General features: G+C 44.7%; 20 protein-coding genes, 1 long non-coding RNA gene, 8 other non-coding genes and 1 pseudogene across 46 annotated transcripts in view; 6 read left to right on the plus strand and 24 right to left on the minus strand.

The window, feature by feature from the left end:
- Positions 1 to 4,376: 4,376 nt before the first annotated feature.
- Positions 4,377 to 10,536, minus strand: batf2 (basic leucine zipper ATF-like transcription factor 2). 2 transcript variants are annotated; one of them, XR_003931157.1, is made up of 4 exons: positions 10,203 to 10,536; positions 9,032 to 9,151; positions 5,537 to 6,998; positions 4,377 to 4,869 (listed from the first exon to the last, which is right to left on the minus strand). XR_003931157.1 is itself a non-coding variant. In XM_030087688.1 (3 exons), the coding sequence occupies exons 1-3, from the start codon at positions 10,281 to 10,283 to the stop codon at positions 5,988 to 5,990; spliced, it is 1,212 nt and encodes a 403-aa protein (XP_029943548.1). In that variant the 5' UTR covers positions 10,284 to 10,536; the 3' UTR covers positions 4,377 to 5,987. The 2 variants fall into 2 exon arrangements, 1 of the variants encoding a protein (XP_029943548.1); XM_030087688.1 differs by having other exon boundaries at positions 4,377 to 6,998.
- A 2,487-nt stretch (positions 10,537 to 13,023) lies between these two features.
- Positions 13,024 to 14,542, plus strand: arl2 (ADP-ribosylation factor-like 2). Its single transcript, XM_030086493.1, has 5 exons — positions 13,024 to 13,231; positions 13,501 to 13,611; positions 13,915 to 14,077; positions 14,157 to 14,237; positions 14,316 to 14,542. The coding sequence occupies exons 1-5, from the start codon at positions 13,167 to 13,169 to the stop codon at positions 14,448 to 14,450; spliced, it is 555 nt and encodes a 184-aa protein (XP_029942353.1). The 5' UTR covers positions 13,024 to 13,166; the 3' UTR covers positions 14,451 to 14,542.
- A 792-nt stretch (positions 14,543 to 15,334) lies between these two features.
- LOC115385573 (uncharacterized) lies at positions 15,335 to 19,345 on the minus strand. Its single transcript, XR_003931152.1, has 15 exons — positions 19,318 to 19,345; positions 18,744 to 18,777; positions 18,541 to 18,564; positions 18,320 to 18,358; positions 18,091 to 18,140; positions 17,860 to 17,908; positions 17,582 to 17,630; positions 17,356 to 17,400; positions 17,116 to 17,164; positions 16,770 to 16,824; positions 16,544 to 16,592; positions 16,171 to 16,212; positions 15,908 to 15,934; positions 15,603 to 15,649; positions 15,335 to 15,422 (listed from the first exon to the last, which is right to left on the minus strand). It is a non-coding gene; the product is annotated as an uncharacterized LOC115385573 (long non-coding RNA).
- Positions 15,495 to 15,564, minus strand: LOC115386303 (small nucleolar RNA SNORD31). Its single transcript, XR_003931290.1, has one exon. It is a non-coding gene; the product is annotated as a small nucleolar RNA SNORD31 (small nucleolar RNA).
- On the minus strand, positions 16,068 to 16,141 carry LOC115386302 (small nucleolar RNA SNORD31). Its single transcript, XR_003931289.1, has one exon. It is a non-coding gene; the product is annotated as a small nucleolar RNA SNORD31 (small nucleolar RNA).
- Positions 16,663 to 16,733, minus strand: LOC115386301 (small nucleolar RNA SNORD31). The gene has a single exon (XR_003931288.1). It is a non-coding gene; the product is annotated as a small nucleolar RNA SNORD31 (small nucleolar RNA).
- On the minus strand, positions 16,901 to 17,026 carry LOC115386304 (small nucleolar RNA SNORD22). Its single transcript, XR_003931291.1, has one exon. It is a non-coding gene; the product is annotated as a small nucleolar RNA SNORD22 (small nucleolar RNA).
- Positions 17,241 to 17,311, minus strand: LOC115386300 (small nucleolar RNA SNORD30). Its single transcript, XR_003931287.1, has one exon. It is a non-coding gene; the product is annotated as a small nucleolar RNA SNORD30 (small nucleolar RNA).
- On the minus strand, positions 17,480 to 17,544 carry LOC115386298 (small nucleolar RNA SNORD29). Its single transcript, XR_003931286.1, has one exon. It is a non-coding gene; the product is annotated as a small nucleolar RNA SNORD29 (small nucleolar RNA).
- Positions 19,346 to 32,211: 12,866 nt separating the features above from the next.
- On the minus strand, positions 32,212 to 35,192 carry b3gat3 (beta-1,3-glucuronyltransferase 3 (glucuronosyltransferase I)). 2 transcript variants are annotated; one of them, XM_030085703.1, is made up of 8 exons: positions 35,049 to 35,192; positions 34,639 to 34,746; positions 33,835 to 34,015; positions 33,569 to 33,752; positions 33,325 to 33,486; positions 33,141 to 33,227; positions 32,733 to 32,936; positions 32,212 to 32,600 (listed from the first exon to the last, which is right to left on the minus strand). In XM_030085703.1, the coding sequence occupies exons 2-8, from the start codon at positions 34,730 to 34,732 to the stop codon at positions 32,502 to 32,504; spliced, it is 1,011 nt and encodes a 336-aa protein (XP_029941563.1). In that variant the 5' UTR covers positions 34,733 to 34,746; positions 35,049 to 35,192; the 3' UTR covers positions 32,212 to 32,501. The 2 variants fall into 2 exon arrangements, with proteins under 2 accessions (XP_029941563.1, XP_029941570.1); XM_030085710.1 differs by having other exon boundaries at positions 34,639 to 34,747; positions 35,053 to 35,166.
- A 1,051-nt stretch (positions 35,193 to 36,243) lies between these two features.
- naa40 (N-alpha-acetyltransferase 40, NatD catalytic subunit) lies at positions 36,244 to 46,439 on the minus strand. Its single transcript, XM_030085711.1, has 8 exons — positions 46,109 to 46,439; positions 44,501 to 44,596; positions 42,547 to 42,599; positions 42,298 to 42,393; positions 42,050 to 42,208; positions 41,887 to 41,970; positions 40,782 to 40,859; positions 36,244 to 39,445 (listed from the first exon to the last, which is right to left on the minus strand). The coding sequence occupies exons 1-8, from the start codon at positions 46,112 to 46,114 to the stop codon at positions 39,298 to 39,300; spliced, it is 720 nt and encodes a 239-aa protein (XP_029941571.1). The 5' UTR covers positions 46,115 to 46,439; the 3' UTR covers positions 36,244 to 39,297.
- An 827-nt stretch (positions 46,440 to 47,266) lies between these two features.
- trnal-aag (transfer RNA leucine (anticodon AAG)) lies at positions 47,267 to 47,348 on the minus strand. Its single transcript has one exon. It is a non-coding gene; the product is annotated as a tRNA-Leu (tRNA).
- An 850-nt stretch (positions 47,349 to 48,198) lies between these two features.
- trnal-aag (transfer RNA leucine (anticodon AAG)) lies at positions 48,199 to 48,280 on the minus strand. Its single transcript has one exon. It is a non-coding gene; the product is annotated as a tRNA-Leu (tRNA).
- A 6,420-nt stretch (positions 48,281 to 54,700) lies between these two features.
- Positions 54,701 to 61,548, plus strand: rcor2 (REST corepressor 2). Its single transcript, XM_030087574.1, is given in 15 exon segments — positions 54,701 to 54,860; positions 57,151 to 57,276; positions 58,260 to 58,316; positions 58,585 to 58,665; positions 58,749 to 58,801; positions 58,903 to 59,064; positions 59,142 to 59,266; positions 59,342 to 59,408; positions 59,496 to 59,735; positions 59,827 to 59,904; positions 60,026 to 60,083; positions 60,267 to 60,334; positions 60,618 to 60,776; positions 60,873 to 60,942; positions 60,945 to 61,548. Coding segments are annotated over 14 exon segments (1,638 nt in total). The 5' UTR covers positions 54,701 to 54,860; positions 57,151 to 57,152; the 3' UTR covers positions 61,241 to 61,548.
- Positions 61,549 to 63,057: 1,509 nt separating this feature from the next.
- mark2b (MAP/microtubule affinity-regulating kinase 2b) lies at positions 63,058 to 105,672 on the minus strand. Of its 9 annotated transcripts, none has more exons than XM_030087422.1 (21): positions 104,384 to 105,672; positions 88,152 to 88,322; positions 86,860 to 86,913; positions 85,898 to 85,946; positions 85,624 to 85,689; positions 85,116 to 85,186; positions 84,882 to 84,938; positions 83,093 to 83,329; positions 82,405 to 82,524; positions 81,653 to 81,752; positions 81,395 to 81,507; positions 81,082 to 81,156; positions 80,568 to 80,625; positions 80,048 to 80,190; positions 78,968 to 79,062; positions 75,072 to 75,224; positions 71,368 to 71,622; positions 69,020 to 69,046; positions 66,342 to 66,380; positions 65,532 to 65,641; positions 63,058 to 65,453 (listed from the first exon to the last, which is right to left on the minus strand). In XM_030087422.1, exons 1-21 carry the CDS (start codon positions 104,432 to 104,434, stop codon positions 65,104 to 65,106), a joined length of 2,394 nt encoding a protein of 797 aa, XP_029943282.1. In that variant the 5' UTR covers positions 104,435 to 105,672; the 3' UTR covers positions 63,058 to 65,103. The 9 variants fall into 9 exon arrangements, with proteins under 9 accessions (XP_029943282.1, XP_029943305.1, XP_029943289.1 ...); XM_030087445.1 differs by having other exon boundaries at positions 81,118 to 81,156; positions 81,653 to 81,755; XM_030087429.1 differs by having other exon boundaries at positions 66,342 to 66,377; positions 81,653 to 81,755.
- Positions 105,673 to 108,702: 3,030 nt separating this feature from the next.
- krcp (kelch repeat-containing protein) lies at positions 108,703 to 112,790 on the minus strand. Of its 2 annotated transcripts, none has more exons than XM_030087529.1 (13): positions 112,631 to 112,790; positions 112,156 to 112,317; positions 111,996 to 112,077; positions 111,785 to 111,841; positions 111,510 to 111,714; positions 111,101 to 111,193; positions 110,629 to 110,760; positions 110,283 to 110,470; positions 109,937 to 110,133; positions 109,750 to 109,844; positions 109,614 to 109,668; positions 109,394 to 109,491; positions 108,703 to 109,312 (listed from the first exon to the last, which is right to left on the minus strand). In XM_030087529.1, exons 1-13 carry the CDS (start codon positions 112,690 to 112,692, stop codon positions 109,101 to 109,103), a joined length of 1,638 nt encoding a protein of 545 aa, XP_029943389.1. In that variant the 5' UTR covers positions 112,693 to 112,790; the 3' UTR covers positions 108,703 to 109,100. The 2 variants fall into 2 exon arrangements, with proteins under 2 accessions (XP_029943389.1, XP_029943378.1); XM_030087518.1 differs by having other exon boundaries at positions 111,101 to 111,196.
- A 682-nt stretch (positions 112,791 to 113,472) lies between these two features.
- On the plus strand, positions 113,473 to 117,785 carry cct7 (chaperonin containing TCP1, subunit 7 (eta)). Its single transcript, XM_030087542.1, has 12 exons — positions 113,473 to 113,498; positions 115,048 to 115,131; positions 115,221 to 115,290; positions 115,385 to 115,491; positions 115,577 to 115,755; positions 115,839 to 116,010; positions 116,092 to 116,256; positions 116,347 to 116,535; positions 116,779 to 116,876; positions 117,002 to 117,134; positions 117,263 to 117,469; positions 117,542 to 117,785. The coding sequence occupies exons 1-12, from the start codon at positions 113,493 to 113,495 to the stop codon at positions 117,767 to 117,769; spliced, it is 1,638 nt and encodes a 545-aa protein (XP_029943402.1). The 5' UTR covers positions 113,473 to 113,492; the 3' UTR covers positions 117,770 to 117,785.
- Positions 117,786 to 118,313: 528 nt separating this feature from the next.
- Positions 118,314 to 140,705, minus strand: hspa12b (heat shock protein 12B). Of its 3 annotated transcripts, XM_030087502.1 has the most exons (18): positions 140,575 to 140,705; positions 139,267 to 139,412; positions 134,304 to 135,871; positions 132,120 to 132,347; positions 131,716 to 131,742; positions 130,296 to 130,359; positions 129,708 to 129,790; positions 127,912 to 128,036; positions 127,644 to 127,830; positions 127,462 to 127,566; positions 127,198 to 127,314; positions 125,692 to 125,869; positions 122,802 to 122,888; positions 121,431 to 121,535; positions 121,100 to 121,358; positions 120,892 to 120,995; positions 119,696 to 119,886; positions 118,314 to 119,626 (listed from the first exon to the last, which is right to left on the minus strand). In XM_030087502.1, the coding sequence occupies exons 6-18, from the start codon at positions 130,339 to 130,341 to the stop codon at positions 119,141 to 119,143; spliced, it is 2,073 nt and encodes a 690-aa protein (XP_029943362.1). In that variant the 5' UTR covers positions 130,342 to 130,359; positions 131,716 to 131,742; positions 132,120 to 132,347; positions 134,304 to 135,871; positions 139,267 to 139,412; positions 140,575 to 140,705; the 3' UTR covers positions 118,314 to 119,140. The 3 variants fall into 3 exon arrangements, with proteins under 3 accessions (XP_029943362.1, XP_029943345.1, XP_029943354.1); XM_030087485.1 differs by lacking the exon at positions 131,716 to 131,742; XM_030087494.1 differs by lacking the exons at positions 131,716 to 131,742; positions 134,304 to 135,871; positions 139,267 to 139,412; positions 140,575 to 140,705 and having other exon boundaries at positions 132,120 to 132,718.
- paip2b (poly(A) binding protein interacting protein 2B) lies at positions 139,362 to 149,579 on the plus strand. 2 transcript variants are annotated; one of them, XM_030087563.1, is made up of 4 exons: positions 139,362 to 139,618; positions 146,754 to 146,920; positions 147,486 to 147,668; positions 147,756 to 149,579. In XM_030087563.1, exons 2-4 carry the CDS (start codon positions 146,765 to 146,767, stop codon positions 147,810 to 147,812), a joined length of 396 nt encoding a protein of 131 aa, XP_029943423.1. In that variant the 5' UTR covers positions 139,362 to 139,618; positions 146,754 to 146,764; the 3' UTR covers positions 147,813 to 149,579. The 2 variants fall into 2 exon arrangements, with proteins under 2 accessions (XP_029943423.1, XP_029943415.1); XM_030087555.1 differs by lacking the exon at positions 139,362 to 139,618 and adding an exon at positions 140,937 to 141,098.
- A 3,094-nt stretch (positions 149,580 to 152,673) lies between these two features.
- Positions 152,674 to 155,927, minus strand: LOC115385154 (N-acetyl-D-glucosamine kinase). Of its 2 annotated transcripts, none has more exons than XM_030087171.1 (10): positions 155,879 to 155,927; positions 155,400 to 155,484; positions 154,836 to 154,934; positions 154,376 to 154,517; positions 153,889 to 153,999; positions 153,687 to 153,799; positions 153,503 to 153,590; positions 153,286 to 153,383; positions 153,135 to 153,213; positions 152,674 to 153,057 (listed from the first exon to the last, which is right to left on the minus strand). In XM_030087171.1, exons 1-10 carry the CDS (start codon positions 155,905 to 155,907, stop codon positions 152,858 to 152,860), a joined length of 1,044 nt encoding a protein of 347 aa, XP_029943031.1. In that variant the 5' UTR covers positions 155,908 to 155,927; the 3' UTR covers positions 152,674 to 152,857. The 2 variants fall into 2 exon arrangements, with proteins under 2 accessions (XP_029943031.1, XP_029943032.1); XM_030087172.1 differs by having other exon boundaries at positions 154,836 to 154,930; positions 155,879 to 155,910.
- A 1,930-nt stretch (positions 155,928 to 157,857) lies between these two features.
- LOC115384599 (docking protein 1-like) lies at positions 157,858 to 171,869 on the plus strand. Its single transcript, XM_030086853.1, is given in 13 exon segments — positions 157,858 to 158,208; positions 167,925 to 167,954; positions 167,956 to 168,249; positions 168,797 to 168,884; positions 168,980 to 169,151; position 169,254; positions 170,366 to 170,429; positions 170,432 to 170,655; positions 170,657 to 170,694; positions 170,696 to 170,768; positions 170,770 to 170,844; positions 170,846 to 171,224; positions 171,227 to 171,869. Coding segments are annotated over 13 exon segments (1,887 nt in total). The 5' UTR covers positions 157,858 to 158,151; the 3' UTR covers positions 171,619 to 171,869.
- Positions 171,870 to 180,910: 9,041 nt separating this feature from the next.
- On the plus strand, positions 180,911 to 187,443 carry LOC115386074 (prostaglandin D2 receptor 2-like). The gene is made up of 6 exons (XM_030088266.1): positions 180,911 to 180,966; positions 181,449 to 181,771; positions 181,917 to 182,026; positions 183,347 to 183,401; positions 185,531 to 185,697; positions 186,246 to 187,443. The coding sequence occupies exon 6, from the start codon at positions 186,299 to 186,301 to the stop codon at positions 187,418 to 187,420; it is 1,122 nt and encodes a 373-aa protein (XP_029944126.1). The 5' UTR covers positions 180,911 to 180,966; positions 181,449 to 181,771; positions 181,917 to 182,026; positions 183,347 to 183,401; positions 185,531 to 185,697; positions 186,246 to 186,298; the 3' UTR covers positions 187,421 to 187,443.
- Positions 187,444 to 188,336: 893 nt separating this feature from the next.
- Positions 188,337 to 191,137, minus strand: LOC115386075 (G-protein coupled receptor 4-like). Its single transcript, XM_030088267.1, has 3 exons — positions 190,913 to 191,137; positions 190,000 to 190,824; positions 188,337 to 189,828 (listed from the first exon to the last, which is right to left on the minus strand). Exons 2-3 carry the CDS (start codon positions 190,578 to 190,580, stop codon positions 189,405 to 189,407), a joined length of 1,005 nt encoding a protein of 334 aa, XP_029944127.1. The 5' UTR covers positions 190,581 to 190,824; positions 190,913 to 191,137; the 3' UTR covers positions 188,337 to 189,404.
- Positions 191,138 to 192,816: 1,679 nt separating this feature from the next.
- Positions 192,817 to 194,743, minus strand: LOC115385626 (UDP-glucuronosyltransferase 2B15 pseudogene; annotated as a pseudogene).
- A 3,865-nt stretch (positions 194,744 to 198,608) lies between these two features.
- On the minus strand, positions 198,609 to 200,982 carry LOC115383293 (cornifelin homolog A-like). The gene is made up of 4 exons (XM_030085448.1): positions 200,696 to 200,982; positions 199,935 to 200,051; positions 199,441 to 199,595; positions 198,609 to 198,833 (listed from the first exon to the last, which is right to left on the minus strand). The coding sequence occupies exons 2-4, from the start codon at positions 200,047 to 200,049 to the stop codon at positions 198,720 to 198,722; spliced, it is 384 nt and encodes a 127-aa protein (XP_029941308.1). The 5' UTR covers positions 200,050 to 200,051; positions 200,696 to 200,982; the 3' UTR covers positions 198,609 to 198,719.
- Positions 200,983 to 201,384: 402 nt separating this feature from the next.
- Positions 201,385 to 207,239, minus strand: LOC115383280 (cornifelin homolog B-like). 3 transcript variants are annotated; one of them, XM_030085436.1, is made up of 4 exons: positions 207,165 to 207,239; positions 205,865 to 205,943; positions 205,594 to 205,748; positions 201,385 to 202,576 (listed from the first exon to the last, which is right to left on the minus strand). In XM_030085436.1, the coding sequence occupies exons 2-4, from the start codon at positions 205,935 to 205,937 to the stop codon at positions 202,394 to 202,396; spliced, it is 411 nt and encodes a 136-aa protein (XP_029941296.1). In that variant the 5' UTR covers positions 205,938 to 205,943; positions 207,165 to 207,239; the 3' UTR covers positions 201,385 to 202,393. The 3 variants fall into 3 exon arrangements, with proteins under 3 accessions (XP_029941296.1, XP_029941278.1, XP_029941286.1); XM_030085418.1 differs by having other exon boundaries at positions 205,838 to 205,943; XM_030085426.1 differs by lacking the exon at positions 207,165 to 207,239 and adding an exon at positions 206,881 to 206,962 and having other exon boundaries at positions 205,838 to 205,943.
- An 11,506-nt stretch (positions 207,240 to 218,745) lies between these two features.
- Positions 218,746 to 223,154, minus strand: LOC115383270 (claudin-7-A). The gene is made up of 4 exons (XM_030085404.1): positions 222,658 to 223,154; positions 220,471 to 220,635; positions 219,881 to 219,965; positions 218,746 to 218,972 (listed from the first exon to the last, which is right to left on the minus strand). The coding sequence occupies exons 1-4, from the start codon at positions 222,878 to 222,880 to the stop codon at positions 218,804 to 218,806; spliced, it is 642 nt and encodes a 213-aa protein (XP_029941264.1). The 5' UTR covers positions 222,881 to 223,154; the 3' UTR covers positions 218,746 to 218,803.
- A 4,315-nt stretch (positions 223,155 to 227,469) lies between these two features.
- LOC115383261 (acetylcholine receptor subunit beta-like) lies at positions 227,470 to 238,783 on the minus strand. The gene is made up of 11 exons (XM_030085392.1): positions 238,723 to 238,783; positions 235,940 to 236,073; positions 235,678 to 235,722; positions 235,222 to 235,331; positions 234,985 to 235,093; positions 234,752 to 234,899; positions 233,723 to 233,908; positions 233,037 to 233,260; positions 231,736 to 231,914; positions 227,757 to 227,895; positions 227,470 to 227,610 (listed from the first exon to the last, which is right to left on the minus strand). The coding sequence occupies exons 1-11, from the start codon at positions 238,775 to 238,777 to the stop codon at positions 227,470 to 227,472; spliced, it is 1,470 nt and encodes a 489-aa protein (XP_029941252.1). The 5' UTR covers positions 238,778 to 238,783.
- Positions 238,784 to 244,314: 5,531 nt separating this feature from the next.
- LOC115384710 (acetylcholine receptor subunit beta-like) lies at positions 244,315 to 258,426 on the minus strand. Its single transcript, XM_030086955.1, has 11 exons — positions 258,296 to 258,426; positions 256,057 to 256,190; positions 254,738 to 254,782; positions 254,160 to 254,269; positions 252,264 to 252,372; positions 252,031 to 252,175; positions 251,758 to 251,943; positions 251,097 to 251,320; positions 248,672 to 248,847; positions 245,259 to 245,406; positions 244,315 to 245,167 (listed from the first exon to the last, which is right to left on the minus strand). Exons 1-11 carry the CDS (start codon positions 258,354 to 258,356, stop codon positions 245,021 to 245,023), a joined length of 1,485 nt encoding a protein of 494 aa, XP_029942815.1. The 5' UTR covers positions 258,357 to 258,426; the 3' UTR covers positions 244,315 to 245,020.
- Positions 258,427 to 268,292: 9,866 nt separating this feature from the next.
- Positions 268,293 to 279,983, minus strand: part of LOC115386213 (fibroblast growth factor 11-like) — a 79,082-nt gene continuing 67,391 nt past the window's right edge. Inside the window, exons 5-6 of the mRNA XM_030088437.1 lie at positions 270,360 to 270,558; positions 268,293 to 268,561 (exon numbers count right to left, since the gene is read on the minus strand). Of these exons, the coding sequence (XP_029944297.1) occupies positions 268,419 to 268,561; positions 270,360 to 270,558 (342 nt within the window). The 3' untranslated portion in view covers positions 268,293 to 268,418. The remainder of the gene's footprint in view (positions 268,562 to 270,359; positions 270,559 to 279,983) is intronic.

Below are 279,983 nucleotides of genomic sequence, written 5' to 3' on the forward strand. Positions count from 1 at the left end.
GGAGTGGGGGAGAGAGGAAGATGCAAGGCGGAGGGAGAGGTGAGGAGAAGAGAGATTTTCCGGATGCCCAGTCCTGAGCGGCGCGCGCCTCGCTGTCTCTTATCAGAGCCGGGCTGGAAATGGCAGCAGCATCCCTGAATCTTCCGCTCGTTCACGCACAGATGGAGAGTCGCTTGTGTACCATCCCCGCGCAGGAGCCTCCGGTACGGCTCCCGGATGATGCTCAGACAGGCGCGCCTCCTCACACACACACACACACACACACACACACAAACACACGCCTCTCTGCCGCTGCTTGCTGCTGTATTGGCGTCACACACACACACACACGCACACACACGCGGACTAAGTCATCGGCCTAAATTTGGATATTTATTTCTATAGGTGCTGGCCCAGCTGCGCTCCTTATGTAAAGGCGGATCGAAGCGGCCTCCCCTCCTTTATCCGGATCGAGAAAACAAACGGCCGCAGCCGCCCCGGGTCAGTTTATAGCGTATATTCTCTCGGATCCTTATCGGTAAAATCAGTGGTCGGTCCTGGCGGTGAACGATGATATCATGAAATCATCAATCTGGGCCCACCTCGGCTGCCGCATCACTGTTGTCCTTTCGGCTCGTTTTTTTTTATCGGACGCTCTTCCCGGTCGCTTCAAATCACTTATTATGATTTTCCCTTCTTCTTCTTCTTTTTACCCCCTCTGCGGGGCTGCTGATGCTGCTCTTGTAGCGGCTTGCACCCCCTCCTCCTCCTCCTCCTCCTCCTCCTCCTCCTCCTGCCGTCCTCCGGTCGTATCAGGGCGGGGAAACAAACGGAGCCTCAGCGCGCAGACATGTGCGGGTCCTCCGCCAGCGGCCCCGCAGCTTCCCCGCAGCTCCGCTCAGCCTCCACGGAGGGCAAATTCACTTGCAAGCGGCCTCTCCTCCTCACAGGGGGAAGGGGGGCAGCAGCCAGGAGACGTGGGGAGAGTGGGGGGGGTGGAGGAGGAAAATATAGGCCCCTGTTATACAATAGCACCCCGACTCTGTCTGTCAGACTGACGCGTTCTGCTCCCGTTCCCCTGCTCGGTTCCCGTTATCCGGTCGTCCTACAGCGCCTCGGCGAGCTGCGTCAAGGCGCGCAGGGAGGGAGGAGGATGGAGGGCGCGAGGCTTTCACAATAAACCAGGCGGGAGAGAGAAAACACACTGCATCCTGAATAATCGTTACACAAGGAGGACGTGGACTCACCCTCTTCTGGCACATCCTTGGATTTAACCGTTAAAGTTCCCAGGTTGAAGAGTTTCTAAGGTTTTAACAGGATTCCTTTAAAGTGCACGCTTGTGCTGACTTACAAGGAAATACACACACACAAAAAAAAAATGTTGTAAAAAGCCTCTCACATCTCCAAGACAGATTTTTTGGTGAGAAAAGGTCAGACAGCATGTATAAAAGACAGCTTCACGTGACAAAATAAACCCAGATCTTCAGATTATTAAGAAGGAGCTTTGGTTCTCCACCTTGAGTTCTCATTTAATCATGTCTTGTTTCATCTTCTACCGTCTCTCTTTGAGTATCTGCAACTGTCCACTTTATAACAGAAGAGAATAATCAGCGTTATTCATCAATGTGCACATTATGAATGATTTTTGAAGTAGATGAATAGGCTCACACAGACAAGACAAGCTCTTCTTGTGTCCGATTTTACTCAAAACTGATGTAAAATTGAGAAAATGACACACATAGTGGGATGGAACAGACAAGCTGGAGAAAAAAAGGCGCCTATTGAATAATGTCTGAGAGCTGGTGGCCACATGATGGAGAGTGAACCCAGTAACACCCATGGTGGAGCTGATACAGAGCAGTTCAGTCCCGACTTAAGAGAAATTAAATCAGCTTCAAAGAACTGGCTGGGAGCAAAAAGAAACACTTTAAAACAAGCTTCAAAGTCAAATTACTCTGTACTTCAGTTGAAGAACATAAAGTGGTCATTTGTGGAGTTCTCTTCATGAGATTCCACTATTTATCACTTTGATTTAAGTAATATTTGTTTATTTTGTACGCTGGTTTTCATTTTTCTTGCAGTAAATTGAACTAAACATAAAAATATACAATATGCTCAGTTTATTAAGGTTTATCTGCATGGCCTTGTTGATCTTTATTTTGAAATGGGTATCACAGTAAACTTAAACATAAAGATCCAAGAAATAGAAATTATAAGGATCATTTAGCTTTGAAAGTTGATTAAAAGGAACTGTTGTTTCTGTCTAAGAATATCAGACGCAAAGTAGATGCTCACTTCCCTGTAGTGAGAGTCAGAGAATGAAAACATGTAGACAAATTTTGTATCTTGAGAGGCACGAAGTTTCATGAAATTCTAACGTAAGGGGAGAAAATTTCAGAGAATTTCAGATTCTTTAGTAGATATGAACAGGAAGGAAAAAAGTGAGCCATTTGTTGCATTCAAATCTGCAACAAAATGTAAAGAAAACAATACATGCCACAAAAACTGCATAACGTTTTGCAGAAAGATCCTGAATCAAATGCACGTTTGTACTCTACTTTAATAAATGGAAAACATCTGGAGTTGTGATTGTAATTTTACTTGCCCAGAAGTCAAACGATCAAGTAGTTTTATTTGGAAAGAGGCGGCAGGATGTCGGTTCATCCGGCTGCAGCGCCTTGACGCTAAAGGTGGCGCAAGGAGAGAGAGAGAGAGAGAGAGCGAGAGAGAGAGAGAGAGAGGGATGAGGCTCCTCACTGCGGATGACGCTATAGGATGGATTTATTTATTTATTTATTTATTTATATGCCTTTATTTATGTGGACTCGCTCTGCTTTAATTTTCTTTTTCTTTTCTTTTTTTTTTTTTGAAGACGCTTCGTTTTAAACGGATGCGTCACTGTGGCGCTGTGCGCGCGTCCTCTGCGCGCGCAGCAGCACGGCCCCTGTCCAACACCTGGCTGCTGCTTCATCCTCTTTACAGAAACAAATAAACGCTCCTGCTCCCCAGCAGCCGTCACTCTCATCTCTGTTTCTGTCTCCCCCCCCCCCCCCCCCCCTTTCCCCTCCTCCTCTCTCCCCCTTTTTTTTTCCACGCTCTCCATTGCGCGCGCGTCTGTGCACGTGATGTTGTAGTTGTTGTGCGGTGGTGGATCATCAAGTCCGGTCCATTGTTTCCCTTCTGCACATGACTCACTCGTTCTCTCGCGCACTCGCGTGCGCGCGCACTCACGTGCACTCGGTGCGCACTCTAAAAAGCGCAATTATCCGCGCACTTTTCATCTCGCTCTCCAAAGTCACACCTCGACTGGCAGTCAGTGCGCGCGCGTGCGTTTGTGCGTGTGTGTCGGAGCTGCCAGCCTTGATCTCGCCTCGCTGCTCCTCTACATAAACACGCTCAGGGCTGTTAATCCTATAGAGGCAACAATAGAAGGATGAGCCTCATGGAAACGCACGCGCCCCCTTTCCTCTCTTTACATTCCTCTTCCTCCTCCTTAAACTCAGGGCTGGTGTAAGAAGAGGGGTTAAAGGTCAGCCTGTCAGGTATAGTGCAGATATCAAGGACAGGCTTCACATTTACCTATAGGGCTTGGATAAATTAAAAAAAAGGTGTATAATATACATTGTTTTTCTAATTCCTCTAGATCCCCATCTATGCAGCAGGGACTTTGGATATTAACAGTCTCATGACAACATCACCCACTAATAGTTGATTATCTACCAAAACATTTTCCATGTGGATTATTTACAATTTTGAACAAAATGTGATCTGTTTCAGTCATTAAATGTCAATATCATCGTAGATTAAACCTGTTTGAATACCTGTTGGGTACCAACAGCCACAGTGACCACTTTGAAACTGGAACTTTTTTTTTTTTTTTGAAAACTGACCATATTTGGTAACTTCCTCATTTTTTTCTCTGTTTCTTTGAATAATGAGCTCAGCTAACAAGAAAATAGGTTGTGCAACACATTTAGACATCTTTAGTTTTAATTTCTCGGATTTGCATGAATAATTTCTCTGTCACTTGAAAAATCACCTCTTGCTGCTCAATGGGATCAAATATGAGCCACACCATTTTTAATTTGAGTGATGAGTTAATAAGCTTTTTTCAGATAAACAATAAATAATATTTTACACTGAAGAGGATTTTTATCACATAAATAATACAATATGCGCAATTTTGGCAAATTTGATACTCTTCTTCCAATAATTATCATCATTTGTAATTGTAATGACTTTAACAAAGTGTTCAGAATTCGACCCATGAAATAAATTTGTGTGTGTGTGATTTATGCCGGGCTATGATTATCTACTGCCTACTAATACATGATATAAAATAAACTAAAGTTTGTTTTTTTTTTATTGAAGTTAACTTTTTTATTCAACTTGTGTGACAGCATAAATGAATGATCTGAAACATCATAAATATAAACAATTATTATTCTATTGCACACACTTCACACCCAAAGCCTATAAAAAAAAAAGTCTATAAGGAGCAAAAATCTATTATTTCTTATGTGAAAATAAACCAAAGCAACCTATGGAAATACTTAGATGAAAAACAAAATAGTTAAATTTCTTAAAAACACATCTAGTTTTCCTAACTTTAAAAAGTACAATCATAATTCTCAGCAGTACGAAAGATATTAGCTGCATCGTGATCCTCCTGCTGCCACTTTCAAGTCCAATGGAAAGATTTTAAATGAGCACAATGAAAGCTTCATTAATTCCACGCACTTCTAATCATACGTTTGTGGTCGGAGCAGTGATGGGTGAAAGTGGGGTCACGCTCTCTTGATCTTTACAGTCAGTCCTAATGAGGCGGCCTGTGACGACCCCGTCGCTTCAGCCTGCCTGTTCCAGTCCGTTCCTCACAGATTCAATCATCTGCCATGGAAAAAAAAAAAAAAAAGTTTTCTTTGGTTTCACTCAAAAGGCGATTCGGCAGGACACAGATCAGACAGCAAACAGGTTCACGCCATCACCAAAGCAGCTCCAGACGCAGACGGATTTCTTGAAAACGGCATTTCTGATAAGTTTCAGGGAAGTGGATACTCCACCCCGTTCCAAAATCGCTGCTTTCACGTGGTGAGTCAGTTTTGCAGAATCTCACTTCCAATAAATAAGAAGAAAAAAAAAATATTGCTGGATTTTCACGTTTTACCATCCATGGTCACACTTCTGTGAAATGTTAATCGATTGCTTGTGTTATGGGAATCTGTAGTGTCAGACATGCATCCGGCGAATTTCTCACAGTAAAACGGTTAAATCTACTGAAAACAATTGTGTAAACTGTAAAATCAACTCTGACTCTCGCGGCGCTTCATCAAATTCAAGGAAATTACCCTCATGACGCTGTAACAGTGTCATGAAATTATCCATAACACAAAGTTACTACTACAAATTTACTGAACAAAAACTTCTGTATTCATTCTGGGGGGTAGAAAAATTTCATGAATTATTAAATTACTTCAAGTCATAACACATGAAATACTAAAACACATAAAAAAAACAGTCTGTCAATAGCGCTCATGTTGCAAAATCCAATACAAACCTGATAGGAAGCAGCTAACAAGTGAAGAAGCACAGCAGCAGCTCTCACTACGTCACATGGGATTTATCTCGGGGGCAGCAGCTACTAGTTAATGACTGAAACAAAGCTGTCCTCCTTAGTGCTGATGGAGAGATTATGTCTCTTGTTCGGTCTGGGAAATGAACTGTGGTCCCTGAAGAAGAGCTGGAGGACGCTGCGTGCACCACACACACAGTCCCGGACTTTAGTTTCCAGGCTTCACTCATGGTCCCTCTGGATCTGGTTGGTAAATCATGTCTCGTTTCATGATGGTGTTAATTTGCACATTCGTCTCTCCAGTCTGATTGCCTGTTTTTTTTTTCCCTCCTTCTCACCCGAATTACAATTACACTTAACACCGTGTCCTTATTTTGCCAAATAATTATCAGTTGCACAACAGAATACACAAAAAACAAAGTCCTGTTTGGAGGTGCTACTGGCTGTTATGGCTATTAGTCCCAGTTAGGATCCAATCATTGTCATCCAAGAACTCTGACAGAGAAAGGTCTTTGGAAGCGTGCCCTGGCGGAGGGAGGGACTGCAGGGGCGGAGCCAGCGACTGGCCGAAGCTGCAGGAGGTAGATGGAGGCACGCCGAGGGGACGCGGGACGGTCAGCTGCGTTAGCAGAGGCGCAGGATTTGGTGCGACTTGGTGAATGTGCCTCAATTTCAGGTCGAAAGCCGGGACCGGACGTGGCTCCGGGCCGGACCGGGGTAACGCTGGGAACGACCGCGGAGCAGGGTTTTGAAGCGGGGAGTCATATAATGAAGACAGTAGACGTGAACTGCTTGGATTTCCGATGGACTGGAAGGGGTGGAGCTGGGGCAGATTCACAGGGTAACATTCGTATGTTGTACCTGAGGTCTGAATCCCTGAAAGGGAGCAGGGAGGCGCCGCGTTGGACGAGTCTTGTTTTGGCACAAACGGCTCCGCTGTGAAATAATCTGACGAGGTTTTGGCGGCGGTGTGTTGTCCAGATTGGGGCTGGGGGACCGGAGAGGGAACAGGGGTGAGAAAACTTGACGGCGTTGAGGCGATCGGCAGTTTGACTTCAAACGAAGAGCGACGATCTGCATGTGCGGAGAGCTGGACTGAATAGAGTTTAGATGGCGGACCAGCGGATGGAGGAGTTACTGGAAGAGGAACTGCAAGAGGATGATGGGTCTTTTCAGTGTAGTTCAAGCGTTTTGAACCCAGGCTGGAGGTTTCGGAGGCGGGAAGCGAGCTGGGGGACTGGAGAGGGATTCCTGGAGAGGCGGCGCTGCTCTGACCGCGGTTTGGGTCAGAAAATGATGGGTGGGTGAGCGAGCTGGGTGGGGATGTCTTGAGGCGGCAGTGAGGCTCGTGACGCTTCAGAGCCGCCTCATAGACGTGGAGCTCCTTTGTCAGAGTGGCAATCTCTCTCTGTAAAGCCGAGTTCGAGCGCTCCAGACTCTGGAGTTCCTGAAAAAAAGGGAGGCAAAAGAAAAATGTTAAGTCAGAAATGAGAGTGCAAAAAAAAAAAAAAAAGAGAGAGAGAGAGGAGAGAGAGGGTGAGATCAGCATAAGAGGAAACAGGAGGGCCACATATGACAAACTGTTAACGTCGAGTTGAGTCAGGCTCGTCTTAACCGTCGAGAGGAGAGACGCACGTCGCCCATAAAAACTGATTAAAGTCGTATCTCAAAAGGCAAACAATGAACGCCATCATCTCCCGCCCACTGAACGCCGCGCCACGCCGGACTCGCGCCGTAATAAAACGACAAAGCGAGGCAGCAGCACTAATGACACTCGCTTTAGGACGCTTCCAGAGCGCCGCAGGAGCCGGAGACCCACGGGAGAGCCGAAAGCATCGCTCTGAAGCGACAGCACTGCAGGTTCAGCATGAGATGAGTGGGCAGGTGGTGGGGGGAGCATAAAAAGGTCCGTTTAATTAGAAAACTAAGAATTAAAACACCACTGAAAACATTTCAAAACAAAGTTGAGCCTGTTAAATGGTCTGAGTGGTTTATTAGTGATGATCAGTCAAATAATCAGATTTTTATGATGCTTGATAACCGCTGCTTATCTTCTGTCACAAACTGAAAGTACAAACTTGAATAACCTTCAGCAGTGCCGTGTTTTTACTCTGTTCTTATCAAAGGTCAAGATGCCAAAGAGTCACGGGGAGAGGAGCTGTGTGTCATGTTGTGGCTTTAAAGCCTCAAACCGCTTGACAGTTTTTCGTTGAAACAATCTGAAGGACAAAATAAAAAATTTAAAAAAAAGCAGTTGAGCGAGAGAGAGACAGAAGTGAAAGCCGTGGATTCCTGTACTTTTATTCCTCCACACACACCCATCCATTCACAAATCCAACTGCTCGCTAATCAAACCGGTTCGGAACGGGCCGGGTGCCAGAGGAACTGACAATAACCACGATCAAACAGAACACATCTTTAACGACGCAGAACGTCCGAATAAAGATTTGGTTTTAATTTCACTTTTGTCAGAGCAGTACAAGGAGGAGGTGCAGCAACTTACCTCATGATCAAAAAGCAATAAATGTTAGCAATTTAGAAAAATCAGGACTTTAAAAGAGATGAAATGATTTAGTTTACACATCTATTAGTGTGTAATATGTAGTTTTCCTCAGAGATCTCCTCTGATTGGACTTGATTAAAAAGTTGCATAAAATCAGACCTATGTACTCCAAAGAGTAGTTTTTTAAGAAGGAGAACATTTTGCAGTTTGATAATTAAATCCTGTTTTATAAAAATGCACACATAAGATCAATGTTTCTTAGGAATTCCTTTTGAGTTTTTATGAATATCACATGCTTTGATAAAACAAAGAAATAATGAAAATGTTGACATTGTGAATCAGAAAACGCATGTTTTTTTTGTGCAGTTTAGCTCATATGTGGCTCTAATGTATGTTTGAAGAGTCACGCTACAAGGACAAAAAGCATAAGAAAACAACTAAATCAAACTTTCAGGTTTGAGAAAGGATTGGGTTTTGATTTTAATTGTACAAATATAGTTGATGTTGGACATTTAGTCGTAGTGTGAGTGAGTACAGAAGGAAAGAAAGTAAAACAAGAGTGTGTGTTAGAGTGGAATTAGCACCAGGGAGCAATAAACGGCTTATGTACTTTCTGTGAAGCAACAGTGTGTGTGTGCTTGTGTGCCAGTGTGTGTGTGTGTGTGTGTGTGTGTGTGTGTGTGTGTGTTTGTGTGTGCGGGGCACAAAGGAGAGGGAGGGCCAGTGGGAAGGGCATACCAAGTGAAAGTCCTTCTGCTAAAGCAGGGTATTTACAAGAAATGGCTTCAAGCATGCAGCCAGATTACACAACACACACACGCGCTTGCGCTTGCACACACACACACACACACACACATACACACACAGGACAAAGGAGATGTTAAGAGACAAGTCAGAGGGTGATTATGGAAGGAGGCAGGAGCAAGAAACGGAGATGAATAGATCAAGCAGTGATTTTTCTTCTCTCTCTTTTTAACCTCGTGCAGCTCGTCTGCTCTCTCCGTCTGCTTCTTGCGGCTCTTCCTCGCAGCGTTTCGGTTCTTCTCTCGTCTTTTCAAGCCTCTCGGTCCCGTCTGCTGCCCCTCACCTTCCCGCTCCTGACAACAGGAGAGCACCAGTTAACCAGGACATACTGAGGGTGTGTGTGTGTGTGTGTGTGTGTGTGTGTGTGTGTGTGTGTGTGTGTGTGTGTGAGAGAGAGAGAGAGAGAGAGAGAGAGAGAGACACTTCTCCTGTGGGATGCCCACGGTTTCATGATCAATAAGTTTTCAATATTGCATTACGCTTCCAGTAACCTCGCAGGTCACAAGATGGTGGGACAGGCCTTTCACATGGAGCGGCATGTGGTGTCTCTAAATAAAGCGCGTAAACAAGTAAATTTGACGACCTGACGAGAGACAAGAGAGGAACTAGCATCATGCAGCTCGTGATGAGAATTACTCCCTGACAGCAGCGTTACATTATGATTCAACAGACGCTTTCAGCTTTTGACTCTGAAGTTGAAGTCATAAAGAAGCAATTTAGGCCATATGTTCTTAAACATAATTCAGCCAATTTTGGATATAATTAAAAGTTATTACCTTATTATCAATCAGTATATTTCTGCATCACGTATGCAGTGGACCTTTGCTGTGTGGTGCATCAACAACATATTTTATACGCATAATAACTATGCCAATAAAATGTCACAGACAATCATTGACAGGCAATCTGTGACCTTATTGTTTTTATACAACTTTAAATATCTAGAGGTGGATTTTTTTTATTAATGAATGTTGAGGACTACAACTCAGCAGGGAACAGTGAAGACAGAGATGGAATGACATGTATTATAAATATCCCCCAGCTGGAGCATGCATCCTGCAGGGAGTCAAAAAGTAACTCTGTCAATATCAGTTTACTCATATGTTCAGACACACCTATATCTTATACAGTCATCTGGGTGTGGGTCACTGAGGGATCAAGTCTGCCTATAGACACTGTATGATAAATGTCACAATTTGATAATAACATATAAAAAGGAAAAAAAGGAGAAAGCTAAGAAAAATAAATAATGAAAACATTCTGATACATCTCAGAGGATTGATCTCAACTGAGTCAATAGGGAACTAGTCATTTGTTCATATCTCACAGACGTCCAGGACTTACAGATCCAGCGTTGTTGCTGTGGCGGTCCTCTGCTGACAGGGATCCGGGACTGTCGGATTCGCACATGAACAGGGGGGACATCCCTCCTTCTTCTCCTTTCTTCTCCTTCTGCCCTGCTTCACCTGCTGCTCCTCTTTATGCTCACTGACAAGGTGACTTCTTCACCCAGTCCGGATCAGCTGCTGCCATTCATTCTCCAAAATCTGTGTCCCGACCAGGAAAAAAAAAGAAAAAAAGAAAAACAGTCAGACATGGAAATAAAGCAGCCTGGAGTCTGTCAGAGGAGCGAGCTGCGTTCTGCTGCCGGTTCTTCTGTGCCTTGCAATGATGCAACAGGAGCAGGTCTGTATGGAGCAGACATGATGCAGCACGCCGCCGCTTTCGGTTTCTCTTTATTCTAACTGAGGTCTGTTGGTAATAAGACAGGAGGGGGGGCGAGCCGTCCGCGAGCCGGAGGACCGTTTCTTTCGCTTTCCACTGTGCACGTGTTAATATAGATTTTATTTTCAAATATGATTCAGATTCTGTCCAGACTTTATAGTCCTTAAATTCAATAAAAGTAAACTTCACCTGAGGAAATATCCATCCTAAACACCCATCATTTAAATTTGGTGGGAAACCAGGGACAGGAAGTCCTGACCATATTTGGGGAAAATCTTTGCTCTTCCCACGTGTGCATTTCTGGAAAGTTTTCTTATTGGGAAAATAGGTCCATGACCTGGAAAGGCCCTCTGTATGGAATGAGGCAACGTTTAGACGGAAACTGGATGATTTCACTCCTTCTGAGAAATCTGAAACACATCCTGACTGATGGGTTTTTTTTCCCACAATTTATCAAAGTGTGAAATGGTTTACACGTGTCTTTTTATTCATTGTCTATACCCGACAGTTTTCTGACACTAAGGAGAGCATTTTGAGGACTGAACTGCAAAGTTTGGATGCATGAAGTACAAAAACAGAGAGGAGGGTTTAAATAGGGAACACACAGGTGCAGCACATGAGGGTAACGACCAGTGGCTGATAAGAACAACAGAGGAGAAGGACAGGAGCATCAGACACAAACAATACATAAATACAAGAAATATAAAATAAGCAATATGAGAAAATGGAAGAAGGAATATTATAATAAAATATTACAAAATATTAAAGACAATATCATAGGTATAGGGAATTTACTCAAAAGTATGATAGGATTACGAGAAAAACTTCCAGTAGTGATGAGAACCCGAAGTATGTTATTGAAAATGATATCGATATGAATAATTTGGAAAAACATCTACTGGTGGTGATGAAATGTACATGTTGGAAATAAAAAAGCTTATTCTTGGTAATTCCAAACCATTAAGTCACAATTTCAACTTATCATTTTAAAAAGGACAATATCCAAATAAAAGGAATAAAGTCCTAAAGTTAGACCACTGTCTGGCGACAGACACCACTTCACAAGTTACACACCTGTTTCTCTTCTCCTGCAATTCTCAACTATAAAGCAAAAAAATAACTTATTGCCAAGTAATATTCAGAAATTATTCTGTGAAAGAAAAAAAAAGTTACAATCTGAGCTGAAAGTAACATTTTAAAACTCATGAAATCCACACCACAGTTATTTGTGTCACCATAAGTGGAGTGAAAATTATGGAATAAATTAGGTGTGGCCACAAGACAGTAGTCTAGTTTATTTCAGTTCAAAACTCTGAGAAATAAGGGTTCCAAAAGGGTACTTCTTGAAGAGCAAAGGTTCTGGTCAGAACCATTTGCATCTGAAAAATCCTTTTTTTGTAAAAAGGGTTCTTCGAGTGTTTTTCTCCATGTCTCTTGCTTCAACACAACTGAATCTCATTAAGGTTCCATCATTAAGTTCAGCAGAAAGTCTGATAGGGAGCCACATTGCCCTCAGCTGTGTAGAAGCAGAGAGAACAATGAGAACATGCAGAGCTGCACCCCCATTCCACACTTGAAACTCTTGTACCCTTGAAAAAGTTCTCAATGGAACTCTGTGTGAGATCTAGATGAAACCCTTTGAAATGTGAAATGGTTCTAGATTGAACCAACATTGATGATAAATTAGGAAAATGTATTGCTTGACTTAAAAAAATGAAGATAATATAGATGAAAAGGGTTAGGATTAAATAAGTTTTCACTTCTTCCCACTCTCTTTAGAATACATGTTGAAGACAGATTGTGTGGTCTCTTCTGTATTTGTTTACGCATTTGGTCTTTTTTTTTTAAACCTGAAATAAATATAGATATACTTTTCTGATGACATAATTCAACAAAGTTGCATCACTCTATTACCAAGCACTTTCAAAAGAGCAGACAGTGGGAAAAGTGTATTTAATCCTTCCACTGTTATTTATTCCAAATTGATACAAAGCTATGTGATACAAAATTAGAAATATAATTTTCAAATCAACACAAATTGGAATATTATGACAAGATGCAATATATGTATTTCAGTCACATCTACATTATACAAATAGTTCAGAACTTGTTTTGAACTCTTAATGCATTTTTTTTTTTCATGAAGACTACATGCAGTCTGTGTGAGGCTCCTTGTTTCTGTTTCTTTCTTTAAAAAAAATTATAATAAAAGCTTCAGGTTATCACAAGTGGATAGCAATCGGATTTTTTTTTAATAATTTCAGAAAGTATACAGTGTGTGATTGAGAGTGAATCAAGTGTAATTTCCATAACCGACACTTGAGGGCGCCGTGGCACACCATGTCCACACCTTAAAATGCACTTTGCCCAATCAGAGAGCGTCTTCTCTTCGTCTTCCGGTAAACGAACCAATCGTGGCTTAGTGTGGGCGGGACTTTCTCGGGGTCTTCTTCCTGGTTTGCAATGCTGCTTATGGAGGCAATAATCTCTAGAAAACTGACAACACCTAGAAAAACAACAGCGAGTAAAGCGACCATAATAGTTTTTCCTTTTTGAATAGCAGTTGAGAAACGCGGCACCGCGATGGGATTATTAACCATCCTAAAGAAGATGAAGCAGAAGGAGCGGGAGATGAGGCTGCTGATGTTGTATCCTTTCTGTGCTAGTTCGTTAAATCAACTGGAAATGAAGTGAGTTTTTTATCCTCAGATCTTTATCACGCATCACAGTGAACTGACATTTAACTGTACGGAGTTAGATAAAGGTATAAAGTAATGGCAGTGTGTTCGGTCAGTGTGATCTGTGCTCCATGATGCTGTGAGTTAGCATTGTAGCATCTTTAGTCCAGTCATCCTGGAGAGACACCGTGCAGATCTCGTTACGTGTGGCGGTGTTTTTCTTGACGTGGAGCCTTCAGAGGTTTGGACAACGCTGGGAAGACCACCATCCTGAAGAGGTTTACCGGGGAGGACGTGGGCACAATCTCTCCTACACTGGGCTTCAACATCAAGACACTGGAGCACCGAGGGTAGCGCCCCACACAGCACTCACATTTCTATACGACACAGCCTGTTAAACCACCCCGGGCCACTGCTTCAAATCATGAATGAACAAACAGAGCACAAAAAGTCTTTTTGATACAGACATGTCAAGAAAACACCTCTGGAGTAAACTGACCTGCAATAATAATGTAATACCCATCAATGTCATGATGTTGGCTTTTTTCCCCCAATGCAGTGAAGTCCAAAACGTACAAATAGGGACTGTACTACCTAGTTTCTCCCTCAAGATGCATCATTGGAATGTGTATTCTCTCTTCCTGCTCCTCCAGGTTTAAGCTGAATATTTGGGATGTGGGCGGTCAGAAGTCGCTGCGGTCCTACTGGAGGAACTACTTTGAGAGCACGGACGGCCTGGTGTGGGTGGTGGACAGCGCAGACAGACTCAGGCTGGAGGACTGCCGACATGAGCTGAGCACACTGCTGCTTGAAGAGGTGAACAACCAGGCTCACAAGTGACACCTGATGTTTTCTCAAAAGCTGGATCATATTTGATTCGTATTCCTATGTGCAGAGGTTGGCCGGCGCCACGCTGCTGGTGTTCGCCAATAAACAGGATTTACCTGGAGCCTTGTCCAAAGAAGCAATACGAGAGGTGAGCTGCATTTCACACTTTGCAGTTTCAGGAGCAGAGAATTCCAGCCTCTAATCGTCTCACCTGGTCTCCCTGCAGGCGCTGGCTCTCGACGAGATCAAAACCCACCACTGGTGCATTCTGGACTGCAGCGCATTAACGGGGCATAACTTGTTAGCTGGAATGGACTGGTTATTAGACGACATTGATGCCAGGATCTTCACGAGTGACTGACTTTGTGCTTGTTCAACACATCTGCAAAATCTGAAGCTTAGAAGGTGTGTTTGGTCATTTTGTATGTTTTCCTATTAAATTTGAGTTGTGCACTTAGCAGTGTCAGTGTGTCTTCCTGTGATTGAGGCCTTTGTTTGAAATCTACATAATCTCATAAGATCCTAAATTGGATAAAACAGGTGCTGCATAATGGTGCGTTCACACCGGATGCGTTGCAAGCGTCATGGGCGTTGCTTTTACATTCAAAGTCTATGGTGGACGCGCTTCAACACACCTAACGCGCTTCAGGCACTTTGAGCGTTGCTTTGCGAGCTTTGGCCGACACACGTCACACGCTGCAGGCGTCAACGCCTGAAGCTGGGAAAATTGAACTTTGGAAGCGTCATCCAATCACAGACGAGCACTCTGAGCGCTGATGCGGGCCAGAAGGTCGTCAAACTGGGCCCGGGAGACGCGCAAATACCGCTGAAAGCTAACCTCATCCTCACGCAGCTCCTGGAGGCAAATGGTGAAATTCGCCAAATTACGAACGTCGCTGCAGTATGGGATGGACCCACAAACGTCGCACAGGTGCCCGACGATGCCGTTTTCTGGCTTTTATTAAATAAAGCCAAGCCAGTGTCTCGATGGGATCCGCCATCGTCAACAAGACAGGACACAGAAGCTCCTCCCACTCCCGCCAGTGAGCTGCTGCGCGTCGTGTGTAGATGAACACACGTCAAACTCCACACTTTACATGCGTCAACTTTGAGGCATCAGTGACGCCCGTGACGCGTCCGGTGTGAACGCACCATGAGCGTACAATAACCCATATATTAAAATATTCATTAGTGTATAACTGCCTGCATTACTCTGTCCCAACACATCAACACACCACAGGAAAGTGAAATCAGAGGAAAACTTTTATTTGAAGTTCTTATCTCTGAACAGAACAAATTAACATTTCTCCATTGATGTTCAGTCTTCTGTGATCTGGGGAAAACAAAAAAAAAAAAGCTTTACAAAAGTGGCACTTGTTATTTGTGTGCTTTTAAAATCCATGACCTAATCAGAGGGGTTACCAATCAGTCATGAATCTTCAGACTGGGGCGGTAATAGACACTCATCACTTTGGCCTGGACTGAATTTCAGAGGTTTCTTTTCTAAACTCACCGAGATCAACTGAACCCTGCAGGAAGATTTCATGAGCCGCCAAGAACCTACAGACAAAAACAAAGACTTCAACACTGCTGCAGCTTTTAAACACATTTTAATCTTGCTTAACATTCTTCTGGGATGAAGATCAGGATATTTTCTCAGTCAGACCCCCTCAGCTGGCTCTCCCTTTCCCTCAGAGCACCAGCAGGTCACCTTACACCTTGGGATTAGGGTTATCAGTGCCATATTGGGTCAACAGGAGGGGAGACCGAAGGGCGTGATCGACTGGACAACCTTCAAGAAAAATCAAGAAAACTTACCAGTAGATGATGCTTCAGTTTCTGCACCTGGAATATAAACATAAGCAGTTAGTTCATTTGGGTTGAATCGACCTACTTCAGTGGTTTTCTTTTGGACCATTTTTCCCTTTGACTATCGTGTTCTGAATTCGGGCAGAACCAGCATTTGGCTGAATCAACGTCCTGATCAGAGGGGTTACCAATCAGTCATGGATCTTCAGACTGGGGCGGTAATAGACACTCATCACCTCAGACATTAAACCGAGTGAAATGCCAACACTCACCAGAGAGAGGAGCCGGCGCGAGTCCTCCACGCAGAGTAGGCCCTTAAAAGAAAAAGAAAGCTTTCACTGTTATACAAATCATTTCAATAACTTTAGCAAGAGCATGAGATTAAGCTGTGAATACAGCCCGAGTGGGATCAGAGTCCCATTTCTCAGTCAGACCATCAGCCAACTCTCCCCATCTGTCAAGATTTGCAGCAGGTCACCTTACACCTGAAATTGGTACCGCCAGGCTCCTCGGTGCCGTACTGAGTCAACAGGAGAGGAGGCAAGCTGTGCAGATGCTGGGCAGCAGACATCTGGACTGACTTGTACCAGGATCATCATCATTGCCCACAAATCTCAGAAACGTCCAAGCAATTTGTCGGCTTACCTGCAAGCGTGAACTGCTACTCTCTTGCTGCCGACAGCGTCTGTTGTGCCTGCAACAGGCGAGGAGAGTCACATTAGCTGGTAGAAGGTTCGAGTAATGATTGCATGCAGACGGCGCTAGCAGGATCAGGGGATACCAATCAGTCATAATTAATCAGACTGGGGCGGTAATAGGAACTCATCACACCTGGACAGTATAACTGCTGCAGTACGGACAAGAAACTCACCTCGTGTGTGGGGGCAGCTACTCCCATGCCGTCTCCCTGGTTTCCTCATGCAGACCTGATAAAACAGAAAAATTAGGACAAAATCCTTTCTACTCAATATGTGAAGTTCGGTCAACTCGGCTGCTTCGATTTCCTCTCAGACTGTTGGTAACCCCAACAAACCGTCACCTTATTGCCAAGGCAACACCAGTGGGTTCACCTTTTCAGGTCTGGCGTTGACGCGAGGCGTAAGACGCGTGCGGGAGTCATCATCAAGGAAACAAGATGGACGTGCAGCGCGTCTGCACATCTGTCTTGTGACCAGGGATATTTTCCCCTTCAACATAATTACACAGAGCACCCTTACCTTGGTTAAGGGAGTTCCAAAGACCCAAGCATCTCCTACGAGCCACATCCTGAAACACAATTTGAAGAAAAGCTTAAGTCTGTGCAAGCTACAGCTACCAGACTGTGATAAGTGGTGATTCAGACCGATATCAGATATTTAAGTTTCTCAACAGGTGTTCAGACGAACGAGATTCCAGATGTATCTCATCATTATCAGCGAGATCAAATAATATGAACCAACTGAACACGTGTATCTTACCTCCACTAGACCCCTTCATGGCATCTCCTCGAGAGGCTGAATCTCCTGAAAGACATGAAAGCTTCACATCACTCTAATGAAATAATTGAAGACTGTTTTGTGGATGCATTATGACACTGGTTGAGTTGCTCAGATGTTCGTGTCGTTTCACAGTGGTTCAAAGTGAGCTAAGTATCATCATCATTGCAAAAACATTAGATTAGACAGATTCTGGCATAAAACTCACCGTGAGGATTTAATTCACATCTTCGTCTCCATCATTCCGTCATCAGCCACTGCAAAAGGCAAGTCACAAGTTTAACTGGGGGATATAAATGCTTATTAATACATATAATAGAATGGACATGTTTGATCAGGGCTTTGGTGACAAACTGCCATGTGACATTAGTCGTCCAGGTGTTTAATGGGTGCTAACCCATGTCATCCTTTCAAACTGTCATAAAAACTCAAGCTCTATGTGAAAACTATTATCCATTCCTCATTCATCACTCAGCTTCAACTTACTTGTCAGAGTGGCATGGCTCCATCCTGAAACTTCAGATCCAATCAACTCCTAGCAGGAAGAAACAAAGCCAAGTCAAAATTTATGTTTAAGAACATCATTATCTAACTAACCTGCGGGTTTTCAGATTAAAGTGCGACATCACTTGACTCAGGCATATGCTTGTCATTTAATCTATTCATCACTTTAAACCCCCACTGAATGATCTTCTGTGCAGAAGTGTTGTTACTCACCGACACGCACATGCTGCTTGAAGATGACCGGGCGGACGATGAATGACAACCTACAACAAACACAAGCGTTTAACACCAAATTTTAAGTGATTTAAATGCTACATAAATTTGGTGAAGGCTGATCAGATTAAAAAGTAGCATCACTAATATCAGGCATATGCTTGTCTATTTAAAAAAATCATCACGTGCAGCCTTTATATTCTTTAAATATTTACATCTGACTGCTCACCTGCAGGAACAATTTAATTCCATCGAGTTGTTTCACCATCTAAAAGTGTAGATAAAATTTAGATTAAAATCTGAGGTTTAAATTCCCCAAAATAATCTATTTGTATGCTTGCTGCTCAGAATCTGGTAAAGGAGTATCTTCAAAGGCTGATTCGGTAAGAGAGAGTTCACAAACTCATCACTGCAGCGCATCAAAGTGTACAACATGAACATGATATTCACCTCATGGAGGAAGTCTCTTCACATCTGGAAGAACAGGAGAGAAATGTTAGTTTTGGTGTCACCATTTAATTTATGTGCAGTTAAAATGAAGACAAGCTACTCAGATCGAGTTATTTAAGTGTCTTCAAGAAGATCAGTGAGAGAGTTCAATGTGAACATCACAGTAGCAAAACAGATTCGTTAATAAAATGAATGAACTGTACCTTCGCACGTGTCCATTTTGGAGCCTCTGGCCATCTGCAGACAGACATGAAAACGTGGAGAATTACTGACCACGTGACTGCAGCACGCAACGCGATTTAATGAAATTAATCGCTAATGGTGTCGCAAAAGCGCCTCATATCAGATGTAAAAAGGTGCAATCACAGTCATTCAGTACAGGTCTGTGAGATTTATCATCATTTAAGAGACGCTGATGGAGAACCCGCGCAAAACATGGGCCCGCCATTTCTAGGAATAAAACACGATGCAACGTCGTGTTTCACGTAATAAACCACAATACAGGCAGAAAATATAGTTAAGTTTACGTTTTAGTAGTTTAGCAGATAAAATCAGGGGGTTATTTGAGCGGATGGTTGAGGATTGAGATGGAAGCAGCTCAGCGCTGAAACTGAACCGATGCTGCAAAAAAATATGAAACACTCTGACAAACAGGTTGCAGCAACGCATAGGCTACGATTCAGTTGCTAGTATGAGTTACATTTTTTGTACAACAGAGAGGAAATAGTAGATTAAAACACAAAAATTGAACAACACAGCGCATGCAAGGCCTCTTACCGTCAGAGAGAAGGAGGAAGTGGAAGAGAGAAGGGGATGGTGCACCTGCTTTTTATGTCCCCCTGTTGAACTCCTCCCACCAGTCCGCCCATCCGGAACCTTCCCCTCTCCTCTGTTTCATTTAAGTTTAATGAATACATGGGTGCGTTACTTTGCAAACAGACCTGTATGTATCACTATTATTATATGTAAAATACCGCTAAACATAAACGACACTACGCTGAGAATGGAGCTGCAATAACAATTTAATTCCATGCTAACACATTACAAATTATCTCCACAAGGTGGCAGCAGAGATGCCTGAATGAATTTGTCCTTTTAGTAGACGCGCCAAAAAAAAAAAAAAACTGTGTGGGTTCAAATCGTTTCACAGATCGGGCCTAAAAATTGTGTGATCAGGTAGTTTTTAACAGTTAAGATCAGTTATTTAGTGGTTCATTCACAAACTTTTCAAGGTAGAAAATGAAGAATTGTGTCTCTGGTTTGCAGTAGTTCACACTATGCAGTTTTTCCAAACATTTTGTGTTTTTTTTTAAAACAGTGCTTACTATAATATTTATCCTTATGACTACATTTTTTATCAAATATTTTTCCATTACATTCCTGAATTTCAAAGAAACGCTCATGATACAGTCTCCACCCCAATCTTGCTCAATCTCATGTAATCCAGGACAGGATCTTTAAGAGGTGTTCCTTTAGTCACATGACTGAAGATTGCAGTAGCATTGAGTTGACCTGTTGAAGGCATTCCAGAGAGAAGCTGGAAGGAATTCACTGGACTTGAGAATGATGCAGAGAGTTTATCACAGGAGAAGTTAACATATATCTTTAAGAATTCACAGCGAGAAGTAGCCTACTACAGAGATTACTTGCTATCTCAACTCTGACGAGCCAGCATATTCACGGACAGAATCAAAGCTTAAAAACAGGCAGAATTTTGATCAGGGAGTGCATCTGCTGTGTGTAAATGCTTTGTCTCAGCCAGGACATGATGACTTGTCTTTCGATAGAGTTGATGGCCTTCAGACTGCATGATTGGTGTCAATGCTACAACTGTCATTTGATAAACTAAATGAAAGAGCTGAACATGTAGACAAGAGGTAAGATCAGGCTGCACTGAATCCATATGGAAGAGTGACAATGGTCAGTTTAGACAAATTACATGAAAGAGCATGAATACAGTAGGCTATTTGTATTTTTTTGCAGTGTATAACTACAGCACATCACTTCAAGAAATAACAGATAATGATCATTCTACTTTTTTTTTTACATTGTCCCAGTTTTATCAGATGTTCTAATATACTGTAGATCCAATCAGATAGGTCATCACTTGTTTGTGATTATCAGGCATGTGCCATCATTTCAAAAGACTGCACAGTGATATCAGTGGCCCCATTTTGCTCCAGTACAATGAAAGTTAAAGTTGTGTGACCTTATTTTTTTTTTAAGATTTGTTGCACTCTACGAGAGAATACTGATAGAAAAACCCATTTCTAACCATCAAAATCAGCTTCATGTCTGGGAAGAAACATGGCATAAATATTTAGTTACTGTATTTTATAAGCACTTTAAGATGTTGGTGCTTTTAATTTCAGTTTCTTTAAATCTATGCCATATGTAGGTTTAGTAGTTAGCACCATCGCCCTGAAAATCTCATGTGGGTTTTTTCCATGTGGAATTTGTAAAAAAAAAAACAAACAAAAAAAAAACTTGAAATAAACTGAATTGTACATATTTATTGAAAAAAAAGTTTTCATCTGTTCAGTGTTCCATAATATAAATCACAATTTACAAAAAACATAAAAGGTCAAATGTTAGGTCCAGCTACTATTGTTATTATAATAATTGATATTTAAATAACTTAATAGAAATAATTATTAGTTATAATCCAGTTGCTCCTTGTAAAACACACAACACACACACATACACACAGTCATTGAACTGTAATACAATGTTCCTTCAGGTTTACCAACCTTCACCAGAACACACACACACGCAGCTCTCATGACGGAAACACAAACACACAGCGTAACAACAATTTAGACATAGGTCTTAAAAATATTAAAAAATAAAAATCTGTTATTTCTCCACGGAGACTGTCACATGTTGAAGGCTGCAGGCTCATGTAAATGTTCTCTACCGATTACTGATTAACAGCCAGACAGCCTTACACTGCACTCATAATCATTAGGAAATGTAAATATAGCAACAAGAACAAAGGTCCACTGATCAGTGATCACTTACTCTCGGAAAATCCTCCATTCCTCTTGGTTACACGTCAACACTGCAGCGGTTTCATAATGCTAATCCATAGGATGTGGAAATTGTTTGCAATGCAAGCTCTTAAATAGTGGACCAGGTACAAGAAAACACACATTGTGAGAATTTTGCACCACTTCTGGCTTCAAATGCGAAATTAAGAAGAAAGAGGAAGCCAGATGCTGATGAACTCAGTCACATAAAGACGAGACTTTTCCATTTCGGCCTGTCTCAGAGACTTCAATGTAAAACTACCAGTGTGGCTTCCTCAGCTCATACAGGAAAAGTAATCCATGTACAAAAGGATGTGATCAGGCAGTAAACATGAAACTGAGTAATCATGACTCAGTAAGAAATCATTAATGCTTCTGAAGTCCAGTGAATTAGACAAACGAGTCGTGTGATTGCAGAAGTCCCACTGAATGGATGGCAGATGTCCCACAGTCCATCGTTTTTTTTCAGTAGTCAGGACAACACTGAATTACAACACCAATCAAAGTCCTCATTTAATTAGATTCAAAAGAGTTTGTTTTTCTTCTCCATGCTGTTTTCCAGTTCTACCGGAATTCAGCTAACACGGATCTGTGATCGAGCTTCTTCTTGGTGGATGGTGATGATGAAGATGGGTGTGAGGAAGACGTCATGGGTGTGAGCGTGACGCTGTAGAGGTTGTGGAGGAAGGCGTCCCAGCCACGTCGAAATACTCGATCTAAGGCCTGATGGGGACAGAGGAGAGGAAGGAGTTAACAGAGACGATCAGATGCAGCGTAGTGAGGCTAATGAATGCTACATTTCATTTAAATCATAAGTGTAATATTGACACTCAAGAAAAAACAATCACTTGAATGTATTTGGAAACCAATGGTCCACGCGTGTTGCTATGGCAACTAGTGATTTCTTTTTTTTCCTTTCAGGGATATTGAAGCTGTGGTTCACAGCTACAGGGAGCAGAAGCAGGATGCAGATTAAACATTCTTTTAATTACCTAAAATGACCTGCTGTGTCTTTGGTGAAGTGGTCTTTTAATCTCACAGGAGGTCAGACCCAGAGGCCTTGGGGGGCTGGGGGGGGGGGGGGACTGATTGACTGCAGAGGAATGTGTTTTATGATGTGGGCTTAGCGGGCAGGTCAGTCCTGCCTTCCCTCAGTACACTGATCAAAGGACGTGATACAGGAGGCGCAGGAATGTCACCTCGCTCTAAGTGTGTGTGTGTGTGTGTGTGTGTTTCAGCATGTGACTCAGGTGCGAGTACATGCCGTGCTTTCTCCTACGTCTCTGCTACAACTGCTAAAGCTTTATTATTTTTTTTTAACGTCATTAAAAATGACGCAAAGGAAAAATCCTGCCTGCCTAATGTGCCGGTGACTCGCACCAATGGCCACTGGACTTTGACCCGAGCGGTCATTCATTAATGTGAAGCGATGGTTTCCATGGCGATTAATAACCCAGTGTGCATTAGGTGTAGGGTACGGAGGGAGAACTTTACCCCTCGGTCTGAACACTCGCTTATGTAACCTTCAGGACCAGCTGGATGTGGGATTTATGCAAACGTGAGATGCATTCAAGTTCTTAAATCAACACAAACGAGATCTTTTTTTTCTCACCTTGCGGTAATTCTTCCTTTTCACCACCTTCATGGCCTCTTCTCGCTCCCTCCTTATCTTCCACTCCTCCTCTTCCTCCTCTTCCTCTCGTCCTCTCTTCTTGTCTCGGATGAGGACCTGGTCATCCTCATCCTCTCGCGCCGGGAAGTGAACGACAGCCGGCTCCCTTCCTCGGCCCATCTCCTCCTCGTCCTCCTCTTCCTTCCTCATCTTCTCGATCTCTCCCTCCAGGGCGGCCTCCTCGGCCGTGCGGCCCGGCCTCTCCTCTCGGCCCGGGTTGGCCTCATCCCTCCCCTCCTTCTGCTTCCTCCTGGAGCTCCTTCTCCACCGGCTGCTGCGGCGGCTGGGCTTCCTGCCCAGCAGGGTCTCCCCGTCGTCTTCCACCATCCCTTCGGGGAAGTCAAACGTCTCGGCCTCGTCCCCCTCATCGGTGTGAATGACAGATTGAGACGGGCTGCTGCTCAGGTCTCCCTCTTCCCGGTAACAGCTCACCTCCTCGCCCTCTGTGGGGATCTCAGGCTCATCCAGGCGATCGTAGAATCCACTGGATTTGTCCAGGAACTTCGGTGCTCGGATGGAGCTTCGGGCTGATCCCTTCCTGGAATTCCTGCCAATTGTCATCGTCTTAACCTCTCGTTTATTTGCGCCTCTCAGGTCTTCTGTTGCTCTCCAACGTCTCACAAGCTTTTTCTTTCCTGCTCCTTTTCTGCAAGGTCTAAAGAGAGAAGGGGCACAAAAGATTAGAGATTAATGCTGTTATGTAATCCTCAGTGTTTGAGAGTTCATAGTGGAGAAGCACGTCAAGGTTCGGGAAAAATAGTGGATGACAGAAAGGAGAAAAAAAAATACCTTGACTGATCATGAGATAGTTCAAAGTCTGAACCCAGAGTCGGTAAGCAAGAGCGAACGCAGGCGTTATCAGTGAGGATCGGCTTCAAGGATGGAATGTGCCTGACAATACATTTGTTACGCAAGACCACAGTATGTTTATGAACATGAAAAAAAAAAACAACCTTCCTTCTATCTTTTGCTTGTTTTAAACGTCAACCTTCAGTTTCTGCTTTTAACTTGAATCGGATCCGTGTTGTGTGTTTTTGGCTGGAAGTCAGAGTCAACCTTATCAGGGCCGTGATAACGGCTCAATGTCAAACAACACAGCGTTCTGACAGTCAAAGGCAAACACAGACATGTACACGCAGTCGGACTTTGATTCTGCCGGATGCAGCTGGATGTTGAACGGCGGCCAAAAGCAGTGACTTCAGATTGACTCACAGTCTGTGTCAGAGCCACTGAAAAATTAAGAAGGGCGACAGCTAATTCACTGATTAGGAACCTGAGCCCGAAGTTGGTTATAAATCACGGATTGGCGATGTGGCTGCAGCTAATGGAAAATAAAAAGAAACTCCGGCAACATCACCTTGAATTATGCAAGAAGTTACTTAACACAGATACTGCCCTGTTAAAATACAGTGGCTCTGCAATAATCCTGCTTCCCAACCCTTTAAAATGTTGAGCTTCTGCCAGTCTGTGCCCTCTTTCATATGATATATGAAGCAAGGAATGATAAGAACGATCATAAAAGCTATTAAATTATGTTTTTTTTTTTTTTAAGAAACTCTTGAGATATTGATAAAAACTCTCTTGATGTGTGTGGCATTTCTGCCCGCCACAGAATCATCACAATCGATCCTTGAACATATTAAAGTAATAATTTCATATATGAGAAAGAAAACAGTCTGCTTATGGAGCGAATTCAAAGAATTCCTTAAATTTTGCATGGTTTGAAATGATAATTTACAGATATCATACTGCCAAAGAGGAAAACTTGAAATAGTTCAAACTTGTTGATGTGCTCATTGCTTCGATTAGTGTTGAACTATTCAGGGTATTTTGCCTGGATGCTGCTGTCGGTCTCTGTAAAAAGAACTTTTCAGGTTTCGTGACTCTTCTCTTTCTGGAATCGAACTTCCCTAAATCATTGCATGACTTATTTGCCATTTCGGAGGCTGCAAAGATAAGTTTAGCACGCAGTCATGTGAATGGCTTTGTCACATTGGAAGCAAATGATCTGAGTCATTGTGGCAAGTGAACATTTCCAAACTACTGTATACTTATTGCAGAGAAATAAAGTATCCCACAAGAATACTTGAGTAAATGTACACAATTACTTTTCACCCCTGCTGAAAAGTCACAGGCAACGTCTTACATAATCTGTCACTGATTCAGATTACAGAATGAAGACCGAAACGTGTTACTGAAGAAGAAGAAAAGTGGAGGAGAAGACAGTAAAACCTAAATTCCATTTGTAATCAAGACAATACAGAAAATAAAACCTGAAAGAACATTCAAACAAATAAAAAGTCAAGAATTATACAAGAAAATTAAAAAAAACAAACTGATTGATGATGCTTGTTTGTGTTCCATCGTGTGGCACTGAGTGAAAAGAAAACATTTTAAATAAAGGAAAAGTTTAAAAGTCTCACCGAAGGCCCCTGTGCTGCGTCTTCCCCTTGTTCCAGTGTCAGTCTGAATGAATGACTGCAGCTGGGAGCTCAGCATTACTCCCCTCACACACACGTCACCACCAGCAGCCCTGCCCAGACCTGCAGATCTGTCGTCACGCACACACACACACACACACACGCAGACTGACACACACACACAAACACACACAAAATCAAGGTCTATGTCTTTGTATCTTTTCATTTTTGTGCGTTCACATTTTCTTTGCCCATCCTGGAGACACTGAAACACACACAAACTGAGAGACAACTCCTCGAACATGCCACAAACACACTCAGCGCCTATCGCCGATTAACCATGAACTTCCTCAGCTGTCACACAAAGTTCAACTTTAACCCACAAATCTGATCCTACGTTTAATGCAGTCACTCAGAACATGTGACGATTTATATTATGTCCAGACGGATGTAGTTTGATGACAGTCGACCGACTGTTCTCCCTGATTATTCCTGAGAAACATCAATTACATGATATGTGTGTTTAATAGAAGCAGTGACACACTGGCTGTGCACACTGACTCACCACATTCCTGAGACAGAGAAACAACGATGGCACATTGATTTTTCTCAAAAATCACTAATTTATAACCGTTTGAAGTGATAGAAGCTTGAAGTTTTTTTTTTATATATATTTACCGATGCAGTGCCAACACATACAGACATACAACCATTCACTTTCGCATTCACACCTATTTAGACTGACCAATTAACCGGAGATGCCCTGTGAGTGACAGGCTGCATCACCCCAGGTTTGCGAAGGAAGGAGCGTTACCGCAGGGCCCTCCTCCCTGCCGCCATCAGACTCTACAACCATCACCGCTGATGATTGTTGCACTTTTGGCTCAGTGAGGAAAAAGAATCTCCTCAAAATGAAGTGGGATTAAAAAATGACCTTCCTTCACAAACTGCATTTTCAGAGAAAACCGTTTGTAGTCGAACCTGGCCTCTTATACAAAGGAGAAGAGCTGTAGCGATGTTTTGATGGAGAACATAAGATTGAGTGAGAAACGTGGCTGTGGCAATGAGAAACTTTTTTTTTTTCTTTACAGGAAGGTTAAACACACACCGTTTTATTCAAGGTTCTAATCGAGCTTTTACATTTTTCTTACGATCATTATTATTTAATCATTTTCTTTCATTTTATTTTCTTTTTATCATGTAATTTTACTTTTTAACCACACCTCACTCATTTTTTTTCCATTTACTTTTTATTGTTGTTTTAGAAAAACAACAACAACACAATTACAAAAGAAAAATAGTTTTTTGAATTACAGTTGTAAAAGATGTTTCTGGGTCTTTTAAATTACAAATTACATCGTCTTCATTTCTCGGTGAGATTCAAATTGAACAGTATTATGTATAAGAATCGTTACACCCCGTTTGTGAGCGTGTCAAAATGTACTGCAGTAAAGATTAGTGTGTCATCTTTTCATTTCCTTCTTTTAATAAATAGGTTTCTTGTAAATAAGCAATTTGTGCCGCTTTCCTTCTTCAATACAGACATTACTTTCTTTCGTTTTATAGGATTGTGAAGTCCGTTCACATTCAACAACGGTACTTTTTACGTTTTCCATCATTTACATTAATCAGGGTAATAGCGGCTGTCTCGATCCCAGTGTCTCGAACACGAACAAACTAGTTAGCAAAAAATAAACATCAACACTGAACTAAGGAACTTCCAAAAGACAGGATTGTAAACATTCCTGCGGGTCCCTGTTGGTGAGTAAAGGGTAAAGCTCAACAGAGCCATGGAGGCCCTTTCTAGCATTAGGGAAGTCCCAAATCAGTGGTGAAAATCAGTCTCCCTTACCAAAAATGTCCAACAATTCATGAATCTCCAGTCAATTTTATTTTATTATGATTTAGTTGTTTGTAGAGGATCTATTCATTAACTATTTATATATTTTGACATCAAACAGGCTGTTTTCAAGATGTGGCTCCAACATGCGTCCACGACATCAGCGCCTCCCCTCTGTCCCCCGTTGGCCCCTGTTGGTCTGCTCTTTTTGTCCATTTCAGCTTCAATCCTCTCCTGACAAGATCCTGCGCTGCTCCGTCCCCTGTGCCCTGGCTCCGTAGTGCAGTGTCCCAGAATATCTTCATCCTCGTACAGGACGTGAAACCTGAAACCCCTTTCCTTCAGCTGGATATATGTTCTGAGCGGCTCTGACACAGTTTTGCTGAGTTTTGCTGTTTTCTCTCTTTCTTTTTTTGCATTTCAGTACCAAACCATATAGACAGACGACCATTCGCTCTCACATCCACACCCAGGGGCAATTTAGACTGAACAACTAAACTGACATTCATGACCTGACCTTCTGGCTGTGAGGCCGGAGCACTAATCGCTAACCGCTGCCGCCGTGCGGCTATCACTTTTCTCAGTTCAAACCACAACATGACATCAACAAAATATCTCATTTTCTCCGGAAACACTGAGTGAGCCTTTTCCATAAGGACTTCTTCTTCCGTTTCGGAGCGTCTATCTGTTCTTTCAAAGCAGCCAGCTGGTTCCTCAGATCGTCCATGGACTTTCTCCTGGCTTCTGCCTGCTGTTCCAGGCCCTCCTTCAGAGAGCTTATTGTTTGGAGGAGCAGCGCTTCCTCCTGAGTCCGTCTGGCTCGTTCCTCGTTCAGTTGCTCGGTGAGCTGAGCGACGGTCTCATTCAGCAGTGACGTTATTTCCTTGTTTTCAGCCAGAAGGACGGACTTCTCCTCCTCAAACCGTCTTCTCTGAAGCTGCGTGTCCTCACGTGCATCTTGCAGGTTTTTCTCCAGCCGGGCAACATCCGCCTTTGCTTCTGCGAGGCTCTTCTCAGCCACAACCCTGCTGTTCCTTTCGTCCTGCACAGTTTCTTGAAGACTGGCGATGGTGCCGGAAGCTTCCATGTCGAGCATCTCTCTTGTCTGGATTTCCTCAAGAAGGACCTTCAGTTCCTTTTCATCTTCACTGGCTTTCGCCTCGAAGTACTCCCTCGACATCTGAACGTCAATCAGGAACGAAGCATTTTCTTCTCTTAGCGAGGCTATTTCAATGTCTTTACGCTCCAAGATGTCATAAAATTCGTTTTCTGTCATTCCGACAGCTCCGGTTTGTGAAAGCGGATTGCTGTTCAACGCTGCTCCTGTGGCCGCGGTCGGCTCTTCAGGCTCCGGAGAGGCCTGCCGAGTCTCTGCCGCTGCAGCTGCAGCGAGCTCCTCGGGTTCTGGCAACACCTTCTGCAGTTCTGGACTGGCAGCACGACGCACAGCTTCTGTGTCTGGATATTCAGTCCACGCATCAGGCTCCTGGACATGCGTCAGCGGCAGCCCGAAGGAAATATGAGTGGCGTTTTGAAACGCCTTCTTCTTCTTCCTCCCTTTCTTCCTCCCAGGAACTGGGAGCATTCTACCGTCTTGGTTCTGAGGCATTCTACTGGCTTGGTTCTGAAGCACGATATCCTTAATTACCGCTCGCGTTAGAAGTGTGGCTCCACTCGACAAGGCGCAGGAATCAAACGATCAGAGTGAAAGATGAACGTGAACAGTGAGAGATGTGGTGCTGCCCATTTGGTGATGTCATCAGAAGCAAGGCTTTGTGATGTCATCACTCAGTGGAACCAAACAGGAAATAAGAAAAAAAAAAAAAGTCAGGTGATGATTTTTTTTTTAAACTTTTACTAATAAATTACAGAATATAACACAAAATATTAAATCACCTGCTTAAATACTAGTTTGACTTGACATTACAAATGAACATTTTCTGATTAGTCCCAACAGTCTCATTTTAGTATGTCATTTTAATATTATTAGTAAAATGACAATCAATAAGCAATGAGAAACTTTTTTTCTTTACAGGAAGGCGAAAAACACACCTTTTTATACACTTTTAATCAAGCTTTTACATTTTTCTTACACACATTTATTTAATTAAATGTTTATCATATGATTTTACTTTTTAACCACGTCTTACTTATTTTATATCAACTTTTTCAGTGTTTCCTGAGCTGCGGTAGCTCCAGCCTGGCGGACGGTATGTGTGTGTGCAGATCAGCTGAACTCACCTGGTCACTGCATGTCGGCTTTCTGTTTGGACGGTGAACAGCAGAGTCTGGGCGGATCTGGGAGTGGGAGCCCTTCAGCTATGTGTGTTGGGCAACTATCCTAGCTCCTGTTTTTGTCAACAAAGGATGCACAAACCTCCGTGACCTCCCCGGACATGCATGTACACGTGTCCGTGCGGCTCTGACGAGACGCCAGCATCAAGAAACCACACTCAAAAAGCACAAACACGTGTGGTAATGTATTAATCATGACTGAAAGTGGAGCAGAGAGTTGCTGAAAAGTTGCAGACGGAGATGAAATAAACTCCCGACGGTCACGAGTGGTCCCGTCCGCACCTGCGAGTCCAAATTCACTTTTATGTGCGAGTCTGAGTGAATCAAACATCACGTTTTGGATGACTTCAGCTTCTATTACTCACCTCTCTTCAACCGTGTGTGAGTGTCGTAGACCTCCATATATGGTTCCTCTCAAAGGGAAGCCAGCGACTTCCCTTTGAGAGGGCGTAACAGCTTAATTAAAAAAAAAAAAAGAGAGACTCCATTGATGTTGGAGAGTCCCCACCTACACTGCTAATCACAGATGACGCTTAAGGAAGATTAGAGCCGGGTTACTGTCACGCATTAACAAGTTGAGGATTGTTTCGCTCGAGGATGTTGAGGAGACAAGTAGAGCTCCAACAGAGTTTTATCAGGGGTTTGGTACTGACTGGTTAGACTAAAGTAAGGAAAAAACATCAAACTTTATGAGAAGTATAAACAAAAAAAAAAAAAAACCCAGCCCTGCCTGAGGCTATTGAAACTATTCACCTGACAGTCAGACCGAGAACAGATGTTCTGTTGGCTTCATTTCAAGTACAGCGAATCTTTCAAGTCAGCAGTTTTCTGAGATGAGCGAAGGTCAGAATCCAAAAAGTGAAAACGAGAAGCTGTTTGATTGGTTCTCAAACAAAAAAAATATAAAAGAGACTCTCTAATTGGAGGCTATACAAGGTAAACTATCTCTCTCACTCATCCACAGCAGACATGAAAAACATTGTTTCATATTATTTTGGTTTATTTTGAAGGCCTGGTACAGACATGATCACCTTGAACAATATTACAGTAATAAATACAATATACACCAGTAGAGGACGTACTTACAGGCACTAATTACACAGAAGCAGGCACTGTTTTTACAGTTTCGTACAACAGTAGCCGAGGAGCTTTAGCGTGGCTCGGCTCTCAGCACTTCAGACAGCGTTGCAGAGAATAATCAAACACAGCTCAAACAGTTTGCTTCGTATTTGAAGCCACTGAGGAGCTGCTACTGTAAAGTACCGAGGACTTCCTGCCCAGAGGAGGAAAATTCAAGTGTTTCTTTGATCGCTGCGGCGTGGAAATGTAACATGAACAGCACGTGTCACATTTGTTTATTGCATCAGGAATTTGCATGGGTTTCAGTAGTGTTGTTCTCTTGTTCAGAATATCTGAATGGACTTAAAGCGTCACTAAAACTATACATAGAAGTAGTGGCAGAGCTAATGCTGTGCTATATCGCCACTAAAAACTAAGCATCTCTTCTCTGAGCGTTAAAGACCTCGTGACATGAAAACCAATAGTAATTTTTCCTCCGGTAAAACACACTCAAATGTCTGAGAACTCATCCTGCACTCAAGGGCAAATAGCATTTCTGTAGCAGATAAAAATGTACATGCAGCTCTGATGGCGCCGGCCTCGGATATCGATTTAAACTGATGGCGTTTAACGCATATTGAGCAAGGACCGGCTTCTGGAAATGTCCCATCGAGTCTGGAACACGCCTCCTTCGCTTTGAAGCATTTTTACAGGAAATATGCAAACGCGTGGAAAGCTAACGTCGCTTGGACATTGTTCGGAGGGATCTTTCCCACTAAAGCTACACGGAATGAGGAACTATTGCATCCCCACTCGTTGCCATGCTTGTGTTGCAATGTGGCATTGCTAAGTTTCAGCAGTTGCTGCAACACGGGTGTATGAGACCATAATAAAGGTGAGGTAAGAGCTACTTCCTAGGAATGCGCCGTTTATAATCATGAGTGTTTTTAACTGTTAAAATAAATGCAAGCCTGCACTTCTTTGGATCCACGACACTGACACCTTGATAATTGCTATTACACAGTTTGATTAAACGTTATAAACATGCCCTTGATGATGAAGATTGTTATTTTACTCAAGAAGAATTAAAGCATCTACCTGGTTCAATGCAGATTAAAGGACACTGCTCCCACAAAAACAGAAGCCATGCATGAATAAAGTGCTTTGATAAAGAATTTAGAAGAAAACGAGAGGATGTTGTTGGCTGCAGAGATGGGTTGTGAGGCGGAACCAAACCTGCCATAAAGTTACTGGACTGCCGTCAGGAATGAATCGCAATAAAAGATTTCCATCAAGCACAAGTAAACATGTAAAAACTCAACAGAACACACAGGTCTGCAGGTCATCTTCAAGCAATAATGTACCTGCAGTGTAACAGCGTGACTCTATAAACTTTAAAACTGGCGCCCCCAACAGGTCATGATCTGCTGTACCGCTAAAGAAAAGACAGTACAGGAAAAAAAAAAGAAAACGTAAAAGACATTTCTACTTACAACACACTCACTCACATGTATCACCTGACACAGAAAACAGCCAGAACCAGGGATCGTTTAAACGTCTCCTCTTAAATATTGGTTTGTTTTACAGTATTTACAACGCAGATGCAGCATCAGACAGCAGAGTATGCTTCACGCGGTGTGTGTCGCTCAGACCTCCACAGCAGGGTCTGAGCCCAGTCCCTGAGCCTGCAGCGCCTCCTCCCTCTTCATCTTCGGCTTTTCTGTCCGTGTGTGCCACACCAGCACCTGCAAACACACACAACCACTTACCATCACATATTCCCAAAAAAATAATAATACTGCAAACAGTGCTGGTGTCCAAACACCACAAAGAAGACACACAAGTCTTTCATTTGTTTGACACACATGCATTCGTACTTTGGAGCAGTTGTCCGCTTTGGGCTCCAGCTCATTCATGGTGACGAGGCCCTGAAGGAAGCTGCTTTCCAGGAAGCCCATCGGCGCTTCGCCGTCGAAGCAGGAGTCTGGATTGGCCAGGACCAGTTTGAGAGACACGGCAAACCCCGCCATGTCCATCGGGAAGGGACGGCTGGGACGCCAACCGGTATGGAAGCGAACCACCTGAGCATGAATGGTCAAAAACCTCTTTGATACAATAGAGACCTGAACACAGGCTTTTCAACAAAGACGTTGGGAAATCGCAAAATGACCCAGGCTTAAGGGTGATGTAGACTGATGTTTGTTTCTTTTTTATGAAATGAAATGTTGTTTTCTTAGCACGATCAACCAATTCCGCGAATTCCACTATGAAAAAAACAGCAGTACCTTCCCTCCTTCAACCACCGGCCTCTCATATTTCATTCCTCCAACCAGACCCACGGGCCACACTGAAACTCGCTGAGTGCTCCTCATCTGAGAGACACAAAATGTGTGATAAGGCATCAGAAAAGTGAAGTACAAGTTCATATCTGAGCACAACAGGTAAACGCAGTCACACTGCTTCACTCACTTCTTCAAATATCTGCAGGCTGTACGTGTTGTCGTCATCGGCGAAGTAAACCACTCCCTGCTGGGTGTCTCCTCCCGGCTGAGCCCTCCGGTCCTCTCGGAGCCACCGCAGTCCCTCGTTTCTCTGCTCCACGCCGCGGGGCTTCAACCAGCTGGGGTCGCCCTGAAACGGATGACGTAAAACGCGTGTAAATTAATTCTAGTTTCAACCAACAAAATCTCGGTGAAAATCTCGATTCACCCACCTCCTGTAGTTTGCGATCCTTGGCTGTGGGCATGTGCAGGTGGGTGTAGGTGAGGCCGCTCTTCATCAGCAGGTCAGTCACCAGGGGCGTTTTGTGTGGCGAGTCCTCCACCACGATCCAGTGCAGCTGAGGCACGTGGAGGAAGGTCTGGGAGAGGCGAGTCAGCTCGGCCTTCTGCACCAGCCTGCAACAGAAATCACACAGTCCGTCACTGGACGGAATCTCGACGGTTAACAGAGGACCGACGCGAAGCCAGAAAGACTCACCTTGCATATGTCGGAGTTATGACGAAGATGGTGGGCACAGAGGGCTTGGGAAGCAGCTTCGGAGGTGGCTTTGTCGCCTCCGACTTCCTGATCTGCTCCTGGAGACGGTGCAGCTCCCCACGCAGCCGGGAGATGATCCGGTCCTTTGGCATGTCATGTTCAGTGCAGTCACAGCGCTGGCCTGAGCAGCACGGAGCACACAATTAAACACTCAAGGTAAATGTTTACACCCAGCTTATTACTCTATCTTGGTTGTCCATTTCTTTCATACATTTATCCAGAGGTGTCAAACTGACTCCCTTCCTTCATTTGAGCAGAAGCAATAAGCTTGCAATCAGAAAGGTAATCAAACTATAAAAAGGAACCTGAATCATCTGGTGCCCTGGATCTTCTTTACAATCTGTGTCAGCAGTTCCACTACGTGCCATCAGGCCATCAACTCCACGTCTCGCTGACAACTATTCCACCAGATAAGACATTTCATAACTGTGTCTTTTTGTGGCCAAGTCTCTCTTATCTGTTCCATTTAGTTACACCCCGAGTATGCCGAGCATGAAATACAGTGATGCATCAATGCGATTATCTTGTCTTAAAGTAAAATTGTAAGGCTGCAGGCTGAAATGGTAATGGGTGAGATTTACACAAAACCAACAAACACATTAAAAGTACAAAACTGATCATATGCAGGAACCATAAAATTAATTCGTAGAGTCTGAAGGCATTTGTAATTTCTTACAAAACGCACGTGTTGAAAGTGTGTCAATGAACATGTGTGCTCATGCGCGTGCGCGTGTTGAGACTCACCCAGCTGCATGAGAGCATACACCAGGCCCAGCAGGGACACCATGAAGTACAGCACGAACACAGTCTTGAGCTTCAGCTTCATCCTGCTCGCCATGGCACCCTGACCAGCTGGGAGGGCGAAAACAGGATTTCATGGGTCGTGTTTATTTATTTATTTAACTTAAAACTGTGGGACGTTTCCATTCATTCTCTGAGTGCTAAGACACAAAATACCTCCCTCTTGATGCATTGTTCTTTAATTTTACGACAGCAGATAACAGCTTTGTGTACACTGTTCTTGGAAAGGTTAAACACCATAAATATGACATTTTTTAAAGATCACTGTATTCGCCGCTGCAGCCGCTGCTGAAGCTAAGCTGCGTTAGCCTGACAGACCGGAAGCAGCAGGACGACGTTTTCGACAGACTGACCGGCGGCGGGAAATCACGGAGCGGCGGAGCTCAGAACTTCAGGACATGATGCTCCGACGAGAGCAGAGGCGCCTCAGGCCAGCACGACGTCCCAGCATCCATTCAGTCACCCAGACAGGACGTTTTCATGCAGTTTGACCAACAACTTCCGGTGTTGGCGCAGCGCACTTAAGAGTCCCCCCCCACGCCTGAGAGCACGCTCACAAAGGTTCCGCGCAGCTGCATCGTGATCAAACACTGAAGTAAAAACATTAGAATTCATGGAATTATGTATTTTGAGGCACTGAAATGAAATAATTATATCACACGGGATTTATATGTCGTTATCAATAAAGCACATGTTATTGGGTACACTTTGCTACACAAAGTAATTCAATTCAGCTTTGCCATACATTATTTTCAAAAAAATAAAGAGAAAAATACTGTGCAAGACGCTTTAATATTTGTGAATCTTATCAGATCTTAATGTGACAGCAGTACATAGAATTGTTCCCAATACTGTTGGCACTCTTTTAACATACATGGAGCTGAATATCATATCATACTGCAACATTACCATTTACTCTATTGACCGTTACTCATTACCTCTGACCTTGCAGTACCCGAGTCTCATATCTGTCTTTAACGTTTGGATTCTATATCTAAAAACACATAAACCTTAATTTCTGTGGCGAAAATCATGTCTGATCTCATAATAAACCATTTGCAGGTGGTGGACTTAAATAGAAATGCAGGTAACTCCTGAAAGAGTTCATTTCAAACAGAACAAAAAACAAAGGAATCTGTTGAAAAGTCAAACAACTTTCCTTTATTTGTGACATACAAATAAAACACTGACAAGGCAGAATGACTGAGTTTTCCCTTTCATTGTCATCTATGGACAGGACTGCAACACTCACTCTCAAACATGGGAGTTTTGTTTTCTATATTCAACATCATGTTTAAAAAAGTGTTTCACCTGTAAAAGGCCAAGAAATGAAGATGGATCCACAACAGCTTATAGATATTTATATATATACACAAAGAGAAAAGACCAAGAGAAGGATCTGTAGTTGAATCAGGGTATGCGATCATTTTCTAAAAGTATTCACCGACTGTAAAATGAACTGGCTAAGATAGGCTCATTTTCAGACTTTCGATATTTTCACAGAAATTATTTTTCACTTCGAGTGAAGCGAGCCTCTTTTTATTTTACTTTTTTTTTTTTTTTTTAGTTTTTATTTTTTTTCTTTTTCTTCCAAACACAGCTGGATTGAACGTGTCCACTGACCACAGATCTGGGATCAGCTGTAACTTATATTTACTGTCATGCAACGTCACATTTTTGAGGGGTATGAGTTCAGGTGCTTCTCACTGCAACATAAAAGACGAAATAAAAACTCCACCCACTCGGGGAAAAAGAGTGTCGGTACTTGGCGGGTTGTGCCTGAAATGAAAACTTTGATTCTTCTGTGTTCCTTAGCGTAAAACGGCACGACAAACAAAGGAAATCCAACTCCAGATCAGAAACGTGGGTCAATACAATCCAGCCGAAAGCTAACTGACAACATGGCCGTTAAGTAAAACATGAGGTTTGAATATGTTTGATTAACCTGAGAGAGAGAGAGAGAGAGAGACACCGTCAGCCGATTGATCAACTACCACTACGCACAACATCCTCTTTGTACTGTCGCTTATGGAGAACATTATAATGAAATACTGTGCTAATAAGAAGGTAGTCTAGTCTCAAAACAAGCATTATGTGGAACTGTTCTCATCGTTGGTGATCTTAGAAACGCCAAAAATGTCTACACCAGGACTGAACCAGGCCAACGGTTTGACACACAAAACCTTTGCTCTTGTGTGGAAAACGGATTATCTCAGGACGCACGTTGTTCACATTTTTAATCAGCTGAATGAGTTCTCAAGGCCAGCCTTGACTTGTATGAACGTACCAATTTCAGAGGAAGAGTACGGAGGATTTAGTGTCATCCTGCAGGCAGTTTTTAGTTCGACTGCAGCCAATTAAACGTCATTCCACCACTGACCAGTTCACAAGGAGGCCACAAAACAATATGAGACGGACTCTGGAACCACATAAAAACCGACATGCAAGTCCTCTGCTCTGAATCCTCCGATATTGGAGTGACAGAAGAATCCACGGAGGTATAGTTCCCACCCGAGATTGTAACAGACCCACGACAGTCCTGGGATTTCAGGGTTTCCAGACAGGAGCCTCTAACTCAGCCAACAAGCACTGACAAGTGTAGAAAAAGACCCTGAAGGTTTTGTAAACTGACAATGAGGAACTCCTAAACCATCTTTAGGTGGAGATTAATCTCAACCGACGGTGAAATAAAGTATCGAACAAACCATAGTTTGAAAGCGAGACGCTTTAAGAAACCTCTGCATTAGCTTAACCCGTCATGTGTGTCCCTCTTCCACTGGAGATTTGTATAAAATACTAAACATCACTGTTTTCACCAGATTAAAACTTTACTTTTTAAAAAGAAATGTTTCCTCTAAATTTTATTTTTTTTTAATTTAGATTTATACAGAATGTTTCTTTACTGTATTTGGATAAATATTTCAGTTTAGTCTGTAAAATAAATTTTAACTGGACATCTGATCCTCTGGAGAAGTCACTTCCTGTGCGTGCATGAGAATACTATAGTGTTCATCGATGTTTCAAAGTTAAGGATGGCAGCGAGTTGTGAGTCCGCTGTCTCAAGTGTTATGGAGCAGCAAGACAAGAAAATACAATATATATCAAACGGGCTGAAAACAGAACGGGAAGATGTAGCCATTTGCTGAGGATGCACATGTTGACAGGAAGTGGAAAGTAACACGAAGCGGTGACTTCTCCCAACCCTCATCCATGTTAAATCAATATGATTTGCTCATGCTTAACAAAAACACATCAGGCGAGGGGATGGAGGATGGTTTCAGTAGGTTCTACGTACAGCGAGGAGGAGTGTCTACGTGGCGGCCGTCAGCACCTTCTGAGAAACTGAGAACGAACGAGAACACTGCTGTGAAACGAAGGTCAGGGTCTTCTGTGTTGGATTGTCTCATTGATTTAAAATTTCCCGCCGAAACTGCAGTATATTAAAACTTTCCCAAAACAAGAACTTTTTCCAGCTTTTAAATTTATCCTCCTTCCTTTCCTGCAGCCACAGAGGGAAACGCCAAAAGTCACAGCCCATCTAGTCCTGGAACGCCACCAGAGGGAGTCATTTCCTCAGTTCAGACTACTTGATAAAGATAAAAACCAAGTGAAACAGAGAAAATAATAATGGCGATCAACTAAAACTGCAGTCTGAAGAAGGATCTCTGGGTAGATTTTAAAAAGTCTGAATGGCCAAACAGGGTTTTTCTGTTTTGATTTTTTTTTTCCTGGATGCAATCTTAGAGCAACTGATGGGGAGAAACTATTTAACCTTCACATAATTCAAGCGCAAGAAACAGAAAAAGGCAACTTCGGACGTCTTATCTGGCGAGAAGTCCAACTTAAAAACAGTGGTGGCGTCCACAGATTTAGAAATCGCCTGTTGAATCGTAGATGAGTCGCACTGAGTGAACATAATCATGTAACAGTAGTATCACAAGCCGTTTTAACAAAAAAACAAACAAAACAAAAAAAAACCACAAACCGTATGCGTGCACAAGTTGAGTTTTAAAAAATGTTGCCGCCCGAGGAACCTGAAGATCGGGACGAGCGATTCAGTGAAATCCCAGGTAGTATTGGAGAAAAAGACTAACTCTTGAACTTTATCCGCGTTGTGTCCACTGTGCATGGAGCTCGGAGTGTCGCTGCTATTCAGCTTGGAGGTCGGAAGTTGCGAGTTTCTACCAGCAACCAGTGGTGGAAAAGAAGAAAGACTGGGTTTAGGACGTCACGAATGCTGTGTGAGGAGAAACGCCATCGCTGATTTTTTTTTTCCTTGACTGGGTTCTACTAATAATTACAAACAAGGAGGGATTTGGAAAAAAATAAAGGTCTGAACGCCGGCCAAATAAGACAAATAGAAAAAAAAAAAAAAATGATGTAGCGAACAGGAGCTATGTGTGAAACTGCTGCAAACCCATTTAGTAGCAGGAAAACACGAAAAGAAACACGTGAGTATCGTTAATATCTGCAGCCAGGTTTTTTTCCGCCACACGTTCGTTTTCCAAGTCGCTTTCGTTCACACGCAGCATTCAAAGTTGCTGGCTTTCTTTTTTTTTGTTTTTTTTTTTTTAACCGATTGGGAGCCGGAGCCGAAGCGGATCAGTGGCAGCAGCCGCCGCAGTGCCCGCCGCCGTGGGTGTGGCCCGCCGACGCCTCGCCGTGTTTGGTCCGCCTGCTGAGGATCTCGTAGGAGCAGTCGTCGCCGCAGCAGCCGGACATGCTCGGCGAAGTCTCGTCGATCTCGAACCTGGTACGGGGGGAGGGGGGCACAGAGGAGACAGATGAATGGAAATGTGAAGTCTGTTTCCGTCACGGGAAGCCAAGACAACAAATGCAAAAGCTTCTTGGCTGAGTATTTAATTAAATGATGTTCTGCCACTGTTTTCATGCCAGATAAGACTCTGGCGCCTCGTCGGATTTTGATTTATTCCCCCCAAAAGACCCACAGAGGGTTGCTGTACGTGGTGTAGTGGTTAGCACTCTCACCTTATAGCGAAAAAACAAACAAAAAAACAACAATAACCCTAATCTTGGGAGACTTTCAGAGAGGGGGTTTGCATGTTCTTCCCATAGTCAGCTCAGACTGGCTGGATTAAAGATGGATCATAATTTGACAGTAAATTACCACAGCGAAGATAATTCTCACTCTAACCAGCTGTTTGCCACCAAAACAAAACAAATTTTTTTTTTGTGCTGTCAGTGTTTTGATTTGAGGACCAGGTAGATTCAAGCCAAAATAAAATAAATGACTTTCACCCCTTTCTTTCAACTAAACCTCTCCTCTTCAATCCTGTGGTTTAGACTGACTCGAGTCACTCTGGATTATTTTCCTAGTCGTGGGTCAACTCTGCTGGGAGACCTGCTTTAACGCGCTGCGCTTATCTCCTCTATACTAATTCACAAATAACGAAAAAAAAAAAAAAAGGATTTTTCCCTTCACACAGTTAACTGTACTATGTGTGCAAAGCTTAACCTCGCAGGACTGTGTGTCTGAAAGAGAGTTCAGTGCACCACCTTCACCCAAATAACTCACCGGTGATTCATCTTTAAACTCTTCCTGCTCTCTGTGCCGTTTGGCAGCAGCGACATGACATTCAGCAGCAGGCGATCACGCTCCCTCTTTAGATTCGACCTGTTACACTCTGCTCAGTTCCACTGGTTTCTATACCGATACTCTCCGATCACGAGCCGGGAAATTGTCAAACAAGACTTATTTGTGCGCTTTGCTCCTGCTTCTACACCCCCGTGCTCGCAGACCAACGCGGTGTCCCTCCTCTGCACGCCAGGCACTTCATTACGGGAATTACGCTCCCGCCGAGGACAGCCTGTACTGCTGTGAATTCCACAGATTTCTTTCTTAATTGCGCCCTGTCAGCGCGACGGAGGCGCACAACCTATGCAGATCTGTCAGCTGCTCGATCGGGGCCGTGACTTTTTCCCCGTCCCTCCCACGGCCCGGAGGCGTTCGGCTGGGTTTCGGCCATTAGAGGCGGTGAGGTGCGGTCGGAGCGAGGTGCGCACGGTCAGCGGGGAAACCACGCGGCACGCTGGGAGACGACGGCGATGGCTGATGCGGTACTTACTGTAAAGCTTCTCTGAAGAACTGGTAAGCTCCGTGGTTGTGTTTGAAAACTGTCAACATCACTTTCTTCATCTGTGTGCTGAATAAAGGACGAAAAAAAAAAACACACACACGTTTATCTCAGCTTGCTTTATATGACAGAAAGTGACCGATTATTTTAACTTTGCTGAATTGTTGTTTGCAGCAGCAATAACACTTAAGATTGAAGGTTTCTGCTAAACTTAAATGGCCGCAAAAGAAAAACGGTACTCAAGAGCTTTGCGCATGAGAAGTAACGCTGTTAAAGGGCAACTCCAGTTTTTTGACACCTGGACCTTATTTATAGGTGTGTACCTGCTCATATACTCACTCAGACAAACATGGTGCAGCTCGGAGTCCTCCAGAAGTTATTTAGATCCAAATATAGCCGAAATGAGCGATGCTGCAGAGATTACGTCCCGCGCTGTGGCTCCCTTGCCGTGGCCCCCGCTAAATCGGTTGGATCTAAATAACTTCTGGAGGACTCCGAGCTGCACCATGTTTGTCTGAGTGAGTATATGAGCATACACACACCTACAAATAAGGTCCAGGTGTCAAAAAACCGGAGTTGCCCTTTAACAATGTAGCAAGACAAAAAAGAAAAAAAAAAAAAAAACTTACAGCACCGCCACCTAGAGGATAAAAAAAGGAGGGTTCTGCACATTCGACTGCCCCAAAATAAGAAAGTGGTTTTCTTTTCCTCTTAAATTCATATGGAGGTACATTGGATTAAGGTACGAATCCAGGCTGCAGAAAGAAGAGCGTTCGACAACGAACTGGTCGAATCCACATGCGAGTGTCAATGAGTGATTGTGGAGGAACAAAATCTCTTTTCTTTGTCTGCAGTGTCACAACATATGGTTTGATGCAGTGAATGAATCATAGAAACTCCTTACTGCCAGATGTTTTGACATAAAAAAGTCAAATCTCAAGACTATTGTAATTTAAAAAGGACAGTGTATTACAGAGGGTTAAAATTTGGACGGTCATCACAATTGTTTGAACACAGCTTCTTTTCTAGTTACTCCTTTTTTTTTCTAATGAATTTGAGCCGCAGAAAGTTTCTGTCAGTTCTGTGTTTTCTGTACCTGTTAGCGATGAGCTGTAGTATCTGGATGAGGAACTTTCCGAGCCCTTTCCTCCGCACTTTGCTCTCTAATTGCACCTCGTAACTGCAGAATCAAGAAACACACTTTAAAAAAATAACAGCAATCCAAAGCTTTCCCTTGAATTGCAGTGGCGGCAGCTCACCAGTATAAAACCTCCTCCCCGCACTCCACGTCGAACCGGAAGTGAGAGAAGGCGACGGGGGAGGAGTCGGCGTCGCGGGCCAGCAGGTACCACGCCCTCTCGTCGTTCATCTCCTCCCGCTTCTCCCTCTCCTTCCACCCCCACTCGCTCTGCTCGTACCTGACAGGAAACAAACAAAAATCGAGGTGCGAACCAGACCCCTGAGAAAAGGAGGGCGGCCTCGTCCCCGAGCGCGTCGCTCTACTCACAGCGTCTGCATGTTGGCTCTGGTGAGCTCGAAGGCCCACTCCACCGACAGCGGGTTGAGCGACGTCACTCTCTTGCACTCTATCTGCAGGTTGAGCCTTGACGGGAGGACAAAGCGGAACGCGGTCAAGAGCGCCAAGACCACTGCGTCCGCGTGTCGGCGCCGGCTCGGCACAGAAATATCAAACAAGCATCTGTTTCACCAAAACACTGAATGAAGCCTTTGTGGGCTCACAAAAAACGATGCGTACCCATTTCTGTCGTACTTTTTGAAGGCGGGGAAGGCAGCCAGCGGGTCGTCGAGCTGCAGGAACGAGCAGAATCAGACTTTTAAAAAGAAACAAAAAAAGACCAGCGGGCTTCAAACTGAGATCTGCTTCTGAATATCTCCACGGCTCAAGGACACGCAGACACCAGCTGGCACCGAGGCAGGCTGGGAAAAGTCTAACGCTCCATTTTTTGAGAAACAATGAAAATCATTAGAAGACTGTAGTGACTTCATGAGGACATTCGAAACATGCTACAACAGCCTCTCCTGGTCGGTTTGATCACTTTGGAATATGTATGAGGAACCCCTGTGTTGCAGGCTCCGGCGCTCGTCGGTCAGAATGATCAGTTTCCATCCACATGTGGCAGGAAGACGTATTAGAAATGATATAACAGGGACCAGAGGAACCACGGGAGCGTCGTTATCTAACCAGGACTAAAAGCTGCTCGCCGCACGTCGCCTGTAGCGTCCGTTTAATTAAGTGAATCATCGGGACTCGGCGTGTCGGGAGGCGAATATCCTCACTCATGATGAGAAAATACACAAGAGCTGCACTTCTTAAAAGTTTTTGTTCAATCTCATCATGCTCTTCGCCTGGAAACCCTCCTGTATTGACAATAGGTTCATTAACTCTGCTAAAGGTTGGATTTGTTCTGAACACCAAAGAAATACTCTTGTTTCCAGTCTGATCGCGACCCGAACAGCCATGTTTAGTCCACCTCTACCAATTAAATCGGGCCCAAAATAAACACAAGTGTTTACATGATGTTTTTCAATCAGATCAGGGTTTAATCTGATTACTTATGCTGCTCATGTGGGGGGGGGATCGTGGATGTTTTGCTCAATTCTGAGCAAAGGGTTTGTTACAGTGCTCATAAAAGAAAGATACATTTCTTTACTCTAAAAAAAAAATTGGGACAATGCATCAAAATATAAAGTCTTAATAGAGTTAGAAGAGTTTACTACAGTGTTTCACTTTCTGTTATCGTAACAACAACATGCAAACGTCTGGAAGTCGGGAAACCAGTTGGGAGTTTCATGAACGTCACATAGATACACACAGATCCAGAAAGTCAAGTTAAAAAAGCATGTCTAGAATTCAGAGAGCAGAAGGTTTACAGAGAAGGCGTTTCTGAGGCCATGGAGCCGTTTACAGGACAGAATCCATTCCTCCAGGTGCTTCGCGAGCACCTTATTATCGGCCATCAATATACCCTTCACCCAGGATTCAGTGTGCAAACTGGAGCCGAGTCTTCATCACTGTCAACACGAGCAGGAAGTCGACTGCTCACATCGTCGGCGTTGACGAAACGTCATGTGACAGCAGAGCAGAGCGCCCTGGTTTTTTGGGACACGGTGTCACAGAAAAGTAAGAATCCTCGGCAGGCTTGTTGCCGGCTCGCTCGGGGGAAAAAAAAGGCTGCAGATCAGCCTCACGGGTTTTGTCCCTCTACAGGATTCGGTGCGGTGCCCTCACACACACACACACACACTCACCTCTGTGCGACATGCATTCACTGAGATCTGCGGGATTTAATCATGCTGATTAATTATGCATAAAGAAACATATGGTAGGGTTTGGGCCTCTTCCCCTCATGTGCATATCAATTATGGCCATAATTACAATCAGAAGGGCATCCCCGCCTTTTTGTGTGTGTGAGCATCAGAACATAAGAAAAATATAACTCACAAGGAAATATTTAAGTGCTAACCAACCGTACTGCACAGCCTGGAGCGGTGCGTAACAGAGCTGAATGCCTCTGCTTCACAACAGCGAACACAAAGAGCGCATTTATTTTTAACATCAGAGCTGTGACATTACGAGCCGCCCGGACTTCACAGCCACAATATTTCTCTTCCTGATGCCGCCGGGAAGCAGCCAGCAGCTCCCGGCGTAGACGACAGCTGCCCCGCCGGTTAATCCGACGCTGAATTACCTTGTTGGCCGCGTCCACCTTGGCGCACACGGCGTCCATCGCTGCCCTCTCCTCCAGACGCCGGGCTTTCTTCTCCTTAGCTCTGTTGGACTTCCTCTGGACGTGGGAAAACAAAAGTGTGGGAAAAGTAAGGAAAGTGTTGACAGAGGAGGGAAAAAAGCAGACAACAGATGGATGAAGATCATATGGCTTCACCCTGAGAGGATATTAATCACATCAGTGGAAGGGAAAAAAAAAATTAATTTCATATTTTCTCCATCATCTATTGTATATTCAGTAAGATCAGCTCCACGCAGTCTTTTCATCCTAGAGATCCACATTAAGTAAGTAAAATGCTGCCAGATAAGCACACGACACATTTTAAATGTTTGTTTGAAATTACCACACATCCGTATGTGTAAATGTCGCAATTGTAAATTTCATTCTGCAGCAGATCTGTGCGGCTGTGTGAATGTTTTCTGCAGGAGCAGTTTCCAAAACGTTTTATATAAACCCAAACCAAACACTAACACAAAACGTGTGTTATTCCCATCATTTGTCTGATCATTTCGTCTGTGCAGCATCGGGCAGACTTTATGACCACTGGTAAATGATGCAGTTTGAGCTGCTGATGCTGCATCTCCTCAGGATTACAGTATTGATACTGATCATCTCATTTAGCCTGCTCCTGGTTTGATGTCCAGTGCCAGCATCAGCAATGGTGCAGCCATAATTCACACAAATGCCTCGACTGCATCAATGCTGTGCATCACAGAGAGGAGGGGGAGTTTAGGCTTTAGTTATGCAAAAGTTATCTGAACGCAGTGGTTGTGAAATCTGTGTTTACAGCATGATGAACAGGTGTGCCGTGCATTTAATGGTGCATTCGTGAAAACCAAGTAGAAAATAACTCCTGACAATCCTGCAGAGGAATGCAGTGCAGCCTCGGCTCAGGGCATTAGCTGTGTACCAAGCACAGACTGAGCTGCGACTGAGAAAACACGTGGATTGGTTTATCTCCAGTGAAAGTGGAGGATAAACCCGAGTCTACCGGCTGAAGTTATCCTCCACTTCCTGAGCACCGGGGCCTGGCTGCTGCTCACAGATAACCCATCAGCACGGAGTTATGAAATCCAGATGGAAAGAGAGGAAAAAAAAGAGACAGGAATCACACCGTGGCCTGCTGCGTGGTTTTGAGGAGGGGGGGGAGGGGGGGGGATGTACACACGCAAAAGTGATTAGCTCTCGTAGCTAGCAACACGGGCACTCGCCATTTGCTACAATGGCATTCCTAAGTGGCTAACGCGGCTAGCAGGCGAACAACAACACAACACAGCAGAAGTTTAGTGCGCACAACAACTGGGGACAGCCACGGAGCTGGAAGTGCCGTCAGAGGAACAAGCCATGCGAGTGTGGCCGGGCTGGCGTTTTGATGCCCACCTACGCGGGCAGCTAAACGGCTAACAAACACCTTTAGCCACATCAATCCACCATGGTCTCTCTTCCTTTCCCCCCTCCCTCTCTCTTTCTTTCTCTCTCTCTCTCTCTCGCTCATCACCGGGCTTTAACCACATCCAAACAGCAACATTTCTCTGGAACAACATTCACCAGAACACGACAGAAACTCACCCCCATTTTGCAGCCGTGTCCTATCGATCCCCCCCGCGGATACACGCCTCTATTGTCCCGGTGCCGTGCGGCTGCCGCTCCGTTATTAGTATCGTGACTCCGGGCAGAAAGAAGCGGGCCAGATTAATATGACAATGATAGACGGAGCGCTAACGAGGCTAGCTGGCCACAACGCCGACCCACGGAGGCCAGCCGGTAATCTCAGGACCACGTTAGTGGGGGAAAAGGTGTGTATTTCCCTGGACGTCTGATTGGCGCCAACACCTCCGGGGAGCTTTTATTCCGTCTTCTTCCTCCTCCGTCTGCTCTGCTCTCTGCGCTCCTCCGCCGTCCAACAAGGGCCGACCACGACGCCTTCACGGCCCGCCGCTCAGCTCGGAAATCCCACACACTCCAAGCGACATGAATTATTATTATTAAAACAAAAATAAAATGGAATTTATTTATTATTATTATTATTATTATTATTATTATTATTATTATTATTATTATTATTATTATTATTATTATTCGTAGTAGTAGTAGTAGTAGTAGTAGCAGTAGTAGTAGTAGTAGTAGTAGTAGTAGTAGTATCATCTTCATATAAAGTGTGATTGAATGAGACACATTTCATTGTAATTTTATCTAATTCCATTTAATGTGATGATAAATTCTGTTTTGAACGTATTTTTGCCGTTTGACTTCATATTCATAATTTTGACGATGTTTTAAATTTTTTACCCCTGCCCCGCTCCATTTTTTCCAATTTAAATACATACAAACCAAAGCTACAAATAAACATCATAAAAATTAAGCATAATTTCATTACTTCATTTTCACAAAGAAAGTTCGACATCAAAGGTGATATTCGATAATCAAAAAAAGTAATATTAATGCCAACAAAGGCAAGCATATTTCCATCACTTTATTTTCAAAGACAAAGTTAAACAAAGACTGATTTTGTTTTTTAGAAAAACTTGAAAAAGAGAAAGCTATCAGGAAGACTTTGTTGATGTTCACTGCAACTCTCATTTCATTCAGTGAAATACTCTGTTATTTAACAAGCCGAGCTCTCTGTATGTTTACTTTCATATTGTTGCTATGATCAGAACAATCGAGTTCAATATTCACGCTGGCCGCGTATCAACATTTTCATCAGCTGGCCTAGAAAACATCGTCTGGCAGCGGTGGGATTCGAACCCACGCCCCCGAAGAGACTGGAGCCTTAATCCAGCGCCTTAGACCGCTCGGCCACGCTACCTGTTCGGGTACGCTTCTGGAGCTGTTGGGAAAAACTGTAAATTCCCGACAACACCTGAAGGCCTCGCAGCTTTAGCGCGAAGTTGTCTTCCTTGTTTGGAGAAGAGCTGCACGAGGTGAGGAAGCACGCACTAGTTCGACCTTTGACCTTTACATCCACGTTTCGGTGACAGAAAAGTGCCAATTTAAAAAAACTGTGAAAACAGAGTAGCAGGAAATTAAAAAGACACAATAACGCAAATCATACCATTAAAATATTTAATTTTTCATACCTTGAACATAAACAAAACTTTCAGGTGATACCAGTTCATTTTCAGAAATGTCCATAAATCCAGGGACTGCATTAATATTTCTCTGAGTATTGATTATGTTAGAGGAGATGAGGATGTCCAGGTGCAATCTGATGTCTGTCTGATAGTCTTGTGTTTGTTTGAAATATTCAGCTTGTCAAAAAAAGAAAAAAGAAAAAAAAAGGACATTTCTTTCCATAAGCAAAGTGTGTTTCACAATGAGCTTGTCTGTGTTTGCACTTAAACAGATTTAAAAATTTGGAGTAACCACAGATTATTCATAAGATATTGCACCATTATCCTGGCAAGCTAAAGTTTTACCCTCCTGCCATGTTTGCTCTCCTACAGAATGACTTCCACTTGTCATTTTACTCCAATTTATTTAATGACAAAAAGTTATTTGCATCAAGCAAAAATGGTTGATTCATCTTTCGCGGCTAAATTACATAGTGTACCGATCTAACTCCATGTGTTACTCATTATTGTTAATATTGCAAATACTGATCTGACTGTGTCAATTAAGTGCAATTAATGTTACAAAGAACAGTAGAAAACATTCCCTGGCAGCGGTGGGATTCGAACCCACGCCCCCGAAGAGACTGGAGCCTTAATCCAGCGCCTTAGACCGCTCGGCCACGCTACCTGTCCATGCTGGCTTCAAGGGCCATCGGAAAAATTTTTTAAACCCTGACAACATCTGAAGGCCTCGCAGCTTTAGAGAAACAGGTGCACGAGGTGAGGAACAACACACCAGTTCGACCTTTGACCTTTACAGTCATGATAGCACAGATCACATCCTCATCATCAAATCATTATACTTCATGTTTCAGCTTGTAATCCACGCCTTGCTGCAAAATGTGGCAGGCCGAAAAACATTTGAGATGCAGTTTGTCTTAATCACCACTAGGTGGAAGTGCAGGGTTATGAAATGACCTTCTTCACGCTGCACTTCCCTCCTCTTCTTTTTTTACCCCAAACCCACAATTACGCCCCAGACAGGACAAATGATGAGAAGCTATGGTATAGACTTATGTTTAGACTTTCACTGCCATGGTTTCAGATTCCTGCATATTTTCAGGCCTACGTGGCAGATCATGAGCACAAAAACTGTGGTAAAAGTCTTCAACCTGCTGCATGAAAAATGGAGCTATATGTATTTTTTCATTATGGGGGTAAAAGTAACCTCAAAAATGCAGAAAAGCATTTCATCAGTCAAACTGTAGCTCTATAAGAGCAGAATAAAAGTGCAAAGAGTCTCCTGTGAAGATGAAAACCGTATGAAGCATGAAACTGTGCACTGAGGTTATTCATTTGCATTTAACTCATTCTGAAGGTGCAGTGATTAGCCAGTGGCAGGGAAGCATTCTGGGAGTTTTGGGAACTTGTTAAAGGATGTTGGTTTGGACTTTCTCCCATAAAATCCCCAGGAGTTCAAACCAAGGATCTCTACTCACAAGCCTTTTTCACAAGCTTGGAGATCACTCCAGCGGTGTGTTACTTGAGTGTTACCTTGCAGGAATATTAAAACAACAATGTGATAATTAGATGGAGGGTGGAAATGACTGTAATAAAACTTGCTTTTTTTTGCACATTTATTGAATTTTGGTGGCAAGTGTTGGAGCTGCAACAGGAAATAAATTATTCAGGGTGTCAAGAAGCTGTGCCGATGCTGTGATGTCCAATATGATTTGTTTTGTGCTTCTTGCAGTAGCTTCAAAACAAACAAAAATGATCAGGTGAATATAATAAAATAAAGAGCATGTGATGCAAACAAGTGATCGTCCGATAAACAATATTCACTAACAGCTGGCAGATTTAACTGCCTCATCTTGAAAAAAAAACTAACGTTTTAATCAAATGAATCCTTCACATTTTCCAGTGACACATGGTTATGAGAGTGGATCTGAACTGGTGATGCCTCTCTCGCGGTGCGATTGAGAAAATTGGACATTAGTGTTGTTTGGAGAGCCTCCAGCTGTTGTGGTTGCATCCATCGGACATCCATCAGGTTTATGTCTGTGATTAGACTCTCTGTGGTGCTTACCCTGAGAAATAGTTCATGACTACATGGTATTAACAGCCTTGTTAGCATCAGGAGAAATCCAGATTTGCCAGGGACCGACAAATAAATCAAATCCCATAAAACAGGGATGGGCACATGATAGCTGGTTAAAATTGTTGTAAAAATGACAACACCCTTCTGAAGTGATATGCATGTTTGATTTGATTTTAATCCAAGCAGTCTGGGGTTAAGGTTATAAGTTAAAACACAAGGTTCAACAACAGATCCTGACCATGAACCCATCTGAGATGGCCACCTTTACAAGCCCACCCACTTCTCTACCATGCAAATAAAGGCCTTGCAAACGGGGGAAAGGGGGTTGGGGAGGGGGGGTTCTCTCTCTCTCCCTGTGTCACACAGCCACCAGACTGCAGCCCTCCCCACCACGCAGATGGTCTCCAAACCCCGCCTACACTCTTTTGTCTTCAGGGAATCGGTCTCTGGCTGTCGTTGGCAGGAAGGAGAGTCTGTCTGCACGTGTCGGTAGGGGACGCCACGGAGCTCGGCGCTCTGGTGTTGGAGGCCCGAAGCTCATTGTGAGAGAGGCCTCTGTGTCTGTGTGAGCGTGCACGGCCACAGCACGGACATGCAGAGTTATGAGGAGCTTCCCCGCTGTTCTCTGCACACAGCAACTCTCTTTATTTATTTATTTTTTTTGTTTTGTCCTCTCTTCTCTGTCGCTGCCTGCAAATATGTCGATGCAGCCGCTCCGGGTGGGAGGTGGGGGCGACGCAATGCAAGCTGCTCCCAACACCACCACTCACACATGCACTGCTGCAAAAAATGTGCAGAAATGCACATTGACATGCACAAGTGCACAAATAAATAAGTGACAAAAGACTTTCACACTTTAAAAATATCTGTACAGAGCCTCTGATGGAGTATCTAAGTTGAAAAGTTATGAAAAGCATGGTTTTCAACGACAGGCCAAAGCACTGCTGATCAACTTTTAATAATAATAATAAAAATATGTTTTTTAGTGTTGTTCCTCTCAGCTTAAAAATCTTTGATATACACTAACCTCAGGATATGTGTGTCACTGTAAAATATGCATTGAGACATGTGGTTGAACAGGTCTGCTGAGGTTCTGAAGATCACAATGTGAGGTGATCTTTAGAAGATATAAAAACAACTTGTTGGTACCTAAAAAGACTAAAACCGTGGGTTGCTTATGTTTGTTCTTTTTGTACATTTCAATAATTTTTACATCCTCATTTAGGCTATGATATGAATATATATGCAATGTTACAATGAAACACAGTCCCTCATTGATCAAAGGAATGTACGGCAGAAAACTGTGCGTACGACCATTTCGCGCTAGGATTGGCATTTATCAATATGGACGTGAGCGTAAAGTACGATCAAATCTCACGACAGGTCTGACGTCGTGCGTTCGGTTTTGAGTCCGTGCGGATTTGTTGTGCAGCACAGCAAACCCTGTCAGAGCATGAAAATAATTACAAAGCAAACTTCAAACATGTCATAAAGGAATAAAGTACTTATACTCTGTGCCACAAGTAAGAAAAAGTGCTATTTGACCCATTCAAGAAGAAACTGAACCGTATGAAACCTCTGAACTGGAGTGTGTTTGACACCTCTGAAGCAGTCAAAGGTCAACGTACATTCTAACAGCGCCATTAAAGAGGGAATAGTCCATAAAATGCATCCATTTCATAGGCAATTAACTTCATATTTATGAATGGAGCAACTCGGCTGTGCGTGGTGTTTAGAGGCAATTATTGATGACAGTCTGGTGACAGGATTCACTGCTGGAAAAAAAGAAATCTGTTCAATACACATGAATAAAAATATTGCCCATCAACAAAACTGTGATTCAGAATAAAAGAAAATTATGATACTTTCAAGAGTACAGTACGGAAGATTGATGTTGTGTCACTTTAATGCAGCCTCTGGCAGCGCAGTCTGTCCTCAGTCCTGCTCTCGCAGTCTTGGCACTGAGCTTTTAATCATTATAAAGTAATTCAGCCGTCATCATATTTGCTTTTTGATCTACTGGCGTTGGCTCCAGGACTCTGCGACTTTAAACTGGACAAAGCAGGGCAGACTACGACTGGTTAACTTGGTAACTTTAGCAACCAATGTTAAAAATGTTGGATTTTGAAAAATAACAAACACACTGTGACTTTTAAGGAAGGAACCTTGAGATCGTGGAAACATTTGGGAAGCCTGGTTATAAATCTGCAGCTACGGCCCTAGTTGTTATGCACACGGCAACGCTGCAAACACACAGGAGGCCGAGCTACTCAGCAGGTGAACAGAGAGTCCAGAAATGCTTCATCCGTTCACAGGTTGACGAGCGTTGTGACGGACGCCGGTGTCGGATGATGGTGGCGAGCGGCGCCGCGAGGCCTCGGTAACGAGAGCGGGGGAACAGCTCAGTCTAGACCTGGCTTCTCCTGAGATAAGAGGGACTTCATGGGTGGTGGTGGTGGGTGGGTGGGTGGGGGCAAGGGAGGAGGCAGAGTTGACGTGAAAGATGGGTGGAAGTGGTGGGAGACAGGCGTGTTCCTCGACAGAAGGGAGAGGAGCAGACGGACGGAGAGACAGCTGAGAGGAGGGAGGGAGACAGGTGGAGAATTAGAGGGGGGGGGGAGGGGGGTGAGGAGAGAGGTGAAAACAAGAGGGAGCTAAAAAGAGAGTGGGAGGCGCAGCTCTGAGAGATCGGAGGCAAGCCGAGCGAGAGGAGGAGGTGACAGGGAGGGGAGAGATGGAGGGAAAGGTGGAGGATGAGGAGGAAGGTGGGGGGGGGGCGGCGGCGGTGGAGGAGGAGGGTGTAGCAGTTGTTCATTAGTGAGGATGTGGTGGAGGCAGGAGGACACACAGTGGAATGGTGAGTTTCATGGACACTGACTAATGAGAGGAGAGGAGAGGAGAGGAGGAGGTGGGAAGGGTGAAAATGAGACTGGAGAGGGAGGGAGGAAGAGGAGGACGAGGAGGAAGAGGAGGAGGAGGAGGAGGAGGGGGAGGCTGGAAGTGAGTGAAGCGAAACTGGTGGGGGAGGGGAGAGAATTTGCACGTACGCACACACACTGTTGAAATCACAAGCGACAAGAGAGAGGGAGGGAGGCAAAGGGAGGAGGAGAGAAGGGGAAGGATAGAGAGGAAGAGGAGGAGATGGAGAGAGGGGATGGAGGGAGAGCACGATGACAGGAGGAGAAGGAGGGGAGGCAACGGAGAGAAAGAAAGTGCGGGAGAGGAAGGAGAGACACACTCGGGAAGATGCAAGAGAGAGGAAGGGAGAAAATAAAAGAGGAGGTGGAAGAAGAATAATTAGGACAGATAGAGGGGAGGTGGGGGGGGAGCAGTGGAGGAGAAGGTGAAGAAATGAAGCATGAGAGTGGGGAGAGGAGGTATCACAGAGGAGATGGTGACAAGGTGGGAAATGAGAGAGGAGGAGGAGGAGGAGGAGGAGGAGGAGGAGGAGGAGGAGGTGATGCCAAAGAGAAGGAAGAGAGAGGGAAAGCTGGAGGAGTTTGTAACAGGCTGCTACATGTCAGCAGCAGGGTCTGTGAGTGTGTGTGTGCGTGTGTGTGCGTGTGTGTGCGTGTGTGTGTGTGTGTGTGTGTGTGTGTGTGTGTGTGTGTGTGTGTGTGTGTGTGTGTGTGTGTGTGTGTGTACTGTCAGGGTTGTGGGGTTCATAGCCAGCATCAGGTGAGAGAAAATTCTGCCACAGTCTTAACATGAAGGAACCACACACACACACACACACACACACACACACACACACACACACACACACACACACAGAACTGTTGGACATGTCAAATAAAAAAAAGAGAAAGGAGAAGCACACTGAGGCTATTTATCTGAGTCATTGTCAGCTCGTGCACGGACTCACGCACGCTCTCTCCCCCATACACACACACACACACACACACACACTCTGGTTCAATCGGAGCCCCCTCTCCTGCCCTTTTCTCCAGCGAGCATACATCAGTGCAAGTCTGGACAGCCTGCCTCAGCACGGAGATGCACAGCTGACGAATCCCTCCGCCGACACACTGGCAAGTAGTCCCTAATTTATGAGATTTTGATGGACAGCAGATTAAAACTCCATCACCGTGAAATCGCCAAGCAAGAATATCTTTTTATTCCAACGAGACTATCAAGGCATCAAAACTACACAAGACCATAAGGATTTATGTATTTCTGTTTTCATGAGAAGAACCACACAGTCTCACTAGTTTCAGCATCTCTCCAGGGCACATGCGCACAAAACATCCCGTTCTCCAGTATAAAGAAACTAACTGTCATTTGTTTAGGATTTAATTGACTTTTTAAAATTTCTGTTCATAACTTAGAATAAGATTTTTTCCTAAAAATGATATATTTGGATTTTATCTATTATTAGAATATCTGGGTACTTTTATTAGAAGTATTTCCCTTTACTGGGGGAAATTTCACAAATGAAGTTAGTATCCTTAAATCAAGTTTCGAATAAAACTAAAAAATCAAATAAAATCTATTAAAAAAAGAAAAGAAAAAAAAAACATAACTAAATTATATAGTTAAAGTGAAAAGGTTGAGGATTTGGTACACAAATAAATCGAAATGTTGATCATAACGTTGAAATGCAGAATCAAGAACAGCTTTGGTGAAAAGGTGGAGAAAAAAAGACATTATTCTGATTTGGAGATTAATTGATCCTCGTGTCATTTCCTTTAAAAGTGAACCTCAATGGATTTCTTCCCAGTTATGTGTAATTGAGCATTTCCAGCTTCTATGAGAACAATAAATCTCATTTTATAACACCGAGAACCTTAAAAATGAACATTAAAATAAGATGAATAGTTTCTTACGGACTACTTTTCGTCAATCCAAATGGTTTTAGTTGGGAGAGGCATCGGAGCGGACGTCCACCTCCGCTGAGTGCGGGTGTTGTCCGTCTCGCCGGCGAGCGCGCGCACATGCATACGCACACGCGCACTCCCTCTCTCTCTCTCTCCCGGCTGCTTCCATCTCTCTCTCTCTCTCTCTCTCCGTGTAGTTCACTTCATTGTATTGACTGCGCTCATCAATTAGGGGCGCATTGAGACGCTTTCCGGGCTGCAGCCGCGTCCCGCCGCCCCAGCAGAGGATTTTACCGACTGAGCCCCGGTAGAAGTTTGGAGAGCGGGGGTAGAAGAACCGAGACAGGCAGGTACGGCGTGCCCGTTATCTCCACTCTCAACTACACTCACCCCAGCGACAAGGTAAACGAGCCGCGAGCTAACCCCGGCTAACGTTAGCATCCCGGCGAGTTAAAGTGCACTTTGGGAGGGGGGGGAGTGGGGGGTAACTCAGTGACTAACTAACCGTTCACCTCGGGTTACTCCAGACCGCCGCCGCGTGTAGTTTTGGGGGTCCCGAAAGAGACCACCGAGTGGAGTTTATTGTGCCCCGAACAGGCGAGTTTTTTTTCCAGCCCCACGAGTGATAGAGCGAGTAGTAGTGTAGTAACTGGCGGCGTGGGGAAAACAAAAGGACCACAGAAACACCGGACCCGTCTCCAAAAGCTGCGGGTTTGATTAAAAAAAAAAACGGATCAGTGAATAAATCCTCCGCCTCATTTAGAGGGATTTTTTTTTTTTAATTCATTCATTTTCAAGATTTTTAAGAAAGAAGTACACGAAGCCATCCCAGGCTCTCTCCATTCATACAACTTGCACGCGCGAGGACACTGATCGGTAACGTTCTGTTATCAACTTTATTTGTAGGGCACGAGTCGAGAGGGAAGTGCAAACCGAGCTTCTTGAAAATGTGGAGAAACATAAAGGACTGATGTAGCTGCGTGGTGTTCTTTGACAGGAGTGTTGGAAAGTTGTGGAGGCTCTCCTTGTTGTGTTGTTCAGAGACCAGCAGAGTCCAGGAGGAGGTTTACTGAGCTGCACCACAATCACGATTTACAAACCGGTTTCACGAACAGGCTGCACTTGTAAGATGCTACTTCTTGTTCATGACGCTACCCCGAGATCGAGGCTACCGCGATCGAGGCTACCACAACCCACCCCCACCCCCACCCCCGAAACTCTGCCAAAGTCTTGCTCGCCTGCTCGATGTGTGTCGTTATTTCTTTCCCATTTGAATAAATATCCAGTAACAGATCAGCCGTGTGTGTTTTCGAGTAGTTTGTTTGCGTTAAGTTGGAGCGAGCAGATGATGCGTGGGGGCCCCGGAGGGAGGGAGGGGGGCGGAGGGGGGGCGGCGACAGACAAAGACCCCCAGAGAGCCTCCGGTACTTGTATTGTCTGCTCGGGAGTTTAGTAGATGTGGGTTTTTTTTTTTTTAATCCCACGGATGATGAAGGCTGAACCACAAACAGAAACACACACACACAAACACACACACACACGGGGTGATATAAGTTTATCGCGGGTCACGTGACCCAGCGTCCCTGCTTTGTTCTGGCTGCGGTTCAACTTGGGTAACTGAAGAAAGAAAGAAAGAAGCTGGATGTATGCGAAGTGTGTGTGTTATTGCTGCTCTGCCCGTCTGTGTGTGTGTTTTCAGGGGGAATCTCTCGGTGTTCGAGTCACTCTGGATTGAGCTGTGTCCTGACTTGACCGTCTAGTCTTTTTTTTTTTTTCTTTCTGTGCTGCTGCGAGACTCACTGGCCCAGAGAGAAAGTGTCAGGGCTTTCAGAATAAAACTCTGACTGCCCGTGACACTTCGGAGTAAAGCTCAGGCGCTCTGCTGTGAGCGCGTCTTCTGTATTCTTGGAGGTTGATGTACATGTTAAAACTCGCCGATGAGTCAAAACTTGGATCTAATTTATGTTGGAGATTAAGGAAGCAAAAAAATGTTAAACATGAATCTAAAATAGCAGCCATTAAAGAGTAAAATAAACTCGGAATCACTGCAAAATGTAATTATTGTGATAGCAGCACTAATGTTGATTAACCGATCGATTACTTTCTCTGTGCAAAATGAAAATCCCAACGTCATGAAATAGAGAAAACAATGTAATAAATCACGCCGGAGTCGCCTCAGGTGCTGCTCAGGTAAGCACTGCTCTGGGACCTTAAACGACTCCTTGTTTTCTGTGTGGGTGGAGCCGCAGTGATGGGATTAAAGCGGACGTCCTGGAATAATAAAGGAATTCTTGAGCAAATCAGTTTGAGCCCTGTGATGGGAAAGAGAGAGCAGGCTGGTCAGTCGGGGCCGATTGAAGCCTCTCTGATCAAAACCCTGAGAAACCGGTGTTTGGGAAAATAAACCGGGCTCCAGAGAAATAACTGAATTCCTTCCAAGTCGGCAGCAGAAGGTCCCGTTGGGTTTAAGCACAGAGAGTCAGGTTCTCCAGAGTATCGATTGGAAACAAGCAGCACGCTAATAGGAGAGGACGACACTTAACGGTTTAACTGGATATTATTCAGATGGAGCAGTGAAGTGTGCAGTTTTTAAAGTGTTGAGATGATCCACTGAAGCTTCTGTGTGTGTGCTCGTTGCAGCCATGCCCTCAGTGATGGAGCGCTCGGGGGCCGGGGTCCTGTCCAGGAGCCGAGCCAAAACCGTAACCAACGGCAATAGCCAGCCGCACTCCGAGGAGGAGAGCAGCGACGAGGAGCACGCTCATGGTAGGTGTTTCATCTTCCCATCACTCCAGCCACAGATCCAACATCTTTCCTACACTGAAACTCTTTCTTCATCATCTTCCTGACTCCGTCCACTGGTTTTCGTACGTCTCTCATCCACCCTCTCCACCCTTCCTGTCCTGTCCCTGAGGAAGCCATAATCTGCCGCCTCCTCCTCCTCCTCCTCCTCGTCTCTCTCCATCTCCATGCTTATAGCTCCACCACGGCACTAATTACTTAACGTCCGCTCTGTCAGTGACGTGGCTGCAGATCGTAAGTTTCCCCAGTGTTAAGAACACGACAACTACTGCTAATTATAATCGTTAGCTGTGTGTTTGGAGTTATTAAGTTACGCCGGCCGTGAGATAAAACACACCGACCCCGTCTTTCAGCTGATTTATGTTGGGTTTGATGTAACTGATCAGAGCTGCTTCTTGTCTCCTTTATATAAAGTCAAGACAAAGCTGATCGCATGTCGTCCTGTTTTAATGTGGAAGAAAACCTTGATCCTGCACATACAGTTTGAAAGTAATTATAAACATTAAATGCTCATTACGCTGGTACACCGTTTCTTTACCTCCAAAAAGTAAATCTTTTAAATTGTGGCTTGTAGAGATGAGTTAAGCTGATGGAGAATCACATCAAGTGGCTGGCCGGGTGTCCAGTTCTGACTCAGCACACAGTGTGTGTCTCCTTCCTGCTTCTGGACTCGACACTCTGCACAATCCTTATTCCTCTGCTGTGTTTTCAAGCAGAAAGGCAATGAAAACAGAGTAACGACCGCAGCTGACAAACGGTGATTCAGAGCCGAGGTTTCCTCAGAGCTGCCGTGAAGCTGCAGACGACCATCGCACTCAGGATTGCTGTGTGATTTTTTTTTTCTTTTTTTTCCGTATAACGATCCGGCTCTGCAGATCCCCTCTCGCCGCCCTGTAACCCTGCAGGAAACGGAAAGCCTCGCTCACCTTGTGCTTCTCTCCCCGCAGACAGCATGATCAGGGTGGGCGGAGACTACCAGGCCCAGATCCCAGAGTTCAAACCAGGTACGCGGAAAAGCAGGTGACGGATTAAAACTGTGGATGCATAGAGAGAGAGGGAGAGCGAGAGCAGGGCGATCGAGGTGAGGGAGAAATGTGGAAGAGAGTCAGTGGAGGTCGAATCACTGATGTATCAGCGAAAAACTTGAAAAAGGAGAAGTGAAAGCATGAGAGGAAACGATTATCTGAGTGATGCACAGCTTGAAAACAGAAGATTTGGGTTTATAAATGTTGACAGGTGGTTTTTTTTTTTTTTTTTTTGTCTCTCCTCCAGACACTGTAGCCTCCTACACTGAGAAGGACCAGAGGAGCATGCTGGTGTGGTGTCCCAACACTCAGCTCTCCGACGCCATGCGTAAGCCCCACACACACACACACACACACACACACACACCTGTTCAGTGTCAGCTGGGATGAAACGCAGCTTCTTCCTTTCAGTGGACGAGTACATCCTGATGGCCAAAGAGAAACACGGATACAACATGGAGCAGGTGTGACCGGCTGCTTTATAACCCTTTTCACCCGATTGCTGTCGTGTTATCAGGGCGTCTCTGGGTTTCTGACTGTCCCCCCCCCCCCCCCCCCCCCCCAGGCTCTGGGAATGCTGCTGTGGCACAAGCACGACGTGGAGCGCTCGCTGGCCGACCTCGCCAACTTCACGCCCTTCCCCGACGAGTGGACGGTGGAGGACAAGGTGCTGTTCGAGCAGGCCTTCAGCTTCCACGGCAAGAGCTTCCACCGCATCCAGCAGATGGTGCGTCGCCGCTGGGGAGATGGGGGGGGGGGGCAACGCGTCCCCGACGGTCCGTTAACGGTTGGAGTTGTGTGCAGCTTCCAGACAAGCTGATCTCCAGCCTGGTGAAGTACTACTACAGCTGGAAGAAGACCCGGAGCAGGACCTCCGTCATGGACCGACAGGCCCGCCGGCTGGTCAGCAAGCGGGAGAAGGACGACAGGTGAACCGCTGCTTCGAGCTACAACAGACCTGACAGGAGGAAGGCGGGTGGAATCAGAAAATGTCTTCCTTTCAGTAACGACGAGCTGGAGGAGGGAGAGCAAGGCAGCGACAGCGACTTCGAGCTTGACGCCAAGAAGGAGGTGAGCACTGTGCGTGTGTTTTTTTTTTTTTTTTTTCCTCATCCGAGAGTGTGAAAGCGCGCCGACGGTCCCGCCGTGTCGCCGCAGGCCATGAAGCAGAACCCGAGCAGCGCCGGCGCGGAGAAGCCGGCCCCGAGCCGCTCCGGCCCGGTGAAGAAGGAGAGCCTGGGCGCTCAGTACCGGCACCACCCGCTGCGCGCCCGCCGCCGGCCGCCCAAGGGGATGCACCTGGAGCAGGGCGACATCATGTCGCTGTCGGCCTCCCACGACGCCGGCGTCGTCACCATCCGCCAGCTGGACACGCAGCTGGTGTCGCTCAAGAGACAGGTGTGTGTGCGCGTGTGTGTGTGGTTCGCCGCCGGACCGTGGAAGACTCTCGGCAGCCTCCTTCATCACCACCTCCTCCTCCTCCTCGCAGGTTCAGTCCATCAAACAGTACAACAGCAGTCTGAAGCAAGGCGTCACTGAAGGCGTGGACACTTGCAGACCGTCCGAGGTGCGTCCATCTTCCTGGTCCTCCTTCGCTCTTCCTCTCTGGGATTGAGATTAGTCCTAATCCACTCCTTGCTCTGCTGATGTGCCCTTCAGCCTCTAATCTCTCTCTCTCTCTCCTCCAGCCGGCGCCGAAGATGAACTCCCGCTGGACCACGGATGAGCAGCTCCTGGGCGTGCAGGGTGAGTGAGAGGCTCGCGGTTCATGGTTAGGTGTGTGTGTGTGTGTGTGTGTGTGTGTGTGTGTGTGTGTGTGTGTGTGTGTGTGTGTGTGTGTGTGCGTGCACACGCGCACGTGAAGCGAGAAACATGCAGCAACACACGCATCCTCCCGCGGCGTCATTCAACCCGCCGTCTCCTTTCCAGCTATCCGTCGCTACGGTAAAGACTTCACAGCCATCGCCGAGGTGATCGGGACCAAAACGCCGGCTCAGGTAAGCCCCTCCCCCCCCCCCCCCCCCCCCCCCCCCTATTTTCATCCTCATTTCGGTCGTCCTGACCTCGCTCTCACCCTCCATCCGGCCGTTTGTTTCGGTGAGCCGCTCGTCTCTCCTCCAATTTCTCTCTCATCCCTCCGTCCTTACAGGATAAATCTAATCTCCATTATCCCTCCTTTCATTTGTCTTCTGCCCTCCGCCGCCGCCTCTGTCCTTGAGCGCCGTTCAGCTTCTCACTCGCTGGTTTCGTCTCTTACCCCCCCCCCCCTCCCCCCCTCAGGTCAGCTCCTTCTTCGTCAGCTACCGGCGCCGCTTCAATCTGGACGAGGTGCTGAGGGAGTGGGCGGCGGAGCAGGTGGCCACCAGCCGGGACCAGAGAGATCCCCGGAGGGGCGGCGAGGACGTGGCGCCGACCGACGGAGGCGCCGAGGAAGACGAGGTCAGGACGGAGCCGCCGCATGTCGAAATGATTCAAGAGGAGAAAACCTAACTTCTCTCTCCCTCCTTCAGATCAAGATGGAGGACTCTCCCTCAGACGCTGCAGGCGACTCGTCTCCTCCGCCCTCCGGCCAGCTCCCCTCCTCCTCCTCCTCCTCCTCTTCCTCCACCTCCCTGTCGCAGCCTCCCCCGCTGCTGCGCCCGGCTCCCCCGTCGGCCCCCCCGAGCCTCCTCCGCCAGCCGCCCCCCCTCCAGACGCGGCCGCTCCAGAACCGCACGCCGCACAACCACCCGCCGCCGCCGCTCATCCGGCCCGCCGTCACCTCCTCCTCCACCTCCACCGGGAGCTCCGGCCTCAGGGGATCTCCTCCCAGCTCCTCCTCCTCCTCCGCCGCCGCCACCGGCGGCGGCCAGATGCCACCGTCGCTGGTCGGGATCAAAGTGGAGCAGACCAACTCACACTGATACACACGAGGAGTAGAAACACACACACAGACACACACACACACACGCTCAGGTCCCGCCAGCTGCCACGGCTCGGTCAGGAAGAGGCCTGCAGCCCCTTTACTGTCCAAACGCCTACCTCCACACACACACACACACACTTTCCACCAAACACACACTGGATCATTAAGCTGTAGAAGGAAGCCATGACCACAGGAAGCCACCTGCTCGTCTCCATGGCAACTGTTGAACATCTGGAGAGTCACACACACACTTAAATATATATCTATCTATATCTCTATGTAAGCCGTAGGTAGGCAGGTATCAAGTCATCCACACCAGCTTCAGGAAGCAGAAATGATGAAGCTCCTCAGACCAGAAGACACAGATCCATTGATTTTTTTTTTTTTTATTTAACACCCCCACCCCCACCCCCCTTGTCGAGCTGTGCTTTAAAAAACACGGACCCTCAAAGAGAGGCGGCCCCTCCGCCTCCCCACTCACAGCCATGTGTGTACTAGTGTTAACTGGAGTGATGTTTTCCTTGTTTGGACTAGGCCTCCTGAAAGTGAGCGGGGTAGTTAGTGAGTAGTTTAGATGTTTTGCGACCGACTTGAGCACCGAGGAGCGAGGCCGCCTTCCTCGCCGGTTCTGCTTTAAAACGTTCGTCGTGCGACGGGACCGAGATGTAAAAACTCCCACCAGCTCCCGTTCTGCCAAAGTCCCCCCCCCCCCCCCCCCCCCCCCACTGCTTTAAAGACGCTCACGGTCACACCGGGACACTCCACGTTTTCTTCTTCTTCCTGACTGTTAAGGGAGCAAGTTGGACTCTTCGGGGAATGCGGGGAGAGTCCAGCGGAGGCAGCTTTCAGGAAGCGCGGAGTCCAGCTCTCCGTCGGCCAACGACGTGCCGGGCATCGTCTCGGAAGCATTTCGCCTTCCCGCTCTTTTTCATTTTTTTTCTGCTTCGACTTGTTTTCCTTTTGTTCCTTCCTCCAAAAAGAAACTGCCTGTGTGCCGTGCGTGAGAAGTTGTTTACATTGTGGAAATTGAACCGTTTGTGTTTGAGAATCTTTTTTTTTATAGAATAAACAAAAAAAACCCAAACCATTGTTTACCTAATTTCTTTCTTAGAGTATCACAATAAAACAACTGAGGAAGCCAATTTCCTTCAGCGGGCATCTGGGGGGAATTAAATGGTGGTCATTACATCGCCCCCTGCTGGTGGAAACGAGTTTTGCGGCCTTTATTAAATTTCCCCAGCTGCAATCTGCAGTTCCGCCACTAGATGTCCCCATAGCCTTGAGACTGCACTGCTAAGAAAAGCTAAAACTGCGTATTTTCATAGATTCAACAAGTTTCTTTCCACAAAGTGAAACGTGTACATAAATTTAATTTAAAGGATTAGTTTAATGTTAAAGGAGCAAACTTCTGAGTTGCTCAGTAATCCCGGGCCTTCGTTTTCTGCAACATGTTACATGAAGGGATAAAAAAATTATATAGAAATCTGGATGTCTTCACTATAAAGATCCAGAATAAAAGGTTACTTGTTAGACACAACAGAGATGAAACAGACCTCGATTCTCACATAATGGACCTCGGAGCCGGGCTTATCATTATATCATTGTTTTTATTACTATCATTGTAATTTTTCACCATTTTGTCTTTGCACAAAAAAAACAAATAATACATTTTTTTTTTTCAGGAGTTGATCACCCCTCCCAACCCCCGAAAAACCCACCACTACAGTTACAGTTTGCTCAAAACACATTTAAAATCAATGTAAATTACAGCAATGTAAAACGAAATAATGTAAAATAAAATCAACCCTGAAAGAGATAATATAACAGCAACAGCCAGAATAATAATTAGAATCCAATACCCAGCACCTTAATACAATGATGAACTTTTTTTTTTTTTAAAAGGAAAATTCTGACGTATTAAAAACTGAAAAGAAAAACGAAAAATAAAAATAAAACGACAGTGTGTCATCGTGAGAGAAAAAAAAAAAAAACTAAAGTGTTAAGTTAGGCAGAACCAGCCTCTCTGCGACCCCCGCCCTCCCCCGTCTGTCTGTTTTCCTCTCAGAAAGAGAGAGAGAAGAGGAGGAGGCGGCCTCCTCTGCTTCTGGACTGCGTGTGAAATTAGAAGAAGAAGCCTTTTCCTGCTTTTTTCTCTCGCTGCGTGGAGCCGTTCTGGACCGACAAGGCCTCGACTGTTTCGAAAGAAAGAAGGAACGAGCAGTAGTCGTCACCGCCACCATCAGCATCGTTAAATACACGGACAAGTCCTGGCCTGGAGGGGGAGGAGGGGAGGGGGCGGGGGTGGTAAAGGTGCACTAGACTGAAGAAGGCAGCGATGATATGATCCGACGTCACCTCCACCCCTCCCCACACACACACACACACAAACACACACACACACACACACACCGACCGACCGACGCCTCCCCCTCCCTCCTGCTGAGTCCAGATCTGTACAAACCCCCCCGAAATCTGTTTTCAACGACACAAAAATATATTATCAAATCAAAAGTAGAAGAAAATAAATCACCATCCGTCATCAATTTTTGTTTTTTTTTTGTCACTTTTTTCTTTCTCTCTCCAGTGATCTTTTTTTTTTTAATAATATACTCTCACACACACTCACACACACACATACGGTTTGTTACAAGACCTTGTGTCTGTGTGTCTGCTCTTTGGGAAGCTGTGAGGGAGTCGGGGAGGGGAAGGCGTCGGTTCAGGGTTGACATTCTGGATATGAAGGCGTGACGCCAACCAAGTGATACCAACATTTTAAGAAAACAGAACGAAGAAGAAAGAAAAAAAAAAAAATCATCCGTGCCGACGAAAACAACCAACCTTTAAATCTTCAGAGAAAGGCAACATGAAATCCACCGACAGTCCCCGGCTCTCCAGTACGCCGCTCTTGTTCCAGTGCACAACTCTTTTTAAAAGCCATAAAAGAAGAACTAATTTAAAAAAAAAAAGAAAAAAAAATGGAGGGGGGGGGGGGAGATTTAAGTTGTAGTCCGCAGGACAGATGAGCTCGTCAAGCCTCCTCGGATGAGATGTGAGAGAAAAAAACTGAACGTCAGGAACGAGGAGTGAGGAGATGGATGTGTTTGTGCTGAGGAGTTCAGTCTGAAGTGTGTGTGTGTGTGAGTGTGTGTGTGTGAGTGTGTGTGTGTGTGTGTGTGTGACGGCTGTCCGGGCTCAGTCAGTCGGAGTTCGCTCAGGTTTGGAGGCGAAATCGGAACAGAATTCAAACCTGACGCTCCTGTGAGTTCCCACACCCGACCTCGACTTTCCCCGTCAATCGTCGGCGGAGAGATCTCCGATTTCGGCGCCGCTCCGTCCCCCCCCCTCCCCCTCCCACCCCCCTATCGACAGACCCCCGCCTCCCCACAAACAGAGCTGGGCAAGAAGAAGCGTGCAGAGGAACTGAATAAATAGCAGGAAGAAATGACAGGAGTGGTTCAGAGTGATCGAGGTGTGACTCCTAGGAAACAGAGAGAGAGAGAGAAGATCGGACATGCAGAAGAGTGGAACGTCTAAGGAGAACGTGACAGAAAAAAATCCCGGCAAAGGTCCGGAGAGGACCGCGGTCCGCGAGTACTTCACAACTCAAGAGTCTCTAGAGGCGGCGCCTCCCCAACATGTGGAACAGAACGTCTAGAAAAAAAAAAAAAGAAGGATTTTCTAGTCTGGGAGAAGTGGCGGCCCGACGCCAGACCGCTGTCCAGGCGACAATCGTGTTATTTTCAAAGTGATCCCACCCTTTAGCTTACCTCCTGACCCCCCCCCCCTGCCGCCCTCCCACCTACAGCATCATCCTCCTCGCTCTCACCCTCCCGCCTCGGCGTCGCTCTCCGCCCGGGCTCCTCACAGTTTGAGATCGTTGGCGATCTTTGAGGCAATGTTCTTGAAGGCGATGGACGGGCCCGAGATCCGCTTGAAGCGCACGCCGTTGAGCGAGAGCCGCGGCAGCTTGCACACCTCCATCTCCCACTGCACGAAGTCTTCCTGCGCCGGCATGCCCGACATGCACAGCAGCATGTAGCGCTCGCGCACCTCGTACTCGCAGCTGTTGGAGTCGAGCACCTTGCGGATCTCGCGCATCATCTCCATGGGCTCCATGGACGACGTGGTCTTCATGGACCAGGTGAAGCGCAGCGAGCGCGGCTTGGCCGAGTCCTTCTGGCTGGCGATGGCCGGGGGGGTGCCGGTGCCACCTGTGGGGCGGCGGGCGGACGTTGGAGCTTGTCGTTTGTCTGAACACAGCGTCGCACGGACGCAGCGGCGGAACTCACCGGTGTTCCCAGACCCGGGCGAGGAGTTGTTCTCGTCGTTGTTGGAAGAGGAGGACAGGACGCCGCCAGACGTCTTCTCCGACTTGTCGGCCGTGCCGCTCAGCACAGACCTGCGTGGAGCGATGGCGGGGGGGGGGGAGAAGAGACACCAGGGAGGATGGAGCGACAGGAGGTGAGATTACAGGGAGGAGGAGGAGGAGGAAGAGATGAGGAAAAACGAGTGTGAGAATTTAGAGTTATTTCAAAAAGCGGAGACAAAGACAGGGAGGAGTGGAGAGGGAGGAGGGAAATGATGAGGTTGTGGAAATGAATGAAGACAAAGACAAAAAAAATGAATAAGGCAAACATTTGAAAGAACCCACGTGTGTGTTTGTGTGACTTATTTCACAAAGTGTGTGTGAGAGTGTGTGGATTTTTCTATGTGCCGGCACACAAACACACATTTGGGTACTTGGGTTCTGATTTCCTCTCAAACACACACGCATACACACACACACACACACTCAGACACACACAGCACCATGCAGATCAACCTCAAGTTCCGAGGATGCTACCATTCTCCGATCATCCCCCCCCCCCCGCCTCCGATTGATCACGCAATCCCCCACCGTCACCAGCCCGATCCCCACACCCGGCTCGGCTTCCCTCTCCCGACCAATCACAGCAGGCTCAAATCATCTACGGTCTGCTCCCAGGCTACTGATTTGGCAGGCGGCTCTGGTCGAGTCTGGGGTTGTGTAAAGGGGGGGAGGGGGGGGGGGGGGGGGGGGGAGGTTGGGTTTCGGTTTTTCGGGCTCTTCTGTATCTCACCTGCTCCCCTCATCCTGACCCTCTCCCTCATACGGACTCCTCGAGAAAAATCAACACAAGTTTAGTTGGTTTTGGAAGGTGGGGGTGGGAGGGGGGAGGGGGGGGGGGTGGTTTGTACTTGGGCTCTTCAACAGATAACAGGACAACCAGCTGGACACGGTCGCGCCGCTCGCCATGCCGGCCTCAAACCTCCATCCAGCCTCTTGGTGATTCACACCTGTCTGTTTCCTCTCAGACTGCTCAGGTTTTTAAAGCTTGGGGTCGTTCCAGTCCACTCAGATCATACCGGCGATTTCTACTCAGCTTAAGAGAATAAATCACTAACGGAACCATTAACAACGCTTAAAGTCAGACTCCTTCGACAACAAGCGAGGTCAAGATGAACTAACAAACTACTAGATTATGGAAGATGGCGTCATGGACACGTTTGGGACAAAATGAAATGAGACGGGTCAAAACTGTTTGGGATCGGAACGGACCGGGACAGGATCGCGGAATGAGGCGGCTCGGTTTGGAACAGGATGGAGCGATGAGGACGATGGATGGAGCGGTCTGGGACGGCATGGTGAGGGCGAGTCCGGTGCCTGGAGGAGGTTAGGAGGCGTTAATGACCCCAGCGCTGCGTGAAAACCTGGATTAGTAACACTGGACCTACACACAGGCTGTTCACACACACTCACACTCACACACCATTCAAACATTCTCTCCCACAGCAGCAGACGTGACAAAAAAAAAAAAAAAAAAAAAAAGGACACATACACTGAAGCACAGAAAGCAGACGACAACAAAACCAGCTCCACACATGCAGACGATGAGAGGGAATGACAGTTTCCACAGTAAATGGTCTGAAACTCATTCTGATGGAGGTATGGGGGGGTTGGGGGTTGGGGGGGTGGGGGGTACAGGCATCATTCCTGTTTTGACCTCTTGTTACAAAATAACATGTGAAATTCCTCCTGGAACAGAAGCGTGGTTAAAAGTGGTCATGACAAGTGGGAGACATGGAGGAACCTTTAACAAGCACTTCTGTAATAATGAGGTGTAAAAGGTAACAGGATGGACGATGTCGACTCTCTTGTGCCATTTTGCATTCCCCCGCTAGCGTTTCTGGGAAATGTAGGGATGCGAAATGGCTCACAGCAGAGGGAAACTGTGACGTCAAAGGAAAACAAAAGACAAATGGATTTCTAAGATGAAGATTTGATCTGAAATAAACCTGAAATAAACTGCTAATGAGAGTAATATTACTATTTTGTACAATTTCAACTGGTTTAAAGTGACTTTTGCAGCTCGTTTCTCACTGCGGTAACAAAGCAGTCACACTATGAACCACCAGGTGGCGCAATTGTCCACAAGCAGGGAAATTGCTCAACCGGCTGGTTAAAGAGAGACACTTGAAAGTCAGTGTGTGACAACAATGTAGCAGCGAATGGAAAAGGTGTGTGTTTGAGTGTGTGTGTGTGTGTTTTGCAAGTACATAAATGGAGGAAACATGTTTGTGTATGACAATATCAGGACAAGTGTGTGTTCGTGTGTGTGTGTGTGTGTGTCAACAGCATGAACGTGTTTTCCAGCCAGAGAAGGTCAAAGCCATCCAGTTCTGCTGCCGCTGCGGTTAGAGCGCCGGTGCCAGAGTGAGGACAGAGCAACGAGTGGAGGAGAAGAAGGAGGAGCGCAGGAAGAAGGAAAAAAAATAAAATAAATAAATAAAAACAAAGAGCACGGCCTGAGAAACACGGCGACCCCCGTCCCTCCGGGGTCCCCTCCTCCTCTAACGCCTCCGACCACGATTATAACCGACTACGGACTCATAGTGAGACGCCACCTGCTGGCTGGAGTCTAGCAGCAACACGAGCCGAGTGTGTGTGTGTGTGTGTGTGTGTGTGTGTGTGTGTGTGTGTGTGACTCAATGAAAGCAGAAAGGTGAGATGAGTTGATGACTTGGGGCTTTACGGTTAGCAATATTTAGTGATCCTCTATCAATTACATCTGTTATTTGATATTTCTACACAAATGAGTAAATTAGTGAAGCATTAAAGGCATTTTTTTTGTGGCGCCGCCTCAGATTTCAGGAAGATTCTGCGCAAAAACTACGGCTACATATGGGTAAAGGGTTAAACAACATGAAGGGTGTGTGTTTATGATCGATTAGCCATGAAGGGTTTGACCTAAATCTGAGATGCTTCGCGGGGTGGGGGGGGGGTCTGGGAGCTCACACACACATTCTACCTATGAAGGGGAAAAACATGGGCGGAGGGTGAGAATGAGGAAGAGGTGGGGGTGGGAGGGACGGAGAGGAAGAGGGGTGAGGTGTTATTGTGCCGTGGGATGATGGAGTGAGTGAGTGAGTGAGTTAAATGAGTTGGGTGAGGGAGGTGAGTTAGTGAAAAAAAAATATGAATAATAATAAAAAAAAGAAAGGGCCAAAACAGGGCACTCACAATCAAATTGTCTCCAAAAAAAAAGGGGCCAAACCACAGAATAAAAGGAGGAGAGAAGGATAAGGCTCCAGGCACAAAAGGAAGGTATCAACAAAAGCTGCACGAAACACCAAAAAATAATAAAAAAAATAAATAAATAAAGGAGGAAGTATATATATATGTAAAATATATATGAAGGAGAGAGTATACGTTGATGTATATAAAGGGGTTATATTTAACGTTGGGTATGTTGCCTACCTTCTCGGAAACCTGAACGAGAGATTTCTACAAAAAACAAGAGGGATAAAGAAAGAAGAAAGAAAGAAAGAGAAAAAAATAACGTATGTGTAAAAATCATGACTTTCCTGTAAAAGACAAACTCTCCTCCGAGGAGCAAGGTTCACCCTCTGGGGATTGAACCGGCAACACCGACATCATCGAATGACCGAAAGCTAACGCGACACGGCAGAGGGATTTAACGGCCCTGGAAAAAAACGCCTTGAATTCGGATTCAAGAGACACTACCCACAATCCCCACCCCGACGTGAAATGAAGCCCTCCTTCACACACAGACGAGTCCTGGGTGAGCCTGAAAAGAAGCGTGAGGTCAAAGGTGATTAAAAAAATAATAATAACAACAAGAGACAAAGAGGAGGAACCGCTTCCTATAAACACACAAAGACACACATAAAATGAAAAAAAAAAAAAAAAAAAAAAAAAAAAGCACAGGTTAAGCAACAACTTAATCTTTAACAGACATTGAGAGACTTAACGAGGTTCACACACATGCAAAAACACAAGTGTGTGTGTGTGTGTGTGTGTGTGACGGACAGACGGAACATCACTGCCCAGATCAGGGAGGAGCAGCAACACGTTCAAAGAACACAACTTGTGTGTGTGTGTATGTGTGTTTGTGTCCATACTGTACAAATGTAACACAATATCCGTCTCCACCACGTCTACTTCCTACCGCCACACCAAGGGGTGGGAGTGTGTGTGTGTGCGTGTGTGTGTGTGTGTGTGTGTTTGTGTCAAGGTGTCCCCACTGGCGGTATTTATAGTTGAGGGAAAAGTGATATCTCCGGTGTAACCATGGATACTGTCGCCACGGAGCTACAGTATCTCTGAGTGGGAGGACTGGAGAGTGGCTGTGCCTGTACCTCCGCCTCTTCCACACACACACACACACACACACACACACAGACACACACACTCACACACACACGAACTCGACACCGTGGATGAACGCATGACACTTGATCATTCTCAATTTCTTTCTTTTTTCGGCTGACAAAAATCACTAAAAATACAACACACTCATTCTTTCCTGTAGCTGCACACACACACACACACACACACACACACACACACACACACACACACACACACGTTCCCAACACTGTATTTATAACACACCTCCAGCCTCAGAGGGAGAAATGACAGGAGAGGCGGGAGGTGGGGGGGGGGGCAAAGTTTCCACCTTACCTGCTCTGTCAGCTTTTCAGTAAACCTACTCTTTCCCTGCTCTGAGCTCGTCTGGCACCCGACCGCCTCCTTCAAATCCTCGAGCCTCGTCACTTTCAGCTCCGTGCGTCTTCCATTCTGATAATGGCCTCTGATCACTATCAGCCTCGCCGCTCTCCCTCTCCACTGCCACTCTGACTGGGCTACGAGAAACACCGACTCTGTGAACGTATTCCACTTGGCCTGTTCGCAGAGGAACTCACATCTCTTCCTTTATGCTTGTGTCGCTCACAGTGCTCGGTCCAATATATCAATGTTGCTGCGAAAACGGTGCCTTATTCACACTGCCACTGATACGGCAACGTTGCAGTGCGCCGACACTTTGTCATGCTTTCTGTTTGAGCGAGACAGAAGTCGCTATTTATGTTCCAGAAAACCAAAATCAGATGGTGGATACATCATCTGGCACTGTGTTCGTTTATACAATCTAGTTAGATCAAAGGTTGAAAACAAACCCAACTTCCAGGGAAAATTAAAAAAAAAAAAAAAAAAAAAATATATATATATATATAAATAAACAGCGTTGGCTTTCCTTCCCACCAGGTCCCCACGGGAGTCAGTGAACTGCTGCGACGTGCACTCCGGGCCCCGAGATGAAAACTAGGCCAGACGAGGCACCGCAACCAAAATTACTCCTCAGTCGCCGCCGCGCTGAGCAAAATTACAGGGGAGACACAGCTGTTCCCTTCCTCTCCCTTTCTACTCCGAGCACGGTTACAGATCAGCGCGAGTTTAGCGATAGATGAGACCGCCCCTCCCCCCTTCACTTCAAGAAAATACTCTGGAAAGCCCAGCGGTGACATGGCCGTGCACTCCAGTGTTCCTGAGGAAATGAGCACATTTTAAACGACTTGCAACAACAAACCCGGTCATTTTCTGCTCCGGGCTGAAAAACCTCAACGCAGTTTTTAAAACCGGGATGATAAATACACTGCCTGCTATCGCGGCCGCTCCGCGTTTATGTGACATCTCCTCTCCCATCCTTCCTGTTTTTGCCGCTTCCTTCCTCCGCGGCGTCCGACCCCCGAAACGGTTTTTGGCGGTGTGGATTTTTTCATGCGCCCTCCTCGGGAGGTACTCACTTGCGTACGAACTTGGACGTGAACTTGCTGAAGATCCCCGTGGCGCCGGGCCTCCGGGCCTGGCTGTTGCCGTGCGACAGCGACGGGGAGGCGGGCCCGCCGGGGTAGGCGGAGCCCTGCTGGTCGTAGGCGCCCCGCTGCTGGCCGGCGTGGAACGTGCTGCGGACGCCCACCCCTCTGTTGAAGTTGGGACGGTCCGACACGGCGGTGATGTTGTTGGCCGACGGGGAGGCGCCGGGCGCCCACTGTTGCCCACTGCAGCGGGGAGGGTGGAGAGACGGCAGAGGAGGGGGGAGGAGGGATGGCGGGGACAGCGGAGGAGTGGTCAAGGAGGCGAGACGGGACGGAGGGACGAAAAAGGTTGGGAGGTGTGATGGGAAACGAGGCGGTGAAGAGGAGGTGCAAATGAAGAAGAATCCAGGGTGACGGAGACGGGACAGGAGACGAGGAGAGAGAAAGAAAAAAAAAAAAAAAAAAGATGAGTGAGGACACGGAGGATGGAGTGAGAAGGGAAAGGAGACGTGAAGTAGACAAAAGTGTAGGAGGTGGTGCAGGAGAGAAAGAGGGAAAAAAAAACAGAAGATAGGAGAGAAAAATAAAGGTGTGGGAGGAAAACACAAAGTTAGACATCTAACGGCAAAAAAAAAAAAAAAAAAAAAAAAAAAAAAAAAAAAAAAAGGAGGAAATCAAATCACTTCCTTCTTCAGTTTGAGGTCATTCGGGCTTCTGTGTCTGTTTAATGTCCGGCTCGCTCTGATGTTTGAAGTAATCCCTCAATGTGGCCGAGTCAGTATTTACGGCCACGTCGGGTCAGCGACATGCCTGCATTTACGGCTCAGCCTGTTTGTGTTGGCCGGCCGACAAAACCTCCAGACGCGTCTCCTCGCCGAGCTACAAAAAAACGCCGGCTTGGCGAAAACGTGCGTCCTCCACACACACCTTGCAGCATGTGGCGGACACGACGAAGCGCCAAACACAAAGGAGGAAAACACGCAGACGGCGGCTCGCAATCTGCTGGAGAGCACTGCGGCAGAACCACAACGCAGGAGCTGTGTGCTCAGCGCGCGAGGATTAAATGAAAAAGTTTTAACGGACTGACAATACGAGCACTACTCCCCCCCCCCCCCCCAAAAATATTCTTGACTCAACATAAATCAGACTGCAAACTCGCTCAGTAACTGTAACGGCGTCTCCGCCGCTGTGTATCGCGTTTCACTGTTTCTCCGTTGCTCTGGGAAACAAGAAACTCTCGACATACGTTTTGAGCTCAGGCTCTCTTTCTTTTTTTTCTTTTTCCCTAAGACTTATTACATAATGAGGCTTCTTTTAAGCTGTGGTTTACTTAAACAGTTAAATAACTGTATTAACATTTTTTTTTTTTTTTATGTGTGTGTGGGAATAATGCGGGATTCAAACCCAAGACCCTTTAAAAGCAACGGAAGGTGTCTGGATTAAGCTACGGATGGATGGGAGTTCAGGGCACAGAGAGAATTTTTTTTTTTTTTTTTTAAAAAGGTGCCTACTCATCACTCAGGGTACAGTCTACGTGTGGAGCGGTACCTTCTCTCCAGCGTTCCCAACCAGGTTCTGAACAGGCCAAGCTCACTGCTGAGTGACGCATGCAACAGAACGAGACTTCAACACAGAGCAGACAAAAAGCACGTACAGCCGCAGGGCCACCTTGACATTTCACTCTGCAGGAGTTTTTTTACTCTTGACATTTGTGAGGCTCTTCCCCCCGGAAGACGACTATCACGGTAGAAGGGGGGGGGGGGGGGGGGGCTGCTCAGCCTCGGACGCCGCTTAAAGGGAGCCGAGGAAGGTACCGAGACCCTTCACCCTGTACTGTGACACATGGCCGGCAGGGGAATGGAACGAAACTACAGCGCAAAATATCAAAGTAGCCCTTGAAAAAGACACTGAAGCAGGTGCGCTGGCCAGCCGAGCAACGATAACACACACAAAATGAAATGATAAACCCAGACAGCCAACGCACGCGGCTGGGTTAGTGCGCTATTTCGATCACTGATAGACGTGAGACACCCCACTGTTAAAGAGAAACACAGCAAGACGGGGTTTTCCCAGGCGCCCTCGATTATCTGAGCGAGGTTCAGTTATCGGAATAAAACTGAAGGGATGATTGAACAAAACTCTGACCCACAACACCAGCCAGGGAAAACCCTTTTTGTGAACGAAAAAACTAATACTAGGAAGCCAAATGAGCACAATATTAAAAACACAACAGACCATGCAGTACATGTTAGTAAAACACACACACACACACACTCAGTAGCATCTACTGTAGTGTCTGGTTCTCCCCAGAGCATCAGCACATTCTGTGTTCACTTCTTTTAGCAGCAGTACGAGTCGTTGAGCGGGTAGCACAGTCGACGTTACGCTGAACTGCAGCGAACGGATCGAGGAAGAGCGTCTACAAACCGCCGGCTCGTTCGAATCGCTCATTTTTCACTATTAAGCCAGCCAGTAACTGGGCTTGTTTAAAGGTTCTGGCACGCACACACTGAGGTTTGCGTGTGTGGAAACATAATCCCTGCTGGAGCATAAACGGCTCTTCTCTGACTATGACAGTTTTCTTTCCTGCCAGGAAACAAAACAAGTTCGAGAAGAAGAAGAAGAAGCAGTGGCGTCGGCGGCGGCGGCCCTCCCTGGAGTGACAGAGGAAAACCTGCTCGTCTCGTTCTCGGGCTGGTTGTTCAGCCACGGTCCACCGGGCAAAAATCTCAGGTTTGAATGTCACTTATTGGCCAAAGACGAGCTCCGTCAACATCTCCGCGCTTGTACCGGGCTTTCTGAGCGGCGGCAACTATTTCCCGGCCGTTGCTAAGTAACTGGTGAGTGTGTGATGGCCGGTCTCAGAAAAACGTTGAAAAACTTCACCATGGTGACTTTACAGAGGTAAATATGCATGGAGACAGAAAAACCGATCCGGATGTTTTTACACAGCGGCTCGTTTTTGTTTGTTTTTTTTTGTTTTTTTTCCTTGCAGCAGCCATTTGTGAGGAAAACAGTCCTCATTAAGGGACTTCCTGACAGCTTTCACACTGTATTGTGTCCGAGCTGCTCACATGCAACTTATCGCACAATAAAAGACCAAAGAGAAGTACTACATTTTTATTGATTAACATTTCTCTCAAGTTCACAATCACAAAAACCCGACTCGGTCTGCAGAGCCGTGTGAACGCGGCGGGCTTGTTTTCCACACATGGCTGAACGATACGCTGACCGATACACAGACACTGGTAAATTCAGGAAACCCGATCTGTTCTCCGAGTGGCTCCACAGGGCAGCTGTTAGTGAGCGGACTATTTTGTCTCTTCATGGGGGGAAGGTTCCCCAACATTTTTTTTTTTTTTTTTTTTTTGGGATCAATTTAACGATCTGTGCGGGGAAACGCCGGCTGCCAAGCCGCAGCTACGCGCCGGGATTTGTCACAGGTAATTAAATCTGTTTTTCACCCTCACCAAAAGTTGCCGATTCCCCTTTAATCTGGCGGTGGTGCGTAGCTTTCAAGCCAGTAAATCAGTTTTACTTTTTCATCTCTCCTTTTCCCTCTTCCTGCCGAGGAAAGTCGTCCGGGACTGGAAAGTGATGTTGGTTTGTGAGAGTGTGTGTGTGTGTGTGTGTGTGTGTGTGTGTGTGTGTGTGTGTGTGTGTGTGTGTGTGTGTGTGTGTGAGAGACTTGCCTGGGCCGTGCTGCGTGCACGTCAGAGGGGCATGGATGGTTGGAGGAGGAGAAGGACTTTTGATGGCGGGAGCGCGAGGAGGAGGAGGAGGAGGAGTGGGACAAGACAGCAGTGGCCGAGGCAGTGGAGGCGCGGGAGCCCGGAGTGTTTAGGCTGAGGGGGAGGGGGGGGTGGAGGAGGAAGAGGTGGGAGTGCCCCGCCCGACACACACACACACACACACACACACACAGACGCGCACACACATATGCAATCGAAACCACATATGTGTTCAAGACGGGACAAACACGGCAAAACAAAACAACCAAAAAAACCACAAAAAGGACACACGAGCACATAAACACACACACACACACAGACGTACACACACACACACACAGCGGGCGGGGTTTGTGTGTGGGTGGGCAGGGAGGTGAGGTGGAGTACGGTTAGAAGCAGCACTTATCAAACACAGTCAAGATGAGGGGGGGAGGGGGGGGGGGGGGGGGGGGGGGGGGATAGAGAGAAGAGCGAAGAGAACAGAGGCACACAGAGAGACGACGTACAGCAAGAAGGACCTGAACACAGAAAAAGTTCTTTGTTGTGGTTTGACAAAAAGAACTGGCAGTCAAAGACTGACTGTGTTTTTCAGTCGAGTAAAATCAAGCCGACATTAAATTTAGTACACAAAACACAACGGCTGCACTTGTTGGTTTTTTTTTTCAGCCAGCTGAGACAGACTGAAAGGGACACGCAAAAGCAACCAGAGCAGGTAAAGTCAGACGGAAACGAGCAAAGACGAGACAGAAATACTAAAATGACAGTCACTCTCATTTATGTTGCCGTTTTAAGTTTTAAAACGTGAAAGCTTCAGAATGTTTGATATAGAGCAGGATAGTATATAGAAATTTTACAATATATCCCATTTATTTCCACTAAAACGTTTGGGATTTGTGGATGTTTCTGCGTTATTGTGCTTAAACCCTTTTAAACTATTTTTTCTGAAGAATTCTCATGTTTATTTTGTGCAGCTGGTGATTCATAAAAGTTCCCGTGTTACAGTCTGTTAGTGACTTTGACGAAGAACAGTATTTGTGGTCAATCATACATCGCCATCTTGATATAAAATAAATAAATCAGGATTTGAATTTTGAGCCACGTCGTCCTATGCGGAATCATTTTTATTAGAACCAGTAATGTTTTGTTTTTTGGATACGTGAAGCATTTCAGATACTTCCTTTCTTCTTTTGTTCTCAGAGTTCATTTTTTAAATGGTCTGCTGGCCGTTTTCAGATTATAAATACATTTTGTCTCTTTCAGAGCTCTTTCTTTTGATATGGTTTTCTTAGGTAAAATGGACTTTTTCTCATCAATATTCTGAAATAATAAACGTCTCTTTGCTTCAGTGGTTCTCCCTTCCAGCACTGTTTTGTCTGGTGTTCTGGGTCTGAGCTTTCTTACAGCAACAGATTTTGTTCTTTTCTCTGCATAAAGCGAGAAATAAATGGAGACACAGTGCTCGAGCGACTCTCTCTCTCCATAAAATAAATATAAGCTTATTCTTCTTATTCTAGCTTAAAAAAAGTTCATAAAATTTTACTTTATTGCCAAAATAACATCTTAAATTTTGCTCTTTTTCTGTTAAATCTGGCTTTTTTTTCTCTTTTTTTCAATCCTAGTTGCACAAACATGAGGAGTCGTTCGTAGATTAAATACTGGATAAGTTTATAGCTTCAAGCTGTATACACTGCCATTTAAACGGATGATCAGTTTAATGTCAGCTCGTCTGTTTTTCTCTACAGGTAGTTTAAAACCTTTAAGGCGTCACATTTTATCTTAAATTTCTAATAAACCTGTTTAAAATAGAATTAAAAGCAGGCTATTTCATGAAGTCTCTCTGAATCAGTGAGGTGGCGACAGACTACAAAGCTCTGCACATTACTGACAGCTTGAATCTGACCCCACACACACACACACACACACACACACACACAGTAAGGGACAGAGGAGGCTGGTACCAGAGTGAAACAGAGAGATATCTCAAGAGAGAGAGAGAGAGAGAGGGAACTGAGCAGCGAGAGAGAAACAAGGACATTTACAGAGGTCAACCAACAGCTGCTAATTACACAAGACAACAAACACGGAGCTGAGAGTAACACACAAACACACACACACTCTTTTTGACAGGGATTAGGAGGGCTGGTGATGGAAAAAAAAAAAAGGGCGGCATTCACCAGACAACCCGGTGTGTGGCCAGGGCCGAGGCCTGTGCGACATGTATGGTTAAACTTGAGCGTGTGTGTGTGTGTGTGTGTGTGTGTGTGTGTGTGTGTGTGTGAGAATAGTTGTGTGTATGTGTAAGCCTATTAAGAGGCGAATACAGGGACCATATAGTGCCACTAAGAGTTAATATTCCATCACAAGTCATTCTAATCTCCTTAGAGAAAGAGTGGGGAGGAAAAAGAAAAAGAAAGCAAGAGGAAGAAAGATTATTACGCAGACAAGAAGGGGGGGGGAAAGGAGCGAGTCGAGCAAAGAAAGGAGTTGCCAGGGAAATGTGGGTGACTCAGGATCCAGAGGGACGAAAACTCAGACGAAGATAAAAGACCACGAAATTAAGAAAGTTAGAAAAGGCCGGAAAGGAAGGAGGAGAGAGGAAAAAAAGAAAAGGGAGTGCTGTTGGGTAGGGGTGGGGTATCACAAGTATAAAAGCCCAAACTTCAAAGCATTAATGATGATCAAATAAAATAACTTTTTTTTTTTTAAATGAAAGCAGTGGATAACCAGTAAGTTAGCAGAGCCTACCGTAGCTAACACACCCACAATATTAAAAAAAAGCACCGTCTCAAATGACCCCCTCGTCACCTGGAACTTCATTACAGCCTGAACTTTTTTTTTTTTTTTGTTGTTGCTTTTTGAGGACTGAGGGGTCATTTGAGACAAGCGACACATGAACAGGTAAAACAAAGCAGTCTGAACATGACCATGAGACGTCACAGTGGAGATGATGGCATGGCTTCATGTCTGATGCTCATGGAGGAAGCACACAAAGCACGTGGCCGGTTAAGCATGGGGATGACGGTGGGGTGTGAGTGTGTCGACGCGCACCGCCGACATCCAGGGATCTTCATGGTACCGAGCGCTTGGGGGGGCTTTAATACGTGAAACTCGCCTTAAAAATGTAAGCTTGGTGTTAAGCTTGTCGAGCGTGGCGAACACGCACAGGGAGCGGTTAAAGTCGCCGATCGGGGAAAATCAAATCAAATTTGGGAAGAATCTTAAACCAAGGAGAAAGCGGAAAGAGGAGAGAGACTGTAACCTTTGATTTAGTCAAAGAAAAAGAGGGGAACCTCAACTTAAATTACAAATTAGTCAATTATTTCATATTAAAAAAAAAGAAAATTTTCTTGTTTTTGAAAAGCCATAAATTAATCAGAGATTAGTTTGTAAGACCTTGGAGAATAAATGAAGTATGATTTGAGATTGATTGAAGTCTGAAAAGCTCATCTGTGTCGCTGTGTCATCTTCTGCGTGAACGCAGGTGTGCGTGTCCGTCCAGTAATTCTCTGCCCTGCCTGGCGGGTCTCCACCGGGCCGTCGAGGGGTAATCTGTAATCTACTGGAGGTTTGGCCTAAATTCCCGAGGGAGCCTGATTTCATGTCCAGGAGGGCCGGCCCCGCCCTGGAGCGAGGGCCGGGAGCCTCCCCGGGCCAGCTGGCAGCGCTCTGGAGAGTACCAGCCAAGGTCTGGGATTCAGCCGCCGAGACAGCTGTGGGGCTGCTTCATTCACAAACCGCGGCCGGCGTGTTTGGAGTCTGTGTGCGTTCGGCGAGGAAGCGGCGCTGTGCCGTCGGTGAGGACCCAAATAAAAAAAAAAAAAAGAAACCAGTGTCTGTGGGAACATGTGTGTTTGTACCTGTCCTTGCCGTTCTGGATGCCCTGGCCCTGCTTCGCCCTCTCAGTCATAGGGGAGTTCCGACTGCGACTGGTGCCAACGGACAGGACGCTATTCTGGAGGGACAGAGCAACGGAACGAACAGCGTGTCAGAAATATGAAAGAACTGCGGGTGGAAACCAAGATAACCAGTTGGAAGTGAACAAAACACATTAGAAAAATGCAATAACTCAAGTTTTATTTAGCATTCCTGCCATAAAATATGATTTTGTGATCAAAACTAAAATTTTGAAGAAAACTGAACGCTCAAGCGAAGGTCGGTCTCACTTTAAAAACAAAGCGCCCGTACTCCGAGACTCCCACCTCTGGCATTGAGCGAGCTGTTCCAATCAAGCAAGGACAAGTGACTCCATTTTCTAAGCATTAATTAAATTTTCATTTAATGATCCCATCTGAGATTTTCCTGTAATGAATTCACTTTTTTTTTTTTGTGTGTAGCAAAACTAGAAAGCGATTCCCACTGTGAGCAGACTTCACTACACCCTGGGGTAATGCCTGCATATCACATGTGGATAGGCGCCATATGGCACATTCCAGGAAATATTAAAGTTTGACAGAGAGAGCATCACTTTCTTTTTCCTTTATTTTGTCTTTTCGTTGGTGCCAAGCGAGTGGATGATATAGACTCCCTTAAAGCACTGGAAAAATATTAACAAAATTAATAATTAAGCAGCGTTCTGGGTGAATTCTTATCTGCTGCTTGACGCCGAGCATCCTGTGTTCTTCTTACTGCGGCTGATAAGCAGGTGTTTTCGCCCCACACGTTTATGACCCGACTACTCATGAGCTTTAAAGGTATAATATACAAACACAGCAGCTGATTTGTGCGTGTTCCAATTTCAAAACAGCACTAACAACCGACTTCCCATCATTTCTGTTTAACTATTAACTAGATTTCATATTGATCTTTGAACCGCAGCGGAAGATAAATCATCCCGATGACAGATTTAACTGAATGTACTTCCTGGAAATAAGAGTGTTTTCACATGGTTGATTTGTTGGTCAAAAGTCATGGAAGGCAGTATGAGGGCTGGGTCTCACGGTGGAGGGCGTGGCGCTCTTCTTGCGGTCTGACGGGACCAGGGGGCTGGCCGGCACCTTGGTGGTCGAGCTGCTCGACGAACTCTTCCTCCCGGAATCCTCCGCTGCGGACCGGTTGTCTGCCCTCTTGGAGTAGGAGGAGCCTAAGAAACAGAGACGCTGGAGTAGTGACCGCAGTCTGCAGCTCGGCCTCTCATGAATCCACTAACAACATTCAAACTGACAGCTTCTCTTCCGCTCTGCCCTACAAATCCCCGTTCTTGAAATCCTCGCATCCTTTCAACCTCTTACAACACATCTCCGTCCCCCGCCCCACAGCCGTGCTCACATTAACCTTTATTCAAGCGCAAATAACACCCACCACCCAATCATTCTGAATCTCTTCAATCTACTCGAAATTCCACTTTGGCAATTTGAGGACTTTGATTGGCCACAAGGTACAAGAAAAAAAAATGAAGGTAAAGCTCGCTGTCTGCCTCGCCAAATAGTTCCTCATCCATAAGCAGAAACCCCCTCTCACCCTGGTCAGTGGCTCTGCGGTTCTGAGGCTTCTGGTTGGACGACACACTGCGGTGTACCTGAAAAAGAAACAAGATCGACGCAAATCAGCGCAGTGCTCCCCACGTCACACACACGCCACACACACACACACTCACTGCAGGACTGACAAAAACCTTTTTCCAGTATGCAGAGTATGCTTCACCTCTTCTGTATAGAAGGAATCAGTGTCAATTACAGTTGAGGTAAAACATTGATGTGGTTTAATCTGAAACTGGATCCTGGGGTACAGTTGGGACACGTCGAAACTGGAGTTGTTTAATTATTATTTTTTTTTTAAAAAAAAGGAAACATTTGGAGCGCCCGGGAAGGCAGCGGTTTTCTGGAGCTCCCTCATATTGAAGGCCTGGGATCAAGCGCCTAAAAATACAGACACACTGGAGTGGATACCCAGGCTGCTATGTGGCCAAGTCAGAGGCAGGGCTCAGGAAGCCTCCCTATGCACTAGCAGAACGCAGTATTCGCTGTCTTTATACCTTGTGAGGCGGGGAGGGGGCATTTATGTTGCTTACATCACTTCCTGGCCGGGGTTTGATGCAACCTTCGTCCAGCTGAGAGAGAGAGAGAGGAAAAAAAAAAGAAGAAGAGGTCTGAATACATGTTCACAAGCAGCAAGAGAGACGGTGGTGTATTTATAACAGGCACCAAGTACAATGCAAAAAAGTCCTATTATTGGAGGACTGACTCATGTGAAGTGAATGCCAGGACTCTCTGCTTTGTACAGGCGGTAAAATAGGACAGCGGGAGAGTATACGTTTGAGTATAGGGAGAGAAAAGAAAAAAAGAAACCTCAGAGTTCCTATAGTCCAGAAGCAGATATGTAGCCATCACATCGTTATACTTCTGGTTCACCAGCGAGTCCTGGATCTCCGTCTGAGAGAATCCCATCTGCAGCATGATGTCTGCGGCCGCACACAGAAAGCACAGCACATTTAGAGCCACCCATTTATTAAAATGAGCATTTATCTAAAGATAAGTCATTATTATGCAAGAAGGAAAATGAACAGAAAGCAAACTGACCATTTCTGACGGTGTTTCTGATCCTACCTGTCCTCCTGGGGTCCTTGTAATCTGGCTGCGGTTCGATGTACGGTTTCAGTTCTTCCTCCTCGTAGCCTACATTCATCCACCGGTCCCTCATGATCTGCTGCTGGAATCACGCCACACAAACAAACAAACACACACACACAAAGACACACGTCCAGGAGGGCAAAGGCTGTCAATAAGGATGTCAGGACAGAAATTACAGGAATAGGATTAAAGAAAATTTACTCTGTTGCTCTATTTGTTTCTCAAATATCACCGGTGGATTCTTTGTCTTTGATTTCAACATGCTGTGCAAATTAAAGTCATGACACTCTTTTCTAACACCAACATCTGAATTTTCTTCACAGAGTTTCTACAGCGGTGCGAGCAGGTACACAATGAAGCAAGGCGGCGACGCCGGGCAGGAGTGTGTTTATTATGCCGTGTAGTAATTTGACCACGCATCCATACTCGGTAGAACCATATTTAGAAGCTCATAAATCTCCAACCTCCAGCTAACAGGTATTTACTACGCCTTCAAAAAGCACTTTGCACTTCAGTAGCAAAGTCGCGTATAGCTGGCCAAACTCGTCCAGGTGCGCGACGCTGTCCGCGCTGCAAACAGCGTCGAGAGTCAAACGATGGTCGGCGTGCAACGGGACGCCCACAGAGCTCGTTTTGTTTTAGATTCAAACAAGTACAGCGACGGTAATAAACACTTCCTGGTACTGTGGTTGGTGTGTGTGTGTGAGTGTGTGTGCAGTGCAGCCTACCTCCAGGCTGCCTCTTTTGGAAGGGTTCAGGATGAGGAACTTTTTCAGCAAGTTCTCGCAGTCGGTGGACATATAGAAAGGAATCCTGTATTTGCCGCGCAGCACGCGCTCTCTCAGCTCCTGAAAACACACAAAAGCACCGACGCGTGAAGGGAGCTTCGGGTATTCACAACCAAAAAAAACGCACAAAAGACGACAATCGTTACAGCAACAATCAAGAACAGAAGTGAAATTAGAGTGTTTATCATCAGAATACAAGTCTTAAAACTTCCTGCTGCTGCATGTGAGACTCAGAAGGGCTGAATTATGCTTCAAAGACATGCTAAAACCAACACCAGTACACTGTATGTCATATCGCCCACCCGAAATGTGTGTGCACATCCAGAATGAGTCATGAACATACAGCGCGATCGATGGTGCGAATTACTGCGAACAGTCATATTTCAAAGACTGTGAAATAAAGAATGTGCGGTTGACCACTTCGCAGAGAAAACAATACTCAGACTGACACCGGCAATTTCACACATTCACTCGTTCCCTCTCGAGTTCAGCTTCTGCTTTCTCGAAGGAAGCAGGAACAGAAATCGGCATGACAAATACTACAGCCACCCACAGAACGCAGACATCTGCTTATGTAACGCAGACGAACACAAACACACACGCACACACACACACTCCTTGGGCCGACCTTGAGGTTTTGTCCATCGAAGGGCAGCGAGCCGCTGACCAGTGTGTAGAGGATCACTCCCAGGCTCCAGACGTCCACCTCGGGCCCGTCGTACTTCTTGCCCTGGAAGAGCTCCGGGGCGGCGTAGGGCGGGGAGCCGCAGAAAGTGTCCAGCTTGTTCCCCAGTGTAAACTCGTTGCTGAAGCCGAAGTCCGCGATCTTGATGTTCATGTCTGCGTCCAGCAGCAGGTTCTCCGCCTGTGGGGGGGGGAGAGGCAGACACAGAGCTGTGATGCACGGAGTCGGAGAACGCCGAGGAAAACAGGACAGATATACAGGAAATATTAGCATGCAGGGATACATCTTTTCACTTCAGAGACCTACAGTTTGGTTTGTATGATACGGTCGTGCGCTATTTGCACCTTTTTCCATCCTTCTTCAGATACAGAGAGACCAATTCAATCAAAAGCAGGCAGCATCTTGTCAAAGAGTATCACTCCAAGTACCATTTCCTGGCACGTCGGAACATTTGAATAAATTCCTATGAATTCCACAATGTGACCGACGATAGTCACAAACACGTTTTGTGCTGAGTGAGAAAGACGTCTTTCAGAGTTATGGTCTGGGGCCTGCAAGTAGCGCACAACCAGCAAAGTGAGCTGCCACAGTTTGTTCCTGCGTGTGTGTGTGTGTGTGTGTGCGCGCGCGCGCGCGAGTGTGTGTCTTTAAGCCCAAACTGAGCCAGTGAGCAAGGAGGCTGAGGTTGCCTAGCAACAGGTGCGCTCTCCTTTTCACTTGCTCTGAATACTCTGCAGCTTGTGTGTGTGTGTGTGTGTGTGTGTGTGTGTGTGTGTGTGTATGTGTGTTAAATACAACTCTGACATCATCTCCAACCTCAGATCCGAATAAATAAATGAACACCGACTTGAAACTTTTGTAGGCGTCATCTATTATACATTAACATTAAAATATTATGTCAAACAGGCAAAACAAAAACTTGAGCCCTTCAAGGAAATGATGTATGTCGCGGTACGAGGTGCGTGGCTGCTGCACATTCATCATATCAGAAATTCTGAGCTGATTTTCACCTTGCTGTAAAGTGCAGGCTCGTCAGCGTTTGCTCTTTGCAGCGCGGCACCTGAGAGTTAAGCCACTGCTGGATTTTACAAACCCCATTCTCTCGAGTGATTGGTACACTGTGCAGGATGGCAAGTGTTATAATAATAATGAGAATTGTATCTCGGCAAGAAGCCTCTCATTATGCTGCTTTGTTCTATTCTCTTCAAAGCGTTTATAAAGTTTGACAATGGCAGAAATGTTTACTTTAAAGAAAAAAAAAGGAAAACAGACGGAAAAACCGGTTAGCGTTGGGAGGTTCCTCGGCGCTCGCTGCGCCAGTAATCATGATAATGTTTTGCCTACAGGTCTGACTGCCGGCATATTAAGAGGATTTAGAACTGCATAATACAATGAAGCAAAAAGGACCGGGAACGACTTCTGGGTTCGTGTTGTGTTTTAGGCACAAAGTACAGTGGATCGACCCAAACCGACACAAACACACGGGGGAGAAAAACAATCCCCGTAACAGCAAGACAAGACGAACGTAAAACCTGGCAACGCATTTAAGCCACAGTCCTCAAAGAGGGACATTTCATCTTCTTTGTGATTAACCTCGGGGTCGCCTGCTCGTGGGCAGGATTTCATCTCAATGAGTCAAATCATATAAAGATTAATGTGGAGAGACGGAGGGGAAAAAAGAGGGGGGAGATCTAACACTCCATGTAATTCAGTAATGTGTGCATGTTCTCACCTTGAGGTCTCTGTGTACTATACACTTCTGATGGCAATACTGCACTGCTGACACAATCTGGAGCGAGAGAGAGAGAGAGAGAGGAGGGTTGAGACAAAGTGAAAATCCCGAACAGATCCTCATTAGAATTTCAGCAGGGAAAGGGACACACACGTTAACTTGTTTTATTTTATTTATTAAGCGGCATATTTTTCACGAAAAACATGTTTCCTGCAGAGACACAAACACACCAACCTGTCTGAATTTGGCACGGGCTTCTTTCTCCTTCATCCTACCGTGGGCCACCAGGTAATCAAAGACCTCTCCTGGGAGACGAGAGAAAGAGGAGGAGGGCCGGCTGAGTGTTGGAACAGGACGCTTGTCTCCGTATAGTAGCAATCACTGGGGTCATTCGGACACCCAACTCAACGCTGTCCTTTCAGAGCCCGAGTGGGAGCATCATGAGAAGAAATCTTCACATTTCAGACAAACTGTCATTGGATTTCTGTGGTTTTCTATTTTCAGCGCGAGTCTATCTAGTTGCACTAGTTGTTCTAAACAGCAAACATTATTTTTTCTGAAAGAGTTGACACATTAGAGCTGGTTTTGAGCTTTGTATAACGATGAAAACAAGACGTTCCTCTATATATAATCCCACTGGACCTACAGTCTGTGTTCATCCATTTGGGGTCCCTTAACTTATTATCTAACATACAGAGTGCCGAGCTTCAGGCGGAATGATTTCACAGGGACAAGCACTCACCTCCACTGGCGTACTCCATTACCAGGTACAAAGTCTTCTCTGTTTCTATCACCTCAAAGAGCTTGACTGAAGGGCGGAGAAAGAAAAGGGATTGGAGGGGGTGGGGGGGCAGAGCGGAGGGAAACAAGGCAAGAAAAAGAGTTTGGGAAGGGGTAGGAAAAGATTGGAAGCAGAAGAAAAGCAGGGTTGTTATCACATGACCTTGAAATACCAATTAGGAGCAGCTCGGAGGGAGCGACGGCAGAGTGCAAACTCATCTTTCACCGTGACTCACCTATGTTGGGATGATTCAACATCTTCATGATCCTCACCTCTCGAAAGAGCTGCGTGAAAACACACCATGGTCAGTGGTGAAATGCAGTTTTCACGTCTAGCGGCATACACGGATAGCATTTGATACTGAGGAGGGAAAGCATCCGTTTTAGAACCATCAATCTCTCGGAGAAACCCCACTTTAATGTCTCAAATATCACTGAGCAGACAGATTCTTCCTTCCTGCTTCACGGAGGCCAAATCGAAGAAGCTCAGTGGCGACGCAGCAGCGCAGGCTCAGAGCCATGATGGTTTTTCAGCACAGACTTCAGGCCATTTTCAAAACTCGGCATTAAAAAAAGATAATGCATCGCACTACTGCAGACATAAAGGTTTGAGGATCTGCTCTCTGCTCATTAGGAATTTATTACCTCTGTGAGTCAGCGTATAGCGTCCTACCAGACTCTATGGAAGCTTCCGGGATAAACGAATCCACCGAACGCATGTGGGTGAAACTTTGGAAGTAATGCACAGCGATAAACGCTTTAAAGTCAATTTAATTGTTATGAGTGAACACAAAATAATGTAATGCTGCATCTTAGCCTGTTTTCTCTATCTTGCATTTGAGCAGACGGTAGTGTATTCTCTGCCCGAGCGTTTGGTGTGTGTGTGTGTGTGTGCGCGCGCGCTCGGCATTGCGTGGTTAAGACAGTTTGCGTGTAAGTGGACAGACCCCACCCTGCCACCATCAAAAGAAGTAATTGCAGCTTGTTTCCTGTAATTAAAACTCTCTCTGAAAACTAGACCACTTCAGACAGATAGAGGGAGGCGGAGAGACGGAAAGGGAGAGAGGACACGTGGTGCATGAGGAGTGACTTGAAAAGGACTTTTTTTTTTTTTTTGAGAAAAGGGACGAGAGAGACCGAGGCCTGAAAGTTGTTCCCTGAATGTGTGAGAATGAGAGAGGGAGCTGAGGAGACCCACCTTCTGCAAACTGGAAGAGTTGAGCTGCGTCTTATCTATGATCTTTACAGCCACCTAGAAGCAAAACAACACGGTGTTGGTTTATCATTGCACATTTATTCATTTATGGCACTTGCCGGTTTGGGTTTGACGCCTCCCGCTCACACACACCTGTCTGCGAGGGCACAGGGAGAAACACACACACACACGCGCACGTGACGACGCTCTCTCGGCATTAAGCGATAAACACACCATCGCGGCAGGACACGGGTTGCATAATGGGACGGGATACAGAGGGAGACAGAGAGCTGGAGCACATTTTGTTAAAACCCTGAATAAATAAGGTCTCTGGTTCATAATCCACCGGTGGTCACTCGTGAGAGAGAGAGAGAAAGAAGAAAAGGAGAGAAGAGGAAGAACAGGAGCTGAGGAAAATAAAAATAGAGAATTTGGACAGATGGGAAGGATTCAAAGTGGGAGCCGAGGAAAAAAAAGAGATGAGGCAGTACAAGAGAAAAGAGGACATGAAGGCAGGGGAACAAAGAATTATCTCTTCACAAGGACACCGGAACGGGAGGTCTGTTTATGTCTTTCACTGTCAGCTCATGTCTCTTTTGGTCTTCTCCTCTAGTTGTGTGTGTGTCAGTCTGACTCTACGTTGTTTTCTGTGTGTGTGCGCGCGTGTGTGTTTATGCGTGCTCGCCAAACGAGTCACATGGAGTGTTATCAGGGTGTCAGGCACAGCGCCGTCACACATTGACAGAGCCCTCCCACCCTTCTCTCGTCCTCTAACGCACTGCATCGAGGGCTGGCTGGACCGGCCAGGCATCGGACGGGAGCCCCAGAGCACACACACACACACACACACACACACACACACACACACGGCTTTCTCATTAAAGCAACCGATCACAGAGTTACATCACATCTGGAAATCGCAGCAAGCCTGAGACGTTTCAGCGTCTCTGATCGAGCTGACAATGGCGATGTAATCTCTTTGGAGCAGACGTGTCATCTCCAAAGCCTCAGATCAGACTGAGCCCACTGTGTGTCACAGCAGGACCCCTGCTCTATCCTCAGCAACCAGGACACCAGATGATCGCTCAGCCAAACACTTGCTAATTAAAAGCAGTCACAGGCTTTTCTACGCAGTATGTCCAGCCAGTGTATCAATATATTGATGTGTAAGGTTTCTACAGTCTTCTGGTTCGTATTTGTTGCTGAAAGGATGTGACCGATTTGGCTTCATGTATAGGCCTCAAGTTCAGTGTGTGTGTGTGTGTGTGTGTGTGTGTGTGTGTGTGTATGTTCACCTCTTTCCCGGTGAGGACGTGTCGTGCCAGTTTGACCTTGGCGAAGTTGCCCTTGCCGATGGTTTTCAGTAACCGGTAGTTACCGATGTGCGGCTGGTCGTCCGATGTGGTCGTGGCGACGGAGTTTCGACACCGCGACATGCTGGAACGGCCGGACGACGACTTGGGCTCCTGGAAAAGACACGCAGCCGGGCGTTAGTGCACGGGGACGAGATGACTTTGAGAACGTCATTTAGTACAGTACTGCTGAAAAACAAAAACAACAACCTCACAGAATAAATTTACATTTTTTTACAAACTGCTCAGAAATAAAAGAAGCTAAAAAGGAACAAAGCAGCTGTTCTCATACCTTCATGTAGAGCGAAAAAGCTCAGTATAGAAGTAGACTGAGAATGTGAATATGGGCTGTTATTTCACCTCCTCAGGAATCTGCAAACTATTGTTTTGGTGTCGCACGAGAGTCTCTTTGTTTGCTTTTCTATTGGTTGTTATCAGCTGTGAACTGCAGCAGCAGAACTAGCTGTGTTAAAATGGTCACTTTTTTTGCGAATGTAATTTATTTCTAAATGCATCAGCATGGAACATCGTTATCGATATGTGGGTTTATACGCACCAAAGGTATCATCTTATTCAGTCAGTAGATCACTCCCAAAATGTTTTGCCTTCTCACATACACACAGCTCAACTGGTCAAACTTGATGCATTTCTTGAAGAAGTGAAACACTGATGAAATATTTTCCAAACAATCAACACAATCTGAACCAAAAGAAAATAAGACGTCAGCTGTGAACCTGCTGGGTACTAGTGTTTACATGGTTTGCGTTTGGAACAAGGATCAACTTAAGTTCCACTTCATTCAAATGAAGATGAAATATTTTCTCCTAGTGAACTGCAGAAAACATAAATACAGATTAACATTAATTCAGTCAGATCAGGCCGTCAGAGGAGAACAGACAGCAAAGCTTTGCCGCACTACCACAAAGCAGTGGCGAGGTTTGACTGCAGACTGAAAACGGACACCCAAATATTGTTTATTATCCTCAAGGTTTCCAGCGAGCGCTTGAGAGGGAATACATGGTGATGGGAGTAATTTGGCTTAAAAAAACTGGAAGGTGACCTTATTTGACAGGCAGAAAGCAACATATCTACGGCACTGATTACCAAGAGGCCATGGAAACTGCTTTTCTTTGACATATTTGTTGAAAAATCAATTATGACTTATGAGGAAACAAATTATTTCCTGTCTTTTTATTGGCTGCACAAGACTCAAAATCATATTGCTTCATGAATAAGCTTTTGCAGATAAAGAAAACTGTGGACAGCACTAGTTATGGTAATAATCGGTGCTGCCCTGCTGAATAAAATCTACATTTTACAACAGTTAATGTTTCATGCTGCAGCATAAGAGAAGAGATATTTTACCTCTGCTTCTCTGACCAAATGTGTGCAACATCATTAATTACACCCCTAAAATAGAGTATCTGCACACATCCAGCACAGGCCAATAAATAATGCAGATTAGATATTTCCAAAAGGGAAGGTGTTCCTCCCCGGGGAGACTCCAGAATAGTTTTGCAGGACTCAGTCTCAGTGATGTGATAACAACAGAAATCCCACAGAACAGCTTGTTCTGGTTTGATCTGGTCAGAGAGGAAGCCGCCGCCACCGCCGCTGTCAGAATTTTCAGGTTAACCTTCTGTTACTAAAAAACAAAAAAACAAAAAGGTGCACGTGTTTCACAAAAGTTCCACATGCGGCGTTTTGAAAACCATCAACGAAAACGGGAAAGCATTAAAAACAGGACAAGCCGAGATGCAACAACAGCTGAGTAATTCTACTTCAAACAGGGCGTGATCAACTAAAGCTGCTGCAGTTTATGAGGCAGAAGTGAGATCCTTGAGTCAAAGGCATGCCCGACAAAAAAAAACAAAACCTTGCTGTGCTGGCAAGTTGTCCATCGTTGACAACAGCGATTGGATTTCAACTCCAGGAAAGGGTCACAGCGAGTGTGTGTGTGTGTGTGTGTGTGTGTGTGCGCGCGTGTGTGATCTGAGCGGACAGGTGACGGGGATCAGGGTCAGGAGAGAGGACGACTGGCTCCAGGGCGACGACACTCAAACACGCACGCATACACACAAATCCTAGAATACACACAAAGGTGCGGGCATGCAGACGTGCGCACACAAAGGCCCGGGCCGCACACCTCGCGGAGATTCGATACCGAAGACTGAGACAATCCAGTGAAATTCACACTGTTGGTGTGGAGCGAAACGGCCTCGAACAAACTGCCTCCTTTCATTTCTTCTCTTCCTCCAGCACCGACCAGTCATTTTAGTCAGCTAATCATCTCCTTCAAGCTCCAAATGAAATTAGACACTCGCTCCGTGTTGCAAATTACCCACGGACCACATTTTTCATCAACACTGTCCTGTGTACTTTCAAACTTTGGGGCCGAGGGGAACGAGGATAACCATGATTACTTCACTGTGTTTGTGTTTCCTGCTCCAGATGGTATGATCTAATGTCTGCATCCCGACAAACCCCCCCCCACTTCACCCCAAACACGCCGCTGCTGACAGTGCAGACCTGCACCAAGTGTAAAAGGCCAGATTAAGCCTCGGCACAAGCAGGAGCACTCGGATTAAAAACAAAATGACAGTTACATTAAATCTACAGGACAGGGAAGGGGGGGGGGGCCTTATGTGGTCTTGTGTGTGAAGGGCGAAGCGAGTGATTTTTATTTTAGGAACACGTGGGAGAGCGAGGCAGACAAATGTCCTAAGCGGGAACTGTCGGAGGAATCGGCTTTGTATCCTCAGATTGCTTCTCATTGTCTCAATGAGCTCGGCTGGCCTCTGCGTTACCAAACGGCTTCTGTCACTCAATCAGCCTCGCATTGAGATCACCACAGTACACCTCTCCAAAATAGCATCTGCAGGTCACACTCTGGTCTCAACAAAACATTTGTGTGTGTGTGTGTGTGTGTGTGTGTGTGTCTCTCTCTCTCTCTCAGGGGGTTGTACAAAGTGATAAGCCCTCCTGGTTGTTGCCTGCCTGTACAGTGTGCACACGCAATAGTTTCATTGCATATAATGCTGATAAATATTTAATACTCCTGACTGATTTCAATAACACGAACCCAGACAATATTTATTCCATATTCATTTCTTTTAAAGAGGACTTGAGGACAATTAAACCATTTAAACTTTTGTATAACTGTGCTCTCTTTTGTTGTTACACAATGATTTGAGGCATTTTTTTTTTTTTTTTTTTTTTTTTTTTAATGTCGGCAGCTCCTCAGAACAGAACAGCTATCTAAAAGCACTCAGGATTTCTGCTGTAGCTGGATAAGACGTCTTCTGAACTCGTTCCGAGGACCATAAACTGGCCGGCGCAAATGAAGCGTGCTTCCGCCGAGTTCTCACACTCGTCCACAGTCCTCAGCTCTTTAGTCTTCCCTCCTCTCCTATCCTCTTTCATGTCTGACTATTTTTGTCTTCTGATTCTTCCTTCATTTTTGGCCAGCTGCAGGCTGAGCAACCTCCCCCCGCGCACCCCCAGCACACACACACACACACACACCTTAGTTATAATTATAGACATGTTAGAGGACAATAAGCGGCATCATTGTTTTGTTCTCACGTTACGCTTTTATGCTGAGTGCAAATCATAAACTACATTACCGACACACGAAAAAAATTCTTCACTTTATTGCTTGAAAATTTGTAGCGCGGCTCACAGTTTAAAACGCAGCTGATTGATGAGAGACAAATAAAAATCACATGACTGGAAAACGCAACACCAAAGCGTATGCTGGTGATCATGTAAACTAGCAGACCGTACAGGATAAAGCTTGGTGAACTTTTAAGCGACGGCCTTCGAAACCAACTGAAGGGAAAGCTGCAGAGGGTTGAGGCTATTGGCATGAAAAAGTCTGTACCAGCTATTTTTGAGCCACTGTTTTCTCGGTATCGCTCCAACAAATAAGACGAATACAAAGCTAGCACAACTTGGAAAACGACCAGTCACGTTAAAGTGAAATTTGACAGGATCAAAGAAATCAGAATGATTTTTTTTAATGAGACAAGCGAGACAGCTGCGCATGACGCGAGGCGAGCTGACAAAACCTGTACACGCCATTAATACGTGCGAGGGATTTTCATTTTTACTTAATTAGGTCGAGGAAACCCTGAAGAATTTGTCGTATTCGTGCAACAAAGAACTGGGAGAGCTGGGAAAATCCCAATCCGAGTCAGAAGTCATCGGTCATAAACCACGATAACATGTCAAACCGACACCAGTAAGGTCAATATTATCGTTGCCTTTCACTTCCGCATGCTTGGAATTACCATTCTTTTGTGAAGCATGCAAACCGAATCTGGTCATTTCCACTTCAACTGTACCGACGCAGGGTTGTCCCAGACGACTTTTGCCGGTGTAAAGTATGGCAAAGGTTATGCAGTCAGGTGTGTGTGCCTCGGTTTGACACCTTAATGTTCCCCATTTCTCAGTTACTCGTGAACACAAGGGGAAAAAAAATAGTTATCTTAATCAATAAACACAAACATCTCAAAACCTTTCATTCCAGATAAAAAGGCTGTGTAAAAACAATGTGAAAGAACTATTTATTTATCCCTCTAGTGAAGGAGATGTTCTCTGCAGTGGATTTAAATTTTCAGCAGCCAAATGTACCGTAAGTGTTCGGTACCCTCAGAGCAAATCATTATTTAATCCAGACCGTGCGGAGAGGCCATCAGTCTAGCTTAGGTTCAAGCCTACCATTGAGACCCCTTCCTTAGAGTGCGCACACACACACACACACACACACACACACACACACACACACACACACACACACACACACACACACACACACACACACACACACACACACACACACACACACACACACACACACACACAAACACACAGGCGCCCACACACTCACACGCTCAGTGAAAAGTCACTGACAACATGTTTGCAGCTGAAAGCCATTTAATGCCACACTGCAAACACAAGCAGTTGCACATGACCAAAAACACACACACTCACACACGCAAAGCAGTGAAGGTAATCCAAGGCAGTGCTGGTTATGTTTTGGCTCAGGCCTCATTATCACTGACCTTTACTAATCTGAGTTCTGGGAGGAAGCCACCGGGCGACAAACAGATGGAATTTTGCACAGCGCAGTTAAGAAAGCGGAGCCACACATGAAGCTACACACTACAAACACACAGCCGAAAGAAAAGGGAAATACGCAAAGGCGGGAGAACACGGGCGAAGATGCCTCCAACAGCAGAGATGCAAAACAGGTGCAATAAAAGAACACATGAGCGTAAAACCACACTTAGACAAACTGCTTAGAGAGCAGGCTGCTATGTTGTGTTATGGTAAACAGTCTCAACTCATGACAAGAGGAGCTCTAGTTAAAGCCCGGGTTATGCTTTTACAGCAGGACCGAGTTTGCATATTCTCCCTGTGCATTGTTTGACCTGTCCATAGTTGTGATCTGCTTCAGCAAACTCACTTCAGTTCAAGGAGAAAGTAGAGGGGGGCAGACCAGTGAAATGTCGGCGCAGTAATGCACAAAAATCCAAAAGTTACGTGCGTGAAAATGTAATATCTTCAAATTAAGTACGATTTAAACACAAAGTCAAGATTAAACATGCAAAAATGTCTTTCAATCCTGCTGAATCTAAAAATACAGGAATGGTTTAACTACATGCAGGCATCTCATGGGCTGACCTGAAACCTCAAGAGAATTGGCCACAAAAACATGGAGGAAACACCCCTACAGTTCACTACGATAAACTGTTCATACAAACCTATCAATATTATAGAATATTTATGATGAAAATAATGCGTCTTACACATAAATCTGCAATTTTTTCTGCTCAGATTATCAACAAATGAAGCTCAGGTTAGTCATGGGGGGAAAAGCTTGCTCTGCACTATGGTTTCTTCCCACAATCTAAAATCCAGTGTTTGAGGTGACTAGTGCTTCTAAATTACTTGAAAGTGTGAAGGTGAGTGTGTGTGTGATTGTCCCTGTGTTTGCCCTGTAATGGATGGGTGACCTGAGGAGGGCCGCCCCTGCCTTCACACACCGAGAGCTGTAATCACCTCCCGTGACCCTGAACTGGATAAGGTGATACGGAAGATGGAAAACACAGCGATCATCATTACATTATTCACATCTGCCTCATTATTTTCCAGGATACAGTGGACAGTGTCATCAAAAACAGCGTAACTGCATGATTACTGTTCCGTGTTTCCTGATCCTCCTGATAATCATGCGTTTCATTTACTTCAAGGCAAAGCTGTGACATGTGTCAGTGCTTTAATCAGAAAAAAGACGAAGCTGAAAGCCCAGAAAGACACAGTTTGTTTAAAAGAGCCCCGTGTGAGTTCACTGTTGAGCCCGCAGTGTCTTCATATAGCTGATCAAACATGTTAAGAGTGCCGGGAAATGTGCTCCAGTTTGGCAGAGACGGAGAGGCTGCAGCTAATGAGAGCACTTCTACTTAACCACACTTGTCTAAATGGGGATAGTATTTAATAATTAAAATTCATTAACAGACATGCTTATCCGCTTCATAAAAGCTTGACTTTTCTGCCTCATCAAGCTGTTCCTTACCCACATCTGACAGTTGTTTTACTCAGTGAAGTGATTTGTGAATTTATGATGAGAGTTTCAGTATTTTCCGGGTAGGACGGCCATGTCTAAAAATAAAAATGGGGGATTAAAAACATGCTCAATCATAAAAAATAAAAAAAAAACAAAACAAAAAAAAAAACAAACAAGAAAAACTGCTCAGCACAGCAGCATTTAAATACATTATATTACTGATCGCCAAATCTTACTTCCTCTGGACTTCTACAGCGACAAAGTACAAGTGGGGGAAACCTTGGAACCAACTTGGATGAAGGGGAAATTAAAGGCATGGTGAGAAATGCCACTACACCTGTTTGACACTCCGTATTCAACACGCAATAGAAATCCAGTTCAACAGGACTGGGGCGTGGAGATTTGCATAGGTATATTTTTGAGAAAAGTTGGGGATGAGAGAAACGATTACAGTAGCACCTTATGTAATATAAGGATACAAGAAACTGCGAAGACCTAAACTGGAATATGTAGAATTGTGTGATAAAGCTAAATGTGTTTTAATGCGAGTTTCAATGTTTCAAGGGACGAATTCAATTTGTAGCACAAGGAGGAAATAAATAAAAAAAAAAAAACTTCCTCCACTCTGCACATACGAAAAACGCTTTTATGCAAGACTGAATTCTTACTGCCTCTAATTGTATGCTTCATCTGCCAAACCTCTTTTTGGACCATTTATATTCAGTTTTCAAATACATTGTCCATATTATATCGCTTATTGTAAAACCTTGCAGCTATTCCACCTATATTTAAACTCCATGATATTTTGAATAAAGATGATCTTAAAGATAAAGGTGGCAACACAAACCAAACATGTAGATCTGACTTTTTTTTTTTTCCCCAACAACAATCTTGACATACTGGATCAGTAAAGTTAAAATTGATTACAATGATAAGCTTTTGCAATAGTTTCTCAATAACGTGACAGCTGGATGCAAGCAGATAAGACTGAGCAGGAGAAGACAGCCAAGTAGAAAAGCTTAATGTGAATTCCTTACAGAGCTTTCGCTTTTTCGTTAAAGACCTGTCCAAAAAAAAAACTCATTTATTGGCTGTGACTCAGCACAGCGTTATCGCTTGTGGTGAAAATACAGAAAGTCCAGTGTTCAACCAAAAACTTCCTGCTTGGTGTGAGGTCGAGTGTGTGCAAGGAGTTCCAGCTTGAGTTTCACTCTATATCTGATGATTACTCAGCTTCAATCGCAACAGAAGGCAGGAATGATGCCGATGACAAGCGAAACACTTAAAACTAAAATTAATAAACTGCTGTAGCTGTATGTTTATTTTTGCTGGGTTATTTCTGTAAATATCACTCCAAAAATATCCAAAGACGAGGTTAATTAGCCCAGTGAAATTTGTACAAGAAATGTTATTGTTGATTACACATGTCTCCAGGATGCTGCGTACAAGACAGAGTCACTTGTAAACAATCCATCGTAAACACAACAAGGTCACAAATAAGTCGAGCAATTTCATCAATTTGAAAGATCAATGATCAGTTCATTGCTGTGCGGGGTTTGTTTATTTTAAAACATCATTTAGACGTTAAAGCATACAAGCTAAACCTAAAGATTCATGCAAGAAAAAGAAATACACCTCAAATGCTACAAGTGTTTGTTGAGGATGTATAAACTGAGTTTTTAATAAAAAAAAAAAAGAGGCATACAGCCTCAACACATTTTTTGAGTTTACTTTATTTTTCAAGTTCAATTCAAAAGGACATTTGACCAGTTGTATCCCAGCCTCTAAACCTGGCTTTATTTGCAATGTAAATTTCAACTGAATGAAACGTCACAAAAAAGTTAATCATCTTCCAACTGAATGCAAAAAACACAGAGTTAAATATCAATGTGGAATAATATGAAAATAAGAATGCCACGGCTCCTGTTTTTGCACTGCTTCACACCACTTTTTAGCGTGGACATGTGTCATGTGATTCATTATTACGGATGTCATTTTGTAATATCATCTTCAATAACATTGGCAGTGTGTCAGATATGACATTGGGTAATATTACATGCACACAACCAGAAAAGGCATTCAAAAATCTGTTATTCAGAAGCTTGGAATGATCCCAGATGTGGATGAAATCAGTTTTATTAATACAGGAAAAAAACAAACGGCAAAATCCCCTTTATATCTTGAAATTTAGGCCCACTGATTGAAAAGCATTTGACACACATCTCTCAGAAGTTGTTCACTCAATTAAACCAATCCTCAATTGTTATGAGCGTGGCTACCACCTATAATTATCGACATCAAAATCAGGCCTCGCTCCAGCACAACTCAGAAAGTATTTATGATTACGACGTTACTTTATTATCGGCTGGCTGAAAACTCTACAGACCACTCGTGTACAACGCCGTGCATATTCATACAAGCTAAACAAACCCAGCGCCGCACACGAGGCCAAGTCAATTTGTGAGAGGCCCAATACTTTAGCGAGGCAGTGCCACGCTGGGTCTCAGTTTGCTGCGAATGTAGTGTTGCAAGGATGTGTGTTCTCTTGAACTGGATTACCCTAACTCCCTCTTTGTGTGTATGTGTGTGTGAGTCTGTGTGTGTGTGTGTGTGTGTGTGTGTGTGTGTGTAATCAGTTCAGAGCTGGTGTTTGCTCTGCTGCTGTCACAGTTGGGACACACTGCATAGCACTTCCTTGTGCGCCCTCATTTTGCTGCTATGCAACTCAGTGGGTGTGCGCAGTGCATGAGAGCCACCAGAGTAAACAGGTCTGTTCAGCTTTCACAGGGCGGCTAACACAAGAACAACTTTATATACTTCTCTCGACAAAAGAGCAGAGGCGCCACGCCGAGTCAGGCTGGCAGTTCTTTAGGTCTGGTTTTAAGTGTTCACAAGTTAGGAACGAAAAGATTATCCCTTCTGGCTGAGCTACTTTCTGGACGGACCGTAGAAAAGCTGAGACCAGATGAGTGATATAATGCAGCCGCCGCACAAATTAACACTCATAAAACAAATGCTATGTTCAAGCATGTTTTCACGACTATTTCAACTTCGAATATCCTCTATACCTTGAATTCAGTCAGATTTAAGAACTTCAATATAGATGCAGATAATCTTAAGTCACAAAATGTTACATGGACACATGAATCTATGAATCGAGCTTGAAACCAGTCGACTTTCAATGCACGTGCAGTACGTAAGTCACGTTGCATTTACTAGCTTCAATGCAAACAATCTTACTACTTGAAAGCAGTCATCAATACACAAACCAGTGATTCAAAACTGAAATAAAGAAGACATAAAATGTCAAGTCCACAATTTCCCCCACTCTTAGTCCATTTTGCTTTCCGATTCTAATAAGAGGGCCACAAACTATCTGACACAACATTCTTGTAAGAACACATGAGCAAGCGCTGACATCAGACTGACATCAACCGAGAGGCAGAGAGAGAGAGAGAGATCCACCCTCCCTTCACCTGGCTGACGTCAAGCCCTTCCAATTGCCCGTCCACGGTAAGCCGCCACACCCACTACTGTTCAACAGGAAAGGCCTGTTTTTACCCTCCATGCATCAGGCGCAATCTGACACGCACAAAACGCACTGAACTTCACCCTTGTGTTGGCTAAACAATGACAGAACAAACCCGCATGGTGCATGTAGTTAAGAGATTCCTGTTCCTTGAACAGCAATGAAAGAAGAGACTCAACTTTCGATTCTGATCCAAATAAACGCACAATATTTATGCTCAAGGGTAAAAAAAAAAAGAAAAAGAAAAAAAGAGTTGCTTGTGCATGTGTGACGGTAAGAACAAAAATGTGATGAAGTGAACAATCTTTGAGAGTGTGTGAGTGTGTGTGTGTGTGTGTCAGATTCTCTGTTGCTAGGGCCCTGGCCAGCTTTGTCTTTCTGTTCATCTGCCTAGTGACGGGTCTGGAAAGGAGAGAGGCATAATTTATGGTTTCCTGGGCGTAACGGCAACGTGCATGCGTGAGTGTGCGTGTGCGTGTGTGTGCGTGTGTTGCGTTATATTCGTGGTGACTCATTCAACAGGAGCATGAATGAAAAAGGTGAGCACTGGAATATTAAAACGCATTTTCACAGACCTCAGTCCAAATGTGTGCTCGCACACACACACACACACACACACACACACACACACACACCTTCTTTCTCATCTATATTAAATTTCCAGCTTACCAGCTCACTGGGAGACTCTGGCTTTCTTTAAAACTCCCAAGGTGTCAAGTGAAATGCATCAAACTGTGCTCGGCTCTACCCATACTTTCAATACCATGTTTGTTTTATTGCCGTGGTGCTCGACAGTATTTTAAACCCGCAGGCTTCACAGCTTCAGTCCTGGAGGAAGTTACAAAGGTCAAACTGAAACACACCATGACCTAGAGCTGGCGGGGGAGAAAAAAAAAAACCCCAAATAGAACTATTTAACTGCTAAATACTTCAGATTAAATCAATATGTAAAGAAAAATAGTTTTAATGGATTACTGCGCTGGCAGACCGCTAAATTAACTCAACTCCTGACAAGTAGACTTTGACTGTCGGCAGAACCAAGAGCTCATTTTGGAAAACCCCCTAAAAGAATGAAGAAACAAACAAATGATCTGTTTGGGCGTCATGTGGCCCAATAGCGGCAACGTAAATGCAATTTGCATGGATTGATTCCTCATCAAGGAACCTTTGCGGCATGCGATTGCCCTAAAAATCCATCCCTTCAGACTTTGAACTGTTTTTAAGGATTCATTTGATCATTCCAACGATTACTGTAAGGTAGTTTCATGCCACTTCTAGCCAATCAAGTCACAACTGCTAGTGCCAATATCTCTCATGACTCATAATTCAAAAATATTAGCCATTCTATAAGTGCTTCAATGGATGCTGTCTTGAAATACATGAGTATGAAAACCTAAAGTAAATAAATTGTGAATGAGAATTCACGTGTGTTGAATGAATTGTATTTGAAGATCTCGATCAACATGATCTGACCTATTGATTGCCGAGTCGTACTGAACATGATTGAATTGAGTCATCCGGTGATCATACCAACAGCTATTTAAAATGCTTCAATAGATGAGCAATTATTTCAATTTCAAGGCATGTAAAAAAAGGATTTAACAATAAACACACACAACGGTCATCAGAGAGGTTAACGGCACACAGACTGCAAAGTCGATCAATACGTTTCGCAATGGTTTCCTTGTCAATGACCTGCATAAAAGTTCAAAGCCACAGAGCCTGTAAGCTCGGTGTAAGAGTTTCCTCTATGACAACAAACATTTAAAAGATCAAATTCACCTTTAATTCAAACTTCGACACTTCAGAAATGAAGGAATTGGGCCTAAAACATGACACCGAGTGCTGCAGCTGTGAATGTGCTCCATCTTTTTTTAAATTATTTTCAAGGGAACTGTGTACAAACACTAAACTGCATCTTTTGCACTTCAATTGTGATCCATGCCAAATGAAAATCACACCTGTAACCATGGCAACTGTACTAAAAAGATGGCGACAGTTGCTCTGAAATGATTAAAAGAGAGAAAAATCAAGTGTCTAACTGAGCATTACCCTCATTACTTACTGATGAAGGCTAGAAATTGATTTCTTCATCAAACTGAAGGAAGTTGAATGTTCACAGATAATGACATGCAGTTTTTTCTGGCTATAAGACGAGTTGCACACAAGACAGACGAGTGTCTGGTCACATTTCATTTCTTCCTCTTCCCAGTTTTAATCCTGTGATCGCTTTCTGTCTCGTCATTTCATCACATGTGAAAAAGCTGTGACCGTTTCAACCGACTCCTCAGTACGACCATCCTGAGGTCGGTACCGGTGCAGACAAATAGCTGTGATACGTTTCCTGGCCCTGTGATTTATTTCATTGGAGAATGTAAAATCCTGCTCAAACACACTCTGGCAGACCAACGCCTTCATCGCAGAGTGCTGGGGGAAGATCCGGCTAGCTCGGTGTGCAACTACATAAACAATGACATGGAGGACAAAACAGCAGGCAGACCTGTATTTCTGGCTGCATTTAGTGTGTCAGAAGATGTGGCACAATGAAAGGACGGGGAAAGACTGTAAAACAGGAAATCCAACAATAAAGTGATCGCGCCGAAGGAAGCGGACAAACCTGTTAACGACCGAGGCGAGTGACCACATTATTCTCATTTCAAGGAGTTAATGAGACAAAGTACATCTGCACTTGTTTTGTATTATAGGAAACATGTTTCATTTCTAGAGCAGTGTTTACTTTTTTCACTCGGCAAAAGCGTAAGCAGGGATATTTTTACCTTGCTGACATGTTTCAACTGCATCTGCAGTCTTCCTCAGAGCGTCATCTGACATGTGGCGGCGCTTTGAGGAAGACTGTAGAAGCAGTTGAAACATGTCAGCAGGGTAAAAAGCAGCTCTACTTATGCTTTTGTTGACTAAAAAGTAAACCCTGCCACAACTTAAGAAGCAACAGAATGAGTATAACACATCTATGTTTTATCTCTCGATGTACAAACTCCAGGTATTCATCGTTGAACTGGGGTCAACCTGATAATAAACGCCACATCCAAATCAGTTCCTCAAACTCGCGGCCAGCGTGAAGCCCTGCATGGGAACACGTCCGATCGCAGCCACTCAACATATCTGCCATTTCACACCGACAGAAAGATGTCACAAGTCACTTCGCCGCATTTGACAGCTCTCTCATGATATGCACACGGCAACTGCTCTTAATGACTGAGTGGACGACTGTAGACCTTTATAACCATTAACTCAAAAGCTCAGCTTGCAGTCATGTGTAAAGGACCTGCAAACTTTAACCCTCGCAACTGGGTGAAGCAGCCAGTCTGCCACATAAAAATGAACCTGTTCAAAGCCACGTTTTTGTACGGACACGAGAAGAGTTGGGAGTGGAAGCTCGCATGGAGCAGGAGGTCACCCGATCACATCGTGAACAACATCCGAGTCTTTGACAGGAAACACAGGAGTTGTGTTGAGGCCGGGCCTGTCCTCATGTCCGGTGCCATTTTGTCTTGTATCTTGAGACCCGACACCAAAGGCTTTCTATACATGGCCTTTAAAACAGACCCTGTTTGTGCGGGAGTATCCATCCGCGACCTTTTGCCTACAAACCCACTTCACTGTCTGCCATGACCCCAAACTTTTTTTTTTCCCCAATTAAACCCCTAAAATCTTTATTCAAGGCTGCATGTTGACCAAAAAGAAAAGAGCTTTAGACGTTCAGTGAAATCTCTGATGTGTTTGGTTAGTATTTCTCTCAGGATGACATAGTGCAGCAGGACATCTCTCTTAACACATTCATGTGGCTCGCAGCACACAATGAGGTATTCCACCAGCTATGTATGAGTTCAGGTATTTTCCTAATGCTGCGTGCGGCTGGATGATGCTGCATTATCTCCTGGCTAGACCACAGCCAGGTTCAAACTGTTTCTTTCGCTGCGCTGTGAAGGCCGGCCAAGTTGCCTCATTGAATTCGCCGTGCGGTGGGCGAATACCGAGGGGTAATGCCCGCGCGCTCACCGGGTGACGTCAGCTTTAAAAATACCACGTGGAAAAGGAGATATCCTCTGTGTGCATGTGTGACTGGAGCTACCTAACACAACCACTTACATAAGCCGGTGTTTCGTTCCCGACCTCTGCTCCCATAAGGGTGCAGCCATGTAGCAACATGGATGCGTCACTCTGAGCGCAGATATTTACTAACGCCTGACTATCAGTGGAACGGTCGACCACTGGCACATCAACAGGTGGAGTCTGTCAGCATTTTACTTTACAAGAAGTACAAATCTTTGAACCTTTAAGCCTTCTCCGCCGAGCAGTGTTCCTATTGGCTGACAGGAGCAGGTTTGGATTATGGTTGGCTGTTAAACTGCCATTCACACCTGGGTTTTCAACATTTTAAAGCGTTTGACACAGGGTGCAGCTCTGGTGACAAGCTGGAAATAAGTACCGCTTTGTTCCCTGCGTTTTTACAGGATTTACCAACCCTATCAGCTTTTAAAACTAACAAGCAAACCAAAAAACTTTTCTGTGAACACTGCGACACACGCAAAGTTTCTGACCAGCAGCTGAAAACAATGCACTGCGTCGAATCTTCACCACAGCTACATTCGTACACCTACAGACAGCCGAGCAACACAAATATAGAAATGGCTTTAGCCCAACACATGCAGACATCATCCACTGTCGACACTGTCAACACGTTTCTTTTTCCACTCGACATTCAGGAGAGACTTTTTATTTGACGAGACAAACACCACGTGATGCCTGTCAACAGCTGTCCCGAGTAATGGAAGTCATCGTCTTTACTGGAAACCATAATGGCTTTCATGTGAGGGTGTGTGTGGCTTTTTTTTCATAATACCAAGATAAAACTGTCTACAAGGTTGAGAGAGATGCTGTTATCTTGGGAGCTGAAGCTTTTGTTCTTGTCTTCGAGCGTTGCTGCACTGCATAGACAAAGACTCTTCTTTGGCGTTTCAACTTTTAAGTGTTTCTCTAATCAGCTACATGTAAAGAAGCTCTCCAGTCTCGAAGCAAGGACAATCACTGACTACAAGCTTGTACAGCTGTTATTAATGACTTGGGATTTATAAAGCGTTCAGGAGATATTCGGATGTGGATAGGAGTTAAGATTACTCCAGGGCAGAGGAGTATGTGTACTTTCCGTCTACGAATTCCTCCCAGGAATGACAGTATCTAGGAGATCATGGTAACAGGTGAAGTGTTCCAAAACCGAGATGGTTAGAAACTGGATCACATTTCAAGTCATCCGACAAGGTTGATCTCTCGTGAAGATAACACTGTTCCAAACATTAGAAGAATTTATGGAAAGTTCACTATGAATTTTGGATCATTACTCACACATAAAAAGATAAATAACATGTGAATTATGAGCTTCTTCTCTTGTTATGTTTCTAAAAACCAAATGGTTGAGCAGCTCGTCTGCAGTGCAACAGGTCAGAGTGACAAAACGTCAAGGGGGAGGACATGCCTTAAGACACAGACTAAACAGAGACCTAAATTCGTGCTGCTCTCTTGGAAGGAGTGGGAAATCCAGTATGAGTGCGTAGGCAAGCTGGTGAATCACTGCTGTGTGGCAAAGAGACAGAGACGACCAGAGACTGCACAAGGCCAAATGGGCCCTTCTCTCCACAGCTGAGAAGAACTTTGTACTAAGACAGCTTTGAAGGGAGAATATTACCAGAGAACAGAGACTGGATCTAAATAGTTTCTCAGGAGGATCAGTGTCTAGGAAATAGTCAAACGTGGTTCTCAGAAGGTGATCACATTGTAGAACCTATGAATTTGATCATAATGGTTCTTCCATTGATATGACTTGATAAATTATCATTTTCCACGTGCGTGATCTGTTCCAGAATAAAAGAACCACATCAATGCAAACTGTCCACAACATTAAATCTGGTATGACTCAAAAAATCTGAGCAGGGAGAACAAGGTAAACCAAGAGGGAGGGCACCTTTCACCTACCCATGCCAAAAGGACAGGCCACAGTTTTCAAAGATTGAAAAGCTCTGTTCCGTCAATCATTAATATTTTAGAGGTATATCTTACCTGCCCGGTCGAGTTTTCAATGACTTGCCCCAGGGGGGTCCTTGTTGACATTTTTGAAAGACTTGGGAGTCGCACAAAAGGGATAATGAACGACGAATCGACTCGTCAGTGTCCCTTGAACATTTAAAACTTGTGCAGATGATGGGAGAGGGAGATTTCCAACAGATGTCCAGTGCTAGCCAGCTAGCAGAGCGACAAATAGCCCGTGAATCAACAAGTTGAATCCCACATCGGCGGCTAACCCCGGATAGCCAGCTAGCTAGAAACTAGCTAGCAGCGACCGCACTTCCCATGTTTGTCAACAAGCACAAAGCAGGAGAAGAGAAATGTTTCCTTCCGAATACATTCAGTTCACAATAAGCATCAAACGGCGTCGACGTTGGGCAGCAAGATGTGGAACAGACGCTGGACCGTGGGGTTTGGAGCAGCTAGCTGCCTGTGCTAGCTTGAAGAAAAGTTGGTTGTATTGACGAGGTTCAATTAGGAAGCTAGCATGCTAACCTGTAAGGCTGCTAAGTAAAATCCGGGGAAGACGTAATTTTTTTTTTCCTTTTTTTTTTCTACAACAAATGTTTCCTCGGCGTTGTTTTCATAACGCAGTGTCGTCGTGTGTCTATTCTCTCTCTGTGGCACAGAGGTTTCTTTCAGCTCGGAAAGCAGCCCGGGGCTCTCCAAACTTTCAGGCCAAAGTTATTCCCGGCGAGGTCTCGACCTTCCCAACTCACACAAAACAGGTCAAAATATTCCCAGGCAGATATCCGGGGTAGGGTATCCGAAAAATAGTAGCAGCAGCGAGAAAAATGGTCGCATGGCAGGTGGGAAACACGAATTGGATCACTGGCCGCTCGATTTTTTTTTCTTCTTTTATTTATTTTTTTAGCCCATGTAGCTAGCTAATTCGGCGTTCCTTTCGAGGCTTATCCCCAGCGACCGCAGCGGCAGCGACTGCCACAGGGCGACCCACAAAACTCCGAATCCACGGAAATCACCGGCGCTCTTCCTTGTGTTGCGTGATTGGAATAAGGTCGTTCACCAGTGCTGCACTGCAGTGTGGCGATCTACCGGAGTCCGTCCTGTCGCTGCGCCGATCACAATCCCAGCGAGCGGCCGACCGAAGCAGGAATCATCAAGTTGTAAAATCCATTATCGGTAAAGAGGGGCTTTCTCTTCGGGAGGTGCGTATCGCGGGCGACGGGGGAGGAGGGGGGGGAGAGAGAAAGGCGAGGAGCTGCAGTCTATGCGCACGATCCTGCCCTGATACCGGAACAAGCTCGCGGCAACATGGCTGCTTGCACCACGACTGGGAGAGGAGGACGGGGAGGGGAGGAGGGGAGGAGGGAGGGGGAGGGGGAGGGGGGATCTCTCCGTTCGGCTCCACTCGGGCTTTTCCGGGATTCGACTGACCGCCATTCCTCCAGGTTGGTAAATGGCAGGTGCAGGAGATCGGAAATGTCCTCCAACAGTCTGTGACTCTACATGGTTATGACTGTATATCCTGCGTGAGATCACTGGGTGATCCAAACCACACCGAAACACCCCGATTCAATGTAACTTTTACTTTTGTTATTATGTTAATTAATCATTGGATATATACTGCATTAATACTCAGTGCCAGGAACTTTAATGGTCTTTTGCTTCTTCTACTTCCTTTTTTTTACGTATAAAAACAGGTTAATTCCACTAGTCCTTAAATATAAAGTCATCACATTATTCTTTCCTAAAAAAAATTGACAAGCAATGAAACTTAAAGTTCAATCAGTCATACCTTATTTGAAGAGAATAGAAAATAAATACTTTGTTGTCAGGCTTATTCATTTTGCCACCATGTTTGATTATCACCAAAAGAATCTCTTTTCTACAATAAGTTGTCCAAGGTAACTTAATCTCTATCTAGAGATAGAAAAAAAATAAGAACTCTTGTCTTACTGGATAAAAAAATAAATAAATAATGCTTCACAGTTTTAAAAAATAATGAGAACCAGACATTTATTGAATGTTTGGGCCAAAAAAACAGTTTTGTCTCTTCATTATAATGCAACAATCCATGGAATGGACAGAGTTAAGACTGAATATATTCATAGAGCAGCTTATTTTTGTTAAAGGTTTTCTGGGAAAGAGAAAGAAACATCAGTGAGATGGTCTGTTTATATATATATGGTGATTTGATAACTACAAGTGCAAAAGTATGCTGAGGATGGAGCTGCCAGGAAAGAGAAGAGGAAGGCCAGAGAGGAAGGAGAATACAGGAGGCAGAGAGGGCTGGAACAAGACGATCTACTGAGGCAAGAACAAACAGGAAACATAAAAGATAAAACAAGAAGTACAAGGTTAAAATGTTTTCATCATTTAAATCATGAAAAGTTTCCCATTTTCTGTATATTTGCCTGTATCGTGAGTCAGAACCAGGTTTACTGAATCATGAACTGTGAGCCCTCTGGCCTGCCACCGCTCTGTCAATAAATAGTAAACACATATCCATGCCGCTCGCAAGTGTGACTGTGAGATGCTGACAATGGGCCTGGACATTTCCAAGTTACTTAGCAACAGCCGTAGACTGACTGAGGTAATATGGCTGCCTGTGGGAAGTAGTGATGTCTGAACTCCTGTCAATTAAAGGGCCCTGTGGAAGAGGCCGCTCCGAGGCGTTCGGCATCGACACAATGCGAGGATGTTCTGCCCGAAAGAGAAGAAGAATCCAGGAAATGGAGGGGCATGAAAGGCGAGTCGGGAACGACCGGGAGAGCGTCCAACTGGCAGGATTTCCCGATGAATCAAGGGAAAAATTCACCTCGGTGATGATGGAGGGAGCGCTCTCGGGGACGTGCGCACCAACACAGCAGATAAACACATTTTGTTTTCAACACACAGACATCTCTGTGCGCTCCTGATCCGCACAGGTGCTGTGAGACCACTTGACCCTCTCCTGAGATCAGTGAAGATGTGGCCTCATCAGAGTGTTGGAGTAATTAGACAGTGGCCAGGGAGGGGGGAAGGGGGGACTGTGAACAATGCTTGGTTCCAAATGTTGGAAAGTACCCCTACTAGCCCTGTTACCATTTTTTAAAGAGACAATGGAGATCTAAACTCAGTGACACCTCAGCTCTTTTGGGATTGCCGTGTGTCTGGTTTGTGTTGAGTAAGTGTCGCCATCTGCAGGCCACCTTCACACATTACATCTATATCTTTCCGCTAAGACTCCTATAAATATTTGGACAGTTTGGCTGCCACACTCCTGTTTTGTTTTGAAGCAGGATCACTGAGTAGGAGGCTGAACCTCAGACTGTTAATTGCAGCTGATTTGAGAGTATTTTAAGTCTCGTTTGGAGGAATATTAAAGAAGCGCACACCAGTCTTTGTATCTGTGCTGTCCTATTTCTCGGTGCCAAATGTATCTGGCTGGATTCATGCTGTAATAACAGTTATTTTTAATGTGCAGTCAATATTTTTTCCCCCCCCCGTGGAGCCTGGCAGTCTGCGCACACCATCACACGTTTGATATACCGCCAGCATTGCAGGCTATTCCAGCATTTTATGCATTAACCTCTTGAAATCCACCTTACTCTTGCTGTGTGCAGGACAGATCTTTGCTACTGAGACATGCAATCAAGCGGCGTCTTCATTTTCCCAATCACACACAAACTTGACCCAACCGTTTTCTTCTTGGATGTACGGTAGATCACGAGGCGCAGCAGCAGCAGCAGTATGTTTGTTTGAAAAAGAAAAAGAAAAAAAAAAGTGGCGGTGAGAGAGGAGGAGGGAACAGAATGAAGGTCAGAGCAGAACAAAGGATGAAAATCCTGCCATTGTCTCCCCATGTAGAAGGTGCTGATTCAGAGTGGGAGTAATAATAACCACGGCGGGGATGCGATTACAGTAAAAACATGCGCTTGACTGACAAATCATCATTTTCAAATAGATAAATTCAACCTTATTATGAGTCACGATAAACATTTGCTTGATTGTCTGCTGAGTACAAATCAAACCTCTTGTTTGGGATTTAAAGTGAAAGAACAGAAATTCAATTGACAAAAGTGAATGAGGTTTTGTTCTAACTGAATTTCATTGAGGAAATTGAGCTTTCCTGAGTCCAACAGATTCCCAGTCTGCTGCTTCTGCGTCAGAGCATTTTCATTCATACCCTCATCAAGACTGCAGTAAACGGGAGATGCAGATTCTAAAGAAAATACTGAAGTTAAAGCATTCATGACACCATTATCAGCAGAAAAACAGACAATCCTACAAGTTACAGAAGATGGATGAAAGGATGTACGGTCAGAGAATTAACAATTGCAAGTGAATATAATGAAAAAGACTGTTTATTTTTGCAGCGATCTGGACATAACTCAATCCAAATTAACCAGAAAGCAAGACAACATTTAAAAAAAACTGATTAAAACTGAAATATATATATATATAAATGTAGGTACATTAGAAAATTTCTTATTAAATCTTCTCAGTATTGAGAAAAATGACACGCATTTTATTCATTTAATGACAGCAGTGGTTTGTCTCTGGATGGCATTATTTCATCCTCAAATAAAAGTCAACACAAAAAAAAAAAAAAAAACAACCGAGCAAGAACGAAAACAGAAAGATAAATAACGTGTGTGTGTGTGTGTGTGTGTGTGTGTGTGTGTGTGTGTGTGTGTGTGTGTGTGTGTGTGTGTGTGTGTGTGTGTGGCGCTGACACAGCTTCACAGGATTCCTTCCCTCCACCTCACGCTCTGCTCGCGGCCTGCAGCACGTCGTCCACAGCGACCGTCTTCAGGTCGCTGTAGAACGCCCCCTCGTTGTCTCCGCCCCCAAAGACCAGCAGGGTTCTTCCCGGGTCGGTCGCCGAGGCATCGGCTGTCTCCATGGTAACGATGGAGTGGCCCGCCCTGGGGGCGGAGAGCTGAGGCAGCGTCACCTCGGTCCAGGTGTTACTGTCTGAAACAACAAAAACTTTTGCTTTGAGACATGAAAACGCTCACATTGAAGCTAAACACACAAGGTTTTCCCTCGGCTCACCGATGTCGAAGACGAAGGCGTCGCTGAGGGCGTCGTTTCCATTGTAGCCGCCATGAATCAGGAACTTTGTGTCTGAGAGCACGGCGCTGCCGTGCCAGCTGAAACACACGAGGACGCAGTCTGGTTTAATCACGAGCAACAAATAAATTCACATCGTTAGTTTCTGTTTAAACTTTAGGATATCTTTCATAGTTAAATCAGGCTTTACAGAGTTTTGTACCTTCGTGGAGACGGGGCTTTTCCACTGGTTTTCACAGCAGAAAACTCCATCAGACCTGAGAAACACAGCAGCACGTCACATGAGAAAAACGCTGAGAACATTAACAACTTTTATCGTGTGTGTGTGTGTGTCTCACCGAGGTCCAGCATGTACATGTCGTTGTAGCAGACAGGAGTGTCCCACCCGCCGAACACGTAGATCTTCCTCTCCTGCATCACGCACGCCGAGTGTCTGATGAAACAAACGGGAGAGGACGAGGAAGAGGAGGAGGTGAGGAGTGCGTTTGCGCTGGGAGGACGGGTCTGACCGGAGCCAGGTGTTACCCTGAGCGGGCGGAGGGAGCGTCCCCGGTGACGATGGGCTGGTACCAGATGGAGAGGTGAGGGTCGAAGATGTACAGCGAGTCGCTGCAGCCGTCGGGCTCCGGGTTCGGCCGGGGAAACACCCCCCCGAGGACAAAGAGCTCCCCCCGAAACATGCTGCAGCTGTGGTAGGCCAGCGGGGGAACCTTCCCCTGAGCCTGCAGGGCAGAACGACGAGAAGGAGGAGGAGGAGGGTGAGAAGAGGAAGAAATTCCCAACGGGATGCTGACCCGACACACACACACACACACACACACACACACACACACACACACACACACACACACACACACACACACACACACACCTCCACCATGGTCCACTTCCAGCTCTGGGTGTCCAGGATGTGAACGTCGTTGAACCACTTCTTGTTCTTGGAGCCTCCGAATACAAAGATGCGCCCCGAGTCGCTGTCGTACACGGCCGTGTGGCCGATCCTGACCTCCGGGGTCGGACCCTCCGCCAGAGTCTCGGCAGCCATCCAGGACAAGTCTTCTGCGGGGCAGATGGGACCATAAAGAGAGAGGGGAGTACTGGATTATTTAAGAAACATAAAAAACATCCGGCTTGAAACATAAAATTACCCTGGAAAAAGAACCAGCGTTATTTCATGTTTTCTGATGTTAGACGGATTTCATAATCGTCTGACTGACCCGTGCAGAGCTTCCACATCGGATCCTTGCAGAACTGCATCCTGGCCCCCTGCCCTCCGATCAGGATCGCCGTGCGAGCGTCGATGGGGCACAGCGTTTGCCCCCAGCGACTGGACGGGCCGGCCAGCTGAGCTGCAGAGATAAAACAAAAAACTTCAGCCGGAGCTTAAAAAAAAATCCCGGTTTGGGCTCTATTTAAAGAGAAGATGCCGGCTGTGCTCCTCAGGTATCTCAGACCTACAAATACCTGGACGGGCCATGCCCTGCCTGTGAGTCACACATCTAAGTTTTGCGTTTGATTCCTGCAGTGAAAGCATCTCGCTGCCGAAGTAAGTACCAAACACCATCAATCACTGCGTGAACTCGGGTGGGCGATGTGCGTCAAGGTGTCAGCTGTGAGACCCACAGGCGGGCGCACACGACAAAAGGTACGGCTTAAACCGGCATGCGGTGTGTGTGCGTAGAAGCGCACCGGTCGGCGTGGGAGTCTTCGCCTGCCTACTCTTCGTCCTGGCTGCACTCTGAAGAGGCGTTCTTCCCACAATCCCCTGCGCCTCGCGTCCGGCTCCATTAGCCACAAAAAGAAAGAAAAAAAAAAAGGATGAAATAAGAAACAAAGAAATGCTTCACACCTCCACAGCGAGAAAGAGTGTCTAGAGAGACACGCTTCATGATCGCACTGGGGAAAACACCTTCAAGTGAAACCGCACGATACGAACACACTCAAGCAACAAAAAAAGGAGCATTACTGAACAGTAACAAGAAAGGCCGGGATTATCCTGGATGCACCGGCAGGTAAAGACGTTGAAGTTGCTGCTGAAGAGTCGCTGCCTGCACAACATGATCCTGCTGGGGAAAAAAAAAAAGCAAAACTTTCTTACCTGTTTTAGTTGTGCTTTTGGCATCGGGGCCGCTAGTTCGAAGCTTCTGGCTGCCTTTGGTTTGACCTTTCACCTTCCTCATGATGGTTTCCTCCCCAGAAGCATTTGGACAAATGTTCTCTTCTCCTCCCACTTTCGTCACCTCGTCCTCGCCGTCTTCCTTGGCCATCTGATCTCTTTTCCGCTTGCCTTTGAGCACTTGGCCCTGTGAAAAGAAGTAAATAAGCGACATTAAACATTAATATTTGAAGATTACTAACTTCTTGCCAGATTACCTTTGGTGTGTATTCCAATGCAGTCATGAGTTCTGGTTCCGACCAGTCTGTTTTGTACTGATGGGTGAAAGAAAGACATTAACTTTAAGAGTGGCAACACCTGAATATTGTCATTTTATCCCTATACCAACATTATCTGTGCTGTTTATCCTGTGTGGATGTTCAGTTTTGGTCATTCAGCTTTCAGTCTTCAGGGTATTTGGATATTTACCAGGATTCCTCCCTCCAGAGTGACATCCAGGGTGACGCTGTCTGTCCATGTCTCCTCCTCCCACTGCTCCCATGACAGACACCTGAAGGAGGAGAAACCACCAGATGGGTCTGGATATTCATGTTTTAGTGATGTCTCTAGCGATTCAGGGCGGACCTACTTGTTGTAAGGAGTCAGCTTTCCGATGGTGATGGGGAACCGGTCAGCATCATTGAGCTCCACGTTGACGCAGACGCGCTCGCCCCACGGCCCGCTGCTGAACAGCACCACCTGGCGGACGCTGGGCGGGACTGCAACACGGACCCTGCACGATCCGTCGGCGCTTCAAAGCAAAAGCAAAAGAAATAAATACAGTAGCTTCTTTTTTTAATCACGGTTCTGCTGGAGGTATCATTTACTGACCGGTGTTATGTAGTCACAAATATATTTTTCTCAGTGGGAAAAAAAGAACAATACTTAAGGAAGCGCGAAAGACGGGCAATAAAATTTTATTGCCGACCGAGAAAGCAACGTGTTAAAAGCAGTGTTTGAAATGCAGTTCAAATGCGTTTTCTAACACTAACTCCAACCCGTCATTTTGTGAGCGACAACCTCAGGTTTCTGTTAAACACCGAAGATCTTCATTCATGCCTTACCTGATCAGCCTCTGAGGCGGGCCGTCTCTTCCGAAAACTGCATAAACTCCGAAATCCTCCATCTTCACAACAATCCTTTTAAAATATAAATACTGTTAAAAGTCTTTCTTCTATCCTCCTCTCTTAATGTGCTCTTTAAAAAGTCAACTGTGGTCATCGATCTCCCTTGCTCCCTTGTCCCGCCAGCGCCACTGTGTACAATTTGTAATCGCCGCGCTAAAATATTGTGCGCGTTTGTTTTCGCATTCGCTGTATCTCAGCTCGAGTCCGTGCTGCCTGCGGAGCTGGAAAACCGGCAGCCGCATTTGGCGGTAGATTCAGATACACAAATCCAACGCACCACAAGGTAGGCAGTCCAATGACGCAAGCCAATCAGAGGCCAGAAAACAGTCGTCTACGAAAGCTGCGTTCAGGGACACTTTTAGTGAGCAAGGTAGAACTAGAACTACGTAAATAATTTTTTTTAACCTTTGAATTTTAAACAACTCTCTTAAAAACACACATTCCAGCCCACTGAAAACACTTGCATTAACAAATTTCTATTAATTTCGTTTGGTTAGAAATCCTTAAATTCTTGCCACGTTGTTCAGTTGGTAGCTTCTGGTGTGATTTGTTGTCCTGAGTGAAATGGAGTCAAGATGAACGCTGACCTTTAACCTTCTTTCTTTGGAGTAAAAAAAATGTACATACAACGTAATATTAAAATTTGGTCATTCATTTTATGTACTTGTGAAATATTTAGTCATTTATTGTAACGCAGTGTAATTCCGCTCGTCCATGAACGCATCTCTAGCAGCTTTGTCCGCCGAAAGGCATTGTGGGAGTGAAAACCGGTGTGAAGCTTCTCGAAGGAACTGCAAAGATGATGGTGAGTCAGCTAGCTTTCATGCCACCGCTACGAATGTTCAATCCATCTCCATCCTCCACTTTATCACTCAGTAGTAGCATCAGAATTGCTCTAAGATGGCACGTCGATCTACTGGCAGCGCTAGAAAAGGCGTATTTAGTGTCATCTATGTTTTAAATCTTTACTTTCCAGTGGGTCTGTGTTAGCATTGTAGCGTTAGCCAGAATCAATGGGCGTATACGAAGGCTAACGGTGATGCTCTGGTAGCATGTGTTGGGATATAAAGTGTTGTTTGCATATGAAAGTACAGGCGGTGAGCTCTAAATTAAAACTATTAGTATCTATCTGGTTCAGACGTGTTTGTACCGGTAGTTTGACAGCCTGTTTGACTGTTAGCTGCGGTGTGTTAAGCTCCTTTGTGTTCCTGTGCTGTGAAGCTAAATAAGAAACGTTCTGTGTAATGCAAATGTGACACCCAGCAGGGTGAATCAACACACAACATCCACATTTCCTATCACACACTTGTCTGCATGCTTCGCCACCCTTCCGCCACTGTCAAACCACATCGCAACCTAATCATATGGATCTCTGATTTATGTATTCTGTTTAGCTTTCCATGATGCTCAAGTTTCTGCACTTGCTGCCCGTGTCACAGGATTGACTTCAAGATGTTGCTTCTTGTCCATAAAGCTGTAAATGGTCTCGAGCTTAAACACATCTCCGATTTAATTGTAGAATATGGAACATCCAGACTTCAGCCCCTGCAGTTCACTGTAATACACATAGATGGGTGTTGGCTGCTGTAGTCATTAAAAACAGTTGGAAATCATCAATTTGTTGGTCTTGACTAAATGTGTACATATTTCTGTTGTTGCCCTGCATGTTTTGTGCTTCAGTGTCGTGTAGCCAGGCTTCACTGAGCCTCACATTGCCAATAGTGAATCGCTGTCAACCGTATGATTGAAGAAAATGTAACTTGGAGTAATGGAAATAAAAAAGCCTGGTCTGTATGTCCCAGTCCATTATTGGGTTTGCAGTGATGCATGACCCAAGCCTTATTTTCAAAACAGCTGTACTTGTTTTGTGGGATGTGATAATGTGAATAGTTCAAACACTAGCTGTGTTAATGGTATTCTCCCAAATTGAACAAAAAAAAAGTTTCATCCTCCCTCCAGAAATTGCTTTGAAGCTGCCCATCATTGTAGTTATTAAAAAAACCACGCACACATGCACCAATGTGCATTCCAGAAAATGTGATGACTACACATACATACACAAATACACCGGAGTATTGATGAAAAACCTGTTGTTAAATGATCATCAATCATATTGCTTTATGCTGTTCAAATTACCACGAGTAATCTGGTAACTTAAGATATTTTAGTGAGCATATAAACATGCTCATTAATGCTGATATTCTTTAACAAAGTGAAACATAAACAGATTTTTATCTGGTGTAAGTTTTAGAAGCCACACTGATCTGCCTTTGATGGAAATCCCTTTGATCTGTTTTGGGTTGTTGGTGCTACCTACATGATTTTCTCACCTTTTCCACTTTTCTGTCCTCCAGCCCACACCGGTTATCCTGCTGAAGGAGGGGACGGACACGTCTCAGGGCATCCCTCAGCTCATCAGCAACATCAATGCCTGCCAGGTAAGAATAGCCTCTGTTTCTCGCAGTTCTGATTTTCCTCTGTGTGCCATTGATTGCTCTTAAGATGTTGGTGTTGTTTTGACTTGCAGGTGATTGCTGAGGCTGTCAGGACCACCCTGGGGCCCAGGGGGATGGACAAGCTGATGGTGGATGGAAGAGGTGAGGAAAGAGAGATTGTAAAGCTCAGAGTAAGCCGTTAGTTGTTCAGCAGCACAACTAGATAAATGTGTGGTTTTTTTTACACGTTTTACAGGTAAAGCCACGATCTCCAATGACGGTGCCACCATCCTGAAGCTGCTGGACGTTGTTCACCCTGCAGCCAAGACTCTGGTAGACATCGCCCGCTCCCAGGACGCTGAGGTGAGTTGGGTTGTTTGAGGCCTTAGCGCACGTCTAAAACCTGCCACGAGTTTCACCTCGATGCCATATTTCTGTCCACCGTCAGGTTGGAGACGGCACCACCTCCGTCACCCTCCTGGCCGCCGAGTTCCTGAAGCAGCTGAAGCCGTACGTGGAGGAGGGCCTCCACCCTCAGACCATCATCAGAGCTTTCAGAACCGCCACCAACCTCGCCGTCAACAAGATCAAAGAGATCTCCGTCTCTGTGAAGAAAGACGACAAACAGTGAGTGGCGTCTTCTTTTTTTTTTTTTTTTTCACTGTTAACTGCAGAGATCCGGGTTCTTAATTGTTTGTCCGCCCTCTCAGAGAGCAGAGGCAGCTGCTGGAGAAATGTGCAGCCACGGCTCTGAACTCCAAGCTCATCGCCGGTCAGAAAGACTTCTTCTCCAAAATGGTGGTGGATGCCGTCATGTCTCTGGATGAGCTGCTGTCTTTGAAGATGATCGGCGTCAAGAAGGTGCAGGGCGGAGCCCTCGAGGTATGTGAAGTAAAGACGTTTGATTCTTCACTTTTTCATTTGCTTGATCTCATCTTGAGACTTACAACTTTGTGCATGCAGGATTCCCAGCTGATCTCCGGAGTTGCCTTCAAGAAAACGTTCTCCTACGCCGGGTTTGAGATGCAGCCCAAACGCTACGACAACCCAAAGATCGCTCTGCTCAACGTGGAGCTGGAGCTGAAGGCTGAGAAGGACAACGCGGAGGTCCGCGTGAAATCTGTGGAGGTACAGTGTGAAAAGTTCAGCCCCCGACACTTCTGAGTGATGACAAAGTCCCCGTGGACTTGAGTTTTTATCGTCTATGCCGTCCTGCAGGACTACCAGGCCATCGTGGACGCAGAGTGGAACATCCTGTACGACAAACTGGAGAAGATCTACCAGTCCGGGGCCAAAGTGGTTCTGTCCAAGTTACCCATCGGCGACGTGGCCACCCAGTACTTCGCTGACAGAGACCTGTTCTGTGCAGGCAGGGTGCAGGAGGAGGACCTGAGGAGGACCATGATGGTGAGACTCAACAACCTTTCAGAATTCAGAGCAAAGAAATCACTGCAAAGCAGTTGTATTTTGGATTTTATTAATAATAATAAGAAAAATGAATTGGTTGAAACAGTTTCTAATGTCACCATGTTGAATGATTGACTGCATGAATCCCGGGTTTATTGGTACTTGACTGTGTGTTCTGATTGTCCTGGGTTAAAACCAGGCAAAAGGAATTTTTGTTAAGTTCGTGCCTGATGTTCCCATCAGGCCTGTGGCGGCTCCATCCAGACGTCTGTGGGCGCGATGACGGACGACGTCCTGGGACAGTGTGAGCTGTTTGAGGAGGTCCAGGTGGGAGGAGAGAGGTGAGAGCGCCTAGTTTAGTATTCGGTTTAAAGTTCGTCTTCCGTCAATGTTGGTTAGATGATTTATATGCAGAATATTTTGTTTTTCAAACGCTCACGAACACACTTTTGGCTTTACTGTGCAGGTACAACTTCTTCAAAGGCTGTCCGAAGGCCAAGACGTGCACCATCATCCTGAGGGGCGGGGCCGAGCAGTTCACAGAGGAGACGGAGCGGTCGCTGCACGACGCCATCATGATCGTCCGCAGAGCCATCAAGGTCAGAAACGAGCTTCACCTCACCTGTGGATGAACCCAACCAACCTGTTCCTCTCTGCCGTGATCGGTTCATTTGTTTATTTGCACTGCGGAGTCTCAAGAAAAGTGTTTTTGTTGTTGTATCGCCAGAATGACTCCATTGTCGCGGGTGGAGGAGCCATCGAGATGGAGCTCTCCAAGTACCTGCGCGATTACTCTCGGACCATCCCCGGAAAGCAGCAGCTCCTGATCGGAGCGTACGCCAAGGCCCTGGAGGTCATCCCCCGGCAGCTGTGCGACAACGCCGGCTTCGACGCCACCAACATCCTGAACAAGCTGCGGGCCAAACACGCACAGGTAGGCAGCGCTTCGCCGTCACGCACACTCCCGAGTCGAAGGAGTCCGCCTCATTCGTGTGTCTGGCCTCAGGGCGGCATGTGGTACGGCGTGGACATCAACAACGAGGACATCGCCGACAACTTCGTGGCCTGCGTGTGGGAGCCGTCCATTGTGCGCATCAACGCGCTGACGGCGGCGTCGGAGGCGGCGTGCCTCATCCTGTCCGTGGACGAGACCATCAAGAATCCCCGCAGCAGCATGGACGGGCCCCCGGGCGGCGGCAGGGGCCGAGGCCGCGGCCGACCCCATGCCCACTAAAGAGGAAACAGGAAGCGACGCTCCATTTTACCCCAGCGTTAAAATCCAAATGCCAGAAAGGCCGCGCGCTGTTTGCTCCCCTTGATGACATTTGGATTTGAATTCTAGTTAAAATGAGGCGTTTCTGTAAAGCAGTCAGACACATTGATAGCGGCGGGTGTGACACAAACTAAAAGAGGTTCAAAAAGGTCATCGGGCAGGTAAAATGTTTCTGTTTGACGTCTGTAGTATTTTCTCTGTTATTCCCACTCAAGTGTAATAATAATACGTTTCACATTTCAAGTGAAAGCGGGATGACCACGGCGCTCTCTTGGTTTCGAAGCACTCCTGCCACCTTGGGGCCAGATCTCTCGTCTGAGCCCAAGGAGCCGGTTCCGACTTCTGATCTGGTTTAGTGTTACTGATGAGTAACATGGGAAGTAAAGCACTGACGGGATGCCGAGCTGTTCTGAACCGCCACGCTGTGTGAAGCTTATTTATTGGACCATTCTTATCAATAAATCCACAGCTGAAATCAAACCGACTCTTCTGTCTGCGTGTTAGTGATCAGTCACAGCTGTGGGGGGGGAGAAGAGACTGAGTGTTGATCTCTGACATAAATGCACTTTTTGCCACTTAATACATAAATGTGAGTACACTTTAATCGCACATTAAAAATATTAGACGGCTGGAACTCCAAACCTGCTGTGATCGGCGTTTCCCACTGATACTAAGACTGAAGGTGCTCCTCAAAGAAATCATCCCACCAGTTTCTAAAGTATACATTACATTTTTGGTTTTCTCCTCCCAGACAGATTCACATATACAAAAGTTTCTCAGTTGCTCTGAGAGTGAATGAAAAGTTGAAACATTTTCACAATTTTGTCTGAAATCAATCGACACAGCTAGACATTGTAGGAAACTTTGAAATATATAAGAGTCCAAAGCCGTACTCGAACGCCTTGAGGATTTTTTTTGGCTTGAGGGGGAAGTTTTGCCTCGCCACCACTGGGTGGAGCTCTTTCTTGTCCAGCTGCAGGTGGTGGGATGAAGATTTCCTTCATGGGTGATGAAATAATAAACTGAGGTATTGTTGATAATGTGAGTAATGATGAGTGACTCTCACTCTAGGTAGTATTCTGTGTCAGGCAGAGTTTCTCCTGCGAGGCTCATGGAGGTTTGTGTTTTGTTAGTACTCAGCCTCTGGAGGTTCCACAGGGTTCAAAAACATTTAGAATGTAGTCAGTGAAAGCATCAGAGGAGTTGCTAACAGAAGCTCCAATGAGTGAAAAATAAAAGCCGAAATGTCTGATTAGTGGATAAAGTTTCTCGACATCCCCTCCCAAAGTACCGCTTTTTCTTGAAACCCCTCCCCACTCTTCCTGCTGCTCCTCAGTTTGACAGGAAGTCGATGGAAGCTCGGACGGAGCGGCCGGACATGATGTCGACGGCCGTCACTTTGATCTCGGTGTCTCCGAACTGCATGGTCGCCCTGATCTCCCTCCTCTCCGGGCCTCCTCCTCCTCCTCCTCCTCCTCCCCTCGCTGCCGCTCCCGCCGGCGGCAGAGGTTCCGGCAGGTCCAGAGTGATGGTGCCGCACTTCCTGACCCCGGGGTCCGAGATGTACGTGACGTCGTCCGTGGCGCTGCAGTAGATGTTGATGATGATCTTGCGCTGGCCCAGGCGGGCGGGCGTGTAGCTCCGCCGCACCGCCTCGCCGAGCGCCACCGACTGGTCCACGGAGACGAAGCGGTCCAGGATGTCGGTGCACCACTCGCGCCCGTCCTTCACCAGCAGCTTGTCGCGGGGGTGGCGTCCCTCCACGAACCGGTTCAGGACGCCCACGCCGTAGGTCAGAGGGCACCGCCGCACTCGGACCTGCCACAAGAAAGCTGGTTAGACGCCGTCTGAAGGCTTTTTCGCCGTTTTTTTTCTCGAGCTCCTCACCACCGTGGGGTCCAGACCGAACAGCACGGCGCCCTTCAGGATGGTCAGGCCCACGTCATGGGGGATGATGATCCGACACGTCCTGCCCAGGGCCTTCTGGACCGCTCTCTGCAGCATGGGTGACTCCGCGAACCCGCCAACCAGGAAGAGGAACCGCACGCCGCGCACCTCCGGCTTGGCCATCAGCTCCTCTGTCGATAAAGAGTACCAAAAAATGTTTCAGACAGAGAGATGAAAACACTCAGGTCAGCTCAGGCCAAACAGTCAGCTCCAATCTGTCGTGGCTTCAGGAGCTCAAGTCTGCATTTCTCAGCTGCTCTTTGGAAGAAGCTTTGAAACCGAGCAGCTCGGTCTTGTTGCAGCGACACGACTTCAAAAGCCGAGTCCCTCGAACAGCCACATGCTCCCAAGTTTTCCCTTCAACTGGAAACATGTTTTTTTGCCTTCTCTTTTCTGACATTCGCTCAGCTAAAAACAACGCCAGGCCCCGGTTCTGAACGTACCGCTGGAATGTGTCTGATCTAAACCAGGCACTGCGCATTTTCCTGCCTCAACTTTAACTTGATGAGCGTGGAAAAAAAACAGAAAATCACAAAACAAAATGAGGTCACCATCGTTTTGAATGGAAAGCAGTTGCTTCAGTTTTTTCTTTTATACAGTTTGATACTGTATTTATATCTTTTCCATTTTGTATGAACAGAACTTCAAATTATGAGTCCAGTGTGAAATTTTGCTCTTTTTTCTCTTTAAAGCATGTTTGAGCTCAGTGATTTTCTTTGTCTGCCCATAAGATTCTACCAAAAACCACAAAGAATTTAGCTTCTTAAAGAGGGTCCTGTTGTTTTCCTTGCTGTATTTCTTTCCCGTCGTCCAGCCGTCTTCAGTTCCACTTGATGCAGCGTGGGGTCAAAGGACACTGCAGCTCTTTGTGTTGTGTGTAATTTAACTACAATGCTGAGCTTGATGCTTCAGCCTGCTGTTCAAACTCGCTTCGCACCGAGATGATGAAGCTGGCGTCAAATTACAGGGATTCATGGCGGTATGGTGGCAGCCTTGTTGCGATTATTTAGCTTCTTTAGGAAATGAGGAGAAAGAAGGTTTTTCAGTGACGTTTCCCTGAAAAACCGATCCATCAGTTTGTACAGAAAGCATGCGAAAAGAAAAATCCTTTTTTCATGACTGCACATGTTTCTCACCGATGTGTTTGACAATGTTGATGATGGTGGGCTGGAAGAGCTCGTTCATGGCTTCCTGCGTGAGCCGCAGCATCCCCTGTGAAGACCACTTCACGATGTTCATGCTGAGATACACACACACACACACACACGAGAGGGGGAATTTAAACGGTGATAAATAAAAGCGGGTATTAATCAGACGTCTGGACCACCACCCCTCAGCTCTTACTTGCTCCTCCTCAGGGCGGCCTCCACGCTCTGCCCTCTGTGCCGCTTGTAGTAATCGATGAAAGAGAACGGCAGGGAGATGTTGAGGGCGTTGGCCCTGCCCGGGGACGCCGTCCGCTTCCTGGCCTCGAAGGCGATGGTGAGGTCCACCCAGGCCGCCGGCCGCTTGGCTTTGAAACTCTGGATGAAGTCCTCGCCGAAGATCTGGCACAGCATGGCTTCAAAGGCGAGGTCCACGCCGACGGCGCCGTAGGGGCCGCCTGGGGAAAGCATGCGGCGGCGTGAGGAACCGCGGAGGACTACCCGAGCGTTAGATCTGAGAGATTGTATACCTGAGGCCTTGTAGAGCTCCTTCAGCGTTCCCTGCGGCTGCTCGATCTGATGGACGGTCAGGTCAACGGTTCCTCCCCCGCAGTCCGCCACAACATACCTGTCACCTTCAGAAGGAGGCACAGCTGTGAGCTGTCGAACATCGTGCACTCCCGTCTCAGACACACAACCATCGGCTTCATCGGAGGAAGGAAATATTAGACAGCGAGAACAGCAAGCGCACATAAAATTGCCGGAGGAAAATGACTCTGATAATGCGTCCTCATCTTTTAGTTTCCCCTGAAACTCGTCAACTCCTGCAGCCTCGCAAATGTAAACAACGGCCAGGCCCCTGTGATTGCTGCGCTCACTCCGAGTGTTTACGATGGGTTCAGAGATAAGGGCTCAGGTCTCAGTGAAGCCGGCCTGACCCCAGGTGACCAAACCAGAGCGAGAGCGAGGAAGAAAAGTGTGGAGAATAGAAATGAACTGAAATAAAACATAAAACGCAGAGGAAGGAGACAAAAGAGGGTTTCTACTTCTTTTTGGTATGTTTACAGTGCAGATTGAGAGAGTCCCATGGGCTGGGTCCTTCCTGTGTGTGTGTGTGTGTGTGTGTGTGGACAGGAAAGGGAGCAGAGAGGGTCAGCAGGGGCGCGTGGCTCCTCAGATTGTTGTCACGGCTCAACAGAAACATTTTTAAGCTCGTCTGAAGCAGGCAGAGTTTTTTTAGTCCTTACACCAAAACGCTCTTCCAGCCCTGGTCTCATCCACTCTGAGATAAACTGTAAAACATTACAAGATTTCAAAACACTTCATTTTTCTGTGTGTTTTCTAAAGCTGTCTGCTGAAAGTGATTCGGAGTAAACACACTCCAAGCAAAGTGCTCACTCCTGTGTTTACTTAACCTTCAAAGGGAACCTTTCCTTAGTCAGATGTTTAAGTATCTTCTATTCCTCCATTTATCTCTCTCTCTCTTGTTGTTGTTGTTGTTGTTGTTGTTGTTGTTGTTGTAAGGCACTTTGTGGCTGAAAGGTTTCCCGAAGCGAATGAAATCCCCACAGCCGGATGAGTGTGGAGTGTGCGCGGGGCCGAAATGGAAACCCCACAATAATAATTTAGAGAAGACCCCGATTACATCAACACCGGCGCGCCGCTGGCTCAAACACAGCTGCACCAACCACCTGACTCATTACCGTGCGGTTCACTTGTTTTCTAGTTTACAGAAGCTGCAAACATATCAGATCAGAGTGCAGACATGCAAACGGCAGGCGTGAAATTAACAAAAAAACAAAATAGAAAAAAAAAAAAAAACGAGCTCATCTGCTGGGGTTCAAGGTCAAAATCATCCAGATGTGCCACATGTGGGGTCCGTCAGTCACAGCCGGCCTCACCTGTCTGCAGCTCGGACCACAGCTCTCCAGTCCCACTCTCCACCAGGAAGGTCCTGCTGTGCCTGGACCGCCTCAGCTGCTCCCTGGCTGCAACACACACACACACACACACACACACACACACACACACACACACACACACACACACACACACACACACACACACACACACACACACACACACACACACATTTCTTCACACCTGACGCACTCGCATGCGATTCCTCTCGCATGAATTAGGCCGTCACTGCTTCGTTTTGTGAACACACACAGGGCAGTTGTACAGGAATGTGTGTGGATCGTCTCCAGCTGTGCGTCTTCAGTCATCAAGCCTTTTTCTTTTTTCCCCTCAGTGTAAACACATCCATTGCCTGTGTGATTAATGCTCGGTTCACATACATTTCCAATATAATGTTTCTAATTTATGCCACACAGTTGACCACATCTTCAGAACATGAATCTTCAGGATTCAAGAGAAGCGAGGAAAAACATTCGGCACCAGTGTTTTCGCCTGACAGGGGTAATTTGCTGGAAAAGAGGAATCCGCTGGGGTGTCCACTCTGTATTTGTTTCTCGATGTGTAAACAGTGTGACGGGCAGGTTAAGAGCGTGGACGGAGGCCAACGAAAACAGAGCGCGCTCGCGCCACGGCTGGCAGAGCTACAGCCGAGCAGATGCACTTAAATGCCTCCACGCACGCAGCGAGCACAGAAAATGAGACGCAGCAGCTCGGAGAACAACATGCGAACCGATGAAAAGAATGGAGCAAGAAAGGAAAATTTATAGAAAGGATATTTCTCAGGGGTGTAGAGAAACTAAGTCCTCATAAAATAGATTGCACTGATTTTTTTCTCACAAGCAAATGTTTGAAAGTATTTTAAAATTGGCTTCAGGAAATGTTACGGTTGTTTAAAGGCCCTGCACGGTGCACTGTGTGTGCGTGTGTGTGTGTGTGTGTGTGTGCAGTAAATGAAGCTAAACACTGAACACCACAATCATACAGGCCCTGATTTTCATCTGTATGTTTGCACGTTTAGGGTGATAAATGAAATGTGTCTGGAAACGATTTACATGAAACAGCACAAAAAGAAAATGTGTGTGTGTACGTGTGTGTATGTGTGTATTCCTCTCTGATATCGCGGCAGACTAAATGAGGTGAAAGCAAAGCTAAAGATAGCACAAGACCATGACCGTGACGCCAGAAGTGTGAGTGTGTGTAAATACGTGTGGTGATCTGTGTCTGCGGGGTTCTTGAAGAAAGTACGAGCCGGCAGGAAAAAAAATCCTGAGAGGAGAAGGAGTGAAAATGTTGGAGGGATGGAGGGAAAAAAGAAAGAAAGAAAAAAAAAAAAGAAAAATGAAAGTGAGTGAAGGAGAATGACAGGCCAGGAGGGGGTGAGATCATGGTTTCACTGCACCTTGTTCCAATTACAATATCCTGTATGTGTGTGTGTGTGTGTGTATGTGTGTGTGTGTGTGTGTGTGTGTGTGTGTGTGTGCGTGTCATTGAATGCATATGTATAACGGGCCGTTGCAGGGGATTTTTGGACGCCATGTTCACTCACTGAATTATGTTTTCTGTTCCCTGGACTGAAATGTCTTTTCTTTTCTTTTCCTTTTTTTTTGTTTGCTGCAGTTTTGAGAAATCTCCTGGCACGACAGACTCTGCTTTCTGTTCTGTTACATGCAAAGATTTGTTCTGCCTATACTTACATAAAAGAAAGCCTTTTTTTTCTTTATGTATGAACGTGGAGAGACTCATCAGTCACCTGGACAGATTTCCTTCCGTGTTTTAATATTTTCTGTCTGGTTATTTAGGTTGTCTGGACAGGGCTTTTGCTGTGGCACATTATTACATTCGACAACATTACAAAGGCTCTGTTGTGTTTGTCTGGCCAACTACTTATTAATCCTGCATGCCAGAACACCCCTGAGTCTAGGTTATTTTTGAAGAATGTGCTTTAGAGAAAGAGGCAAATCAAGATATTTCTTGACTGATTAAGTTAATTCAACACAAATTTAGTTTGGCTTCAGTATACACCCATCCATCCATGCTGCATAATGCATGATCAGACTTCAGGTGTTGGGAGGTGAGAGCTCATTCCAGTTGACTTTGTGTGAAGACGAGGTTGATCCTGTACAGGTCATCATTCAATTACACCCGTTCACACCGTAGAGCAGTTTTTACCATCAACCTTTGTGGGAAGAAATTTCAGAAAACAGCAGCAGAAATATGGCTGAAAGTGAACCAACAATGGAGTAGATGTAGAGCAACACCCTGTTTGCCAAACTGATGCTTTGATGAACAGAAACAACTACAACAATAACAAAAAAAAAGTCCTTTAAAATTGACACAGCTTTTCGACACTTTGAGGGCATTTTTTTAAAATTCAAATCAGAATAATCGCTCCACCAGAACGCATTTCAACATCCTCTGCTCAGCTTGAGCGAGGAATGGCATGGAACGACTGCCCGCCATGTTTATGACTGCATGTCATGAAGCATTGTGAATAATGTGCCCAGGCTAAAAACTGGACAAAGCTCTGCTGGTGTATTGTAGTTATTTAACCAGCTATTTGCTAAAATGCATTCTTAGTGGCAGAGAACGTCGCACTCATGGGATTTCTATGGTTCTGCGGTTCGTGTTTCCATCCAGCCCCCCTTTTGTCTTTGTGTGCTCTGCTTCACACGTATAGCCAGTCCAGAGCGACCGACTCCGTACGCAACTGCAAAGTCATCTGAGGCAAACCGCAGAGGATTATCTGAAACCAGATCTCCGAGAGGTTCGTCATTTACATAAACCACAACCCCCTGCGCTGAAATACAGCAACGTTTCCAGGAACAGAGCGGTTTCGTGGCTCTGCCCTCAAAATGCTTGTAGTCCCCTCACCTTGTCTGAAGCTGGAGTCGAACGGCCGCGACCCGTCCAGGTCGAAGCCGTTGGTGAGCGGCTGCACGCTCAGGTCGATCACCTGGTGAAGGCGCAGCTTCCGGCAGTAGATGGACGCGGCCTCGGGCTCCAGGGCGATGAGGAGCTGCTCGGGACAGTCCGGGGAAACCAGGCCGGCCTGAAGGAAGCAGCAGAAACAGGCAAGGCTTTTTTTTTTTTTTTTTCCCACGCCGAATATTAAAAGAGCTGTTTACACAGCTTCAGTTCAAATGTCGTCACTGTCAATCACTATTAGGAAACCCTTTAAAGATGTGGAAAAGTGGAAAATGTGACATTCATGATGACATTTCAAGAGGAGAGCTGAACAAGTTATGAAGGTCAACAAGAAATAGGAGGAAGAAAAGAAACACACACACACACTGAGGGACAGCTGTACAATGAAAACATATGGAGAAGCACAAACACATGGCGAGAGATGGGAATGGGAGTAAAACTGACAGAGGTTTAATGACTCTGCTGGGATAAAAGGCTTTAAAGAGGAGCTCAGGTTTATGAGCATGAGCTGTGATGAATTGGGAGCAAAGCTAAGGGTGTGTGTGTGTATTCATGTATGTGTGTGTGTGTGTGTGCAGGGCGGGGGTCTGATCTGGACTTCCTGTGTTTGTACGCCGGTCTCCCGTATTGTTCGCTGCTGCTGGTGACATCACCACCAGCAGGAAGTGCCCACGCCCCGGCGGCGGGCGAGAGCGCGCCGTGGCCCGACGTGCATGTGAACGCGGGTGGATGCTCGAGGCTGCTGATGGTGATGGTGATGATGATGATGATGGAGAGTCAAGTAAATGAATGAAATGAATAGGGCTGCAAACATCCAGATTTTTCCTTTGTTGTTCTATAATTTAACTTAATTCTCAGTGTTGACTTTAAGCGTTGAGACAAAGTCGTTTTCCTAAAGCAAATGAGAGGTTAAACTGCCTGCCAGCTGCTGCAAGCGGAGCATCAACGATCATCAGGCTCCACACGAAAGAGACCCAGCAGATGTGCTGAAATCTGCGCCGACTGCGAGTCTTTGAGGATCGTTTCGAAGCGTAAACGTTACTTATGCGAGTCTTGAATTGCAGGCATCTTGCCTGAACGCTTCAAGAGTAATGACTTCACAGAGCTGCTTATTTTCAAAGCCTCCATATGTTGGAAAGAAAAGTAGACACAAGGTCCAACATGTGCACTGTTGGTGTTTGGTGCCTTTAGGAATACAATGCAAGAATTGAATTGAATTTCAGGTTAAAGACAGGAGCCACTAAATAAAGCATCACTGAACCACGTAAAACATGCAAATGCTTCCAATTCTCAGTGAATGGTGCATAAAGCATGTGTGAAAATTGAAAACTGTGTCTCTGTTGCAGCCCATGGATGCGCTGCAGTACAGTTGCGACAGATTTTGACATATTTTTGCAATAATACGTCATGACTAAAAAGCATAAATCTCATTGCTTGGACAACGTGTCCTACCAGATACGCAGCTTCTCTCATGAACTGTTTTGCAGGTTGTCTCCAGACAGCGGGGACGGTGATCACCCATCGGATCTCCTCCCCCTCCAGCACCGAGGACGACTGGTCTTTCACCTCCTTCATCAAAGAGAAGAAACGGCGTTCGATCAGACGCTCACGGGCGCAATTCATGAGATTCAAAAGCAAAAGCAACAAAGTCTGGCACGTCCAAAAGCACATCATCCACAACTCGTGCACAGTCTGAGCCAGCCCTTCGCGTCTAACCTTCAGAGCATGCTCCCTGAAGAAGTGAAGAGCGTGAGCGAACACCTCGATGGCTCGGACCCGCCGACCGTTGACGGCCTCCAGCTCCGTCTCCATCGTGAGGTCCTGAAACCATCGCAGCTGCTGAAATGCTTCTGACACACAAAATCGATCGGTTAATCGAGATTCTTTTCCTCTCTTACGCTTGTGCTGTGGATCTTCATTTTGAATTTGTCAAAGTAAAGCCAGTGCCGGGCCTCCTCCGGGTCTAAGTCGTGGTAGAAGTCCCGCGCCGCGAATCCAAAACTGTGGAAGCGGACCTCGGGGGTCAGCAGCAGACAGGTCGGGCTCTTCTGATTGGCCACTCCGGGGTCGCCGCCCTCCCAGCGTCTGCACGGAGGAGACATTTAAAAACTGCAGCTTAGACAAGAAGGTAATATAAAAACAAATGCTACGGGAACAGACTCTCACTTCATCATGTGTATGGCTTCTGAGTCCTGCGTGAAGCTGAAAGCGTAGCCGCTGGACGTCGTCCCAAAGTCGATCGCGACAACAACCGAGAAGGGACAGGCCATCTTGGGCCTGACCTCCACCCTCTGAGAGAGAGAGAGAGAGAGAGAGAGAGAGAGAGAATGTGGTTTATCACTCAGTACCTGCAAACGTCAAGTCAAGAGTGTGTTTACGCTCGCCAGGTTCAGCCTGATCTAAACAACGTTGTGGATTCATTCCACCAGCTGCATTGTGGTAAAAACCAAACAAGTGACCTGAGTCGGTCTGAAAAGCAGATCGCTCCAAGCAACTCGCATTGAAGTGCTTCATCAAAAAGCTGTAAACACACCGCAGACAGGAGGCGGAGGGGTTTCCAGGAGTATTCGTGCTGCAGAGTGGAATTAATGTAGAGTGGAAGAATTCCTCTTCCTGTTTTGACGCCTTTAATAAGCTGTTGATGAATTCTCAGCCGGTAAAAACACCCCCACAATAATCTGAAAACAAATGAGGATCTGACCTTGAGCTGCGAAAATACATTTCAATTAGTGTCAGAGAATGAATGTGTATCTAACACTTAAAATCTTGATTTAATGCTGTGTATTTAATGTTCAAAGAATGATTAATTTAGAATACTTGATGGACTAAACCTAATATAAATCAACCAGTGTTTCTACTAATCTCTCATATATGCCTGCATTTGGAAAACATACACTATTTTTCAGCTGTATAATGAAACATTTAGTTTGCTTTGACATCATTTACATCTTTTGATGAAGATAAATGTCAATGTGGAAATGCAAGAAAATGCTGAACCCAGTGGAAATTTCCACTTTGAATTATATTTTTGCACATGTGGCATGGGAATTGCACAATATGTTGTGATGCAAAAGTTACAAGCAAGATTAGTGTGTAATTTACTAGAAATTAAATCAAGAAGTTCCTCTCTAAATGATGATGAGACCATCTTGAGAAAAAGAGTGGGATTTAATATTTAACATTCAAAACTCTAATTCCATGTTTGCGACTCCCATGAGGAAACTGCAACCACCCACAAAAGCCTCAAGATATTTTAGAAAACTTTTTTTTTTTTTTTTTCCACAATTGCCCTTTGCAGCTTGTTGCAGCAGTCCTTCCAGCCCTGGCAGACCTACCGCCTTGTATGTTTTAAATATTTTTCCCTCACCAACACATCTGATTTGAATGGAGGGGTTGTCTTCGAGCTCTGCGGAACACCGATAACAACCCGGTCATCAGAATCAGGTGTACCGAAGGGGATAAACTTTTCCTCCTTGTATTCAGCTCAAACCGCCGAAAGCACGTCTGTCGGCATGGAGGAAAACGCCGTGACCGTGTCCAGAAATTGCAGAGTTCCAGTAAAAAGATTCAAGCCGCCGTCTAACATTTCTACAATGACAGGCCTTCTCAGAAGTGGAAACAAATAGAATTAGCAGGTTGGCTTAAAGAAATGAGATGTTATTTTCATGAACTTCCTCATCTGCTCTTTTTTTTTTCTCCTCCTCTTCTCTTGCAGCTTTTGCAAAAGCCAAAACGTGCACGCCTTCCTCACCCACACTGTAGTTTTTACTGGGCTTTACTTGATTCCCTATTCACCCCGAAACAGTTTGAATGCTATTATAAACCACTAATAACAGTCAGGGGGTAGACGTGGCTTCGTAGCTCTCATTTGGGAGTTCTATATAGAGAATAATAAGTAGAAAGAGGAAAAGGGTGTGGAGGAGTGTGTGTGTGTGTGTGTGTGTGGTGAGAGGCTGAGCTACCGGCGAGGGCGACGGGGTCAGCGGCATGATGCTGCATTCACTCCTGGCCGTGGCAGGAGAGGATGGAGTGGATGCATTTTCACCTGGAAGAGGGCGACGTCACAGCGAAGTGAGATACGATCAGTGGATTAATGCTTCAGAGTCGGCCGTGGAAGGATTTCACACTGAGGGAAATAAACTGCGTTGCCAAAAATCAGTCTGTTAGCAGCGATATGTGGTCATGGGAAAACTCTCTTATCATAAGGGAAGAGGGAATGTGGGGCTGTGGTTGGCTGATAACTACTGTACATGCAAAACACCATTATTATGATTTTTTTTTTTTTTTGCACCGAGGAGAATGGGCCAGCATGGAAACACACTGGATTTGAAAGCTTGAAAGATGTCAGGCTGGTTAATTGAAAAAGAAATGGAATGACTGGAATGTCATTGGAATCTAAAGTGAGTGATATTCCCATGTGGGAGAGGAACACGGAAAGGTCAACACGAACAAGAAGTGAGTCATTTTGACCGGATTGCTCTGAAAGACAAACGCTCCGTGTGCACGTACGTGTGTGTATGTGTGTGTGTGTGTGCACGCCCGTGCCTCACCTGGTATCTGCAGGCTGTTGCTGTCTGGCTGCACCACGTCAGCCATCTTTACTGGAGCCAGGGTCTGCAGAGGAGGACACAGACGACAAGATGCACATAAATCACCTCCTCTTATCACATGTTGAGTGCTACTTGAGAGTAACCTATTAAGAAGTCTCCAGAACTGAAGTGAAGTCACGATTAAGATATGCAGCTAAACTGTTTGAATGCAATAAAACATTTTGGGGAAGAACAGTTTTCACAGTCCTGTGCTGTGGAGGAGAAGGCAGCACAAGTGTGACAGTGGGGAAAGACGTGACGAATGCATGAAAGGATGAGTGGGTGTCTTCTTTAAAAGTCTGTGCAGTGAGGAGAGCAGTTGAAAGAGTGTCTGTGGCTCATGTGACGAGACAGTTTGAATGATTACCACTCAGACTTTTGGTTTCTGGTTTTGGTGCAGCCAAATATCGTGCTTTTTAATAATGCACTGGTGAAAATCTAATCAGAGGTCTCTGAGTTAGTCTGAGCTGAATGTTAAATTATCTTCCATCTCTGTTTTGACACCTGCTAAACCTCTGACTGTGTTTAGACCATTAAAAAAAGTGTGTGTGTGGTTGCCCCATGATACACTGGCGACCTGTCCAGGGAGTAATCAGCTTCTATACAGTGGTACAGAAGATCTATGGCTCTGTGTTTGTGTGTGTGTGTGTGTGTGTGTGTGTGTGTGTGTGTGTGTGTGTGTGTGTGTGTGTGCGTGTGCGTGCGTGTGTTCTTGTATTTCTATCCTTGTTGGGGCCAAATGTCCCCACAAGGATAGCAAAACGTGGAACGACGTGCCTTGTGGGGACCTTTTTCCGGTCCTAAGTAGGAGAAACAGTGTTTTCTTGACCATGTTGTTGTTACTGAAAAAAGTAAAAGGTCAAAAACATTTCTTTAGGGTTAGGCTTTGTTGTGGTGTGGGTTAGGGTTAGGGTAAGGGTCAGGGTTAGGGGCTAGACATGAATGGGAGTCAATGGACGGTCCCCACAAGGATAGAAATACAAGACTGAGCGTGCGTGCGTGTGTGTGTGTGTGCGTGTGTGTGTGTGGGTATTGATTGCAGCACTGGGATCAGACTGTGATCCGAGCCAGGAGAAAACTAAACAGATGAGTGAAACGAGACAAAGATGTGTTTGTTTGAATTTTTCTTGAGAGAGTGTGTCTGTGTGTGTGTGTGTGTGTGTGTGTGAGAGAGAGATGGAGAATAAAGAGAACATAAGTTAATTTGACATTGTTTCTTTGCATACATGCGTGCAACATCTGCAAACATTTATTTCAGCGTGTGAATAAGACATTCAAATAAAATGTGTGTGTGTGTGTGTGTGTGTGTGTGTGTGTGTGTGTGTGTGTGTGTGTGTGTGTGTGTGTGTGTGTGTGTGTGTGTGTGTGTGTGTGTGTGCACCTTCAGCTCTCTTTTCCAGAAGCTGACCTTGCGATTTGACATTAAAACCAGAGAGAGAATGGAGAGAGAGAATAAATCTCTGTTGCTATATTTGTATTTGTATATTTCGTCTGATCATCTCAGTATGAAGTCATTTAAAGTCAAGACATCAACAGAACAAGAATTTAAAGGAAAGTCCTGCAACAAACTCCACTTTTGTGCATTGTTCACATCGGATATCTACCACTTTGAAGTTAAGTGTGGTGCAGTATGAGCACTTTTCATCAGAAAGCAACTTTGTTTTTTGCACATTTGAACACAGCAAATGTAACTTCCAACATAAACATACTGGAAAAAAAAAACTTCTGTGGGCAACTGTTAAAAAAAAGAAAGGAATCAAGCTTTAAGCTGTAAGTTTAACTCACTTTGCTTTATGTCCAGATATCTCTACGGGATCCTTGTGGTTTTGGTCTCTTCTCTCTGCAGCACCGATCTCTTTGGGCTTGGAATGAACTCTCAAAGGAGAGGAGATGGAGAGAAGAGGAACGGGAGAAAACTGTGATCCAAGAGGATGCTTTCCTCGAAATCCCCCCCGCTCGGTTGGAAATGTGAGACTTCCCCGGCTGACTTGCAGGCAGATTTCCCCCAAAAAGCTGGAATCGGAGAAAGAAAACGAAAAAAAAAAAAAAAAAAATCCCAGTCTTTCCGAGTACAGCTCTGAGTTGGACTTGCACTCACTGACTTGTGCCTCTGCAGCAGATTGCAGCGTCTCTCCCGTCTGCACAGGAATGCCAGAGAAAAGTAGTGACACACACACACACACACAAACACACAGCAGTTGCATGAGTGGGAGGGCTGTGACAGCACATAGGTGGGGGGAATGCTGGGGGATTTACCTCCCATGTAAACTGCCGAGGACGTGTTGGAGAGTGAGGGTGGAGTCATCTGGAGCGGGCGGTGGATCTCGCTTAAGTCATCTTGACCTCTCGCTCCCCTCCCACTCCTCCACAGCTCTCCCTGCCCCGTTTAATTAGCTCTTCCTGTCCTCTCTGCTTTCTTTCTCATGTAGATTACATTTTTTTTTTTGGCTCCTGGTTCTTACTGTAGTAACCTTTTCTCACAAAAGCAGGTGTTAAACAAAAGAACCACTTCTCTCGTGCCGGTGTGTGTGCAAATGTGTGTACATCTCTGGATGTGCGTCCTTCAACGGACACGTAGTGATAGAAAAAGTAAATTAATCTTTGGATTTAATAACTGGTTGAATTTCCATTGGCAGCAATAACATGAATCAAGCACGTTCAGATTAAGTGCTGATAAGACCTGCGCAACATTCCAGGGGAGACTTGGACCGATTCATTTTCATTAAAATTAAAGTTATTCTTTTCTTTGGGAGTCTGGCGCTGTCGAGGTCCTCCCTTATAGCATCGCTATTGAATTCAGGTCTCGTCTCCTTCAGAGGCCGTTCTGTTGAACGTGTACTTCCATGTCGAGGATTGTTTTCCTGCATCACTGAACCTGTAATGAGCTTCAACTGGTCGACGGCCAGTCTGATGTTATCCTGACGGATGCCTGGATGCACTTGGGAATTCATCTTCCCCTTCTGAGGCAGCAAAGCAGCCTAAATCCACGATGCTCCCTACATCCTACCTCACTGTTTGAACTCCATGTTCTTCCAAAGCGTTTCAATTCAGGTCCTATTTCAATTTTTTTTTTTTTTTTTTGCTAGAATACATTCTACTTTTCAAACACAAAAGTCTGGATTTCAAATCCGCAAAGGGAAATATGTGAGCGTCACAGGTGGTTTAGTCGAGTTCTGTTTGCTTCTGTAAACTTTTATGAAGCTAACCTACAGTGATAACTTCAGATTTACAGCCCGGGCCGAGGAGCGGACTGCGTTTCATCGTCTAACTTTTGTTTTCGTGCGCCGTGTGCGCGTATGAATCCTGAAAGGTTCACTGCTACACAGCAGGGATCTGATTTCTTCCCTCTCGGGTTGTGATTGAAAGCATACATTAACCCCCAGTGCTCGCAGACACACACACACACACACACACACACACACACACACACACACACACCTACACACACAACCGGCCCCACTCCCAATGGGCAGAGGAAGTTGGACCTCTTGAGTATGTGAAAGAAAATGCCCCAGGTATACACACACACACACACACACACACACACACGCACACACACGCACACACATCTCTATACACTCCGGCTCCTTGTCCTGTCAGATTTCCAAATCAAATTAGGGAGCATGCGTGTGTGTGAGTAAGTGTGTGTGTCTGGAAGCCATTACCTGGCATGTCCCCCCCCCTTCGCTGCCCAAAAACCAAGGGGCCCCACATGGATCCTGCCATCACCTCTTTCTTTCTCCAGCCGTTCTCTTTATTGCTTCTTTTATTGTTGTAATGCATTCATCGCTTCCCTCCATTACAGTCCCGACTTTCTCTTGTTTCCGTTTAATTAGATTTAATTGATTCCTTCCTCTTGATGAGCACTTGCAGCAAAAGGAGCTGTAATTTTACACTTAGCCTTGGTCTAATCTGCAGTATTCCTGATCGAATCCAACAACGCATGACACATGCATGCTCCACCCTCACCTTCATCATCTTCGCCCTCCTCCTCCTCTTCCTTGGCGGTCCAGACGCAGGAAACGCGGCGCAGGAAGCGAAGGAGTCAGGTGACAGGAAGGAACCCCCGTGTAGAATTCCTCTCATGGATTTCACGTTATCTCTAGGACCCTGGAAGTCCTCGAGCGACGGATACACACCCACAACACACACAGTTTTCCTCACAGCTCCTCTAAATAGCCCACAGTCTCAGCTGCGGTATGAATGAGAACCTGTTAGAGTATTGTGCGATATCTTTCCGTCATGTCGTAGCATAAATAGTTTATTGTACTTTCTTGTTGCTTAGACATGATAAAGAAATGTGTATGATAGAAGTGACCAGTATTTTGTGTAAGTTATCTGGCGATAACACAGAGCACCGAGGGTGGGATCCTTTAATTTTCTTTCAAAAAGCAAACTGAGCCTTATGAACATGGAGATTATTTAATAATTCAATAATCTGATCACTTTTCTCAAGACAACCTTAAGGAACCGTGTTAAACAAACACGAATCCCTGAGTTTAAATATTGAGGGGCGGTGGTGTGAAACACACAGGGGAGCCATCAGAAGGGGAGGAAAGTAAAATATTGGCATGTACTGTGTGACTGCTGGGTTTTTTTTTTGTTTTTTTTTTTTAGTGGTCTCTGGAACAAATGTGCAGCAGGGGTATGTTTCCATGTTCACAGTCCTTGTTAAAGCTGAACATACTGTCGTTCTGCTGAGTGTTAACGACACTTGTGTGATGAGTGCGAACACCACCTCAGACTATAAGCACCTGTGTGTGTGTGTGTGAAAAAAATGATAAAGGCGTTACTGTCCCTCCTGGGTGCACAAGCGTGTGTTTGTGAGTGTGTGTGTGTGTGTGTGTGTGTGTGTGCACTAACGTGCCACTTCCTCTCCCATTCGCGTGCACGCTGAGGGTGTGTCGTGCGTTTCAGTGTGTGAATATGTATATGAATGGGTGTGTGTCGCGTTGAACAAGCTCACCAGCGCTGCCCCGGGGCAGAGACCCAGAGTTACAGGAAAGCCTGGGGTCGAAGATACATAGGCACACACACACACACACACACACACACATACACGAACACAAATTCAACATATTAAACATGGCCGCCCTCTTTTAGAAAGTCTAAGCTATTGTGTAATGAAAGACAAAAAGAGGGGGAGCGAAGTACAGGAAGGGAACTTATGATTTATGATTCAATAGCAGAGACGAAGGGTGAAATTTATAACAGAAGGGACTGAGTGTGTGTGTGTGTGTGTGTGTGTGTGTATGTGTGGAGAGGGGGTGTTGAGTAGCAGCACTAAAGAGAGAGAGGGAAAAGAGCTTGAATACCACATTTTGTGTGTAAGTAAATAGTGTGTGTGCAGGTGTGGATAGTTATATTACTCCAAACTCCCACGATAATAGAGTGTGTGCTTGCAGACTGTGTCTCGATTTCTTCAAAAGCAGCTTATTAAACAATAGCATGTGAACATTCCTCTGGTCTAAACTGGCCAAAGAAAGCCCTGCTTCCTCTGCATGTGCTCCGAAATGATGAAGAACATGATCCACAGCCTGTGTGGAAAAAAAAAAAAAAAAATTAAAAATAAAGTTAGTTTTGATGGAGAGCTATATCATGAGAAGTAGGTTAAAAAAGTAAATTCCATATTTTAGTTAACATTTTCTTCAAATGTGTCACATGAAAAAGAATGATGGAAAAGCCTGTTTTCTTGATCAAGTGGATAATCGAACCGATTTTACTGCGCACTGTAAACTTGTCAGCCTGTCCTCTAAATCTCTCAACTGCAGATCTTTTTTTTCAATCAACAGGCGAAGTCGGTCACATGTGAACTGTGTGGAAATCCCCTTATTAAACCCTGCAAAACTTATCTTTCAAGTTCTGGCCTTCAGTGACCATAGCTTGCATGCACACATGTTTAATGACAAGGACACAACAGTTTGTATGTGCCTTCCTGTGTTACACAAGGACACTTATTGAAGATGTTTGAATAAATCAGAGCTACACACACACACACACACACACACACACAACTGATGGTGTCATTTGAGGGAACATCTGGTGTTTTTGGATGTTGATTTAAAATCCCCATCTCCTTCTCAACCCGTAGGCACGTCCATGCATCATCCAGCTGAGACAACGAGAAACTAGCGGAGCAAGCAGGAAATCTGTTTCACTGGGTATTTATGATAAGGTTGGCTTCTGACTGCAAGCAAGACGTGGAGAACTGTCTACAGGTCGTTGAGATACGAATATTCAAACATTTGGATGATGCTTTCTGCCATTAAGTTATTGCAGAGGAAAAAAAATGAATTGTGAGTTTTATTATGAGTTCAATTACGAATTGTATTCTAATCTGCATTGCAACAATATTGCAAAGTTTACAATGCTTCAGCCTGGAGATCGAGCACTGCCTCGCTGCACTGTGGGCTAGAGTCGCCCTCCACTGTGTAGTGAGAGTAATGCACGCTCCTGCCCGGTCCAGCTTAAATTTAAACACCACTGAACCTGATAATAAACTGCCAATATTATTTAATGACAAACATGGAATTCAAGTTTAAGTTTGTTTTTTCCCCCATAAAATTAGAAGCCCGTTTTGGCAGTTACAATAATAAAAGTTGCCCATTCCTGCCCCAAGAGGAGCTTGGCTTAATGGGATATTCAGAGAAAAGGTATTACAAAAAAAAAAAAAAAGCTGTACTTTTAAACTCATCTCTCTGTGCTCACTTTCTCACTCACACACTAACAAAGACATTGGTGTGATCTGGATTTCATTTTTTTTTTTTTTTTTTACTGGCTTTCTCACTACCGTGGGATAAAATTAGTGTTTGTGGTGTGGGTTTTTATGTGTTGGGCAGTTTGGCAACTGTTTCCGACTGAATAACATTCAGTATTCCAACTTCAAATAGTATTCAAGAAAGGCACAGTAATGCCAGGAAAACACAAACATTGGTGGACAAGAGATCGTTACCTAAAGAGAATATCTGTAGAAGAAGTGAAGTCTTCATATCCTTTTTTTTTTTATCTTATTTATAACCTTCTTCCTTCAAAGAGAGAGACTCTCATCAAATACAATAACTCCAATGAAATTCAAATTGCAATGCTATTAAATTCTGTTCCCAAAAATATTCTCAGCCCTGCAAATTCACATGAGGAAACAGGTAAGGCTGACTCTGTTGACCAAAAATAGACCAAATAGTCGGTGAGGCTATAAAAGGCTTGGAGGCAAATGTGATGACTGCTCTGAATAATCAGAATGGATAAAACATTCAGTCCAGATGGTAGCGGAGCAGCACAGCCTGACACAGTCCTGCTTGCATCAGTTAGATTGTCAATTTACTTAAAAAGAATGTTTGTGTCTGTAGTTCTGAAATTTTGATTAAATCACATCTTTTTTATGATATTGTCCATTGGACATGTTTTTTTTAACTTCTCCCCTTGCACAGTGATTTCACCATGTCAAACACATCTTTTGAAATCTAAGTAGAATAGAGCTGTCACGTTTCAGACATTAAATGTGAAACTCTAAACTCACAATCACACACCCCATTTTCATCACCACAAGAGTTTTTTTTATTTCCTGTATTGTAATAATCAAGAAATTGTTGTCAGAGCTTTAAGCAAGAAAAAAAAAATTGTTGTTGGGCTATAAGCTATAGAAGGTCTGAGCTGACACAATGGTCACGTTTTGGCCTATGGTTGGTAAACGTGATGAGTTGAAAACAAAGTCTTGTTGACAAATGTGTTTTATCGAGGTTAAAATGGGGAACCCTTAGGGAATAAAAACCTCTCAAAAGAAGAATTCATCAGGTATTTTGTGATTTGTATACAAAGTGAACATGCCTTCTGTTAAATACACATGTCAAGAGACTGTGATTGTAATGTTTTTTGTGAGTTTGGCTGAAGTTTTGACACCAGCAGCCAACTAGCTCAAAATCATATTGTTTATTTCATATTTATTTCATATTGTTTATTCTTTATTAACTTTAAGAAGTTTTTATAAAACATTTAATTGCACTTGTTTGCATAATAATTGAAAATGTCTATATATTCACAAACTCAAACAATTCCAGCTGGAAATTACTACAATCTCAATATAAAGCCAATTTTAACATTCTGCTACAAAATATAGTGAAATGACTGAAAGACATCTCCTTTATCTGTTGCATTATGTACTGTATGTTTTTACAAACTCATCTAGACAACATGGCAGCATTAATGATATTTCAGCTTGGGTCTCAGTGTTGTTTATTTTTATCCACAACTTTTGTTGAGAAAAAAATTGAAAGAAAATCATTGTTTTCTATGACAGTGTTTACAATTGGGGGGTTTGGTGGCTGGACAGCAGCCTCTTGTAGGCCGGTTTTGACCCAGTGGCCTTATGTTTCACACACCTGACATACCGTAGTCAGTGACTACTAGTCACTAATTAACCATCAGGAGAAAAAGTCCAAGCACATTTACAGCATAATGCAAAATCCAGTCATCTATTCAAACTGAATTCCAGTTCCTGGTGCTCATTCCTGCAGCACTCCTGTAAGTGGCGATTATACACGTAACAACTCCAAATTACTCTTGTCTGACAGACAGATTGCAATATTTAGGAATTACTATAACTTTTGAAAACAATCTCTCTTTTGTCAGGATAATGAGGCACAAGCAGGGGGGGGGGGGGGGGGGGGGGGGGGACGGCTTCATTTGCCCCTGAAAAGTATCTGTACGCCACTGCTCACTTTTACTTTTTCCCTCTCCTCGTGTAACCATCGCTTCTTCTTCTTTTACTATGTTTTCCTCCCAAACACGCGTCAGAAACACTAAAGTGAATCCTCGACTGTAAAAGAAGAGTTAGACCTGGTTAAAACGGCCCCACTGTCAAATATTAACGAGTCCTATTGATTACAAAGACGGAGGGCAGACAGCAAAAAAAATGGGTTATATTTTGTTTACTTACGTGAATGGAGATGTGGGGCGGGGGCTTGTGACGCTGTGGACCAATGGCGTGGAGGGATTCCGTAGACTGACGTGGACTTAAGCCAATGGCTGAAGTGTACAGCTGGACAAGCACGACCGCGACACTTCGCTTTTCTCTGTCACCGTCTAGGCAGAAAAACAGAAGATTTATCCATATTTTTGGCAAATAACGGAAGCAAACTGACCCGAGAGACGCTTGTTTATTTTGTATATCGGAGCTTAGAAGAATAAATTGTCAACTGTGCGTTTTTTTCCGTGATATTTGGGACCGGAAAAGATCCGACAGCTGGTTTGCGGATTCCCCCTACAGTGACTGCACTTGAAGTTGAGAGGTGAGTCTGTTGTTATCGATGCTGTGAAAGGAGGGCAGGGTGCAAGCTGCAGAAAAAAATAAATAAATACAGAAATGAGAAGTGGAAGAAAGAAATGAGACGTGGCAATGCGATCAACTCCATGCACGCGTGTCTTGTTTATTTCTGACAAAACTCGGCAGCTGCTGCCAATCGTTCAATTAATCTGCTGCTAAACTTCCCACCAGAATGATTCACTGTAAGAATGCGTAAAAAGGAAGTACAATTCACATACTCTCGCTTTAAATCTGAAGAGACAGCATAGAAAAGAGTGTCAGTGACTCAGTGTATGTCTTCTCTCGAAGCTTTAAAACTGGATCTTGTTCAGTGTTTGGATTAATCATCTAATCACGAATGATTAGCCTCTGGAGGACTTAATAATGGAAACACAGTGCAAAGACCAAACCAGATGTTGTCTTGTAGCTGCTTGCAGTCGGAAAATCTGTTTCTCTGCATGTCTGCAAAGAGTTTTCTCAACAGTGAACAGGCAACAGCAATTTGATTTTCATTTCTTCGCCACATGCATTGCACAGCTACATTTGTTTTCAAATAGAAGTCAACATGCTGCTGATTAGTACCCATTTCACATATGACTGATCACCAAAACGTCTGCGTCAAGTTTTTATCAGTGCATTAATAAACATAGTTTTAAGTGGTTTTCCAAACTCGGATTTCAAACAAAATATAGATGTGGGCCACATCTACATTTATCATTTATATTTATCATGTGGCAGTGGTTTGCACTCTTGCCTCACAGCAAGAGTAATACGGATTACATACAGACTTTTATGTGTGAAGTTTGCATATTTTCCCCATATGTGTACAGGTTTCCTTCCACAGTCCAGAAACATGCATGTGAAGTTAATTATTGCCCTTAAAATCCCCCCTAGGAGTGTATGTGAGTGTGTTCTCGTCCGTCTCTGGATTGGACTGCTGACCTGTCCAGGGTGGACCCCAGTTGTGGTTGGCTCCAGCTCCCTGGGACTGTGAAGAGAATGGAGTGGTATAAAGAGGATGGATCCTCAGCCACTGGAGCTCATTTAATGTCACTTTGTGACCAAAATGGAAAAGGAAGAAGTTGAACTTATCTTGCCCTTCTCCATTACTTGTGGAAAGTAACAAAGTATGGCCAAAACTAATTTAAATCCTCACGGAGTTTATGTCAAGGTGGTCCAGAAACAGTTTGCCGAGCAACACCATTGATAAACAAACACAAAGTGGCCCACGTCACCCTCATCTCCCCCAGCATCGCTGACGGCGCGTGAACGCATCACCGGACCACGTGACCGACACGGCTCTCCGCTGTTAGCACGGTGGCTAACGGGATTTAGCTGAGCGGAGCTACGCTGCATCGCGGAGCTAAAACAGACCCAAAGCGGAGGAACGTCGAGCACGCACTCGTTGTTGCGGTAACTTTGTGTAACGGCACACGCCGAGACGAACGCCGAGGGCACGATGCCAGGTGAGCCCAGCGTTTCGGCGGCGTTTTGTTTGTGTACGTGTGTGCGAGAGAATGCGCGGATGTGCTCCCGGAGCGGAGGCTTGTTTTGTTGACCTGCTTCGGGGATGCTGCCATGCTGTAGCAGCGTGCTAGCTTGGTAGCCGAGCCCACTTTGTTTGGCCTCGTTTCAGGACGCGTTTTGTCTTCGACGGGCGCTTCGCGTGTCCCCGTGTCCGCCTCGGCTGCTAACCCGCACGCTTGGGGATTTCTTATGTAAACGAGCCCGTCGACTTTGCTGCGGGTGTTTCCAGCCAGCCGGCCCGCTGCCCTTTGTTGTTGCTGGATAGCTTCCACCTCGGGCCCGCTCCACTGACAGCACGGCTTGGACGGGCTATTTGCAGCCACCGTGAACTAGCCACTTAGCATTACCTCGGCTCAGAGCTCCCAATCCCTTTACCGAGTCCCCAGGTAGGCCCGGACACCTGGTTTAGCCCGTTAGCAGACTGTAAGCCACGACGGCACGGCTCCTGTTACATACACGGCGCTCGCCGTTGCATTACATAAGCGCTTATGAAGCCCTTTTCTTCTCAAAGCACTCAATGTGCACGATTTGTGCTGAACAAACCCATCATCACAAACCATTTCTTTTTTTACCGTTTGTCCCGCATCACGATGGATTTCTCCGTTTATTTCCAGCCACAGATTCCCACATTACGGGAATTACACAACAAACTCCACATGAGGTTGAACCCACGTTTCTCTACCTGCTGTTGATGGTGCATCTCCTTTAAGGCAACAGTTTACAGCACTCTAGCCCGTTTTCTGAGAATTTATATTGACTTCCCAACAATCTGAGTTGTTGACATTAATAAGACTTAGTAGGCTGCATCTGAGTCATAGACACTGTCTTCTATTTTAAGGTTCATTGGTGCATTCATCTTAAGCCTTTCTTTATTTGTTTAGTCTGATTTGATATAATTTTTCCATGTGAAATTGTTTATCAGCATGACTCAAACCTGAAAAAAGTGCTCTACAAATGAATGAAAGTATTATGCGCCTCTTTTTTGTTGCTACAATATTGAATTATTTACAAGTGGCCATCTATCCTGCCCGGCTGCACAAGTAGATGTTCTTTCATAAACCGATATGGTGTGAATAGTTATTAAAATAAGCCTCATCTGAGTTTCAAAATGATTGTAATTCATCAAACTGGAGGGCGAGTTTACAGATCTCCTTTTTAAGTATGCCTCTCAGATCTGCTCCATAAAACTAAACGCTGTTCAGTTATCCAGTGAAAACAAACGTTTGTATTCACAATGGAAACATTTTTGATTGAAGAAGTAATCTGAGTATGTTCAAGAGAAATTGTTTCATTTTGGCATATGACAAGAGTTGAAATTCTCATCTTGTCAGTAATTGTGTGCTCCTGCACAGCCTCCACTTGACTACACAGCTCAGTCTTTTTGACATTTCTAGCAAATATCTCAGTAGTCTGTCATCAGATGGGTTCAGATCATGGTCTGCACGCACAGAGGTCTAGGCTGTACTAACTAAATATTACATGGTGACCAACACACCGTTATGCAACACAAACATGTTAAGTGCTGCACAGAGTGCATCAGTACATCACAGCACAATGCTCACTCCCTGCACTTGTCATTTACCCGGATTCACCCAGCATGGCCCCATAACAAGCATGTTCACTGTTGATCATATGAAGATCTTTACATTTAACACAGTGGAAATATCTTAAAATGATTTTTCTCTTTGATTTATTTTGCTTGCTTTCCTTTAGACACGTCTCATGCATCAAAAATGTAAAAATACCAGTGACGACCTCTTAAAGTGCAGGTCATATCCTCTGAAAGTTTATTTTATCTGAGCGTCTTGAATGCCAAATGATGAAGTATCTCATCATTTAAAGTGCTATCGCATGCTTCAGATGTTCACAGTCGAGTATTGAATATTTGTTTGTGGATGTGAAAACACAGAGCTTTGACTAAAGTGCCCTGATGAGTGTCTTGTGTAAACACCCCTGCTGATTGCGTCTGTCCGTCTCATGTCTGACGCGTCTCTCGGTCGGGCAGTTGTTTGTAAGCTCCGGTAGTCGATGTTAACATCTTTTTGTTTCCACTCTCTTTATAGCCTGCCGTTGAAATGCTCTGGCACAGGCTTCAGCTTCTTCACACATGCCGTATCTTTACCCTGGGATGTTACGTCTTTTTATAACTTTACAACCTTATATAAACTCCGGTCTCTGCTTTTTATCTTAACAGACAGACCTTTCAGTCTACTAACCTACTTAGATCATGAACGTTTGTTTGAAGGACGGTGTGTCCGTACAGTGAGGGGCACCCGGCCTGGGGTCAAACTCTCTTCACACATGTTGATTCTTGCTTTGCTGGCAGAGACTCAAATGGCAGGAAGAGGCTTCAAACAACACCGTGTCCTGGACGGGGGACCGGGGCATTATGCGGGTGAATTCTCAGGCTGTTTGAAGCCCAGTCTTTGAAAATCAAACCTTCGCAACATCAGTGTGTGTGTACATGAGGCTGACCTGGAGCTGTTTCGGTTGAGATCATCATTTTACTTTTTTGTTTAACCTCCTCGCTCTCTCTGTGTCCACCCCCCCCCCCCCCCCCCCCCCCCCCCCCCCCTCGCTCTCCCCCCTCCGTGAGGCCGCAGTTGAGTCATGGCGAGTCTTTCGCAGCTGGCTGGCAGTCTGAGGATTATGTCATTATGGTGGAAGCGTCTCATCGTAGTAGCAATGCTGTGCATGTGTTAGAGACGCGAGGATACACAGTGCTCGACCATAATCGCCATCTCTTCATAAGTGATCAAATAACGCGCGTCACTTGATAGTTAAGAGACTTTTGTTTGACTGCTGCATTGATGATTAATCTGTATTGCGAGAAATAAAATCAAATAACCTTTAAACTCCTAAAGTGAACAGAAATGAGACCACAGATTTTACTTTTACTTGAAATATTTTTCACACAGCAGGGTAGTTTAAAGCTCATTTTTGTTTCAATGCGTTAAACGGCGTCAGCGTCACTGCCCCCATACTCACTGTCATGCTGTGCATGAATTGTGAGTAAACATGGCATCAGCATTAATGTCACCTTGAGCTCTCGCACAGTGGGCCCCGTTTACCTGGTTTCAAGTGGAAAAGGCAAACTTCAGTTGTCCGTTCACAGCGCTGCTCAGGGTCGCTGAAAACTGAACTTTTAGAAAATGTAAGCAGGCAGCAAGTTTTCTAAAACACCTAAAGGTGCAACCACAGGAGGCGACCGACTTTAGAGGCGCTTTATCTTCTTACTTTATGGTGGTCATTGATTTGCAGAAGAAGGAGCTGCTGTTTTGACTCATCTGTACATTTTGTAGGCTGAGTTTTTATCTGGAATGATAAAAGGGGACAAAATTCAACATGTATCCTGATGCATGCAGCACACAATATACGTCACAGCAGCCGTCTTTCACATGTTATCTCTCCAGCTTTATGTTAACATGTTAATGTGAGTGTAAATAAAACAAACGATTTTTTTTATCCAGACCAGCGAACAGTCCCATTAGCATGAACATGCTGTTCGTGTTGGTGTCGAATCGTTGACATGTAATCAACAGTAAAAGTGAACGAACAGGTCTGAAAACTCCAATTTAATTGCTACACTGCACGGTCCAGGTTAGAGTTGCAGAGCGACTTCCTTTTCGATTTGGAGAAACTCCAATTTTAAATTGTGCACAAGCAGTGTAGAGGAATGAAAAACACAAACAGCAGGGATACAGTTTTAGGCCAGGTGTGGAGCTACAACCCCGTGATCTGGTTTAGTCATAGTAGTTTGAATTTCGTTAGAAATATCACATTCGACTTGGGACTGTCCCTTTTTGAAGAAAGGAGGAAGTTTATAGATAAGAGAAAACCAGATATGTCGCTGTGGAGTATTATTTCACTTCCGCTACAGATTTTCAGTGAGTAGATTCACTTCTGGATTCATTTTAGGCGACTACCTCCACGTCTGGAGAGTCCAGAAACTTTGAGTATTTATACTTTGGATGTGATATGAAGGATGAAACTGCTTTGTGTCGAGTTTTTTGGTGCAACATACAAAGCAACATCACAAATTATTATTTTGTCTCCACTGTAGTGGACGAAGTCCTAAAAAAAATCTGAAATGAATCCAGATGACTATGCAGTCTTGAACCCTTTGCCTTCTTTAAAATCCATAAATAAGCAGCAGGACGGAGATCCGCGTGTGTTGAGCCTGCTGCTTTTACATTAAGGCTTTACGTACCGTGAGTCGCTGTGTTTGCCTCATGTGCAGCCGTCCGCACGCTGCAGAATATTAAGCACACAATGGTACGTGCTGCAGCTCACATTCAATCACTTTCTCCTCCTGAGATGTAAACAAATCACGACAACCAGCGGCTTTCTTATTGACGACAACGCGTCCACTTCATTTTTAACTCTGCCGAAATTTCAGTTAAAGAATAATCTGGCTGTTGTGTGCTGTTGGCAATAATATTATCATTAGTTGCAGTTGTGTTGTTTGCATGCAAATATTAATTGTAATACGTGCTGCAGGGTGCATCTGTTAATGTTTTGAAAGGAGCGGATGTGTTAAGGCTGCGACTTTGTGATTGCAGCACTGATGACAGATTATTTTATGATGAGGTGCAGTGTCATCTGAGTCACACAACCTTTATAAAAAAAACACGCCACAGCAAACAGGCTAAATGAGACTTCCTGTTTTTGCTCTTCATCTTCTTTTTTTTTTTTTTTTTGCGAGTTGAACAGCGTCACGATTCCAGGTTATGTTACTGATCACTTCACTTGAGCTGGTTTCCTAAACCCCTCACTTCCACTAAAATCTTGCATACCTCCGCAGTTGTGCTCCACATAGCTGCGGATGCTAAATTTGGTCGGGGAATGAAGAAGTTGACGTTGTGCCGCACGTCTGAGTGTCTCGTGGCAGTAAACAGCTACAAGGCGCGACTTCTTGGTCTGTTTTTATTAGCCTGTATGGGTTTAACGCTGGGTGCTCGCTGTGTATGTCTTTATGATAAACCTCTGCAGCCTTTAACAGGAGCAGTGCCGTTCACCACACTGGGGGAAGAAAAAAAATCTGTCAATTATTGTCAAAATTGTAAATGATCCATTAAGTCCTCCGACACATTCAGGCATTTGCGGAAAGGATTTTTTTTTTTTTAGATGTGGCAGAGAGGTTTTAACTTGTGCTTCTGCACACAGCAGGATCATAATATTAGTTTTCTCTTTCTCGTTCAGATGAGGAGATGTGGAGAGTTGTTTGGGTTTGTTGTTTATGAGCTGTGAGACTCGCTGAAGACTCTCCTGCCCATGGGAGCAGTTCTCCAGCTGCAGCTGAAATGTAATTGAAACCATGTTAATCTGCTCGGTTTGGATCCCAGGCCGAAATGTTGGAGCCTCGATTTAAAGGAGATAGTGTTAATATAACAGCCAATGAGCCCCAGCTGCACAATAAAGAGCAGCTGAGAAATTCAGTATGCATCCAGTGGAATTACATTTTTGCCGGATTTTTGAAGAATATTTCCAATTTGTGCACGTTTTTTGTGTGTGTGAGGTTTCATTCTGAACCAAAAATGTAAAAGTGTGCAGGTTCTGCATAAATGACGCCGTGTTGCTGCGTCCTCATGCAGAGCCAGCTGAGATGAGCGGTCCGGAAGTGGCCAAGACACCGGGAGGCGGCGCTCCGGGGAAGGAAGGAAAGGAGCCGGTGGCCAACGGGCACGCCGGGGAGGGCAGCGACGCCAACCCGTTCGCTGAGTACATGTGGATGGAGAACGAGGAAGAATACAACAGACAGGTGCGTGTGTGTGTGTGTATACACCCTGACACACACTTGAATGACACATGGCTCACGTTTAACTTTGTTTTCAACTTCTACATAAACAAACTGCACTAACAGCGGGGAGCAGCTCTGCTGTTGCCTCAGCTACTCATGGATCTCTGCAGGATAATTAGAGCACATTGTACTGTACATAAAAACAGACTTTTAGTCATTCAGCCGAGTAGTCGCACCCATTCCAGTAGGTTAAGGAATAATTTTGAGTTTTGTTTGCACAAAAGCCATTTTCTCACAGTTTTCCTGCTGTAGGTTGCATGTGAGAGAGTTTCGCTGCACCTCATGATCTGCTTGTGATCGATCAGATTTGGAAATGTGACGCTTAGGCGCTTGAGGTTACGCAATTATTTTTATGATATGAAATGCCTCCATGTTTATCTTGCATGAGGAGGACGCTGGAGCGAGATGTAGCAATCAGGCCTTGAGAACCGAGCCAATACTGCGGAAGTGATTTCACAGAGACGAGAAAATCAAAACAACTGCAGACGACGTTACCCGGTGCGTTTCCTCCCCCCTCGCCGGCCAGGTGGAAGAGGAGCTGCTGGAGCAGGAGTTCTTGGAGCGCTGCTTCCAGGAGATGCTGGAGGAGGAGGACCAGGAATGGTTCATCCCTTCACGTGACCTCAACAACGCGGGGGTGGGACAGCTGCAGCAGCAGCTCAATGGCCTGTCGGTCAGCGATCACCACAGCAACCTGGAGGAAGTGGCGGTGAGTCACACTCATTTTCAGTCACTGGTTGAGTTTATTTTATGCGAGACTGGTGTTTTTCATGTTTTGTTTTTGTTTTTTTTGCAGAGGAAGAGCATCTTAAATCCCGAAGCGAAGGAGTTTGTCCCGGGAAAGAAATACTAGGAGTCCCCCTCACCCCCATGGAGCCTCCACGCGCATGCACACACTCACACACACCCGTTCTCACACAATCTCAGAGACTCTGGCGGCCGCGACCGCAAACACACTGATTCTCACACACACACACACACGCACGCACACACACACACACCTACACATCCTAAAGTCAACGGCGTGCTGGCAGGCCCAGTCGGGGGGTGGGGGGATTTCTTCTTCTTGGGTTTTTTTTTTTCTTTAACCTTTTTATTTCCTGTTTCTTGTAAACTGAGGGGATGTTGGGAACAGGGGTGGGGGAGGGGTGTAGTACCAGCACCGCCCCACTGTGGGCGCTAGCTCATCTTCGCATTTCAGATGAAGTTTACAGAGTACGCAGGCGCCATCGCGGTCCCTTTGGAAACTGAGGCAGCTACACAGGAGCGATGCCAGGACACAAATTGGAAAAAAAAAAAAAAAAAGAAAAAAAAATCTATTCATAAATATGCTAATTTGTTCTATTTTTTTGAATTGGGTGTTTAAAAAATAAATAATAAAAACAAAATATTGGTTGAGGGTTTCCATGACAGTAAGGTTAGAGAAAGACTAACATTTCAGGGGACTCATGGCTGTCTGCCAATGCTCTGTAAATTCTTCAGTGAGTCGAACCCGTCAGCATTTTCTCCTTTAATGTCACAAGCTCCCTGTGAATCACAGCTCTTGTGCATCCAGAAATGCAGTTGCTTTTGTTCCAATTTCTTTCATGTATCTGCAGCAGCTCCCTTCCAAAACCAAGTACGGCCCCCGACCCGCCTCCCGTTGATTTCAGGCGATCAGAGCAGGTGTGGACAGGTGCAATCATGGACAACAAGCTATTATTTTTCCCGGTTTATGTGGAAGTCCATGTTTACGTTTGCTCCTTGTGTAAGAGCAGAGAGGTGGATGGTCCAGTTATGCATCAAATCAAGAATAAAAGTTTTTGAGTCATGGTTGATCTTTTTTTTTCCTTTTTTTTTTGTTTTGTTTTTTTTTGTAATAACAGCTTCAGTGTTTGGTTCTGTTTGGAATCACCAGTTCAGCCTCATTACAGGGGAGGGGAGAGTATTTGGTGTGGGATGCAGCCACTGCCTCTTTTTGCCAGATAAGCTTTTTTTTTTTTTTTTCTCCCCCCCAAGCATCAGATCAACAGCTTCTCTTCTTTATTTCCCCTTCATGTTATTTGAGGACGAGGCATTCTGTGTCTCTACTGGGTATAGTAGCCTGTGGTGTCCATTCAGTCCCGTCTTGTAGGAGGAAACGGTAGGGAGGGGGCACCGGCACGGCCGTGGCCTCTCCTAAAAACTTAAGTGTGGCATCAGTATTGTCTTTCTGTGCCGTTCTTCGCCTGAATCGGAGGTTTTTGACATTCAAACCCGCGACCCTTCGTTGTGCTCTGGGCTTCCCAGGAAGCATCTCTCCTCAGTGTATTATCCGTTAAGATTTGAGCCAATGGAGAAAATGTCTTGCGTGTGAGGACGCTTTTGTGGAAATCCGGCTTGTAAACGGCAGTTGCGATGAATTTTCAAGTCGAGTTTTTGCCGTCTCGGCTCGAAAATGCAGGGGGGCGGCATAGTCGCTTTGAAAGACCTAGTAATCCGATCGGTTCATGCCAGTTGTGTTGTACCGACGGTGCTCATATCTGGTGTATTTTATGGTTGTTAGGCAGACTGTGGTGCACTGTACATTTAAAAAAAAAAAGAAAATATTCGATGTAAAGTGGCAGGTCGTGCTTCTGTCCGCCCCGTTTCGGTGTGTTCCCAACCAGTGTGGCCGCAGAGAGAAGTGCTGGTTTAAAAGGGGAACTTCCTCACGGCGCGGAGCCGCAGCCGTCTGATGGCGCCCTGGTGAAGCCAATAGGAATGTCCGCCAGGTGGATTGTACAACATGACATTATTTTTTTGATTTTTTTTTGTTTTGTTTTGAGTTCGTTGACAGAAGCCGTAAAGAAGGGGGGAAAAAAAGGTTCAGAAGACACAGAGTATGGATTTCAATACAAACAAAAATAATGAAAAAAGATGAATAAAGATGTTAAAGACAAGTTCCCTGACTTTGTTTAATTTTTTTCCTGCTCGTCGGCGTGGGGTGTGGCCAGAGGACGTCTTGGTGTCACAAAGCAAAATGTCAACGAAGATTAATTAATTAAATTATAACTCAACCAGGACATTCAGGACTGAAAAACTGAACAGCCGCACGGCAGCATTCCAAAGTCTAGAGGAGGTCACATTCAGTTCATCTGTAAAGGTTAGAGTTCATTTGAGGTTCATCCTGAAATTTCACTTAAAAGTCAAATGTTCCTCACTTTTTTTTTTTTTTTTTGAGTAGTGTAAATTCGTGGACAAAATTGTTGGTATCCTTTGTTTAAAGAAAAATTCACAGTGACCAGAGAAATAACTTGAATCTGGCGAAAGTAATAATAAAATGTATATGAAATTTAACTAATGAAAGTCAGACATTATTTTTTTCTTTTTTAAACCATTCTGTTGAAGCATGGTTGAAAAGCAACGCCTGCCTTTCACTGGTTAAATTTCATAGAAGTTTTATTTATTATTCTTTTTTTGTCAGATTCAAGTTGTTTCTCTGACCACTGTGAATTTTTCTTTCAATAAACGAAGGGTACCAGCAGTTTTGTCCACGTCTGCATACTCCTAAAGGCGTATAGAACAGAGGCGTTTTCAGAGTGACCGGTTAGCCTGTAGGTGAAAATCCACACACACCCGCATGGAGAACATGTAAACATTAACAAAGGCTCTGGCCAGACTGAAAGAGAGAAATAACGACCACGTTGCTCATTAGGAAAGAATTTAAAACCTGCTCCTGTCAAATACATTGCAGCTCAGTATATTTCCATTGGGAAAATGTCTCTATTCTAATGTTCTTGATTGGGTTATGGTGAGGGTTCAGCCTCTAATACCCCCCAACCCCCCAAATCTACCCCACCCTACACTGAAGCCCTACTGGAGAAGAGAGCCTCATTCCCAGCTTCACTTCCACAAGCAGAACTCAGTCCAGGTCCTGCTGACCTCTGCTGGTCTCAGGTGCAGGTACAACATAATCCAACCGGCCCGCGATATTACTGTGGCTGGTTGTATTTGTCTTATTTAAATAGAGAAATTGACCTAATCAGACACATTACTTACATTTAAACATAACATAAAAGTTACTCCAGTTATGTTTAATGAATGCTATTACTTTGTGAGATTTAGTAATAATTACTTTTTACTTACAGCTCCCTGTAGTTCAGCTCCACATCCAGTGCAATGAGGTCTCTAGCATCAGTGACCTGCTGGCACTCTTGTTGTTTGCGATCAGTTTCTAAATATACTTGTCTTACATTCTGTTCGGAGACGATGAAATGTCAGCAGCGCTGGCTCTTGTCTGTCCGTCCGGCTCGGTCCAGCTGACGGTGGGTGAAGCAAAGCAACGCTGAACAGATCACCAATCCATCAGACAGACTGATCAGTTGAGCTCTGATGCATTCCTAGAAGATAAGAGGGAACCAGAACACCCAGAGAAAAGCCACATATCTGACTCAAACTGAGGAGGAACTCGTTTCCTGGTGCTTACATTTGATTTATTTGACTATGTAAAGCAGTGAAGACTTTGACGACTGCACGCACATTCAAATCTCTTTTTTTAACATTAGCGTTACGACAGATGCACACTTTTCTCTGGCTCCTCTGGGCGCCTGCCAGCAGACGGTTCACTGCTGTGTTATGACTCATCCTCGGCTTCTGTGTCCTGAAGCCACGGAGCTGACAATCCCAGAGACGAGCCTCCACCACGTCCCTGCTCACAAGGATGCCTTATTTTTCTGCCTGACTTATACAGCATGTTGCACAAATAAGTCCACTTCACTCATGTATTCAAGCACAATCTCCACAAATCAGTTTTGTCGGCAGTTTTTCAAACTATTGTTTAAACTATTTCTAAATGCATCGGAAAGTTGAAAGCCAAAAGCATTTTCATGATTTTGAAAGTTTTTTTTCTTTTCATTTTCACCTCAAGTGCACAAACAGCAGCTGAATCGAATGAAACACTCCTGAAATGAAATAAACAAAGCCGTCCAACCGTCACTGTGGAGGATCTCACTCATTTTTGCTTCAACACATTTGCTGTGAAATGAAAAGAAATGGAATGAGCGTCTTGAAACTTGCCAACCTCATTATTTATGCATCTCATCCTGAGGACCAGAACTTTGTCTTTCCACCACAAACGCAGTCTCGCTGACCTTTCCCCTCCTCTCCCAATGAAAGCCTCATCTCTGTGGCGACTCCTGCGTCCTGACCGCCGTCACCCAGCGCCGCCTCAGAAGCAGCAGGGGGTTCGATGCCAGGGACGAGGGAGGATGAGGGCTGGGAGGAAGCGTGGAGGGTGTGAGGGCTGTGGCAGCGCAGATAATGGGAAAAAAACCACGTGAAAACACAAGTACCTGCAGAAGGTGTGAGTATATGTTGTTTTTATGTCACCTGGGACCCAACTACTCAGCCTGGAGAAATGTTGCTGGATTACAGGCCGGATTTTGCAAATAGTCTGTGAAAATAATGAGTGCAGTCACAGATTCTGAATATACTGAAAGTGGAACCAAGAAGAAAGAGGGAATTATTATTGAGATTTAGAAAGCTTGTTCATTTAATGAAAGTCAGCATATTATTGCATTTTTTTTAATAATGTGCAGCTCTAATCCACATGCTGTAATACTGCAGATTGCTTCAGTTCTGATCTGCAGCTGTAGATGCACAGTGCTCACGAATATGGTTGATATTTGCAACTACGCACTAGGTGGTGACAAATCTCTGTGAAGGACTGTGATTCTGTGATTGTATAAAGAAAATAAGAGGCAGAGGGGTAACTTCAAAGAGTTTATTGTGTGGCTCATTGACCGTATAGACTCTCAGGGCTTCTCCAACACCCAGGATTCAAATTAACACATCATTCTTCTGATGAATGTATTTTAAAAAAAAAAATATTCAAAGGCATTCATTATTGCAAAAATATGTTCCTGCTAAAGGAAAACAACCATTGCACAGTCGATTTCCTTAGCTGCTGCTGAAGGTATGCCTGTAGAAGACTTTCACATTGGCTGCATAATCCATCTTTATGGCTTCACCTAAACTTTGGGCGCTGAAACTGGCCCCGCCGAGGGCTGACGATCGCTGCAAGACGAGAAGGCTGTAGCCACGGAAACGACCCCTGAACTTGTCGGACGAGGCCACTCTGTCCAAAATCTCCGTGAAACCTGGAAAAGAACAAAACCTCATTCAGGACAAATCTGAACTGAGGAGATAAACTCTTCGGGGTTTCTGAGACGCCGACCTGGCTTCAGAAGCTCCCAGCTCTTCCACACGGAGCCCACACACAGGATGGGCAGGCCCAGGTCACCGCTGAATAAAGACTGTGAGAGAAAACCACACACACAGATTAAAACAAGATCTGGGTGTCACAGTATCGACGGTGTGTGTGGTACCTCATCTGCTGTAGGTAGGACTGCTTCCACGTGTTTCGCCAACACTCTTCCAGTCTGAGTGAACACATAGCGACAGAGAGCGTCTCCCGCCTCCGCGCCTTTTAACACACGCACAAACACACACTTAACACAATCGACACTTCACTTTGTGGGAATCAGTGACAGAGTGAGATGTGGTTTTTTTTTTTTTCTAAATACGATGTGATGTGCTCACTACCTTCAGCCAGCTTCTTGCAGAAACCAGCAAAGTGGGACTTTTGGAAGTTTCTGTAGAGGTGAGGCAGCATGCCCAGCAGATCGGACACCTGAGGCACAGAGAAAAAAAACAATCTCACCATTCCTAAAACACGCATCCACAGTCTAGCTCTTTTTTTATATTTATCAATAATTAAGAGTCTGACCTGGAAATACTCCTCCATGGCTTCTCTAACATGAGTGATATCATGAGGAGGAGCGGCCAGGTTGTCTCTGGCGTCAAACACCGTCTTCACGGCCAAACGAGCCGTCCAGAACGCTACAAGATGAGATTAGATAGATATCTCAAGTGTTTGGTCTGCCACACACAGCTATAAGTTATTCATATGTATGCGTTGCCATGGATACCCGAGCCCTCATCGCCCATCATGTGACCCCAGCCCCCACAGCCGATGTGGGAGCCGTCAGGGTTCACTAACTTGCAGTTGGAGCCGGTCCCTGATATCAAGACGACGCCGCCTGACGAAGAAAACGGGGAGAGAAGAGCCGAGTGAACGTTGAGCTCATAAAGAGCTTGAGAAATGTCACAGATGGTGAAACTACCGTACTTCAACCAGCCACACCTTGAAGAGTAAAGAGCTGTTATACATTCATAAACCCAGCTTTACTGGAAACATTCTAAATGTGGAGCTTTGGCTAAATAAGAAATAAAAGAATGTGCCAAAACTTGATATGTCTAAGCCCGATTTGAATTGAATTGACAGCCTCCATCAGTCCAAGAAGAAATAAGCTGTGGTGTATGCACCCGAGGCAGAAATCTCATTAAAAACATGTGCGCAGTTGAGGCTTGAGATGAGGCTTCACTGCAGCACGGAGACAGAGGGCGACAGGTTACCCCGATCGCTGGCTGTCACCATGGCGCCGATGGTGTCGTTGATGATCAGGATGTGTTCGCTCAGAGTGGGGAAGCGTTCCTTCATGTCGGCGATCAGCTTCTCGATGGCATCTTTCTGCTCCCCTCCGCTCAGAGACATACCCTGCATTAAATAAAAGGAATGTAAAAAATGTGTCATCATTAAGAAGATGACTGTTTTTGCTTTAATTTACATTTTTTTAATGTACTAATCTGAAAAATTATGATTCAAGAGTTCCTTTGTTTGATGTGTTGTGCTCCAATTCACTCATACTTATTGAAACAATGTATGGCTGATTGTTGAATAGATATAAAAACTTAAAAATATATATGAATGAATAAATAAATTACAAGGAGGAGGATGCATTTGTGAGATTACAGTAGTTGTTTACATTCATTTCTGTACTCAACCGGCTTGTTTAAAATGCAAAGTTTGACCAACCAGCGAGCGTAAAGGCTTGTTTGGATCCAGTCCTGCCTCGACCTTTGCTCTTTGAACCATGTCGTTGATGGCTTCTATAGATTTGTCCACCCCCACTAGCTTTGACACAGACACAGACAAAAAGACACACATAATGTAGAACATTATTACCGGTAATTTAAGTTTAAAAATAAACCACAGCTCCATCAGGACAGTATTCAAAACACATTTTCCATGTTTTATTACATTACAGCATTATTCCAAATGGGAGAGAATTACTTTTTCCACCACTATGCTTCACTGTAGGGCTGGTTTCTCATGGTCTGAGAGTTCTTCACGTGCATTTTGGCAAATTGTAGGAGGCAGACTACCATGAGTGGCTTCTGTCTGGCCACTCCACCACACATGCCTGATTTATGGATCGCTGCAGAGATGGTTATCCTTCTCAAGCATGTATCTCAGCTCTAATTTTCAGCTTCAAGGCAAATGCTGTGAATACTTATGTGCATGTGATTTGAAAGTATTATTTTTAATAATAAAAAGGTGAAATGCTGTAAACGCTTCCTGGATGTACTGTATATTTACCCAGTGGTTAGTGCACGGTCCCTCTGTTTCTGCAAGAAGAGTTCCATCTGCTGACACCAGCACTGCTTTGGAGTGGGTCGCTCCTCTGAATGGAAGTCCCCAGAAACACGCAAAAAGACACACAATAACTGTTTAATTAAGGAAAAGTATAGTTTGATTCACAAAATTCTTTTTAAAAAGTAATTTTTTGTGCCGAAAAGACGTAAACACTTGTGTACAAATACATCCTTTTAAAAAAACACACGCAATTAAATTAATTTGAATGAATAAATGTTTATGAATATAGAAAAAGGAATAAAGGGGAGGGGCAAGTGAAGTGTCACGAGACACATCTTCCTTTCATTTCACTCGGAGGACTTTCACTACTTTTAATTTCAATGAAAAACATTAAAAACATTAAAACATATTAGACTACATATTTGCACCTGGTATAAACAAAGAAGGATAACCCCGGTAGTATATTTTAAATCCATTCTTACCCCTCTACTCCGCCGTACACAGCTGCCATGTCACACTTCCTGTTTTGGTCCTGCGGCTGCTGCAGATATCGCGAGACTTCAAGTCCAACATGATCATGTCAATAAACGACCGACAGGGGGCAGCAGTGTCTTTCTGCAACATACAGACAGGACCGCAACAGGAAAGCTTTAAAGTATTGCGTTTTCATCCTCATTAAAACCTGTTTCTGGGGTGTTTTGACACTGTGCACGTGAGACTTGAAAGTTGATTTTCTCGATGTGTCTGCATGTGTCGCTCCTGATGCTCCATCCTCGCTCCTGATGCTCCTGCAGGTTGTTTAATCAGATGCCATCTCAATTTTGCACAAAACTACTTTCATGTCGATGCGTGCTGGGGCCAGATCCAGCTATGGATCACATGTTTTTGGACTGTTTTAATTGTATTCTATACTGTTCTGTTAAGGAAGTTAACACCATTAAATCCCATGCTGCCTCACAGTGTTTTAATATTTAATATTTAGAAAAAAAACGGCGTTGTCCTGGATGCCACTTCTGCTGCAGTAAGATTATGGATTCAAGCGTGTTCCTGGGTTTTCTGAGTAAAGTTTGCATGTTCTCTTTGGTTAACTGGCAACTTGACGGCATCTTTTAATGTGAACGTGAGTGTGTAGCGGTCCCAAGTGTGTTGTTTAACCTGTGATGGACTGGCGACCCTGAGCCCTGAGGTCACCCACCGTCAGCTGGGGTTGGCTCCAGCGCCCCACGACCCTGAACTGGTCAAAGCCACAAGGAAGATTGATGCACGGACGTTTTTTCTTTTTTGTTATAGCAGCGTTTGTTTCTCGACTGGAAACAAAGAGCAGAGAATTTGCAGTGTGAGCCAGCAGGAGGCATCTGCAACACATTAATCTGGGGCCCCGCTGCTGCCAGCACAGGCCGCTCAGCTCCAAATACTTCCAGCAGTTAAAGTGTATTTAGGGATATTTAAGAGTTTACAGAAACCTGATATCACTTCCAGTTTTCTTCATGAGGAATAATGTGCGGATTATGTGAGATTTCACTTCAGCCGCGACGCTCTCGCTTTCATTTTTCCAACACAATCCCCGCGCGCCCGCGTGACAGTTCATATAAGGCATGTAGTTTATGTTTGTGTTAGAAAGTGTGCGCGTGTGTCACAAGTTACACAAGACTGCGAGTGAGGAGGTGGGAGGAGGGCGCGAGAGAGGAACGGCTCAGCGCGCGCACCACGCGCCTCGGTGCTTCTCCAGCGAGGACGGATGAGCGTCAAGCCGCACGCGGCACGCAACACAGAGGTGTTCACTTCCGGTGCCAAAATAAAAGTGCGTTTTATTGACAGCGTTTAGGATGTTAGTTTTGAATTGTGTTCGAGTTAAAATGATGTTGATTAAATGACAACAAGAAGGACATGATTAAACAAAACTAAGCCAAACCAAAAATTAATAAAAAGCAAAAAAGTTATTATTATTATTATTATTATTTATTTTTTCAAGATTAGTGAAATCTTAAATGCTGGAATACCCAAGGAGGCTTGGTGCAACTAAAAGATTTGTCAAGCAATATCCAGACAAAAAAAAAAAAAAAAAGAAACCTACAAGAAGTGAAGGAGGAATGACTTATATATACAGCACAATTCAGAAACAAGACAACTCCAAGACTTGACGTGGAGATAAAGAAAATATATTAAAACAAAGTAATACTGACACACAACGAAATTTTGTAGCAAAAAGTTAGAAACAACATCGAAAGGTGATGAGGAATGTTGTAATTAAACCCAGTGAATAAAGGCAAAACAAATGGCTACAGCCTTAATTTTGCACAGTACATTTCAGATGTGTGGCTGTGGCTTTGCTGCACTTTTATGTTTTACTTTGAGGGACACATCCGGAGAGGAAACGTGTTGTGTGAGGTTGAACTTTACAAGAGAGAGAGAGAGAGAGAGAGAGAGAGAGAGAGAGAGAGAGAGAGAGAGAGAGAGAGAGAGAGAGAGAGAGAGAGTCGACAGATAGGCGGCCCACAAACTTCATTTCGGACATTAGAGCTTTATCAGGACAGAGTGTGTGTGTTCGGAGCTTCTCTTTTACACCATGAGAGACTCGACACACCACAGACACACTGTAAAAGGCTGAGGGCGGAAGTGAGAGGAGGGGGAAGTGGTGAGAAGGAGGAAGGAAAAAGAGGATTAATAAACCCTGAAAGAAGTCATTTTCCCTCTGTCAAGTTGAAGTCCGGACCGCTGTGGAGGGAGGAGGGCTCCTGTGTGTTTCCAGGGGGGAATGGACACCCACGTCAAGGAGGGACAGCTTTATGTGCAGCATCAGAAGTTTGGGAAGGTGAGTGAAGCACAAAGAACAGTCACTTTCATTTTTCATCTTGATTTCATTTGAGTAAATAAGATTCAACAGTCAAAGATTCAGAATAATGTTTGAGGCTTAAGCTGATCACAGTTCAAGTCCAGCCTCAGCAGTTTCTGTGTGCAGTTTGCATGATCTCCCTGTGCATTGCATGTGACATTTACTGATAACTCTGAATTGCTTGTAGGAATGAATATGAGTTAAGTGTGAAATTCTACGTCTCGGTCAGTATTTATTTCACACACGAGCAGTTTCAACTTTCGTCTTGAGGCCAGATGGGAACGTTTCATCTCATGACAAATAAACAGGCTGTAATCACACAGCAGTCCAGTGGCCTGCTCTACCTGCACAGGGGCTGCTTGCCCCACTCATCTTGTTTTGATGTGGCGGTTTTGGGGGTAAACCTGCAGCTGAACTGCTCCAGCTGTGCTTTATAGTTTCCATTAGATACAAGACGAGGATTGAATCTGTTTCATCAAGTAAGATGGAGAGAGGGAAGATGTACTTCTCGTTCAGGACTGTCACAGTCAGCCTCTGATTGTTAAATGTCAGTGATAACACTTCTGTTTATGTGTGTGTGTGTGTGTTTGTTTCTGTGCCTTTGCCACTAGATAAGGACTCAGACAGTCTTACAGGATTTGTAAGAGGGTCTTTGTCTCTCTGTGGTCATATGACATGGAACAACAAAACACTCTGGCCCCGTTTCCTGCCCTGAAATCACCACTCCACAATAAGCATTCACTCACCCCCAAACACACACACATACACACACACACACACACACACACACTCTCAATGGCTTTTATGCGCTGCATTCAGCAGAAAGTGAACAAGCGGACTGATGTGTTATCTTTGTGGAGGACAGAAGCGGCCTGACGGGGGACAAAAACAGCATCACGGCTCGAAAAGAGCAGAACAGGAAGCCCGGCCAGCGGCGGCTCATTTGGAGCTGTTGAAACGGGTGTGAGGTTTTTTTTTTTTTTTTTGCAGGGTGAATTATGCAATTGTCCGAGCTGTCAGTGAACATATGCATGCACACGCACACACACACACACATACACGCACACAGTGGTTGGAAAAAGTGACTCAAGAGGGGAGTGACATCCCAATTTCTCTTTCAGACCGCTGTGTCGTGACGTGTGAGGCGAGGGCCGTTGCAGATGCAAAACATTAAGCTGCAGCTACTTTTCACACACACTTTATTTCCAGCCTCGACACTGAGGCAATGCACGGATGTCAACACAACCTTTGTTTTGTGAAGCCTGTCTTAATCCCGGCAATAAAAAAAACACATTTATGAGACAGCTTGAATTAGTACCTGGTAGTTTTGTGAATTTTGCTGTCTCGTATTGGAGGGATGTTTGATGTACTAAAAGAACGGCCTGCTATAAGGATTTGATAATGATTGACTGGCTTCTGACACCGTTCTGATTAATGGGTGCACGAGGATGTCGGCCTTTAAGAATCAGGAGTTTATATGACCAGAGGTTATAAAGCCAGTGTAACATAGATCTCTTTTTCCTGATATGTAAATCAGTGTAACATTCAGTAGAGTGGAGCACCACAAACTGAGTAAACTCATTTGAGCCATTTTAGAACAGTCATATCATACCTTGATGGAAATACCAGGAAATCTTATTTTAATTTTGATATCCTTTCATGCCATGGAGCCAAAATATTTCTGCTCTATCTGCACTCGACCCTGAAGCGTGAAGGTATCTGTAGCGTCTCCCTCAGCCAATCGGACGCACAGCCCTTGTGCGAAGTATGGCAGGTATTTTCGGGGGGGGGGGATGGATAGAAGTCGGACTGGTTTTAGAAGAGCAGCTGAGTTGAAAGGACTTGTGCAGCAGAGAAAGGCGATGCGTTCGATAACGCGCCGAAGCCAATGGCTGCATGAGCGTCTACTTGTCCACAACAACGCGCACATGGAATTTTGAAGCGCACTTTCATTTTGTCGTTGGCAGCTGCTTGAGGTATTTCCTAATCAGAAGACCGGTTCAGCCAGCACAATAAAGTAGAGTCAGACTCCCTGAGGTGACTCTATTCCTCCGTCAGTGATTCATATCTAACACCTGCTGAACGGATTAATGGTTTTTTACTGTCAGAGCTTCGTTTTCGTCTCACAGTAGAAGTAATTTGACTCATAAATGTGTGTAATTCTCTGTAAAAACCTTGCTGTGCGTGTATTTTGAGGGAGAATTATGTCATTTTTTTCATAGTGGGTATTAATGACTCAGTCCGGTTGTGTTTTTAGGCCTAAATGTCTGACTAAATTAGGTCTGATGGTTTTTAAGATAAATGCGTGTCCTGTGATCCCACCTTTTGTGGTTTTTCTGGAGACTCTGATGCAGTTTATAAACTCGAGGTAGTTCTCAGATTCTAAAAAGTCAACAACTTTTAGCTCACTTTTTGTGTCTTCCGGTGTTATTCTTTTCTCCTGCGTCATCATTTTAAATTACATGCACATGTTTAATCATGCTAAGTAAACGGAGGCATCATTTACTGACATCTCGATGCTTTTAGGACAGCCAGCAGCGACTTTCCTTTTTTAGAGGAGAAGAAGTTTGTTTGCATGAGTCAGCAGCCGCAGCACAGATGATTTTATTAACGCTCCTCTCAAAGTTGACAAGATCCAATTATTTCTTGGTTTTTGTGTGTTTTTGATGCTATCTTTTAGTGAATAATTCAATATTATTTTTTGAACTTTTTAAAGTACTATGGTTGGATTTATTTCATTTGTTTGTTGACGTCGTATTCGGACTAAAAGAACCAATTCAACTACTTATTTTAAGCTTTTAAATTTCTCTGACGCGATTTCTGTTTTGGTTAATCCACCTCGGTTTGTATCAAATGTCTATTTCCAGCTATTATAAGATTTTGGAACAGAAATTGTTTTTCTTTCTTGTTCAGTTTGTTCATATTGAGCTATAGTGGAAACGTTGGAAATAACTGATCACGTTTGGCAGGCGTTCGCGACATCTCAGTGTTTGTTTCTAACCTTAATCCTAACCCTAACCACAATTACATATTGCTTCATCGCCACTTAGATGTCGATACAGTTGTGCACTTCTTAGTTTGTTCAACCTTTTTTCAGTCAATTATTTTCGAGAAGTCACTCCCGTAAACGAAAATTTTCATTTTTCTGAATCCGAGTATCTTTACTTTTTAAACTCTTTATTTGAGTTGTATGAAGCGTGACGCAAATTTTCTACATTTGAGTTAAGAAAAGATTATTCATTAAACAAGATAGCTGTTATTTTAAAATTCATTCAACCATCTAATCAAAAATGTAGTTATATGCGTTAGTGAAAAATGTAAACAGTAGGTGTTACAGATTTTGTCTGACCTAAATTCAGTATAAAGACAATATTAGAGGCGCATTATATCAACAAATCTCTGGCAAAAAGGTTTAAAATCAAACAAATTAACACATAGTCATCATTTTTCCCTTATTTGAAATTGAAGAAAAAAGCAATAGTGAAGGAAATATGGTCTCTTGACTGGTAAAGGCTCAGAGTTTGACCTGTAGTCACACATTTTGCATCAGTTTTAGGACTTTTATAGGCTGTTAAAAGCGAGTGCTTTCTCCTTCTGGGCACACAACCACATTCTTTTTTTAATTTTCTTTTATTTGTACTCAATACTCGCTACATATTACGCACTGTGTTTCACTGTATAAGTTATTATAAAGTGTCGAGACATTTAAAACATGTTGTGTCAGTTCGGTCTTGTAGAGAAGATGGTCGTTCAAACTTGCCTTGCTGTTTCGGCATGTGTTTCTGTTTGGAAGTTCTATTTTGTGGACAAGGCGGCGGGCTGAGGTTTGGGAAGCAGCCCTGTGGTCCAAACTGTGGGCCTCCTCTCTTTCCACTACACACACTTCTTCTGTTTTTTTTTCTTTTTTCTTTTTAAAACTCCTTTTCGCATAAAAACACACACTCCTGCGTTTGCTGTTTCTTCTGTGTCCATTTAACACACTTTAATGAGGACAGACACGCTCTGATACACTTTCATGCTGTGTGACACAAACACACACACACACACACACACACACACACACACACACACACACACAAACACACACTGTTCCTGACTGAGTGACTTCGGTTACGTAGCGTCCTGACAGATAGCATGGATGCTCCAGCAGTGACATCATGGGTCACTTTATCGTTCCTCACACACACTCACACACTCACACACACACACACTCTGAGAATGACCAGACTTCCCAAAATGCTTGCTGTGTTTTGAAACCTGAAAGATTCTGCTTTTGTTTCGTTGCCTTTTCGTCACACACTCCTCGTAGTTGAACGTCGGCGTCGTTCACCCCCGTGGCAGAACGTCGGAGGCGGGCCACACCCTGGACAGATCACCAGCTCATCACAAGCAGAGTCGACGCCCCCCGTCTGAAAGCACGTTGTTGGACTGTGGGGGGAAACTGAAGAGGCGTCACATACATTAAGGACAGTGATACGCTGCACAGAAGAAGTGTTAACCATGAAAATAAAGCAGGTCTTGCATCATTCAGCAGAAAGAGACGCAACAAAATCCAGCAGCATTGTGAAGAACCAAGTCTTTTTTTCTACACCGCTACAGTAGCTCATGATTATTATTAGTATCAAGCTGAAAATTACTCATCTTTTTTACCTTAATGGCGCATCTGGCTGTCATCTCCACCGTCTTTTTAAGCTCTGACTTGTATTAATTCGTGGCCACTTGAAGCTACTCCTGTGTGACGTCTGGATCCTGCAGCCTCTTTAATATATGGACATCTGTCTTTGGGCACCGTTTTTCAAAACTCCGTACCTTTAATTCAAGTTTCATATCACTGAAATCCTCTGCCGGTGCATTTTTCAGCTCTTCTCTCCTGATTTTTGAAATCTCTCCTCCTCTCAGGGACGGCAGCATCTCACTTTTAATTTCTTCCGCGGCCATATCTGTGTTTTGAGGCTGGGCCTGGGAGACTGTGGCATTCGCTGCTTCGTGCATCTTTTCAATTCATATATTCTGAACATTCCAAACACAAATCTAATGAACTGGATGAACCGCAGTTCCTGGAGAAAACCTGGAAACGAACACACCTGGGAGAGCCAGTCCTGCTCCACATCCAGACCACATTCCTACCACATTTTCGATGTTCGAGTCACACAGGTTTTGTTTTAAAGCATCCACATTGCACAGACAAAAGGATTTATTTGAATAGATTAGAGCTGGCAAAAGATATATTTTTAAATCATTGCTGTAGTTAATAACTATTAATTGTGTTATGAATTTCATGCTCAAATTTCTTCTATTTTGCAATTTCAAGGCAGTTTTAAACTCATCATGTAAAACATTTCTAACCAGAGTGTCTTAATTGGAAATCAAATGATGAACACAAAGAAAGAATTTCGTTTTTGGCCTTTTGCGTGTTCTTTTAAAAAGGTGCCATGCAGACAAACTTCATACGATGTTTACCTCAAGTGCAGTTTTCAAAGAAAGAAAAAACATACTAAACAATATGCTACCACAGCGTGGCGATGAAAACATGACTTCAGTAAGAAACAGTTTCCAAGTATTACGAGGAATTTTCATAACCCTAAAATAGATATATAAAGATATTTATATCAACATTATGACCAAAATCAGCACATTTTAGCAATAATATTGTTAAGAAATATGGTGAAACTCACTGACCTCGTTTCATCATTTATGCTCCACACCTCCAATAAACTTACTCATTTACAACATTTATTGTTCGAGTGTGAAGCTCGGTGAGTAAAAGTACAGGTTTAAAAAAAGGGAAGGAGCCAAGCTGTGGCAGGAAATTAAAAAGTGTGAGTATCGACGCGAAACGGAAACAACAATTTCACTCGAAGATAACAAATGTCAGTTTTGTGCTTTTGGTGAGTAAACTGAACAGTTTACGCAACGGCACCGCAGTGCAGGGGAGCGGCGGGAAACCTGTCACAAAATATTCAATCTCAAAGAAAGTCAAAGAAAGTATTGGATTTTGAAAGTGTTTTTGACAGTAAAGGCTGGTGTGCTGATGAGAAACGCACGCACACACACACACACGCACACACACGCACCGTGGTAGCTGCTTCTGTCTGGTTCTCGGACAGCAGTGAGGAAGTGTCTCTCTGTCAGGATCCTATTTGCATAATTTCCACTCGTTGTACCAGCAGCTGATAACGGTCTGTTGCCTTATATGGACCAGCTGCTTCACACAGACACACACACACACACACACACACACACACCACACACACACACACACACCACACACACACCAACACACACACACGTGACAACCTTATTGCAAAAGTCTTTACAGTTTCACACCGTGTTCACATATACAGCGCACAGTGACGTGCTTGTGCTGAAACTTCCACCGTGTGTGTGTGTGACTGCAGACGGCCCAGAATGCACTGGGGATCAATAACCCGATCAGATGGACGTTCACAAACATGTATATCTTCACACTCGCACACTCATGTACACTGAGACACGCCTGGATGTAGAAAAAGGAAGCTCAGAGAATCCTGGGTAATGACAATCCCACACATTTCCTGTCCTTTCTGGCAGTTGCACTCTAATGTCTGTATGTGTGTGTGTGTGTGTGTGTGTGTGTGTGTGTGTGTGTGTGTGTGTGTGTGTGTGTGTGCAGAATTATGAACCGGCTGAGTGTGTGTTAGAAATCAATGAAGCTGACTTTTGCCTCAGGCCTCGAATCGCAAGTCATGTGTTTCCCTCAGGCGGCCTGACGATCTCTGCAACATTCGATCTAATACTCAACAAGAAAGACGAAAAACTCTGCAATCCGGACCCGATCAATGGACTGTCACCGAGAAACACCGAATCCAGAAAACCTTTGTGCATGATGGAAGCAGGAGAAACTGTTTTTGTTTATAATCCGAGTGTGAAATGCCCCCATTTGACAGTTAATTTCGTGGCATGCACACACACTGAGCGCTGCAGTTTTTCAGATACTTCCTGTCGTACAGAGGTTTGTAGACAGTTCAGTCTGCAGTGTCCTCGGTTTTAATATCACTGTGAATGAAATTAAACCACAACGTCAGCAGGTTCTATTGATAATATTCTGTATTAAAATCACACAAGAGCACAAAGAGAGAGGCGGGTAGTGCAGCGTAATCCACACTGAGGGGCAATTAAGGGTCGACAGCTAACCTCACTTGTATGTTTTTTTCGGGCCGCGGCAGGAAACCACCAAGTGGCCTCACGCACAGTGTATCTGATGAAAAATGCAGTGTCACATTTTCCATTGACAGAGGTTCCTGCGTTTCTTATTTTAATTGCACTCACTGTCAAACAGAATAGAATAACTTTTATTTTATTTCCTTTCATTGGTTAACAGCTTGATAACTTCTATTTTCATTCTGCGTATGAATCAAAAGCTTTATTGTTATTGAATGTAGGTCACACAAATGGCTTAAGATCTTCTCAGCTTTTAGTTTTGCTTTTAAGAAGTTGTATATTTTGTTTTTATACCGAAGAAAACTGAATATATTAATGTTTTGTTGAAGATAATCTCACAACTGAGGATTTTTGGGACCTAAAAAAAAAAAAAAAAAAAAATCGAGCGTGCATCGAAGTCTTTCCTCTTCATGGGTTTTTTGGAAATACAATAAAATGACGACCGTACCAGCTGGAAAGTTTGAGGTAGAATCGACTGCAGGAGTGTAAAAACACGATGCGGTGGAAGCGGATTAGTTCAGCCCGATGAAGTAACGTCTCTTTAATTTTCTGCAATTAATGCAGTTTCTCTTCGTTAAAGTAACACAAAATGTGGCGTCGTTTGACGTTTCGAGGTCAAAAGACCAATTTTACTATTTAGAAATATGCATGTTTTAGTAATTCTGTCATATTATGACTTGTTGCCGTCGCACAGTTCGACGGGAATCAGAGAAACACACACAAAACGGTTGCTGTTGGAAACATACAGTAGAAGTTAGTCAGTCTGAGAGTGCTTCATTTCTACAACTGTCGAGATAAAAACCAAGACAGCTCTTGGTGTTGTTTGACCTGCAGCTGCAGAAAAAGCCGAAGTGTCAGTAACTGAACTGATAATAGCGGAGCGTGAGCTGCCGGGGTTTTACAGTCCCTGTTTATGCGCGTGCTGGAACAACATCACAGCTTTCCTGCTACAGCGAAGCGCAGCGCCGCCCGCCGCCGCCGCCGCCGTAAACTTCATTAAAAGCACCTGCGTGTCTCCAAACATGGCCGAACGCCGCGACGTGTGCAAATCAGGACTGCGAACTCGCCGTCGCCCGTGTCGGCCCGCCGCCTCACAACTCTTTACTGTTGGCGCTCAGCCTATATAATGTGAAATCAAAATCACGGCGCGTTGTCTGCCGCTGTCTCTCCTGTTGGGTACATTTCCCCGCAGTACCTGCAGCACAGCGATGTTGTTTGAAGTAACCTTTAGCTCCTTCGACCTTTCCCTTACCAAATTCTGCATGTCTGCTAAAAAATGTGCATGAAAACATTGCACCGAGTGACTTAAACGGAAAAAAATGGAACCGTAGTCAAACACCAAAGGGCAGATTTGAATACTCATGACCACGTACATGAAATGATATATAATCAGGTCATTTAAGGGAGCTGCTGTCGCTCTGAACACACATTGTTTGGCTACACGTGCTATTTATTAGTCAAATTTGGATCGGGCGAACAACAAACTGATCAGTGTGTGCGTGTTCGAGCTGGATTTTCCCCCCGCTGGCTACAATATTTTAATACTGCTGACCTTCCCGTCACAAGCTCGGCTTGTTGTTGCTCAGCGAATGGAGAGGAAACACACGAACAACACACCACACACACACACACACACACACACACACACACACCACACACACACACACACACACACACCACACACGGTGAAGAAATGTAACTGTGATGAGGCATAATGTGACGGGACAGCACATCCAACACACGTCTTTCTGGAGGCGACCCAGGATGAACGATTTTTAGATATAACAGATTTAATCAAGCTTTGGTATTTAGAGTATGTCATGGCATTCGTATCGAAGATGCGGGGTTTTTGCACACCTGCTGTTTCCCTCATTGTTTGGCGTCACACGGTTTGTCCTCGTAAAGGAAGAGGTCATTGTGAGCTGCTACTTCCTCACCCGCTGCAGGGAGAAACATTAAACCCATCACCTACTTTTTAACCTTTACAGGCCTGCGCCACACAATAACCTCCCCGTCCGACGCTCTCCTCACCTCCTGCAGAACAGAGACGCTGACACCGATCCACTTTTAGTGCCTATTGTCAATTTTGTTGTTTCAAAGCCTCGAAGAACGTGTTTGCTCACCATTTTATTATCATTATTCGATTTTAGACGAAACGGCGATGTGAGCCCAGCTGGCTTTCGATTTATCACCACATGCACACGTTTTGACTCAGATTTTCTGCCGCGCTCGGATGTTAACATTTTCCTTCTCTGTCATCGTCAAGTTTTTGATGTGTGTGGTTCAGTCTTTATTCCCCCAAATGCTTCATAACTCAACCACATGCAGATCTGGCATGTGAACAAGACGCTGTGTGGAGGCACCAAAAGAAAGTGCGTTAAATGCGACTGCAGTTTGATGCCCCTCATTCGACGCTTTCCAGTTATAATTCATGTGTTTTCTTGAGGCGTAAAGGAGAAGAAAGCCCAGTAACGCTTCCTCTTTTCAATCGTCAGAAATGGAAGAAGAACTGGTTCGTCCTCTACCCCCGCCAGCCAGAACGGCATCGCGCGCCTCGAGTTCTTCGACTCGCCGTCGGGCGGAGGCGGCGGTTCGGGCGGCGGCTCCGGAGGCGGGGCCAACGAGAAGACCAGGAAGCTGGACAAGAAGATCATCCGCCTGTCCGAGTGCATCTCCATCCTGCCCGCTCTCATGGAGAGCTGCCCCAAAGACAACATGGCGGCGTTTTGCGTGGAGACCAACGACAAGACGCACGTGTTCGCCGCAGAAAAGCAGGCCGCCAAGGAGTGGATGGACACCATGTGTGACATTGCCTTTCAGGTATCCGCACGCCGTCCCTCCAGGACTCTATTACTTTAAACACATAAACTTTAAACACTAATATTTTAGCCTTTTGTTCTCGTAAATATTTCCCTCCATATGACATTTTATTTACGCTGAGCAAAAACCAAAAAGCCCAAGAACTGCTGCTTCGAATTTACTGCACGACGCGACGCAGCCAAATTCTTTTATATGCAAGTCGTCCAAATTTTCCCACATCCCCCCCCCCACCCCCCGGAGGGCTCCTTGCCGTCCAGAACTTCTATTGTGTGCACTTCCATGCTCATATACAAACACGAGCGTGACACAGATTCGCAGAGAGAGGAAGCCGGAGGGAGTTTCCACGAGGACGACTTCGTCCCCTTTCCTCTCCGCTGAAACGTGAACCTCTCCAACTCTTTTTTTTTTTTTTTTTTTTCATTTCTCTGACTATTCACCGAGCCCGTTCTTCCACTGGCACTACTGGAAAGTCCACAGTTCCTCTTTTTTTTTAAAATCCCATGTACAATAACACATGATGATGAACCCAGTTCGGTCTGATCAACAGGGAGGAGGCGGCAGCGCCGCGGACTCTAACGGCGGACCTCAGGACCTGCAGATGTCTGAAAACCTCATCTACTATTCCAGAGAGGAGGGTGAGGACATGAAGTTAATGAAAGCATATGAGCTCCATGCTTCAATAAGTTTTAACTGACAGGAAAAAAAAAAAACCAACCCTCTGTTTCTGCAGTGAACGAGTTCTGGGTGAGCGTTCAGCGCACAGAGGCTTCAGACCGCTGCGGACTCGCAGGAAACTACTGGCTGAAAGCCGAACGAGACGTGTTGATCTTAAGGGAGCCAAAGACGAAGAGGAACGTCCTGGTGTGGCCCTACAAGCTGCTGAGGAGATACGGGAGAGACCGGTGGTGTCTGAGGCACACAAATGGCAAACAAAACCCAAAAAAAAAAAAAAAAACTGCAGGCGGTAGACATAAATCAGCTGCTGGGGTTCAGAAAACGCAAAGTGTGTGTAGGGGAAGCGCTCGCTCGTCCGATTTAATCTCAGGCTGCGCCGCTGATCAAACATAGGAAGTACAAACAGCAACAGCGTGTGTTAATGTGGTTGAAGCCACAACTGTGTCTGAGTATATTTAGCTTTTGAGAGGTTGTGGCTGTTCCCGTGTCACCGTGATGTTTCAGAGCGTGACTTCAGAACTAAACTCACTCATGACCTTTAAAGGGTTCGTCTAGTTTTTATGCATATGATGTTTATTTTGCCAACGTGTGAAAACTAATATAAGCTCGGACGCGAACGTGGAAGACGACGAGATTCATCATGTTTTCCATCTCCAAGATGTAACGTCAGATAATAGCACTTTAGATAAATAATTATCTTTAATTTACAAAAGCATGGAGACAGGCCTGTGTTCATTTTGCATGGAAAATGCCAAATGTCTATGTGTTTTTAAAACTTTGAAATCAACAGCTGGAGAAGTTAGATGCTCATAGTATCAAAAAAAAAAAGTTATTGAAAAGCATTTATCTATTTTTATAGTTTGCTTGTTCTGAAAAATTTGGTCCAAATCATTTTCTTCAGTGTAACAGCTCAGTTTAAACTATTTGCAGGGCTTTGGAAATTTGTTCTCGAGCATAAAAAGCATTAGAGATCATCAGATCTCGGCACGGTGACAGCAGATACTGCAGCAGCAAATCCCACACGTCAAAGGTTTTAAAAGGTCAAGTTATTTCTGCCGTTTCACAAATAGGTCTGAGTTATCTCCAGCTTATCGGGGACCTGAGTCAAATCTGATAGGTTTTAAGATTTGAGAAAAAAATCTAAATTATAACTTAATTGCAAAATGTCAGTGTTGTGTGTAATTTCCTTTTAACAGCGTCACATTTACCACACACACACGCGACTGTGTGAGTGCAAGCTGCGAGCTTCAAGAGCAAAGTTCTTGAGAAAAGAGTCTGTCAGAAGACTGAAACTGAAGTTAACTGGAAAAGGAAGTGATGTTTTTTAGCAGCGTAAAGAAGTGTTTCCCAGGCACACCGGAGTGCCTGACTTTCCATCGTAGGTTTTATTCAGACACGATGCCAAAGCCTCTTTTTCACTGCCTCTGTTTTCCTCCTTCAGATGATGTTTTCCTTCGAGGCGGGCCGGCGCTGCGACTCGGGCCCCGGGAACTTCACCTTCGAGACCAGCAAGGCAACGAGATCTTCTCGCTGGTGGACCAGGCCATCCAGTCGCAGAAGGCCCTGGCCGAGGAGCAGCACGTCAGCAGCCCCATGAGCCTGGACCCGGACTGCCCCACGCTGCAGCAGCACCGGACGGTCGGGGCCCCGGCGGCGGGCAGCGGCGGGGACAGCAGCAGCTGCAGCAGCCGGGAGGCGGACGGCGACTCGGGAGGAAGCAAACCGGGCTCGGTCCGACGGCGTGCTGGGAAGGAGGGAGGGCGGGGAACGGCGGGAAGGGACAAATCGGCGGAACGGGACACAAGGGGAGGAGTTTACCGGAGCCTCCGGCGATGCTGGGGGTAATGGGGACGAACAGGAAGGGCTTTGCCCAACGCCGACGAGCACATAGGTCTTTATTCGGAGCCGGCCGATTCGGTGCCGCCTCCCTCTGCACGGCGCCGACGGCCTCTACTCCGATCCGGTGGACACTCTGAAGAGTCAGAACCGACCAACAGCGCTCCGGTGCCGACGCCCGCGCCTGCGGCCGGCCGGGGACGATGTCCTCGGGAGACCACCTCCACGCCGCGGCAACCACAGGAAGCCGCCCGACCTGTACTCGCACGTGTACGACCAGATCAGCCTGGAGCTGAGCCAGAAGACGAGCGCAGCTGGGTCTGAACGGGGCGGCGGCCGGAGGCGGCCGGGGCGCCAAGAGGAACAGGAAGCCCCCGGGAGGCCGGGCGGAGGGCCCCCGTCGCCGCCCGCCCTCTTACAGGAGCACATTTACGACGAGCCGGAGGGCTGCGCCAAAGGGAGCGCCGCCGCGCGCCCGGCTTGGGCATGAGCATTTACGACGAGGCGCGCCCGGAGCCCCACGGCGGAGCCGAGGACGGCTACAGCACGCCGTCCCAGAGGCACTCGCCTCCGCAGCTGGGAAGGGGACGCGGCATTCCGCAGCCGCCGGCGCCCAGGTGGCCCAAGCCCGTGGCCACCACCAGGGCGGGCAGGGGCATCTTCACCCGGAAGGAGCCGGTGCCCCTCCCCCCCGGCAAGCACGGCGGCTCCAACAACAACCTGAACAATAACAACAACGGCTGGGGCGGCGGCGGCGCCAAGGATCTGTACAGCAAGGTGTCCAAAGAGAAGCGGTCGCCTCCGAATCTGGCCCTGAGGTCGCCCGATATCATTTATGACAATTTAGGAGACATTTGACGTTGCGCTTTGTTTATTTGGATCAATTCCCAAAATCACAGACACGAGGTGAAGAGAATCGACGGCGGACGATTCGACAGGAAATCTCTTGTTGCGATTTTTTTTTTTTTTTCCATCTAAAGTGGATTTGCTCACAATTTACGGCTGTTTTAAAAGATGGAGTGCTACTACAGTCGGGCCACCCTGTGTGTGTGAGAGAGAGACAGAGAGAGAGAGAGAGAGAGAGAGTGTGTGTGTGTTTGTATGGACAATCCCATAATTGCATCTCAAGCCACAGTGTGGTTGGAGCCAGCCACTTCACTTGAACACACACACACACACGCAGAGAGGCATGGATTTGCCAACAGGACTCGGCCTCCAGACGATACTTTTAACAAGCTGAGAGGGCGACGTGCGACTTGGCCGCTGCGCTCACGAAGTGACAGGGAAACATGTCTCTTTCTTTGTTTTTGTTTTTTTTTTTTTTTGCACTGCTGCTTTTCTGTTTCTATGAAATCCGAGGCAATGTGACGGCCAGGAGTCACTGTTGACAGGTCTGGACTTTTTCTCTTCCTGTATTTGTGTTTCTGGATTGGAATTCACACATAGAAGAGACGTGGCTGCGTTTGAGGAGCAGCTGCATGAAAAAAAGTTAAAACTACCACTGGTTTGGAAGAAAGAACGGAAAAGTGGAAGTTTAAGACCCCATTTAGGTCTTGGAAATGGACAAACTGCTCAAAAAGGGTTTGGTAGTCCTGTTTTGAACAGTAAAAGGCTAATTCCAGCTCAAGATTATATTTTTGACTCCTGTTTTATGTATAGACGAACTAAAGAAGAAACTAATCAGTCCCCAGCAATGTGTCAGTGTGTGTGTGATAGAAACAGCTGTGCTGTCTGTGAATATATAACTAATAATAAACCGTATTTGAAGACCCTTTAAACTGTCGTCCACAGTGAGTCTGTAAACAAGAACGCTCCCTGTTGGTCCCAGCAGACAGCCAATCGTGTGCCGGTGTTTTGTGTTTTTAAAAAAGTCCTTCCAGTCCCGGACGCTCTGCCTCACCCTCCACTCTGTTTTTGTTGTTTCACTCCGTTTCCAGCCACTTCTCTGCGCCATTAAAGCCGAGCCCCCGAAAACTCCTCAAACAAAGATGTCCTTTCTTCGCTTTTTCTCCGTTTTTTTCTTCTTTTTTTTTTTTTCCTTCTTCCTCCCTCCCTGCATCAATTCTGTTGTCTGGTTGCTCCGGTGACGCTCAATGGCGGCTGGTTTGTGTCGGACACGCTGTGCATTTTAACCGCCGAGAGATACCGTGACGGAAAAAGGAACACGTGGGTGTTGGTGCTGAGCTGATGGTGACGGAGGAGGGAGGGAGGCAGGGAGGGAGGGAGGGAGGGACGGAGAAGAAAGGAGGAGAAAAGACACCAAAAAAAAAAAGATGCTGACATGATGAATGCTGGCTGAATGAACCTGTCTGTGTGCGCTTGGCCTGCGAACAGGTACACACTGTTCCTTCCATCGCCGCTGCTTTGACCCCCTCCATCCCCATTTATCCCCTCTCTGGCCCCCCCCCCCCCCCCCCCCCCCCCCCCCCACACACACACACCACACACACACTGCCACACAGCACTATCTGGACGGGAGAAGTAACTAAGATTACATTTGGAGGGTGAATTCCCAAACATCTCTTTTCCTCCTTTTCAGGCAGCGTAAAAGACAGAAAAACAGAAAGTCCAGACCTTCTGTCTTTGTCATTAACTCTGAATGAACTCACTTGGAAGAAAAGGGCATGGTGAGAAAAGGGCACACACACACACACAGTAATACTCCTTTTTTAAGATTCCTTTTTGAACAAACACTTATTTAACACTTATTTATTAGATAATCAGCCCCAAAGCGGCATGAGTGTGTGTTCAGAGAAGACTTTGCAGAATTTCTGGTCATAAAATGAACCATAAATGGGTAGAACCTTGTTAAAGATCCTTGTATGAATAGCTTCTTTATAACAAATGACCCTGCTGGTTAATTTTACACACATAATCAGAGATTTTTCCTTTATGACTTATCTGGTACCTGTAATCAATTTAGAAATGAAGGAAGCAGAGAACTGTGAGGGCCTCTTTGTGAGACCAAATATTTCTGTTTTTCAAAATCAATACATTAATATATACAATATTTTACACCAATATGGGGAATTTTCTCTTCTAAAATTAGGAGGAAAAAAAAGACTAATTTTCCAGTTTCTTCTTTCAATAAGAAGCAAAAAACAAGCAGCAGGTAAATTATATGCCGAAGCTTGTTTACATGTGCATACAATTTGCAGATGCACCTGAAAGTGTTTTTTTTTTTTTAGTTTCACGTCATGTGTTGTGCGCTTTACGATGTAAGTGTTAAAATAACGGCTTGCGGTGTGACAGGATGTTATGTGCTGGACTACTATTTCGGCTTTTGCACGCTGACTTCCTGGCGGCTGCAGCGGCTCCGAGCCAGACTGTGAAGCCAAAACCGTCAACTTCGACACCTGCTTATAAGACTTCCGACACTTTTTAACATTCAAATCAGGAAGAAAACACATTTCCCCCAGATGTTAAACTATCCCTTTTCATGTGTGGTATAATCTGATTGTGAGTTGCTGTTTTAGAGATGACTCGAAGCGATAAAGAAAATAGATTCCCGATCATCGTTTGTTCCGTTCACATATCTGAAGGCTGACTGTTACTGGTTACCAGGGTGGACCCATGTGACTGCTGGCGTTGCACCACCGCTGCCACGCGGCCCGTGTGCATTCTTCCTCTGGTTTTCTGTTTGTGCGCGCTCGTACTTGAAAGCTGGTGGCAGACCCCAGTTTCAGATCCTTTTTTGTGGGTTCTCTCAGTTTTGAAGAAAGGTTGAGGCAACAAGAAGCTCTTTAACAGGATGTTACAGGATAGGTAAAAGGAAAAAAAGTGATTTTTTGGGGGGGGGGATAGTTTTAAATTAGGATGAGATGATATTCGTTTTTGGTGCTGGGAAAAGCTGAAATGTCTTGAAGAGCAGCGTCCGGCCCAAAGTCGTCCTCGATACCCACGTTCGTTTCAAGATGACGGGACGCAAGACGCGAGATGTTTCCTCTTGCGAAGAGGCCCCGACGTGTTCCGCTTTCACCTGAAACCGTCTCCTGTCTCGCCCTGCAGACCACCGCCTTTTATTTTTAGCTCTGCGTGGGAACGCCCATTCAGCCCGAGAGAGCGAGAGAGAGCGAGAGAGTTTCATTCACTCTGCGATCCGCAGTAGATGGCGAGGTTTCCTCCATAACCTCGGAGCTTCACGAACCAGACGTCTGAACTCCCTCTGATTGTGTGTGCATGAAGAGAGCTGTGATGAGGAAGTAGCCAGTGAGATCAACGCCTACAAAATGTACAGAAATGACAAGGAAGTCTTTGTTCTTTGTTTTGTTTTTTTGGTGATTTGAGCTGATCTTCCAACTTGTTTTCTCAGATGTTCGAATCCCTTTAAGATTTTTCAGCCTTCTGACCACCTCCTCACTTGTCGTCACACACACACACACACACACACACCAACTTCCCCTTTCAGTTCTCGCAAAAACACAGTTGGTAAGAGAGACGATTATTCACGGGCCCTGAAATGACTCGCCTGTCTTCACGGCCCGTTCCGAGTGGAACACGGCACTGAAGTCCAGCGACAAGTCGGAACAATGGCAGGAAGCAGAAATGTATATTCCAGTCTATGAGACAGATAGAGAGTCTGAAATGGTTTTTCTCTCTACTGCAGACTACAGCAAAAAAAGAAAAAAGGAAATGGGATATTGCAAATAAAGCAGGAAGTCACAGCTCTAATATTATCCTGACTCAGTTAGAGACAAGATGAAAAATATGACTGCACTTTTAGACCGGTTATAGCATTTTTTTATGGAACCCAGTGGAAAAAAAAGGAGCATCTGTGAATAGCTTCTGAATTAAAAAAAATACATCAGAATCGATACAGCTGAAAGATCACAGAGCTGAACGTACAGAGAACAAAACACGTCGGTTCATGCCTGCTGCCTTTGTGGCCCTGACAATAAATAGGATAGAAAACCGTCAACACACAACAGAAAACAGGAAAGCCGGTGAGTCATCAGTGTGAGATAAGGATGTTTGTGCAGAAAAGAACAACAATGAAGCAACAGGGGATCTTAAAATTTCTAAAATCTTCAGGAAAACCAGAAACTTTTTCCAAAATTCCAACTGGACGGGAACGTTTAACACAAACACTTCCACTTTTGTCGCGTCTCGTTACTCTGTGACATTTAGTGAGGAGTGTGTCAGCCGGAGGAGCTGGAGCGCCGCTCCTTCTGACCTCTCTGGGGACAGAGCGGCGGCTGTTGTTCCATGTGAACAAATTTCTGACATTGGCACACGTTGGCTGCATGGGAGCGAAGGGATTCGGGGAGCGGAGGGAGAGTGTCGGGGCGAGCCGGAGAAGTTGGGGGGAGAAAATGTCAGAAAGTAGTTGTAGAGACAAAAGCGGCGTTGTGGCTGCAGCTCCTGAATGCGGAAGTCCTGTGACGCCGCGGCCTCACGGAGTGGCGCGGCGTCCAGTTGGCCCCCCGACGCTGCAAAGGTTCAGAGAGGGGGCGGAATGGCGGGAGCCTGATTAGCCTCGTGTGCGGATGACAAAGCCGCATGACGAAGAATAAATTAATGACATCTGAGGCCTGCCTGTGAACATGAAGCCTTGTTTGGAAGGAAACAGAGGAGCCGAGTCACTCCTCGGCGTGAACTCAGCGGGTTTCTTCCGGAGATTTCCCTCCGTTTTCTCCGGCCTGCGTCCGTCCTCCATCCTGCCTGCCTCGCCGTGGGGGTGAAGGACAGCAGAGAGGCCCCCGCTCTCCTCTCTGCCTCGTTAAAACAGTGACGCTGTGTCTCGAAACCGGGGCTTAAGGGCAAAAACCAAAAGAGGAATGTGCATGTGTGTGTGTTTGCCTTTACATCTTCAAACATCGCCGTCTGAATTGCAGTTCTATTTGCTTTCTTTTCAGTCAGATTGGACCCGAACATGTGGAGAGCGCCTGCGAAGCAGCCTCTGATCTCCCACACCACCCACCTCTGTTTTTTTCTTTATTAATTCCCTCCTTTTTTGTGGGTTTGTGGCTTTCATTGTCTTGCCGTTTCCCTTTCTTTTCATCTCCCCTCCTGCCTATTTTTTTTCCCCAAACTGTTTATGGAGCGAGATTGTGAAGTTTTTGCCGCCTCAGCGGTCTGCACATGGCAGTCAGCTGAAGGATTTCGCACGCCCAGACGCAGGCCCTGCCTAATTGGGATCTTGCTGATCCTGCCGGTGCGGTGAGAATAAAGAGAGATGAAAAGGAGCGTCGGAAGAGCCACCCAGAGCGTGGCGTGGAGAGAGCGCGCTCGCAAGCGTGTCACTGTGCATCCGCCGGTATTTATGTGTAAATTAGTAGTGTCTTTTCCTTCCCTTACAGAGTCTTTAAAGGCTTTATGAGCTGCAGGATTGTTCACAAGCTTTTCAATTGAGACCAATTAGGCTTCCTTGTGAATTCCTGGAAGCAGGTTTTGAAGTGTAGGGTCAGCGTTTGAAAAGGTGGAGGTGGTACACGTTATAAATACCAATATGTTTACTGTTTATTGAGTCCTTTCTCAGTTTTGCTCTTGTCGGTTGATATGGGCCTCTCGCACTAACAACAAAACAAAAAACAGACTGGTGAAAATTCACACATCACCCACTCAACAACCTCAACGATTTATAAGAGACAAGATCTTGGAAAAACAAACTCAGCTAAACCTGACGGACCGCAGCCATCCTCTGTTTTCAGTGTTCCACATGCTGACCCAACAGACAGAAGAACTCTCTTATTCAAAAAAAAAACCATCGGCTTGTTCAGTCACTGCAAATAGACGTCTCTGCCAGTTTGTTCTCCTTTGTGTATGTTTTGATACTGCGACTCTATTCTGTTTATTCTGTGGTTTTTCTGTGTGAAGCAACGAAAAACATAGAACATGTAGCATTCAACAGTTCTCATCCTCGTCCTGGTGCCGAGTGTGAGCTGGGCGATGGAGGAAGCTCAGAGGAGGAAGTTCCAGCAGGAGGAGGAGGAGGAGGGACACAGAGCTGCAGTGACCTCGACCTCGACCTCCTTGTTCCCAGCGATGCGACCCTGGACTGGAGCTGAAGGGACAGAAAATCTCTAAATGATAAGGCCATGGCGTCCTTTATCATATATCAGACAAACAAATTCAGTGGGTTTCAATAGAACCCATCACCTATTTCTATTTGACACTAGTTTTGTTTCAGAAATTTAAAGGAAATGCTTCTGCTGGGAAAAAGCGTCCCCATGACCCCCCCCCCCCCCCTGCATTCTGCTTTTAACGATCCTCACAGTTTGATGACAATAGCAGAGCTGGAAGGTTCCTGGCTAGATTCAAGGGAAAGGACGAGTTGAAAACAAATTCAGGCTCTGGGATTTTAAGTCACATTACGTTCAGGAAGAACTCAAACATTTCTTTTTGAGAGCAGAAATCATCCATCAGAAAGGAAAGAAGTTGATTTCAAACATACCAGGATCGAAACCAGCATGGATGAAACACAGTGAGTCACAGATACCATAAAGATTAAAAAAATAAAGGTTTGAACAAATTCAAAACAAGCATGCGTCTCTTTTTATATTCACGCTTTAATGTTGCAAATAAAAACAGATCAGAAAGCAGCAGGAATGAGCAATGCCTCCATGTTCTGCTGCTGCTGCAGTGAACTATTTGCATGTTTGCAGTCTTATCTACCGCGGTGAGTCACTCTGCCAGCAGCTACCCGCTGTCAGGTCCACGAAGACGCAACATGAAAAAGATGAAAGATTTCTGAATATGACACTGTCTCTGAATATTAGATGGAAGATTATGAATGAGCGGTTAAAGCTGGTGAGGTCTTAGATTTAGAGCGTTTCCTCTTGTCAGACATCAACCGACATGCAACATGTGGGCTGCTGAAAGCGTGTCAAGGCTGTAGCAACTGAGAATCTTCTAAAGGTCGTGTCCGTCACGGTGAGACAGTAAATCATCCTGGCTAAAAAGGCAAGAGCTTGCAAACGGCAAAATGTTGACTCAGTAGTAGCTGTACTTTCCAGCTAACTACCGGTTTATTAGAGTTCAGTGAAAACACCATAAAAGATAAACTAGTGTTACTGAATAACTATCATTTCACAAGCTTTTCCTTGTGACTTCTCATAATATATCACAAAACGGTTCCTTATGATTCTTTACATATCTAAATGTCACAAAACTGATTTTTCAATGCAGTTTCTGGAATTCCTACAACAATACAGTGCAGATGGAAAGTGTGCAGCAGTAAACAGTCACGTGACCAGAGCTGTTTACTTCCTGGTTGCGCCTTGATAAGAGGAAGACCGCCACAAAGCTCCAAAATAAAGGTCAGTAAAATAGTTCAACAATGTTCAGCTCACATGATCTTTAAAATGTCTAGTAATGATATATACATTTGAAATCAATATAATTAGTTTGGTGTCTATATAAATACATACTGAATTTATGCTGGATTGAATTTTCTCCCCTTGTCTTTCTTTTAGATTCACACTGAGGGAGTATGTAGGGAAAGATCATCAATAGGTCCACTCTCCTTTAATATGCAACAAAACACTTCAGTGTCCGGGTCGTTTCAAGTATTTTTCCACAATTTTCTTTAGAAATTATCATTGACTTTGCAAAAGGGTTACCAAAGACACACTATTTGGATGTTCTCAATTCTAGGAAAAATTAGGGTTCAAATGGGGTAAATAAGCGAAATCTAAGTGTCGCGAAGAAAATGCAGAAATGACAAAGACAAGTCACTCAAACTTTGGACTAAGTCCAGCAGTAAAACAGAGCTGTGTTCTCACTGCCTCATTGTCTCAGCAGAGCACTGACACACATTTCTGCAGTGGACCAAGTTTGTGTGAGAATACTTGAAGCACGTGCTGCCATCTAGTGAGCCAATGAGGAGGTGAAGCTGATGAAACGCCCTCTGTTGGCCAATCAGGAGCTTTTATCCTCACATTATGAGGAAGGATGGAGTCGATGAAGCACACATTAAAAATTTCCTTCAAATTATATTCTGCTATTGAAGTCATAGCTCCACTTCACTTAAAAAAAGAAAAAATAATATTCCAATGCCACATATGGCTCTTCAGTCCCTCTGTAGTGGCTCCATGAAGCTTTCACAATATGAAACATGAATCAACATTTATCAACATGCCATTCCAGCGGCTGCAGGAGGAGAACAGGTCGAGGTAACGTGATGCTAATAATATTCATTTTTTTCTTTACTAATGTCCAGAGGCTAGGATGAATACTGTTTAGTTCATTTGAGCAACAACAAAGGATGATACAAGTATATCTGTCAATGACAAGAGTTGTACATAAAAAGTACAATATTCTGTACACTGTTGCTCAAAAGGAGTAGGGACAAGTTTATAACATTCTCGCCAACTCTAGACATTAGTAAAGGAAAAAATGAATATTATTAGCATCACGTTACCTCGACCTGTTCTCCTCCTGCAGCCGCTGGAATGGCATTGTTTTTGAGGTTCATTCTCTGGATCTTCTGGCCTTCATTTCTTTCCTGAACTGGGAAGAAGTCCACAGATGTGAAGTGGACACTACACACCCGATAATCTAAACGTCGAAAAATTTGAACTTTGATGCTGGAGTCCATGTTGAGCGCTATTAGCCATAGCTTCAATAAATCCCGGTCACGAAGTGGGAGCCTGTGAGCTCAGTGACGTCCAGCTTGTCATTTTACTTTCACAACCAGGATATATGCACACTCGGACCATTGTACCAAAGTTACAACCAGCTGAAAATAAACTCTGACTGCCTAAAAAAGCCGATCGAGATGCCGTGGTCTGACTGCAGAGCAGAGACCTACTCCCATGTAAACAAACACAGTGAGCCACGGCGCAGTGTGATGACATCATCACTTCAGAGCTCCCGGAGATTTGCTCAATCTGGACGGTTTACAGACTTCCCAATAGCGCTAAGTGATGCCGACTTAATAAATTTACATGTATCTACCACACCACAACAAACATAAGAGAAAAGAGCGTCTGTAACGGCTGCATTTCGGTGCCCCGCCCGCTGCCGTTGTATGGATATGGGAGTATCTAATTATCTCCGAACCAACTGCAAATCACACGAAAGTCAAACGGGTGAGTAAATGTTGTTATGAATGTGAAATAAGGTCCAGATTGTAAAAACGACCGTTCCCCTTTAAACTTAAAAAGATCTGAAAACTGAACAGCAGGTGGCAGCAAAGATCAGTGGTGATGCTGGATCTGCAGTGGCAGCAGTGAGATAGCAGGAGGTCAAAGCCAAACCACGAGGGTGAGTTTGTGAAAACTTATATGCTTATATGCTAAATTCTGTTGGTAAACTTTGGGAAGATGCATTGAATGTGAACATTTCAGGTTTTACTTGTATTTCTTTCTAGTAACACTCAGATTTGTCCATATTTATTGTTTATTATGTTCTCACTCAGTTCGCAAGCAGGACCCTCATGCTGCCACAGCATTTAGTGGAAAACAGATGTAAGCAGACAAGACTCTCACTAATGCAGGGCAGGTTTTCTTTCATTAACAGACACACCACTGTGTGCAAGCAGTGTTCACAGAAATTCTCTGATTTGTACTGAATGATGCCTGTTTTTGAATTGCAAACAATCTGATGCTAATCAGTTGATGAGATATTTTATATTTGATATGACTTTATGCAACTGAAGTGGTAGAGTGGGTTCTGTTAACTATTTCCTTCAACATTGCAACACAATCAGCTGCTCTTCTTTTTCTTCTTTTTCATTTTGGCCACAGTGGATCATCTTCGACCAGTCTCCTTCCTCAGGCTGGAGGCTTTTTTCCTCCCACAGTTAAAAATGCACGCATGTGTGGTCAACTGGTCACTCTGACTGCCCTGTATATATGGGGAAATCTCAGCCATGGTGGTCTTTAAAGAACATTCTTCAGAGTTTCTGGACGTGGAGCAGTCATTCCACTTGACTTTAGCTGCTTTGAAAGATTCCCAGCATCAGAGCTCCGGCAGAACAAAGCCCACTCTGATGTGATCTGACATATTCCACCGCTCTGCTGTCAGAAAGACGCCATTCATGGACGGATCGGATCTGACAGGAAACACAGTATGTTACGCAGTGTTTCCCTCACCAGCTACAATCTCTAATAGGAGAATGTAAAAACATGCTTTCTCGCTTCTGTCACTCTGATTAGTGGAAATACAAACCATTATTTTTCATTTCTTTCAGTCTAATTTCATTTAAATCCCAGGTCAGGTTAAAGTCTGGTGTCTGAGTCATTAAAGAAGCTCCCCTCTCAGATGAAACCCACGCTCCAGAACTGCTTTGAGGCTTGATGGGCAGAGTCTGAAACGGCAGGCAGTAAGTCCTGAATGCTCTCTGTGTTCACACAGTGTGTGTGTTCGACAACTGCACGAGATGTGACTCCCTCTTCTTCTTTTTTTTTTCCACTTTTTTTATTTGATATGAAGTCTGAAATGAGTACACTGAGAGCAGGAGATTTGAAATCCACATTTTTACTGATGATGAATGAAACCTAAGTCAGGGCATCGTCTGATCAGGCAACTCATATAAGACTTTCAGTGTGTTTCATTCATGAAATTCAAAAGAAGAGAAACACATCCATGTAAACCAATTAGGTCTGGTGCATCATTCAAAAATGCAGTAAAAATATAAAATTTAGGGTAAAAATTTCAGAAATAAAATCAGGCTGAGTCTCAAATAGGCACTTAAGCAAACTCTAAATTCAGAATGAATACTACAAGTAGGCTATGACATGCCTCTGAATAATGCAACCTGCAATTCAGTTCAAATTGAATTGCCACTCAAGTGTGCTATAATTAATCTTACCTTGATTTTTATAATATAATATATATATAATGAATGAATGAATGAATGAATTGACTTGAAAGAGGTTTATCTCAGAACCACTTGACAATACATTATTTTGAAAAAAAACATCAGTTTGTTTCTTCCAGGTTATTCACATTAGTTTCTCCAGGATCAGACTTGGACATCCGGCAAATCATAACTGTTTTTTATTGCCCTGCAACATCGTTTCCAAAAATGGTGCTGCGAGAAGAGAAATAAACCTGAGATAATCCCTGATGATTTGGAATGATGAATGAAGAATAATGAAGAAAGATATTTTTGTGGCTGTTTGACACGTTGTGGGAGGGAACACACACTCACAGGCGAGTGTTAACCGCTGCAGCATCATTTGGCCGAGTTTACACCCTGCCGTACGATATTTCAGCTTTCAGATAAACAGATAAACAATTTTTTCTCATGATACTCTGTGCCACTACAAAATAAAAAAAAAATGTTATAATTAAAAGCAAAATTATGGCACCGTTTCCCTGTCCTGCCCATTCAAGATGATAATGAGCTGTGTGTGTCACAACCCTGCTGTAAACCACGACTGGGTATATTTAAAAAAATAAAACAAAAGACAAAAAGAAAAAAAAAAAAAATCCAGTTTGGTGTCAAAAATTTTACTCGGCTTGTTTAATTAAATTTCTATTTCTTCCCCCATGTTTAATATAAAGATTTCTTTTACAATGATAAATAATCCCATTAAAAAAACTGGCAGTTTGGTGGAATTGAAGATTAAATAAGATGTTTTACAATAATATTACACATAGTCACAGAGCAGTGCATGTGCTTTTTTCTGTTAAACAGATCAAGAAAATATGAGCATGAATGCTCCAACAAGTCTGGCCGGAAGAGAACAGAGGTTAGTTATTTGGAAAATGTTCATTTACCATTTTAGTTGTGAAAAACCCTTATCAGAATTAATGTGCGTGAGTAACGTTTGACTTCCCCTCCTCCTCTCTGATTGCTGTCCTGATGTCTTTCACCTGTGCCCAAGTGTGTGATTACCTTCACCTGGTGGCTGTGCTATATAATGAGCGTCTGAAGCGTTCCGCTTGTCCGTCTGTCTGTAGCATCATCTGCTGTGTGTACCTCGTTGTCTGCTGCGATTGCAGTGGTTTTATTTTTGGTGATCACGAAACAGGATGGGAAAGATCCCGCTGTTGGCAGTTTTGAACGGTTATAGATTCCACATACTTTAGGGAAATGTGTGTGTTTTTGTTACCAGTCAAACACTGCAGTGGTTCACCAATCTCTGATTTGCCAAAACATGACAATGAATAGCATGGAAAATAATAGCAGTGAACAGTGTCAAGGCCACACACACACACACACACACACACACACACACACACACACACTCTGACTGTACCTGTGGCTCGCTACACTTTACCCCACCAAGTATTTTCACACAGAAATGCCACTGGGTCAAATCCAAGTTACTTTAATTTTTTTTTTTTTTTCAAGAAGTGTGTAGTAACAAAACATGCTGCAAAAAAAGGGGAAGTGTGTCAAACTAAACACAAAACCAAAGATGTGTGGCAATGATGGAGGGTTAACGGGGAGAGAGACGCTCATAAAAAGGGAGGAGGGTGTTAAAAGCATGCATGGCTCTGGGTTCCTGTATTTATTACTCTGTACAACACACACAGTTCAGTGAAGTTATCACATCTAGTATGCATGATTAAATTAAACAGATTTGTCATCACTGAAATGTGCACGTCTTTGTCAACTGAAGACTGAAACCTCCCGTGAGAACAGATAAACTTCACTGCTTCTATATCTGTGAGAAAATTACTCAGAAGTTTCAACATTTGAACGACTCGCCGGGACGAGTTTGACATGTCGCTGTGTAAGCTGCATGCCCTCACACACACTCTCTCGCTCTCCTCGCCCACATGGCGAAACAGTGAGACAAGGAGCAGAAGTAGAAAACAGAGAGATGCCCATGAAAGTGAAAACGTCTGAGTCTTTCACGTGACAGAATCGCTGTAGATGTCACTGTTGTTGAGGCTTGTTTTCACATCCTTAACCTGCCACCATGCACACCAGTTTTAATGATTAGAAGTAACAACTACCGTATGTTTGATGCTAAAGCACCACCTCACTCGTGCTTGTGTTGCCAACTTCTTTGTTGGTTATATCCTGTATTCCTGAAGTGTTTGACATTGTCAAGATCATGCCAAATTTTCTCTAAACAGATTGGATAATACTTCCAAAGAAGGGGTCATAATATAGAGATCTGAAATATTAACATTAAATATTCTGATAAAAAATTTCTGTAAGTGGGTTGGAAATCTAAGGTGTTATTTTTACAAAGGGCAACGTTTTCATCAATGTGACTCTGTGCCATGGGCTCTCAGAAGTATTTATATATCTTTAATTCTTCCACATTTTGCCAAATACAGCCACAAAAGTAACTGTGTTTTGAGGATTTATGAAATAGACCAACACAGTGGGCCACATGGAGTAGGAGGAAATTGTATTTTTTTCTGTTTTACAAATGAAAAACTGAAGTGTTTTATGCAGAAATATATATGTAAAAAAGTGCCATGTGTTTGAATGAACAAGTTAAATTCCAGAATCCAATCTTCAATTGAAAGTCTGTAACGTGACTTGAAAATTGCTGTTCTGAGAATTGTGCTCCATCCAATCCGAGCTTCAGCTGTTTTGCAAAGAACGTCCAAATATTTCAGTCTCTGTGTGCGCAAAGCTGGCAGAGACGTACAGGACTTGCAGCAGTAACTACAGCTCAATGTGGTTCTACGAAGTGTTGATTCAGGGCGATGGATATCTTTGCATACCACATTTAAGTTTTTTTTTTTATTATTTGTTGATAAAGTTTTGATAGTCTGGTGCAAATAACGCAGCGTAACTCATCTGACTTAAACACGTCGAGTGATTTCATTTTTGTTGTGATGATGCTCCATCTTCATTCATGAAAGCATAAATGACCTTAATTTGAAAGCATTAACAGATTAATCTTTTTAGAAAAAAAACCCCCAGACTTCCTGCTTCGACAAAGTGCAGTACGTACTCCGTTACTTCGTTTTCTGTGAAGAACTGAGGTCGCTTTTGAGGTTTGGTGCTTCCTATTACTGTGCTGTGTTCTGCTGCAGCCGGCATAAGAACACCAGACTGTCCGACGCCCAGGACAGGTAAGAGATGATCTTAAGGTCTATTGTTTATGGAGTGGAGTAGATATTCTGAAATGTTGCTATTGTCATATACTGTTTTTTTTTTTAAGAATTAAACGATTATGCATTAAGAAAATGACGACTATACAGTTGTTCTGATACCAAGTTTCTACCATTTCAAAAATCTTTTCAAGGAACTGTTCTGTCATTGGATGACAGACGAAAGTGATAATATGACTACTTCATACTGTTTCCCAGTTAAAGATGCCACTGATTATCTTACACAAAGTAATTACCTCCTTTTTGTGGCATTCAGCCATCGAGCATCTAAAGCTGAGATACCAGGAAACCATTTGCATGTGACGGTAGTGCTGATCGTACCGCTGATTATTCTCCAGTTTTATCTGCACTGTAACTTCGAGGCCATGAGATTCACGACATTCGCTCTGTGCTAACGTGAGATGGAAACCTTTTTAATACCGACTGAGCTCAGCAATGGATATTTTACAAGAGAACGGTATTGATTGAGCTGACTCATCTATATGGTTCGCATGTTCTCGTCTCCATAGGTCTCCTCTGTGAAGCGACCACCTTAATACAGATATCACCTTGTCTTTCCACAATGATTTCCTGTCCCGCCAACCAGACGGCGCCCCTCGCCAGTCCCTCCACGACCCACGCAGCCAACCTGACGTCCCTCAACGTTTTCACCATTTGCCTCCATGGCCTGGTGTCCACCATCGGCATCGTGGAGAACCTCCTCATCGTCGGCGTCGTGGGATTCCACGTGCGCCGCTCCGTCATCAGCGTCTGGATCCTGAACCTGGCCGCCTCCGACCTGCTGGCCACGGCGTCCCTTCCGTTCTTCACCCTCTACATGGCCCGGGGCAGCACGTGGACGCTGGGGACCACCTTCTGCCGCCTTCACTCCTCCGTCTTCTTCCTCAACATGTTCGTCAGCGGCTTCCTGCTGGCGGCCGTGTCGCTGGATCGCTGCCTCGTGGTGCTGAGACCCGTCTGGGCCCAGAACTACCGCGACATCCAGCTCGTGAGGAGGATTTGCGCGGCGATTTGGATCTTGGCCGTGGTCTGCACGGTCCCGTTCTACCTGTTCCGTGACACCCTTTCCCTCCCCGACGGCAGGATCCTCTGTTACTACAACTACGTTCGATTCCCCCCGAGTGGGCACCGCGACCTGAACGCTCTGTGTGATCAACGCAAGCAGGGTTTGGCGTTCATGAAGCTCTTGCTCGCCTTGGTGATCCCTCTGCTCGTCATCGTCTTCAGCTACGGCGCCGTGAACGCCAGGCTGGCGCGCAGAGGCTGCAGGCGACCGTACCGCTTCGTCCGGCTGGTGGTGGCGGTGGTGGTGAGCTTCGTGCTCTGCTGGGCCCCGTACCACGTGTTCATCGTCATGGAGGCGCTGGCCCCGGACGGGCACGCCGTGCGGGGGTTCGTGCTCAAAGCCCTCCCCGTGTCGGCGACCGTCGGCTTCTTGAACAGCGTCCTCAACCCCGTCCTGTACGTCTTCAGCTGCCCCGACCTGTGCAGCAAGATCAGACACTCGCTGGGCGCGGTGATGGAGAGCGTGCTGGTGGAGGACCTGGCGGAGCTGGCGCGGCGCCGCAGCACGGCCCGCGGCTCCGTCAGCGCCAATGAGATCGTTCTGAAGAAAAAGAACTCTCTCGTAACTGCAACTCCGAAAACAGAGGTGGAAAGTCTGAGTGACAAGGTTGAGGATTGAAGCTTTTCTTCCCATCAGCAACAACCGTCTTTCTCATTGTTCCTGTGTTTTTTTTTTTTTTTTTTAAATGTCATGCAGTCATGGTAATTCTGTAATAAAATCCACTTTGAAATAAATAACCGTGTGTGTGTGTGTGTGTGTGTGTGGGTGGGTGCTGTTCGCTTCCCATTTCTTCATCTCGTCATGGTTTTAATACTTTGTGTTGGACACACCTGAAACTAGTCAACTCAAGAGTTAGTCAAATGACGATATTAAAAGATAAACTGTTAGCATTTCTTAGCTGTCAGTCACAACTTTCCCTCATCAAACTTAGAGATGATGAGAGAAGAAGTTAGCATTTGTGAAATTACTGTTCCTGATTAGGGTTTCAACTTAACAGATTCAGCAACAACTGTACACAATGGCCCAAAACTTCAGCCTTTTACATTTTATTTAAGCTGTACTCAGAAAAACTGTTAAAAGTCCTCAGCATTGGGGTGGGGGGGGGGGGGGGGGGGGGGGGGGGGGTCATGCAAAACAAGTCAAAGCTACAAATGAGTGAATTTCAACAAATTGAAGTTTGTTTGAAAATCCAATTGTTTCATGCAAATGAACTTCATTACATAGCACATTTTAACTTCCTGAAATATTGTGTATTATTATCAGTCACACACACACACACACACACACACACACAGTCTTGTATTTCTATCCTTGTGGGGACCGTCCATTGACTCCCATTCATGTCTAGCCCCTAACCCTGACCCTTACCCTAACCCTAACCCACACCACAACAAAGCCTAACCCTAAAGAAATGTTTTTGCACTTTTACTTTTTCAGTAACAACAACATGGCCAAGAAAAACACTGTTTCTCCTACTTAGGACCGGAAAAAGGTCCCCACAAGGCACGTCGTTCCACGTTTTGCTATCCTTGTGGGGACATTTGGCCCCGACAAGGATAGAAATACAAGAACACACACACACACACACACACACACACACACACACACACTCACCAGAGTGCTCAATAATTTGGAATCTTTGTTATGCAAACCCAACTCAAAAAGCAAATTTGCATCAATCACCTCTGCTCATTTATCAGGTCAATTTCAGCAATTTCTGAAAAAAAGAAAATACAAAAAAAAAAACAAAAAAAAAAAAACAATTACAAGTTGTTTGTAATCCTTATTTAAGACAAAACGTAAGCGTGGCATTTTTGACATATCAGCCATTGTAGTTAACAAAATAAAATATACAGTGTTGACCATTGCCCCTCTCAGTCTCCCATTAACAGACAGACAATGAAGTGTATTTATATTCCCGTCAGGCTTTTTCTGTACTTCAGAAGGAACTTACTCTGATTTTGGATTTAATTAAAATGTTTCATTTAAAAGAAAAAAAAAAAAATGCATTTTGGTAAATAATAAATTCATAATGATTGTACTTATTCCTTTATTATTTGATTTCTGGGAGACGTTACTGTAAAAGTGCATGCTGCAAAAAAATCCTCTTTTTTTCTTTTTTTCTACACATTTATGCTTTCCCTGTAATGCACAGCAATTCCAGTTTTGGAAATGAAATCCTACTTAAACATTTTATACATTGTTGTAAACATATCAGTCAAGTTAAGGTGGGAATATTAAACAATTCTTTATTTCCATGCATTGAAAAAAGCAATAAATACATCTTTTGAGTATCATCCTCCATGCTCCATTGGGTTTGTAATATCAGCTTTGATGGAAATTGAAACCTGGATTTCTGTGTTTGTACTGTTGAGTTTATGCAAGCAAAGTTTATTTCACGGTGTACTCATAAAAAAAAGCTGTTCTTTTTTATGAATTACTTCAAGCAGCATAAAGATGATCATGAAAAACTGTGAATGTATGGTGTGAGTGGATTTACTGAAGGGAAAAGCTTATATGCTGTAAAAACTGGACACATTTTTCCACTGGGTGGCGCAATTGCATCGACTAAACATCAGGAGTCAGACGTGTCAAACCGAAGTTAAATTTCCAGGAGGGTGTTGTGTCCCGTCTCACACTCCCTCTGGGTGTGTGGGTGAGCTCTGGTACTCAGGGTCAGGCTCTTCCGGGCGTTTTGCCCTCTTCCCAAACAGGGCAGGGACCGCTGCAGCTCCAGGCGTGCGTCGGAGCACAGGAAGATGTAGAAGAGGGGATCGAGCAGGGTGTTGAGGCTGGTCAGACCGTAGCACAGGCGGTAGACGAGGAAGATGGAGCGCTCGAACGCGCACGGCTCGTCCGTCAACAGCAGAGACACGAATCTGTATCCGCACATGAGGTGGTAGGGTCCGAACACCACGATGAAGTTGATGGTGATCACCACCAGGATTCCCACGATTTTGTGGCGCTCTTGGTCGGAGACGGATGGGGATCGTTGGAGTGTCACGCCGATGTGGGCTGAAGTGTATCTGAGAAAGAAAGTGTATTTTCAGAACTTTGTAAACTCAGTATCCACTAAACGAGGAAACGAGGTCTTGTATCAAGGGTTACCTCTGAGTTTTTAAACATTTACCCTCAAATGTCAATCTTTGGTGGAGAAACCAAATAATGCATTGCAAAGGATTCTGGTTTGGACTCACCCAAGTATGGTGCACGGCAGGAGGAAGCCCAGAAGCACGGTGGCGATCTTGAAGTGAGCGTATTTGGGGCTGACGGGATACTGCTCCAAGCACAGCAGCCGGTCGGGGTCGAACACCGACGGCAGCAGCCCGCTCAGGCAGAACAGAAAGGTCAGGGTCCACACCGCGATGCCCGACACGGCCGCCACCCTGACGGTCCGCACGCCGCGGCTGCTCAGCGGGCACACGATGGCCAGGCAGCGGTCCAGCGCTATCAGGCACAGGAACATGACGCTGGCGTAGACGTTGACGTAGAAGACGTAGCCCACCAGCTCGCAGGTGAGCTGTCCGTAGGGCCAGCGGTGCGCGCCTTGGAGGTAGAGCATCCAGAGCGGCAGCGTGAGCAGCTGGAGGAGGTCCGACAGCAGCAGGTTGAGGATGTAGACCAGCTGACAGCCCCCCCCACCCGAACGGCCCAGGTGGTACAGTCCCCAGAGAGACAGCAGGTTGCTGGGGAGCCCCAGGGAGAAGATGAGGCCATAGATGCAAGTCAGGCCGAGTGTGTCCGTGTCCAGAGGGAGGTCACAGGTGTCATTGGACATGTCTCTGGTGATCAAGCCCCTGACATGAGAAGACGTGACCTCAACCAGGCACCGACCGGCACTCGGAGAACCACACCCTTTTAAAATAGAAGTCTGTTTTGCTGCGAGCTTCACGCATTTGTTTATCTTGAGTCCATTGTTTGACGCTCACGGGTCTAGTCCACCTTTTAAACCCTCAGTGTTTGTCCTCATGAAGACCTTCAAACCTCCAAAATATCCTGGATCCATGAATGGAAGCAAACACCTGCAAAGTCAGCATTTGCACATGGTTCAGTCTCAACAGGTGCACGAGGAATTAAACCGCAAATCAGAAACAAACAATTTTTACTCACCCCTCAAAGCACCGGGACCGACTTTCCCTCGCGCAGTGTCCTTCCCCACTGCGGCTGGGTGACCCGCGTTCATGAGATGTTGGGAACAATTTGTCTGGACAGAGTCTCGTCTATTCAGCGATCGCTTCCTCCACAGGAAACCCACTTCTTCGGCTTTAAAGGCAACATCCTGAGACAGGAGAACGCCTTTCTGCTCCAGAACAAAAACATACACTCTTATTTTCTGTGCCTCCCTCTATTGCACTCCAGTAGTAGTCACAATGATTAAGGATGGAGAGGGGCGGGGAGGGGAGGAACTGATGTATGCTGTGTGCTAATGCCCTTTAGATTGCTTGTTGGCTGTGATCCATTACACATTTTAACCCTTCCCTGTTCTCTTCAGATAGATTGAGAGGTCAGCCCTGCCTCATTTGGTCCCGTAGCACCATTAACCACACGATGGTGTCACTTTATCATCAATAAAATTAAAGATAATGAGCAAAATGTGTGAAACAGTAAATGCAACAACAGAGGAAAACTGTAGATTTAACATTGGGCTCAGAGTTCAGCTGAGGTCTGGGTTGAGTAAGGTCAGGGGAAGAGTGATGATATCTCACAATGATTCAAACATTTGTGATTGTCTGTGTAGCTGTAGCATATCTGATTTTAACACCAAAGTTGAGAAGATTAACGCCAAATAACTTTCTGTTAAAGCAACGGTTCAGAGAATGAAATCCGAATCAATATATTTGACTTTCAATTTATATTTCAGTTTATGTGACAGATTTAACTTTAGAAAACTTTTCTCAAGCACTGCAAGGAGGAAAAGTGAAACACAATTCAAATTGTTTGACCAAAGAATGGGTATATTAAGACAATAGGTGTTCGCCAGTATTTTTACCACATGGTTTCAAAGGGAGGAGGGTCCAGTCACTCACTTAGTTTCCTTTGAATGTCACAAGTATGATTTATTGAATGACCCAAGAGGGTTTCTCATAAAATGAATTGTCCTCTGAGGCTTTCACTCTCCAGAGCTCTTTTCATGTCGGCCTCGCTGAACATGAACATGTCAGCTGTTTGCTGAAAAGAGTCTGCCGCAGAGGAAAGCGTCCCTGGAGAGCGTCCCATGGCAGAGGCAGGCTGATAAACCCTTTCTGTCTCTGCACAAATTTAATCTTGTCATGTCAGACAGCCTGGGCATGGAAATATGGGGATGAAGCCCCTGCTCTGAGTTTTTTTTATTTATTTATTTTTATCACCAGTACAGTATTCTGCAGCAGGAAGCCACATTTTGAGGAACTGACAGTCACATTCACTGAAGTAAAACATACAAAAGTATGAGTTTTGGCTCATAAATACCAGGATTAATGATTAAGAATAAATGTTTGGTATCAAAACATGAACCTTGTAGTATAAACAGTCATATCCTAATGTTGTAGTTAGCAAGTTTTTGTTTCTTTCTCGAGTCAAAAGTATTAAATTATTGTGTCTAATTAAAGATGTCACAACAAATCAGACATGAAGAAAAGCCTTTATTTTCTGAAGAGGGCAGATGAGGCAAAAACTATTGTAAATCATGATGGATGAGTGTTTTATTTCATTATTTTGAACACAATTCTTTCATGCCACGGCAAGAACATAATAGGTTGGTAAGCGATGCTCTGTGCTAGTATATTTCTAGTATATTTCAAATGTTGAATTAATTATAATTCTTTTAATTATAGCTCCGTCAGTCCTCCCTCGTTATAGTCTGTTTTATTAACAATGAAAAAAAAGAACTGTACAGCTGAAGACACAAAGCAACATTTTTTTTCAAATTGATTTAATGGAGTGTCATGCATTAAAAAGTCTTGGTTCACTTCAAAACGGGTCTCCAGTAAAGTTGCACAAAAATTATTGAACACAATCATGATCTTGACTGAATAAACACCCGTCTATCATGGTCCATCATCACATACGCTTCAAAATGTATCAGTTGTCTTTCAAATTTTTGTGGTTGAATTATGTGTTCATGGTAATGAGGTCCATTGGTAGTAGACTTGGTAGAAATGAGTGGAAGTCAAATTGACTCAAAACTATGATATGAACGATAATTTTAATTTCTTGCTTTTAAAACCTCTCAAATCGGACCTGGTCTAATTTGGTAAAGGAAGGTTAAGTACCTCAAATATGAACTTTCTTTAATTTTCACCTCAAGTTAAATGCTTTCGACTGCGCAAAATACAGAACATCTGGCAGTTGTTTAATGAGTCCTCTTTGGTTGAGTTACTCTTTTTTCGTTTTTCTCCTGAAACCCCGGCAGCATAAAAGCCTGCAGACAAAGACTGAAACCCAAACCAAGACTCCAATCACAACCACAAAGAAAGCGGCCACATCCAGGCAGAAGTAGGTGTACCACGGCAGCTTGAAGCCTACAGCCTGCAGATGCGCTGCTCCTGCGTTCCTGATGGCATACTCGATCCAAAAGATGGCGTTGTCCATGGGCGGGATCGGCTTGTCGCGGTGTAGCCGGGAGAGACGTTGGATGTTGTCGCGGTAGGAGGGATTCTCGAGGACGTCCTTTAAAGCATCCAGGAAGTTTTCTTTGGTGAGCGAATAGGCCTCCACCACACGCGCTGCGCCACGCACCTTTAGCCTGAGGAGGTTATCGAACTGATCGAAAAGGAGGGGCAAGCCCAGAACGGGAACGCCGTAGTAAATGGCCTCATACACGCCGTTGGTACCTCCGTGGGCTACAAATAGACGAGTCTTCGGGTGTCCCAGGAGATCCGGCTGAGGAAGCCATTTCACCAGCAAGGTGTTATTACCTAGTGATGAGGGCTGTTCGCCTTCAAACCTCCAAATGACCTTCTGAGGGAGTTCGGCGAAGGCAGCCGCGATGGCTTCCGTGGTCTTCCGCGGCAAAGCGGACACTATCGTCCCCAGAGACATGACCACCACCCCGTGCTCCCCGGAGCTCTGCATGAAGGCCTCCAGCTCGGCGGGCAGGGGCTGGGCCTCCTTGCACTGGAAACCGCCGATGTAGACGACGTTCGGCATGGTGGGCCGAGGAAACTCGAAGACGAAGTCCGCCCGCAGCAGCCAGATGTCGGCTGCAAGCTGCAGCGACAGCAGGTCGGTTCCGGGAGGGAAATGTCGCTTGAAGATATCCGAATAGGAAGGGTTTATGATGAAATACTGCTCGTACACGCTGTACAGGTGGTGGAGCATGTTCTTGGTCCTGTCTAGAAAATCCATCTGGTCGTGGAGCTCGCTTCCTGATACGGGGACATAGGAGATGGGCGAGGGAGCTATAGTGAGGTGGCCTTCTCCGACATTAATCCAGCGCACATTGAAAACCATGGGCAGCTTGAGGTAGCTGCCCAGGATGACCCCCATCGTCAAAGCTGGGTCTGTTAACATTATGTCAAACTTCTCATCTTGCAGTCTCTTTATAAATACTGGGTCATCTAACATGGAGGCAATTAGTCTGGCCAGGATCTCGTGTCCCAATGCCATCATGTCTGTGATCAAATACTCCTGGCAGAACGTACGTATGAATGCAGGGTAACCGCGACACTTCTGCACCTTGAGGAGCATGTCAAGGTAGAAGTCCCGGTCTGATTCATCTTCCAGCATGGGCACGTCGATGGACGTGTAGACCGAGGAGTTACTGGGGATGTACCAGCTCTTGGCGGAGCGCAGCACCGTGATGTTGTGGCCTCTGGAGTGCAGCTCCCTGAGGATCACCTCCATGTTGATCCAGTGGCTGCCATCGACGGGCACCACCAGAATCCTGCCGCCGCTGCAGGAGGGGGCATTCAGCAACAGGCAGAGCAGTGTCAGCGATAAAAGGAGTGTGTTGGTCATTTCCTAGAAGAAACAGCAAACAGTTACTAAAACACCGATAGTATATAGTTATCCCACATTCCTCTTGTCTCATTGATGTTTTTGCTTTTCTAGTGTTTCATCATTATCTATAAACATTAACATATTTCTTATCTCAACTGGAGACTTTATCAGATCAAATCAAACAGTCTGGGAGTTCAGTGTTTATAGTGGTGGGATTGGTAGATCCTGGGCGTGTGGCTGAAACTGCCTCCCATTGTTTTGTTCATATGCTGCTTTCTAGTTGTTATTGATGTTTGGATTTCCTAATTTAGCATTTAGTCGCTTCATTGGATTTGATAAATCGCAAGCCAGACAACAATACAAACATTTCCGTTCAGAGTGTTCGAGCACTGAGGCTTCCAGAGAAACGGAAAATATAATGCCACATTTCATCAACAAGAACCAGCTTGACTTCATACACTACAATATCACAGCAGGCTGTGCACAGCCATGTTGAAAAAGAAAGTTTTGCTTTTTGAAGATGTCCCAAGAAGTACCCTCGAGATATTAAACTAAAGGGGGGCGGTTATTGTGTCACTGCTGCTTGGAAAGTAGCATTAGAATCTGTGTGAGTCGTTGACAACAGGGTCACAAGAGTCCTGAAGGTCACCTGCTGTCATGACAGGGAATAAAGTGCAAAATGGTTGGACAAGTGTTTCTCTCGAACCAATTGTATTTTTTTTTTAGCACAGTGTGAACATAGTGGTCTTCACATGAATGCAAATGACCACACTCACTGAAAATACTTCATTTTTACACAGATGTGAGTTTTTAATGGAAGACTTTTGAAGACCAGCTGATATGAAATGACAAACTTGAACAGTTAGAATTAAGTGATTTTAGTACCTCCTCTACAATAAGCCAAAAACATTAATTCAATTAAATTTTATTTACCAAATACAATACAGTTATTTCAAGGCGCTTTGAGAGATGAAAAATGCAATTCCACATTTCAGTGAAGCCAAACAAAGGTGCACGCACCTTCACACAAGTTTTTTTTCAAATCACAGTCAGCAGCACATTTTTTGTTTGGATTGTGTTTTATTTTTGCTGCCTGATCAGATGTTGATCATTTTGAGTTATGTGCAGCTTGTTAGATGACACTGATGAGAGCTCAAAGTGAACTCACGTCATCGTTTTTATCTCACGCACATCATGATATTTGAATGAACATTAGAAGTGACTGCAAGAACATATTTTATAAGTTAAAATTATTCTATTGGAAATGACAGAGAGAAAACTCACCTCCTCCTGGTAGAATTGCCACTAAGTGTGACGTTTCCGTGGACACACAGGTTAACTTTAACACACGCACAGGGCCTCTACAACAAGGTCAAAGTCCAGCACGGGATTAGAATTGACTCTCAAAGGTCTGAACTGCCTTTTTAGAGCAAAGGTTGCTGGTGACTAGTTGATCTCAGTGACTGTAATGATTTTAAGAGGTTACTTCCTATTAATTTATTTTTTTTAATGTCGGTCCACACTTTGATTAATTTGACCTTTTCCTTGAGGTGTATTTTCTGTGCAACACACCAGCTCATATCTTTTATCCTCGGATGACATCCTCCACTTCAAGGTTCCCACCATAAATCAGAGATCGTGACTCAGTTTCAAGTTTTGCAGTGTTTGTTTCCTTTCTTTTTTTTTTTTTTTTTTAAGGGTATAATTATTGCTTTGGATGAGGAACCCTGTCCAGTAAAGCATGAGACAGGCGTGGCTGGGGAACGAGGGAAGGAGGAAGCGGCAAGGTCAGGCTGCGGAGGAAAAATAAAGTGGCGATTACAATAACACCGCAGCCCACTGCTCAACAGTCATATCAGTGAACCGCAGCCTTTCCCCTGCTCTCCTCTGCCCCTCTGGAGTTATATAAACGTGCTGCAGGGAGCAAGAGTCAGTTGGAGGTAATTGCAGCCCACAGAATCGAAGCCGCGCGGCTCACGCCCATAAAGATTTGACAGCTTGTCTAATAAACTGCAGACAAACGCTGTAATTTGGGAGATTAACTGCAGATCAGTGCCCATGTTTATCATTCAGCATGAGAATGAGCTGCAGAGAAGCAATTTTCATGAGTTTTCTGGCAAAACAACAGAATAAACCACATGAATACACACGTGAATCTTACTTACAGTGTGATAAAGCAAGGAGCTGCTCTTATGGGATCATGTGATTGGTCACATGTCAGAGTGGAAGCAACCAATAGGAAGGATGGATTTCATCCTCTGTCATTCAGTTCACTTATGTTCCACTTATACATGGAAGTTAAAGGCCTAGCACCCATTTAAATATGTTACTACAGAAGAAAAGCAGTCATTATCACCAGTCAACCAATCATTTTTTGCCTTTTAATTTATACTTATATTCTGTAGCATTGAAAAAGAAGACCCAAAGATGGAATGAGTTCATTTTCTTCATGCAGGACTGAGTGCTGTTCACTGGAACGAGATATCTCTGCTCGGGGCCGGCCTGCCCAGATATGGTTCAAACTATGTGAGCGTTATCCTCCGTTCGCTCAGCTCAGTGACGTGAATCTAAATATTTATTTGACTCATACAAATTATTAACTGAGAAACTTGTCATCTGTCCAAGAAGGAAAAAAAGATCTTCTCAAGGATTCTTAAAGGGAATTGAACGTCATGTTAATATAATGTAATCTGGGTGTGTCAGCCATGTCTTTGTTCATAGTCGGCTAAAATTGTTTTTTTTTTTTTTTTCCTCGACTTTAACCAAATCGCTGCTGGTTGCTGAAACGTCCCACTGACCGAATTCACATGCATTTTTCCCACATTGGAGTTCCTCTTGAAAGCACCACACGTTCATTCATAAAAAGGTGAACCTCGATATGGCTTTTCCAATATAAACACATTAACGGATGAGAAGGTGCTCAAAAAAAAAGTCCCATCAAATTCTGCTTTTGGAGGAAACGTTTAAATTATAACCTGCAGCCACATGTCGAAAGTTTGCGCTCCGTTTTTGGACAAACACGCCTTCAGAGACTGAAGCTGCACGTCGTTGCCAAACACATTGGTTGCCACGGTGATTACTCAAATCAGGAAGGCCCGAAAATCAAAAACAAGCATCACGATGTGTCTTGTGGGACTGTTTCTGCATTCATCGCACCGTTTCAAAGCTGACCTCCTGCTCACAAACATGTGAACAAAGCTGCTCAGACGTTCGCTGGTTTCAGAGCTTTTCCTTCCTCCAATTGTTCCGTGTCATGATATGGCTCATTTAAATCCTCATGACGGTGTTCACAGGATTTTCTCAGATACTGTTTACTATTAATCAAAACACAGGTCGGAATTTCGCGCAGCCCCGAAGGCGCAGTTGGAATCAAGCCTTTGAAGGCCATTTCATGCGGTTTTGCTTGTATTTGTTCCGATTTTGTTTGTGCCAACTCACACCTGAGGATAAAAGTTAGGCTATTTGTAGGTAATTTGGCAAAAACTAATGGAAAAACAGCTTTACTGCCATCATAGCCATGTGCAAAAACAATGAGAAGTCAAGAGTTTACTGCAAGATTAACCACAAAGTTGCAGGGAATTAGTTAAATAAATACTGGTGATTTATAATGTATAATGTATACATGTTTTGTTCACAAGTCCATACCCTTGGAAGTTAAGTTTCAAGAACAGTATTGCAGAGCTGCAAACTCTTTTTTTTGCCTTTTCATGTGAAAAGTGGAGAAAAATCCTCCTCTGTTGGGATGAACAGACCAGTTTAATTTGGAATTATTTGTGATCTGATCCATATAAAACGCTGAGTTGCACAACTTGACAAATGTAACCATTTTGTTCAAACATCAAGTTGTGTAAACTTTGAAGATCAAGTTGAAAACAAAAAGACAAACTGTCCAAAAACATTTTATTCCCTTTCATCAAACACATTTCGCATCATAACTGACTTATCGGGTTGTTAAATCTCTGTAATTGTTTTTCACTGCTCGCATCGGAGTGTTCAGTTATTTCTTGACGTCAGTGATCGGCTTGGTCCTGATTTTGATCTCTCTGGATATCTGACACCAGGTGCAGGGCCCGAGGAAGCAGGAGTACACGCAGTCCTTGCAGACCGTTCCCTGTGAAAACAGAGTCACAGTGAGAGGAGGCGATGGGGCCAACGAGACGGGAGGGGGAGACGCCCTCAGCAAGGAGAGTCCAAAAGAGTGTAGGTGTTAAATTCAATCAATGTCATCAAAATCATTCAAACTTCATTAAAGTAAATTTTACTTGTACTTTAACAACAAAGTACAGTTGTGTTAGTTAGTTAAGTAACTTAGCTTTTTCAGTGGTGCTGTAGCATCATTCTGTTGTCATACAGTGACATCTACTGGTCCCAGATGGTATAAACCAGTATTTAAAAAAAAAAATGTCATATATAGTCAAATACAGTAAATGTGCAAAATTGCAACCATCACTTTGACAGTGGTCATGACCAGACTGTTTTACAGATTGCATAACCATGACATTATTTAGAGAGTCCCCGTCTTTAAATAGTGGCCTGCAGTGTGTCGTGACTCTTGAACGGCCGTGTCGCTTCAATTGCTGGATGTTTGTGAGCAGCGTGAGTACAAGATTGTTGTGAACAGGTCAGACGCTGATCACAGATTAGATAAAGAGGAAATGCAGCAGTGACTTTTTTCATGCTGGCGTTCCAGCGCCGATAAAGCCTCGCTGTGCTCGTACCTCGATGCCGTACCGCTGGCGCACCGACACCCTGAGGGCCGTGGTCATCGGCGGGATCAGCCCGAAGGCGTCCAGCACCGGCAGCAGCGGACACTCGCCGGCCTCGTGGGCCGTTATGCAGGTGAAGCAGGGCAGGCACCAGAAGGCGAAGCAACCTGGGTCAGAAACGTGCTTAATGAGAGACCGCAGCTGGATAACATCAGTCCCAGTCAGCCCAGGATGAGCTTCTGGGCCTCGTAAAGACGCCTTATCTCGCTGAAATCAGGAGGTTTCGGAGTCGGTACAAATCCAAGGATACACCCACTTATCAGCTTTCTGCCATTTAACAGCACGTTAAAAATCCACAAAGTGATAAGAGTGTTCTCGGCTTCAGGGTTCACGTGCACGAGAGTGTACGTTTTAACCACATAAAGTGGACCAAGAGTTTCCTCCGCATGACTTCTGATGATCTGGGACCTGGTCTTTCTGCGTGGAAAACAAAGCAAGGCACTCACAATGGGGGAGGTCCTGGAAGCAGTCGAGGACGCCGGTGGACCACTCGTTGGACGTGGAGGACAGGATGAACGGCCGGGGTTGGATCACGGTCGTCTTATCTGTGCTATCCGACATGGCTACAGCAATAAATAGATAAATAAGGTGATAGCTATTATTTAGTGGATGCCTCAAATTCCAGATTCCATCCAGCAGCATTTAGATCATCTGAGGACTTCTGACTCCATTTTCTTTATTTTCTGTAAACATACATTCCAGTGTTTCAAGAGAGGCTTTTAATCCGTAGGATTATTCTGAAATTGTTCCATACTTGTCATTACTTTTTAAGTAGTTACCCAGTTCTGACCTGCTGAGCGTTACACGATTAAATCTTTTCATTTAAGCTTCTGTTTTCTCACTGGATGCATCATTTACTGTGTCTGTGAGCTGTCTGCTGCAGGCCTGCACAATCTTATGCATCTATTGGTTCTTGGTATATTTTGCTGTTTGTTTCTCATTTCCACTCATTTAGTTAGATGTGTCAGCCTTTAAAATGAGGAGAACAGATCAGAAAGTCGATCATTTTACAATACACTTTGCACTTGCAAACATTTGCTATTTGCAAGACTAAATAGTTCTGCAACAGGAGTAAACTGCCTCTACATAATGAAATATTTGAAATCTAAACAAAAAAGAGATTTGATAATATCTGAATGGTAGCTCTAAAACAGTGCAGCCCCAATGAACCTGTCTGTGATTCATGGATCAGTGCTGATTGTCTTACCTTAGTGTTCCTGAGGGTGAGGAGCAGAGTGTGTTCTACACCTGGAAGATGAGTGACGGTCTGCAGGGTTCTGTAACATCTTGTGCAGCTGCTGAACAGCAGGACAATGTAGGTCCATGTCACCGACTGGTCTTTCCAGTCTGACTCCGGACCAAATAACGTCAGCCGTCAGACATCGGACTATCTGCCCGTCACTCATCATTTCTAAAATCTCAGACATCACCGCAGGCTGAAATGAAGCCACGTTCGAGTTATGCCAGCGATTTGATTGACTGTGATATAATCAGTGATGAGGTTTGTTTCTCTTTGCGTCGGCCAAACAAACTTTTTTCAACACGATACCAGAGATATTGTTGATTCAGACGTTTCCTTCAATTCTCATCAGCGTGGTGTTTTCACATCTCCGTCACAATATTGAATGTTTTTTTTTGGAGAATCCATTCAGCGAGTGCTGAAGGTGCTAAAACTAAACAGCCACATTTAATCTAGTATTTGGTCTTCCTTCAGTGTGCCGAGAAAAATGGCAGATTGAATAGTAAACAGAACAGAAGCTCAGTGAATTCAACCTGGATACTAAATGGACCAATTACTGCCACCCAATGGATAAAAGTGGCGTTACATGAATTTCACATACTGCACCTTTAACTTCCACAGGTGGGCAGATGAATGAAAGAAATTCAGCTACAATGCATGTTTATAGTATTATTTATAGCAGTGAAATAATAAAAAAAAAAAATCACACAATCTAGAACATAAAAGTCCTGGAAATCATTTAGTGTAGAAGTCCAACTTTGAGATCTGAGAATATTGAAGAATGAAGCCGGTTGAGCTAAAAGATCTCCTGCCTCTTGTCGTTTTTTGCCCATATGGAATTCTTCTTCTACTACACTTCAATTCAAACACATAGTAATGAGCTTAGCATCATAACAAACTTTTGTACAAACTATTGGTGTTGGCTATATGAGCAGCAGATCTTGCTATCAGATGGAAGAGACAATAAAGAGACCTGCTTGTGCAACATTGCAAATTCCAGGACATGGACCTTGTATTTGAGGGAATTTTTACCTTCACTTTTGAGAAGGAGTTATAACCCTTTAACCCTCTGCCTGTGCATGCAGACATTGTAATTTTTCATTAAAGCACTTATTACTGTCTTGACAAAAAATATACATGAGAGCATTTCACAGTTGTTCCCCTTTAACCAAAAATAACAGCAGTGCAGACGGGGCAGTGGCGACATGGAGGTTCCACATCTTTCACACAAAATTTACATGAGAGAAATGTAAAATAATATTCAAATCATGCAGGGAAACACACTAAAACTCCCAAATATATTAGAAAAACTGGTGGAAACACGACAACACTAACAGTCTTTGCTTTTCAAAGATTTCAAGATACTGGACTTTTTTTTATCATTGGAAACAATAATTAATTAGAAATCCTTTGTGCATCTGTGTTACTTTTCAATGCTGAATGAACCAATGGCACTGAGATGGAAAAGACCCCATCAAAGACGAACTCAGGAATGAGTTTTATCACAGTTCATTCACTTCATCTTGGAACAAAGTGAAGTTTCCGCCTCTCTGCAGGACTCATTGTGTCTGCTCAATCCTCTGAGGTAACAGGGAGTGGCTGCAGACTGGAGGAAGTGTGATTAAATCCCACTCCTGTACTCTGGAGGACCTGGTCTGCTGGTGTTTAGACCAAGTGCGCCCCCTGCAGGGAGGTCAGAGCGCTGTATCTGACTGAGGAGGAGGAGGAGGAGGAGGAGGAGGAGGCCTGAGCTGCTGCTGCTGCTCTTCTCTTCAGCTCCCTTGAGATCTGGAGCCAGGATAGCGGGTAGCAGCAGCATCCGTACAGGCAGTCGCTCCACACGCTGCCCTGCAGGAGACGGGTTGAAACAAAGAAATTTGCATTTAAGTGCAAAGGAGATGTGTTTACTGACATGTGTGGCAACCAATAATAAAATTACTGCTGCACTGATTCTATCCAGAGAAACTTCCAGCAACAATCTGGTTTCCTTAACCTTTAAGCCACCACTAACCCATAAGTGTAAAACACACAAAGCATACATCTTCTAGAAAGTTGGCGTGAAAAGCCGGTGTTGTGTTTTTGGTGAGGATCCGCCCTCCGAACACAGCCAGTCTCCAGCAGCCAAGTCTTTGCTCACAGCAATATGAAGGGTTTGCCAGTAAATGTTGGGCTGGAAAACGGTGGTGGGCGAGATCTGATAAATCAATACAGTCTGAGAGACGCGGCATGCGGCTCCAGCATGTGACTTCTCCTTCATGAGGCGTCGGCTCACATTCTGTTTGTCTGATCAACTTTTAGCATGATTTATTCTCTATTGTAATCGTAAGCTTTAGCATTCGGCAGAGCCATTCAGCCACGCTGTGAATTCAATGTGGGAGGTGATCATCAACAACCGGCTCCATCTCTCCACCTACAAGACTTTATGGATCTCATACAGTTATGGGCTAAGCGTGACTTCATGAGTGCAGAAGCAACCAAAATCTCCACTGCATTGTTTCGAGTGGACCTGGACATTTCCTGAAGCGTCCTCGATGCGTGCAAAAAAACAGCTAATTTGCTTTTAACTAGTGGCTATTGCCATGTCTTTGCCCATCTTTTGAAAGATTACAATGTGAATCACCATGATCAGACAAAACACACAGCAAAATACAAAAACTTGGTCACAACTTTGAGCGCACTGCTTTGTATTGAAAGATAAATTCACGCTGAATGGACTTTTCGAGAGCACGTTGCTCAGTCCTTTGTTTTTCCCCTAAACTAAAACTAATTGGCCACCCCTGGCGTAGAGACCTGGGATCTTTAGCATGCCATGTGTTCTCTCAGATATCCTGTATCCCCGCGGATTCAGTGTAGGAGGGTGAAACAAATGACTAAAATGATGAGTGTGTGCCTGAGAACAGGTCTGTATCTAAATCTGTGTGCATACAGCCTGCTGGCTCGATCTTCACCTGGTTCTGGTTCTGTATCTTTTCTTTAATCAATGTGATATTTTTCCTCAAAGCTCAGCCACTCAGCTGTGATCAGCTCAGATTTTAACTTGGATGAACTTTAAATTTCATTGAATATATCAGTTGGGAAAAATCCTTTTTCACTGTGTTGCTATGAAACTTTAGAAGGGAGATTTATTTATTTTTTTAACTGAAAAAATCACCTTGTGAAAAAGAAAAGACAATGAAATTAAGTGAAGCTCCGAAAAACCAAACTGACAATAAGAGGCCCAAACTGTTGCAATACAATGTTGATGTAAAAAGATGCAAATCTATTACAGTATGGCACTAAGGGAGTAAAAGGTGACTGAAAACACAACACAAGATGGAAAAAGCTCCACCAACACTCTGAGTGACCTCTGAGATTTGATGACAAGTAAAGCAAAACAACAGAGAGATGCAAAAGTTTTATCTAATCGACCTGAATGCGCAGCTTTATTCTCACGGCTCCTTCCACAGCAGCCTACATGCTGTGACTTGTTTTCATAAGAATCTTCTGGCATCCTCCGAGCTCATGCTCTGCAATATTGACAGCGATCCACGGCCCACTCCGCCTCCGGAGAGGACAACATTACCAGCCGCCTCCTCTCCGATGGCAGCGCTCCAGCCTCTGCCTGCCTGCCTGCCTGCCTGCCTGGCCTTCCAACCACTCCCTCCACCTCCGTCCCGTATCTGCGCTTCTCTCTCAGACTGGCAGGGCTTATCCAGTCCATCGGACCTCACACCTCTCGCTCTGGCATGTGGGGTTTGCGTGTGAAACATCTGCTCGGCGCTAATGGGAGCAGCGATGGGCGACACGGCGCTGGTGTGTGCAGTCACGCACGTGGGTGAGCGTGTGGACGGACGGCACAGCAGGAAGGCAGAGCGGCATCAGCTCGTTCACGGCTCTCGCACAGTTTTAATTATTGACTTGATTTCGCCTCAGTGTGCACAGATCAGCCATAACATTAGGACCACCTGATCTGTTGGGCAAAGCGGGTGGTCGTAATTATACGGCTGATCTGAGAGTCACGAAGTTTGCAATAAAGCAATAATCTGTATCATTAGGGTTTATTATGAATGCTGCAGCTATTTCCCATGTGGACTTTCACCGTGTTGCATCACGGGGACGTCTCCATCTCCTCAGCAGTGATTATAATGACTCTGTTTAATTTAGCTGGAGGCAGAATGTGACCCAATTACGAGGAATCAGTTGATTATCATGAGACGTCGACTACAGCAGGGCCTTTTACTTGGCTTAATGACAGGAACACCTCAGGTTAAAGGAGCTTCTTAAGTTCTCCTGCTTTCGCAGCTGTCAAATCATTCATCACAGACGAAAAAAGAAAACCTGTATAAATGTATGGAGAGGCCTAAATCAGATGCGTGATTGAACTGTAAAAAAAACAGGGTTGTATTTGGAAAAATAAACGGGCCTATCATTTCAATCAAGCAACGGCCAACAACATTATGAAACTGCATGAAAATCTTGTGCAGGCGTTTCCAACCCGGGGTGAAGGACGCTCAGTGGGAAATGACAATAACAAGTCCTCGCCTGCTCAGACGATGGTCAAAATCAGATTACAATTTACATAACGGAGGAAATAAGACCAAATGAAAGAGTTCCCGTTCACATCTCGGCACTGCTGAATGGGAGAGTTTGACTGAAGCTCTGCAAGCACTGTCGCTCTGTGATTTGTTTTAATTCGACTGAAATGCCTTGTTAGGTTTCCTAAGTTACTCAGGCAGTTCCTGCCATCCGTCTGCTACACCTGCTTTATCCAACTTAGTCTTGAAGAGGGGGCGGAGTGTATTCCAGCTGACGTCGGGTGAATTCACAGTCCATCGCAAACACAGTGAGACACACAACTAAACAGCTGCTTGGATCCGATGCTGTACCTTGATGCCATATCGCTCCCTGACCGAGGCCCTCATGGCCAGGGAGGCCGGCGGCACGCAGCCGATGCAGTCCAGCAGAGGCAGGCAGGGACAGGCCCCCACGGCGCTGGTCACCTTGCAGGTAAACACAGGGAGGCAGCACAGAGCGAAGCAGCCTGCAGACACACACACCACAGCTGGTCAGACTCCTAACTTTGACAGTCAGGTAGCGGATCAGATGTTGATTCCTCAGTCACACACTCACAGTCTCCGAGGTCTTTGTAGCACTCACACAGGCCGGTGCTCCACTGCCCCCCCTCGTGACCCCGGCTCTGCGGCTGAGTCTGGATCGGCCGGCGGGACATGGTTATCTGTATGTGACAATAGATTACCGGAGGTATAAATAAAAAAGACTGATATAACAACCATTATCACAGAAAGTGAAAAGAAGCTTTTTTCTCCAAGAGCATTTAAACGACCACAGATCACTGTCACTGTGAACAAACAGTGTCACAGTATTACAGACTCCATGATGATCAGATCAGGGCTCTGTAGAGGCCGTATCATTTCTTCTATTATCACATATAGACTTCACTATATGATTGGGGTTATTGTACTCGATTAAAGATCAAATCTGAAACAGTCAGATGTTTTCTTGATGGCGTTGCATGATGGATCAACAGCATTATTTTTAGACGGTTATAATCATAACCTACCCTTTTTTGTGTTTAACAGTCTATAGCAATAATCATCTGCCAATGATAAAAAGTTTCCTCAAATCACACTTCTCTTGTGTGGTTGAATAGGTGAATTCTAATGAATATATTGGATTTTGTTTTGTTTTCCACTCTCTCTTCTCTTTGTATTGCCTGTGAACCGAGACAAGGGGGTCAAGAGAAGCAAAGGAGTTCAGACTCGCCTGTCTTCCCATACACATGAGAACAGAAACAATTCAGCGATTAAAGTGTTTTAAGTCTAAAACAAAATGTTCTCATTTGCTCTGATCGCTGGAAGTTGAAATAATCCACCCGATTAAACATAATTAACATTGTGTCTAAATTCACAAAGAGGCTCAATGAGGAACGGATTTCTTGTTTCTTTTGCATTTGCAACATAGTCCATCCAGTGTTTAAGGAACTCAAAGTGCCTGCAGGAAATTAGAAAAATAGTTTACTCATAAACCATCAGGAATGATGCAAAACACAGGAAATGGACTTCATAAATGTTTAACCTGAAACTCATCTGACCCTTGTTTCAAGACCAGTGGGAGTTAACCGCTTTTAAATTCGGTCTGTGAGCCGTTTGTACCTGAACTGCACGTAAATCCCCGCACCAGTGAGAAAGAACCGAGGTCACCAAACGGCAAACTTTACACCATGATTCCAGGAAGACGGTGAAAAAGATAAGAGAGAAGGTCTAGTGAAGGAGCTGAGGACACATTTCCATGCCCCCTCCCTCACAGAGGATTAAACACCGCTGTCTCGAGTTATTCTTTAGCTCCGTCCTCTTCGAGCAGAACGCTTCTCTCTCACTGCAGAGGAATGATTCACCTTCCTGCTCTGGAAGTTTAACCGGTGAAACACAAGACTTACCTGTTAAAGTTTCGCTCTCCAGCCGCCGGTGGCCAACTCTTCCCGCTCTGTTCATCTTCCGTCTTTTCCCTGCACCAGTATGTGGGAGCTGTTTGTGAAACTGCAGTGTTTTTGGTATAAATAAGAAACTCAAGACTATAAACAGGAGGCTCTGCTCCCATGACGGCTCTGACCTGGAGGTCGCTGTTTATCTATCTTCTCTTTATTCATTCATGTAGAGAATACCTGAGTCCATCAAGAAAGAAAAGGAAAGATACGGTTTGAATCCCTCTCAGATATTAACCAAGAATTGTTCTCGAGAGTTTTCAACATCAGGTTTTCCCGCGTAAAAGTCGGCGAGGAAACCTTGTGGGAATTTCGCACAAGACAAACTATAGTATCTAGAAGATTGTTTTCCTTTTGACCTTTCCTGACTTTAGATTTTCGGGGTTTCTTGAGCGGTGCATTGTAAAAAACAAAGTGATAAAAACAGAGCAGTCAAGTGAATTCCTCCCGTATCAAACAATCCCTTTCTCATCTTCCATGAGGGCGACTGCTGGAACTATCACTGGCACTGGAGATTAACAGGACCCACTTTCCTGCTTTTTTATTTTTTATTTTTTTTGTGCAGCAAAACATCTGCACATAACTTAGTTCTCAATCAGAATCAAATCTTATGGCATTTGGGAAGCCTTAGAACCTGATTGAACTGGTTTTCTTGATTCCATTGAGGATCTGATGGAGCAGGAAGTTCGCTGGCTCTGATCTTGCAGTTTGTTCAAGTTGGCGTTCATCAAAGAAACCCGACACGTTGAGAGATTCATCCGGCGGTAACAGGCTGAACCAGCGTTGTTTACCTGTGAAAGAAAGTTTACTCTTTCTTTTTGATATTCCATCTGGTACCGCCTTAAACCAAGTTAAGCTTTCATGGTTATTGTATAGTTCATCACATGTACCAACACTGCCCATAAAAACAGTCCACACTTCTTAGTATCCAAGCGCATGTTTATTTTTTATACCTTCTAAACAATAAGACAAAGAGTATTAGTGTGAAAACTATTACAGTTTCAAACCTTAAACCTCAACACAGAAACACACATTGAAGTTTATCAAACTTTACAAGTTAACATGTTGCAGTTCAGTGGATTAGCCTTGAGAATGTCCTCAAAGTTCAGTTGTATTGTCATTTTCCACTTTCCACTCGCTTCACGCAGACTGACGTTAACTCATGTGTCACAGCGATCACATTTTAATAGCATGAACATGTCACAGTGACCACAGAACCGACTCGCAAAGTCCACAAAGTTGTAAAATATTACACCACTTGATTACCAACATAGGAAAGAAACTGAAATGATCTACAGACTTGAGCTAAATAACATCACTTCTTGCTTTTATAACAAAAATACGCTACATATTCAGCATCAGTTATGCTATACTTTATGGTTTAATCTGTTTATATCAAGTAAACAAGAAAAAAGTAAGTTTGTAGATTATTGCCCGTTATTTCGGTTTCATCTTGTTTTTGAATCATCTCGTCTATTGATTCCAACACTCTCAGTAACTCTGACCTGTAAAAGAAATAAAACCCTTGAATCTCAAAGAGAATTCGCATTTTGGGACACGATTGATAGCTGAGGTTAGTTTAATTCTCTGCAGAACTATGATAACTGCAGTCATTTCAGTCGGTGATGTGAGGTCTTCCTCGCTCTAGGTGGTCCCGCCGGTTCACATCAGGGTGACCGGATAGAAACCATGCATCGCTGTGGCTTGGCAGAGTGCATGAAACCGTGGAAGGTCTGCGAGGTATAAGAAAAAAAACAAAACAAAACACAAAAATAAAGAAGCCGTGCGCAGAACAGAAGCTCTCTCCAGATCACACCCACACCTTATTACATCTCACTCACCGCGCCGCCTCAGATTGCTGCAGATGCAATTGATCAGGCTCTTTCTCTCCTTATTGTTTGTGGGCACAAGTGGGAAGGGACATTTCATCATTTTTCTCCCATGAGAATGATCTGCAATGACAACAGAAAATCACTATAAAACTGCAGCGTGGAAAACTTTTCATGCACATTTGTTTGAAATAGAAAGACCAAATACATACAAGTCCTTTAAAAAAAAACAACCTTTGGTCACTAATTGGCACTGTTGTTTAAGTTATTACTTACTTTTAAGTTACATGTAACTTCATGAAGTTCGACTGAGGTTAAATCTGTCAGTTTGAAATCAAACGGCGGCACACATACGTGATCTTGGTCTGTCGGGGTCGGTCATCAGTCTGTTAGAGTCCGATGCTTCCAACTGTGACCTCTGCCCTGCAGGTGAGAAGAAAAGAGATTTAAAAGACGAAGACACATTTGACAGATTCATCCCCATCCGGGATTGTAAAATTCCATTCTATTCTTAAAGAAAGCATTGAGAGAAAAGCTGAGAGAGACAGCAGCTCCGCAACAGAGGAACCTACATGAGCATCTGCATCGTCGGACTTCCTTTCCAGTCACTTCAAATCCAGCAGAAAGAGCTGAAAAACAAACATGTCGTTAAAGTGGACGGCATTAAACACCCGTTGTCCTCCATCACTTTGGTAATTAAGAAGATTAGAACAGCAAATCAGTGCAGAACGACTTCAAGACAACTCGTACTCGTGCTGAAGCTGTCGACCAGGATGATGAGCAGAAGAGTCGCGCCTCCGATTCTGGACATGCTCATGATGTCTTCTCCGAAAGCTCAGCGCTGAAATACAAGAAAAGAGAAACTTTGACTCTTATATATCAGCTGATCGTTCATGTGGATCTGCAGGCTTTGATTTGTGCATCAGTCTTGGCTTCTTTAAAAGGGGATTTTTTTTTTTTCTTATACTGAAGGAGGGTGGTGATGAAGATTCTCTCAGGCATGCACGGATTCATCCCCAAAATGTGATCAACATGGAGATAACATTCAGCAACACAAACATGCATGGAGGCGCAGTGTAGTGCGAAGCCGCGGATGGACGGTCACCTCAGTTCCAGTCATTTCGCACAGATTATTACCAGAACCGTGTCAATGAGTGAACCATTCGGCCCAGCAGATCCGCTCCAGTGGCGTCGAAAACAGGCAGGATGACTTTAGAACGGGGAAACAACGATGTTTCATTTATGATTAAACATGGACAGACGGACTGTCCCTCAGAACCGTCTTTAAAAGACAGGACAATGCAATACTGTTTTATTCCCTTCTTTCTTTTAAATTAGTGTTTTTAAAGACTAGAAAAATTTTTTTAGGTAAAACACGATGGGCTTCATTTTACTGTATAAAAGGTGTTTTTTTTTTTAATGTGGACTGTTTGAACTGATCTACACACCATTTACATTAGCTGATGACACCAACAGGACAGAACACACGGTAAACAACAAGAACACGGCCTCCAGAAAGGAAGATGTTCTGATAAGCTGCACAATAATACTACAAATGTTAAATTTATGAGGTGTTTACATCCCAGTTGACCTCCTCTGTGCTTGAAATATCACCCATCAGCAGAGATTTAGCGATTAGGACCTTCAGACCCCTCCCTCCTCTGAGAAATATTTCCACTGACAGCATACAAAAGGAGGTCAGTTGTATCTTAAATAATCTCAACCTGAAAATGACCTGTTCTCCTGTTGTCTTCTGGGGGGGAAAAAAAGGATTCTATCCCTAAACGACAACATCTCACGCTGCACAGCATGAAACTTATGATAGCAAATACCTATTCTGTTCTAAAATGTGTGATATCTGGAGGATCTTTCCCACGCTGCTGAATCTCTGAAGGCTATGGAGGCTGCCGGCGTGAGATTCTAATCGGTAACGGACTGTCAAGCTATTGTTGTTGAACAGGTGAGAATTTTCCCTCCTGGACTGGAATAATGTAATAAATAAACTACAGAGATAACTGAGTAAAGACAGGAGTGTGGAGATGAGGTGAAAACACACCACAAAAATACACTACAGATCCATTAAACTCTTATTTTTAGTGTCAAGTCTTTCTCTGTGTATAAATATAGAGTATTTGTTTACTGTCAAGCCATCGCTGTATTTACTGTAAATGACTGTGTGTGGTGCAGCACTGTCACACTCCTGGGATTAAGAAAGCCTTTCTGTTCCAGACTGGTCTATTTTCTGTTATTTACTCACTCGAATAAACATTCTTCAGTGCAGGATGCAAGAAAAGCATGAAAGGGTAAACTTCCAAACGAGTTAAGATGAAGGAGATTAGACATTAGAGACACAGGAAGTGGTTCAGAAATGAGGGAGAATGAAGGATTGTGGGAAAGATAAAAAAGAGCCCGGGAAAAGAAGGAAAATGAGTCAATGGAATGGATAAAATAAAGGGAAGAAAGAAGAAATAACAGGGTGGAGAGAAAGTGAAAAGAGAGAGGGAGTGACCGGTTTAAGCTCTCGTAGTTTCTTTCTTTTGTACTGGAGTATAATTTCCCAGAAGGGCCTCGGCTCAACTGCAAAGAGAACAAACAAGCGTGAGCCAGCTCAGACATGAAGCGCTACTCCTGTTATGTATGTGGGATTATCGAGCGGCGCGTTGCCATTGGCTGGCGCGTGAGTCACTCTCTCTCGTTACGCGAGGTGCGTAATTACGCAGTGCGCCCTCGAAACTTTGGCACACCTCCACGGTGTAATCCGAGGTGTCAGCAGCGGCGGTGTCGCTTATATCAACCGCACAGTGACGTCCTCGTGCCGCTATGAGGCAAGACGCAAGACGAGGAAATCCCCGAGGCCGAGAGAGCGACGAGAGGCCCCTTTAAATCGACGCTTCCTCGGTGCTGAGCCAAGAGAGAGAGAGAGAGAGAGAGAGACAGAGAGAGAGAGAGAGAGAGAGAGAGAGAGCTCTGATAAACAACAACACGGTTCTCAGAAGGAGCTTTTACTGGATTCAGCTCTTTACTGCGGCCTCGAAGAAATAAGGTGAGGTTGATTTTTTTTTTTTATGATATGAGGCAGAACATTTGAGCGATCGTAGAGAATAAAGCCGCGTTCGGAGCGGTTTGGAGCGGCACGCCGTGGTCACGCTCCTGTAATGCCTGCGCTGTTGTGTCGGCGTCTGCTACACCTGTTAGTAGTGAGAGCGATGACAGCAGATGGGTTTATTTCAGAGGGAAAGAAACTGCGGAGAAGTGTCGGTGCGCACTTTCCAGAAGCCGCGCTCTCCCCGACGCGCCAGAGCTATTTTTGACGCACGTGTTTGCTTTCATTGACAGGCATCGAGGACGCTCGCGTGCGTCTTTCCCCCCCCCCCCACAACACATTTCGCCGCCTGTACACTCATTGTTGAATGCCATTGCGGAAGTGAGCGGCTTCCTCGACGCGACACACCGAGCCGGGGCTGTGCGGACATCTAGCGGCCGATCGGGTTCAGAGAGGAGCGGAGCGCAGCGATGTACGGAGCTTCAGGTATCCCCGAGCTCATCCCGCCCAGCGGGCCGCCCCGGCAGCCCGGCCCGGCCGGCCAGTTCAACCCGGGACACCCCCAGGTCAACGGCCACGGCGCAGGGCCCAACCCGCAGAGGCTGGGCCAGAGGGCCCCCAAGCTGGGCCAGATCGGCAGGTCCAAGAAAGGTGAGAGACCGGGGGGGGCAGCTTCAGATCAGCCACACATCCAGCAGTTACTGTAGCTTCAAATGAAGAAAAGTGACTTTTAAGATGGTATTGTTGTGAATACATGCAGAAAAACGTGTGTCTCAAGAATTTGAACTCTAGGATGTTTGTTCTCACTTTGAAAAACTTAAAAATCACAAATTCAAAGACTGAGATCCAACTTCAGTTTGGTTTCTACTGTATATCTAACTTTAATATGAGTCACTTAATAACTGACAATATTCAATATCATGTTACATCCCAACTTTGGGGAAGCTTTAAAGTGGGGTATTTTGAATTGTTGTCCAAAAAGTTTTGCTATTAAATTAAAATTCTATGCAGTAGTGCCAAAGCTTCATATATTTGTAGATCATCCACCAAAATCTGTGCATATTGAAACATTTAAATAGAAATTGATGTTAAAGGAAAATCCCTTACTTTGTAAGGTTTGAATTCAAAATGACGAATTAATCATACAATCAAATCTATTCCAAGTGGTGCAAAACTGTCCAAAAACTCAAATATTCAAAATTACTTGTTAAAAAGGTCTCTAAATGAGCTTTAGTCCTCATTAAGTAGTATTATTATTAAGAAATAGTGCCCAGTGTTTTAATAAAAAAGTCCACTAAACGTGACTTACTGGATAAGGCGTCTTTAGTAAAAGATGCTGACACTTGAAGTAGTTTCATGCTGATGATCAAGCACAATTTTATTTCTATTTTTAAGATAACTGCATCATCAAACAGCAAAAAGCAGAGACTTTTGTAAAAGTGCCAAACACCATGGTGTTTATAGTATCATAAGAAATGCTTCAAAATAACTCAGGTCTCAATTAATACCACCTTTTCTCCCATATTGCTGCATTTTCTTAGTTAAGTATGAAGAAACATATGAGTTATATAATGTGTTGACTCATATCAAGGAAGTTTAAATCAAAAGTATTTTGAAAGATCTTAGTTTTATTTTCACTTCCATTTTGTTGAGACACACAAAAACTTCCCAGAGTTACAGAACATTTCTTAAATGATCCAATATTAAATCCCAACATGAGACAACTTTCTTGGTCAATTCCAGTTAATTAAAGAGCAGATTTCACAGAGTTGGGTTTTTTTTTTTTTTTTTTTAATGCTGCTGAGTTTCTGTGAATATCGACGATCAATGAAATGAGTCACGGGCGATTCAAACAAGGCCACAGCCCCCGGTCTTCATGACTGGTTAGAGGCTCCTTGTCCTGGGATTCCAGACCAGTTTTGCCTTCAAAGGAGGGAAACTTGATGGTGTAAAGGAAAGTTTTGTCAGCAGATTAATCAGTGGTTCACTTCCATTTTTTTCTTCACAATTCAAATATCGATGAACACCAATGGAACTGCTAAAAACAGATGTTTTCTACTGGACTCGTGTGTTGTTTCTTTTTCGTTTTTGGGGCTCAACGTCAAATTACAGTGACAGCAAAAAAAACAAAAAACAGATGATATCAGTTTCACCAAATTAGCACTTATGCAATGGAAATGCAGCCGCCTACACTGTGTTCATGTGATGAAATGTCACACGCCACCTTTAACAGACAATAATCAGCACTTTTTGACGCGGTGTTCCCATTCTGGAAGCCGTAGTTAGTGGTTAACTCGCATCACGTCAAATGGAGTGCATGATGTGCTGTTTACAGACGCTACACTCTGCCTTACGTTTTATTTTTTTCAAATAAAAGAAACAAAACAAAGAAATCTCTTCATCTCAACTTAGAAAGTTACAGGAGGATGTTCTTAATAGTTTTGATGAATTTTAAATCTGAGCTTTGCGTCCGAGGCAGACTTAACTGGAATGATATTTCCAAAAATATCCACTTCTGCTTTATTGCCCAGATGAAGAAAAAAAAAAACCAAAAAAAAAAAAAACAAAGCAAAACCAAAGCACCCCTCTCATATTGTTCCTGCCAGTTTGCTTAGCTTAGCATTAAAACCGACGACGTGGTGAGTCTGTCTGCTTAGCTCAGTCCAAAAGCATCAGAATCTGCATAAAAGCACCACAGAAACTCACGCATTAACACTTTCTATCATCTGTGAGGCCTTAAGTCCAAAATCAAACCTCAGATAATGTGGTTGTACAGTTTTGTTTTTTTTTTGACCAGAAACGGCAACTTTTAACAGACTGCTGTCTTCATGAGAGCCTACAGACAAGTCAAATAAGATTAAAAAGTTTTCTTTTTTGATCATTAGTCTAGATAATGGGACAGCTGCTGAATGTTACGGATTGTTTTTGGTTATTTTGAAGCAATAGTTCACAGTTGTCACTATTTTCTGGTATTCGAAAGACAAAATGACTAAATGTGGATAATTTTGATTTAATATGTTTGAATAAAAGGATCAAATTTGAAAACCCATCAGAGAACAGTGACATCTACAGCATGCCACAGTCTTGTGAAGGTGTACATCTGTGGAGACAGTTGTTGTAAGTGTCCCTCTTCCTCTTCCTCCTCAGTGGACCTGGAGGATGAAGACCTGGACGACATCATGAACAACAACGGCCAGTGCCCCGTCTCCTTGTCGCCCATCTCCTAAACTCCACCGGGAAGTGCCATAAAAGAAAAACAAGAATTCTACCGGATCCCCCTTTTCTCCGGGACGCCGAGCCCACCCCTGTCAGTGATCTTGGCCTTGGTTCCTGTCAAGTGTCCTACTGAAGCTTCTTCTTCTTCTTCTTCTGGCGGCTCGTTCTTCGGCTCCCGAGCGGCGCCCGTTCGGCGCCGAGCGACGCCCTGACTGTACATAGTGTTTCATTTAACCCGACCTTCGGTCGGACTGCGGACGGATCGCGCTGCATCGCTCTCTATACCTCGGACGTAGTAGGCTATCAGGATTTTGAGGAGTGTCTGTATTTTCTTCGAAGCTTCTTAAACAAGGGCTAACATGTCTTAAAAGTTGCACTGAGCGGAGGGGTTGGAAGGTCGGCGGCGTTATGAGCCTGTTAATGTGTATCAGACAGGTGAAGTGTCGAGCTTTGGATGTGCAATGACGATCATTCTGTGCTCACACACCGATGTGTGTGTGTGTGTGTGTGTGGTGTACTATTAATCCAGCAGATGGAAAGCTAGCTAGTTACAGGACAAGAAAAACAAACACACAAACTAACTGCTATTTATTTATTGTTTGAAAGGAAAATGAGACACTCGTGTTGTTATGGCTTCTACGTGTTTTTTACTCGTTTGAGTGGATATCGCTTCGGTCCTCTTATTACTGAGAATTTCTCACGTTTTTTTTTTCTTTTCTTTTTTTTCTCCAAATGGTGCACTTTGTGGGAATGCCTGTTATGTGCAGTGACATGTTGCAGAATTCTATGCATGAAGTTTGTCCGAGCATCAAAAAAAAAAACACGTAACTGGTGATCCTGCTAATTAAGGGCTAGTATTTCCACTACCACTGTTGTTTTTTGTCTTCTTTTCTCTTCTAGATTGTGCTGCGTCACCGTTTCCCTGAGCTCTTTGTTGGCTTTGAGCTGCAGACTCAGCACTAAAGAAGAAAAAAAACAAAAACAATATAAAAAAAAAAACAAAAAAAAAAACTACTGGACAACTACTGAATGAATTATGGGGCTTTTGTGTGTTTTCACAGGCCGGGTCTCCCTGCTGGCTTCACCCAGCCGCCGGGAAAACTGTGTACAGTTTCAATGATGTAGTGAAATGCCAAACGACACTGCGTTGTAATTCTCACCGGCATGCTGAGCTGTAATTACGAACAAAAACTATTTATTTTTCGGTCTGCTTTCTGAGCTGCGCCCACACGAGACGGTGTGTTTGAGGTCGGGCTAATTGAAGGAGAAGTCAGAGTTTCACAGAAACAAGCAGATTAGCGATCACTGCTCAGACAATCGCTGGTTTTCTGAAGTTTATTTTGAGGAAAAAAAAAAGCCTTTTTGTGGAGACATTCATGCTGATGTTACGTTACGTCGCTGGCTGTAAAAAAAAAAAACAGTTGTTGGTAGTTATCTTGGATTCTTTCTCTCCACGTCACGGAGACGCTGCGTTTCACAGCTGTTTCTCTGTCTCAAGAGATCAATGTTCAGGTTGTGACTCACTTCTGCTGCATGGAAATGGAGTTTTCATGATGCATCTCGGGAAATAAACTCTGAATCTTTGTGCACGCCGTTTCATGCTCTGTTTTGTTCGCTCGCCTCCATCGATTCAGTGGGTCAGGAAAGATTCTAGTGTCATAAAACCTGATATCTTTGAAAGAAAGCCACATTGTTTAGGGAGCAGTGTAAAAATGAGGGAAGCAGCAATATTAACCACTTTTACCAGTTGCACACAACTAAACAGCTGAAATACAAAATTAAGTTTCCAAATTTAAGATGAATTTAAATAAGATTTGATCCATACTAATATCTTTTATATATTTGTTTTGTGTTCTTGCATTGTCTGCCATCTAATTACATTTTTATTTGTTTTCCTTTCTAATTTTCAGTAGTTTTCTCCGAATAACATTTTGTTATTCTAGGTTGGCATTTGTCTGACGTCACTCTCACAAATGTGTGTTTTTTGGTTAGATTTTCATGAAGTGTTCACGCACCTATTGTTGGAAATGCGAGCGAGGCTCAGCTGAATGGCCGATGCATGTGATCGACATGTCAACGCTCACATTAATTTGTCGCATTTATTGCCCCTCGATAAATCTCACCTTGTAACTGATCCTGAAAAGCTGAAACTTTGTGGACTACAGACTGCCTTCAGCTCAGTTCTCAGGGACTCGCTGCAGGAGTACGACACGCACCCAAGCATCAAAACGTTGGTCTTTCTAAAAGGTCAGTCCCAGTCGGTGACGTTTGGGAACCATTGTTGAATTTTACTGATGAGAGTGAACATGTCCAACAGATTTGGACTTTAATGTTTTGGGTGACCAGAGATCAAATAAGGGGTCAAAAGTCTTTCTTTGGAGGTAAAATTCACTTTATTACATATGTTTGTTTGTTTGTGTTGAATCTGCGCTGTTGCTGTGTGGTTTGCATGTTTTCCTCGCGTGCGCCTGAGTTTTCTCAGGGATCTTATCTTCGATTACTTACCGGAGTTATGATTCCACTTGTGGATGGCTGGATGGACCTTCAAGTGAAGATTACACTTTTTCTCTTTTCACAATTACTTGAAGACATGAACGGAAACAAGCGGAAAAGCCGCAGTTCAACAATCCAATGTGAACAATTTTGCAGAATCTTTATTATTTATGTGCAGCACGACAAACATTGTCCATTTGTAACATGATCTGCTAGAAAAGCCAAGTATATAAAACTATTATATTAAAAAAAAAAAAAAAAAAAACCCAAAACATGAGACATTGTTCAGAGCATTATACATCTTGATAAAAAAAAATGAGTCCTTCATCTCTGGAAGCTACAAAAGGCCACAGTGTACGTACTACCAAACAGGTGCATCTAAACAGGAGCGACACTCTACGCTTGACAAAAATAAATAGAGACAGTTGAATATGGCGAAGAGGCGGATCCAGAAACAAATATGGCGATAATGACAGGGTGACTGTGTCGTGAAATATTTCATATCGGAGCAGGGTTTGTAGCGTACTGGTACGAAGAGCTGCAGGGCCTGTAGTGAGCGTTGTAGTGAAAGCCCCGTGTTGCAAGGTCGCCCGACACACTCGGTCCTGCGTGTGAAGTCGCGCCCTGCTCGTCGCAACATCTATTTTAGTACCAAGAGTTAATATAAAACGCTGTATCGTCGGCAAACGCTAATAAATGCTGGCTGTGACAGGCGGGTGCAAGTGTTGGAAGTAATCCACCATTTAGGCTACGATTCAAGAGGTCACGCCCAGAGGGCTCGTCTGTCAGGTCAGGGGATCCAATTATAATGTATTTGCGAGGACCACTTGTAAACAACTGTGGAATGTGTGGACGGGGTGAGAGACATCCTTCATGAGACAATGGAGAGTGCTGCATGATAATCAAGGGGGGGCATCAAAGCCTGAACCAAAAAAACGTCCCATCTCAGTACTTCTTCCTCTCTGTCTGTGACATCGTTGTTGTTGCTGGTCTCCTCCCTGCCGGAGTGGCGCTCAGACGTACTCCTTGGCGCTGCTGGGGGGGCCGGAGCGGGAGCTGCCCATGGACGGGTACTTGGACACCTGCTTTTTTCTCGGGCAGGAGGCGGCCAGCATGGACCCGCCCAGGACGTCGAGGAGGGAGCCGCCCCAGGCGATGAAGATGGCGGCGCCGAACTCGAATCTGGTCAGAAATGACACAAAGTGAACTCATGCTGAGGTGAATCGTTTGTGGCGTCGCGTGATGGCGAATGTTACGACCACGACTCTGCACAGCTTAGTATTTATAAAACTTAAATCAGCTCAGGACGCTATGATTTGCACCCCAACAAGATCTAACAGTGAGGGATGAGCAGACATTGATTCTTCCAGTAGCAAACGTTTTAGTATTGATTCTCATATTAAAAGATCAATATTGACACACTATTCAGTCAATTTAGCAATGTGGTTGTTTTCCATCACAGAGGAACGTTCATAAACAAGTTATTGGATGTATTTCACATCGTATAGGAGGAGTTACTCCGCTTCTATTTGTATAATAGAAATACCTAAATATGAATTGCAGGTCTGTTTCATTTGATTACCCACCATAGACAGACAGTGTGAACTGTTTCAAAACAATAAGTAAAGATCAAACCTTTATCAGGCCACTTGTACATCTCAGCATGTTTTATTCTAAACTAACAATGGGATTTTGAACAAAACAGTAGAATTTCAGGAGTTGTGCAATTTATTTTACTGTTTCTTATGTTTTGACTATTTTGCTTGATTGAAGCCTCGTCTGTTGGTACACCCGAGTCATGCATTTATCTTAAACAAACCTGAAAATGGTGCTGAAATATTTTACACAGAGAACTTCTGCAGGAGACAGGATCCATTCAGATTCTATTGTTTGCTATATCTGTGCACTTTTCAGCACATTAGAGAGTAGCAGTCAATAACGTACAGCCAAATTTAATGGTTCTTCGATCAGTCTTCAACCATAGCTGGAGAAATAATTTTGGATTTCGTTAGTTTTAGACCATTTTGCAAGAACTTGGAATAGTGCAAATGCCATGAAACCAGTAAGACATGTTTCTCTGAGACACTTACTTGGTGTTGACGGGAGTGTAGGGGTTGTAGAAAGCCCGGATGACGTTGTGAGCGAACCAGGAGCAGGCCACGATGGCACAGAGCCCTGAAAGATCAATCAGTCCATCAGCACACCACGAGAACCCGAGAGGGAGCAGACATGCTTTCATCCCCTTCACAGTCGCCGGGCGGCTCTACCTCTTGACTCCGGCACAATTAGCTTTTAGTGTTTCTCCGCTCTTTAGATCCTCTCAGACCTCTCGTGTTAGAAGCAAGGGCCAGGACTCATTCAGTCTAATGACCTCTGCAGGACAGAGTGTGGGAGGGAAGCTTTCTGGACTGGGGATCAAACCGCCTCCTACTTATTGTACGCTGTGTGGGAGATCGAAGCAAACCTGGTTTTTTTTTTTTTATAAAATTACATAATAAGAGTGGACCAGTCCGTCAGATGCTCGGTCCAGTCCTACACTGTGGGTTCTGTCTCCCTGGAAATGGCTTCACTTTCTAGTTTTTGCACTAACGGCAGAAAAAGTCCAGTTTCTATCTTAATATTAAGACGGACATTTCCCCCTCAGAAACCGCATGAACGCCATCAGCTCCGGTTTCCTCACCTCCCACCAGCAGGATGATGCCTCCCGTCATGGCGACGCGGGACTTGCGCAGTTTGTCGGTGCCTCCGCAGGTGGTGCACTTCATCCCCATGCAGGCCACGCCCAGGCCCGCGATGGACACGATGATGCCAACTATCATGAGGGCGCGAGTGGCCTGGAGCGAACCTGGGAGCAGAGGGAGACGAGGAGGAAAAGCGGAAAAGCGATTGATTGGAGGGGAAGAATGTGTTTGTTTCTTTTTCTGGGAGACAGTGAAACAACAGCCTTATATTGCAGGATTTCAGAAAAAATAATCTGCGTAAACACTTGCAAAGTCACATAATCCCTTTGAGAAAGAGGTGAATCTGCAGGGACAATGCAGGAAATGATACACAAACACTAATAAACAGTCCGCCGACTATCAGAGAGGCTTTGTGTGTGTGTCCGCTGGTTGTGAATTATATTCACATTAGCCTGTCAGGACACTTTAATGTGAGCTTTTCCTGGAAGAGAAACCATGGGAGACACACACAAACAGAGAGGAGAAGCATCTCACGGCCTTTCACTTTCGCTGGGTCCCCCCCGGTTTGTGGACAAATAGGACGCCACTGTCCTATTTGTCAGAACTCCCACCCGCTCCTGCTCGCCCTGTAAACCTATCAGGGAGGGAGCCCCCTCTTTCTCCCCCCTCCCTCCTCTCTCTACCCCCACTGTCCACCTAGAACCAGTCTGTGCCAGTCTAGGCCATCCCTGCCCTGCCCAAACAAACAAAACCCCTACAGGGAAGGATGGAGGGATGGGTGGAGGGAGACCGAGGCTTCAGAGGATATGAAACGGAACAGAAAGCAGCGAGAAACGGGAGACAATGGGGCGGATTATGCAGTAAATCCAGAGCAGGAAGCACAATATCCTGGTCTGGAGACACATCACACTGATCTCTCTTCAGTGTGGCTCTGCTCTGTGAAGCACTGGACAGAAAGAGTCAAACCGCTGGGTGAAACTGTCAAAACCAAAGCACATGATTCAGCTGCTGTAGTTCATCACTTGGCTCCTGACTCAGGTGAGAGGCATTACGCACGCCGGATAGGTCTCCTGTCCACCACATGGCTCACACATACACACTCATACACACACTCTCATCTCGCATCTGAGATTTACGTTGTGGAAGAAAGTAACTTTACCCAAATAAAACACAACTGAGGGCAGGTTCAAAATGCAAACTCCGCAGTGAGAGCTCACTAGACCGGTGTGTTGTCCAAACGGAAACCATAAATCTCTTCTTTTCCTTGAATAGTTAATTTCAATGGAACTTGAAGCAGATTTCCAAAACATACCCAGCGTTTTGAGTGATTTACCACACATTCAGGTTGACTTTTGATTAATCCCAGACAGATTTTGAGGACATTTAAAGTCAGATGATGTCAAATCCATGAAATTCCTGAAATCTTTCAACTTTTATCTTACAAAACATTCTAATGTCTCCTGGAATTTGATCCAGCTCAACATCAAGCTAACACACTGTAACAAACCAATGCACTGAATGATTATATGAACCATTAATTTGGAGGAAGCTGTAATTTGAGGTCAGAATTCTACTAAGAAAATATGTTCCTGAAGAATTTCTGTGAGTCTGAAGACCTCTGGCTCATTATCCAGTTCTTTACTGCTGAACAACAGGTGGCTGAAGGGAGAGATGGTATTTCACTATCTGTGTGTGTGTGTGTGTGTGCGTTCTTGTATTTCTATCCTTGTCGGGGCCAAATGTCCCCACAAGGATAGCAAAACGTGGAACGACGTGCCTTGTGGGGACCTTTTTCCGGTCCTAAGTAGGAGAAACAGTGTTTTCTTGACCATGTTGTTGTTACTGAAAAAAGTAAAAGTGCAAAAACATTTCTTTACGGTTAGTCTTTGTTGTGGTGTGGGTTAGGGTTAGGGTAAGGGTCAGGGTTAGGGGCTAGACATGAATGGGAGTCAATGGACGGTCCCCACAAGGATAGAAATACAAGACTGCGCGTGTGTGTGTGTGTGTGTGCGTGCGCGCGCGCGTTTTAGCCTGGAAACATCTCTGGTTATCATTCCCTTTCACAACGTCTCCGTATACCGACTGTGCGTAATTGCGCGCGCAGAGGTAACAGTGCGCTCCGTTGAGATACGGGCGTGTGTCCCAGGTGCCAAACAGTTAGATTTTTTTGGAAACGTGCCACTTACTGTCGAGCTGCAGGATGGAGTCGTAGATTTTACACTGGAGCTGTCCGGTGCTCTGGAACGCGCATGACATCCACAGTCCCTGGTACATGGCCACCGCTGTGATAATGTTGTCTCCGATGTACGCTGACATCTTCCACTGAGGCAGGATAGTCCCGATGATCAGTCCCACAATGCCAATCAGAGAGAGGAAAAACCCCAGCAGCTGGATACCGGAGTTGGCCATCCTTATTTATTTTCAAATAATTAAAAAAAATAATAATATTAAAAAAATAAATTCCCCTCTTTTCTGTGAATAAATGTCTAAACAGACCCTGTGTAGATATCTCCTTCTCTGATATGTCTGGGTTCGCCACTAAATCATAGAGAAAGCCAGGAGTTGTGTCCGTGTCGCCTCAGAGTTGTGTACCGGGGGTCTGCAGGCGGGGATGGGCGTCCAAGATGTGGGTGATGGTGTTAAGGGGGTGTGACATTAATCTGCCTGCTGATTCATGGACACACAGTTCTCATGCGCTCTGAAATGTTCCCCCTGCCTCCAGCAGAGCAGCAGGTCGTTTCCACTCCAGTCCTAATCCTCCTCCCAGCTTAAACTCAGTGAAAACTGATCAAACTTTTTAGGAAAAGTCTAAAAAAGTTCAAACATTTAAAGGAATGCAGTATTTCAGTTTGTTGTAAATCCATTTAACCTTAAACAATAAGTCAAATCGTTCAAACAGCAGTCACAATGTCATTTCAAAGACTATTTTTGTGAAATGTTCCAAGTGTAAAAACCAAAGAGGTTCTTGCAGGTTTCCAACTTTGCTTATTTGGTGTTGCAGTACAAGATTAGACCACAAGGTGGTGTATTGAGTCACTCAAACAAGGAGCAGGAGAAAGCCTGCCAGTGAGGTGTAGAGTATAGAGTTATAGTATATACTTCCTCTGTTGGGTTTACAGAAAAAGTACTGATGAAACACATTCTGTCATTTTTTGGATGTGTTTAGGGGCCTGTAAAAATAATTTCAAGTTATTTTGATTTCAGAAATTGACTTGTGCACATTTGTTGCACTTGATCTGAGTGCATCTTATGTTGTGTTGTTTTTGCTCGTTCCCTCAGGCGATAGGGTGGACTGCGTAGGTCTGCTTCCCTGGGTGTTCTTTTTCTTGATAAAGTGAAATGTGAAACAGGCATATCTTGCAAATGGAGGAATTTTGCATGACGGAGTGGTTAAAAAAAAAATTCCAGCAGTGCAGTGTGAAAGCCTGGAGGACATCTCTGAATCATGCCTGCTGGACGGTGTTTTTACTCACAGCAGGAAGCAAGCCAACGATGCATTAACTTTTTCTAAAGTGTGCTGATATGTTCGGCCACTGCAATTTTGAATTCTGGACTAATTTGCTTTTTTTGGATGCAGGATAATATGCTTGTTTGTTCAAGGGGGAAAGAAAATGATTTTCCTGCTGATTCCACTTGCCATGTACTTCATCTATCTACTTTTTATCAGTATTGGATCAAAAACACTCTGAACCCTTGGTGAGAAATTGAAAATAGTACTTTTTGTATATTTCTTTTAAGAGTTGTAGATTATATTGTTCTTGTGATTTCTATACTTTCCCAGATCATCCTGCAGATCCTGTGGCTGGCTGGGTTTTCACCTCAGGCCATATGTTTGACACTCCTCCGTTAAGATGTTAAATCTGTCAGCACTCTGGCATTATGGAGGCTCGTCATGCTTGAGTGAAATCTTTAAAACAATAAATGAAGTCATCTTTTATGGCTGGACGGAGGTCATGCTGAGGATGAATAAGGTCAGGACAGCAGAGTAAGTTCAAATAATGTCTGATTTTTGAGTCAATGTAATGTCAATATAATGTCACTACAAGGTGTAAAAACAAGTGTTTCTCAGTGCGCGTGTGTTGTCTGGGATTAGTCTCTTTATGGGGTTGAGCACTATTGATAAAGTTTTAGTAAAGATAAGAGTTTTGACCAGGCAGATTTTGACCAGTTTCTGCCTGATAAGAATCCAGTTAAAGTTGAGTTAGCCATTAAAGGTATAATGGATGATTTTCTCGAAAAAGTCGAAGCCAAACGTCTGTTACTCGCTTCTTGAAAAACGCGCATGCGCCAGACCATCCTACCTGCTCTGCTGTTCCTACAAGCACTTCAACGATTTCTTCAGCGTGATTGACATGTCGGAGGACCAATAGTTGAGACTCGCATCACGCCATTCATTGGCTAACACATTGTCCATTATACCTTTAAGTTGTGATGGTAAGGCACAAGAAGCAAGAAAGTTAATAGGGAAGTGCTTTGTTTTAGGCCACGAGTGAAACCATAAAAACTACCAACCCACAGCACAAATAACAATTTCTCCATTTTTGAAATAGTTAATTTTCACTGATTGGGGAAAAAAATCCAAAAAGTTACTAAATTTCTCCATAGAATGGAAATAATGAAAACATGTGAGAGATAATGGAAACATCATTCCATTGAAAATACCTCATGCTTTCGTTTTTTTTTTTTTTTTTTTTTGTGCTCCACAGGCAGCCACACTGCCCCAGACCACGACAGGAAATTAATGGATCACCTTCAGAGAACATAATGCAGCTACATTCGGGGAAAAGTTGAAGTTCCAGTCATAATTCTTGTGCAAGATTATTACATTCAAAGATTTCCTGTACCACTTTATTAAAAAACAGTTGCAGTTTCTTCCTTCAATGACCGGGCAGCAAAAACTGAGACAAAACAGTCATTGTCCCTGTCAGGGATCGGCTTGATCCCGCAGCGCGTCTGACTTCACACTGCTGCTAAACAATAGCCCCACAGCCGAGGGGGGCAGTAATAAGCCATAAGCCGGGAGGAAGTTACTGGCTGGATTACCTATTTAAGATGTGATCGCGCCGGATTGCTCTCTCGGCTCCGCCGCCCCTCCTCTCCACGCCTCCTCTCGCCTTTCATTCTCTCACGTTCTCACCCTTTCCTCCCACTTCCAGGAACCTCTCTTCTTCTCACTATAACTCTTCTCTCTTACTGTATCCAGGCTTTCAGGACCGGCCTCAAGTCATTGCTGCCGAAGCCAACAAATACCCCATTGTTGCTGGGGAGGAGCGACCCCCGAGCCTCAAGAATCTGCCTCTGTTTAATATAGAAGCTGAGGAGGATGATGATGATGGAGGGGAGGGGAGCGGGGAGGAACGGTGTTTAGAGGTCAAACAGTGTCGGGATCAAGGTGGGTAGGGACGAATGAAGGAAGGTGGTAAAGGTGAAAACAAAGTGCTGGAATAGAGGATGAGCAGAGAGATGAGGGTCAGTCTCTGGGCTACCGGTGCTGTTGCTACCGGTAACCTGATTTATATGATGTCCTCTCGGCTGCTTTCGGCCCGGGGTTGCAAAGAACACAAAAAGGAACATTGCTCACCCCCCCATCCACCCTCTGCTCTGGCTCCTCTTTTTTTTCTCTCTCTCTTACACTTCTATTTAAAAAAAAAAAAGCGTAAACATACATTTGTCTCGCTGGTTTAGCCGTTGCTCACGGCTCAATAGGAGGTGAAGAAGAAAACAGCTAAATCAGCCAAAGAAAGGCTCTAACAACATTCTCTGGGGGGGGGGCTCTCCCTCCTGTTAGCGAGGCCTCCTCTGGCTCTGAAGTGAGCAAATCCAGTGATTGGAGTCCTTTAAGTGCCCCTTGGAAGTCACTGAGGCATTAGCAATAAAACACACTTTTTCCCCTGAAAGGCTTCAGGCGCGCAAATGAGGGGGATGGCGCCCGTCTCCCCGCGTCCGCTTGTCCTCTCCACCTTCGGCGTTCTCACACAAGCAGACTCGGCTTTGTGCGGCGAGGGACGTGGACCAATAGATTGCATTCTTGGACTTGTGGGCTCATTCTTCTGGCGCTCCCTCTGCGGCGATGATAGAGAGGTTCCTCTTGAGAGGCTGGCAGGTGCCACATGCAGGGCCTGAACGTGTTCCGACAGTCCGACCACAATAGACACAGTGTCGAGCTCTGTGGCGCCATGTTCGACATCAGTGAGCGTGAAAGTCCCTGCAGTGTGACTCTGGACGGGAAAGAACAGATTAAAAGAAAAACACTCTTAAGGGTTTGATTCTGTTTTTTTTTTGGGGGGGGGGGGGAGAATTTCATTGCTCTACATTGTACATTTTTGATGAGAACAAATTATATTCTGGATGTTAAAACTGTGAACCATAACTGTGTTTTACAGAAATTATCTGTAAGATTCCAGAGGTGTAAGCGTGTTAATCATGTTTGAAGACTGTTTAAAAGCACATGAAGGTTATATCTTCATTGCATGGGATACTGATAAAGGAAAACAATGCCTGCAGTGAGTTCCTCTTTATGCCTAGCAACATGTGACTGCCCCCTCCTGGACAGAATTCGGCACTGCAGGCACTGAGAGGGACCACAGGTCTGAACCACAGGGCAGATTCAAAGTTCCCTTTGCGTCCAACACTGTGTAGAAAAAACAAAGTCGTTTTTGAGAAACATGTATTTCAAAATTTCAGCCTCAAACAAAGAAAATCACAACGTGTTAGATACATTACTCAAATGGAAATAATGCTAAGTTATTCCGAGCTCCTCGAATCTACATGCAAGGCGTCTGTCACGATGCCTGCTGTGTGTCAGAGGAGCAGACGTGCTTCAGCTCTGGATGCAGAGGCGACCTTACAGCACATGTCAGGCGCTGACCACATGCACTTTGGAATATTTGTTTATGGAAAGTCAGATCCGGCGATCTTAGAAAGCACCAAGGAGGAGGACGACGACGGAGTGACGAGGACAACGGTGCGTGAAACCCCCCGGCCGCCTGCGAGGTCCTCTACGGGAAGGGGTTGTCGGGTGTGTAATTAAAAGTGGCGTCCAGGAACATGGCGAGGGTTCCCAGGGTGGTGATGATGACAAACAGCCAGAGGAAGAGGCGGTCCACCACCAGGGCGATGAACTGCCAGTCTCCCGTCATCTGCGGGGAGCACACAAAGCACTCAGGGCAGCGCTCTGACTCAGCACTGTGCTGCATGAACGCACCGACACACGGACGTGGCCGGGGCATGTTCGGAACACGCCGTGCCCGCCCGGGGAGGAGCAGACAGAACAAATTCCGCTCACCGCGTCGTCCGTGTCCTGCTTCTTCAGCTGCTCGGCCATGTATGTCACCGCGGCGATGGCGGACTTCAGGTTGGGAGGGAGGATCAGGCAGAAGCGGTCGGAGTCGGGGAGCTGCTGGATCTGCACTGGGCTCTCGCACCTGAAACACACCAAGTTTGATCCACATTTTAAAACTATTTTTCAAGTTTTATGTTTGGCTGGGGACTTTTTCTTAGTTTTTCTTATTGTTAATGAAACAAATTTAAATTGAAGTGTTCCAGATGTCGCAAAATGACACACATTTACACTCAATATGAGCAAACAGCATTAGAATATTCATCTCTCTGTGATGGATTGACAATGCAGCACATGTGGCTTATAAATCTCTGACCACACTATCATAAAGTTAATATGTTTAATGCAACAGATACCGGCTGAATCCAGTCTTCCCACAGTATTACAGCAAACAACCAAACAACTCCAAAACAGCGAGCGCGCTGACAGAGGAGAGCGCTGTTCCCAAAGACGAGCCGGTCTAATCCGGGGACCCACTCCGCGGCTCCAATGAGCCGAGATTTATGCTGCGTATGTCATGAGTCACCGGCGCAGCATTGTTCACCTCCTCCGCTGACATTATCTGCCGGGCAGAGGACGCGCGGGACAGACGCAGATGTCATAACGCGCAGAATGTGTCCTTGCCTGCCCTCTAGGCCACGACAAACCCCCCCGCCCCCCGCCCCCCCTGCGGCTTCACACTGAGTGACAGGCGCACGCTCCTCACACAGGGTGACATTGACACTGGGTCAACGCTGACGCCACGCCCTGACCCCTGGCCCGCGCCATTCCTGCGCGCACACAGCTGTTCCACACAGCGAGCGCAGGGAGGGAGCTGAGAAGCTCACCTCTCTGATCAACCTGCTCCATCGTTTTTAACCTAAACTTTCATTAATGGATCAGTTTGCACACATTTTTGTCTCAGAGTGCAAACACATGCAGTCTGGTATTGAGCACCATCAGCTTCCAGACGGGATTTCTGCGTCTCAGACGCTCATGTAAACACTCGCAGGGTGTTTACTACTTGTCGGAGGTTCCTCGACCTCCTGCGGCGCTTTGCTTCCCAGCACCCCATTCACCTTTCACCTGCCGCCAACTTGAGATCCAGATTCTTGGCAAGAGTATAAATGCAGATGTTTATTCATGGACTTGAGACGAATCATCTCGTTTTGTTTTTGTTTGAAGGTTGAAAACATCACTCAAACATGTGCAAGTGAGGGATGGATATATCCTCCATTTGGCCTCCATATTCACTTTAACTGCAGCTGTCACCTGCTGAAAGTGGCAATCTACTCCATGAACGGTCTCTCTTTCTAATGTAGAAATTATTGACTGAATTCTGTATCTAATTCATTCTCAAAGTAAGACATTTTTGTCAAAAGATGGTTTAAAATCAATCAGCTATGTAGTTATTGATCATTTCAGCTTGTTTTACAGCCTATTCCGAAACACACACACTCACAAACCAATAGCAAGAAATTCAAAGCAACTCGTCGAGCCACCGGGAGCAAGCTGAGGTTCAGTAGGTGGAGATGGCCGTCGAAGCATTGATCGTGAGACGAGAGAACAGGTTTTGACTCTGATCCACAGCTGACTGAACAGTAATGAGGAGTTTTCCTGGAAACCCTGCAGCTTCGGCTACAAATATGACACTGAAACAAATTTGATCCTCTTTCAGAGCAACTTCTGTCAAACTACAGTCATGAAGTCAACTATAAATAACTGCAGCCTATATATGTTGAATAAAACACCAGTGTCAAGCATGCAAAATATCATTCCTACTTTTCAGAAGGACTCCAAGTCGGTGTGCACTTCAGTCAGTTATTCTGAATTTATCAGCTGTTTTAAAAAAAATCTTGAAAGCCCACAGAACATTGTGCTTAAACATTTATATTAAAGCATTATTATATCAATCATTGGGTGAAAAAAAGGAAGAAAAAACTTGATGAAAACCCATGAATGTGGAAAAGCAACAGAGCTCTGTTGTTATCAGTTTTACACGTGAATACAGGTCTTGTTTACCGCGACAACTTGATTAATCCATCGCATCGCTACAGGCACAGGCGATGCATATAGCCCCTCTTGGCATGTGTGTGCATGCCAGCAGCGCACCCTTGAGCTAAATGTCACATGGCCGAATATGAAACAGTTTAATGAAGGGTTTGATCCTCCTCACGCCGCCGTGTCTGTGCCGGCACGCTATTTGAGAAGTGTGAAGGTAACCACCTCTGAAACGCACCAAGCCATCGCGCATACTTTCTTTACAATGTGATTACTAGGCCTTGAAGACTTTTGTAGATGTAGATCAGGAATGGATCTATGAAGAGGTGCAGAGCACATCTGCCGCCTTCACCACTCTTCTCCTGCTTCCTGTGGGATTAGTCCGTGTCGAGAACGTGCAGAAAGTCGGGGACAAGTAACGGGAAGGTGTCGGAGAAGCAAGTTACAGGAAGGCGGCGCGACAACAGATGGACAATGAAAAAAAAAAAAAAACTGTCGCAATGTGTGTGTGTGTGCGCAGGTGCGCGTGCCCACAGCTCAGTGCTAAGCTATGCGCTCCTCTGCGCGCTGCGTGCCGGTTACATTCCACGGCTTGTGTTCATTACCGCAGATACACGGAGCCTTTCTCGCCATGGCACACATACAGTGAGTGGACGGAAGGCGTTGAGAAGACAGTCGTGGAGAAATGCCGGCGTATTTCAGTCCGCCTCAGATTGCTGTTTTTGGATTTTTGCCGTTTTAGATGTGGGGGAGACGGCGGGGCCGCGTCTCCCCCACATCTGAAACGGCAGAATCCTCCCGTGGGCCGATCAGTCAGCGGCGGCCTTCCCTCGGACTCGTCTATTCCTCGCCCTCCCTCCCTCCTTTGAGTGGGATTACCTCCTAATGCCCAACCTAAACAGAGGCTTAGAGGCTGGCGACTGCGGACGGGGGGCGTGCGGCTTAGCCGGGGCTGAATCTGATGCCTCTGGAACGGGATGAGAGATGCCCAGCACCAGGCCTGCCTGCAGGGAGGGGGGTGGGGGGGTGGGGGGACAGCTGAGCTGTTTATGATGCCGGGGCCGGGTGTAAAGCACAGGAGACACTGTCGCTTGTGACAGGAGTTTTAATTAAGTCTTTTTTTCCTTCATAAAAATGACCGACATGATTGGTGTTGTTTCTGTTTACCTCACCTGTGCTATTCATCAGACATACTGTGAAATATCTAATAAGCAATAGAAATGAGGCATACAATGAACAAATGCAACAGTTTGCACAGTTTTAAACAAGTAAAACGCTGTTCCATGTCCACATTCTTTATTTCCAGCATTTTTCCTTATACATAATTGTGACAAATCTCTCTATTCTATGTCGCTTCATTCATGTAGTTTCTAAAGGTACCTAGACTGAGGAAAACATAAAACCTGGCATTTAACTCATTCAGAACAAGAGCCATCCTGACTGACGCTTCAGCTGGATCTAAATCTCTCCTCCTTATCGCTTCAGTTCATTGCAGAGCTCCTTTATGTGGCTCCGTTCAGTGTGGTATTAAACGTGGAGGGCTGCAGGGAGAGCACCTACTCTCTGAGTTTTGACAGATTCTCTCAGCCGCCGTGATGACGGCTGTAATTCTGCCAGCTCCGGCACGCCGTGTACTTTAGGATAATAGCTAATCTGGCATCGGAGGCCACATTCACACCTTGGCAGGCTCCACAAAGGAGATTCATTTCCGCACCGGCTTTTATTAACATTAATAGAAATAGCTTTTCCCAGGTGTTACATCAGGATCAGCATATCTCAGCTGAAACAGGATGAACGAGCCTCCTGATCGGTAACTCAGCTGGACGGCTTTCAGCAGCGTTGACAGGTAAGTAGATAAGGACGATAACTTTGAGGCTATTTATGTATTTTTATTAGTCATCCTTTACTCAAACTTTAATCAATATGTGAGAAGTGCTGGTCCTACCTGCCTCTCCAGGGTATGACCAGATCAGGGTTGATCTTGCGAAAGAAGTACTCCCCTCCAGGCTGTCGCCCATTGAAGCCTCGAGTCGGGGCGTCGTCAGACGACTCGTCCTCCAGCATGGGCTCCTCTGGGTTCGGCCTCATCATGCCGATGTATCTGGGCAGAATGTGAATGAAGACCTGAGAAACAGAGCGAAAGTGAGCATCACCGAAGAATTGAAGCATGACTAAATGTATGTATGAGTAAAACGATATGGTATCGTTTAATATTGACAATATATGAAGCTGTTTTCCTCAGTGAGGGGCAGCTCTGCTTCTGTTTAACTGAACTGTTTTACTGGAGAAACAACTGACATGTTCTCCTGACAGTAACTTGTAAGATACTCCAGAAACTTTAATATTATTCTCAAGCTACAGAACCTGTTTGTACTAGAATAACAAAACAGAATTCTCAACAAAAAGCATCCAGGTAACATTTTTCAGCAAATCACATGCAGCTGTTTTCACCAATTCCTCATGACTGTCGTCTGTTTTGCTGAATCAGATCGTCCTGCACAAACTGAGAGGCAAACCGACTCCTCTACCATTATAATTTTCAGTACAATGCAAGTAACGTACAACTGAATCACATGCAATTCATTAAAACCTTACATTTGGTTGAAAATAACAAACGTGAGTAAAGTTGTAAATGAGGCATTTTCTTTTGGTGTTATGTGGGAGTGAAATAAGCCAAAAAAGCTTCTTTTTTAAAGTATATTTTATGTTTTCCAAGTAAATTAAGTTATACAAGAAATGAAACAGAATCCCAGTAGTTTTTGCTTCTTGTGGAAAGGTGTTTAGAGAATTCAAAATGCAGCTTGAATCGTGTAAGTATTCTAAATTTTGTAAATTTGAAGTTTTGCTTTAAATCACATTATAAATACAGTCTTTTCAAACTGGGAATAATCGCTTTAATCTTTCAACATTACACTGAATCTGGTGGCTGCAGGTCAGGAGTCAGAAACCAAGAAAGTACAGGAAATCAAGCAAAAAAAAAAAAAAAAAAAAAAAAAGTCCACAAACTGGGAAAGGCTGAAAACCAAAACGTAAACGAGAAACACGATTTGGCTGCACTTGGAGAAATAAGAGCACTGCTGTTCATTCTTAAACATAAAAATGGCAACATCAACACTAATTAAATCACTGAGATCAAAATACTTGACAACATGATCACATACTGCATGTTTAACTGATATCTTGCAGCGTTATTATGAGATTGCAGCGATTTGCACTGGGGACGTGTATCAGACGGATGCTGGGTACCTTTCGGACCCAGGTGGGCATGATGTGCGTGCTGGGCGTTCGGTGGTGCAGGTTGAGGACGACGACGCTCAGGATGACGGAGAAGGTGACCAGGATCATGGTGAACATGACGTAGTTGACGATCATGGGGATGCCGAGCGACGTCTCGGGGACCTTGTCGGCCAGCAGCAGCATGAAGACGGTCAGAGCGATGAGGACGGAGATGGAGAGCGTCATCTTCTCCCCTGCGCACAGATGGGCCGTTTAAGAGGATCAATTACAGCGGCGAGGTGGAGAATATCACTCTGTCGGCTTTGTTTTGTCGCGCTGACAAGGCTGAACTTCGAGACGTGCGCATTAACTTTATAAATGTTTCACCGGCGTTGTTAAGAACGTTCCTGCTCCCAATAAATCACCGCCATCAATCCCGTTCCGTTTCCACTGAATTTAGACTTTTCTGCAATGTCAGTGAAACATCTGTCTGAGGAGTGACCGCACAAGGCCGACGGCTGACAAACTGCCTCCCTTCCCATGGTCACTTGCTTCCAATACACTGAACATCAATATTTATTGACACTCTGAAGGCTGCCGGGACATGTGAGGGGGATTTCATCAGACACATGCTTGAGGCCGTGAAACCAGACGACGCTTTCCTTCTCGCTTTTGCTGGTGGAAGCGTCACGACAAGACTTGTCAAACGCGCCGACCTGCTCCGGGAGGCAGGTAGAAGACGAATATGGCCAGGACGCTGGTGAGGACGCAGGGCACGATGATGTTGATCACGTAGAAGAGGGGCTTCCTCTCGATGATGAGGTAGAAAGTGATGTCCTCGTACAGGTCCTCCTTCACGTTCTTCCTGGTGGGTTTGTGGCAGATCGCCCATTCGCCGTTCTCTGTGGAGGGAAGGAAAAATGAGTTGTGACACCGAGAGGTTTGTTTTCATTCTGTTGAGTCTCACACACACACACACACACACACTCTTTTGTTATATTAAGAAGTGGGCTGCCTCAAGAGGATGATGCAGTTTAGGTGTATTTAGGTTGACGATTGCGTATTTACTCGTGTGAATGAGAATAACAATATCTTCATTTGTTACAAAGGAATTGTGTTTTGCATCCTGTCAACCCTTTCAGTTAAACAACCTGATATAGTCAGGACTGTATCTCACCCATCGGCTCTTAAGTGAAGAAAATATACAAGAAACTAATCAATTGCTTGACTTGATTCATTCTGTGGGTGAGTGAACGATTGCTGTGCAAGTGAACACGTGGATGCGCCCTTAATTTTGGGCCCAACTAAAAATCCTACTGTTGCCCGATGCTGCAGATCTTCAGGAAACTCAGATGAAAAACCAAACTAAACATCATTTCTACTCTGGACGTTTCTCATTAAATGCACCTTAACAAAATCAAGAAAACACTGCAGATGTCTGCAACCTTCAGGACCAAAAACACTGCTTTAACAAACTGTCCTACAAATAAACTTGATTGAAGTAACACACATTTAACCTCCAAAATAAAAGTAACACAGCTTCATTAGTTCACTGTGTTTTTCAAAACTGTAGTTAATGTTCCGTTGATAAAATATAAACGCATTCTTTTCTGAACTTCTGAAATATTATCATATTGAGCAGTTTTAGATATTAAACTTAATTTTAATTTGACCATTCATGTTATTTTGACTACAGTGGGACTGACTGCAGGCTATTAAAAAAAAAGTTCACTTCAGACACTAACCAGTGAAGGCATTCTCATCTATCACAATCTCACGGATCTCTTGGCCGTTGTCGTCCAGATAGTACTGCAGGTCGACTTCGGAGGCGTCGTAGGTGTACGAACGGAAAACCATGCTGCAGTTTTGCCAGTCAAACGGGAAATAGGCCACCTGAATCATTAGACGGGAGTAAAATAATTACAATGCACATTAAAAGTAAACCCAAAAGGACATCTAAACAGCTTGTAGGCCGTACCTCAATAGAGCAGCTGCTGCGGTAGATGGCTGGAGGGAGCCAGTTGACCGTCCCATCGCTGAAGACCAAGACGTTGACGTAGAGAGCCACGTCGAACTGGCCGTCGTTACTGTGGAGAAGAAAACCGCAATCTGAGACTCACTTTATTCACGTTACAGTGTTGATAGAGACTGAAACTTCCAAAGCATCAGCCCAAACGCAGTCGTCTCACGGCTTTAAATTCGACGAAACACTCACTTGTTTATGAGGTAGATGTCGGGACGCCACACCTTGCTGGAGGGGATCCTCAAAACGTCGATGTTGTCGTACTCGGCGGGGTTCCACGTCAGCCGGTAGTCCGTCCAGGCCTGCGAGGGACGGAGGAGCAGGGACGTGAGCGGCAGATGAAACGGAGGAGGGGGGATGTCGCTGTCGTTCCCGCGCTTGTTTCTGCCTCCTTTGACAAGTCTTTTAAATCCCACTGATGCACACACACACACACACACACACACACACACACACACACACACACACAAACAGTCCCACCGTCCTGAATTCTAATCAGCGAGGAGCGAGAGGACGAGGGGAGACGCTCCAGATGAAGCGAGAAATAATTTTCATTTATAGAAAGTGACAAGTCCATTTGAAGGCAGAGCTGGCGAGAGGAGCCGGAGCGAGGCCCGCAGATGAAGATGAATGTTTTCAGGTTCGTACCAGATTCATGAACACGTTGGTCGTCATCTCGCCGTTCTTCTCGTTCTGTGGCAGGATGGAGAAAGAGAGAGAGAGAGAGAGAGATGGAGGGACATGCTTTAGTGGCTCCACAATTTGTTTAGAATTTCGAGTTTCTTTCATAGCTGATTGCGCCTGTATGGAACGGTGAAGGATGCTTCTGAGGGTGTCTTTAGCAACGGGAACACATTTCCCCAGCGTGCTTCGTTCCATGTTTTGCATGTATGAGTGTGTGTGTATTTACCAGGCTGACAAGCTGAGAGAGAGTCATTCCCACCCGCACCATCACCTTCTCCTCCCAGGAGCGGGCCGGCCGAACTTTCAGGTTGTAGCCCTGAAAGATCTTGTTGTGAAGCCTACGTTCAGTTTCTGAGGCTTCTGGATGAAAACGAGGGGAAGAAAACAATTAAAAATAAGCACGAAATGGTAACACACAAAAAAAAAGCTGAATGAAGGATATAAAGAAGGAAATGATTAAAAAAGTGACAGACAATCCAAATGTGACACAAAATGACAATTAAAAAAAAGTATTTTCTCGACAGTTAGAGTAAAAGTGACATTTAAATTAAATAGCTGCCACGAAGCACGAAGGGACTCGAAACCAACTGAAAGTGACACAAAATCACCAGTGAAATTCAACCCAAACTGGTGAACAAGAGACTAATGAGCAGAATGAACGTTCACACAAGGAGACACAAAAACCTTCCACCAAGAGACAAAACGCCACGACAAGATGCTTTATGAACAAAAGATAAAACAATTACAGCCACACAGACCAACAGTTTATGTCCAAACCACTCGAAGGAGGAGAAATCCTTTAATAAAGCCTCAGACTGTGAACAAAAGCAACATTTTGAGTAAAAATGCAACTGAAGTCTCACAAAAAAGAGAGAACAATAAACAAGACATTTTGAAGCATAAAGAAATTGATAAAGCCAGAAAACAACTTCTTTAGTGCTAAGGTCGCCATGATTTGTTTCATTAAGATACAAATGTTTTAAAGGTTTGCAAGTAAACACTGTCAAGTTGATAAATCAGATTAAAAATAAATGATATATTTAAAATGCAGGTGCAGAATTGTTACAGGTGTGGTGGTTCTGGGAAGTATTTGTAGAATTACCACAGTTTTCACTTTGAACCGTTGATAATGAAGAGCTACCGTATATTTTTACATCCCCAGAAATGAAAATAATTCAGTATAATGGCAGATATACGTACCAGAAGGGAGTTTATAGCCCCATCAGTCTTCATAGCAATTATTATTTACCTCTTTTAAAAGGATGCATTGAAAAAACCACAGCCATAAAAGGAGACGTAAAAGAGTAGTTCCATGTGGACCTGTGGCTTCAGCGTGTTTGTGGTGTGAGAATCGGTGAGTCAGTTTGCCGTTCGGCTCATACCGGGATGACCTACGCTAAAAATACCATCTCTTCTGTGCTCGGGGCGGACTCCTGTTGTGTTGTGTGATTCATACTCTTCAGCCATTTGTCACACATGAGGGGAAGAAACCGTCACGTCTTGGTGAGCCGGTGCGCCTGATCACTCGGCAGCACGAATGGGAGTTCGTTAATTCTCTCGAGTAAAAAGAGGGAAGCTGCAGGATTAAACTGGGAGAGTCTGTGATGAAAACGAATAAGAGTCCCTAACGCTAAAATAACACGTGGGACGGGCCGAGAAGGACGGGCGGGGCGCGTGGAGGTAGCCGCCGCGCGCTACGATGACTGAGCGAAAGGTGACTGAGCGAATGTAATTGATACGCAACAAGGGAATGGGATCAAAGAGATTTCTGGGATGCCAGCTTCATCGGGGGCAAAAATAGATCCTGATTAACGAACAATCATGTGTTAATATGGTTCATTATTTTTCCCAGAACATATAATGAGAAGTCTATTCTTGTCAAGGAAAAAAAAAAAAAACCTCACGAACATTCGACGAATATAAAAACAGAGTAAACACAAATCAAGGCCCGTGTGGGAACTTCCTGCTCCCTTTGTGGGGTCAAGAGGATCAAAGTCAAAGCCCTGCAGTCCAGCCCAGATAAGGAGTAGTCGTTGCCGATCGATTGCAATTATGATTTTTAACTCTCACCAGTCCCTTCGCCCAATAAATAAATAAAGAAATGGAGGAGCGGGGAGGAAATGGAATCAATAGCAATTTAAAGTAAGTGACAGTTTAATGGGAGATACTTGTGTGTTATCTGATTCCAGTGCAGCCGTCCCGCTCACTCAAAAAAACGCCTTGATTTCTGGAACGGGGAGCGTTATGGAGGAATGGCAGCTCTGCTGGTCCAACGAGGCCACGGCAACAGATTTCATTCAGATTCAGGGTCAAACCTCAAAGATATTTCCAGTAACATGTTTATGTTTGCCTGTTGTTGTTTTTTCTTCTACTCTCATTCTGCTTCTTGTCCAGTTGAAAAATCCTCCACTACCCGGCTGTGTGAGGTTGTTGGAGAAGCATCTTTAAGAACAATGATCTCATGAACAGAAAGATGGTTTCATTATTAGCTGAAATAGGTGGATTGATGAACTTGAATTTCCATTAAATCAGCCAAATTTCAGTCAATACCGAAAGCTGTATAAACATTAGATAAATGTTAACATCTTTTAAATGAATAAATCTTCTTAAGGAAGCCAGATCACATATATAACCTGCCGTTTGGATGCAGTTATCGTTGATCTCTTGAGCGTGCCGGCCCTTATAGTTAAACCTTTTAGATAAAAGTCTTCTTCTGGTATGACTCTATCAGTTCAAATTTTTTATTCAACATTTATTTCTGCACATAATTAGAAAAGGCAGCAGTAACTTTACATTTGCGACCTTGGTTCTGGTACAGATCCCATGAATATCTCGCATATAAAGGCGTACCAAAGAGATTCTGCAGGAGTCTAGGTTCGGTTATCACCTCACAAACAGTCCAAACATCTAAACGATCTGCTCCAGACGTAAAAATATCATCAACGTAAATCATAAGCTCATCTAAGTCGGGAGAAGACATCCCATCGGTATTCCTAGCAATGTTCTCACCTGTGGCGGCAGAGCAAAGGCAGCAGACACTGAAAAGAACCCAGTAAATCCTCATGTAGAAGTTTAGAGTCATCTTCGTTTGCTTGCTCATAGCCGGCATGACATCTTCTTACAGTCCCCCCTCGCCAGTCAGCGGCTCCTCCAGTCCAGAAGCTTTCACCTGGGACCCAGATGAGCGGGCGTCTCCTGAAGATCGGGCTGGTCCTCCCTCCTCTGGCGCAGGCCAGCAGACGTTACACCTCCAGCTGGGCTGGAGCTACTTGGCACCTGGTGCGGCACAAACTGTCCCCCTCCTGCCCCGTCCACCCTTTGTGGCCGTGGCTCCATGGGTGAAACCACGGCCTGATTGGGTGCGCGTGCTGGGAGTGACGAGAGGGCGGAATGTGTTTGTACTGGGAAGCCTGCGGGGCAGGCACCTGTTGGTGCTCACCAATGTGAGGTTAACGCTGTGGGCAGGGCGGGTGGGAGGAAGAGGAAGTGAAGGGGGGGGGGGGGGGGGGGGGGGGGGTGGAGTGAAAGGAATGGCAATGCACTATGGGGTTATGACAATGGAGATATTTTTGGGGGTGGAGTACAAGTGGGCGGGTTGAGCATAAAGTTGACTGTTTCTCAGAAGGCCTTCTTCCTGTCAGGGATCCCTGCCCGTATTCTTGTTTACAAGTTAAATCAAATCTCATTTTAAGCCCTCAGACACTCAACTCTGCAAGATAAGGTTTGAATTACTTTTAAAATTGAACATCAAATGATCTGATTACATAAGAATTTCACATATCAGTTTCAGTTGAGTTGATTCAAATTCCTGACACACAGTTCATCAGTGTATGAAAATAACTTGTCTTCAGCTGTAGGTGAATCTTGGATTTGCAGTTGAAATATATTCAGTGGACTTCCAGATCATGCTTAATTTATCAATCTTTGTCTCTGGTCCCGTCTCCGCCTGGCATTAAAATGCATCACGGGTGATTCGAGCAGGTGTGGCGAGGCCCAGACGCAGAACTGTTTCCACTTTTTCATGTCATGCGTACCAGACTGGCCGCATTATATTGGAAACCAGTAACCCATTAAGAGACTGGTGAGCAATTAATGCACCCACCCTGCCCCCATTAACTCAGAAACAGAAATAAAATAAAATAAACAAATAACTCTAATATTTCTGCTGCTGATATGAAGATAGGAAACTTTTGATGCCCAGAGCACAAAGCACTGATTCCAGCAGCAGCCTTGTGCTGTGGAGGGACAACAACTCAATCTGTAACTTTCTCTTTAAATTCCACAAACTAAACTGGGAAAAATGATTAACTAACAGAACTGAAGCACAGTAAAACTAAGCAAAGAGATGCAAAAAGTAGTAAAATGGCTAGAGATGTCCCACCTCACTCTAAATCTAGATAAAACAGTTTCAATGTTTTTTTTTCGAATAAAAGAAAACTATTAAAAAATTGCGAAATCAAAGTAAATGGACAAAATATAAAAAATGTAGATATAAAAACTACTTAGGTCTAACAATTGATTCAAACCTCAGTTTTAAAACTCATATTTAAAAAAAACCTGGAAATAAACTGAAATTTAATCTAATGAACTACAAACATATTAGAAACTCCTTGACAACAGAGGCCTCGTACACCTATCTCCCACATCTTTTATATTGCATGTCCGGCTGCTCTCAAGCTTGCAAAACATCACTGAAACCACTAGAATCATTGTGCAAAAGGGCTCTAAAAATTCATGATAAAAAGCCCAGCCTATACCATCACTGTAACATTCTTAATAAAGACATTTTTTTCTTAGCTTTGACAATCTGATCAAATTTAACCAAATTTCCTCATTATTTAAATAATTCATAACTTGGCTGCTCGCCCACTGAGAAAGTTTATTACCTTGAGTGCAGAAAAAAAAAAAAATCTCTGGGTCCACACGGTCAACAGTCAGAGGAGAGTGCATCATTCCAAGGTGCAGAACTACTTTTGGTCAGCAGTCGTTTTCTTACAAAGCGTTGAGCCTTTGGAACACTCTCCCCAGCGAGATCATGGCGTGTACAGACTGTAGCTTGTTTAGACGTCTTACTAGAACATGGTTATTGTCTCAGCAGACTTGTACACACTGAATGACTGAGGCACTTGACTGTGACCATCGTGGATAAGTGAAATTGTTTTTTTTTTTAAAATGATTGATTGTTGATCTGTTGACCTGTGTAAATTTTAATAGTTTGTATTTTATTGACAACATCAACCTGTCCAGGGACTACAGGTGGAAATTAGCATTTTTGCTATAACCTGGCACATGCATATTTTCCTTTTGTGGATTGATGTTTTACTGTGCGTTGTCCCTAATCAAATAAATGAATAAACTAAACTAAACAGCTTTAAGGCAAGTTAATTTAAATGCCATGATTACAATGTCAAGAGCTTTAAAGGTGCTGTAGGCAGGATTCCGCATCTCCGCCATCTTGCTTAGGGTTACCTAAGCAAGATGGCGATTTGACACATCTAAGATGTCGATTTGAAAGCCAGCACAGCCAATCCTGTCCTGTTTTCTCTGACATCACGCCCTTACGCAAGTTAAGCCCCTCCCACAAGAATGTGTGACGAACGCCCCTCGACCAATCACGGTTAGAGCCTCAGGGCTCTTCTGATTGGTCAAAGATACCTGGAGCTGTTGAGATTCCTTTTCAGCTCAGAACAGAGACAGATGGAAACGCTGCGCCCTCGCAGTAGTGCAATTATGCTACACTCCTAAAGGATTTTCAATGGATACTCTAACATTTAATCCAAAGAAAACACAGAAAAATTAGCATTGACTAGCAAAATCCTGCCTACAGCACCTTTAAGGCGCATAGAATTGCTGGATAATCAAACAATTTCAACAGCAATTCTTTCAGGCCAGATGAAATATGCTGATGACAACATATTTGGTTTGAAATCTTCCAGCAGAATTACTTACGAGCTGTAAAATTGAGTGCAAAACAATTTTGATGAGGCAAAATCATTCAATAAGACATAGGAGCTGAATTATGAAGGTCCTATGAATACTCGCAAAAGCAGAAGGTACTTTTAGTTTGAATGCATTTTGCAGGTGAATAACAAAGTAAATGAGATGATCCAATGAGTGTTGCATGAAAAACAATTTACTGGAATCTATTGTTCAGTGTTTGCTTATATTTACCTCGGAGTGATTGGATAGTGCTGAGCAGAAAAAAGTGTGATGCTCTGAATTTGGATGGAGGTGGTGGAAGGTGTTACCAAAAATGTCAGGTTACAGAAAATTAATCCCAATTTTCGCAAAGTCAAATCAACACAGAAATTCTTTTATTCAAAAAAAAAAAAAAAATGCTGCAAAACCGTTTTTTGAAAGTTCCTCAAAACAGACACATTGATAAACACCACAAATCTTTTCAAGCATTTCCACTTGCACAATAACCATAAAGTCCTCACAGGATTCTGCAGGATCTGCAGCTCATGTCTGATATTCTGTATTCGTGAAGGATAAAATGATGGTGTTTACAATGAGCATGGGCCTCACGTAAAAAAAACTGAACTGAATGTGCTGATCACGGCTTATTAAACTGCTCATTTCACTGCTATTGAAAATTTTTTTCTAAAAATGCAAAGATTACATACAGCTTTCAGCCATATTTAGGGATGGGATGCTATGCGGACATTGCTTTTGGGAGATCAGAGAGCTAATGGTGAGTGAAATAAAAAAGAAAGGCAAGGCAATTATTTGGAAAGCAGTTAGGGCAGGAAAGATATAAGTCACCATGGCGAGACTGGCGTAATGCGACTTTATGTGTCGCCGAGCCTTTAAAGCTAAAGTAAGTGGCAGAATTTAAACAAGAGGCGTGGAATGAAAACCTGCAAGATGAAGTGTAAAATTACCAAACCGCTTGGCAGGAGCAGTGCAGCGGTGTCAGTGGTGATGGAGAGGCCTCGGAGGATTTCATCAGAGAAAGAGCTCTCCGGCCCTCCTGACGCCGGGTTTGAGGTGAGCTGGAGGCAAGAAAAGATGTTGAAGAAAAGCGTAGAAATGGAGATGGATGCTGTTGCCATAGAAATGCGGCGGGGAGATCTGAGACGTGAAGACTGCGAGCGTAATGATCGATGAAGTGAAGGTCTCGGAGTGAACTTCGGACTGTGCGGCGTCTTGAATCCCTCATGTTGCCTCTTATGAAGTTGATGTCTACATTTCAAGGGTCAGGAAGTTTCCTTCATCTGTTACGCGAGATAAGAACGAGCCCGCTCTGCCTCCATCGCTCTGTTTTTCTCCTCTCTCCCACATGCTGGTCTTTCAGGTAGTTTCCAGGTATGAAAGCACGAGTACGGCGTGAACGAAATCATGTCTCCTACATGCTTGAATTCAGAGCAACACCTCGGGCTGCGTTTGGAGCTGTACTGCAGTTTCATGCCTGGTTAAGGTGTCTGCTGAGCTGAAACGGTAATGAGTCCCATCCAACATGGAGTAAGCTCTAAAACCAGCTGTGAATGTTCAATTAACCATTGAGAAGATTTTCTCTTGATGGAGTGACTGAAGAGAAACTGATCAATGAGAGGATTCTCACCTCAGTGTCTCTGAATCACACAGATGGAAACAAAGAAAATGATCAATCAATTTTTTTTTGTGCTTCAACAGCGAAGTGTGACGACGTAGACAATGGCTCCTGCAATGCACAAATGTGTGTCTACGAATCTAATTAGAACACTAATAAACGAAAACAGAGAGAACTCAGATGCAGTTTTTTGTTTGAGAAATCAAGATTTTCAATTGCAAAAAAAAAGTTAGAGGTGTGAAAGACACCTCTGCATCTCTGGATTACCTTCTTTCACCTAAACTTCAAAGATGGAAAGATGAATGAGTTCAGCGACGGACAGATGTGATGGATGAATGGATGCAGATGGATGAGAGTGTAGCTGATGGACATAACTGATGGATGGATGAAGTGTTGATGTATAGATGGACGAATGAACGATTGGACACATGGACGGACAGATTAATGGATGAATATCAACCATTTTGTTCATTTTAGGTTTTTTTTTTTGAATTTCAATGCAGTAATCAAAATTGAGATTTTGACCTTTTCTTTTTTAAAAGAGTGCTGTAATAAACATACACTGTATATGTATCGTCCTGGATCATACCAGTAGTGAGGTTGAGGATATGGAGAGCCCCCCCACAAATAATATCATCTGGGATCTGCTGTTCTGTAATCCGACCCCGTGTGTGGCAGTCGTGCAGCGCAGAAGTCCGTGATACTGACAGACCGTCAGCACGGTCTCTGCAACGGGCTGCTGGGAATGACCGCAGACTTTTAGCCGTCATATCCGTCAGCTAACAGAGCTCCTGGTGCATGTATGCATGAGCGTATTTACACGTAGAAATGTCAGGGAAGCCCATGCGAGCAGCGTCCGGTGACCAGCGCCAGCGCGTGGGTTATTATTAACGCGGCGGGCCGGTGATGGGAGCGAGGGCCGCGGCTCTCACGACGGCATTCTGACAACAGATGGAGCCTTTGACAGCGTCCCCCCTTCAGATCTTTATTTAAAAGACAAAAAACAAAAAAGAAAGCACAGCATTAAAACGCTGGGCGTGAGCCCGTGTTATTCGGGGCGAACACAAAGGGCAAGTGTGTGTGAGAAAGTGAGCGCCTCCTTTCCAGGTGGAATTCCACGGGCTGTTGGTGCAGCTGGTGAACCAAGGCGGCGTGCGGCTCTGCACACAAGAATAGCCTCCATGGAAACCCGCCGGTGCCTAAAATACAGGGGAGGATGACTGTGGCAGCAGAAATATCCAGGAAGCATGTGCCACACTGCGGCACATTCTGACACACTGAAATGAAAGGCATACAGCAGGCTCGTTATAGCATCTGGTTTGTCTCGGCGTTTATGTGTTCGCACCACATATGAATATCCAGAGTTGGATCCACACTTTAGAGCGAGACTCTTAATGAAGCCTATATGTTCAAAAAAAACATACCAATGGTTTGTATTCTAGTATGTATTCATGCAAAAAAGTTCATTAAATTGGCAGCTAGATCATTACTCATATACAAACATATATATTTACCATCGTTTTACCTAACAAACTTTCCAAATTGATGTTCACTGACAGGACTGGTGTTATCACGGTAACGTGGCTGCAGAACCTGCAATGTGTCACAAAAACTCAGAGACTTGCTTCCTTAATTCTGAGTAGAAACTGAGCTTTTGCAGTGTGGCACGCTGCCTGGACATCCTCGTCCGTGCACACGCAGAACGAGGTTTTCACTCTCCCCATCGGTGAATGACAAAGCAAAGTGTCCTGCTCTTCATTTCAAGGGGAAGGGATCGGTGGGCGTGAGGTTGAAACTGGCGTCCGCGAAGATGGCCAGCGTGCCCACAGTGGTGAAGATGACGAAGATCCAGAGGAACATGCGGTCCACCACCATGGCCACAAACTGCCAGTCCTCTTTGAGCTGGGGAACGGATGAGGACAGAAAACAGTCAGAGAGGAGAGACGAAATATCACACCTTACGAAGGGAACTCAAATAAAGAGCAAAACTTACGGCTTCGTAGTCCTTCTCAGCCTGCAGGGCCTCGGCGATGTATGTGATGGCGTCGATGGCCGACTTGAGCTCGTCGGGCAGCGCGAGGTAGGTACTGGGGCCGTCGATGAACTTCCTGAGGTCTGTGCACATGCCCTCTGGCTGGAACCTATCGGACGCACATCATGCACACTGCTCAGCCTGCGTGACAGGGCAGCATTTTTCAAAAATAAGATCCAACCTACATGTGAACATGAATCATGAGCGATCTGCTCGTTGCTCTTCTGTCGGTCAAACAGAATCGACAGAAGGTCACTGAAGCTCCCAGCGGCCCTCAGCGAGCGCGGCATGCCCTCTGCTCTGCACCAACTGAGAAATACTATGTGTCTCTGTCTGTCTGTGCGTGCGTCGTGTTTACTTGTTGCCCTCAGCTACCGCCGGTCAGCTGCAGCCGGGTGCAAGAAGCTGCCGGCGGGGGGACGCTCGGAAAAAGTCGTGCGGTTACCTTCACACCGCCGACCGACTGCTCGTGAATCCCACTCTTAATCTCTGCAAGCATGGACGGCTTCTTATTTTCTTCACAAAGTTATGCGGCATCGCTGTAACTCAGAACTGTTGGCGCGACCTTGAAGCTTTTCGCTCATCTTTTCTGCTCCGAGCTCTGCACTGTGTCCTTCAGCAATGACTTACGGATTACCGTTGGCTGCTTCCTGTAGAGACATGCCCAGAGCTTTAATGCTCCTGGAAAATTAAGCAGTGATGCATCATGATTCTCTCTGCAGGACGCCACATCTAGAATGCTTATTGGAGGAATAGTGCGCGCTCTTAAATTAAAGGTGATTCTGCTTCGAAGGATTACTAAAGAGGGGATCTGGGCACATGTTTATGGACCGAAAGGGTCAAATTATCCCCAAAGTAATCCAGAGCGACCTTAAAGAGTCTGGCAATGAGCAAGTGAGAGAAAACAATCCCTTTAGACATTATTATGAATTAAAGGGCATCAATCATCATCACAAAAGAAAGGAAACATAATACATGGAACAAACTGAATCATACACAGGACAGCTACAGAGAGACAAAACATAAAAAACATAAAAAAGACCAAACCACAAAAACGCTCATCTAAAATCACTCGGATGTAAAGCAATGACAAAAAAAAAAAGCATCTACAAAGAAATCCAAGACAAACACATATAGTTACAAAAAAAGAAACAACAACATATGAGACACAAAAGAAATACATGAATTCACCAAAACAAACACAAATGCTTATAAAACAAGTATAAAGTGGTAAAAAAATGACCAGCAAAGAGACTCAAGAAGCCAGAAAATCATACAGCAACACAAAGAAGCCATTCAAGACTCAAAACAACAGAAACGTGTGAGATGAACTCAAAAAGAAAATCACAAGGAGATGCAGAAACACGCATTGTACACAAAACAAACGAGATAGTGAAACGTTTCTCTTCAGAACCTCTGAGGTTAAATCTGGAGGCGTTTTGTGTCTCCTGTCCATGGATGCAGTCTAATTGGGCCCCGGTCCACACACTGCACACTGGTGTTACACTGCTGTTTATTTTCCTAACTGAATGCCATAATTGGGATTTTCTGAGTCAGGCGCCGCATTCATTCTGCAGTGAGTTGGTAAAACACTCTGACTTCCTCCCACAGTCCAAAAACTATGACTTTGAGGCTAATAACTGCCTCCGAATGGCCTGTAGGTATGAAGCTGAGGGTCTGCAACTGTCTTAAGTTTCAAAAAAAAAAAAAAAAAAAAAAAAAAAGAGGTAGGAAACTGAATTCATAGCAGAAAACTAACGTCAAACTACACACAAAGCTCTCGAGCCCAGACTCAATCTAGCCAGGCCTGAGTCGTACCTCCACACCACCTGGGCGCTCTTATTATTTTAAGATTAAAAGTATCAGGCTTCTTTAACTTTTCCACCAAACTGTGTCTCCTTCAGGTTTTTTTTTTTGTTGACCTAGTCCAAACAAACACTATATTCTGGTAAATTAACATTTCCCTCTCTGCAGAGCAGCTGCTGTTCTTATGAAACACCTCAAATATTAAACACCTTCTCTAATAATAAGCATAACACACACATGCACACACATCGAGCGGCTCCATCAGCAGAGGGCAGTGTAGCACCTGGTTTCTGTCCGGGCGCTGAGCGGAACCTGGCAGGCCGGGCCAGAGCAGGTAGCTGCTTGGTATTCCGTGCATGATTTTGGGGAGTTTACAATGCAGCGCTGCGGTCGCCGCTGCGCCTGCATGTGTGGCAGGTGAAGAGGCTGTGACCTCCGGGAGGTGAAGCCCGAGCAGGTTTCCAGAGAGAGGTGGAGAGAGAGAGAGACACTCGGGCCTCCGAACCCCCTTCCTCGCTCTTTATGGCTCAAAGCAGCAATTCATCAGCGAGAAGTAAATGACTATTCAGGAGACTAATTCAACTAAAACTGGCTGCGTCTGGTGCCAAGACATGCACTAAACCCAATTAAGGAGGCGTGTGCGGGTGTATGTGTGTGGCCTCAGGAGGGATAATGCTGTCTCATCATATTGCTTTAACCCTCCCCCCCCCCACCTCCTCCTCCTCCTCCTCCCATCAGCCATCCCTTCACCTGGACGCGCGGCGTCTCGCTCCGGCGTGTCAGACTCGATTTGCGCCGGTCATTATTATTTTAGCAACGATTCTTTCCCTCCAGACAGATTTCATTTCTCACAGGAGTTGCAGGGAGGGAGGGGAGGGGGACAGCCGCGCACGGCGAGGAAGATTTTGGGGGCGTATTAATAGAGCAGCGGGAAGGCGGGCCGGTTAAAGGATGTCACGCATCCGACTGCCAAGACACGCGGCTCTCCGCGCTAACTAACTACCTGGGCAAGGTCGTGCGGTTTTTTTTTTTTTTTTCTGTGTGCGGAGGCCGGAGACGAAGGGGGTCGACCGATGGAACAGTTTGTCGCCAATTTGTGCGTCGGACAACGCTGGCGCCCGTCCAGCTCCTTACTCAACCGCTTCAGGGGCAGCGCTCTGGAAAACTTTTGATGAAAATCATCAATCTGGACCTCACTTAGAAGTGTCTGCAATTCTGAAGTCTGAATGGCTCTTACGGACGACGGCCCATCTTAACGCAACTACGTTTGTTTCGCATGTTAAAGCTAATCCGTCAGATTTCGGCTCTCGGAGTGAATGTTTCACTGGTTTATGATGAATAGCTGATATAGATGGAATAAATATACTCCATTTTGTCAGGGATCTCTGACTGTATTCCCTCTTGCAAGATAAAGCTCACATTTTGATTTGAAGGATTTGCTGTTTGCTCATCGGACCAAGGGAGCTTTTCACTTTATTTCTGTGTTTTCTGTTCCGTCAAGTATCACGGGCGAGCGCATGGGGAGCCTGCAGATTTTACAGAGTGCGTCGACGGCGGCCTTTCCTCACCTGTTGGGTTTCGGGAACAAGACGGAAGAGTCAGGTTTGCGTATAAAATATTCATCGGCTACTTTGCTGATGGCCACCATCTTTTTCTCCCGCCGGGGCAGAGTCTCCAGGGAGAGGGGCGTCTCCACCTTTGGCCGCGTCATGCCGAGATAAGGAGGCAGCATGTGGATGAAGATCTGAATAAACAAGACAGATAACGAAGAAAAGTTTCGCTTTTTCCATTCATGCATGCGCAGTACCCCTCTGATGTGTATTCCACTGCACACAAGCCACATCAGAAGACAAAGGGTTAATTAACGCTGTTTACTGTCGATAGCTCACTGCCTTCCACCAGACTTTGTGCATAAATTGTCTTCCCAGGTATTAAAAAGCTATTTATTTGGTTTCCTGTTTCATGATTTATGAGACAGCAGGAATGTACTCAGTCTGTATTTACCTATTAAGGCTGAGAAATGAGTCCAAATGTTGAATTTAGCAGTGAGATAACCTTTGAGAACAGTTGCTGCTGAGTGATTTGGGTGGAGGAACCAACCGGGTAATGAGTTCCAATCCCTCAAAGTCTATCCTGAAGGTGTCCTTGAGCTAAACGCATTGCTGTGGTGGAAACATTTGAGCGTTTCAGTGAAAGAACAGCGTTGTACCGCAAACCTCTCGAGTGTTGGATTATCTGATAATGGAGCTGCCTTTCAAAATATCAAACAACTCGATGATGGAACATCAAAATCAATGGTTCAAAAGTTCATCTTGATCAATATCTTGAATGCTGTAAATGACTGTTTAATTTCTTCCTCGATGTGCTCTGCTATCGTTGATCACCGGACTGGCCTGTATCGGCAGCTGAATGTCAATAAAAGGCCACAGGCAAGAAACACATGATGACTGCAAGTGAACAGTAAATTCAGGTCGTGGAGCCCCAGTTCAGAAAATGCTAATGTGTCTTTATGTGACTTTGTCTGCAACATCTAGTAACTGGTAGACAGCGTCTTCTGCCCCCTTCTGGATTAAATGTTGGGTAATGATGAAGATTTCCTTGCATGGCAACAAAAGCAGGGTATAGGGTCACTGCTGGTGGAAATATGGGTTTTTCTGACAAAGAAAACTAAGCAATCTGCAGAATGACAGGGAACTGACGTCAAGCCAAAAATAGACACATAAATGTACATCAATGCTGAAGCTCGTCTTTTTAATCCCCTGCTGATTATTTTCGATTGCTCAGCTGTTGAAAGCCTCCTGATGCATCAAAACCTTTAGAAATATCAGCATCTCCACTACTGCAAATCCCCCATCTCTTGGCTTTGATCTGAACTTTGCACTATCTGTTCTTGTTACTCTTGAGTTTCTGTTATACTGGAAGATCCTTCCGATTTTCCTCGCAGGAAACATTCTCGGCAATCTCCACACACATTGGTAAAATGTTTCGTTTATGTTAAAACGCAGGGATCCTTGGAGTTTTAACAGTTTTAATTGTCATTATTTGTTCATTTTGGATGTCTAACTTCCATTACTATTTCCTCAATTAATTCTTCTCCAGTATTTCGCAGGAGTCAGATTGAAGAGGAGCAGAGCCCGCATTTCTACCTTCCTCCCATTAATCCAGCACCAAGCAGCTCGCTTCCATTAAAGCCTGCAAATCACCTCCGATCAATATGAGCGATTCTGATTTGAAAGTCGCCCTGAAATGGTGACAGTATCGGGGAAAAGAAGTACGCTCGCGCCTGTAATTAGCTCCACATAATGTACGGCGAGGGCAACAGCCACTGATGGAGGTTAATAGTATAACAGGGCGATTAGGATCTCCAAGACTGTGTTGGCTTAATTCAGTGGTCCGCCTCAACCCGAACTGCTGCCGCCTTCACTACCGATTGATCACAAAAATTAACATTGCATTAATGAAATGCTTCAAGGCCGCAGTTTACTTCATCACGGAGAGAAGGACCGCTTGTCTCCCAAAACAAACACTGTGCTCAGAATCAATTAAAATTATGCTCAAGTACATTTTTCTCTGCCTAATTTACAGCTTGATTGCCTTTTTGTTTGCCTTGCCCTTAATTTGTCTGCAACAACTGCCCCCCGACACACCCCGAACGTGCAAATCCCGGCTTGAATCTTTATCTGTGCAGACGAAATGCACATTTTGAAGGTCTCTCTGTGTCTGCTTCATTTGTAGAAGCGGCGCCCAATGTCCCGAAAGGTCTTCTGAGGACACGCAGGCAGCTTTAATGGCATCACTCTCCCTGCCTTTTCCTGATACAGGCCGCCGAGAAAATGAAGGCTGAGATATTACAGATACGGCCGTGCCTTTTATTCCTGTGATTGAGTGGCTGGGGCTCCGCCGAAGCGCCTGAGCACAGAAATGAAGCTTTCTTGAGACCGTTCAGCGACGGCGGCGGCGGCGGCATGAGTCACTGGCTGGCCTAATGATCACCTTGCGGACCCACACCGGCATCTGGTGGGTGTTGGGGGAGCGGTGGTGCAGGTTGAGGACGACCACACTGAGGATGACGGAGAACGTGACCAGGATCATGGTGAACATGATGTAATTGACGATGATCGGGACGCCGAGCGACGTCTCCGGGATTTTGTTGGCCAGCAGGAGCAGGAAGACAGTGAGGGTGAGCAGCACGTTGATGGACAGACCCATCTTCTCACCTGGCCCAGAGGAAAAAAAAAAAAAACACTGGACATTAATAACTCAGGAAAAGAAGGTATTTATTCCATTCACATTTCCTCAATTTATGAGAGAATGCAAATGTAATTCAGCGGAGTAGAGTTACAGCATCAAGTAACATTTTCATCTTTGAGGTTATTGATTCAGCTCTTCTCCAGGAAACCGCCATCTAATCTCAAATTGAATTCTGTGGTAATTGGACAAATGTGTGATTGCTGGATGTGAAGAGACCGCACAAGCACAATTAAGAAAGTGGCATTGAGGGTGTGGGAAATCAATGGCGTGGCGGCTTAATCTAAACCAGCTCTACATCAGTGTGGGGACCGTATGGATGAACTGCCAAGGGGGAAGGAACACACATTCCAGCATCCGTTAGCTCATAAAACGATTTAAATGTCATGTTTTGCAAGTCGTGTACCTGCGTCAGGAGGCAGGTAGAAGTTGAAGATGGCGATGATGGTGATGAGGATGCAGGGGAGGATGATGTTGAGGACGTAGTAAAGAGGCTTCCTCTCGATGATCAGGTAGAAGGTCATGTCCTCGTACAGATCGTCATTCATGTTCTTCCTGCTCGGCTTGTGCGTGATGTGCCACTCGCCGCCCTCTGGAGACACGGTCACAAATCACACGCTCAGGTGTGAATTCAGTCAGAAAATGAAACCAAAAGCTGCGTCACGACCCGGCGGCTCACCGCTGTAAGAGTCGTCGAGCTGGACCTCCCGGATCTCTTTCCCCTTTGAGTCCAGAGCGTACTGCAGGTCGATCTCTGTGGAGTCGTAGGTGTAGGATCGGAACTGCATCGTGCAGTTCTGCCAGTCGAATGGGAAATATGTCACCTGGACGGAGAGACGGAGGGGAGGATCAAGCTCACGAGAAAGACAGGATGTCAGACAGCAGAAGAATGGAGTTTGTGGTTCTTGTAACCTTGACTCCACAGGAGCTGCAGTAGAGAGCAGGGGGGGTCCAGGTCACCCTGCCGTTACTGTAAACCTGGACGTGGACGCACAGCGCCACATCGAACACTCCGTCATTACTGCAAATAGAGATGGGGATTAAAATTATTCACAAGTTTTCTACCAAATTAGGCAAAAAAAAGTCTTATTTTTTTAATCTGAACATATCATATAAATACACACACAAACACTTTCTGCACAAAATAGAGAAGCATACGGATAAAAGTGCTTCTCCTCCATTTAGGAGAATATAAGTGAGAAGCAGTTTTATTGTTGGAGATGGACGATGTTGCAAATAATCCTGTGCAGAAAGTTGGAGAGCTTGTGAAGCACCATCTGCAATATTTGTAAAATTGGGAGATGCGCTTGCAGGGGGACCGGACACCAGATCCATATTTACAGATAGCAGCAGTATTCGCTCCTTATGCTGCACACTGAGGTAATAAAATCAATCAACTTTCAACAGCAGCATCCAAAATATAAACCTCACCTGCAGCCTTTGTGTTTTGTTGTCTCATTTCTTCCCATGCTGCCTTTCTGTCTCTCTATTTACCACAGTCCGTCACAATTTATGTAAAAATATGCTCAAAAATATTAGCAATAACTGAAGCTACTCTGCCTCTCCCATGGAATATGTCAGCGTCTGGCTGCAGTCCCATTATGCACGACTCCACATTAAAACATTTTAATTGGCATAGATGGAAGGAGGTACTCCACACATTTCACCGAGTGCCGCTAAGTGCAGGGCTAATGTCGGATGTACACAAAGCTGTTTGGGTGCTTAAGCTCATAACACAATGCACAGCAAAGACATTGAGCCAATTAGACACAGATTGAGCCCTGTGTCTGTGTGCATTCTTCGGACTTTTATGTCTGCGTTAATATAAACGGGGAGACGCTTGTCTCCTAAAACCCTGTCCCTGTGAAGGTGCTGCTGCTGCTGCGGTGGAAATTACCAGCATTGATCATACAGACGCCGAGAAGTATGTGAGTGTTTGTATTTGTGTAGGTGTGCTTATTTGTGTGTGTGTGTGAGTGTGTGCAGTTCCAAATGAAAGCCTCGCGAGCTGAAGTAGCTGTGCACTGCCATGAGCTCGGTTATTAGGGAGCCATGCTGCTTAATTGCCTATAAAGTGTTGATGAATGGAGCAGTGGGGGTATTTACAGTGGTGTTGATGTTCGTGTGCATGTGTGTGTGTGAACGGAGACTGCACTCACTCTCAGTGTCTAAATCCTTCAGCGTTACACTGTGGTACATAGTTCTGAAAGCACGATAATGGAAGTACTCGGTGTTTCGCCAGCATGTTTCTGCTTTTCTTTGCTTTTTTTTTTTTCTGGTGAAACTGCACCACATGATCTGCCGGCGTAATGAGCAGAGCAGCGATGCGCACAGCTAGTCCATTAGCACGGATCCTCACCCATGGCTAATTAGGTGAAGTAATTCCAGCTCCTCATCTGTTGATCTATCGTCTAATATTGCATTGTTTGACAATTTCCACAAAAAAAGTATTCATTGGACATGAAATAACATCATACACATTGAAAAGATAAACACACCCCTATTATCTGGGAACGTCGAACATGCTGGTTTTAACAAGTGAAGTCAGGCCTGTTCTAACCTTCTGAAGCATTGTTTTTTTTCTTTTCTTTTCAGTTGTGGATGGTAAAAGTGTTTTGGTTGGGTTTGGGTTGCAGCTACAATGTTATGCTATGTTCCACAAAGAAGTAAATGTACCCCCAACATCCAGAAAACACTAACTAATTCGGACAAATTTCCTGCTACCCGGTGGGCGATCAACCGCCCGACCACCCTATGAAAAGCTCTGCTTCAAACACAGCCAAACACTTAAAGAGAGTTTCAGCTTACTTATTGATGAGGACAATGTCAGGAAGCCAGACCTTCGACGAGGGAACGCGCAGGACCTCGATCCCGTCGTATTCCTTCGGATTCCACGTCAGGCGGTAATCCGTCCATTCCTGTGTGAAAACGTTCAAGACGAGGCTTTGTGTGTGAGCACGTGACGATTACCCCACAACTCACCAAAGGCCGTCGGCAAGCAGGAGAAAAGGAAGATGACAGATGGTTGATACTGAGCGTTCACAAATACAACCAGTTTGTCATTTCATCTGTTTATTTGTCATTTTTCCAAGCTTGTAATTGGATTGCTCTGGAATGGGCCCACCTGTCTTCACAGAGCAAAACACTATTTACATATTTTTTTCATTTTACCTCAAATTACTGCTACTCCAACTGTTCCTTTTGGTCGTTTGTGCCCGGTGTGTGTCGGCACTAAAATGGGTGAATGATCATCAACTCATTGCCACTGGTGAAGTCGCTCATAACGACGGGAAACAGCGAGAACGTGTCACACACGGGACGCGGAAAATAATACAATCACATCGCTCACTGCGTGGGAAGCGGAGGCAACTCACAAACAGACTTACCAGATTCATCATGACGATCGTGCTCATTTCTTCATTTTTCATGTTCTGAAGAAACCAAAAGACAAAAGAGGGGAAAATTCGTCAGTTTGAAATTCTGATTTCTTTGGGATCGTCAGAAGACTGTGAACAATGTGGCATGTTTGAGATGTGTTGTGGTGGCAGGAAAAGAGCTGAATCTTCATTCAACAGTTCACTTTCAAGCATGAAGCCAGAAACTAACAGATTGTTTGTCTCTCGCAATCAAATCAAAAACCTGGGGGCTGTTTGGAAAGTTTCAGTCCAATTCAATGATGATTTCATCTATTTATCTATTTGAACAAAGTTTTAATGGGTTTAACCATATTATTTATAATTTTTTTTCTTAAACACAAGGATATGTAGAGAGCAGTACTCTTAGTTTTCAGCTACTTTTGTGTAATTTGTTGTTGTGATTCTCACATCCATGCAAGTGGACGTACTGTATTGTGGAAGTCTGACCAGAAATAACAGAAGAACAGAAACACATAACAGGAAGCGGGAAGACTGAGCTTCGATAAGCCGGTCCTGCTATTTAAAACTGCAGGAGGAATGTCAGGGAGACAGCTGGGACCCGACCAGAGGGAGGGGGCTGCGAGTTCGCTCTCTCTAATGAAAGCACCAAACTCTGACTTGACCACAGACCTATTGCTCACTTATACATCCTGCGGTTCACCTTAGGGCGTCCCTCGGGGCTGATGTTGATAATAACTCCCTGATTACCCAACTGACTAGTTCTGAGGAGAGCCCAGAGTCCAAGCGGGTCACTTTTCAAGATCGTTCCGGTACAGAACTTAAGGGGTCCCGTGTGACTGCCCCTCCAGAGTGAGACTGACCTTGAGTGTGTGTGAGGGGTGTGTGTGAGCAGTGTGAGGATAAAGAACAAATAAAGTGACCGGGTGTGTGAGTGTTCATGCGCACTCGGTCCTTATCATTTCATGCAGTCACAGGCCGGTCGGTGCATGCTGGGATAACACCACTTCCCAGCATGGATGAATAAAAATACAGTATTCCACTTCAGTAGTGCTCCTTTGCGCCATCTGGTTCTGAATTTGAACCCAGATGGTACCCAGATATCTTCACACAGCCCTGAATGTGAAAGTTTAGCTTGGGATTTACATTTTAGAAGCGGAGCGGCTTCTCGGTCGGATTTAAAAAAAGAAAGAAAGAAAAAAAACTAGAAAAGGAGTTGTTTGCGGCCACCTTGAATATGTGTTTGCTCCCCCTTTTTTTTTTTAAGTGTTTCTCTCGGTGTGTGTTGGCTGTGGACACGGCGTGCAGGAGCTGCTCCATATCCGCCTCACCAGTCCAACGAAGGAGGAGAGGATCATCCCGACGCGGACCACCACCCGTTCCGTCGGGACTTTCGCCGGCCGGACCTTCATGTCATAGTTGGTGAAGATGTTCTTCCACAGATCCTGCTCCACGTCTGCAGCGCCTGAGTGACACGGGAGAGACTTAATAAAGGGAATTCTGTCCTGCAGTAACTTCACACTCGCTGCGTACAGTTCTAACTGTTCTGTGCTGATTTATTATTATTCAGTTTTCTTATTTGGTTCATTTTTCACGTACTTTTTCTGTATTTGTGGATATGAGACGTAGGAGACAGCGCCCTTTACACTGATCCAGAACTCTCTTTACTCATGTACAAGGAAGCTAATTTACCAAAGTAACTGGAGGCCATTTGAGAGTGATTAGAGCTGCAGAAAACTCAGAAAACATTCTGGATGAAAAATGCAGCTCCGAAGGTGGCTGGCAAGATGGACGTTTCCCCTCCCTGCCTCGCCACCTGTTCGCAGTGACTGAAGCGCCCAGAGGCAACGTAACGGGGAAACCTTCAGCTCAGATGAGTGTTGGGAAGGGAAAAGACGGGAAAGTTCAGCAACTTGTTTACAGGAGAAAAGTGAAAGACCAAACTAGACCAACACTTTGTAAAACTATCAATCTTGCTCTTAGTTATTGATGCCACTTGACTTCAGATCTTTCTTTTATTCTAAATGGCGGTAATGACTGACATACTGACATTCTAGAAGATCCTATTCAGTGATTCAAACAACAGGGGTGGGGTCGCTCATCATCCTCGACTTCATTTTCTGTTTTTTAACCCCAAACTTTAAATTGGCAGTTTTTATTGACATATTTTTGATTTTGTTCATCATTTTGCTGCAGGAACTATCATCCTTATGTTACCTTTGCAAAGCCAGTTTCTGTTTTTTAGCTCATACATTGGTTTGTTAGCGTCACATGTAGAGATTCCATTTTTTCGCTGTGTGGTTTTCAGAAGAAATGTGGTGGAAAATGATCCCAAAAAAAGGCATCAGTGTGCAATCGGATTGAAATAACAGCTGATCCAGGGAAGTTACTATTTCTTAAATATGTTATTTCCTATTTACTTTGCGTTATTAATCCAGTTCTCAAACAGCTGTAGCCTGGTGGCATTATCCAGTCACAGCGACAGACACTTCCCCACACAGGCGTGTCAAGTTGGAAATATTAAATGCAAATACTTTTTCATGCCTCTGCATTCTGAAAGGTAACTGTGCTTCTCCCCTCCCGAGCGTTTTCTCCCCGGTGCTGGAAGGTTAGAGGCATTTATAATCAGCGGCTGTGGTGACGCAGCATTCATCACGTTTGGCATCGCTGTGGCCCCAGCAGGATCTGACCTGACAGGAATAAATGACGGCGATCACCCAGCAAGGCACCCCCATTAGCCAAGCGTGGGGAAACATGGCCGCTGATGGGCGAGGGATGGGGCGGGAGGCAGTGGCTGAAGGCTAGAATTTACCATTTTTTTTTTATCTCGCTTTCCCAGTTCAGATGAGTAAAGAGCAAACTGTGGCTCTAACGCTGCTGATTTAGTAGTAATCCGCCAGTAATGGGTTAGTTTTATGAAATTAATCCTGAAGTTTCACTGTGTTCATTATGAAAACATGAAAATAGTTGGAATTGGTGGAAACGGTGATAAATTGCTGTAGTTGTGCCACAAAGATGACTGTTAGCTTTAACCACAGTTACTGTGTCTCTAAACACTTTAATGACATTAAGCACAGCTTTATAAGATCTGTTGTATCTGAACTGTAACTTGTAGGCCACCAGGAGTCCAGTGAAAACATCTGTTGACGAGTGTTGTCCTCAGGTTCATTTACATGGCTGAGGTTTGAAAACAACGTCCATTTACATGGAAATGGGGAAAATGCTGAGAACAAAGTAGTTTTCATAGTGGGCCACTAGTGGGTGCTGTTCTTTGTTATTGTTCACACCCACAAACCAAGAGAGGAGGCAACAAAAACATGCACGCACAGGGTAGATGTGCAAACCTGACCTGCATTCAACCCCATGGTCTTCATGCTATAAGATGAGAATAATAACCAGAACTGTCTGATTACAGTTACGTGGATATAATCAAATTATCTTTCATGAAACTGTACTTATTTTCCACTCAAAGAGAACCTGTAATGACTGACACAGGTGACCGAACAAGTGACATTTGTTGGCGCTCCACACACACTACTCTAGTGTGACACATGCCAGCTTGTGTCTTACCTCCCAGCGACCCCAGGCTCCATAAGCAACACGCCACCAGGAAGAGATCCAGGCTTTTCATGACGACCTCTCCTGAACCTTTCCCCTCTGCTCCGCCTCAAAACAAGATCCTCAGCAGGGTTTTTTTCCCCACACTTTTTAAAAAAGAAAAAAAGAAAATCTCTTTCTTCTGCGGCTCACTGGGACTCCTCGGTGCCCGGTCAGAGTTGTGGTTTGGTCACTTTGGACTGTTGTTGTCTGTCAGTCAGGCCTGTGAGGCCAACTGCTGTCTGCTCCAATTACCTCCAGGAGGGCGGGGGGAGAAAGGGGGGGGCGACTGTGCATGTCGGTGAGGGGGAAGCAGTGTGACTCTGCCCGTAAAAAGCTTACAGTGCGGCAGAGTTCTTTAATTCTGCTTCATGAGTCATTCTGTAGGGACACAAAGTACAAACTCAACCATTTTTCACTGCTGTGTTTACACTTCAGAAGAGATTCAGAATGCATCAACAACCCCCCTCTTGGAAAAGTTGGGACATTGTGCGAAATGTAAATAAAGCGATGTGCAAATGTTTTCTGAAAGGTGCCGTATAATGAAATATTGATTGAAATTATTTATTTGAAAGTTTCTGCTGAAGACGATGACAGCAAAACTTTTTGGAACGAGATCATCAAAAATGTTCCTGGAAGATTGATAAGGAAAAAAAAAACCTGCTTATTTCTTTTGCATAACAGCATGAAGAGCGCCAAAAAAAAATCTCCACCTCATGCAACTTCTTTCAGTTTATAATGTCACCAAAACACTAGAAATTTCAGAGAAGCATATTTTTTCTCATTTAAATTTGGCATTACATCTTTTGTGAATAAAGCTGAAAAGTTGGTGTCAGTACTTTTGTTTGTTTGGCTTTTGTTCCTCGTTCCTTCAGACTAAAGTAGAAACATCACAGTTTCAGCGTTCGGATCACATCTGAACAACGAGGTATCTTAGTAAAACAGTCCAGGGGCCAAAACATGCCTGCCACTGTTGAAAAATTGAAAACAGAATCACTAGACATAAAACTGGAGTCCAAATAACTAAATAACAACACATTTTACCAATTTTATAGCAAATAGACTCCTCAAACACTCAGAGTTGTCCCAAATTATTTGAAAGCTGACGATGTTGAAAAAAGAGACCTAATTAAAATTAGTTATTTGTTATTTGCTTATAAAACTTATTTTTTTGGATTAAATCTAGTGTTTGGTTTTCAGTTTGTTCTGGTGGTGGACTTCTCTCCATCTTGTTTCGATGTCTGATGACTTTTCCCTCCTCCTGCTTCACCTCCCGTACCCTCATGTCCCAGAATCCCCTCTCCTCCTCTTTTCTTTTATAACTTAAAGAACTCCATGGCCTCCCCGAGACTCTGCCGCCACCAGAGTCTTGTTCCGGGGCTTTTCAGCATCAAGCCATCTGGCTCATATCCATCGTCAGTCTGATGCCATGTTTTCTTGCCTCCATCCAACCACCTGTGTGCCGTTAATCTGATCAGATTTCACTTAAACGTATGCACAGATGCAATGTCGACGGCGCTGCGTGGAGCCAACTCAGCAGACATACAGAGGTGTGTATCGCTGTATTTCCTCAAGGGCCTCTGCGGTAAAGCTTCCCTCCGTCCTCCGCCACGTACCCGTCTCGTCACGCCACTCTGCTCTCCCTCCTCGTCCATCCCCTAATTTACGACCCACTGTCGCTCCCCGTCTGGCCGCCCGCCAATTTAATTACCATAGAAGCTAACTATTAACAGCTAGCAGCCAGTGTCGAGTCGCGCATTACGCCGGTGGTCGCCGGGGGACTGCATCAAACCCACGCAGCCGGCGAAGATCGCCGTTTAATTCAGACGGAAGCAGATAACTCAGATCGGATTGGTTGTTTACCTGCTGACTGTGTTTATTCTCAAGGTTAACAAGTTGGGGATGTCGGAAAATGTAATCAGATTACAGCAGTTGTAATGCAGTTTTGTGGTTTGATTTTTGAGTTGCTGTGTTGTTTGCTTCCCGTGGTAATCCTATTCAAGAAAAAGCCTTAAAACTTTTTCTGTATGAAGCTTCCTTTGAGGGCCGTTCAGGCTCACCTGGAACATTTTCTAGTCACGACGCTGTAGGTTTAGATCTCACACGACTCGCCGATGAGCTCTAAAAACCAGCAGCCGTTAGAGCAGAGCGGCACTGAAGACAACACAAAAGAAACTCTGCAGAGACCGTCGTTACAATCATACAAATATATTAGTTTGTTTTATTCAATTATATCCAATAATACGTCTTCCTTGACATTGTGTAAGTTATTATAGAAATAAATACAGGTCATATTGCAAATGCAGAGACGAGAGTTTTGGGACAGGGGCAAGTGGTGACGAGGGGGCGGGGGGGGTGGGGGTGGGGGGGTGGTTAAAGGGGTTAGAGAGTAAATATTCGGTAAAGACTGTTTCTTTGAAGGTGTCCAGTAAATGATTGGCGCATGCATACTTGTAGTCCCGCCCAGCTGCGATCGTCCGCCTCGACCCAGCAGTTTGAATCCGCCACGTCCCAGAATGCCCCGGAAGTCCTTCTCAGCTCCCTTCCTCCGCGTGATCCAGTGGGGGTCGGATGGCGTAATCGTCGCTGTGTTGTTCCGCCTCGCCAGCATCGGGGGGAGTCACTGCAAACCCCCCCCCCCAAACACGTTTGCATGGATATATTTATATATAGGGATATATAGATATATTTTTTTGCCCTGTTTGAATACAAAAATAGTGTCATTGTGGCTTTGATAAGTGGAAGACTGAAGCACTCTTTTTGCATTTGGAAGACGAGAAGGAAAGTATGATCATGGCGGGGTTTTCTTTTTAATCCCCTCAAAATCTCTCTGGAAGACGGTAACGTTGAATCGTCCATGCAGTACAAAGAAAAGAAAGGAAGAAGGGAAAAAAAAAAGGTCAGAAAAAGTCCTTGAAGGATCAGTCACAGGATCACACACACACACAGGTGTCGTGCGAGAAATCCCCTGGAAGATCAAAGGTCAGAGGTCAGGCGGACTGCGGTTGACAGGTGGATTCTGGGGGATCAGAAGGACGAGATTTGAAACCCTACACTCCTCCTCCTCCTTCTTCTTCTTCTTTTTTTTTTCCTCCACATTATGAGGATATTACACACAGATATGAGTTGAAACAGCAAAAAGAAACACATCAAACCAACAAACACACACACACTTGAAAAGAACGACAATGGGCACCTCATATCAGTTCAACACTAGTCACAGTAGTTTCTATACAGAATCATTCTCCGAACAAAACGCACAGATAGAAACGCACAACAGAGTACGACATGGACGGACATTAGCTTGTAAGAGGTGAAGCCCCTCCGCACGATCTGCCAGGAAAAGGTCAAACACACTGAGCCACATCTGCACCAGCCCAGCGCAGGGGGACGTGTGTGTGTGTGTGTGTGTGTGTGTGTGTGTGTGTGTGCAATGCAGATGTGTCACAAAAAAAACAAAAATAAGTTGATTTTCCGGTTAATGTAAACTATTTAAGCCTGGGATTTTATCGTGAAGCAGATACACGCAAAGAAAAAGGGGGAAAAAAAAGAAAAGGAACCAGAGGAAAGCGTCACTCCTTTGTGGGAGCACGTGAGTCTCCCTCGTCCTCCCTCTCTTTTTGTGTTTTCTGCTGCATTGCAGATGTGCTGAAGGGACTCCACCTCGGAGTAATGCACGCGCACACACTTGAGCAGCTCACAAAAAAAAAAAAAAAAAAAAGAGGTGAAAGTGTTAGAAAAATAAACGCTCTAATAAAACACGCAGTCGGTTCTATTATCAATATTCATTTCTTGCTCCCCTCCCTTCCAGATCTTGTGGCTGCACCTTGTTAATGGAGTTTATTGCTTTCTGCTCAAGGACTCGTGCTCATTGATTTGGCTTCTGATTTATACTCTATTTTTCCTCCTCCTCCGGTACGCAACGATATCCAGTCACAGCTACACAAAAAGCCAAAACTGATGAGTGTGTATGTTGTAGATCCACACAAAACACACACACACACGCAATCGCATGCACACACTGCCTCCAGGTTAAAGGGAAGTTGTATTTTCTGCTTGTAACAACAACAAAAAGACGGATCGCGGCAAGAAACTTCAAAGGGAGGCTGGAGTGAGCCACAGTGTGTGTGTGACACACACCCCTCGATTTCTCACACAACCCCGAGTGACCCAGTCTGCAATTCGCTCTCCAAGCAGGGAGGGCGACTCTGAGGAGCAGCAGGGAAGGGAAGTCCCCAGGGAGTGTGTGTGTGTTAGTGTGTGTGCATGTGTGTGTGTGAGAATCAGTTAACTTCCTTCGATACCACGCCTCTCAAATCACTTCTCATATGTATGGTGAAGAATTTAGAGCTCAATCCAGAGGCGTTCATCAGAAAGGTAAAAGTAGTAAATTAAAGCTTGCGGAGGGAGCGTGGCGGAGGAGCGGAGGGCGGTGTGTCACTAATCAAACGTGCGCCTGGACGGACGCCCGGCGAGACGAACGGCGAACTTTACGTCCGGTAACTCATGTGGGATTGTTTGAGGTGAAGCCTGAAGGCTGGAGAGACGAATTCAGGCTTCACACAACGGGACTCAAACTGGAAGGAGAAAGACAAACGTGAACACAGTACACACACCCACACACACACACTCATGCAACCATGCAAACTTATCAAACAGGATAAATAATCCATTTTACTCTACTGATCTTCAATTTCGCCCCAAACGGAGCAGGTCAGTTAACATCTCGCAGGATTTATCTGCTTATAAACATCTTTTAAACCTTTGCAATAAAAATAAATTTACTAAGTCGTTACTGATAAATATGGACACTAATGCCACTGCTGAACAGCAGAAAGACCTTATTTTAAATAACAGTCTGCAAACAAGGGACAAAAAAAGAAAAGCTGATTCATCTGCATATTCCACAGTGGAGCATTAAACGACCGAAGCAGCTGATCGGTGGTTTTGGCGTCGAATCGCCGTATCCACACTGCGGTGATGTGGAAATCTCAAAAGTGACAAAGTCTATCATTCGCTGGATGTCAGCGCGAACTGAGGCTGTGCTGACTTTAACAAAGCTGTTGATGGATTGGCTTTGTGAAAACTTGGCTTTAAAGTCAATTTTAATCAGGATCGGAGGCAGGAAGTGAAATGATATCAGCCCCACGTCAGCTGCAAGCAAATCAGAAGATAAACTTCAACCCACTCGCTTCAAGATACAGCCGCACGTGCAGGTTCCTTTTTATCTTTGGAACTACGTGAAGATGCGTTGAAAAAAATATTGCTGCTTTTGTTTTTTTCATTCAAACAGGGCCACCCACTGATTTTGAGTCGAAACCATTGGAGGGCTCAAAGCTACATTGCCCATAATTCCACTCACATAAAACCAATTCAGACTCAGAACAAGGAGCAATTCTCCACCTTGTAAGTAATCTGTAAGTATTTAATTGGTATTTTTTTTGAAAATCAGTGGATTACCTCTTTAAACGTGCCGACATGGTTTAAATAAATTCATCTTGAATTTGAACTAAAGTCTTTTATTCCACATTAATGACAACATTAGCCCTTAAACGCTTCCCTTTTTTAAAAATTCAAACGTTTGATTGAATATTCAAAACAGTCATGGTGCAGATGTAAAAAAAGAAGAAAAGGAAATATTGCAACACAGATTTTCCCAGCCCTTAAAATACATAGTGGTCGCTACAAATGTCACATTTTCTTAATACTTTTAACACTTCCTCCTCCAATCTACAGGCATCTAGTCCCAGACAGTCTTAAATCTATTCCGGAAAGGGGGAGGCCTCACTTAATTAAACATTTGCTTAATTACTCTGCAAATAATAGTCAAATGGTGTTCTGGATTTAGTGATCCTCGGGGGGCGGCTGGCCACACGCACCAACCTGAAGGTCTATTTAACAGTTTAATTAAGGTCTTAAGTGTGAATGCACGACTTTAACAGTAGCTTGTGTGGAATAAATCAGCCCCTCCTTCACTTTACTCCTTAAATCTTTTTTAATACTTCATTCATTGACTTCTTATTAACTTCCTTTCCTTTCTGCTGTTTGCCTCGCCTCTCAGGTAGCAGATTACTTTGCTCGGCAGCCGATCGGGTTATCGGCTATTATTATTTACAACCAGGGGTAACGGGGGAGCAGCGGATTATGCGCGAACGGGGAGGGCGTGCAAATGTGCCGGCGTCCAGGGAACACCCGTCCACATTACCATAAATCCCTCCTAAATCTCTCTTTCTCCTGCTCATCATCAGTCATTATCACTCCTGAAAATCTCCCTCCTCCTTCGCTTTCCTTTTCCGCGATGAGTCCCTCTCTCTCCCGCGGCCTCCAATCATCAATCTCCCCTCGCCCAGCATTCAGGACTCCCCCCGCTCCCCGCAATACATAAACATTAGGCGGAAACAATTACCGCGCCTGGCATATTGTACCAAGAAACTTCGATATGAAAAATGATTGCTTTTCGTGTTTAATGGAAACGCACCAAACAAGGACTCCTGGAAGAGAGGGGGAACATTCAGCATGCCGTCCGTCAGTGGTTTGGTTCACCTGGAGAATCGGCTGAATAATCACTGACGGAAATGACATCAGAGTGAACGCCAACGCGTGAGTCTTTCATCAGCGGCAGGCCACGAAGAAAAGAGTAACATGATGTGATAAGAATACATGGAATTTAGACACATCAGTAAAAAAAAAAAAAAACATAAAATGGAGACGATATGACTTCCTGTTTAATTACATTAATCATTCAGTGACGCAGCTAGCAAGGTGATGGAAACTTAGAAAAAGCGAGTTCGTCTCAACAAAACCATCAATTCCCCAAATCAATTTTGAAATAATCATTCAGTCCTGAATATTAGGATCCTCTTTACCCAGCAACATGTTGGTCTTCTGTTGTTTCTGGTTTTAAATTTGACTTATATTCACATAAATGTATTCAATTTCATTGGGAAATTTCATTGTGTTGGAGTTAGTTAAACCTGTGTCCTCATTGTGCATCTTATTAAAGATTTGGCCGCTTTAGGTTCATATTATGGGGTTAAACTCACAGGAACATCAAGATGTGGACATGAAAAGTGTTTTAATGTAGTTTTCGAAGCGCAGAAACTTTTCCGCTGTTTGGCCTGTCCAAGTTTCTTTCTGACTTGCGGTGTTGAGATTTGCTGAATGTTATGACTTGGAAGTAATTCTCAAAGGCAAATGGAAAGCGGGATTAGCCTGACACCTGAAGCTTAATTCAAATTGCATTGTAGGGGATGGAGGCGCAAGGCCTGGAGAAAGAAAGCAAGAAATACAGGAACAAGATTCACTGGTCAAATCATGTTTTCAAAGACTCTGAGGGGTATAGCAGAGTATTAACACAATTCTAAATGACTTTTGAATCCTGCGCTTTACAGTATTTATTTCGGATACTGATTTTATTGTTATCTTTATCTCATATTGTGATTACATTGGTGTGCATGTGGCTGTTTATTTATTTTTTAAAGAACAGGGTTAGTAGAGCCAGTATGTAAGAATGTATGAGGTTCTTAAATCGGAACATGTGGCCATAAAAACAATACTCATATATATTGAAGTGAGGTCGTGCTTTCAGAAAGGTAATTTTACCTTATTGTGAATTTTGAGCCTTAACAATGGGCCATTTTCACAGCTCCACTACTTCCTGAAGTTAACTGTGCACATTCATTTCCTGTCTTGCATTATTGGCCAAAATGATTAATCCAGGTGTGTCTTGTTGCAGCAGTCTAAACCAGACACACCTGGATTAATCAGTTTGGCCAATAATGCAAGACAGGAAATGAATGTGCACAGCTATTTTCAGGAAGTAGTGAAGCTGTGAAAATACCCTATTCCAACGGTTAGATCAAGATCTGTGCAGACACTGATTTGAAAAACTTTACAGCGAAGCCACAGGCAGGCAGATTCACCGTGAAAGACACTTCAAAATGAATTCAAAGGGTGCATTTCCATGTTTCTTGTTGCTTCACAACCCCAGAGCCGCCAAAGCCTCATGCCTTCAACCTGCAATCTGAAGATGACCACCTTGGATGTGGGACCCCACATTCACTGATCAGAACAACACAGGACAAAAGAGGACAAATAATCATAAATCGCATTTCTTGGACTTGGATTTTTTTTTTTTTAAGTTTTCCATCTATACCAGAATTTAACTCTTCACATATAAGAGGCTTCCCTCCTCTTCATTACAACGGTTCCACCGCTGCCTTGGGGAAGGTCGAGTTGCAGGACGGCCTCCTTTTAATGGCTCTGTGCTCTTTCACTGAAATGATGAGAGATTTAAAAAGTATCTGGAAATTAACTCTGGCTATAATCTTGCATGTAGAGGCGCACTAACATGACGTTTCCCCTTTATGCATGAAGAAATATGAATCCAGATCTTATGTCTACATGTACCACATGCAATGATTTGACAAAACAGATGAGAAATCCTCAGTTGTACTCAAAATAACTAACTAAATAAATAAAATAAAGGCTCTTATTACCCTATTCTCCTTTTGATCAGATAATATACTTCAAATTCAGTCATCGCACACTAGAGGGACAGGAGTTTAACAGTTGTTTCTGTACTTTTGACCCTCTGATGGGAAAATAGTATGGAGAATATCTGAGGACAGTTGGATCTAATCAAAATGTTTTGTTTTCAGATTTGCCATGAATTGCACAATATGAATGCAATGACCAAACAAAATCCATCATTATTAGAGTGGAATAGCGGGCTGAGTGAGAGAGGGACAGACACTGTGTGGGCCCTGAGGGTTTGTGCAATGCATGGGTGGCCACAGTGAGGGGACGAAAAAAAAAAAAGAAAAAAAAAGCTATTGCAGTGCAATCACATGCTCCACACTCAGGGCTCTATCACCACCTCATCTCACTGATGATATCCTCATCATCTCCCAGAACCACACACACACACACACACACACACACACACATTTGCCACAGTGACGGTGCGTATATGTGCATTCATGAGTGTTAATGCATGTCATTGTATTAAGTGTGTTAAGTCGTGAGATCGTTTTCTGCGGTTGTTGCCCGCGGACATCGAGGGTGTGTGCGCTCGCACCTTCCGCGTGTGTGTAAATGTCACTGTGTGTAAATGAGCGTGTGTGTGTGTGTGTGTGTGTGTGTGTGCTGTTAGGTGGCGTGCCTGGGGAGCTGTTGGCCCCTCGTTTAAGGGTCGAAAGATTCCGATCAGACCCGGACTCCATTAACGGAGCCGGGGAGTCGGGTGGGTTGGGTGGGGGTGGGGTGGAGTGGGGGGTTCTTGTGCCGCAGAGTGGAAAATTGAGTCCATGTCACAAACTAATCAAATCCAGCCAAAGGTGAATGGGTAAAGAAGAGAGAACACACACAAACGTGCACAAACGGTCGCCCTCATACAAACACACAAACAAACATGAGCACACACACACACGCACGCACGCACGCACGCACGCACGCACGCACGCAAACAGAGCCTGACGAGCACTCAGGCCGTCTCCTGAAGTTGCTGATGCAGACAGAAGATGTGGACCGGGCAGATGGCTCCAGGGTCTCTGTGACGGAGCTTAGCTTTAGCAAGGAGTTAAAAACACGAGCCGCTTCTGAAGGAGCCGATTTGCCGATCGCACCCGTTGTGGTAAAACCAGGAAGACTTTGCTGGGATATTTGGTTGACTGGACGGACTCGCCGCGGCCTGGGGTGGGGTGGGGGGGCACGGGACCCCCTTTCCTTCCAGCCGGAGAAACACGCTGCTCTGTCATGCTATACGATTCTAGGCCACTGTTCACCTGTTAGTGGAGTTATTGCTTTGAGATCCCAGGCTCTGCTGATCGCAGAGGTCGTTACATAAGAAGGTGGAGGGCTGGTGTGCATGGTGGGGGGTGGGTCCTGTGAAGGTAAAAGAGGGCTTCCTGTTCCTTCCACTCCACCTGGACCTGTTCCTCGACTCCAGGTTTACTCCAGTGCATTGTGGGGGGTGGAGGTCAGTGTTGCAGGCAGCAGGTGGGGGTAGCCCTAACAACCTTCTTGAGGTGTCCGCTGGTGCCCATCGCCCTGTGTCCCCCCCCCCTCCTCTCCTCCTCCTGTAGGTCTGTGAGCGCTAGGAGGAGGAGGTTTTGGTTTTGGATTGAGGGTCCTTCTTGCCGTTCTGGTGCACCGGCGAGTCACTGGAGGTCTTCGGTGTTTTTCTGGGCGGGCTCTGCTCAGCGACGTCATGCAGGGAGGGCTCCCTGTACATGGCCACTGCAGAGGGGGGACACAAAACAGGACAGAAATCACTTCAGTTATTATTTATTCATGCATTTACTTTATGGATTATACCAGGGTCAGTATTTTTAAAGGAATACTCCAAAGATTTTTGACCCATGCCCTTTCCCTATCATTGACAAAGTTAGACAAGCTCATTAATACCTTTTTTGTGTCTCTGCATCCAGTGGCTGGTTCCCAGCTGTTAGCATCGCAGTTAGCTTAGCTCAATTGCTGGAAGTCAATAGGAAACAGAGCGGGACTGACGAAAGTGGACAAAATACTCCTTACAGTGGTCCAGGGGATGGCGTATTAGCACGTGAAGTAAATCTGAATGGTTATAAAACATTTTAAAAGACGTGTTTTCTTTTCAATCCGTTAAAATAACGTTTTGATACACACAGACCTGTGCGTGCGCAGTGCTCCGCGGAAGGATATACCGGAGCACAGCAGTAGAAGCCATAGACTCAGCCGCCGTGCGCCGGCATATCCTTCTGCGGAGCACTATGCTTGTTCAGGTCTGTGTGTATCAAAACGTTATTTTAATGGATTGAAAAGATAACACGGCTTTTAAAATGTTTTATAACCATTCGAATTTACTTCATGTGCTAATACGCCATCCCCTGGACCACTGTAAGGAGTATTTTGTCCACTTTCGTCAGTCCCGCTCTGTTTCCTATTGACTTCCAGCAATTGAGCTAAGCTAACTGCGATGCTCACAGCTAGGAAGAGCCACTGGACGCAGAGACACAAAAAAGGTATTTATGAGCTTGTCTAACTTTGTCAATGATAGGGATAGGGCGTGGGTCGAAAATCTTCGGAGTATTCCTTTAAGCTCATTTTAAGGAATTCGAAATATTGGACTCAGTCTGACGTTCTCTTTTTTCAGCTGAATATTTTGACTAAAGTGGAAAAAGTCATTTATGCTTTTATTTCATTGAGGCTGGACTAATGTCGGGTCAGTCTCGGTTTAACAGCTGGGTCAGACTCCAGCCTGTCTCACCAGATCTGTCTCTGCCACTTTATGCTGGAATTCTAATCTAACTAAAGCTTTATTTACTGTTTGTTTACAAATCTTATAATGTTCTGACCCCACATATCTATCTGAACTGATGTACTGTACTTGAGGCTTACTTGGATCAGTAACCCATAATGGCACTTGTGCACAGTGCTTTCATGAAGTCTCACTTCAATACTCATATTTTCTGCATGGTGTTCCTGGACTAGCCTCTGATGATGTTATTGATGATACTTTTTTAAATTTCCAAAACCACTAATTCTACAAAAAAAAAAAAAAAAAAAAAAAAAAATCAATGCTTTTTTTGTTTTGTTAGCTCCCGTTCTTTAAAAATAAAAATAAAACAACCTTCAATTTTTCATCTGCTTCCTGCTTCAGTGAATAGCTGATTATTTACAGTCAATAAATAAAAGAGCAGTGAGACAGAAATTATTAGTAGTTTACAATAAAAATGTAGGAGTTACTGAGATGAGGATAAAAAGTCAAAGTCTTGAACTGGATATAAAATGAATGTGAAGAGGAGAACCACTGAACAATACTGTAATCAGCTTACAAACTACAAATGTGAGTTTAATGATCGCTGATTGTTTTTAAATTGATTGCAGTGAGCTCAGCTTTTCACAGGGTGTCTCATTCAGCAGCATTTCATATGTTTATGCAAATTTTATATTTTGACTGATGTCAAATCTTGTTCTTTGGGCTCACGGCAAGTTTTTCCTCTCAGAGTGTGTAAAGTCTTTGACCGGCGGTGGCGAGGGCGGTCTGGATCAGAGCTACCTTCGATGAGTTTGGGCAGGAAGTGCGCGGCTCCCTTGGTCTTCTTCACGCGGTTCCCTTTCATGACTTGGCCGTCTCTGTTGATGCCGATGTACCAGGCCCGCCCCGACTGGGTCTGTCTGTACAGGATGGACGAGTAGGTGACGTAGTAGTTCTCAAACACACACTCCTTAAACTTGCACTCGGGTGTGAAGTGTTCCTGAAAGACACACACACACACACACACACGCAGGGAGAGGCATCAGGTCACGGCAGGAGAATAACACGTCTGGAGAGTGTGCCATCTTTTATCGCCTCTATTATTTATATATTTACTCTTCAATTCCACTGGTTCAGCTGGGAATGGGAGAAAATGGGCTCCACATTTCATCGTGACAGGGTTACGGGAGCACCGGTGACTGCATACACACACACACACACACTCACTGACACACAGCAACAACTGAGTTGGACATGCCTGCCTGCGACATGGATGAAGTGTCTGGTGAGCCGGGAGGCCATAACTCAGCTGCTTCCAGTTTACCTGTAACAAACAACAATCAGCCGGATCCTTCACCTCCACGCCACGGTTTAATGACCCCGGCTGTTGGCCTTCAGCTGCGCACACACACCCACACACACAAACACACACACACACACGTAAGTCCTGCATTAGACGATACGTCAACATCCTTACACCCCTGCCCACCTACTGTCTCTCCCTTCCTCGTTACGGCTCTCACATATTCCTTTTTCTATCTCATATTCCGCCTCTCCTTCCTCCACTTCATTCCCTCCATCCCTCCGTCATTTGGTAACCTTGTCGAGGAACAAACCAATTTGCAGGATTGATTTGGAGCCTTGATGTGACTGGTGAGCAGAAAAGGCCTGAATAAGGAGTTTGCTCTCTCCCGCTCTCCTCTTCTTTCTCTCCGTCTTCTCTCTCTCTCTCTCTCTCTCTCTCTCTCTCTCCTCTTCACTTGTCTGCCGCTGCAGGCGCAGGGCCTTAACGCCTGCCCATATCCATTGTACCGCGCATAAACAACCTAATTACATTGACTGTATCGCCCATTCTTTAATTACACATCCATTCACTCAAGCAGCCATTCATTTCCTCGCCCACCCATTACCTTAGCTCTATTAGCGCAGAGTGAAATCCGAAGGTCTGGAGTGTCTCCGAAGGTGTAATCAGATTGCTATCATTAACTGGGTTTGCATGACTCGTCTCATTGTGTCGCTGTGTGTGTGTGTGTGCGTGTGTGTGTAGCCGGAACTTTTAAAAGATTACAGTCTGCTTTGTAAAGCCTGATCACCAACTCACTCCGCCTCCAGATAGAAGGGCTCAAGTTCATTAATTGATTAACTATGTGAACTGAACTGCATCGGGTTGTATGAGCAATGTGTAGTGTGTGTGTGTGTGTGTGTATGTGTGTGTAAATGAAGCCAACCTTGTGTGAAGGAGGACACTTTGATGGGCTGAGAGTAGGAAGATGGTGTTCTCTTTCTATGTGATTGAATAAGAACGGTGATTGCGTTGGCAGTGCTGGTCCAGAGAGAATCTGAGGTTCGCAGGTTTGAGTCCCTGAGCGAGACCCTTCACCCCCAGCTAACTTTAAACAGGATCAATTAAATGCAGATGTGCAATTCCCCCAAGTACAGTGAGCTTTGAAGTTCAATCCCTCAGCTCACCGCTTTTAATGCAAGACACTGAGCTTCAAGGTCCTCCTAACGATGTCCAGGCACTTTGCACGGCAGCCATTGCCGCTGGTGTGTGAGCGTACACACACTTGTGAAATGGATTGTGACAGATCGCATGAAACTGCTGAAGCTGTGAAACGTGGAACATAAGTACAGTCGATTTGCGTTACACGACAGATTGAAAGGCAGGAGTGGAAAAAGTAAATCTATATCCTCAGTTAGTGCAGCTGAGCATGGGCTGACGATGCTTCCATCGCCTGCAGGACGGCGAGCATTGAAAACATAAACACATGATCTACATAAAAATAAGTTTCTGTACTTTAAGAATTTCCAGTTGTACAGTTTCATAGTTCTCTTCGCTGTCTTCTTCCAGCACGAGCGGATCTGCAGGATCATGAGTGCGTGCAGAGCACATATGGAGCCTCCGATACATCCCATTACGCCGCGGAAAGGTGTCTTCCTAATGACACTTCAGCCCCATCGAGACGTCAGGTCCGCTCAGACGGCTGATGGCTCAGACTGACGTTTAAGGGCAGGCCGCTTCCTCATCTGTCATCTCAGCTAAGAGTGTGTGCCGAGCTGACAGAGATAAACACGGGACGCTGTGGATGAGAGGAATCTCACTTTAAATCTAAATAGCATATAGAAAAATCCAACACCAGACTGAAAATCCTGCACGACTTGATACACATTCCTCTTGTAAAACACACCTTTAATATTTCATGTGTACTTATGAACATACTGCTATGTGAACCGAATCGCACAGCAGAATATGAAACTTCCTGCAACTGTAAATGTTTAAAATGAGTCAATTTGATCCATTCAAAGGGCTCAATTCTCCTAAATGTTTCTCAGCTATAGATTTTTAAATGTGCAATGCATAAATGATTGCACATTGAACCAGATTGTTTTGTGATTGAACATATTCTAATCATTTCAAATGAAAGTCTCCGGTCCTGGCTCGGAGCCAAACTCATGTACTCGATCACCAGCAGGCACTCAGGGTGCCATCAGCAATGCTACTTTATAGGATAACACACTATTAAGCAGTCATTTATGGAGACGCATTATTCACACAGCAGACACACAGGGGACAGACGCACATCTGTCTGCACGGCTCACTCCGAACAGACTTCAGGCTCTGAACTGATGATTTCTTTTCTTTTTTTCTTAATTCAAAGCTGAAGAAAAGGGGGCCGTCACACCTCTTCACGCGGAACGCCAAATGATCCTCGTTCTAATAAAAACACTGACAGGTATTTGTCACAGGAGTCCAATAAAACCTCATTTCCCCCCTCAATGTGGAAGACCGACCCCAAAAATTAGAAATCAGCCATGCAGTTCTTGCAGCTCTCAGCAGGGGCTGCTCCAAACACACAGGCAGACAGGAAGCTCCTGCACCTGCTGTCTGCTCACACTACTCCGCTCTCCCCAAAGGACCTCCTGAACACAGCTGCGGATCCACACAACTGTGACTCTGAAAACAGCCAGGAATAGGAAATTAAATCGGAGCTAAATTCTGTTAAATCTTCCTGTCATGTATGTACTTTAACAATTCCAGGCAATATAGGTAAACATGCATAAACTTCACATATTCACGGAAAAGACAATTCAATTTTCACTGTGAAATCACATGAACCTCAAAGTTCTGCTGACTCAACATCAAGGACATAAATCAGATTTTGAAACTTTTCTTTTGAGTGAATAAAGTTGTTTTGTTCCTTTTTTTAAATTCTCCGCTTTTCAGTTTTTTCCTTTCACTCTTTAGTTTATGATAACTGAATATTTAAAGGTATTTGAGTTGAGATAGCAAGGTCTGGTTTTGACCTTGAGAATAAAATCATTGCGTCAAATTAATAACTTTCCAAAAAAAAAAAACCTTTCCAACAGCAACTTTTAGCCTCCTTATTGTCTCAGAGCGCTCCAGATAATCCCAGCTGACTGGGTGAAAACCAGATGCACCCTGGACCGGTCTTTAAAAGGTTAATATATAGTCAGGCAGTCACACCTATGAGCAAGTTAAAATATCAAATTAACCCCAATGTCATGTTTTTCAAACATGGGAGGAAAGGAAAGATGCCCAGATCCATGTTATTTCCAGCAAAATACTGTAAAACATGCATTTGTTTACAATGAAAACAGCATAGTTTGCCACCATAATCTCAGTACATGAACAATAAACATTCATTTCTGACATGTTATGATGACTTATTGATATCAAAATATGGAACGTCACGACACTGTGATGAGAAACTTGTTTTAATTGTTTTCCGGTTAAGCTAAGTCATGGTGTGGTTTACAGTTTGTCTGTGTTAAATGAATTAAAGTCATTGTGCGGTTCCCTGAAGTGATGAAAACACAAGTGTATTCTGGCGTGTGAATGTGTGTGTGTGTGTGTGTGTGTGTGTGTTTGTGTGTGTATGTGTACACCCACTCATGCGTGTCTGCTGTTGTGACAGAGAGACATGACGGATCCCTCTTACATCAGTGGGAGGCCACCCGGTGCCAGATGACACACACACACGCACACACGCACACACACACACACACACACCAGACATGAACAGTGACGGATGGAGCAGGTCCCTCCCTCATCATTCACTCTCACAGACAGAGAAGAAGAGGGGGATGCACAGCAAGCGAGAGAAGAGAGAGAGAAGGGAAATAAAGCAGAGAAGGTGAATGAAAAAGAAACTAAGTAAAAAAAAAAAAAAAAAAACGAAGGAGAAATGAGTAAAAAGAGCGCAGCAGGATTTCCCCCTCACACTGACACACAGTCTCATCTTATTTCCATCTGTTGACACCTGAAGACGTTTTTCAGCCCGGTTTGCAATGAGCCTCCTGATCACTCAGCTGGAGGATTGATTCCATGTAAGGCCTCTGAGAAAAGTCAATAGGCATCGGGGCAGAAAAAAAAAAAAAGAAGAAAAAAAAAAGCAGGATTAGGCTTTGATTGGACGCACGACGCGGCGACGCAACCGAGCATGAAGAAGTTAAAACGACTTACAAGCTGCAATCGGGCAGGCACAGGTTAATCCGCAGGCTTTAAGTCACAGACACTTATCGACCGCGTCCCAGAGGACAAACGTATTTCACGCCGTCAATAGGACACATGTATGAGCAGACGTGTGTGTGTGTATGTGTGTGTGTGTGTGTTTGTTTGTGTGGTTCCAAAAGCCTGGCTTGTACTGGGGAAATCCATTCATTTTTTTACAGCTTTCGCTGAATGATGTTTATGGTTTCATGTGTCAGCAGGAACAACCGATCGATAGTGGGTTTCCTGTCACGGTTGTAAGCGTTGAACCTGACCGGGTGAACTGCACAGGAGTGTGAATCTGGTACGGGGAAGTCTCAGATGGGGCGAACGTGGAAGGAGGATGCTTTTCACAATACGTCAGTTTGAATTGAGTCATCCTGAACCTTCATATCTCCAAACATGCATTGTATCCTCCCTAAGAAATGCAAATTTATTGTCTTTTTAACAGATTAGCAGTGAAGTTTCCCTTCAATAATTCCCTATTCTTTTAAACCTCAATGCTACATTTAAAATGACATAAAAAACCTATTCAGCCATTCATCTTCTATACCTATAATTCTTCTCTATGTAGCCAGCGAGTGAAAATGGCCTTAGTGCTGCGCTGCCAACAAAACGAGGACACACACACACACACACACACACACACACATCACGGATTATTTGAATATATGCCGTCTGTGACTCAAACAAGGTTGTAAATTCAATAACTGCACCCACTATACGTATGATATGCAGTCCAATGCCAGACATTCTTTTTCAATACGTTCAAAGACCTTCATTGTTCCACTGAGAGTCACAGAGATGAGTTACATTTATAACTGAGGCACTTTAAGATCAAATAAGATTTTTAAATAGTCCAGAAACTCTAACTTCCCAGAATTGCATATGGTCAGATGTACATTCACATTGTCTCACAGAGTTCTCTGTTTCGTTTAGTTTTGTCTGAGACGGCAGATGTTTTTGGGCTGCTCGGGCACCATTGTTCACCAATGCAGAGCTTCGTGTTCTGTAGCGCTCCCTTTGAGATGTTCCCCCAACTTGTTGGGACTGATTGCACTCTAAGCCCATTCGACATTCTCCTGCAGTTTTGCAAGTGAGCGCCTGGTGCACGGTGCAGTCATGATCAGAGTGGTCATGTCATCCATAGGCGGAAGGCGGGTCCCGTTCATTCCAGTCAGACAATCAGGTCACATCAGTCGAAGCATAATAATAACAACATGACACACAACATATTGCAGCCCGATTAAAGGGAAATGATGCGTGTCTCAAAGCAGATTTAGAGTCGTTCGCAATTTCTATGTATTCAAATGTTTTGCATGTGCAAAGACTGTCATCTGTTGTGTCTGCCGGTCTGCAGTGCCAAACACACTTTACCCACAATCCCACAGCACTGGCTGCTACCAGACTGACTGACAACTCAAGTCCGGTTACGATAAAAAGATAATTTAAGAGTTGCTGGTGCTAAAGTTGCAAAGCAAGTTGTTTATAATATTCTTTAGCCAAGTATGAAGTCATCAGATTGATGGACTGAACTTATACGGCACATTTCCACCTTTGAAGAATAAAACTACGTTTAGAGACATTCGTATTTTGTTACTTACACTTTGGCCCTATGTGAAAACTACAGTTTTTAGCATATCTGTCATTTTGAGAAACACAGCCAATAAAATGTTTATTTTGTGAATGGTATCCCAAATGTACTCTGCCTTGCACTCAGTCTCAGCTGGAATAGACCCTGTTACTCCAATCTAGATAAAGGAGTATGATTGATGGATGGATGGAAGTTTATTGCAGGTTTTTGAGCTACTTGCAAAGTTCCTGACCAATTTTGGCGAGTGTGACTTCAGTCCTGTTCTACTTTTAATCAGCATCAAACTCAAACGCAACCGATTCAAAGGAAATACGAACTTGAAACTTGCATGTGACTAATGTTCTGCGGACAGTATTGATGCCGGGAATGAGTTACATCGTGTCAAAGGTCACGTCTGACGCTCCAACTCTTGCCAACGGCTCGTCTTGTCAGCTCGAATCTTCCGCCTCCGTCGCTGTCTCATCCCTCCTGTCTCTTCACTTTACCATCCGTTAAAACTACAAGTGTCATAAAAGAAAATATCCTGCGGGGGGAGGGGGAGGGGGAGGGGGGTTTTAAAAGGATGACTGGGCTGTAAAGTATATTGATTGTGAATTGGGGAGCTGTTTTCTTTCATCTGCGCGCTTTAGTGGGTGTTTCTGCTTTGTTGTACGACTGTCTCATGAATGACTGCTTAATAAAGCCGTGATGTAAAATTTTAATCAGAACAAAGAAGCCGTGGGACCCGCCGGATTCCTGGCTGAGGACGAACCTGACAGGGAAATAAAACGGGGTAATTCCGTCCCTGTTCGGCTGAACGATGAATATTCACCCGCGGATACAAACCCCCCCCCTCCGTCAGGAGGATAAGAATCAGCAGCTAAAGCACAAGCAGCAAGGTTAGCCTCACAAAGGCTTGTTTACCAGCAAAGCTGATTATTATCCGAGCAAATGAGCAGAAAAACAACTTTAATTGAGGACAAACAGCTGAGGAAGCATCACAGGAGCTCTGCAAAACAATCCTCTAAAGATAGGCGTAATTATCGCTTATTAATTTATGCATGGACAACACGCAGCCCTGCCGGCACTCCTCCTTTCATCAGCGCTGTTTCCACAAATCATGCATTCAAACCATCATTCAGCATTCAGGGAGTTCGTCCGAACAGGGAAAAGCTGTAACCAGCTCAAGTGTGTGGAAAAAAAACTGAAAAAATTTGACAAAATGTTGAAGAGTTTAGTACAAAATGACCTCTGACATTCAAAGCAACTTTGTCAAGACCCATTGTGGCAGCAGCAACAGCGAGGAGTCTTTTCATCGGGTTTTTTTCAAAGCAACATTTTTCTCAAACAAAAAGATGCTGCACTCTGGGAAAAAAAAAAAATGGATGTGTCATCTTCACTGGAGTTCTGAGTCTGCTCTATTACTGTAAGACAACAACGTGCAGCAGAGCAAATATAAGACGAACAACATACTGCAAATACGTCCTGATGTCAGCTTTTGCAAAACACTGACTAAACTGCAGTAGATTGCACATTTCGATGCAGATGTATTCATGTTTTACCGACGTACTCAGTCGTTCAGACAGAAGCCCTACTGCCCCAGATCGATGTGTTATTTCAACAAGACATCGTACCTGCTGCAAAAGAGCCCGAAGCACAAAAGCACAGAAAAACTGACAACAAACGGCTCTGTTTATTGTGACTGCTGATGGAAACTAAACTGGTTGATGGTATTAATACATGATTAACAGATAATAATGTGTTCAGTTACTCATGGAAAAAAAAAACACACAGGTTCATAACATCACAGCTCAGTGTCATGTTTGTAATTCTGTCCGGCTTGTGATGGGCACTAAGTAAACTGACAATAGTAGATCTGCTTCAGATGCCTGAATTAATGGTTTGTTTGGAAATAGAACATCAACTGCACTGACACTCACATTTAGTGTGTTACATCATGTCTCTCAACGTGGAGAGGTTTGCCGTAACAGCACAATACTTCTCCCTCTTTGTTGACTTGATTGGACACCGAGGCCTAAAACTGTAGCTGTTGACTTTTTAAAGGTCTCTTTTCTGTCTTTTTCTGGCTGAACTCCACTTTCCGGCCTCTCGTTGCTTTTGAGAAGCCTCCTGAGTGTCTGAGCCGCTGTCTGACAGAGAGGAGAAAGAAGTTTTTATCACTTCAGGCGGAGAGGGGGAGGGAGGGGGGGCTCGTCTGTGCGCCAACATTCTGGCATTTACAGGGGCGCCATGAGGAGAGCTGGAGCTCGACCAGGCCTGATGGGCTCCACACACACACGCACACACACACGCACACACACACGGACAACAGTATCTCCCGCTGCAAAAGCACACATGTAAACACACGGTGGCGTCTGACTGCTCCAAAAGGATGAATAAACAAGCTGGTCGCATGAATTGCAAACACACAGCGCCGGCAAATGATAAAAACACACATGCACACACACATTCACACACACACGCATGCAGTGTGATGAGAACAGCTGGAGAGGGTGCAGGCGGGTGCACGGGGGGGATGAAGCAGCGAGGGAGGGAGGGAGGGAGGGAGGGAGGGAGGGAGGGATGTCCTCTCCTCTCACCTTGACTGCCAGACCCTCGCTGTGCGTTTGGGGATTTTCCAAAGGGAACAAGGTAACCTGTCTCACGTCCACGTCGTCTTTTTCATCCCTCCTTCTCTGCTACTCGATTATCTCTCTCTCTCTTTCTCTCTCTCTCTCTCTCTCTCCTCCTCACTTCTTCTCCATCCTCTCCTCCGTCTCCTTCCTCAAGGCCACATGTGTCAGAAAGGAGTGTGCCCGTGTGACGGGGGGTGACGAGGTGGCGAGCTAACGAGGTTGATCAGAGTGCAAATCGGAGTTGGAAAAGGCACCGAGGAGGAGATGGAGAGAGAGAGAGAGAGAGAGAGAGAGAGAGAGAGAGAGAGAGGCACAGAAAAAGAAGGAAGGAAAAGAAACAAGAGTGCTGAGTCAAAGAAAATGAGACAAGCTTTTTCTGATTCGACAGGAGGGTGAGGAAGGTCAGAGGAAGGCATGACCGTGCAGAGGTGTGTGTGTGTGTGTGTGTGTGTGTGTGTGTGTGTGTGTGTGTGTGTGTGTGTGTGTGGGTCCCCTCAGGTCAAACTGTAAGAAGACTTAGTGGAGGGAGCTGACTAATTGCCAGTTTGCCACCTGTCAGGTGCATCTGTTTGTGGGTGAAAGGGTGCACGAGTGCACGTTTGTATGTGTCGAGGAGCCGGCGAAGACTTTCACACATGACGCACTCACTCTGTACACACACACACACACACACACACACACACACACACACACACACACACACA

The sequence above is a fragment of the Salarias fasciatus genome, chromosome 3 (genome assembly GCF_902148845.1).
Source record: "Salarias fasciatus chromosome 3, fSalaFa1.1, whole genome shotgun sequence".
Taxonomy (NCBI): Eukaryota; Metazoa; Chordata; class Actinopteri; order Blenniiformes; family Blenniidae; genus Salarias; species Salarias fasciatus.

Bases quoted from the DNA above. Each gene is read 5' to 3' on its own strand.
- LOC115383280 (XM_030085418.1), bottom strand. From the start codon at position 205,937: ATGTCCCGCCGGCCGATCCAGACTCAGCCGCAGAGCCGGGGTCACGAG. The intron at 205,749-205,837 runs GTGAGTGTGTGA...GTGTGTCTGCAG, and splicing joins CTACAAAGACCTCGGAGACT to GCTGCTTCGCTCTGTGCTGC. The intron at 202,577-205,593 runs GTACAGCATCGG...CGTCTCCTGCAG, and splicing joins GGGAGCGATATGGCATCAAG to GGCAGCGTGTGGAGCGACTG.
- mark2b (XM_030087415.1), bottom strand. From the start codon at position 104,434: ATGTCAACAAGGACCCCCCTGGGGCAAGTCATTGAAAACTCGACCGGG. The intron at 80,626-81,081 runs GTATAAAGACAG...TTTCTTTTTCAG, and splicing joins CCCCCTCCCCGCCTCACAAG to GTACACCGCAGTGTGTCGTC. The intron at 71,623-75,071 runs GCAAGTCTCTCA...TCCCCGCTGCAG, and splicing joins GTGCACGCAGCACGGCCCAG to TGGGCAACAGTGGGCGCCCG.
- LOC115383261 (XM_030085392.1), bottom strand. From the start codon at position 238,777: ATGAGGATTTACTGGGTTCTTTTCAGTGTCTGCTGCCTTTGCTCTGCC. The intron at 233,261-233,722 runs GTCGGCGCGTTT...ATCTGTGCGCAG, and splicing joins CTACCTGCCTCCCGGAGCAG to GGGAGAAGATGACGCTCTCC. The intron at 231,915-233,036 runs GTACCCAGCATC...TCTGTTTCTCAG, and splicing joins TGCCCACCTGGGTCCGAAAG to GTCTTCATTCACATTCTGCC.
- paip2b (XM_030087555.1), top strand. The intron at 146,921-147,485 runs GTGCGTGTGTGT...CTCGCCGGCCAG, and splicing joins AGGAAGAATACAACAGACAG to GTGGAAGAGGAGCTGCTGGA. The intron at 147,669-147,755 runs GTGAGTCACACT...TTTTTTTTGCAG, and splicing joins GCAACCTGGAGGAAGTGGCG to AGGAAGAGCATCTTAAATCC.
- LOC115385154 (XM_030087171.1), bottom strand. From the start codon at position 155,907: ATGGCAGCTGTGTACGGCGGAGTAGAGGG. The intron at 154,000-154,375 runs GTAACCTGTCGC...TTTCTTCGTCAG, and splicing joins GGTGACAGCCAGCGATCGGG to GCGGCGTCGTCTTGATATCA. The intron at 153,384-153,502 runs GTAGTGAGCACA...GTGTGTTAAAAG, and splicing joins CTGCAAGAAGCTGGCTGAAG to GCGCGGAGGCGGGAGACGCT.
- LOC115386075 (XM_030088267.1), bottom strand. From the start codon at position 190,580: ATGTCCAATGACACCTGTGACCTCCCTCTGGACACGGACACACTCGGC. The intron at 189,829-189,999 runs GTGAGTCCAAAC...TTTCTTTCTCAG, and splicing joins CTGCCGTGCACCATACTTGG to ATACACTTCAGCCCACATCG.
- batf2 (XM_030087688.1), bottom strand. From the start codon at position 10,283: ATGTCCCCCCTGTTCATGTGCGAATCCGACAGTCCCGGATCCCTGTCA. The intron at 9,152-10,202 runs GTAAGTCCTGGA...TCCTGTTGTCAG, and splicing joins ACAGCAACAACGCTGGATCT to GAGCGGGAAGGTGAGGGGCA. The intron at 6,999-9,031 runs GTTAAAAAGAGA...CCTTTTTTTCAG, and splicing joins GAGCAGACGAGCTGCACGAG to GAACTCCAGAGTCTGGAGCG.
- b3gat3 (XM_030085703.1), bottom strand. From the start codon at position 34,732: ATGGCGAGCAGGATGAAGCTGAAGCTCAAGACTGTGTTCGTGCTGTAC. The intron at 34,016-34,638 runs GTGAGTCTCAAC...CGTGCTGCTCAG, and splicing joins GTATGCTCTCATGCAGCTGG to GCCAGCGCTGTGACTGCACT. The intron at 32,601-32,732 runs GTACGAATGCAT...GTGTGTTTGCAG, and splicing joins AAGCGGACAACTGCTCCAAA to GTGCTGGTGTGGCACACACG.
- naa40 (XM_030085711.1), bottom strand. The intron at 42,394-42,546 runs GTACGCATCGTT...CCTCCCGTCAAG, and splicing joins AAAAAGTACGACAGAAATGG to GCTCAACCTGCAGATAGAGT. The intron at 40,860-41,886 runs GTACAGAAAACA...TCCTTTATTCAG, and splicing joins CTACAGCTCATCGCTAACAG to CACACAGATGAAGAAAGTGA.
- arl2 (XM_030086493.1), top strand. From the start codon at position 13,167: ATGGGATTATTAACCATCCTAAAGAAGATGAAGCAGAAGGAGCGGGAG. The intron at 13,232-13,500 runs GTATCCTTTCTG...TGGAGCCTTCAG, and splicing joins GAGATGAGGCTGCTGATGTT to AGGTTTGGACAACGCTGGGA. The intron at 13,612-13,914 runs GTAGCGCCCCAC...CTGCTCCTCCAG, and splicing joins AAGACACTGGAGCACCGAGG to GTTTAAGCTGAATATTTGGG.
- cct7 (XM_030087542.1), top strand. The intron at 115,756-115,838 runs GTGAGTGGCGTC...CCGCCCTCTCAG, and splicing joins GTGAAGAAAGACGACAAACA to AGAGCAGAGGCAGCTGCTGG. The intron at 116,536-116,778 runs GTGAGACTCAAC...TGTTCCCATCAG, and splicing joins ACCTGAGGAGGACCATGATG to GCCTGTGGCGGCTCCATCCA.
- hspa12b (XM_030087485.1), bottom strand. From the start codon at position 130,341: ATGGCTGACGTGGTGCAGCCAGACAGCAACAGCCTGCAGATACCAG. The intron at 127,567-127,643 runs GTAAGAGAGGAA...CGATGGTTTCAG, and splicing joins TGAAGATCCACAGCACAAGC to GACCTCACGATGGAGACGGA. The intron at 127,315-127,461 runs GTTAGACGCGAA...TCTTTGATGAAG, and splicing joins TCAGGGAGCATGCTCTGAAG to GAGGTGAAAGACCAGTCGTC.
- LOC115386074 (XM_030088266.1), top strand. From the start codon at position 186,299: ATGATTTCCTGTCCCGCCAACCAGACGGCGCCCCTCGCCAGTCCCTCC.
- LOC115383270 (XM_030085404.1), bottom strand. From the start codon at position 222,880: ATGGCCAACTCCGGTATCCAGCTGCTGGGGTTTTTCCTCTCTCTGATT. The intron at 220,636-222,657 runs GTAAGTGGCACG...CTCTGCTCCCAG, and splicing joins CTCCATCCTGCAGCTCGACA to GTTCGCTCCAGGCCACTCGC. The intron at 218,973-219,880 runs GTAAGTGTCTCA...ATTTCTGACCAG, and splicing joins TACACTCCCGTCAACACCAA to ATTCGAGTTCGGCGCCGCCA.
- LOC115383293 (XM_030085448.1), bottom strand. From the start codon at position 200,049: ATGTCGGATAGCACAGATAAGACGACCGTGATCCAACCCCGGCCGTTC. The intron at 199,596-199,934 runs GTGAGTGCCTTG...TTTCTGACCCAG, and splicing joins CTTCCAGGACCTCCCCCATT to GTTGCTTCGCCTTCTGGTGC. The intron at 198,834-199,440 runs GTACGAGCACAG...CTGTTTTCACAG, and splicing joins GCCAGCGGTACGGCATCGAG to GGAACGGTCTGCAAGGACTG.
- LOC115384710 (XM_030086955.1), bottom strand. From the start codon at position 258,356: ATGAAAAGCCTGGATCTCTTCCTGGTGGCGTGTTGCTTATGGAGCCTG. The intron at 254,270-254,737 runs GTAAGTCTGTTT...GTTTTCACACAG, and splicing joins CGATCGTCATGATGAATCTG to GAATGGACGGATTACCGCCT. The intron at 252,373-254,159 runs GTAAGCTGAAAC...CTCTATTTGCAG, and splicing joins GACATTGTCCTCATCAATAA to TAATGACGGAGTGTTCGATG.
- krcp (XM_030087518.1), bottom strand. From the start codon at position 112,692: ATGGAGGATTTCGGAGTTTATGCAGTTTTCGGAAGAGACGGCCCGCCT. The intron at 112,318-112,630 runs GTAAGGCATGAA...TTTGCTTTGAAG, and splicing joins CCGCCTCAGAGGCTGATCAG to CGCCGACGGATCGTGCAGGG. The intron at 109,492-109,613 runs GTACAAAACTCT...CGTGTGTTTCAG, and splicing joins AAAGCCCCGTCTCCACGAAG to CTGGCACGGCAGCGCCGTGC.